We start from the raw sequence: 288,358 nt of genomic DNA on the forward strand, positions 1-288,358 counted from the left end.
AGTTTTCTATTTTCTTCCATTTTTGGAAGAAAAAAAATTAACAGTATAAATTATTTCATTTGTCCATTCAGTTTTTAAAAACAGAATATATTAAGGTGAGAGGAGAAAAATATCTAAAAGGTAAAGGAAAGAATAAATTTGTATAATACTATGTAGCATCAATCAATGAAAAAATGCAGGAAGGAGGCCAACTGAGATGGAAGAGGGAAGCTAACCAATAAGAAAGACCAACTCATTTGTTTCTCTGCCCTCCTAAACTAGTTATTGCTGACCAGATATTGACACAAAAAATTGCCACCACACCCTTCTTATCAGTCAGGGCTGCTAAGAAGCCCTGACTATTGATTAAACTTAATTACCTAATTATCAGAGAGAGAGAGAGAGAATGTGTGAGAGAAAGAGAGGAGGGGGGCAGAGAGAGAGAGAGAGAGAGAGAGAGAGAGAGAGAGAGAACCAGAGCCAGTCTTTTCTAAGATATTTGAAAACCAACACAATTGTAAGGGTTTGAAAAGCATTGGATGGTAACAGCCCTTTCTCATCTGTCCTCCTTACTAAATAGTAAGCACCCATTATGTTCCAGGCCCTGTGTTTGGTGTAGTCCAGTATGTAAAGGAAGTATATTAGGCAGAATTTCAAATCTCATTGGAGAACCAACATACATGGAAAAAGAGAAATATTAATTGATATGGACAGAGAGCTCACAATTGAAAACCAAGACATTAAATTCCAACTTGCCAAACCAATGAGATACTATTTGACACCAACTAACAGAGCTAAAATCAAAAAGTTCAAACAACAGTTGGAACTCTCTAACATTGCTGGTGGGACTGTAAAATGGTGCAACTACTTTGGAAACCTGTTTGGCAGTTTCCGATAAAACTAACAATGCACTCGACCAACCAGTTCACTCTGGTACCCAAAAGAAATGAAGAATAATGAGGATTTTTATAGCATTCCTACTCATAGCAACCAAACTGGAAACAACCCAAATGTCCATCAACAGGAGATTAGATAAATTGTAGTCTATCCGTACAATGGAGTGCTTCTCAGTAATTTAAAAGAACGGTCTATTGATATAAGAAATAGTATAAATGAATGTCACAATATTATGTTGACTAAAAGAAACCAGACACAAATGAGGATATACTGTATGACTCCATTTATAGGTATACAAATACAGGGAAAACTAATATACTGCCATATAAATCAGAAAGTTGTTGAAAGTAAAAATTACGTAGAGGGTGCAGCAAGCTTTCTGAGGAGGATAGAAATTTTACATGTCTGGGGGTGGTAACTCCATAAGTGTGTATAATTGTCAACATTGATCACATCTAACTCTTAAATCCATGAGTTTTATTTTATGTTCTTTCTCAATTTAAAAATAAAAAATCCATATTTGCCAATTTGGCAGAAGAAGCTTTGTTCTTAGTTCCTCGACCTTCCTGGTCTGTATAACTTTACTACCTAGCTATACTTCCTTCTTAAAGCCTTTAGATGTCCTAACCTCCCACAAGAGGGACTTCTAAACATCTCCAGCCTTTGGGGAGAATATGGTGCTTGGAGAAAGCAAATATTATTATCTTACCTTCCACTAAGGAAATAGAAGGACAGGGAGATTAAGCAACTCTCCCAATGTCTCTTAGCTGGTTAATGATAAAATCAACACCCAATATCTGACTTCCTGTCTCTAACGTTTATGCTCTTTGCAGTAACCTTATGATATCATTCTAAATGGTAGCGCTTCTCAAAAATGCAGTGCCAAGATTCTGCACCTGGTGTGCCAAAAATGGGAGGGGATTTTATGACCCACAGAGCCTCTCAGGGAAAGGGAGATTAATGCCCATGAACAGGGAGTAAGGGGAAGTTTAATGAAGATTAACAAAAAGTAAATCCTTTCCGTGTACTTCACAAACAACTTCTAACATCCAAAATATATAAAGATCTCCTACAATTCAGCAAAGAAAAAAAATTAACAATCCATAGGAAAAAAAGGCAGAAAGATATGAAATGGTAGTTTACAAAAGAAATAAAAAAGCCAAAAATCAAGTTCAGTCTTGTTAACAAGAAACACAAAGTAGATAATTAAATGTGAATTTTGTCCATAAGTTTGTCAAAAGTCTTTAAAAATGAGAATATCCTATGTTGGCAAGAATGTGGGGTACTCATCTACACAGTGAAAAATAATATAAATTGGTATAACCTTTTTGGAAGATTTGACACTATCTTCTTTTGACAATTTGACAGTATCTATCAAAATATAAGTCATAAATTCCCTTCAACCCACAGTTCCACTTTCATATCACAGAAATGCAAACAAATTCAGTAAGATATGTATACAAGGATTTTCATTAAAACATTGTTTGCAATGGAAACAATTAGAAGCAATGCAAATGCCCATGAAGAGGGGACTGATTAAATATGTAATGCTAAACCATATAAAATACTATGCAACTGTTAAAAAGAGTTAAGTGCTCTTAAAGTTGAAAAGAACGGGGTATACTTGGAAACTTGTCCAAGATAATTAACTAAATGGATAAAACAAGCTGTAGAAAATATATATAAAAGGTCACCCTTTTTATTTTAAAGCAAAGGAGCTAAACTATACCTTGGAAATTTATTCCTGATTGACTAGACCTTCCAGGATTAAATAAGATTATGTATTTGAGCATAGTAGGAACTCAAAGACTGTTTGAATTTGAATTGAAAGCAAGCAATAAAGAGAAGGGATGCTGATTCTTGGCAGGAATCCTAGGAGTTGAGACAAGGTCCTATCTCATTAACTCATTAAGATATAAATGACAGCAATGGTTCTTATTTCTTCAGCACTTCAAAATTTATAAAGTACTTTCACATATATTCTCTTAGTTTAGTATGTTCATCAACTTCTTGAAGTTGGCACTGTCGTTCTCATATTGTGATGAAGAAATCTTCAGAAAGGTTAAATGAATAAGCCATGTCAACTTTAGGAAAATAGAGATTGTCTGATCAATTCCCCCACCATATCCTAGGCTCCTATCACAATCTCTCTCTCTCTCTCTCTCTCTCTCTCTCTCTCTCTCTCTCTCTCTCTCTCTCTCTCTCATACACACACACACACACACACACACACACACACACACTGCTCAAACTTTATTTAATATGGGAGGAAGGGAGGGAGGGAGGGAGAGGAAGTGAGCAAATTTGCCCCCAAGTTTTTTGTTTGCTGACAAAACCTTTTTCCATTCAATCCCACCACTGCCAGGAGGTAGAAGGCAGGAGGTGATTCATCTGAAACAGAGATCTCAAGAATGGAAACTAACGCATGCATTTCCTATACTAGTTAAAGCCAAACTCTAGGTCAGAGCAGTGGCATCCAGTGCTGTCTCTGCAGTATAGACACACAGATGCCCACAGAACCCTAAGTGCAGCCCAGGAGCGTCCCTGGGCACTGCAATGCTGTGAGTTCCTGCTGCTCAGACTCGGATGTCTCTTGCATCAAAATACAGTGGAATGGAGCAGAGATCTGACTTTATGTCTCAGCTCTTCCCCTGGCCATCTTCATGAACTGAGGCACAGCATGTAACTTCTCTGAACCTCTGTTTCCTCACCTGTAAAATAGGGATGCTAATGATTGCTACATGGCAGGGCCATGAAGGATCAATGGGATAATGCAAGTAAATTACAGAATCTGATATATGGCAAGCATTCAATAGTTGCTAAAGTTTCTAATTATAACATGGTAACATAAACATCAAAAGAATGGCCATAGAAAATCTGCAGAGAGCACATCAATCAAAGATATGTGTGTGTGCGTGTGTGTACGTGTGTGTGCATGCGTGTGTGTGTGTGTGTGTGTGTGTGTGTGTGTGTGTGTGTTTAAAGAGAGCAGGGAACCTGGTCCTGAGCAGGAGTAGGTTAGTGTTTTGATAACAGGTCTATTTCAAAGAATTCTTCAAGGAGCCAGGTTTTCAAACTATTACTGCCCTTTTGGAAAATCATTAAGACAATTCCCAGGCCCACCCTGGACAGGTAGCTCAGTTGGTTAGAGCATCATCCAGATACACCAAGGTTGTGGGTTTTATCCCCAGTCAAGGCACATACAAGAAACAACCAATGAATACATAAATAAATGGAACAACAAATATCTCTCTCTCTCTCCCTCTCTCTCTCCCTCTCTCCCCTCCTCTCTCCCCCCCATCTCTCTTCCTCTAAAATCAATAAAAAAATTTTAAAAAAGAGACAATTCCCAGGCCCAAACCAAACACTGGAGTCACCCCAGGTCTCTCTCCCCTGCTTAGGCAGCCTTTCTAACATCCTTTCACACACATGGGTACAATTGGGGATCCTGTAAGAAGAATGTATTCTAATTGAAGGCTTGCTGTTTCATCTTCCAGCACCCAAGTACTGATGTTTTGCTACCTGATTATTGTAAAAAATGAGAGTGAGGCCACAGTTTGCTGTTCATTTGCATCTCAATACATTTATTAATCAAGCATCTCTATTCCAACATGGTACCAGTGTTATTCCTTCAAATTGGAGATGTCTCCTTAAGCAATTTTGCCCAGAGCCTATAAACACTGGACAAATGAAAGGAAACATCATTTCTGTTATCACTCTCATCTCCCACCGGAGTCTGCTCACAGGCCTGTTGTTAGGAAAGCAGCACCAGTCACAGGAGCTCAGCTGTATTTTTCCCATCGGCAATGTTACCATGATACTCTAAGTAAGCTGCACCAACAGGGCAGAGCCTGGGCAGGGCCGGCTTTCTCACTAAAACCATCTACCACAACATCATTAAAAATGTCCTGGAATGGCACAGGAAACAAAGAGAAAGGAAAGATTTTCTAGAACATTCTGGTGTCTCTGGACACCAGCTCTTTCTCAGAAATTGAGCCTATCCCCAGGAAAATGGCCTGTGCTTTCTGTTTCTTTCCAGAAGAGAGAGAAGAGCAGAGGTATACTCCTCACTAGCCTGTCAAAATTCTGGGGAGCTCAACTGGGCACAACCTGTACTGACCAGTGGACACTGTCCATTCGTTACCAGGGCTGGCTCCGCTTGGATGTGAGCTCAGGTGCCCATTTGCCTATTTTAAGGGCACCAAAGGCCTTTGAGTCACAACACACAGCAGGAATACAGAAAACACAGGGTGGTCGGGGGAGGTGAGAAGGAAGGGAGTTGGCTTTGATTGTTGCTAAGGTAAAAAGGTGGCCCCTTCCAGTGGTCTCTACAATGAGCTGTCTATAACCAGAGTCTTCCAAGAATAACCCTGAAAGGGCCACACAAAAGTTTGTTTGGTTCCACCAACATATGTAGATCATTGTCCTAATCCTGAGCATATAAAAATGAGCACAGCACTGGTCTGGCCCTTGAGGAGCTCAGAAGCTCATGTTAGAAGCTCTGCCTACATACGTGCTGTTCAGCTGGTGTAGGCTGGGTTCCAAAGGCCCAGAAGTGTGCAACACCCAGTGTCAATGCAGTTGCTGGTCTGAATTCTCAGGGCACGTGGAATGGAGTGGGCAGAGAGCACACAGAGGGGCTGGCAGTACCTACAAGAGGGACCATCTTCTTCAGGCCTAAGGTTCTCTGAAGTGGCATGAACAGGGGGGCCGAATTTACCCTACTTGTTACTTAGATGATATTAACTCTATTTTCTGTCCCAAAGACTATAAAACTCTACAGATGTCAGAGGCTCAGGGCCTGACTAGTTTGCAAAATGAGCCTTTACTCATCCCTATGGAGGGACATCGGCCCTCAGCCCTGTCCCTCAAGCCACCTCTTTGGTTGAAAGTAAGATTACTCAGTCAAGGAGAATTGTATCAAGTAATTATATGCTAGTAGCATGAAAATAAACATATGCTCGGTTCTCTAAACCTTGACTCAAACTAAGCGTAATCATATAATTCTTCATGTTGATAGATATTTTAATTTAAATGAAATAGTATATAGCCAGTAAAAATCAGATTTAAAAGAACAAACAATGACAAAATAGGATGCCCTTTGTTATGGCTTGAATTGTGTTTCCCGGAAAAGATATGTTGAAATCCTAACCTTCAGTACCTGTGAATGTGACCTTATTGAAAATAAGGCCATTGCAGATGTAATTAAGATCAGTTAAATCAAGGCAGACCCTAGTCCAATATGACTAGTGTCCTTATGAGAAGAGGAAAATGCCAGAGAAAACAAAGACACACAGGGAAAATGCCATGAGATGACAGAGGCAGAGATTGGCAAAACGCAGCTGCAAGCCAAAGAACATCAAGGATAAATGCCACCACCAGATGCCAGCAAGAGGCAAGGAAGGGTTCTACCCAGTCATAAATGGAGCATGGTCCTCCCAACACCTTGATTTTGGACTCTGGCCTACAGAATTAGAAGAGAATAAGTTTATGTTGTTTTAAGCTGCCCAGTTTTTAGTACTTTATTACAGCAGCCCTAAGAAATTTATACACTTACCATATACTGTTTTTTTTTACAAAAAGGACACAAATTCTTATTTGGTACCTAATGAGTTAATATTTTTCATCACACGTTTACTGGCCCTCTTAATTACTTATATGAATGTTCTGTTCACACACTTCCAAGAAAGGAAAATCTTGAGGCTGAGAATTAGTCAGCACTCCAGCATAGGGCTCTGGTGCTCTAGGGATGACCACTTGGGCAGCCCCAAGGCTCTTTGCTCGACTCTGAGTGGGAACCCAATGTTCTGAGAGTTAAAATCTGATCTCCTCCATTGTTTCTTAGTTTCATTCCAAGGTGTGGTCTGACCACTGACCTAAGCTTTGTCTTTGGCATATAACATATTTATTGCAAAATTATTCAGCTTAAATTGCTTCCAATGTTTTGAACACATTTCCTGTTCCAGAACTATAGAATGAATACAAGTACAATAGCTTAAGAAAATTAACATTGCATAAATTGCCTGATTGGCTCTCACTCTAGTCAGATTCTTGGCTGAGCATGACTGGAATTGAAGATGGGTCCAACTGGGCAGGATGTGTACTTTTCTACCCCATCCCTTCCTCATCCAAACCCTCCTCAAAGCCCCAACACTTTGGAGTGGGAATTTATAGGAACGAGAATCTACAGACTTGGCTCCTTCTACAGCCCTCTTCCCCATCTCTAGTCAACCACAGCCTTCCCCCGCCCCCCACCCCCAGAGGAAGCTGGCCACAGGGCCAGGCTGATGAGGAGGGAGTAGGGCAGGGTCATGTTACAGGAGACACACTGTAGCATCAATTACATACTGAGTAGCTTCAAACTATACACCCTTCTCATATATAGGGACTTCTAAACATAATCTGTAGATATAATTTTCACAAGAAATCTTTATCTGTTTTAATCTCAAACTAATGACTTTCAAATTAGGAATATGAAAAGCAGTTCAAACATAAACCTTGATTCTATGATAGCCATTATCACTCTGTGTTGTTTTATGTACATGTATAGATTTCCACACTAGATCATTAGATCAGAAATTCAGTCATAGTTTACTTAGAGGGTGTTAAAAAGCATAGAATCTTAGGTCCCTAAGGGATAAATCTTAGGTTTAGATGCATTTCTAGAAGCCACCATTTAAGGACACCCAAATTAGGAAAAAGAGTGGACAGGATTCTCCATTCTTTCTATTGCTAAGGTTCCAGGATTCAAATAGCAATATTACTTCTACTCAGATTTGACTAAGCAACGGTAGGACTATTTAAATACCCCCAAATTTGTGGTCCTGATGCCCAAGTTCTGAGCCATGTGGCAAAAGGTGAGATGGAAGTTACAGCACCTGAACTAACTCCTAAATACTGGGTGAATTAGGTTAATAGAATTCAAAGCATGAAAAGAATCACAATACTCATTCTTCTCTATTTCCAAAGACAGTGTCCAGGTTCTGGGCCAGAGGATCCTGACTAGATTGTGTTATGTATCCACATTCATTATTTCTGACAAGTCAAGTTAGCCACACTGTTTCTAACTTGGGCAAATCACATTGCTTCTCAAATTTGCTGCTCCCTGAGAGAAGAAGCAATCCCTCAAATTCCCATCTCTCCTTTATGGTCTCGGTGGTCATATGGGTGTCATAGCAATGACACATAACTCTCCTGTAATGTTTTTGTAGCATCAGGTTTGAGTGGACCTTACGCAAAAGATGACTAATGACACCCCCTCCTCCTCCTCCTTTGGTGAGGGACAAATGAACCAAACACCATACCAGGAAGCAGTGGAAATATGAATCAGGTATCTTATTTAAAGTTTTATCTCTAACAAGTGATATAATCTCGCAAAAGTCCCACTAGGCATCATTGATTACCTCATTTGTAATTAATTACCCCCCTTCAAATCTAATTGAATTGCTATTTATTATGAAATAGTTTTTATATTTTCACTGTCTAAACATTTTGGAGGACAAAGTACTCTATCCAGGTATTTAGACACTTGATGACTAACGCACCAAGCTGATGCATAAGATTTGTCTCCATGGCAGCAATTTAAAACAGAGGAAGCCTTTGGCACTGATTCCTCCACAAAGGAGAGAAGCTACTTTATACAGGCCATTTTGTTACATGAATGTTTGTAGGGCATTTGCATACAGCTGGCAAAGTTGGAGCCAAGGTAAGTTGAGAAAAAAGTTACAGCACAGATAACGGGCCTCTGAAATCTTAATGCAGAATTGGGATGCAGCCACAGAAGTCCTCACACAGTTCAAAGACACCATAGATAATAACTCTGAGTTCGCCACGCCAGTGTCTTCAGTAGTGAACACGTCTCATTCGTGGTCTCTGTTTTCTTCAACCACCTCAAAAGACGCGATGACGTTATTGATCTCTTCCTTTACCAGCCATAGTGTCTTAATGTAATTCATATGATGTGTCCATTTTCTTCACTATTTGACGAGAGCAGCCTCAATAAAGAGATGCTCAAAAGCGCTGGCGGGTGCTAAAAGGTCTGGGCAAACTTATTCAACAGGAACCTTTCACATATAAAGATCCCATTACAGAGTTTATTGAATGCTTATGTTAACTTTGACTTTGATGGGGTTCAGAAAAAGCTGAGGGAATGGGAATCTGTGCTTGTAAATTACTTCTTCTTGGTGGCTTGTCTTTTCATATTTGAGATTTTTGTCACATCCACCAGTGTATCAGCATTAACATGATGGCAGATAAATTGAACATGATTTCAGAAGAAGCTGAAAGGCAGATTGTAAATTTGATTAGAAATGCAAGACTGGATGTCAAGTTTGATTCCAAAATAGGTCATGTCATTGTGGATAACAATGCAGTTTCACCATATCAGCAAGTGATTGAAAGGACCAAAAGCCTTTCATTTGGAAGCCAGATGTTGGCCATGGATATTGAGAAGAAACTTAATAAGCATAGTAGATCCTAGGCTCCTAACTGGACAACTAGAGACTTTGGCTTCTATCTTGAGTATGTATTTTGGAGAATTAATAATATCGGCTGTATTACAAAAAGAATAATAATAAGAAGAAGCTATAGCACACAGTCATTTTCTCCTCCAAGAATTTAATGAATTCATTCATCAGAATTAAACAAAGTCTTAGTCACTTGCTTCCCAAGAAGTAGGGACATTTCAAGCTTTTTGAGCTACCTCATTTATATTGTAAAGTAGCATAAATATACTAATATTGGTACTGATAGTGTTTATATTTGCCACAAAAAAAAGAAAAAGGGAAATTGTCCACCTATAACCCAGAATTTCTTCTTTGGTCCCATTGCTATTGTAGCCATTTCCTTTGATGCTCTCAGGCCCTTTATTAACCAATAGATATAAAAAATTGCCAACCACTCATGAATAAATTTAACTGGATAAAACTATACACTAGAAGGGGGATGCTTTGGAATATTTTAGAAAATAAATTAAAAGTCGGGAAAGGACTTTTTTGAACAATGAGCTTCCCTAGAGCCCTGGAAATCATAGCCAATTTTGTGTCCTGTCACATAGAATTCCTTCAGCAGACATGATGTCAACCAAGCATAATTTTATGGATCACCATCAACTTTGAACATGAACCAATTATCTCTAAGTCAGTTCATGGCCCGCCAACTTTTCTTATGGTTCAAAACTGAACACCTAAATCTGAAATGATTTTCAAAACTGCCTAAGGCTGTAAAAGTGAGTCTGAGAAATACGTACCTAGCCCAGGTTACCCTACGTAACAAGTCTGAAGGTTTCCTGGTTAGCAAAGGTTTAAAAGAAAGGGCATCAACACTTTCCTTCCGCCCACCAAGCAATGATTTTTGAATGAAATCACTAGAAGACCTCTGCCAAGAGCAGAGCTGGAGATAATCTAACGAATTCTAACTCATTGACTCCATGTTTACATTTCCCCTCTCACTCTTGATATTACCCCAGAGTTATGAATTGAGCAATGGTGAAGGTGAGTTAGGACAATACTCAAAGACTAGTCCAAGTATAAAGATGGACAGAGAATGGCAACTCAGAGTCAGGTGAGTTGCTATGTCACTCCATTTAACCACTGAACCAGTTAATACCCCATGCAGCAAATATGTATGTGATCAAACATTCTTGGTGGTAAGTATATGTCGACTTTGGGTGCATATCTCATTTCTCCAGAGGCCTATCCAAAGTTTGGTGGCCTCAGCAGCCAGGGTGAGGTGAGAAATTTACCAAGTCAGAGAAGCTAAATCTGTGGGCATATTGCCATTCACACAACATAAAACTTGGCAGGAGTGGAAAGGCCAAGTCTGCACTCTTCCTGATGATTATAGGAGGAATTTCATGCGTCTCCAGTCACATCCTTCCTTTTTTATTTCTTACTAGACTTTCAAGGCTTCAATGCAACAGGCCTAGCTATGACCTACCCCAGAAAGCAACTGAATGGGTTTTAGCTTTTTTGAGAAACAACCAAAAACTCTTGACTATATTTGAGAGGTATTCTGGTCCTATCCCCAAACATCTTTTACATACCAATATCCATATACTGCGGTGCTTAACCAACATATGCATATATTTAAACTTCTGTCTCAACTAATAACCTTATCCTTGACACTAAAGCCATAGTATAATGACCTCTCTGTAAGCAGCAACCACAAAGCATACCTGAAACCTGTATTTAAAACCCTCAGTCCTTGTTATCACATAAACAAATATATCCCAGTCCATTCTCACATGATACCAACTAGTTAAAAGCTTTTCCCTCCAAAGATTAGACATGACACAGATTAAATCTTGACACATCATATTTCTATGACACTCATAAAACTGCAGAAGGAATCAGTCATTATGATTACAAATGTTTATTGAACATGTGTTAGGAACAAGAATTAGAAATACTTGAGAAGTTTCAAATTTAATCAGAAGAGGTAGGACATAAACAGGGAGAAAAGAAAGAACCTGGTGGTAAAAACTCATAGATCTCTAGTTATAAGGGTCCATAGTGGGTATTTCCCCAGCCCCATCTCTGAATTTCCTCCCTGCAGTCGTAAGTTCAAAAATCTCACTTATGGTTTAAGATCCAGATCAGTGGCCTTCCAAGATTTATCTGATTTATCCCCCCAAAGAAGTAATTTTCCAGTTCCTTCGGCTCCAAGAGCAGCTTATGTTTTCTCCTAGAGCTTATTTAAGGAAATAATATCTGAGAACTTCCAAATATGAACAGATCTGATGGTAGTATAGACAACAGTATAATAATGGTAGGGAACTTCAATACCCTGCTTTCAACAATGGATAGATCATCCAAACAGAAAATCAATAAAAAGACAGTAGACTTGAACTATACTTTAGACCAAATGAACCTAACAGAAATATACAAAATGTTCCAGCCAACAGCAGCAGACTGCACATTTTTCTTAAGTGCACATAGAACATTCTCCAGGATAGATCATATGTTAGGCCTCAAACAAGTCTTAAAAATTTAAAAACATTAAAATCATACCAAGTATCTTTTTTGACCAAAATGTATGAAAGTAGAAATCAATAACAGGAGGAAAGATAGAAAGTACACAAATGTGGAAATTCAACAGCACATTTATAAACAACCAATGAAAGGGTCAAAGAAAAAATCAAAGAGAAATAAAAAAAAATATCTTGAAGCAAATGAGAATGGAAATACAACACACCAAAACCTATGGATTCAGCAAAAACAATTCTAACAGGAGAGTTTATAGCAACAAACACTCACAACAACAAAAAAGAAAAATCTCAAATAAACAATCTAATTTTATACCTCAAGGAGCCAGGAAAAAAAAAAAAACACACCTCAAAGATTGCATAGCAAAGGAAATAGCATAGATCAAAGCAGTAATAAATGGAATAGTGACCATGAAAACAATAGAAAAGATCAAACTGAAAGCTGGATTTTAAAAGAAATAAACAAAATTGACAAACCTTTAGCTAGATAAGAGAGAGAGAGGCAGGCCAAATAAAATCAGGATTGAAAAGGAGACATTGCAACTAATATCACAGAAACATAAAGAATCTTAAAAGACTACTATGAATAATTATAAGCCAACAAATTGGAAAGATCAGAAGAAATAGATAAATGCTTAGAAATATACAACCAACCAAGACGGAATCATGAAGAAATAGAAAATCTGAACAAACCAATATAAGTAAGAAATCAGAAATCAAAATCCATCCCCTAAGAAAATATCAGAACTAGATGGTTTCACTGGTGAAGTCTACCGAACATTTAAAAAATTAACACCAATTCTCAGATTCTTCCAAAAATTGAATAAGAGAGAACACTCTCAAATTCATTTTATGGGACCAGCATTACCCTGATACTAAAGCAAAATAAGGATAAGCAAGATTTTTTTAAAAAGTTACAGACCAATATCTCTGATGAGTATAGATGCAAAAATTCTCAGCAAAATATTACCAAACTAGAGTCACCTACACAGCCAAAGGATCATACAAAATGAACAAGTGGGATGTATTGCTGAGAAGCACACATCAATAAATGTGATATACCATATTAATATAAGGAAAGATAAAAATCATATAATAATTTCAATAGATACAGAAAAAACATTTGACAAAATACAACATTCTTTCATAATAAAAATGGTCAAAAAATTGGGCTTAGAAAAAAATATACCTCAAAATAATGAAGACCATACAGGACAAACCACAGAAAGCATCATACTCACCAGTGAAAGCTTAAAAGCTTTCCCTCTAATATCCAGAACAACACAAAGGTGCCTACTCACTATTTCTACTTAACATAGCACTAGAAGTTTAGCCAGAACAATCAGGAAAGGAAAAGAAATAAAGGTAATCCAACTAGTTATAAAAGCTTTTTCCTCCAAAGAAAAAAGTAAAACTGTATTTGTTTGCAGATGATATGATCTCATATGTAAAAAAAATCCTAAAGACTCACCCCCCAAAAAAGCTGTTACAATAAATAAATTCAGTAAAGTTACAAAATCAACATACAAAATTAGTTGCGTTTCTATACACTAACAATAAAATCTCTAAAAGAGAAAAAATCCCACTTACAATAGCATAAAAAATAATGAAATATTTAGGAATAAATGTAACACAGGAGTTAAAAGACCTATACACTGAAACCTATAAGCCTTTGATAAAAGAAACTGAGGAAGATGCAAACAAATTTAAAGATATCCCATGTTTATGTATTGGTAGAATTAATATTGTTAAAATGTTCATATTCTCTAAAGTAATCTATAGATTCAATGCAATCACTATCAAGATTCCAATGACATTTGTTAAAGAAAAAAAAATAATTCTAATACTTGTATGGAACCACAGAAGATCCCAAATAACCAAAGCAATACTGAGAAAGAACAGAGCTTTATCAATCACAATTCCTGACTTCAAACTATATTACAAAGGTATAGTAAAACAGTATGATGCTGGCATAAAAAGAGACACATAGATCAATGGAACATAATTGAGAGCCCAAATATAAAGCCTCACAAATACAGTCAACTAATATTTCACAAGGGAGGCAAGAATACTCAATGGAAAAAAGTCAGTCTCTTCAATAAATAGACCTGAGAAAATTGGATATTTAGATGCAAAAGAATGAAACTGGAGCCTTATCTTATACCACTTACAAAAATTAACTCAAAATAGATTAAAGATTTGAACATAAGACCTAAAATCATAAATCTCCTAGTAGAAAGTCTCCTTACCATTGGTCTTAGCAATGATTTTTTTTTATATGCCAACAAAAGTACAAACAACAAAAGCAAATATAAATAAGTGGGAGCTAATCAAACTGAAAAGCTTCTGCACAGCAAAAGAGACAATTAACAAAATGAAAAGCAACTTACAAAAAGGGAGAAAATATTTGCAAGTCATATATCTGACAAGGGGTTAATATCCAAAATATATAAAGAACTCTTACAACTCAATAGCAAAACAAACAATTTGATTAAAAAAAATAGACAAAGGCCTGGCCTGTGTGGCTCAGAAGTTGATCATCGACCTATGAACCAGGAGGTCATGGTTCTATTCCCCATCAGGGCACATGGCCAGGTTGTGGGCTCAATTTCCAGTTGGGAGCACACAGGAGGCAGCAGATCAATGATTCTCTCTCATCATTGATGTTTTTATCTCTCTCTCCCTCTCCTTTCCTCTTTCTAAATATCAATATTTTTTTAAAAAAATAATTAATAAATAAATAATAGATAAAGGTCCTAAGTAGACAATTTTTTCTAAAGACCTGCAAATGTCTAACAGACACATGAAAAAGTGCTTAACATCACTAATCATCTGGGAAATGCAAATCAAAATCACAATGAGATCATCTCACACTTGTTAGAATGGCTGTCATAAAGAAAAACAAAGAGAGAGAACAAGTGTTGGCAGCCTGTGGAAGAAAGGAAACCATGTGCACTCTTGATGGGAATGCAAATTGGGGTACCCACTATGGAAAATAGTATGGAAAATTAGAAATAGTACTACTGTATGATCCAGAAATTCCACTTTTAAGGTATACCCAAAGAAATTAAAAACAGGATCTCACAGAGATATCTAGCCTTGATTGCCTGCCTCAGTAGGCTTTTATTGAAATTTTTATCTTTGGATACAATCAGTAGGGAGGACACATGGGTTTACATTGTCCTCTAAGCAAGGGCATCCAGGGATTTAAGCATAAGGATTCCAGTAAACACCTGGGGGTCTGCCTATACACAGGCTTGTTTGGAAAGGTTAAGGAATAATTAGGGGTGCCGGCTTGGACACTTCCCTAGGTCTCCCCTAAGTTGGAATTCCAATAAACAGGGAAGGCAGCCTTCCACACACTTCCCTTTTCTCAGAATGTCCTCCTTACAACTTTCCAACCAAGTCTCTGTGCTCCCCCACATATATACACAATGGAATATTATTCAATTACTAAAACAGAAGGAAATCCTGCCTTTTGTGACAACATGGGTGGATCTTGGGGGCATTATGCTAAATAAATAAGTCAGACAGAGAAAGACAAATACTATATGATCTCACTTATATGTGGAATCTAAAAAAGTCAAACTCATAGACACAGAGAGAAGAACAGGTTGCCAGGATCTGGAGAATGAAGGAAGTGGATAGATGTTGGTCAAAAGTTGCAAACTTTCAGTGATAAGATGAGTAAGTTCTAATACACAAATTGGCGATTCTAGTTCATAATGCTGCATTATATACTTGAAAGTTGCTGAGAGTAAATCTTAAATGTTTTCACCAGAAAAAGAAAGAGTAATTAGGTAACTTAAGGAAGGTGTTACATAATACTATGGTGTAATCATTTTGCAATATATGTGTATCAAATCAACACAGTAAACCTCAAACTTATACAATGTTATATGTCAATTATTTCTCAATAAAAATGGAGGAAACACACACACACACACACACACACACACACACACACACAAAACAACAACACCCTACTATGCAGATGTACCACTCTGAGATTCTGAAACAGCTCTTCAGGCTCTGAACATGTATTTCCACTCAAACCTTAACCCATTCCTTCTCCATCCCCAAATCATTCTAAGAAAGCACTTGATTGACTCTTTTCCTGCTAACTAAAGAAAAGCTAATATATTTTCCCTTCCAAAGAGAAACTTATAAGAAGAAACTATTTCAAATGCCAAATATTTTCTTCTAGCACTGGGTTTACAAGATCAACAAAGCTCCTATTGTTAGTGGGAGAGAAAGAAATGCAAATAAAAGCAACTCTGTTTGGGTGAAGAGCATGCCTAGTACTCCTTCTATCATCTGGTCCACCTGAGCAAGGCTAAGTGCTGCCACCACTCACATCCACTAAACCTTCCGTCAATACTGATCTGAAAAGCAAAGATTCCCTGCAAAAGGGGAGGCTGGACCTCACAATGGTCAAACAGAATTTCTCAGCAACAGTTTTTCAGAAAATGTGAAACTGGATCTTGATCATTGGGAACCTGCCATCATCATTAAGCAGAAAAAGCAGACAGACATCTGTTCTGTCCGGGAACACAGAGCGCATACTAATCACAAGCCACTGCCTCGTACAGAACACAGTAGGCTCAGCTTGGACAGGCTGTCTGCCAGGAGGACGGAGGCCGAGAAGGCTGCAGTCATCTCAGAAGCATTGCGGGCTACCATTGAAGGGTCTGGTGGCTTGAGACTGCCTCTCACCAACAAGTGAATGAATCACATGGCACTCCTCCATCACTGCCCTACCCTCCTCTTTTGGACCCTGACTTTCAGGAACAAATCTCTGCACTGAGCCTGCATGATGAATCTTGCTTTTCATTCCATAACCCTATCATAATACTCTCTTCTCTCCTGCTTTTTCCCAAAATGTATCCACCTGTCAAGGCTCATCTCTAGATCCACATCATTCATTCACTAATTTGTCCATTCACCAAAAATGAGTACTTAATTTGCACAAAGTGATGTACTAGTCATTTGTAGAATACCAAGTGAATTGTGGGTAATTCCTTCCTTTATGATGTTTACAAGCCTAACAAGGGAGAGTAAATAGATACTCAAATGCCAATCCAAAGCAAAAACAAAAAACAAAACACAAAGTGGCACATAAGACAGGTATAACCAGATGCTTTAGGGGTTCAAAGTAAAGAACAATGAATCATATTCAAGCATATTCAAAGAAGGCTTTATTGAAAAGGGGGTGTTCATGCTAGGACTTGAAGAATGGGTGGTACTCAGAGACACGCATATATGGGGGAAGATGCATAGAGAACCACCAAAGTAAATAAAGGGAAGGAAGAAAATACAAGTGTTTTTGAAAAACACAGAATATACTCAGTATGATAAGAAATGGACTTTTAAGGGAAATCATGAAATGTAAGGTCACAAGGGCAGGTTAAAGCCTAATGTCAGCATCCCTTCGGAAAACCACCCAGGAATCTACAACCTCTGCTGAGACCTCTTCTCTGTGACTTTCCATAATGATTGTTTGGATCTCACATTTTGTGCTCTAAATGGCAGACATTCAGTAAATGTGTGTTGAATAATGAATTGAGACATTCACTGGTTAATGTTCCTGTGAATGAATCTCCATACAAGAGGGAAATTGTGCAATATGTTGTAAATGAAAACTTGGTTGTTTCAATTGATCATCTTTGTTCCCTAATGATTGCAAACCTAATAAATAAAAGTTGTGGTTTGTGAAAGGTGAGATAATGGTGGAAATGTACATTTTAAGGTTATCTTGGAATGTGTAAATCTTATTTCACTAATTCAAGAACTTCAGGTTGAGAGAGAAGCAAAGGCAGATGTGCTAGTGGAATGTGGTAGACCTGTGCTGCCCCAAGGCACCTGGATAGGCATGTCCACTTATGTACCACCTCATCAGAAACTTCCTCAGAGAGGCCAGCAATGGCACAAGTTGGAAGTAGATGTGGTAAAACAAGAGATGAGGCAAATGGAGAGTGCTTAGAAAAATAAACTTAGAAGACTTGAGACTCCATGCTGAAAATTTTCATAAACTCCCACAACATTTAGCTAAATAAAAATAATCCTATCTAATAAAAGAGTAATATGCAAATTGACCATACCTCCGCTACAAAGCCACGCCCACCAGCCAATCAGGAGTGAGCATGCAAATAAACCCAACCAAGATGGCTGCGGCCATGAAGCGAGCAGGAGGCTTGGGTTTCCGGGCAATGGAGGAAGCCAAGCTTCCTGCACACCCTGTCCTGCCCTGGCCTCTGCTCAAGGCTACAAATTTTCAATTATAGAAGATAAATAAATCCCAGATATCAGGGCCTCTGCTTGGGTCACGGGGGTGTGTGGCCAGCCTGCAAACCACCACAGGCCCCTCGCCCAGGCCACCCCATGCCCCAAGGGAACCTTCACCCTGATCTGGGACACCCTTCAGGGCAAACCAGCCAGCCCCCACCTGTGCACCAGGCCTCTATCCTATCTAATAAAATAGTAATATGCAAATTGACCATCACTCCAACACACAAGATGGCTGCCCCCATGTGGGCACAAGATGGCCACCGCAAAATAGTCAGCAGGGGAGAGCAGTTGGGAGGGACCAGGTCTGCAAGGGAGGGCAGTTGTGAGAGATCAGGCCAGCAGGGCAGGGCAGTTAGGGGTGACCAGGCCAGCAGAGAGAAGTTGGGGGCGACCGGGTCTGTAGGGAAGGGCAGTTGGGGGGGACCCAGGCCTGCAGGGGAGAGCAGTTGGGGGGGACCAGAACTGCAGGGAAGGGCAGTTAGGGGTGACCAGGCCTGAAGGGGAGGGCAGTTAGGGGCAATCAGGCTGGCAGGGGAGCAGTTAGGCATCAATCAGGCTGGCAGGGGAGTGGTTAGCTGGTGATCAGGTTGGCAGGCCGAAGTGGTTAGGGGCAATCAGGAAGGCAGGCAGGTGAGCAGTTGGGAGCCAGCAGTCCTGGATTGGAGAGGGCGCAGGCTGGGCTGAGGGACACACTCCCCTTGCACAAATTTCATGCACCTGACCTCTAGTCTATATATATAAAAGCCTAAGCCACCGTTATGACTGAACAACTGGAACTACCGGTCGACCAGTCACTATGACGTGCACTGACCACCAGGGGCAGACACTCAACACAGGAGCTGCCCCTTGGTCGTCAGTGCACTCTCACAGCCAACCTCCCGTGGCCCCTCCCCCTGGCCAGCCAGCCCCCATCGGCCCCTGGTGCTAAACCATTTGTAGAGACCTGCTTCTGGGTTGGGGTTTTGTACGTAGCAGAACAGCTTCCTTGCTGTGATCTATTGAAAGTCAGCCCTCAACATAATAGTTTGTCTCACTCCCATCCTCTTCCTTCCCTGGGGGCCACCTGCCCACTGCGGTGGCAGCACAGCGGTGAGGGAAGGAGGAGGGGGGGGAGGTGGGAAACTACTATGGGGTGGCAGGGCATCCATTCTTCTGTGCCTGGCCTGGCAACCATTGCCTCCTCTCCAGACTCCGCCAGGGCCTTCAAGCCCTGGGCTGGGACAGTGAACTTAGGGTGGGTGGTGGTGGACATGACCCCTTTCCCAGGGGGGCCGAGGGCTGGCTCCCTCCTTGGGGCCAGCAGCTAACCTCCTGCAATCCATCCCCCCGGGCCGGCCATCAGTGACCCCCCATGCATGAATTTGTGCACCAGGCCTCTAGTAATAGTTATAATTTATTGAGTATTATGTTTCAGTATTTATTGAATATTTGTTATAATAAATACTTTATAAAAATAACTTTACTTAATTCTAACTACTATAAGAAGTATATATTATTATAACCATTTTATAGATGAATAAAACATGGTACAGATTGGTGAAGAAACTTGACCAGATTGAATAGTAGGAATTAGCAGAGCCAGGATTAAAACTCATGTCTGTCTAATGTCAAGTCCTATTTGAACTACCTTTCTGAATCAGTGGATGATGGATTCTTCATGTGTTGTCAAAAGAGACCAGGTGCTTAGCAGAAACCAGCAAGGTAGACATTGGGAAGTCAGCCCTGCCCTTCTTGCAGCTCAATCTTTAAAGTATCACTGGGAACCCCCAGATGTTTGCATGTGTGCTGATTCTTATGGGCTTTCAAGGATGGGAAAACACATGGGTCATGTCACAATCTAAGAATAAATAATTATTCAACAGATCCACACACTAAATATGAGAATTTAACAAGCAACTTGTCAAAGCTTCCAAAAACAGCACTTTCATGAATACTGAGAGGGGAGAAAGAAAAAAATGGCACCTACAGACTTAAATAGTTTTGAAAAGTATAGTAATCCTCCCTCCCCACCCACGGTTTTGCTTTGTGAGGTTTCAGTTATCTGCACTCAACCGCAGTCTGAAAATATTAAGTGAAAATTTCCAGAAATAAACAATTCAGAAGTTTTATGTTGTACACTGTTCTGCATAGCATGACGGAATCTCACACCGTCTCACTGTCCCACCCTCGACATGAATCACCTCTTTGTCAGCATCTTCACACTATAGGTGCTCCTGCCTGTTAGTCACTTAGTAACCATCTTGGTTATCACATCTACTGTTGAGATTTCACAATGTTTGTGCTCAAGTAATCTTTATTTTACTTAATTATGGTCTGAAAGTGCAAGAATAGTGATGCTGGCAATTTGACTATGCCTCAGAAAAGCTGTAAAGTGCTCCCCTTAAGTGAAAGGTAAAAGTTCTTGACTTAATAAGGAAAGAAAAAATCCTAAATCCTAAATTATGAATTGAACTTTGTCACAGGTATGTATATACTGGTATATATATATATATATATATATATATATATATATATATATATGGTTCAGTACTATCAGGCAACTATTTGGGGTCACGGACCACATGCCCCATGGATAAGGGGGTCTACTGTAGTGTTGATACTGGGGTTAGACTTGTGAACTGGTGAAACAAGGACACAGCCATCCCTATCCTTGGTTCCCCTTATACATTTGCTCAATAGTTGCTCTGGTCTGTCCACTGTTTAATAAAAATAATTGTTTCTTGTGATTTTTAGGCAAAATATAGCTTATACCCTAAATCCTCTCCAGGATATAACCTTGTAGATTCCAGCCCACCTCTCCCATTTAGTGGTGGCCTGCAACAAGTAATTGCCAGCTTGTATCATCATGGATACAAGTCACTTCTCTCTCTACCTCTGCCTCTTCATCTGTAAAACTGGGGTAAAAAGGAACACTTACTACTTAGGGATGATCTGAGGATTTAACGACATAATATGTGTGTAATTAATGTGTGGGTAATGTGCTTAAAACAATAACTGGCACATAGTAAGCACTATGTAAATCAGGCATGGGGAAACCTTTTCTGCCAAGGGCCCTTTGGATATTTATAACATCATTCATGGGCCATGCAAAATTATCAACTTAAAAATTAGCCTGCTATATTTGGTCAAACATTTAATTAACTCACCCCTAACACCTTGGCAGGGCCAGACCAAATGATTTCGGGTGCTGGATGTTCCCCATCCCTGATGTAAATGTTAGGTGTTATTATTTATATGTAGAATGGCTGTGCAAATGTTAACTACCCTGGGAATCATTTTCATTAAATGCCACTTACCAGTGGCTGTAGCATGTCTCATGAACCAAGGGTCATTTATATACTCTCTTGTCTATACCCACACAAATTTTCTGAGGTATTCACAGGTATTTTATTTTTCGGGTATGTTGTTGTCTGCGTGTGTGTGTGCGTGTGTGTGTGTGTGTGTGTGTGTGTGTGTGTGTTTTCCTGAATATCATCATTTAATCCCTTTTCTTCATTGTTCTTCCATCTCACCCACTGAGACTTCCTGATGTTGGGGTCAAGGGCCAGGTGAGGAACTGAAGGCACCCAATGCAAACAGAGGTGAACAGGTTCCTTCGTCTGGGCAGCGCTCTGGGCGTCAGAGAAGCTCTTCACCCATGTCTCCTGAAGCACAAAAACAGGGTGGGGAGAAGCCTCTACACATCCTAAATGGGCCGGTGGTGGAGAATCAGACATCTGTCTACCTTCTCCATTCATTAAAAAATGTGTGTGTACTGAGCCTGCTATGGCCAGCCAATGTGCTGGGCAAGAGAAGAAAAGGGTGGACAAGCAGAAAAGCAGACAAGGTGTCCGACCCTAGCACCCTGAGCTTCTTCAGGGCACAGTGACCAGACTTTCACTGGGCAGATGCTCTCTAGGGAAGCACAGGCCCTGAGTGCTGGCAAGAAGAGGGCCCAGGCACCTCAGAGCTCGGGACCCCGCCCACTCACCACTCGGGACCCGCCCACTGGAAGCGAGCCGGCGCAGCTCGGATCCCGCCCCTTCGGCGCCAGCAACAGCGGCTGCGCAGGACTCAGAGGCACAAGCACGCGGGCACCCAGCTGTCAATCAGGCGCGGGGTGAGCTTGGTGCGGCTGGAGCGGCGGCGGCGGCGGTGGCGATGGGACCCCAGCGAGAGATCTGCGGCTAGCAGGCTGCACTTGCTCCACGGGTCAGGGGATTGGAGGGGACAGGTAAAGCCCAGGTTGCAGTGGTTTATCCTCCAGTTCTCCCTCTCCTCCCTTTCTCTTCTTTCTCTCTCTCTCTCTCTCTCTCTCTCTCTCTCTCTCTCTCTCTCTCTCTCCTCTCCCCCCTCTCATTTCTCGTCACGTTTATTATATGTGCATAAATCTACAAAATCCAGGAACAAATAAGGGTTTGCAAACTCCATGCTTTGATGATTTGTTATGTAAGAATTTGGAAGGTATAGGGGGAAACTTAGGAGTTTCTTAACTGTGAGACAAGGTAAGTTGTATATTAGGTAAGAGTAAATTTTATGTATTTGGAGTTTGGAAAGGTGGTTTGATTTGTTTTCCAGGCTGAATTCAATCCCCACTTGCTCTCCCCACTCCTTTGCCACTTCTAAAAATGTTTAAGAATTTTGATATTATCTCAGGACCTAATTCTTGTGTGGTTAGAAAGGGGGGTTGGGTAGGGGTCAGACTAAGGCTGATGACCTCAAAGAAAACAGAGCTGGAGTTAAACAGCTGGTTTTCTGTTTGTTTGTTTTTTTTGTTTGGTTCCTGGCTCAGTAGCAGAAATGTTTTCAGAACCGTGGAGAGCTCCTTGGCTCCAGGCCAGCCTTTGGTGAAGGGCAAGTGTGGAGTCAATTCCTGCAAAGAAAACGGGCGAGGTTGGGGGGGGGGGGGGGGGGGCGGTGCGTGCAGCAACAGATAAAGAATGGAAGTTTAATTGATACAGGCACAGATGAGAGAGAGTAGGTGGGTGGGCGGGTGGGGAGAAGAGAGAGAAGAGAAGGGGAGGGGAAGGGGGAGGAAGGGAGGGGAGGGGAGGAGAAGGGAGGGAAGTTGCTTCTTTTCTTTTGCTTATCAGATTCAGGATATCTACAAAACAAAAATTTGGAGCAAAGAAAGGAACCTTGGAGAAGATTTGGCTATGATTCATATGCACTGAACCTGCAAAATACTGAAAACAGTTAAACAGTTCTCAACTAGGTTTATTCGCCTCAAGTCTTTGAGGTTTTCCTGTAAATGGAATGGGAATTGTTCATCAGAAAGAATTCTTAATGACCTCTTGAAAAAATATGCCCCCAGTTATTATTTTATTTTGCATGACTAGAGTAATGCATGAAACCAATAGCTCTATTGCTGGCAATGACTTTTTAATTAAATTTTGCATGGGCACCTGGTTTTCTTAGTCAGATGAAAAGTAAAATTATCAGGATAGGAAGAAAACAGATATAGGAGTGAAAACCAACCTAATGTGTAAATCAACCAGAGTCTTAATAAGTCTAAAGTGTATGTAATAGATCAGAAAGTTCAATGGCTATAAAACTTACTTATTTTATAATATAATGAAACAGGCACCAAATAGATTAATTTTGGAGTATCTAGGAAGCATGTAATCTTTTTACTTATAATTTGTAAAGTACAAATGGATCAGTCTAAGTGGTATTATTTACTGCATGGGATATAATTTATATCAAAATCATAATAGTGTTTGCATAATGTGTTATAGTTTACAGGGCCCTTTTCATTTGTGTTGTCCTATTTACTCTATAAACTCACAAGAGTCCATTAAAAAGTTACAAAATGTTATACTTTTGTTAAAAAAAAGCTATCTCTGTTCTTGAACAAGTTCTTTGCTAATGTTTTTGTTAACATTAAAATGATTCTTTGTAACTTATAAAAATGGCTTATAAAATTTAGGTTTTTATCTAGATCACATTCTTCAGAGATTTTTTTTTTCTTAAATAGGCTTGAAGAATGTGCCATTAAGAAGAAAGGTCAAAGAGTAAATAACAAAAAGAGGAAGAGGAGGACTTCAAAGGTAAGACTCAAACTTGTCACATGTTGATTTATAAGCACCTTGTCATTGGTATGTAGACAAATAAGAGATTTAAAGAGAATATGGGTTCTTTTCATTTTGGTTTTAGACATTATATAGTTTTCTTAAAAATATATCTTGAGGGAGTAAAATAATAAGATAATTGCATGTCATCACCCCTCCTTTAAAAATTACATGGTGGATGCATAGCCATTGATTTCCAGGGTATAAAAAGCTCTAAGATAGAGCCACAATCTCTACCACTATTACAGGAGAATGAAATACGTTTGAAATGATCTAGAAACACATTTTCAAGTTTCAAGGTCATGCTTATATAATTCTAGAATGCCTGCTTACGAAGTGAAAAAGCTGTGAACAGGCTTTCATGTCTTCCTGCATCTACCGTGAGTCTGAGTCCTTTAAGTGAATTGCCCTTTTGGTTTGGTGCTGGGTAAATGGTCTAAATCAGCCACGTGCCTATACCTTGCAGAACTGGCCCTGTGGGAAAGTGGCTCTAATGGGAACCTCACTCTCATTATCTCAGAATGATTTTATGGGAGAGAAAAGCAGTATGAAAATGGAATGGTATTTCAAGTAGAATAAATAGAACAGGGCCTGTGCCTGGACTCAACAACTGACTCACACACAGAGCCATGGGAAAACACTCATCCTTTTTATGCCTCAATTTTCTGTCAGTCTTCTCTCAAGGAGGCCGTGAAGACAAGTAATATAAAGTCAGTGATATTCTTAGAGTTTCATGAGGCATAAATATTTATTTCTGTTTTCATGGCTATGAATATTTTTTAAGTAAAATAAAAAGTAACTGCATATACTAGACAAATTCAAATTTCCAACTAATCGATACTGTAGGATATTGGCACACATAGAGATCAAAATAACACATGTATGAGTTTGTTTGCCAAATAGAGGAATTGTTCAAGGGATTCTCAGTATTTGTACTTCTGCTGCAAATATCTCATTTTGGTGCTTGTTCCATTGCAATGATTGCCTTATGAGGACTTCTCCTTCAAATCCAAGGGTCTATTGAGAACAGACTGTGCCCTGCTCATCTTTGTAACATTATCTCGCATAATCTAGCACATAATTAGGGCTTTAAAAAACACTGAGGGAACAGAGGAATGAAAAATGAAGGACCACTCAGGCCATCACCCACATCAACCCAGGCAGAACTCTGTGCCAAGAGGTTTCAAAGTGCTTGAGATCAAAGGGGTAAACAGGACAGAAGTCCCTGCCCTTGTGAAGCTTGCAGTCTATCATGTACCTGGTCTTTCATAGCATACATAACAGATATCAGGTAGTAACAAGTACTATGAAGACAACCAGATTTGACAAGGAGATAGAGAGTGATAGAGGGTGATGTTTAATATGCAGATTGCAGAAAACCTCTCAAAAGAGTTTGGAAGGGAAGTTAAGCTATGATTTTCTCCTTTTATGGGTTTCTGGGATATGATAGGTATGCTGTGTTGCTAAGAATTGAATATCCATTTAATGTATAATTGTACATGCAATTGAGATAGACAGATTACAAAAAGAAAAATTAAAAAAAAAATGTGGGTGGATCCTCACTTATCAGCACCTAGAATGTCCTCAGGGAGATAAAAAACAACTGCCTCTTCATAGATGACCAAGAAACCAGAGTTGCTTGTGCTCCATCAAAATGGCCATGTTGGTCCATCAGGCATGACTCAGCGGTTGAGCATTGACCTATGAACTGGGAAGTCACAGTTTGATTCCCCAACAAGGCACATGCCTGGGTTATGGGCTTGATCCCCAGTGAGGGTGTGCAGGAAGCAGATGCTCAATAATTCTCTCTCATCATTGATGTTTCTCTCTCTCTCTCTCTACCTCTCCCTTCCTCTGTGAAATCAATAAAAATATATTTAAAAAATAAAAAATATGGCCATGCTGGAAATGAGGATGCAACAGGCTCCACAAGAAGTGTTTATAAAATGAATATTCACAGAATTCATTTAAATACAATATTGGAAATATTTTCACTCACCTCTTCCCCCCATTCATGCATTTCTTGGGATACTAAGGATTTCTCAAAAAAGGGGAGCCCTCTAGGATCTGTCACTTAACAACAGTCATAGATTTAACATTACTGTTTTTGCTGTTGATACTGTATAGCTGTTGAAATACAAATATCAGAATTCTCATGGAACTTGCTCATTAAGGAAATGATGAGCCAAGCTAAAAAGCCTTTAATATATCTTCCATTTCTTCTCTAATTACTCAGCTCTTAATGTGGCCCCGTGTATCCTATTTATGATACTGGAGGTATTAATTAACCAGGTAGATTCCAATTACTGTAACATTTTCTATATTGGGACAAAAAGTTGTTGGATTACGTATGAGGAATGTAACTCTTTGTTGAGATTTTGTAGGGGCAACATTCTCATTCCATTTTGTTATATTTTAACATTCATGTTCTTCCAAGTGATCATTCTTCTCTTGGAGTTAATCCCAAGTTATATGTATGAACCTCTAAGGCCCCAGGAAGTACTATTGTAGGCCACATACAATGATACTGAAGTTAATTTATTAAACAAACCATATACAACTATTTATTCTACTAAATACCAAGTAACTAACCCAATTAGTAGCTTATATGCTCTTTTGAACTGAAGTTCCCTACATACAATAGTAAAGCAGAATTTGGGACAATGACAATCAATTAATGAGAGTTTAGAAGGAGGTGGGAAATTAGTAAACCTAGTTCTTTATCCAACAAAAATAATTGACCCACTCTGTAGATTCATGGCCAAAGACTCCTGCACAACTATATCTAGAAGGTATGAGAGTGCAACCATCTTATTTTAAGGTTTAAAACCAGAGCCCAGAGAGGTTAATGAGTTTGCCTGAGATGGCATGACCAGTAAATTGCAGATCAAAAACTAGCATTAAAGTCTATTCTCTGCTCTGATGGGTTAGCACAGTGCAGGCCATGTTGTTGTGCTTGGAGAGAAGAGAAAGGCTCATTAGGATTCCTTTTCAGGAATGTATCTAGCATCACTAAAATCCATTCTGACTTAGAGTATAGCCTTCCATCACTCAGCCTCAAAAACATTTGTTTTATCACATTTCCTGTCTCTCTTATGATTTTACCTATGTTGTGTTTAACAAAGTTGCATTGCTGAGTCTCATCCTATAAAGCAGAAACAGTTAACCTGGTGTGCTGGAGACAAGCTGTGCAGGGAATGACTAAAATATATCACCCAGTGCTGCTCTGCATGAAAGCTCAATCCTAAGAAAGAATGACTTCAACAACTCAGAAAAATAAGTCTTACTGTTGCTATGAAGGATTCTTTTTCTCCCGTAATATCTATTTTTGTCCTTTTTTATGTTAAAGTTCCTGATACTTTATAGAAAATCTGAAAATATATATTTGAATAAGTTGGTTCTAATCATCTAAGTATGTGAGTCAGTGCATGTATTGTCATGTTTCATCTGCTCCCTGACTCATGGTATAACCTTTAGCAGATGATTCGTCTATGCCTCAGTTTCTTCAGTAGCAAAGCAGAATTGGTAATAATAATCCTATCTCCTTTTGACTGAGATTTTGTTAGAATGTCTTAAAAGAAAGTGCCTTTAAAAGTGTTCTACTTGTAGATCACTAGTCATAGCCCTTATTAATCATCTTCATTGTACAAGCATTAAGTAAATAGTACTGAAGAAGTCATCCTGGCATTTAAAATATGAAAACTAGGTTAACAAAAGAAGACATTGGCCATGAATCCGCAGACTGAGTCAATGCTTTTTGTTGGATAAACAACTAGGTTTACAAAATCTGATCCATCAGACTGCTGTTCTAATTAGGCAAAGTACATTCTAAACTCTTGATTTGAAATGTTTAAAAGCTAAAAAAAAAAAAAAAATGCCTCCCTTGATCTCTCCTCCTATGATTTCTTTAAATGGTAGCTACACCTGAAGTAGGAAGAAGGCACAGGTACAGGGAGTTAGGCACTAAATGTAATATTAACCAACACTTACAAGGATGATGTTATTGGTTATCATCTTTAGCACCTGATTGCATCATTTTTTAAGATGAGGGCCATATTTTCCTGAATTTGACTAAATTTCCTAACTATAACCCACTTATGGCCAAGGGCAAACATTTACAAGATATTCTTATAGGTTCACTTTGTGGCCATGGGACAGGAAAATGTTAAATATCCCTGGCTTCAACTTTGCTTTTAGCCCATGAGTCTATCCAACCAAACTAAGTGGCTACACAGGGGCACTGGCCAAAAATTTAGATTATTTTTTCCTTGTAGATATACATGACTACTTGGCTTCTTGATAAGTAATTGGAAACATTTATTATGTCTTCTGTTAGCTTGAATTATAGCACAAGCCCTGGTTCAATTGGGAAAATGCCCTTCTATATTGTTCCTTGCTTTGTCATTTTGAGACTATGTCCACACAAGGAAAATAATCTAGAGGATAATTGAAAAATCTAAACAATATTTCATACCTCCAGCTACACAATACTTTGTTTATATGGAGATCAGAAAACCAAAGAACAAACAGAGAATAACTGAGAATTCTCTTGCTCACTAAAATTGCTATCCCTTAGTAATTCCTTCCCCCCCTATGGATTAATAATCAAATGCCTCTCTCCATGGGTAATGATTAGGTCAACCAAGAAGAAGGCAGAGTCCCAAAAAACCTATCTGGAATATAGTTTCATTTAATAGTTATCTGAATTCTTATTCATACTAGACACCTCATGGAAGATAATAAAAGCTGGGTCTACTCTCTACATTATTGGCATCTCACATGGAGAGATGTAACCACAAATAATTACTGAACTACCTGATGTTATAGTTAGTGAGGTGTAAATTATTGCCCAAGTCATTTGTGATTAATAAAGCAGGAAGCACAAGTTGCTCATAAGCTTTTTAATAAAGCTTTTGTACAACTTGACAATTAGTTAAAATGTTAGAGCAAGATACATTAGATCCAAAGGCAGAATTCCAAACTACTAAGAGTAACACTATGTAGTTTCCACAAGGGAACACCATTAAGCATCTGAGAGGACAGCCCAAGACAAATTCCATCTGTAGAAAGTGAATGCCTACCTATTTCTTTACAAGTAAATATAAAGACTATGGGATTCCAAGAGATTAAAGATTACTTGTCAAGACAATGAAAACTCAGCCTCTTTGTTGTCATTTCTCATGTGCTTCATGCTTACATTTTTGGATAGTTTAAGTGAGCTATGCTGTTATGTCTGGTTTTACTCATGGAGAACCAATTCTAATCATTGAGTATTTATGGAAAGTTTGCATTAAGCTTACAAGAAAGGCAGGTTTGAAAAGTGTCTTTTCTCTTAAGAAAAGAGCATTGTTCAAATAAGCTGACACTACTCAGGCTGGTTCTCATCTTTGATATGCCTTTTGATCCTGAGGCCAGAGCCCATGAGGCTGATGCACATGGATATTGTCATTCCAGCTGGGAAGGATGAGTTCTTGCAGCAATGTCTGTGGGTCCAAGCAGGCACCAGCTGCTGCTGAGGGCGGGTACCAGCGCTATGGAGTCCGGTCTTATCTGCACCAGTTTTATGAGGACTGTACCACCTCAATCTGGGAGTATGAGGATGATTTCCAGATCCAGAGATCACCTAACAAGTGGAGCTCAGTATTCTGGAAGGTAAGTCAGAAGCATGTGTTTAACTTAGGAAATGCAACAGCTATTGGATATGGTAAGTACTGTAGAGCTGTAGAGAACTCTGAGGTTAAGAATGGAACTTAGTGTGTGCATCCCTCCTGGTGATAGTAAATACAGTTTTCTTCCCTTAGGAAAGTAGAATATAAACCTTGAGCTGAAGGAAGTCTCTAGACAGCATTATTGTTGATTTTCAGGTTAAACATTAATAAGTACAATTGCCCTCATTAATTATTATTTTTGCTACTGTTATTAACGTGCCACTAAATTCATCAATTGTGAAGCCATCCATGGGCAAAATACTATATGCTTTCAGCATCCCTTACAGTCTTGATGAGTATCATTTGACAAGTTATAATAATTATTAAAAAGGAAATAACTGGGTATATAGAGAGGGTTAATGCTGGGACATAATAAAGTGGCCTGTATCCCAGCTCAAGCTCTACGAGATATCTGATCATCAACTTCCTCTAATGAAGGAACCTCAGTAGACAGTATATTCAACATATAATTAGTGAGCACCTATTCTGTGCCAAAATGTTGCAAAATGCTGCAGATTAAAGTGGTAAGCAGGAGGGGTAAAAGCCCTTGCCCTCATGGAACTTACCATCTATCATGGTAAACAGACCATAAAGAAAGAAACCACATAATAGAATGTCAGGTAGTGACAAGTACAATGAAGAGCAATAAATTAGGATAAGAGGACAGGGAGTGGTGGAGGACATGTATTTGGATATGCTGATCATAGAAAGGTTTCCATGGTAAATATTTGAGTAAATATGAGGATGAGCTGAGGGAGCAGACCATAAAATTATCTAGCTTAAGGTCATTCCAGATTGGGAAAATAGCAAATCTAAAGCTCTGAAATGAGAATAAGTTTGATGTATTTGAAAAAATAGCAAGAGGTACAGTCTTTTTGGAGTGGAATGAAATGGGGAAAAGGAAAGGTGATGGATTCAGGAAAACAACAGGGCTCAGATGATGTATGTAGAGCCTTATAGATGATAGTGAGGACTTTGACTCTTACCTGGAGAGCCATGAGAAGCCATGTGAACATTTTACACAGAAGAATTTTGTGATCAAATTAATACTTTGACAGGATAATTCTGGCTAGTGTACAGAAAAGAGATTATAGAAGGAAAAGTATAGAAGCAGCTAGTATAGGGGCTATTAAACTACCCCAATAAGACATAATGGTGACTTAAATTAAGGTGGTGTTAGTGGAGATGGTGATAAGTAGTCAAATTTAGCATAAAGTTTGAAGGCCACGCTGTCAGGACATGCTGATGAACTAGATAAAAGGCAAAGTGGAGTCAAGCATGACTCCACGGCTTGCAGCCTGAGCTGTTTAGTGAATGGTGTTATCATTTACTGGGATAGAGAACACAGGGAGAGCAGTGGGATGAGTGGGGAACTAAGAGTTTGATTCCAGCTACCCAACCATATTGGTGATGCCTATTAGACACGCAAATGGAAATCCCTAGTGGCAATTTAAATATACTGATCTGCAGCTCATGGATTGGGAGTCAGTGGTATAAAGAATGTCTATAAAGCACTAGACTAGATGAGATCACCTAGGAAGACAGTAGGGACATAGAAGAGAAGGGTCATTGGGACATGCCAACATTTAGAAATAAAGAAAAGGCTGAGGATTTGGGAAGGGATTCTGAGAAGATACAGCCTTGCATGATGTTTCTGGTCCCCTCCAGGTATAACATTCTGTACCTCAGGGGTTTCCAATCATTCTGACTTTCTCCCAAAATATCTCACAATTTCAGACATTGATATTGACATAAACTTGCAATTTATTGGCAATAGTGTAACAAGAGACAATGCAATATTATGATTATGAACATGGACTCTGTCCTCAGACTGCATGGTTCAAATATCAGCTCTTCCATTTAATAGCTCTGCAACTTTGGACAGTAATTGACCTTAATGGGACTCTTATGGTAATACTTATAGTACCAACTAGATAAAGTTGTGAGGATTAAATAAGGTAATATTTACCTAGTGCTTAGAACAATGTACTCACTCAATAAGCATTCAATGTAGTAGTTACTATTACCAGGTGCCATATGGAACATTAAATCCTGAAGTGGAAATAAAACTGGAAATCTAGTTAATAAACAAAATATTGGATAACAGTTGTTAACATAGGTTATCCAAGACCTGTATTATTAAAAATCTCACTAGGGTCATGTGCTCTGTATTAGAATTGGTCAAGCTATCATCCTTGCCCTGTCACCTCTGATGAATCCTTACTGGCCTGAACCAATGAAATAAATAGCCAAGCTGGCACATATTGTATTTACCCACATAAGTGGGTGGTTGCTTCAGTATGTGTCAAAAAACAAATATTTGCCTCACAGATCTGTTGTGCCAAGAGCCTAAAATGCCACTGCCATACAGAATATCGTCAGCATTTATGTGGATCCAAAGCACTGATGATTATGTGATTTGTGCTGCTGTAAGTTGATCAAATAATATAAAAGTTTGTATTTGAAATAAAGAACTCACAGTAAATTACCAACCCCAGATTTCAGATTTTCATATTCAATATTTTCTCCCTTTTATTTTATACAAACAGGATCCAAAAGTATTCTTGCAGAGAAGAAAAACAGGCAAAATCCATAGCCTCATAGAGATTATATTATAGCAAAATCCAAATCTTAGACTCATATTCTAGTCATTAACACTGGACTGGGCATTCAGAACCCTTCAGTCAACCTGAATAACCTAGGAATCACTGTCTTAGAGACCTCACCCCTACAAATGGAATAAACTGACCACTGTTGCCTTTCCTCCTTGGAAATATAAGTGAGTTCATTTCCGTAGGTTTTTGAAGTACTCTCTACCAATACAGAGAAAGGAATTGGCTATGCATATGTTTCTATTATGATTCTTTTTTTTTATTTTGTTTTTTCATTTCAAATTGCATTTGTAGTTGGTTCAAGCTCTGAGCTTCCCCTTCCCTTCTTCCACTATAATGTTGCCATGGTCATGTTGATATCTCCCTGGGGACTCTGCTCATAGTGTCTCAATGGGACTCTGCCCTCAAACCAGCTCCCTGGCAGTGGGCGGCATGGAGGGGTTAATGAGAATGGAGATTGGAATCAAATGGGGATGAGGTAGATTATTTGCTCTGTCATATGGATCGACATGGCATCCATCTCACTGTGCTATTCTTTCTACAGAATAGGTCCACTCTGCACAAAATATGTGTTAGACTCTGGGGTTCAATTGTGAATAAAATGCTATTCTTTACTTGTGAATAAGGTATAGTACTAATATAGCAAATGGAAAAGATAGACACATACAAAGATTGTTACAATCCTACATTCTAAACATTCCCTTAAAAGTAGTCAAAGTAGTTAGAAGCACAGGATGGGGAGAACCTGGTGCAGCTGCTCTCCCTCTTTTCTCTCAAGACCTTCCTCCTATCTGTCCCGATCTCTCCAGTTTCCCCCCTAAGCTAAGTCAGAATTTAAACTTACTTTTATTTATTTCTCTTCAAAGTATTACTAGATATTAAGGAGATTATTTCATACTTGAAATGAGAAAAGCTATGGAAGCCTCTTAAGAGACAATCCATGTGATGTTCATTGTATTTTTAAATGTTTTTCTTAGATAGGACTTGAAGAATGGATAAAGAAGGATAAGACTACCAATGGAAACCATCAGAATGCTATTGTGATGATCAGAGCAAGATATAGTAATGGTCTGCGCCATTAGAATAGCTGTGGTGATTCAAGGTTCAAGAGAACTTTATGAGATAGAATCCATATGACTTAACTCACTATTAACTATTAATGTGAGGAAAGAGTCAGTGAATGGCTGGCAGGAACACAGATAGGAAAAATGGAAAGGAAGGAAGGAGTACCATTTTGAATATTTGGGTTTGATGAACCTTTGGGACATCCTCTTTTACCCCCCCCTCCCCCACTGAGTGCTCCCAGTAACTACTATGACTACTTTTAGGGGAGTGTTTATCATATTGGACTGTAACAATCCTCCTATTGACTGTTATAAATATGAGGCTAGAGTCCAGGATAATTATTTAGGCCCAAGTTGTGAAGAATTGGAAGTCATTGATATATAGGTAGTATTGAAATGTCAGCGGCAGATTAAACATTAGAGAGAGCCGAAACCGGTTTGGCTCAGTGGATAGAGCGTCAGCCTGCGGACTAAAAGGTCCTAGGTTCGATTCCAGTCAAGGGCATGTACCTTGGTTGCGGGCACATCCCCAGTAGGGGTTGTGCAAGAGGCAGCTGATCGATGTTTCTCTATCATCGATGTTTCTAACTCTCTATCCCTCTCTCTTCCTCTCTGTAAAAAATCAATAAAATATATTTTAAAAAAATAAATAAACATTAGAGAGAACATATTGAACAAAAGGTATGAGTCAAGGTGGAACCCTTGAGAACACCGATAATTAAGAACAATATCTGGCAAAGCAGGTTGAGAGTGGGTTATTAAAGGGGAAGATGTAAAAAGAGAAGAGAGTTGTATCAGGGATAACAATAGGTGAGGGTTTGAAGAAAGCATGAGTGTTTAACACAATGACTGCAGAACATTCAAATGAGATAAGAAAAATCACATGGGATTTGAAAATTAGGAGGTCAGTAGTGACCTTGGAGAGAGCAATTTCAGTGGAATCATGGAGGACCAAACTTGGCTGTCAAAAGCAGGAATGACGTGAAGCAGTAGCTAGTGAGGAACGCAGGGTTTTAGAACAGATACTGAAGATTGAAGCAGCGAATGTGTTCATGTGCGAGAGAGGGACAGAGCCTCTGTGAAGTAGAAGAACCAATGCAGGAGAATGGGTACCACCACCCAGGTGAAGGGAGCTTTAACACTGTAGGAGGTAAGGCATGAGAAAGGACCTAGATCATAGTCTGGCATAGGTTTTCGACTTTGTAAAGCTCAGTGTCCCGACAGGTAGGTCAGGCAAGAAGGTCGCGACACAAGCTAGAATTTGTTATCTCTGCTGGCAAGCTGACACTACTCATAGCTCAGATCCTGCCAAGGAGAGGTCAGCAGCAGCCCTTGGGGCTAATGAAGAAGAAAAGCCAGTCTTCACTCTTGATGTGCTTCCCCTGAATTACCTCTAACCCAGATGGCTCCTTTCACATTTAGCTCCATCCAGCATTTCCCCCCACATGCTGCTCTTCCCTGCCATACTAGCTCTTGCTTCCAACAGTCATTACTGCCTCCTCGCTGCCAGAACAGCTGCGTTGCTACTGCTGCCAAATCTGCTCATTGGAGTAAACTGCATTTTCAGAACTCATCAGCTCACGGAGATACAACGAAGGGGATGTTGGTCAAAATAATAGCATTCGCTGGCTTGTTGCCCCCAGCAGCAGAATTTCTGGAATCCAAGTTCTCCTCCCTATCCAGTCCTCTCTTCCAACAGCTAGGACTGGGTTTTCACACATGCTCCCCACAGCCAGGGGAGTCATCAGAAACTACAGTTCAAAAGCTGTCCTTGCTGCTGTCTTCAAGCTTCGTCACAGCTTGGGGAGGTCTTTCTCTCTCACTATTGGTATTGATCTGAGCACCCCACAGCCCTGGGCTGCTCTGGTATACCTGGGGGAGGCCCTTTGCCAAAAAGCATTTCAACTCTTCTGCATGGCCCTAAACAGGGCTGCTTTGCTCTCTTCAACCCTTAAAAGATCTCTGTGTTGCATTTTTTAAAACTCTATTTAATAGAGCCCTTATCTTCTTAGATCTAGGACCACTGCAACCTAGAGACAATTGTGATATTGTAGAGCATCACTCTCAAGATTTTTTATTCTCTCCAGTATTCCAACATGGTACCAGAATTAAGCTGATGCATGCCAGCATCCCTCCCCACCTCCATTATATGTTGAGGGATGTTAAAATGCAGGGAAGTTTGATTCCATCATTGGTCTCCTTCATGCCTACCATACCAAGTTCTCCCTGATATGTTTTAACAGGTTTAGAGTGCCTCTCTGGGAGCATCTCTTGAAGATTCCCATTAGACTTACATTTGTGGTACCTTCAGACTCTTTGGAGTTAGCTTTCCATTACATTGTGTTCCCCTCCACAGATGGTAGGCATCTCTCTCTCTCTCTCTGATACATGGATATCACAAGGAAAAGGGAGAAGGCTCAGGGAGGCCAGCCACTCTCCAGTTCTTGAAGTGAGCAGAAATTTTGCCATCTACAAGTCATGGTTTGCCTTTTAGCTTTTGACGGCTATTCTAAGCATGAATTTTGAACTATAGAGCACTGCTCAGTTGAAGAGCAGACTGCTCTGAGAATTAATCACCTGGCTCCATATTCAGCAGCCTGGTGGTTCAGGTTAGCCAGTCAGGAATATTTATTGAGCACAGGCTGGAATCAGAGCTGTGGAGAGACAAGACAGAAATAGAAGATGGAGAGCATTGGCCTCAGTTACTCTGAAGAACTTTAGAAGCTAAGATGGATACATTTTTTGCTGCCCTCAATTTTTGAGAATTATTGCCAGTTCTTAAGGAGGAAGGTAATTTAGTGACATATGAAGCAAGTCACCATGGATATTTAAGTTATTTTAGTTTGTGCATTCAAAATTTTCCAATATGAGTCATTTTTTAAGTTATGTTTAAATAATGGTTAGTCTTTGATGGTGAATTTATTCACCACAATTTTTAGAAAAATGTAGAAAGCTATTTGAAATTATAAAATAGAAAGCTATTTTACAACCCAATTTTTTTCTGTCCTAATGTCTTATGGAGTATAGTTTCTTTTTTTTTTTCATAAGAGATTATATTGACTTTTTTTGTTTGTTTTTCAGTTTGCTCACACTATTACATAATGGAATTTTGTCCATCTCTGGTAACAAAAACTTTGTTGCAATAAAAGAAAATAATATCAGGCAATATACAAAATCATAATTGATGAAGTATCATGGGAGAATAAAAAGGGTGGAGAGCTTAGAAGACCTGGGACAGAGTCCAATCAAACCATTTGCTAATTATAGGACCTTGAACTATGCTTCTTCAACCCTATAAACCACAGTGTTTGATAGGTGAAATAGGAATAAAAATATCTACCTCTTATAAGGCTGGTGAGGATAAAGTGAAAAACATATCTAGCACTAGGCCTAATTTATAATAGATGCTTTCAGCAAAAGGTCACTGCCACCAATCCAATGCCAAAAAGAGTCCCCAATCTCAAGTGTGGTAAAAGTAGAAATTTTACTCAGTTAAAACAATTTGCAAACTGGAGAAACTCAGCCTCCAGGAGAAACTGAAAGTCATCTCCCCAAAGACCAAGGAAAGATTGCTTTATATAGGAAAAGCTTCCACCTTGGTCCCAGATTAATCTATTTTTATGTAAATCAGGAATCCAAGTTTGCACAGTTTGATTGGTCCAAATAGCAATGTCTTGATTGGCTGGAATCCTATTCTGACTGGTTATTATGGAGCTGCTCTGATTGGTCAGTAAATATGCAAATGAGGGTATAGCTGTGTAGCTCTGATTAGATGAGGCAGGTCTCAGCCTGTTGGTTGAAATATGATGCCAGGAACTCCTTTATAAGAGTCAGCTCACTCTGAGCACAAGTACAGTTCAGGTGACTCACAGTTCAGCCTGTGGCTTTCTCCCGACTCTCAGCATGCATGCGAGACCTCTGCCAGCAACAGTTCTTAGACTCTGATTATGAATTTGAGTCCAATTAATCATCAGTTCTTCTTCTTTGCAGATATATTTCTTCTTGAGGTTCACAATGCTCAATAATACTAATTTTCCTTTTGCCCTTTTGTTAAGGTGACGGGTTTGCAAATACGTTTTTCTTCTATTATATAAAACTTCTTTATTACTGTATTACCATGGGATTTAATTAATAAATAAGTTAAGTAAACATACTTTAAATGTTCAAGATTAAATGGTGTTATGCATTTGGTTATTTTTCCTACCTTGTTATTCTAACTAAAAGCAATTAGAGACAGGAGGAAATGAGAAATGTGTTTAAAAAATAAATAACTATATTAGCTGTTCTTTATTCTAAGTATTGAGCAATTGTAATGCAGTTGCCAATGTAGCATAATTTTAAAAGAGGTACATTTCCAAACAATAACTACTTATTCCAATGTATTACTTAGGCAAAGGACTAAGCCTTTCATGAATGTCTCTTAGTCTTCATAACAACTCTAGGAGGTGGGTACTATTATCATTTATCATTTTATAGGTGAGGACATTAATAAGAGTGTTTAAGTAACATTCCTTATATGATTCATTGCTAGTTGGCAGTGCTAGAATCCAAGTCTGTGTCTGTTAATTCCAAACCTCTGAGTTTAATCCACCACATGGTGTATTACTTTCCATCTTCAGCATGTTACATTTTATTAGAACTTGAGCTGATGTGGTGTAATTTCCATCTGCTATTCCTACCACTTCTCAGCATCTGCACAGGCCCAACCAAATAGCTCCCTGTTAGAGAAAGAGCACTGGCCTGGGGTCAGATGTGTGGCTTCCAGCCCTGCCTCTGCAGCTTGCTAGCTGTTCATCCTGGGCCGTGACCTACCCTCTGCAAGGTTACATCTCCTCAGCTTTAAATGGTTATGGTTGCATCCCCACGGACTTAGGGAAGAGGTAAGTAGTTAGTTACACAGACTGTCACTGTCTTCCAGCCAGAATCACCAGGACATACCTATATATTGAACAGTTAACTTTATTACGCATCATAGTGAGAGAGATGACACCGTGAGGGCTCCTGGAGTATTTCAGTAAGGGAGTGTGAAGAAGGACATATAGGATGTGGGCTTTAGTTGGGTGATTTGGGGGAGGGCCTAAGGGAATAGGAGTTCCCCCTAGATTGTCAGGGGCAATTCTATGATTGAATTTCTTAATGAATCTTATCTGTAGGGAGAGACTAAAGATGTAATTGGTCTACATGCAGCAGTCATTCATATTGGCGGAGAGGAGAGGAGGTGTTGGGTATTTGACCTTGTTTTGGTCTGTGCTTAGAGAAAACTGCGAAGTAGTCTTACTTCATCACGGGGCAGAAAGCGCTTTGTCTGTTGATGTTCTGTGAGACTGACTGTGCCAACAGGAGGACAACGTGGCCTCGCTGTGAGCTCTGGGCATCTGCTAACAGCATCAAGGCCAGGGTAGAGTCAGGCCGGCTCCTGGATATCAGGGCTGCTTTTCTCTTCCTCGAGACCAAGTGAGACAATGTAAGCAAAAGGGGGCTTTGTCAACAACAAAGCATTGTGCACACCGAAAGCTCAAAGGAAAAATTAAGACACTACTGCAGTTTCTGAAAGGTGCTCCTTTCACTGTCTTCTTTACCAGGAAATTATATAGGCTGGGAAAATCCACTCCCCCTCCTCCCCCCAAAACAAGGCCCGTCCTGGACGGCTCCGGGAGAGCTGAGGCTCTGTGCTCACCTGTCTCGCTTCATTGTGTCTTTCTCTAGGTCGGACTCATCTCCGGCACCATCTTTGTGGTTCTCGGACTGACTGTTCTGGCAGTGGGTTTTCTTGTGCCCCCCAAGATCGAAGCTTTTGGTGAAGCCGATTTCATGGTGGTCGACACACATGCTGTCCAGTTTAATGGAGCCCTTGACATGTGCAAGCTGGCGGGAGCCGTGCTCTTCTGCATCGGGGGCACGTCCATGGCAGGGTGCCTGCTGATGTCAGTGTTTGCGAAAAGCTACTCCAAAGAAGAAAAATTCCTGCAGCAGAAGTTTAAAGAGCGAATCGCAGACATCAAGGCCCACACCCAACCCATCACAAAAGCGCCCGGCCCTGGGGAAACAAAGATACCAGTCACTTTGTCCAGGGTTCAAAATGTCCAGCCTGTCTTGGCAACCTGAACCCTTTCCCCCATCCTCTCCTCTCTGATTTACACACATGGCTACAATGGAGCAGGCCAGCGTTTGAGAAGACAAGGATTTGGCCTTGATTTGCCCCGTGGCTGTCCTAGGCTGTGGGCAGCAGAGGGCATGAGTTCACACTCACCCGCTCAGTGGCCCTGGTGGGGGGGAATGCCATGTGCCGACCTGGGCACAGGCGCCAGCTGCTTAGAGGGTGCCTCTGTATGCCCCCAGGAGCCCCCTGAAACTCCCCTCCCATAGATTGTGGCTCAGTGTCATTTTCCATGTGATTGGGAAGCCCTGAACAGTTGAGACCAGCCTACCAGTCACTACCGTGGCCCCCTTTACTTTCTAATATTCGTTTTTCTAATCTCTCCTGTGTGGTGCTGCCTTCTGTTCCCATCTCATTACATGTAAGATATTGTCATATGTGTCCCTAGAAAAATCGAGTTCCCTGATTTTAACCCGAACATTATTAGTCTTTTAACTATATCTTAACATGAGGTTCTTGAGATTGGATACATTTGTCAGAGATCTTCACAAATCCTTTCTGTTTAGGTTTTTTTGTTTGTTTGTTTGTTTTTCACTTAAGCTGAAATTGCCAACTCTAGAATCTTCAGAAAGAAGTTGATGTTGGGAGAATCTATTTACGCAATGTCCAAAAGCACATAATTAGAAACCAAGAAATTTGGGGAATTCCTACTGCTAAATAGCTGTGAGACCTTAGGGGAATAATTTAATTTCCCAGGCCTCAGTTCCCCCATCTGTATAATGGGGGTCCTGGGCTGTGATGTCTGAGGTTCCTTTTTTGCCATCTGTCATCAGGCCTCCTCCAAGTATGTTTATGATGTCCTGTGCTTCTCACCATGGTGAGGTGAGGTTCTTTGAAACTTGGACTCCAGGAAAGCCTCCAAGTCAGTGGCCTCCATCCATCTACCCTTCGATATCCAACCCCAGCAGTTTCTAGGAGGCTGCCATATTTTTATAAAGACAATAGTAAGCCATCCTCAAATAAGAAACCACTGAGTAGATATTAACCTTGAAAGGGGTTTTCTTTCTCCAATAAGACATTTTATCCTCCAGCAAGATATTTGTCTCATCCCTTTGACTTTTATTAAATATGTGGATCTAAATGGACTGAGGAAAATGGAAGATGTGACCTTGGTATTTATTCTCTCAGAATTTGTGCCCTTTCGTGTTCTCCACCTCCCCCCTTCCCTTCCTTCACTGGATAAATAAAATATGTGAACCAGCAGAACCTGAACTGCATTGTCATTCCTTCAGTGTGGCTGTTTTCTCTCCATCATGTAATTTTCCATCCTGAGACTGAATGAGCTCTGCTGTTCCCTGGCTAAATGGAGGAATAAATGAAGCAATTAGTGCGCTTTTGTGCACACTGTTTATTTTGCCTAGTCTAGCGTAAAACACGGGGCAAATCGGCCCCTCAGCAAGGATCACTGGCCAGATTTGGGAGAAATCCTTCCAGTTCCTCACGTTCTCTACCTCCCTGTGGAAATACCATTTTAATTTTATTCTTTGAAGCCTTCTACAAGCCCCCGAGCACCTGTTCAAGGCAACAGCATTTGAAGCCTCCCAGGAGTGCTTCTGTGTTGGGTACCAAGGAGTCTCTGAGGATGAGACTGGACTTTAAAAAAAAATTATTGATTGATTTGAGAGAGAGAGAGAAATGGACTTATTGTTCCAGTTATTTATGCATCCATTGGTTGATTCTTGTATGTGCCCTGACCTGGGATCAAACCTGCAACCTTGGCATATCAGGATGATGCTCTAACCGACTGAGCTACCCAGCCAGGGCAAGATGACTTTTAAAAGCCTTCAAAATGAGAAATAATAGCTGTAGGGCATGGGAGCTTTTAGGTACAGGCATGCTGGCAGCCACTAAAAAGAAGCTCTATTCCTCAAAGGCCTAAAGGAATCGAGATGGATACAGTAGGAGCTGGGTCTGAAAGAGTAGCTCAACCTAGCCTGTCCTTCCTGTCCTGCCCGGGCTTAGAGAGAGTGGGGACTTATAAGGAGGAGGGATTGAGAGATCTTGTAGGAAAGCAGAAGAGGCTGATGGGTATAGGAAACATAACTTGATCTTTGAAAAAAGTACAGGCCCTGGGCAATCTGAGGGCAGGGAGTAGCAGACCAAATGCTTTAAAAGTGATTTTCAGGCTTGGTTGGGGAGAGCTTAATGGTATGATATACCAGATGCTCTTAGAGCATTGGCCTCAGCCTGTTTGCTTGCACTGAGCCAAGCCTTCCCGTCTGTACTGAAACTTCTGGAGGAAAGTGTAACTACGTACCTATGGATGGGGACAGAGGTGGGAGAGAAGGTGCTGAAATAGAAAGGAGGTCTGGCCGGTAGATATGTAAGCAGAGGCACGTGGAGTTGGTAGAAATGTTATGTGGGCCCACCCCAGGCAGAAGGCCCCGCCCACCTCATGTCAGCACTGATCCAGCAACTTCTATCCACTTGGGCACCTCAGTGGCTGGACCCTACTGCCTCAGAGGGCAAGCCGCCACATCTTATGATGGCTCTATATGGCTAGAAAGCTTACTCTCATGTCTTCCCAAAACCCACCTTTCCAACTCTTCTGCACATTGGAACAAGTTCTAGAACTCAAAGTCTAACCCCTTTTACAAAGTCTAACCCCTTTTACAAAGTCTAACCCCTTTTACAAAGGACCACCTAATCCACCACCCACCCCAGGCTATGAATTTTTTTTCATTCCATTATTTTTAATCCTGACATCTCCTGTCATCTTCAGGGAGATGGTCCTATATGTTCTCAACGTTCCTAATTGTCCATGCCACCCATTGAATGGGGTCCCTAGAAGTTTTTTAATTTATATAGGTTATAGATTCCCTAACTTCGTTAATTGCCTTACTTACGCGATGCATAAGCACACGGGACCACAAGCCAGAAAACTGATGACAGATGTGAAAGCAGCTCCTCCGTGCACTTCCTTGGCCTCCTGTGACCTGTCCCATCCCTTCCCAGTTTTATTCTGGCACATGTGCTGGAACCTGCATCCTAGTGATACTCAGCCACTCTCCCCCCTAAATGTGCCTGCATTTTCTTGCCACGGTGCCTCCACTCACAAAGCTAACTTTCCCAGCAATAACCATGGGCCCCTACTCTGGCTACTGAACCTCTCATTCAAGGCCACACCAAGAAATACAGTCATAGCAATAATGATGAGCTAATATGTATTGAATGGAAGGCACCATTGAAGCATTTTATGTATAGTAATTCATTTACCCCTCACTAAAACCCTAGGAAGTTGGGCTATTATCATTTGCCCATTTGACACAGGCAGAAATAGGCAGAGATAACAGGCCTAAGGAGAAGCAGTAAGCGACAACGGAGTCGGGATTCAAATCTGAGCAGCCTGGCTTACAGGCTTGCAGCTGCACTTTCGTTCAGTATCAGTTCTGCCTCTGGAAATGTCACCTTCTCTGTGTATCTTTCTCTCTCACTCCCGCTCCATCTCCCAGGTCAGACTTAATGTCTCTTCCTCAAGTGCCAGCACTTTGTACAAACACATTCTATCGCACTTATCTCCCTCTATTACAGTGATTTGTTTACACATCTGTTTCTTCCATTAGAAGCTAGACTATTAGTTGCTTGCGTACAGGGAGCATGACTTAATGAGTGGTGAACCCTCAAGAGCAAATACATAAAAGCTATGGGCTACTATTACAGGGTCATTTAAAACAATTATTGCATATTTTTAAACCTAGAGCTAGACATTGTGCTAGCACTACAGAAAACACAAGAGATGTTTAATAGGGAGACTAAAAGATTTTATATTTAATGGATGTGTGTGTGTGCATTTGGACTGAGACTGAGAATATGGCTATGAGTACCCCAGAGCAGAACTTCTCCTCCAGCTAACATTGGGGCTTGGGGGACTCCAGTCTAATGGCTATCTTGCCATATTCCATCTAAACGCAACATCCTCCAGCCAATGAGCCCTGCTTGCTGACAGAGCTACCAGTCTTACCTCTCATTCCTGGGGGAGGCTGATGGACGAGCTATGCCTGCCTAGTGAAGAGCAGAGTCCATTGTCTCCAGCAGCCCTGGATAAACACCTGATCCTTCATTCTTAAATAGGAACGTACACCGGAACCATGACATCTGAGGAAAACCAGCTTCTTGAAAGAAGATATATATAGAAAATAATAGACTCCTTGGGAAATATAAGTATTTCAGAAACCATAGGACAACTCTAAAAAAGTCTAGTCTTCAAGAAAAAAATTGCATAAATTAGATAAAAATAGAATACTATGAAAAGGAATATCAAATAGTTTAAAAACAACACATTCATAAGAGAATAAGTTGAAGGTATTTTCCCAAAAGTAAAATACCTCCCATAAAAATAAAATTATGAAGCAAAAAAAGATAAAAGACAGAGAGTCAGTCAAAGAGAAAAAGATAACAGGAAAAAGTGAAGAAGAAATTATTAATAAAATAATAGAAGAAAATTTCTCCAGGCTGTAGAATATAGAAATCTTAATATTGGAAGTGCCTGCTGAATATTCAGCAATGTGAATGGTTTAAAAAAGTCATTTTTGACAATATACAGATGATGTATTATAGAACTGTGCACTTGAAACGTATATAATTTTATGAACCAATGTCACCCCAATAAATTTAATAACAAAATTTTTAAATCCAAATAAAAAAATTGAAACATTCGTATGAAATTTGAGAACACAAAAGATAAAAAGGATCTAGCAAGCTTCCAGAAAGAACAATCAACAAGAAAAAAGCAATAAAATTTAGATTGGGAAAGGGAAAAACTGATTGCATGCAACTGATGGTAAGGTAACTTTCAGTCTACAGAAAATAGATATGCTCTATGAAAAAGAAAAGATAAAAACCATAGAAACTCCAAAAATAAAATTTTAATAAAAACTGCACAAGGAAATTACAGTCCAAATATTAAGCATGATTGTAAAATCATGGGGAAGAATTGATAGAGTGTAAGAACAAAGGAGCCATTTGAACTTTGACCTTCCTATTGGGCACATTCGTTTCTAGTAGAACAGGAGCTGGATGCTGATCCCGCAGAGGAAGAAGGGCACTCTGTGCCCCAGGGGCTCTGCAGACACAAACATTTTACAAAGTCCAACCAATGGTTTACTTCTTTCCAACGTCCCAAGTCAAACTATGGACAAAAGGAAAATCTAAATAATGATTATAAAATAGACTGCATATGTAATAAATTTGAAGATATTAAAATAAAGGTAGAACTAGCAAATTTTGGAAAGCAGATGGGAAAAAAAATTAAGAGGAGATTATGGTAGAAATACTAATACCCTCATCTAATTTAGTGAGGAAGCAAGGGTAATTATCTCACATTTATGAAAAGAAATAATGGCCTCCGTTAAAGTGTGCAGTTATAAAGATAACCCAATGAAAGAACGAAAAATGAGACATTACAAACTTTGGAAAGAAGAGGGGGGCATGAGATGTAGAGAAATTAAATTAAACCCTCATCTTTCATGGTAGGAAAACAGTCTCAGTTATAAATCAGGAAATAATAAATACGTTATTTACAGTTATGGAAGAAGCCATTGGAAGAGTTTCAAATAGGAAATATTAAAAGGTTTCCTCTGAGAGAGGCTGGGGGGGTCGGGGAAGGCAGAGCTGTTTATATTCACAAAGTGCAGACCAGGACAGACAGGGTCTGACCCCGTGACCTTTATATAGACGTGAAGCAAATCACTGTTGTATTAGAGGCTTAAAAAATAAAATAAAAAGCATCAAGGGATTTTGTTTACATGAAGGGATTTATTCTAGATAAGATTCCAGGCAAGCCTCCCTGAGGACATGCTATTTAAACTTTATCTTGAAATATGAGTAGAAATGAAGCAGAGTGATCCTGGCCTCAGGAGGAATTTAGTCCTTTGGAGATTGGGGAGTGGCAGTGGACCCTGGGAAGAGAGAGAGAAGAGCTTTCAAGGCAGAGGCAACAGCACATACAAACTCCCAGAGCGGGTGGGTGCATCACTACAGATGCCCTGGGGAGAACTGGCATCTGTAGTGACAAGGTCACAAAGCTACCCAGCTCCAATGTGAACAGCTCCCGCTAGGGCTGTGCAAAGGGCCAGACTGGAGGCTGAGGCTGAATCTCGGTGGAGGCTGAGGTTTCCTACAGAAGACCAAGATCAGGCCAGAGAAGGAAAGCTTGAGGATAGTAGGAGACCACTCAGAGCAGCCCCAGTGGGAAGAGCTGCAGGGCCCGAACCCTAGAGAAGGGAGCTGACGGGAGAGGGAGTGCTCTGTGCCCCAGCGCTTAAGGCGGCCTTGGCCTTCTCTCAAGGTTTCTGTCTCCAGTGCAGCATCAACTGCAGAGTCTATTCCAGAGGAATTGCTCCCTTGTTACTTCCTTTGCTTTCTCATAAATGGAATATCAGCAAGAAATGCTGAGCCTGTTGTTTCTATATCTTTCCCCTGGGCCAATTTACTATCTGCTCTTGGGGAGAGGGGAGGGGGCAGGCGGAGAGGGGAGGATCTATAATCTTTGTCTTGCTGGAGAGTCTCTTTCCAAGTACTGCTTGAGGAGATGAAACTCAGAAAAGGAAGAATGCCAAGAAAACAATCAAAAGAGCTTACATGTATTGAGAGCTTTCTCAGTTGCACGCACTGTGATAAACATTGCCATGCAGTTTTGCATTTAATTTATTCTTGAAAGCATTCAAAGGGTGACTACTTTTATTTTCTCCATTTTATACATAAGGGAGTCTAGGTTCACCCAAGAGCATGTAGCCAGGAGTGATCAAACTAGCATTTACACCGAGGTGGCCTGACTCTCAGAGGCCCTCCCCTGTGAATAGATTGTTCTGGAAAGGATGAGAAAGTAGCTGCATCTCATCTCCGTTTAAAACGTCTGAGTTTAAACATGTCCTTTATCACAGAGCTCTGCACTTTCACAGAGCATAAAATGCCAGCAGGAAATATACACGTTACTTCTACATGGGAATCAGCACAAGCAATGGAGGTGAGACTCCCTAGTGCTGAGTTTACAGAAGATCAGTCCAAACTGCTATTTTTGTTTCCTCAGAAATTTTATAAAAGGCAAACCTGCTCATCAGTGAGGTCCTTGAAAGTTGATACTATGTCTTACTCATATTTCTGCACAATACTTAACATGGTATCTAGTTCATAGGAGAAGCTCAATAAATGCTTGCTGAAGTGAGGCATTTTAGCTCAAAAAATGGCCATAATTTTTCTTACCCACCCAACCTCCTGGTGACCTCCACCACTTTGTGTGACATGGGTAAGAACATATTTCCCATGCAGCTCCTCAGGGCCTTGCATGCTTTGACTTATCCTAAAATGCGTTTAGGGAATTCCTGGATGGTTTTAGTGCCTTAAACCCCATGGGTGGTTTGTGCACTTTTTTAAACTTTATTTTTATTGTTGACACTATTACAGATGTCCCCACTCTCCTCCCTGCTTTGCTCACCTCCACCCAGCCTCTGCCCCCACTGTCCCCTGGCCATCACCACACCGTTGTCTGTATATTTGGGTTATACATATATACTCTTTAGCTCATCTCTCACCTTCTTTTATCCAGTCTCCTCCACCACCTACCACACCCCTTCCCTCTGATAGCTGTCAGTCTGTTCCAAATATCCATCCCTCTGGTTCTATTTTGTTCATCAGTTTATTTTGCTCATGGGATTCCACATGCAAGAGAGATTATATAGTACTAGTCTTTCTCTGACTGGCTCATTTCACTCAGCATAGTCATCTCCAGATTCATCCATGCTGTTGCTTATACATTTTTATTTTTTTAAAATAGATTTTTATTGATTTCAGAGAGGAAGGGAGAGGGAGAGATAGAAACATCAATGATTATAGAGAATCATGGATTGGCTGCCTCTTGCACACACCCCCACTGGGGATAAAGTCCACAACCTGGACATGTGCCCTGACCAGGAATCAAACCATGACCTTCTAGTTCCTAAGTCAATGCTCAGCCACTGACCCACACCGGCCAGGTGCTTATGCATTTTTAACTATGGAAGCACAACCCAACCTGACTGAGGGAGGCATCAAAGCCTCGAGGTTAAGCGTGCAGACTCTCCACTCACACTCTATACATTCAAAACTTAGCTCTATCACTTTGCAGACCGTAAAAATTTGGCCAAATCATTACAACCTTCTGTGACTCAGTTTCCTCAGCTATCAATAATTATAACAGCTTGTACCTACCAGGATTGCTGATAAAGGCTAAATGAGTTAATGCATCTAAAGCACTTGGAAGAATGACTTACAGAGAGCTAGCCCTTAATAAATGCCAGCTGTTATTACCTGGGGTGTGGCTCATTTAAAATGCACCCGGCTCAGGGGACAGCATAAGGCTCTCATTTGCCTGTGTACACATTTTCTGTCAGCCCTACAGTTATCCCTTCTGACAGGTCTGAAGTGATTTGGAACCCTCCAGACAGGGCAGTGACCTTTTCAACATCAAGTTAATTAAGGCTGGTGAGTAGCTAAAGTGTAATGTTTCATGTCTTTCCATGTAGTTCAGTGAGAAAGATTTATTAACTCATTAAAATGTCTTGTTAGTTATTTTCAGCTACTCAGAATGACTGCTCCTTCCAACCAATGACTTATCCCAGAAAAGACCAAGAATAGAATCTGACTTTATTGACTTCCTAAGCTGGCATTTGCGTCACTAGATTATGTTGCTCCAACATTAGGATAAAAAGCTTAAACAAGTGTGATGGTTGATTGACATTCACCTGCCTCTGGTGACATGCAAAAGGCTATGGACGTGTCATGACAAGGCCCTGCCAGGCTGGTGTCATATATACAGTGCAGCTGGCTGAGCTGGCTGAGCAAGCCCGTTCCAGGAGCTGGGTCCCCTCAATGTGCCGACCTGGCTTGCTGCAGCCCAGCTGACCGAGTCCCCGACCTCTCCAGGTGGCCCAGCCAACCGGTCCTTTTCTAAAACAGAACCTGGGCTGCTTCCCTGTGTGCCTCACCCTATTCCTTCAATCAAGTTGCAAATGAATAGTCTCCCTGTAGAAGTTCACTCTTTTGAAGACAGCAGAAATGCTACTCAAAATGCAACTCCCCCAATTTCCTTCTCACCCTCATCCTGCAAAATGTGCTTACGTCTAGTGTGCAATAATACATCTACACTGATATTTTTGGTCTATATGTGCACACGCTCTCTGCTTTCCAGTTTTTCAGGTTAGATCATAGAAGCAGTAGAACATTGATAATGTAAGCTGGGAAGGGGTAAATCCAGACTCTTTGATGACCAGTTGTGTGACTTTGAGCAAATTATTGACTTCGTGTCTCATGAACTTCAATAAAATGGAAGTAATAATAATACCTTCCTCATATGCCTGTTATAAGAATTATTTTTTTAAAAAAACCAGCTAAGATGCTTAGCAGAGTGTCTAGCAAGAGTTAAGTATCAAGTTAATACTGTCATTTTTGTCCTTACAGTTGTTACAAGCTGCTAGTGGACAGGGCCCAATCACTTCCTCATAGTGCCAAGCAGAGCTCAATATTTAATAAAGTGCTTCTGATAATGGCTATTGATGAGAATAAGAATGAGGGGCAAAATGCTAAATAAGGTCTAGGTTTTTAATAAAGTAGGCAAAAATGATTCCCTGAGCAACCAAATTTCTGAATGTGCTTCTACCATCATCTCAAGCTTCCTATTTATTATGACAATTTCCTGCTTTCAAATATTGAGCACTAAACAGGAAATTAGTTTGAGGATGATGGTCTCCAGCCAGAGAGAGGAAAGCAATTTCCGTGGCTAGTAACCAGATACTCTTCTGAGGAAATTTTCTTCAGAAAATAAATATTAGAACATGGAGTTTGAAATAATCTCAGTGGACTTGAAAATTTCACTCCTAGAAATGAAGGGCAAAGTTGCATTTCCTCATCTGAATAGCCCAAATAATCATCATTGATTTGATTTGATTTCCTAATTGGGGATTGCCTTGCAGACACACAAAGAAGGACCAGAAAGCAGGCAGCTCTCTGGCGACCCCCTCACTGTGTGGAGCCATTTAAGGTGCAGAAGCAGAGAAAGGAGGAGGCGGAGCTTGGAGGCGGAGTACAATGCAGGGCGCGCAATAAATATTTTATTAAATACAAAGATGATAATTTTTAAGACTTCACACTAGCATGATGTCCAAACAGGTATCTGGTTACCCATTAGTATTTCAGAGGAAGCCCAATGCTGATTACTTCAAAGATAACGATATTGCATAATAGAAACTTTCCAATATGCATTCATCTATGGCTATTCCACGTGGGCTGGAATCAACAGTAATTAAGGCTTCCAGGTAAATACAAAGATAAAACCCCTGAATTTCACAAGTAAAACAGCTTGTGTGTTCAATATTGTGAAGCTTACCAAAAACCAACCCCAACATGAAGAACGTCAAGCAATAAGAGCTTGATCCATCCTACTCTGATACATCCAAACACTCATACACTGTCATCATCATCAACCCATCTTCCCCTTTTACATGACACATCCTGAAAATTAATCAGTAGCTTTAGAAATAGGTTGTGAACCTAGCCAGTCCAAGGTAATACAGGTAGAGATGAATAGAGCTTTGGGGAGTATTTTTGTCATTAATGGCAAAGCCCCAAGAAAAATAATTCTGGCTCCAAGGTGGATAGTAAAAAAGCAGTAAGAAGCCAGGGAAAGTTGGCAGAGCCTTAAAAAGAAGGTGCCAAAAACAAAGTCAGAAAGCTAATAACCATAATATCTAACAGCTGCGTTGTGCTTGCTCTGTGCTGAGTGCTGTAATTGCATTCTCTCTTTAAATCCTCCAGGTCAACAAAGTAGCTACTATTATTTTCTCCTCTGCAGAAGTGAGAAAATAATTATCTTGATTCTTGTAAATATATATATATATATATATATATATATATATATATATATATATATCACATTACACGCCTTAAACATATACAGTTATTATTTGTCAATTGTACCCCAGTAAAGCTGGAAAGAAAATGACTGGTATTAATTTTTAGAAGCTCTAGTTAGTTTTTCAAATTTGTTCTTTTGTCTATTATGAGGTCCTGCTCTTATATTATGTTTTCTATCCATTTTATAATTTTAATAATTTTGAACATACTTATTCAATTAAAGACCCACAAAACTTTAAAAGTGATTATTTCTACTTCCTTGGTGTCTGTTTCCCCACTTGTGTCTGTTGCCTTGACCTCATGAAGGTCCTTTCCTTATGTGACTTGCATATCATTTTGGGGAGCAGTTTGTGGATTATTTTGTGTGAGATGATTATATTCCAGGGTGTGGAAGTGTCTCTGTAGAGGATTTACATTTCCTTTACCACTGCCTTAGAGGTCTCATGGTTCTTTTATGTACATCCTTTATTTTAGGAGTCCCATACTATACGGGTAATATAAATTTGAGAACCTATGAATGTTGCAAGACTGAATTTTTATTTTGCATAGATTTTTTTTACCACCAAGAAGCTAAGGTGGTACCAAAAGGCCCATGATATTTCTAGGAGCCTATGAGCATAGTTATCTAAGAATGTAAGAATGGTTGAACATTTGGAAAAAAATTAATGTAATTCACAACATTTAAAAAACTAAAGAAAATAATAAAAACCTTAATGAATTCAGAATCATTTATCCTTTCAGAATTTTCAAGTAAAACACCTCTTAGAAAACTAGGAATAAAAGAGAAATTTAACCTGATATAAAGTATCTACCAAAAAATACAAATATCACATTTAATGTTAAGTACTGGAAGCATTCTCTTTTTTTTTTCAATCTTTAATTTCTTTATTGATTAAGGGGGTGAATGGGGGATGAGGACACATATGGAAGCATTCTCTTAATGTCAGGGGAAGACAAAAATATGTGCTATTGCTTCCATTTAATTTGTTCTGGCTAGTTCAATAAGAAAAATTATTTTAAGATGGGAACAGAAAAAAGATGTTATATTTGCAGGTATTATAGTCTTCATAAAAATCCTACAGAAATTTACAAAACACTTGTAATAACAACAGTTTAACAAGGTGCTAAATAGAAAATCAATTTATAGAAATCAATGACAACCCTACATATCAATAAATAATTGAAAAACAAAACAATTTAAAAAAATTATTCCATTCATAATAGCCACAGAACTAAAATATCTGGAAGTAAATGTCATAAAAGATGTTTAAGATCTTTACTTTAAAAATTATACCAATTTTTGGAAGGACTTTTTAAAAACTTGAATGGATGCTTCAAATTTATAGATGGGATATCACAATATTATAAAGGCCTATGCAGTTCTAGTCAAAATCTCAACAGGCTTTTTCACAGAACCTAACAAGTTGATCTTAAATTTTTATGAGTAAAAAGACAAAATATTTTAAATATGTTTTTATTGATTTCAAAGAGGAAGAGTGAGATAGAAACATCAATGATGAGAGAGAATCCTTGATCGGCTGTCTTTTGCATGTCCCCTGCTGGGTATCAAGCCCACAACCTGTGCCCTGACCAGGAATTGAACCGTGACCTCCTGGTCCATGGGTTGATATTCAACCACTGAGCACACTGGCTGGGTGAGACAAAATAGTTTTAATTGAGTAGGGAGTTTCATTCAACCAGGCATCACTTCTTATTATAAAGCTATCATCATTTAAAATTTAGTGAAGTTTTGGTAAAGGACCCTAGTAAAACAAAATGGAAACAGAATACCAGGCCAGAGAATCTATGGATAAACCTTCTTCTATAAACCATTTTTTATGAAGAATGTTTCCCTCATCTATGAACACAAAAACTTAATAGGCTATCACAAGGAGAGCTAGTACCTCTAGACTTGGGTCACTCCCATCCCCAAAGATCATTATCTAAAAGTTACAAAAAAGGGAAGGAATAAAACATGGGAGTACAACATGCCTGTTCATACTGCACTTTGTAATGATCATTTTTGCATGCTATTTTTATTATTTATTTATTTATTATTTGTGTGTGTGTGTGTGTGTGTGTGTGTGTGTGTGTGTGTGTGTGTGTGAGGAACCTTGCCTCTCAATACTTTAGATGGGACATGTTTCCCATTGTATTTCACTATTGTCAACCATCTATAATAATAAAAGCATAACATGCTAATTACACCAGACAGCTGACCGACCTTCCCGATGACCTTCCAGACGAAGCCAGGGCTTCGAGGGCCGAGGCAAGCCACTGCGGCTGTGAGGCCGAGCCCCTTGCACAAATTTCGTGCATCGGGCCTCTAGTCCTGGATATAAAAAAATAGTCACCACATAGGTGAAGAAGCAATGTCCAGATTATATTTGAAGAGCTGGACCCCAAGCAGCCCTCTTTGGATCCACTTTACTTATACAGCCTCCAATCTAATCCCCTGCAAAGGGTAGCCGCTCATTAGCAGAAGACCAAGAAATCAATATGGATAAAGGATGGTAAAAACTTAATGTTATCTTGAGAGTGAAACAAAGAGAAGTTGGTGGTGGTGGGGGGGGACACTTCTAAACTACTATTTTCTATTTTCTCTTTTATATTCACTGACCAAAAAATAATAAATAAATAAATCCCTATTATATAATTTAGGACTCAGCAAGGAGAAGAGATTTGTATTAGTCTGCTCTGGCTGCCATAACAAAATATCACAAACTGAGTGGCTTTAACAACAGAATTTTTTTTTTCTCATAGTTCTGGAGGTAGGAGTCCATAATCAGGTGCTGGCAGATTTGGTTTCTGGTGATGCCTCTCTTGCTGGCTCGTGGATGGATGCCTTTTGGCTGTGTCCTCACATGTCCTTTCCTCCATGAGCTCTGGTGTCTCTCCCTCTTCTTACAAAGACATCATTCCTGTAGAATTAGGGCTCCACCCTTATGACCTCATTTACCTATTATTGCCTCCACAAAGGCCCTATCTCCAAATACAGTTACATGGGGGGTTGAGTAATTCAACACACAAATTTGGGGGGACACAATTCAGTCCATAATAGGAATCTCCTCCAATCTTTAGTCAAGAACTTCCCAAAATACAAATGAGAACTTGACTTATTTCTGACTACAAATCAATGGGGGAGGGGAGGGGAACAGCATGTTCAATAAATAGTGCTAAGATATTTTTTTACCCATATGAAAAAGTATAAGAAAATTAGGCCCTAATTCCAGTGCACACAAAAATACATGCCTGGACAGATAAAGTCCTAAATGTGAAAAGCAAAACTTTCAAAAATTAGAAAGTATTACAGAATATAATTGACATTGAGGTTCAGACAAATTTTTAAGTAAACTACAAAAACCCCATAAATTATAAAAATATTAATATATGTGACTACATCAATATGAAAACTTTCTCTAGGCTAGTATCATTTTTAGAAAAGCAAACAAGGTAAACCATAAGCTGACAGAGATATTGGTAAAGCACATAACCAGCTAAGGTTATGAAGGATTTATAAAAAAGCCCTTCAAAGCAATAACAAAAAGCCCAAAACCTAGTGGAAAAATGAGGTAAGCATGTGAATAAATGAAAAACCCTCAAGCCAAAAAACAAGATGAGGAAAATGCCTATTAATACTAGTAAACAGTGAAATAACATTTCTAAGTATTAGATAAATAAACAACATAAAACTTAATGACTAATTTGACATAGAGAGAATGTCAATACTTTAAGATGACTCCCAGGTTCTAGTTGAGCAGTAAGATGCATCATTAACCAGGATAGGCAATGTAAGAATAGAAACATATTATCAAAAAATAAAACATTTGAGTTTGAGGTAACTAAGGAATATCCAACTGAGATTTATATACCTAGATCTGGAGCTCTCAGGGAGGAGAAATTTGGCCCAGATTTCAGAGTCATGAGCATGTAGGTAGTTGTTAAGATTACGATTGTGTTTGAGATTGCTCATGGAGATGGGAGAGGACTATAGCCAAAAAGAATAAATACAATGAAGTCAAGGGGAAATGCCTTATTGGTGTGTTTTTTTTGGGGGGTGTTTATTTGTTTTTGTGTTTTAAGCCAATTTTGTTATTACTAAACCAATGTATTTGAAGTACAGGTCATTCCTGCCTCATTTGTCTCTTTAATAGAAGATGAGTTTGTGTTGGCATTTGAGAGACCTGTGCAATGATTCAATAGATTAAAGTCCCATTAGGGGGAGAAGAAACACTTGGAAACCTGCAAAACTGTATGTTTATTTTCATAAATAAGAATTTTATAACCAATCATGTTAGCCATTTTACCATACCTTGGAGAAATTACCATTACTGTCATTGTTGATTATGGGAAGTTTCTAATGTTGATTAGCCACACAGTCTAAAGAGATTTGACTTTGGAAATATAGACTCCTTCGCTGTGGAGATTTGCTTTTTTAGTCTTATTTAACAAACACAGGAAGGTCAACTGCACGAGAGGTACAGTACTGTCTTCTCTTTAGTTAGTGTCCCAAATCACATGTATTTTGTTATTAAATATCAAGATAAAGAAGGCAAAAATATTGTATTTAATGGCTTTTGTTTCTCAAACATGAAGGGAAAAAAATCAAAACCACTTTAATTCAATAGAATGAAAGCAGTGAGTATTCCACAAACTGAAGCAGAATTTTAGCCAATATCTTTGTAAGATTGTAAAGTTATTCTATAGCTGCATCTATATAAAATGTGTAATGTGTGTAAGTTATTCTTTGTTTTTAAATATATATTTATCATAACAAAATTTCTGGACCTGTGTCACTCTAATACCATTTCATAAAAGAAAAACCAATGATTTTAAAATATATATCTAAAATGTTTACCAACTAAACATGTATACGAAGATATACAAATTGCTTTCTTCATATAATGAAGTTTAATATCCATGCCAAATAGAAACAGAATAATCTTTTCATGTGCTAAATTTCTACATGGTTTAAATCAAAAAGTTTCTATTGCATTTGTGAAAAATGTCATACAAAGAATTAATACATGAGCTATTAGCAACACAACATCATAAACAAACAATATACCATCCAGACACATTTTAATTTTAAAAACACAGATATATTTACTTATAACATACAATGAACTTTTATGGTTTAGAGTGAGCACTGACATAGAAGTAAAAACCTAAATGCTCATAATTTGATCAAAACCAACAAGTTTCTTTACGAAGAGAAATTTTAAACATAAATCATATAAAAATCATGAGCTCAACTTAATCTTTACTTACTACATTGATAATCACCCATTATCATTGTACATATTAGAGATTTAAAGCACAAGAAAAACATTGAAGCAAAAACACAGACTAGATTTTCTCCAACCTTCTTCTAAAACTGACTATAGTCATTCCCTTTTCTCATATGCCATTACATTTGTGACACAACTCAAACACTCAATTATACTATGTGGTTTAAGCTGATGAAACTACAGATAATTCATTTGGTACCATTCATGGATTTAAGCTAAATTGAATCAATGAAACTAGCTCCATTAATTACCTCCTGATTTGATAGATGCTTTATGGTTGCCCAGACATTTTAAAAGTCTTCCCTGATTCCACACATTCTACAGGGTGGTATACTTCTTCATAAACAGTATTTTTCTTCCTTATCAACTTATGGGGACACACTTTCATTCTCCATCCAAGTCACTTAGACTTCATGGTAGGAAATGTGCTAATTTCATGTGGTAAGAACAAAAATCAGACCCATCCATATACCAGGATATTTTCTGCAAAGCAAAAATCTTAATAGTATTTACCAAAAATATATATATTTAATAACAAAAACTAAATAGACTAACCTTTAAAAAAAATGGGTCTATTCTAGGATATCACATGCATACAAGGAAGCTACAAAGCTTCTGCTCTGAACTTCAACACTAGACAGCCAGTGGTCTAGTTGTGTTCTATTTGTAGTGAACTGGCTGCTTGTTAGCAAAGAGTCCTCTATACATTTATGTAAATCACACACAAGCAGTAATGACCTTCTGACAGAACCTGTGTTGGTATGAAACATTCTGTGCCTAATGTATATGGTACGTAAGAGTGATGACAAAATAACTAAAGAACTGAATGCTGTAGTTATTTCAGGAAAACAGGACTATATATCTATTTAGCCCTCCCTTGAATAAAGTTTTCATTTAAATGCTAGTAACTTCCTTATTTTTAGAAGATTTTCATATCTCTGATAGTCTTTGGGAACCAAGTCTTAAAGCACCATGATATACGTCATTTCTTAGCATTTCTTCCTCATGTGTTTTTATGCATTGCTTCTCTCAAAGGAGACTTCCTCTATTAATAACTCTGTGACTGAAGAGGCCTTTGCAATATTTTAAAGTGTGTGAGTGCATCTGTACAAGTATGTGCTGTTTATATGTGTATATCTATACAGTCTATTTCTATTCAGATTGGCACAAGTTCAGATGTCATGCTTTCTGTTTAGCAACTAATCTATTCTACTTTCTGAAATTTTGTTTTTGCTACATACTGAGCAAAAAAAAAAAAAAAAAAAAAAAAAAAAAAAAAAAAAAAAAAAAGGACGTATAGAGCGAATTCTGTAGGAGAGTCAGTAAATAAGATAAAGATGCCCTCCTGTTGTTCTGCAGCCACAATTTAAAAACACAAATGTTTCCTAGATGAATTAACTTCATCTTTTTGTGAAGAAGGTAGGTCATTTAGTGAAATTTTCTAGGATATTGGTTTATGAGCTATAAGCTGGAAGAATCAGTCTGAATAACTTTATATTAGTATGGCTTCACAAGTACAGAGAGAGCTGACTGACTGCAAGCCACACACACATGTATAGGCTAGTTCTGTCTTTTATAGATGACAGCAGGAAATAACACTCAGCATTAGACAGAATGCATGAAGTATCATATGAGTCTGGCATTTAAATATTCCCCAAAAACATAACCAAAAATCTTTTAATAAATTTAACTAAATGTTTAAAATTACAAACTTTGTTTTTAGTAAATACAAAGTCACCCTATGGCCATAGGAAAAAATGAGTAAAAAATTACCTTATGGTCATAGCATCATGTTTTATAACTAGAAGTCCATGAACTCTCAATAGTTCATGGTGAAACATGTGAAACTAAAACAGGTGAAACATCCTTAGTATGAAAATGTTTTTAGTTAACATCTCCTTTATTTAATCTGAAAAACTCCTAATGTTCCAATTCAACTAACAAACCACTTGTTTACAAATGTCAGAAAACCAAATTAAGATTAATAAAAGAGTTCCATAAAATTAAAACTGAAATCTATCATTAAAAACAAATATCTTAAAGCCTGTTATTGGTTATCACATAAAAGCTATATGAATATTCATAGCACCTTCTCTCTATAAAACAATACCCAAAGCCAAACCAAGATCTCTATTGCTCACTCACATAATGGCCTCAAATCTGTCAGTGACTCAGTTTGTGGAGCTACTCTGAGGCCACCGAGAGCACCATTCCCCCACACACAAAAATTTCCACATTTGGGAGGTGAATTAACTTTCATTATTTATGTTAAAGTCATCTCCAAAATGAGGCCCACACTTTTCATTCTCTGTGAATGATTTCTTCCATGGTTAGACAGCATATTTCAGTCTTTTTTTTTTTAAGTGATTAGTTGTTCATCCCCTCTAGCATATACGCATATACAAGAGAAGTATCACATCCCCACTTTTCAATTTTTTGCTCCAGTTATTGTGGACTATCACCTTCTTGAAATATATTTAAAATGCCAAACTTGGGTTTAATGTACAATAACATTGTTTTCCATTAAGATGATTCTAAAAAGTTCCTGCAAATCTAAGCTTTATAGTATGATGGAAAGGAGAAAAAAGAGACACAGAATATCTATATTAAAAAAGGAAAAGAGAAAGAAAAAACTCATTAAAGAAAGAAAAGAGAAAGAATCACCTTGACAATTAGTTATAATTTATTATATTTAATATCTTATTTTTATAAATGACTTAAAATAATTAACCCTAGGCCCAGTAACAGTATGGGAATTTAACATGAAAAAAACACGTAGTCTATTTCCCTAGCAGCACAAGATTGTTGCGTGTAGCCTATGGTACTTTTATTGTCCCATCTGAAAAATATGCCTATGAGTAGACCGCACAGTCTAGATTTTAAACTAGAAATATAGCGCCCCATTTATAATTTATTCTCCCAGATTAATATACTCTTATATCATTGTCTCTTTCCAATACTGTTACATTATGGTGTCTGTTTCTACTTCCTATTTGTGGAAAGTATTAAAATAGCTGCTAGAAAAAAATACATCCATTTTCTATAGCATTATTCAGTACTTCATATAACTACTCTGACTCCAAATGGTTGGTTATATAATCTGGTGGGAAAAATATTTTAAATTTATGATTGATAATGAATTATATGAAAGCACTAGCAATTTAAATTTATAATTTCTACATAACAAAAATATTCTTTAATATTACAAAAATATATTAATTCTATATTTAAGGAAAACCTGCCTTATCTCTTGAGAATTAAAAAACAAACTAATACAACTATGCTTTTCTCCATATATACCTAACAAGGCAATTGTGAGTAAATATAATCAATCCACAAACCAGTAATTGGAACTAGTTTCATTATGATAATTTTATAACTTTTTTTTTCAACAATTTCTAGCAGATAACTTCTAATTATACAGAAAGGAATCTGCTAGAAAATCTAAATAGAACTGGCTTGAAAATAAATATTTGCTGATATCCTTAGGGACAAAATATGACAAGGCAATCCTAATAGAAATAAGGCAAAAAGCAAGTGAAATTGAGCAGTGACAGATTCTTCATAAGCCTACATTTTCCTTTTGTAAAAAATGGGAGCAAATTCAATCTTTGGAACAGCCAATATTGAGTTCCCTAACATGAGGAAGAAGAGAGGTATATTATTGGTAAAGGTAGATTGGGTCACTGAAAATCCATAGAATGCCAGAATTTGCAAACCATCAATCTAGGCTCAGTAATATAACTGGATGTTCTTTTATAATTCCTTCCTGAGTTATGTGTTATGAAAGCCACAAGGATTAAAACCTGAAGCTCTTAAGGGAGGAACATGACAATATTAATCACTAATCCACTGAATGAATACTTCCTCCTTCCAAAATGAATACCTTGCCTTCTTTTTAATTCTTTTAAGGTGGATTTTGGCTAAGGAGGAAGAAAGAATGGAATGCCAACAGTCATGGAAACATTTTAATCTACTGCCATTTCCAAATTATCTCTGAAACTAAATAATAAATTGTTTATTCAGGAGTTTATTGGTTTAAAAATAGTACATGCTTTCTTATTATCATTTAAAATTCTATGCCTTCTTAGATAAGTGCTTTAGCATAGGCTGCCATCTAATAATCTCACTTCTAAATTTTTAAAAAAGTATATAATAGGAGTAATTCCATTCTTTTTCATCCTTTACAAAAACAAGTACCCAGCTGTCTTCCAGGTCAAATTCTCCTCTATCTAGATCTCTTAATTTTCTATATGACTTCTAAAAACACATCCCATAATGAGAAGTCACTCTCCTTTAGTAGCTATTCAAAGTTATCTGCTCTTTCCAATAGGTCTCTAATTTTAAAATTCAGTAGGTAGTTTTCAATCATTTTGTCACATCATGTTTAGCAAGGACTATATCCTTATTATTCAAGTATTATAGCCCTTCATTTTTCTTATAATCAATACACTCTCTTTTTAAAAATCATCTATGCTACAACAGCATAGTCTTTGCTTTGTTCATTGTCCTCATTTTCTTGTGGACCAGTGATTTTTACTTCTGGCCTTGGTGGTCTTTCAGGGTCTAAGTCAACCTGGAGGAAAACAGATCAAAACAAGATATTTAGCTCTTTAGTTACAAAGATAATAAAACTTACAAGGAAAAAAATACTCAATATTCCATTTAGGTATATAAATATTCAACTAAGACCAGTTCCTTGGGTTCCTTTGTGTTTTAGTCTCTCATCACCCAGTGAACACACCAGTCTCATCACCAATTGTACAGAAGCCCTTTCTGGGACCATAACCCACTCTGTGCTTTAAGGGGGGCACATACTTATTTCCTGTGCTTCAGGTTTTATTTTTCTTGATGTTTTCCTTTATTTCCCTTTGAGCTTTTCAACAGCGTATTTATACTTTTCATTTTCCCATTTTCAGAGAAAAGGGAAGAGAAGCATGCAGCAATTCTACCCTCATGTCTCATTAACCCAGTCCCATACTAGCTGTTCTTCTATTAGTTTTCTACAGGAGCTTACAAATTCTTTGTGAATATGGTACAAAGTAGCATAAAGTATCAAGCAGATAAGAGCAGGACAGGATATGAAAACACAGGCAGCATTTCTCCAACAGCAGCCTTTGTCCTTGCCACTTGGGCTTCTCCTATGTTATTAATGATATTGTCTTATTTAGTCTGTCTTTCCCCACTAGTCTGAAAACTAAGGGGGTGAGATTAGAATTAGGTGGTTCTCAAACTCTGTTCCATGGAGTCCTGGAGGCTCCACAGCCCCCACAATGGTCACCTGTGAGGAGAGAACAGGACCAGCTCCAAGTCCCCCACCCCTACAGGCCATGATTTATGTTCTAAAAAAGAAAAAAAATTACCAGAACTATCTCTTATTTCACATTCTCTAATAACTCTCATGAAGTGTCTCAAATAGCATCTTGAACACAGTGCAAGAACAATAAATGTCAGTTGATTATTGTGTATTTGTCATGTATTTCCTGCTGTTTCCTACAATCTTACCACACTTTGCTTTAAGAACTGTGATGTGGAACAAAATGTTATATGGTGAAGTGAATTTTTAGTCATTTTATAAATAGAGAATCCTTCCGAAAAATTTAATTGTTAATGTATAATTTATAATTCATATAAATCTGGCTTTTCATGTAATTGGTTTGCTTAGAGTACCTATACTAATACAAATAGTATAAAAAGAAAATATATTATCATTATAAGAGAGATGAATCAAAAAAGATCGAACCTTTTGAGTGTAACTGCTCTGTCTTAGGTATGTGTATAGTCCTTAAAATCCATAACTAGTCACATATCAGGCACTTGTTCATTTGATTTCCAATACATACCCTTGATATACTAGTATACTTCTAATACTTCTTCTTCAAATTATATAACCTTGATTTTGACTGATACCCAATTCCTATGAAAGACCTATTTTTAAAAATTTAATTTTATGGGATGGTTTTATAGGTTTCACATTTATAAAAACCTATTTGGGTCATAACATTAAATGAAGTGAGGCTACTGGAAAAATGCGTACTTGGATTTACTATCTAGGTCCCACATAGAATTTATACTTTGATTTTATGCTATAAGCATTCATCAAAGGCTACTATAATAACAAAGAACTTCATGACAGTTTGCATTATTGTGTTTCCTATATGAGTCCCCAGACAAGAGATTTTTCTTCTTTTGAGAAACATTTTTTTTTCTTTTGCCTTGCTTGAGAAATTAATTTTGTTTCCTTATGGAGATAAAGGGAATCATGTAATTGACTGAATTCTTTTTTTTTAATTTAGCTACAAACAACTTCAGAATAGAAATTTTAGCTAAGTTTTAATAACCATGTAGAACTACGTATGGGAAATTTCTTATAGAATAGGGCCATGAGAACCTCATGCTGAGACAAGATGAGAGACACATTGAGTGTTTTCATTTAGTTGTTAAGAATGTTTTTGCAGCCTGGCAGGTGTGGCTCAGTGATTGAACATTGACCTATGACCCAGGAAGTGATGGTTCATTTCCTGGTCAGGGCACATGCCCAAGTTGGGAGCTCTGGGGACATGCAGGAGGCAACTGATCAGTGATTCTTTCTCATCATTGATGTTTCTATCTCTTTCCCGCCCCCTTTCATTCTGAAATCAATATATATATCCTATCTAATAAAGGGGGAATATGCTAATTGACCATCATGCCCTCACAAAGATGGCGGTGCCCACAGCCAGTAAGAAGGGAATATGCTAATTGACTGTCATGCCCTCAAAGACGGTGGCACCCACAGACACAAGATGGCGGTGCCCAGTCCCCTCAGCCCCCCAGGCACCCAGGACCAGCCCAAGGCACAGGCAAGCCTCGATGTCAGCCGCCCAGCTGCCCAGGGCCAGCCCGAGGTGCAGGAAAGCCTTGATGGCGGCTGCCCAGCTGACGCCCGAGGCACAGGCAAACCTTGGATGTCGGCTGCCCACCCGCCCAGGGTGAGGCACATGCAAGCCTCCTGGGGCTGCTGGAGGCTCAGGTAACCAGGGCCAGCCGAGGCTTGCACTGCTGGCAGTGGCAGCAGCAGAGGTGTGATCGCTGGGTCGCCTCCTGCCCCTGAGGGCTCCCGGATTGTGAGTTTTTACATAAGCCATACAGTAGATTACAGGTAACTCTGCACTAGTTACTGAAACCTGGCCACAAAAACATTTTGCATTTTACCATTACTAAACTTGGTCTCTCTAAGAAAGATCAAACAGATAAATCATTAATAAGTAATCAAAAAGACCCCATTCATCATACTGGGTTGTAAGGGATGAACAGACCAAGGCCTATGTTAGAGGCTACAGCTTTGAGGGAGGTGGGCCTTGAGCTGATCGATATACAGGAAAGAAGGGCACAAGCAGACCAGCAGATGGTGAGAATGCTGTGGAGTATACAGCCTCTTATACTATGAGACTCGACTTTAGCCTGTTCAACAGCATCTAACTTAATCTCTCCTATCGAATTTCATCTGATATTGAAGAATGCCAGGACTTGAGAATATCCTGCTCCAGGGCTGTGGTGGGAAAACGGGCTGGGAAGGAGGCTTCGGCACATATTCTTTCACCCTCGCTGTATAATGAATAGAAATATATATTATTAAGTGCCTGGGATATTGTGTACTTAATTCAATTAATACATTTAAAGTGGGCTAACCAAAATAAAGTTTAATATTTCTAGAGAGCAAAGAAGCACACATAACAGAGATGATGTTCTTGGTTTCATTAAACCAGCGGTTGCCAACCTTTTGGACATCACAGACCACCAATGGACATTATTTTGAAGAAGAAAGAGTTGAACCATGAATTCCTATATTCTATCAGATAAATGGTTGACAGTCCTTTTTTTTAATATGTATGTATGTATGTATGTATGTATGTATGTATGTATTTATGTATTTTTTAGAAAGAGGAGAAGGGAGAGGAAGAGAGAGATAGAAACATCAATGAGAGAGAAACATTGATGAGCTGTCTCCTGCACACCCCCTACTGGGGATCAAGCCACAATCCGGGCATTGCCCTGATTTGGAATCAAACTGGTGATCTCTCAGTGCATGGGACAATGCTCAACCAACTGAGCCACACTGGCTGGGCAACAGTCCTTCTTAACTTATTGAAATAATATAGTCAACTAAATAGTATTGGATCTTTCCCTACTCAACAAGTGGTTTCAATGCAAGTCTTAAGTGCATGAATAATTCCCTAATTGCATACACACACACACACACACACACACACACACACACACACACATGCAAGCACACAAGAGAGCAAAAGCAATAGAAATACCTCCTCTTGTCCACTGCCGGCTCCTTGAAACTTTATTTCCTCATCCACTGCCTCCTGAAGCTCGTTACTGACCGGATCCACTTCCTCACCATTTTCTTCATCAGTGCCTCCGTTAACACGAGTGGTTCTTCCCTGCTCCTCCACGTGCCCCGGCATCTCCTCTGCTTGCTCGGAGGCAGCTATAGCCTCCCCAGCTCCCTCCTCTTCAACTTCACCATTCATTCCTGAAAACTCTTCTTTCTTTTCTGCATCCTTGCTTTCCTTCTCTCCGTCTTCTTCCTCATCTACTATTTCTGCTGGCCTCTGATGGATCAAAAGAAATAATGGTTAACAGTAAGAAGTTCAACAGTTATTTTCTACACATTATAATAATTAATAGTTATGTTACAGTCAAGTAATACTTCCTTACATTTGCATAGTACTTTAATGTTTGTAATGTGTTAACCTTTACTGCTGCCTACTGAATGTCACTCTTCACAAATATCTTCTCATTTAATCCTCATGACAATCCTGTGAGGTTGGTCTTATTTCTATTTTACAGGTGAGAAAACTAAGGTAAAGAGAGATCAAATATCTAGCCTAAGGTCCCACTGTTTATAAATGGAAGGGCCAGAAGTAGAACTAAGCATGTGATTCCAGAACCAATGCTATTAATGCCCATGGCAGAGAGGAAACTACACTGCAGGGTCCATGGCTGATGCCCAGTGGAGTGTCTGGCCCTGAGGAGGTAAGGGAAATTCTCTGAGGAGATAATATCATACTCACCACTAGTGCCTAGTATGCGTTCATATCTCTAAATACAAAAAGGGCAATGTTGATGGCACCAGAATGTGAATCTACCAGGTTTCCTAACACCAGGTGTGGACACTTTCTACACAATGCCCAAGGAAGTTGACAGTATGCCTCCAATACCAACAATGACTGTTATGTAGATATGAGACCAAGAAGCTTTTAGTCCCTTCTGTAAAAAGTAATAAATGCTCAAGTATTGTATAAAGTCTAGTTAGGCATTTTTACTGTTATTTGGATACATGTAAGCCTGCTTTAAAAGAGAGCAGGAGGCTGAATTCTAGAGCCAAGACTTTGGAGAGAGAAGGACTTGGGGTAAAGTCCTGGCCAGGCTCTTACTGGCTTTACCTAACTTCTGTGAGTTTCAGATTCCCACTTATAAAATGGAAATACAATAACACTTCCATGGGGATCAAATGAAATAAGTTATATACAGTGCCTGGCACATCACAAATCCTAAAAAAAAAAATTATATCCCTTCCCATTTGTTATAATACATTCTTTCCTGAAGCTATCATATTTCTGAATTGCCTCCAATAAAGTGTGTGTGTGTTTTTTTTGAAGGATAGGTAGAAAAAAACAGAATGTTAGGACCTCAGACCTGCCTCTTTCTCGCTGTGTAGGGTTGTACAGGGCACTAAATACTCTGCCATCTGTAAATTGAGGGTTTGAGGCACAATGAACCCTGACCTCCCTTCCAGCTCTGGAAGTCCGTTCTCCTCTCAGTGCCGAAAGACTAGTTATGGGACAACTTACACAATGAGTGAACACAAGCTTTCATTTTCTGAAGTAAAGATAGCAGTAAATGAGGGCAAGTAGATTAAAGTTCAGGACAAATTCTACACTACATTATTTTGAAGAAGAAAGAGTTGAACCATGAATTCCTATATTCTATCAAAATAAAGTCTCAAATTTGATTACATGGTATCAAAGACGCACTTTTTAAATGAAAGGGAAAAAATAGTTGATTTTAAGATAGTCCAGAAAACAGTGTTTATCGTCATGCAGATTAACTAATAGTACACTGAGGCTGTGTCTTTCAAATTTTCATTCAGATGCCTAATGTGAACCAGCATCAGCAGGGCCCTAGCCAAGCCTGAGCATGCTGCCCAGGGCAGGGCCCTTGGGAAGGCCAAATGCAGAAACTGGGGTGGAAGGGAGTAGATGGGCCAGGTGGCTTGGAAAAGGAAGAGGTTCATGAAATGTAATCATAGGGCTTGCTAAGGAATTCTGGGTTTTATGTATTAAGACCAAAATAAATAAAGGTGAGAAAAAAACCCAAGTTCCAAAAGAGAAAACAGTATGTTCCCGCCCTCTCTCTAGAACAAACGTGGCAAAGCCTTGAGGCGGATACACCTGAAGTGCAGGAAGTCGGGGCCTTTCCCAATAAGACACTAAGTCAGAGAGGGGACTTCCGACTGGGGAGAGCTGGAGTGAGGACCAAGTCTGAGAAACACTCTGGTGGCTCTCCATGCACATGTCAGAGGAGGCCAGGAAAAGGCCTGGGGGCAGCACATTCCTTTCCTGATGGCTCTGGGGGAGTTAGGGAGATACTCACCATGGGACCCTGCCAGACATTTGGGGCCTCTCATCATGATGACTGGAGCAAGTGGGCCTAGAGCACTGGTTTTCACTAAGTGGTACTGCAGATGCTGGGCATTCAGAGACAAACACAGAGTCTGTGACAGCAAAGAGCTCAGAGCAGTGCAGAAACAATCTTGCTACGACAGGGCATGAGGAGAGAAGCAGTAAGAGTGCATGGCAGGAAAGGGATATCCAAGGAGGGGTGTGGCAGCCTGCTGCCAGGTGTCACATGGCTGGTCACTGAGACTTCCAAAACCTGGGGCCAATGGTGTTTGTGGGTAAAGATAACAGACAAGAGACACACCCGTCACCTGTCTGTGCCAAAGGACATGTTCAGTGCTTATGCATTCATCATTCTATATAACCTTCACAGTAACCCTACTAAGCACACTTCTTATACCCATTTTATTACAAGGAATCACACACCACTTCTAACATCACACCCGGGTAAGCAAGTAGGGCTAGGATTTGACCCCAAGGTGATCTTGCCCCAAAGTTCTGGTATTTATTCTCCCTTAAACAAATCACACAGATAATGCTACTTTACCTTGTCGCCACTGCAAGCACACTCAAGTGTACAGTGGAACCTCAGTTCTCGAACTTAATTCATTCCAGAAGGCTGTTCAAGAAGGATTTGTTTGAAAACCGAATCATTTTTTCCCATTAGAAATAATGTAAATTGAATTAATTTGTTCCAGAACCCCAAATGATTCCCTGTTTTAACCTTTCTTATATACAGTACATGTCTAATGTACTGTTTAATCTATAAATAAATACTTCTTAAATTTATGGAACCAGCCCCCTACTAGCCTTAAACGAATCACTTTCACAGGGGAGTCTTTCAGGTCAGCATGCAGCATCTTTGCTTGTTCACATATCACTGCCTCCCCAAAGGCTGTCTGTCACTGGCTAACTGCTTTTGTTTATCCAAATCAACACAGTTTTTCTACCTCTTCAATTGCCTGTGATCATTGCTTCTTTCACACCCTTAGCAACATTAGCACTTTTGATGGCCTCTTTATGCTTTCAAATTGTGCTAATCCTTGACTCCCAGGCAACAAAAGTGTTCTCTCCTTTGTTTGTTGCCTGAGAGATGCTTTTTGTCATGCTGAGATATCAGCATGAAAGGGCTGTCAGTTAGACAACTGATGTTTGGTTGGACAACCAAGACATTTTTTCTGTGAGCAACTTGGTTGAGAACCGAATTGTTCGAGATGGGAGACATTTGAGAAACAAGGTTTGACTGTACTTGCAATGGTCAGAAATATGACATCTGCAGCAGGCAACATTACTTTTCCTGTTTAAAGAATTTCCAACCGGAGAACAAAATATCTCTGGATTTCTGTTAAAGACTCATGGCTTGATCTAGGGAGGAAACGCTGTAGAGTTTGTTAGGCAGAATACCTGAAGCAGTACATTTAAAAAATCCAGAAATACTACAGCACAAATGGCCAATCAGAGATTTCATTTTAAATTATCTCTGAGAATTGGATAATTATAAATCACTCTCCTAAAATTGTTATAATCCTTACTGGGCCTACAGTTCCCTATTCAGAGCAAATTTGGGTTTTGATTTAAAGAGAAGTTATATATTATGTTCTCAATAAAAAATTCAGTAATAATAACAGAAAAAAAAACACACCTCAAAATGTACTGTAACCATTTAGGAATCTGGATATGTTCCCTAACTCTCTGGGAATATATTACACAGGCTTGCTAAAGTCTGTTCAGGTGACTACCTTCTGTCTAAATGGGGAAAAGTCTGTTTTCCTTTTTTGACATCTGAATCTATACCTGTAAGTTGCAAAACAATTGTGTGTTGATTTTTAGTTTTGTATTTTCCATCTTACCCTTTTCTTCACTCCCAATTCCCAAACACATATACCCTTTTTCTCCTTTTAATTCAAAAGGCTGGTAAACACCCTAATCTCTTTTTAAGGAGAAGGAGACACCAAGCCCCAAATTCCATCTGTTCTCTTCGCTATTATAACCACCACCATTAACAAGCAGGATTATGCTTTCATCCCATTATTTGTATTAAACTTCCCCAGCATAGCTATTTCAGTAACCATCAAATGAATCCACATCTGGTTAGCTCAACTTTAAGAAATGCAAGATTATGATGTGGAAATACCATTTTGATCAATTTAAATAAGACAGTAACATTAGTTAAAAGGCTTATAATTCTTTAAAATATCCTGAGTGTAAAACAAAATTTATTATTACTATGACACTACAATTCAGGGCAAAAAAAAAATGCTTCTATGACAGATCTGTAATGAATAAATGAAAAGCAATGTGCTTTTTGGTGTAATCTCCTTTGAAGTAGGCATTAAATTATTAAAGGTGTTTCCAGTGTATACATCAATCAAACCATCCCCAGAAGGAACACTGGTTTTTACACGCATGCACACATACACATAGATAAAATCTATACCATCATGAGGGCCTGCAAAGAAGAAAAAGAGCCCTCATATAAGAGGGAGGGTACCCATGGTGGGAGGGTGCTATTCTTTAGGGTAAAGAAAAATACAAGAGGCAAAGTGAGTGAGTTGCACACTTCCTCAATCCCCTTCCCTCCTTCTCTTGCTATAGAAAAACTTTTGAACCTAGTACCCCTCCCACAACCCAGAATTGTCAACCAACCCTGACAGTGGGACTCTCACAAAGGAGAATTTACTCAGGTAACTGGGATTCTTTGGAGGCCACCAGCAAAACTAAACTTCTCTCATCTCAAAGCTAGAACAGTTCTGTCCTGAGAGTTGGGCCATCGGCTAAAGAGCTATATGTGCAAAGCCAGACACAGATAGTCACATATTGTATAATTTAATTTATATAAAACATTCAGATAGGTAAATCTATAAAGACAAAAGGCAGATCAGTGGTTGCCAGGCTTGAGGAGAGGGAAGAGGGAAGAATGGAGATTGACAGCTTAATAGGTCGTAGGTTTCCTTTTGGGTGATGAAAATGTCTTGGAACGAGATAGAGGTAATACTTGCACAACATTGTGAGTATACTGAATGTCACAGAATTGTATATTTAAAAATGATTAATAGCTCATTTTTATGTTATGAAAATATTACTTCATTCTTATAAAAAAAGCTATATACCCAAACTCTTCACCACCAGGTACCCGTTTACCTGGCTACATATCTGTGTCTACTAAGATACCCAAAGAATATGTCACTTAACTTAAGGACCAACCTCAAATTATTCTCTTGCTTTACTCCACAATTCAACTTTTGACAACCACCTTCCTTGCCTCAGGTATATATAACGTTTCCCTTCACAAAATATCTGGTGATTCTTGGTAGTAGGTCAATGGTTGTATTGCATGAATTAGAAGGCTGAAGAAACTAACAAAGAAATCTGAGAACTGCAGCTTACTTAGAATTGAAATATAGAAAGTGCTTGAAAAATGTTTATTAGAGAGCCACATTCTATTTTAATAATGTGTGTTCTCACTCCCCTTCCCCCCCAAAAAAAAACCCTTCCTATTTAATTTCTTCAAAATCCCCAGGTAGTTCTCAGCCTCCTCCCATTTAGGTGAACCTGCCTGATTGCCTGGCAAAGTGGTGACAGTCACAGCTGGACAGACACCAGTCTTTGCTCATCAAGCAAGAGACGTCCTGTGCCAGCAGCCAATGTTTCACTCCACCTCAAGGAACCTTATGAATATTCTGATAATGTTAATAGTTTAGATAGAGAAAAGTAATCACAGCAACCAAAAGGGGGGCGTTCGTTGGGGAGTGCGAGGAGAAAGGAGCAGGGGTAAGAGCAAGAAATTGCAAATTAAGTTTGAGGGAGTGAAGAAAGAGGAAGAGAAATAAGAAGGAAAAGCCCTTGCAGTAAAGGGAAGCAGAGCTCCCATGCATGACTTCACCTCTCCGCTCTGTAGAAGCTAGTTCTCATGTGATCCCAAGAGATTGTGTTCATATCCGAAGAAGATCCCTCGGTGGGGGCGGGGTGCTCTGGACAGGATTTATGTCTTCTGAGGTTTTCTTCAATGGGGACATCAACCAGCAATGCAAAATATATACTGCACAGGATGAGGCATCTATGGTCTGGTGGTTACAGCTTCAGGCCAGAATTCACCTCATCTGGTCTCAGAGTGCCCTTTGGAACTTGAGGATGATAATAATGACCTCACAGGGATGTAATAAGGCCCAAATGATATCCTATACATAAAAGACCATTATAATCTGAACAAGCCATATCTATCTATAATAATAAAAGCATACTATACAAATAGACTAAGCGGCCGAACAGCGGAACGACCATCCAGATGACCTTCTGGACGAAGCCGGGGCTGCAAAGCCCTACTCTTGCATGAATTTCATGCATTGGACCTCTAGTCTATCTATATATGTGTGTGTGTATATATATATATATATATATATATATATATTTATTATTGTTGTCACTCCATTTTTTTTGCTATTGAATGGGAGGAGTTGAGAATAGTTGTAAATACAGTGTTTACACTAATGAAATTGTAAACTAGTGGGCCACTTAGAACACTATCCCTTCTAAATTTCTTGAAAACAAATAAAAAGTGATATTTAAGACACTTAATAATTGTCTTGCCCTTTCAATTAATACAGTTAAAGGCAGGCTGATGTTCAGTTCCTGGTCAATTAGACTGTTAAGTGTGATTCACATAAACTAATTATCAAAACTAATCATCACTGGTCTTATGTTTAGTCTTGGCTTCTGAGTTCTCTGGCATGCATTTTTCACAACCAATTTATCATACAATAATAGCTTTTTGTTGGTTTCTGAACTGCTATCCACTCTTAAAAGTAATACAAATGTGCCAGAGAGACACACCAAACAAGGATGATTTACATAAATTAGTATAGGGACTTAAATAAAACACAACTGTCTTCAGTTGGAATGAGAGGTTGGCAGCAGCCAGTTAGGGGTATAATAATGACCGACATTAGGTAGCACATTATGCTCCTGCAAGCACATTCATATCTATTTTCTCTTGTATCTCCCCAAGCAGTGGGGCAGGCATGATGGCCCCCACTGTGCAGAGTGGGAAACTGAGCCTGAAGAAAAGTCAAGCAACGTGCCAATCTGACCAGTAGGTGACAATATCTTTCATTTACATCACAGAAAATAAAATAAACAAAAGTTCCAGTTGAAACACAGTGGTCCTGGTAGTAGTTTATAATCTGGTCACCATGGAAACCATTCACCTAATCAGCCCCACCCCTAATATATGACTAATGGGCTAATGATGCAAAGGGCCTGGCTGGACTGAGCTGGGTTCCATGTCTCACTTTTCCCCTTTCTATTAATGGCGGATAATCTTTCTTACAGACTTAGATTTTAAAAGCTGACTCTGTTCCCTGACTATTATTTTTTGGCTTCTTAGGCAGCATCAAATCAGAGACAAACCCCTTTTTCTCACTGTTTATGGCTGAACTGTGTCCTCTCAAAGTTGATATGTTGAAGTCCTAACTCCTCATAAGGACCTCAGAATGTGACTTTAAAGAGGTAATTACGTCAAGAATGAGGCTATTGGAGGGGGCCCCAATCCAATATGACTGATGTCCTTATAAGAAAGAAAGATTAGAACACAGACACATACGGAGTAAAGACTATGTGAAGACACAGGAAGAAGATGCCATCTATAAGCCAGAGACAGATCTTAGAAGAAACCCACTCTGACAACATCTTAATCTCAGACTTCTAGCCTCCAGGACTATGAGAAAATAAATTTCCACTGTTTAAGCCACCCAGTCAGAGATATTTTGTTATGGCAGGCCTTCAAACACCATTATCTTCTCCTTCCCACACATTCATATTTATGTGCATATTATTTCCTCTCTCTTCCTTTGTCTGCTCTCCCCCGTTTCCTTTCCTTAAAAAGCCCTTTGTCCCAGTCTAGGGAAGTCAGGTTCCTCATAAAAGGAAGAAGGCTGACTGGTGTGACAGAGCAGGAAGGCCAACCCAGCCCTACATTCTGAGGAAGCAGTCTTCAGGGAGAGGCAGGGGGAGGGCATGTCCTCTGTGGAGGAAGTGGAAAGAGTCCTGGCCGCTCCCCTTGCACTGTATTATTCATTCTGTTCCCTATACATGGCCCAGAATGCCCTCCTCCTCTCTGTTAGACACCTTACCCTCCCAGGCTTCCTGGTTCCTTCAGTCAATTGTGCCATCACCGCGCCTATCAAATTTCTTTAGAACACTCTAATCACAGTGTGCACTTCTTCTCTATTTAGGTGTGATATAAAAATAGTGAACATGAATTGCTATCAAGTAGAACCTCTAACAATGTTTGGAATTATTATGGAATAATGGGGAAAATCAGCCTTGTCTCAATGGAAGTTTCTAGAGACAAGGGCTCTTTTTAAAAAAAATGTTTTTATTGAGTTTAGAGAGGGGGAAGGGAGAGGGAGAGAGAAACATCTATCAGCTGCCTCCTGCACTGGGGATCAAGCCTGAAACCTGGGCATGTGTCCTCAACAGGAATCAAACCAGGGACCTTTTGGTGCATAGGACAATGTTCAACCCACTGAACCATACCTGCCAGGGCAAGAGACAAGGGCTCTTTCTTATTCCATCACCATATTTACTATAATATTGTCCATCACCATATTTACTATAATATTGTATTATCACCATATGTCCATCACCATATTTACTGTAATATTGTATTATCAGTTGTCTTAAATTAAACACAAATGTGTCTCTCACAAATAAAAGCCAGCATCATATGTGCCCTCAGGAAAGTGGATGATAATGAGAGGCTCACATTTATTGGATATTCTACAGATACCTAGGATTATGCCCCATGCACCTCATATGCATAATTATATTTAAAATAACCTTACAATCATTTGAGGTAAACACTATTATCAAAATTTGCAGATAAAGAAAAAAGCATACAGATTTAGGTAAACTTGTCCAAAATCTCAGGCTTATCCAAAATTGACAGAGGGAAAGGAAATCTTTTTTGACCACTAGATTGTTAAGCTATTTTCCCAAGATAAGGTAAAGAGCAATATTCCCAAACTCAGTATGGTGCTAAAAGTTCCTTCCAGCCTAGTGTTCTCTAAGCCAGTGCTTCTCCATCACCTGGGATCTTGTTAAATGCAGATGCTAAGTCAGCAATTCTGAGGCTCTGCGTTTCTAACAGATCCCCAGATGACCATGGTAAGCCTCTACACCACATATAAAACAAGATGTTCATAAATATACAACTTCAAAACAGCATTTTTGGTTAAAATTTCTAATTACAGTAATGCCTTGAAATAATCTCTCTTTAAATAAAGATTGTACTTTTATCTTAAAAAACATCAATTTTATTGAAAGCTGGAAAAAAGTAGGATTGATTGTTGACAGAATGATGTTTGGACATAAAGACAAGGTTACTAGATTTATTCTAAGTTCATCCCCATGCCACTATTTATTAAGAGTCATGTTATAAAACAGAAACACATCATTGCAAAAGCAATACATTAGGAAGATATTTTTACCTATGCTTAAAGTCTTTTGCCCTGACACATCAAATTTTGGTCAGTTTGTGACTAAAATTTAAAGAGAACCTATTTTAAGGAAGAAATTGTTTCTCCACAGAGTACATCCATCCTGAAACTTCAGGAGTAGCTCATGCCCATGAGTAATTATGAAATACTATATTCTTTAGAAAGCACATTTCTCGTGCTTCACTGGAGACAAGAAAGGGTATTCGTTATATTCTACTCTATATACTCACTAAGCTGAAGTACATAATGTGAAACCGGGAGTCACCCAGGTGATTAGCCCCACAGCCTCTCTACCATCAAGGACATCAGAGCACAAACAGATTAACAGCCATAGTACATACATAGGTGCAATTACAGATTATATGTGCCCTTCAACATAGAGGTGTTTGTAAGACCTCTGTGAGGTCTTTTCCCTTTCTGAGACTTTTATCTTTTAAAAACCACATTATCGAGAAACCAAGATGGTAGCATCTGCTCTGAACTCCAGTTCCAGGTGAGATTCTGGGGACCCAGACTCATACAGGGAGAAACTGGATTGTCCCGCAACGGGCGGAACTCGACAGCAGCTTTCTCTCAGAGATGCTTGCAGCGACTACCAAGGGACACTGAGACCCGGGGGCCTCTTTGGGCAGGGATAACAGGAAGCCATTGCTGTTTGCTCCACCCTGAGACTCCGCCCCATCCAAGCTGTGCACAGAGGCTTTGCCTATGGATAGCCTGGTCCTTTGAAATCTAAACTTACCTAACAAACTGCAGCTGAGTCAGAAAGACCCAGAACATCCAAAAGAAGGCCCAAGGCCCCACAGCAGCTTGCATTGCTTCACAGCTGGGCCTCATCTGGGCACCTCCAAAACCCAAACAAAGAAGAGGAATCTGCAGATCTCTCTGTAGATCCTGCTGGGTGGCCTCAGACAGAGGCTAAATTAGGACCTCCTTGGAGATCCAAGAGACAGTGTATCCAGGGGTCAGAGTAGGACCATCCAGATTACAACTCCTCAGATCCATAAGGGACACACTCAGGAGGCAGACTCAGTGAGCACCAAAGCCCCACTGAAGCAAGTCTTGCCCCATAATGGTGTCTCCAGCACAGAAGTTCTCCCATCGTAGACACAGCTGATCCTCACAACCAATTGGCCTGGAGGTCTCAATTCCTCCCAGTGATACCAACAACAATCAAGGCTTAACTACAAAAACACTGTGTACACAGCCCACAAAGGGGTGCACCTAGACTGTCCACCTCAGGTAACTGGGGAGGCTGACCCACTGGGCCCTATAGGACACCTAGAACACAAAGCCACTCTATCAACTCAGGGAAGCAGCCAAAATGCGGAGACAAAGGAACATGTCACAAATGAAAGAAATAAAGGAAAGCAAACTACTGGATATAGAGTTCAAAACCACGGTTATAAGGTTTTTCAAGAATTTTCTAGAAAAGGCCGATAAATTTAGTGAGACCCTCAAGGATATGAAAAAGGACCAACTAGAAATTAAGCATACACTGACTGAAATTAAAAATAATATACAGAGATCCAACAGCAGATGATCGCAAGAATTGAGTCAAAGATTTGAAATACAAAGAAGCAAAAAACACCCAACTGGAAAAGCAAAAAGAAAAAAAGAATCCAAAAATATGAAGATAGTGTAAGGAGCCTCTGGGACAACTTCAAGCGTACCAACATCTGAATTATGGGGGTGCTAAAAGAAGAGAGAGAGCAAGATACTGAAAACCTATTTGAAGAAATAATGACAGAAAACTTCCCACACCTGGTGAAAGAAATAGACTTACAAGTCCAGGAAGCGCACAGAACCCCAAACAAAAGGAATCCAAAGAGGACCACACCAAGACACATCATAATTAAAATACCAAGAGCAAAGGACAAAGAGAGAATATTAAAAGCAGCAAGAGAAAAACAGTTAATTACCTACAAGGAAACACCCATACGATTGTCAGCTGATTTCTCAACAGAAACTATGCAGGCCAGACGGGAGTGGCAAGAAATATTCAAAGTGATGAATAGCAAGAATCTACAACCAAGATTACTTTACCCAGCAAAGCTATCATTCAGAATTGAAGGTCAGATAAAGAGCTTCATAGGTAAGAAAAAGCTAAAGGAGTTCATCACTGCCAAACCAGTATTATATGAAATGCTGAAAGGTATTCTTTAAGAAGAGGAAGAAGAAGAAAAAGAGAAAAATTATTAACAACAAATTCATATCTATCAACAAGTGAATCTAAAAATCAAGTGAATAAAAAATGTGATGAACAGAATAATCTGGTGAATATAATAGAATCAGGGTATAGAAAGGGAGTGGACTGACAATCCTCGAGGGGAAAGGGGTGTGGGCGGTGCGGGAAGAGACTGGACAAAAATCATACACCTATGGATGAGGACAGTGGCGGGGTGGTAAGGGCATGGGGTGGGGTGGGAACCGGGTGGAGGGGAGCTATGGGGGGGATAAAAGAGGAACAACTGTAATAATCTGGACAATAAAGATTAAAAAAAAACCACACATTATCGTAAGCAATTGCTGTTAACATTTATTAGAAAAGTGACAGATTTTTCTCTTTTACATGACATCAACATTAGCATTTCAGGTGTCTTTGCCCAATTTTGCCTACATGTGTATCTTACTATTTATTTTGTGATGAACATTTTGAGAAAATGGTTGATTGGTATGGCAAGATAGAAAAGGTCTGGTAGCTATTATCTCTGGCTACCTCCTTGCAGGGGAAACCATACGTATTCAGCTTTCCTAGAGAATATGCATGTAGTTGCTGAGATTAACTCAGGATTCCTGAGTGATAAGAAAAAATAAGATGGAATATGGAAATTACATGGAAATAAGCCACAAAATATCAAAAGCATCAATTATTTGAAGCTATTTTCACAGACAGATGGAGCTGCTCAAATGATTTACACTTTAAACTCTGACAGTAACAGCAGCCCCAAAAATTAAAAACGGAAAAGGCATACAAACGCAGTCTACAGCTAATGTTAAAGTAAATGTTGATGTTTCTTATATTTACATCAGAATTTCCCGAGGAATATATGTTAATATTTAAGACCTTTGTATCTGAAATAACAGCACAAGTTAGAACTTTCTAGTCAAGATATCCTACTTAACCACCCTCTCCCACCCACCCCCATTCCCACATATCTGGTCTTCCTCCCTGAAATAGACTACGCCTAGAAACTGGAGATCAGAACAAAACAAAACAAAACAAAACAAATAAGAAGAAAGAATAAAGAGAGCAGAGAGAGAGAGAGAGAGAGAGAGAGAGAGAGAGAGAGAGAAAGTGTGTGTGAGAGAGAGAGAGAGAGAGAGAGAGAGGAAGGACTACTTTAGATGTCCACTTCTCAATGTAACATTTGCTACATCTGACATTTGATAAGAGTGAGGATTCTTTACAAGGTTTGGGCAGGAAGTTTTGATGTGGATTTTACGGCAGAGTTCAGGCATAGTTGTTGAAAGTATAGAAGTAACTGCACTTGTTTAATATTTCTGTCCCTATGGAAACTAAAATCATTTCCTATCCAATTTCAATGAGGTTTTTTTTTTTTTAAATAATCAATTTCAATTTTTCATGACAGCAAAGTGCTGCTTCCTGCTTTTAGCTTTCAGAGGCTTACTTTCACACGGGGGAGAAAGAGGTTTATACCTATATGGTTCGAAGTACCAAGACCTACAGAAAGCATGGAGCTCTGGCCAGCCACCTGCTCATTCAAGCATGTTCATTCAAGCTTCACAAGTCCCTGCAACACCCGTATGAAAAGATGTGATACATTGAAAACTTAACCTAGGTAGCAAGGGAATATTTAGTCATCATTAGAAAAAAATTCCACATTAAGTTTTCTCACTTTAGAAGTAAACATTAATTTTCTTTCACTTACATCAGAAATCCCGGGAGGCTACACTTTAATGTTTAACACCATTTCTATCAATTAAACACAAATCTACAATCACAATGTCACAAAAAGCCTTGATGATGAACACAGAAATTAAGAAGCTAGGTCACCTCCACCTTCACTCTTGAAGCTGTGTGTGATGCTTATATCAGCAAACATGAATAGGATTCACTAAAAGGCTATGACTTAAAAATAAAGATTGATGAAAATACTGTTAGTGCATTTTTCCTTTCAGTCCAGGAAGGCAGTAAAGGCCTAGTGGCCCCCTACACAGATGGAACATGTTGCTGTTTGTAAGATAATAAGAAGTCCCTAATCTCCCACTTCCCTTCCTTGAGGTACTTAGAAAGAGTACCAGACTGGAGGCCAGGAGCCCTGGGCACCTACGTAGACTCTCTAACCAGAAGCTGTGTCTTTGTGGGAAAACGGCTTTCCCCACTAGGGAGCTTTGTTTCTTCAATGGCAAAATAAGGAGTTTGAACCAGCTTTCTTTCTGGTTCTAAATGCTTTATAATTATTATTTTAATAAATATATTTCATTGAAGCAGATTTAGGGGTCTGATCAGAGGAAGCAGCCTCCTTTATCTTTTTGTGTATTTTATTAACTATGAAAAACTAATACAAATAAGCTCTCCATTCAGTTTGCCTTTCATGGGAGAAGCTGTAAGTGACTGCTGATTCTCCATAAGTAGCTGGTAGAGGATGTGATGAGACCAGGGCATGGAGAACAAAACTATGTCGATGGGAATATTTGGATTTCAAACCTCCTGCTTCCAGGTATAGTCGCTAGGCTGCAGATTTTTTTTTTTTTTAATAGCACTATGTTCTCTGTGTAGACCAAGAATCACAAACTCAAGTGCCCCCAGGGGCTGGGAAAATAACATAGATGTGAATTCGGGACAGGTGTTTGATAATAGGAAGTGCTATGGCCTGTGGTGAACTGCAGAACACATGGCCTGCTGAAGAGATTCAGGTACTGTAAGCTCGGTGCTAGCCAAATAAGTCTCTCTCACAGATCTGGTCACAGGCTGCCAAGCTGCCATCCCTCCTGTCGGTTCTATAAAGATGAATTAGTATGAAAGTGATTTCTGGTTGAACACAGAAGATTAAACAAATGTGGATTTTCTCACTCCCGTCTGATAACCCGCTCAATTCTGAAACTGGAGATCTAACCAAAAAAAAAAAAAAAAAGTGGCAAAAACCAATCACCCTACAGTGCAACTCCCCCAACCTGATGAGCCTTGCCTATGCACAGTGTCTCTATTGCTTTGCTCTAAAATCTAACCAGATATGCATCTCAAATTTACATAATATTTTATGTCAAACATATTTCAATCTTAAAAAAAAAAAAAATAACCAATTAACCAGACAGGCAAGAAAAGCCTCTGACATGTAGACAGAGATAAAAACATAGAAAGAAAAAGGAACTCAGAAGAAACAAAAATAGTATAAAAAAGAAAGGTGAAAATAATAGATCCATCCTTGGAAAGATATAGTATGATATCATATCCATAAAGCAGGAATAGGATGCTATAAAAAGGAATATTCAGAGAATCTGAAAGAGCTCCTAAACATTCAAAATATATGACTGGGGAAAAATAATTCAACAGATGGAAGAAAACACCAGGCGTTTTATTTTTAAAAAGATTGAGAAAATAGAAAAAAATCCATAGAAATGGAAAGTAGGAGAAGCAAGTATAGGATGAGTCTCAGGGGGCCTATATCCAAATACTTGTTATTCCAGAAAGAGAGGAGAGAAATGAAGAGAAGTTATCAAAAAATTAATTCAATATATTTTTCAAGACTGAAAAACAAACATTTACATAATAAAAAAGACCATTAAATGTCCAGTACAATAAGCAAAAAGACCTGCACCAAGGCATCGACTTGGAAATCTTCAGAACACCAGGAACAAAGAAAGGGCCTTAAAGCTTCCAGATAGCGAAAAGGGGTTATTTTACGAAGGCCCAGGAGACACAATGGCACCAAACTTTCCCAACTGCCATTCTGAATAGGAAGGACAATTGAGCAAAGCTTTCAAAATTTTGAGAGAAATTATATCTAACCTATAATTTTATACCTAGTCGTACTTAGTCAAGTTAGGATAGAGAAAAAAAGACATTTTCAGACATGTAAAGTTTTTTTTTCCAAAAGTGTCTTCGATGACGTTTTCCTCAGTGGGCTCCTTGAGGTGAGTTCCACACAAAAATGAAGGTGTAACCAAGAAAGAGGAAGACACAGAATTCAAGAAATGGAGGATCCATCCACTGGAGAAGCAAAGGAAATTTCCAAAATAATGGTGAAGACAAATACCAGGGTAACCCTGAAAAGCATATCTATAGAACAACTAACCAGCTTGAGGCAGATGACTGAAAGGCTGAAAAGAAGAAACTGAGATTTCATTTTCATTACACATGTTTGAGTACACCAAGAGGAGATCAACAGTTCTGGCAGAGTTTGGAGATGGCTTGCTAATAACTACACACAAAAACTAAACAAACAACAAAAAAAGCAATTACTAAAATAGGGAGGAGGAATAAAGGGTAACACAACAAAGGATATGTACCTATATGGCTCAGCTAAGACCCCCTGGTGGTCAGTGCACGTCATAGCGACTGGTCAAACTGTCGAACGAACGGTCGGACACTTAGCATATTAGCCTTTTATTATATAGGATATAAAAGGCTAATCGACTGTCCAACTGTCCGACCAGGCGGTAGGTATGATGTGCACTGACCACCAGGGGGCAGATGCTCAATGCAGAAGCTGCCGAGCTACTGTGACTTGGCAGCAGCAGTTCTCAGGTGACGCACCCCAGAACCAGAGAGGAGGGAGCCCGATTCCTCGCAGGGCCCCATGATTCCACCTTTGGCTATGGGTTATGCTGTTGCTGGGACACTGTCGGCCCCGAATCTGGTTTACTGCACACTTGCGTTTGCGTTCACCACCCTGTACAACAGCAACCTTGCAGAGTGCCCTCTCGCACTCCGGGACCCCTCAGGGGATGTCAGAGAGGCAGTTTAGGCCCAATCCCTGCAGGCCAGGCTGAGGGACCCCACCTGCTGGAGGGACCCCGCTCACTCGGCAGATGCCCTTCCAGCCACAGCGCTGCCCCAGGTGCGGCCAGCCAGGAAGGGACTGCGGGAGGTTGGCTCCAGGCCCGACTCGCCCAGTCCTGCCCCACTGGCAACCTTCTAATTAATTTCCTTTCAATGTGCATGAATCCGTGCACCAGGCCACTAGTAACATTATAATGGGAAGGAAGAAGAGAAAAGGCATGTATGTGAGGTTTTGTGCACATATGGCCTTATTTGGGGAGGTGGGGCGGGAAGGAGTTGGTAAGAGATTTAAATAATCATTTTCCATAGTCATTAGATATAAAGTTAGTAAATACTATCTAAAGTTGAAAAATAAAATCAGCAAATGTAGTTTATCAAATTTGATATGTCACCAGTTAAAAGGATCTCCATTCTGTGTACCTCTTAGAATGGGGAAAAAAAAAAAGCTAATTAAATTATGACATAGTTTGACATTCTAAGACCCAAAGATCTCAGAGGTATTAAAATGGAGGGGAGGAAGGAAGAGAGGGATGGTGTAGAAATATAGCAGTGTATTCCATGAGAAACAACAAACTGGTTCAAATAGGTTACCTCTGTGGAGAAGGCATCAAGGTGGGGAAAAGTGGAACAAGAGGTCGCCATTTTTGTTACATCTTTTAAAAATATCATAAGTGTAACTTTAATTAAGAAGTTTTAAACAAACACACAAGTGAACAAATAAATCCAATCACAACCTACAATTAAAAAAAGCAAAAAGCTGTCATTGCTCCAGTGCTCATGATGCTGGCTTAAATGCTATTTAATGAAACTATTTACCATAAAAACATTTTGAAATTCTCATTATTTTATTACTCAGAATCAACTACAAACTGATGGGAGAATGCTATAAAACAACCCAAAATCACTCTAAGTTACTGTCCCCATCTTGTGCTCTCTTCTGTCAAATGGAACAAAATCTGAAACATAATTGCTTATTTTCCTGTTTTATAGGCACTTATTTGCCTGTGTTTCTGATTGGTGAATTCTCCTTCCTAATCCTCACTTATTAAGTGCAGTTTACTTAAATATAACGAAACAAGCTCATTTCTTGACTCCTTAGCCTGGAAAAGCATCATTTTATAAATAGAGCATATTGTCGCATGAGTCATCAGTGCCAGGATACAACCATAGGTATTAGCTAACCAGGCACCTGTCCCACTGCTTGTGGAAAACCAGATTGATTTGGAATGTGCACGGTACTCTAATAAGGGTACCAAATTCTTATTAGACCTAAACTCTCCCCTAGGATTATATATTTGTCCTGGCCTTCCTAAATATGTAAAGTAATGTGACATTCTTCACTTTTCCATGAGTTCAGAAGTATCATTAACTTGTCTCTAAAAAATGAAGAGTCTGGATCTTGGGACAGAGTTCAGATTCTTTCTTGGCTAGAATTTATTCATGATGCCCCAGTATGAGCATGCACACGTGCGCGCGCGCGCGCACACACACACACACACACACACACACACACACGCTAGTTGATGCCAGGCTATCAAGGTCTGAAATGACCCCACTTGCCAGCTAACAAATCAGGCTGCCAGTTTCATGGATGCTGGCAGAAGACATGAGACTCTTGGGTCAGAGATAGCTGACTCGATGGCTCACAGCAATGCCAGTAGCTAGAAGATCACCACTTGTACTCACTCCCCAAAGCCCCACTCCCCAGGGCAATGTGAAGAGGGCTAGGTGATATATATAGTAGTCTGCTTTTCAAGGGCAGAACCCAAAACTTAAAGAACCCAAATCTCTTATTTTAAAATATTTTTATTGTGTTAAAATACACATAATATAAAATTTGCCATTTTAACTAGTTTTGAGTATACAATTCAATGGCACCAAATCTTCTATGTTGGATAGTAAACCTGCCAGACTTTTACATCACATGGAGACATTATCTTTATTATACTAGATCAGTGGTCGGCAAACTCATTAGTCAACAGAGCCAAATATCAACAGTGCAACGATTGAAATTTCTTTTGAGAGCCAAATTTTTTAAACTTAAACTTCTTCTAACGCCACTTCTTCAAAATAGACTCGCCCAGGCCGTGGTATTTTGTGGAAGAGCCACACTCAAGGGGCCAAAGAGCCTCATGTGGCTCACGAGCCGCAGTTTGCCGACCACGGTACTATACAATAAACAAACCTCGCCTTTGTTCTACAGCAGGGTTTCTCAATCTCAGCCCTACTGACACTTGGAACTGAATAATTGTGTGTGTGTGTGCGCGCGCGCGCGCGCGCGCGCGCGCGCGCGCGGGCTGTTATGTACCAAGATATTTTAGCAGCATCCCTGGCTCCTAACCATAGATTCTCTCAGCTACTAGTATAACAATCAAAAAATGTCCTCATAAATTGCCAAAATCACCTCCAGTTGAGAGTGACTGCTCCCAAGAAAGTCACTATCCCTGTTTTTCAGGCCTGTTCACTATACAAACATCCTTAAAAAGATAGTCCAGAACTAAGGCAATCAGTGCCTCTGCTCACAAGATGTGGAGAAACGGAAGAGCTCTACAGAGCATTGGCTACCAACAGGGGTCTTAATATTTTTTTTTAAATATATTTTATTGATATTTTACAGAGAGAGAGACAGAGAGTTAGAAACATCGATGAGAGAGAAACATCCATCAGCCGCCTCTTGCACACCCCCCACTGGGGATGTGCCCGCAACCAAGGCACATGCCCTTGACCAGAATCGAACCCAGGACCCTTGAGTCCGCAGGCCAACGCTCTATCCACTGAGCCAAACCGGTTTCGGCAGGGGGTCTTAATATTTACTTCTAAAATTTGATTTGCTTTTCAGGCATAGATAAATTACTTAGCACATGATATTTATACACACACCCACCCACCCACACACACACACACACACACACCCTTCTTCATGGACCTTTGACTAAAGTTATAACATGAACCATTTAGATGACAAGAAACCAACTCAAAGTAGTTAACTAGGATTGGCCTGAAAGGTAGTGTGTGTAAGTATCATTTATAGCTGAGCCAAGACGTATAGGATGACTACATTTCCTTTCTGATGCAAGAATTTTTCAATCCCTGGGTTAATCATTGTTTTTTTATTTGTTTGTTTGTTTGCATTTACTACTCTTCCTCTAGATCACTCCTGTGCTTTGAAGTTTGATAGACCTGCATTCAAATCCCAACTCCTTTGACAATACCGTCTTGGACAAGTAATTCCACCTATGCAAGCTCCCTTTCTTCCTCTATATAAAGTGAGAATAATAAGACCTATCTCACAAGGTGGTTATCACAATTATATGAGATAAAAGTGCCTACTACAGTGCCTGGCACTCATAGATACTTAATGAACAGTACCTATTGTTCCATGAGGACCACCATTAGGGCACATCCTCAGAGCTGTTCTGACTGTAATGAATATCACTATAATGAATCTTTACGCTAATTTCTCCACACTCTCACTTTGTTTTTGACAATATTTATAACAGAGCTGCTTAGGATATAGAGCTAAAGGTCATCAGATCATAGAGAGAATGACTCTACACCCTGACCGGAATAGCAGCTCATGCCAACCACATGAGCTGGACAATTCAAACTCTATTAAATCATAGGGTCAAAGAAGAAAATAATTCTGGCCTTTTCTTACCTGGTTTTATTTCCTTCAAACTGACATCAATTAGTTGAAATTGCTCAGCTTTTACCAAGCTGTTTAGTCAGTCTCTTTTGCATACTTGTATTTTAATAAGTTAGCACTCTCCAGTCAAATAAGAAATCAAGCTCCACCGACTACCCAAGGCTGCTCAGGTTCCAGCACTAATCTACACCCCCTGCTAGTCACCCTTCCTTGTGATCATTAAACTTACGTGTAAAAAAATACCTATCACAGATTTCATAACTCATTAAGTGTTTAACAAAGAGATTTCTCTTCTGGAAATAATGCTACGATTCTTTTCTTGATATCTGGCATTCTGACTTTGGAATATAAATTAGTCTTGGTTTCGGCAGCTAATAGGTGTTGTATATTCATGATGATTACTCTTCTTTGTCTTATAATATTTAATTACAGCTTCACAGAAGACTTAAAATTCCATTTAACCTCAGAAAAAATACCTATCACTGGAGTTTATGAAAAATTATTAATTGTAGCTAAGCCTGGATAATAAATTGGATTTTTGAAATCTGTGGTTTTTAACACATTGGGCTTTTCATTGGGAAGGTGATACTTACAGAAAATGCCTGTGCAATAACCAAGCAGCGACTGCACTGCCTCACTGTGAAGGCAAACACCATTGAGAAGATCAACTATGGAATTTGCTGGATTGTGAAATTTGCTTTTTGAAAGGGAAATATCACATAACTAGAGGCCTGGTGCATGAATTCGTGCATGGGTGGGGTCCCTCTGGGTAGCCTGCAGGGATCAGGCCAAAATCCGCAGTCCAATGCTGCCTGCAGCTCCTACCTGCTACTCCCACTCATCCTGGCCTCAATGTGCCTGTTGTGAGCTCACGCCCAATCAGTCCCAATCGGGAGAGGCTCACGCTGCCACAGCAGCAGCATTTGCCAGCCATGAGCCCTGCGTCTGGCACCCTCCCAAGGGGAGTGGCCTGCAGGATTTGGCTGAAACCAGCTCTCCAACATCCCCCAAGGGGCCCTGGATTGCAAGAGGGTGCAGGACAGGCTGAGGGACCCCACCGGTGCACGATGGGGTCAGGGAGGGACTGTGGGAGGGCTCCAGGGTGTGTCCAGCCCATCTCACTCAGTCCAGATCGGCTGGACCTCAGCAGCAAGCTAACCTACCAATCAGAGCATCTGCCCTCTGGTGGTCAGTGTACATCACAGCAACTGGTTGACCAGTTGACTGTCTGCCTCCTGGTGGTCAGTGCATGTCATAGCGAGCAGTTGAGCAGCCTTCGCATATCATTAGCATATTACACTTTGATTGGTTGTTCGGTTGTTCTGTCGTTTGGTCTATTTGCATATTACCCTTTTATTATATAGGTTAGTCAGAGGACAAGTGGCAATACCTAGTGACTTCTCATTCCTTTGAGCCTGGGATTATGATTTCCCCTCCTCACCTATATTCCCCACCTCCACACAGAATTGTAAGAAACCTGGTTGAATTGTCTTAAAAAGTCTGTTTTATTTCTGGCATCATTTAGCTAGAATTAACATTGCTTAATTCCTTCTGTAAGCACACATGTGTGTAAACACACCACACACACACACACACACACACACACACACACTACTGTGTTCCACTGGCCTAAGAAATAAAATCAATACACACATAGCAAATATTTGAGTTGCATTTATACAAGTACTTAATTTATGACAAAAATTCCAATCACAACTTTAAGGACCCTAAAGGAGAAAACAATTTTTTTAAAAAAAAAACAAAACCAAACAACTTGCCGAAACCGGTTTGGCTCAGTGGATAGAGCGTCGGCCTGCGGACTCAAGGGTCCCAGGTTCGATTCCGGTCAAGGGCATGTACCTTGGTTGCGGGCACATCCCCAGTAGGGGGTGTGCAGGAGGCAGCTGATCGATGTTTCTCTCTCATCGATGTTTCTAACTCTCTATCCCTCTCCCTTCCTCTCTAAAAAATCAATAAAATATATTTTTTTAAAAAACAAAAAAACCCAAACAACAATACCATGCTTTTCTAAAAGGAGGACTATTTTTGTAGATAAAACCCAAAGCCGATACTCTTTTTTTCCCCCGTGTCAAGTTTCTCCCTCTTTATATCTCATTCTTAACTCCAATCCACCAAATTCTTCAATGTTGTTTTTAAAAGATATGCCATTTTTCCTTCATCATCATCATCAAAGACTCCATCCAAATGGCTATTCTTTGTGGGAAAACTAAAAAGAAGTAAAGGTGTTTTGTTTTGTTTTTAAGCCACACTGCACCTGAGAGGGTTTAACTAACATATGAAAAACTTGAAATAAAAATACTAGCAATTGCTTATACATATTTTTACAGGCATGGCGATTACCTGATCAACTGGAATCTCAACCTGAGTGTCTTCATCTTCTTGGACTTCGGCTGCCCCCCGCGTTTCAGATCTTTCTTCTCCAGCTTTGAAAATGCCTTCATCTGTTGAGACAAATACACAGTGAAATCAAAATCCAATTGTGACATCGTGTGGCTGCATGTAGAAATTACAATCAAATACCTGACGAAGACAGTTTTGAAATAGGTATTTTGGTTCCCTTTGTCTGGACAGGATTTTTGTAGCTCCCCTCCCTGCAGTTCCTCTTCATTTTCACTGGGAAAAGCTTTAATAGCCTAAACAAGGCTCACCCAGCAGAATAGAGATCTGTCCCAGACTCCCCCTCATATGTTGGCTTGGATTTAATAACACAACACTGTAAAGGTATTTAGATGGGAGAACTTCACACTTAACTATCTCTGTTCTCCCCTCTTATCCACAAAACAGTGATGATGCTTAATGCTTTAAAATACTGTTTTTATATGTTTTTCTTTCCCAAGAGAATGTTATACACTGAATATAACATACTGGAATAATTCTCTCTGTTCAGAATAATATTTAAAAAGTATTTTTACTGTAATAGAATCATAAAGCTGACTCTGCATCACACACAAATCAATCTTTTATTTTGAAGATTTCCACAGGATTTTTCCAATCTATTTTTAAAATCCCTAACTATAAATGTAACCTAAATCTCTAAGACTTTAGGTTAAGCATCTTTGACTTGTTTTCCTATGGAAGCAAAAGGAGCTATTTTCCGTATTTGAAAGAGTTTTAATGTCTTACCCCTCAGTCTTCTCTTCTCCAGGCCAAGGAATCAAAAAAATCACAGAACCATGGGTCATTATGTCTGCCTACTTTCCTCATTCACAGATGTCTCTCTGTCCAATTTTTAAGGATCTCCAGAGATGGAGAGTTCCCTTTTTTGTTGGTAATCTATTTCACCATGTGCAACCCATAAGGTCTAGAAAATGTTTTTTTTAATCTTTTTTATTAAAACCACCTCTATTTCTCCAAAGAATGCTTATTTCCTAGAGCACAATTATTTAACATCTTCCCATAATATTTCATGTTGTTAAAGAATGAAATCATTCTTAATTAAATGTAAAATATGTTTTCATATATGCTGGGGACTAATTATATGTAAGGCACAATGTGACACTCTAAGATATGAGTGGGATGTAGAGTGTTCCCTCAAGTCGACTACAGACCAATGCGTAAACAGAGATATAAACAACAGAGTGCTGTAATAGATCAGGGCTATAGCAGAGCCCTATGGAGCTTAGAAGATACAGCCAGGTGAGGAAAGCAGGAAGGGAGGGAGGGAAAGGAGAGAGGGAGATAAGGAGGGAGGAAGACAAAACCCAACTCAACTCCTTTTCGTTTCTCCTAAAGAAACCATGTTCCTTTTTAATTACTTCTTTTGTAACTTGACTGGATGATGGCTTCTCTACTCCCCTTTTAAAAACTGGGAATAGCAGAGCTCCACTCACAGCTGATTCTCCATGTTAAATTAATTCACATGGATTAATTCATTTAGAAGATTACCTACAACAATCATTTAATCCCAGGCTGGATTTTCCTACCCCCCAACAAAATAGTTTCACTCTCCTTCCATCAGGTCTTGTATGCTTTAGCAAAGCAGAGCAATGTTTCATTCACTAGAATGGTCTCCGTTAAATCACCCTGCATGTATATGTAAACTGCGCATAGACATACATAACAGGATACACTACAGAATCATTACCCAATGATGACTTCAGCATTGGCAGCTATTTTGGATTATCTCTACAACTAACGCCCCCTGCCCCCCTAGGACAAGGCCCGCACAGCATGTCCAAGGATTACGTCCTGACTCTGATGTTTCTCACAACTGAGGACATGGATCCAAAATGAAGCTGCAGCCAAAAGTTCAGTGATACCAGAAGAAAGAAAGTAGAAAATAAAACAGAGAATGTGGTGGTGTCCTCACACATGCAGGCCTGGAGTAAATGCTGAGCTTGCCATGCACTCAACAAAGCACAGGGTGGGACACTCCGAGGGGCTAGCAAAACAACTTTCAATCACTGTGTCCTAAAGGAGGAAAGGGAAAGGGAGGAATCCAAGCCCATAAAATTGAAATCAAATGGACAGGGTAAGGCGATACATGTCTCTCCATCAAATTCTGGAACTTGGAACTCAAGGAAATAATAATAGAAACAATAAAATAAAAAATCTGCTCTATTCACATGTGGAGTTCATAACTCAGAGATGCGCAGAGGCAGAAGAAACCAATTTCAGAAAAGGGTTATACAATTTGTTAACTGTTACCTTCAAAAGGGTTTAAGAAGGAAAATGAGGTATGTTTGACTTTCTACCTTCTAAATTACCTTAGAAGATAACAATCACGCTCACCCACAAAATGTGCCTTGAGTTAACCTTCAGAGGCAGATATGGGATTCATTAGACTATAGCTATGACCTCTGTGCATGACTTTTTTGGATCATATTTTTGTATCCAAGTGTTGCACTTGCTTTCAAAGAGACCACAAAGAGAAGCTACAGATACAACAGAAATATATTCTTAAATACTCACATTCGATGAAATGTTTAACTGTATCCAAGCAGTGCTATGAATGGCTTGCAGATGTGTTTTAGAATAAAAATTTCACCAGAAAAGAAGAACAAGATCAATAATCACAAATAAAATAGAATTGAAAGTGCACTGGAATGGAAAATGGCAACTATAAGAAAATAAAGAGCAGAGAGCAACGCTCACCCTGTGTACAGGAGCACAGAGAGAATACAGAGGTAAAAGAGTCTGGCTGAGGGTGTGGGGGAGGGGACTGAGAGGTGTGAGCACAGACACAGAAATGAGTCAGAAAGAAATTCGTAATAATAAATGGTGAGAAAAAAGGAACAACAGCTAGAAAGTTACTGTGCTAGAAGAAAGCCTATTAGGATTTAATATTTAACTATAAATGCTATATATAGTTAGGTATTTTAAATAGCATTTTATGACTATAAATATGTTTATATAATACATATGCATTTTAGAAAACTTGGAAGATGAAGAAGATAAAACATCCTTCTAATCTCTTGACCCAGAGATAACCACTAATATTTTAACAACAGGCATCCTCTCTCTCTCTCTCTCTCTCTCTCTCTCTCTCTCTCTCTCTCTCTCACACACACACACACACACACACACACATTCATAAAACTGGGACCATATTATATATTTTTTAAAAGTATTTTTACTTAAAAATCATATTGTGAACATTTCCCATGTTAATATTCTTTTAACACATAATAAATTGCCACATGTGGTGGTAATTAATGAATGGTACTGAATAATAAAAAACCTAAGTTTTAAAATTAATAGGGTAGATTTCATTCATTCAACTGACTGGTAAATACAGTGGGTCCTTAAATAACATAGCTTCATTCAATATCATTTTATTATAACGTTGATGAGAGAAAATACAGATTCCAGGCCAGGGCTACTGTCTGTGTGGCGTGTGCACATTTCCTCCAGGTCTGTGTAGGTTTTCCCTATGGACTCTGGTTTCCTCCCACATCCCAGAGCTGTGCATGTGAGCTGAAGTGGCCTGTCTAAATGATCCCAGTCTGAGTGAGAGTGGGTGTGAGTGGCCCTGTGATGGAAGGGGGTCTGTCCAATGTGGATCCTGCCTTGCATCCTGACCTGCTGGGAGAGGCTCTGGCCACCCTCAACCCTGAACTGGAATCAGAGGGGTGGAAAATCATTATCTGATTTGTTTTCATTCACTTTTCTTAAAAGTATGTAGTGCTCACATGTATTTCAGTGTTTAATATTAGAAGTATTTTGAGTCTTTATTTAGGAGTTTTGTGATGTTTTTGTGACCAGAAATATGCCATAGGAACCTAACTCTTGTTTTTATCAATTAAAACTATGATACAATTGATTTCGTTATATGTCGTTTTGCTTAAAGTTGCAGGTTCCAAGACCCTATGGATGATGTTAAGTGAGGACTTACTGTATATATATCACAATCTACTGTACAAAAGTCACTCTGGGAAACCTGAGAGGGCTGATCTTTACAGGCTTAGCATCTTGAGTTAAGATCAGAGAGACATGCATTATTTATCTTTCCATGAACATACCCTATGGCTTTTCCCTGCCTGCTGAGTCCTGTTTCCCAAGAGAAAGCATGGTCCATGGAACACATAGAGACCTCAATAAATATTTATTGAAATGAGACAAGAGACAAGTTCCTGGTTTAATCCCTTCCTCACATACTGATTGACTCCCTTCCTGCTCGATGCTCTCTACAACCCTCCACCTCACACACTCTGCCAGGATTTAACTCTTCCTTCCATAGCCTTCCCTCGAGCATTCTGACAATTAGCTCTTCTAAATCCTTAGCCTTTTCACTGAATGCCCCTTCTACCTCTCCTTACACGAAGCCTCACTAGCCCGGGTTTCTCCCCATCCTGTATCCTACCATCTCAGTAATTTCAATGCCCACACGATGAGCTATTCTACTGCACTGACAACCCCGTCACCTCTACCTCACCATGTATCCTTCCCAGCATGTGGGGAGACTTCAGTCATGTGCAATCGTGAGCAAAGAACCCAGAGGTCACAGTACTGCTGTGCTAGTTTTGTGTCCCACGCCTCTGCCCTCAACATCCAGTTTACTGCTTTCACCTTTGTCCCTGCGTGGCTGACTGTTGGGAGTTACTCATGGTTCAAATCCTATTCAGCTCCACAAAATCGCCTCAGATATCCCCTCACTGCACAAGCAAAAAGAATCATTAGCTTTCCCCATGCATGACTTCCCCATGCATACTTCTTCTTTCTAATTTTCTTTTTAAATCCTTACCAGAGGACATCCTTCTTGATTTTAGAGAGAGAGAGAGAGAGAGAGAGAGAGAGAGAGAGAGAGAGAGAGAGAGAGAGAGAGAGAGAAACATTGATGTGAGAGAGAAAAAGAAAGGTTGATATGAGAGAAACTGATTAGTTGCCTCCTGTATGCAGCCCAACCTGGATTGAACCTGTAACCTAGATATTTGCCCTGACCAGGGATCGAACCCACAACATTTTGGTGCATGGGAAAACGCTCGAACCAACTGAGCCACACCAGCCAGGGCATACATACTCCTTTTATTCATGAATCATGCTTACTTTTAATTATGTCTTTTACCAGTTCTGACCCTTTTACCACAAGCTCCTTCAATCACCGATCATAACGTTTGTCTTTTAAGTCCTGTGCTTTGAGGCATAATGTCAGCCACAAAACAGGTTGTGAAAAGATGTGTTAAAAAATACATAATATACAAAACATTATGTAAACACCAAATTTTTGGCTTTGTCTAAAAGTATTGTTTGTAATAGAACTTGTATGTGTATATACTTCATCCAGGGCCAAGATCAGTGAGCCAACATAAATGTTCAAAATTATGTGAATATTCAATATGAAAGTTCAAAGGCATGCCTTAACACCACAAAATTAAAATTATTAACAGCAAAGAATTGTTAAAAAGGTCAAACTACAATGGAAAAGAATTTGAATTATACAATGAGAGTATGTTCCCCTTCTATCGGTGCCACAGTAAAAAGCAATTAAAGACACACTCCAAGGAAGAAGGCAAAGATAAAACATTACCAATGTAAAACCCCTGTTGCCAGGATAGTTTCCACAAGAAATTTGCAAAAATATTAAGTTTTTCATCAAGGGCAATATTATTCAAACACTTCAAAACCTTACCACTTTCCCTTTATTATTACTGTTAATAAACTTACACATTAAATTGGTGAATTTAGATCATAATGGAAATTGTTATAGCAATAGTTGTATGGTTATTGCTATAGATACCTCAGACATCCCAACAACAACTCACTAAGGGGAGATACCTCCAATGGGACATAGAATTAGTTTTAGCATCACTGTTTCCATCCCTCACCCACACACTTTCCCCCATACTTTCTAATTCAACTTCTGCAGCAGCACACCATAAGGACGACTTTAGTCAAAATTATCAGTGACACAATGGTTATCTTTATGTTCACATCTCAATCTCTCAATTGCTCTTTTAATACAGGCCCCCGCCCCCCCTCTCCCTGTGTGTGTGTGTGTGTGTGTGTGTGTGTGTGTGTGTCCATTTCATTCTCCTGGTTTTAGCAGTGCTTCTTCTCAGTCTCCTTGGCTGACCCATCCTTCTCTGTTCAACTTCTAAGTGTTGGACCACCCCAGAGCTGCATTGTGAGTCTACTTCACTATTTATATCCTCTTTCTATATAATAAAAGCCTAATATGCTCAGTGTCCAGTCGTCCGGTCGTCCATTCAACCAATCAAAGCATAATATGCTAATGATATGCTAAGGCCGCTCAACTGCTTGCTATGATGTACACTGACCATCAGGGGGCAGACAGTCTGCCTGTCGACCAATCGCTATGACATGCACTGACCACCAGGGGGCAGAGAGTTGATTCGTTGACCAGTCGCTATGATGTGCACTGACCATCAGGGGACAGACGTTCTGACCACTAGGTTAGTTTGCTGCTGGGGTCCGGCTTATTGGAACTGAGCTAGACGAGCCGGACATGCCCTGGAGCCCTCCCTTGGTCCCTCCCTGGCTGGCCAAACTCCCGCATCCCTCCCTGGCCCCAATCATGCACCAGTAGAGTCCCTTGGCCTGGCCTATGCCCTCTCGCAATCCCGGACCCCTCAGGAGATGTCAGAGAGTCAGTATCGGCCCGATCCCTCAGGCCAGGCTGAGGGACCTCACTGGTGCATGAATTCATGCACTGGGCCTCTAGCCTATACAATAAAAGCCTAAGCGACTGTTATAGCAGAATGACCAGAACAATCAGTCGTTATGATGCACACTGACCACCAGTGGGCAGACGCTCAATGCAGGAGCTGCCTCCTGATGGTCAGTGCGCTCCCACAGGGGGACTGGGATCGCTGCTCAGCCAGAAGCCCCTCCCGATGCCACGGCAGCAGGCACAGCAGGCCGGGAGGAGCACAAGTGGCACCCGGCCCAAATTCGGGCTCCTCCCTGGCCAACTAATGCTTGGCACACTGCCACATCCCTTGGGGGATGTCTGACTACCACTTTGTTTAGGCAGTCAGATATCCCTGAGGGGTCCCAGACTGTGAGAGGGCGCAGGCCAGGCTGAGGGACCCACCCTCCACCCCAGTGCATGAATTTCATGCACCAGGCCTCTAGTCTTAAATAATCTCATCAAGATCTTGATTTGAACACCATCAAAATGCCAATGATATTGCAATCTATATCACACTCTTCATAGACTCAAAAACTTATATCCAATTGCCTAATTTGATGTCTTACCTTGGGCATTTCAACCTCAACATGGTCAAAACAGAACTTTGATTCTCCACCCTAAGCCTCATTCATCCTCTGTATTCCCCATCCCAAGAAATGGCACCACTACTCAATCCTGAAATCTGGGAATTATCCTTATTTCCATTTTGCTCTCACTTCCTATATACATTTCATTGGTGTCTTATCAAGTCAACCTCTTTTTAAATATGTCTCAAATCCTTAACTATCATTTCCATCTCCTCTATCAGCGTGGTATAATCACCATTATCTTTTGGATTGGCAATTGCAATTGCTTAAAATTACTGTCTCACTTCTACTCTTGCTATCCTGTAATTCATCTGCTATACAATAGCCAAGTGAACTTACAGATTTTAAAAATTATTTAGAAAGTCTCTACTGTCATTCCTCATACACAGAATCCAAGTTCTTTCCCGTGTTTTATAGACATGTGATCTGGCAGGTAAGTCCCTCTTGGATCACATTTCATTACACTTTTCCTTGATCCATTAAACTCCAGCTACCTTCTGTTTCTCCAACAGAAAATTCATTCCTATCTTATGGCCTTGTACTTCTCATACCCTCTGCCTGGAATGTTCTCCATCCCCTTCGCCCCCTACCCTCCTCACCCCATTACAATTGGCTGCTCCTTGTCTTTCAAATCCCACCTGGGTCCAATTCCAGTAGCCAGCCAGTCATTCCCACTGCTCTGTCTTAATTCTCTGTCTAGCATTTCTTAGTAGCTGATATTTTTCTTGTTTATTTGGTGTTTTAGTGTTTGTCAGTCTCCACCAAAGCGTAAGCTCAATGTCCTATCCCCCATGTGCAACAGAGCTCAACACATAGGTGTTCAAAAGTTACCTGTTAAAAGAATGAAGAACAGAAACTCAAAAATATTTGCTGCATTGAGGTAGTGTGTAAGGAGCATAGAATTTGAAAACCACTAGACCAGTCCATTAATTATTTGTGTTGTTATGGTGGTTTTGCCCCAATCTGGCCACACTTGGCAGTATAACATTTGGATGAGTAGGGAGGATTGAGAGGGTTGCCGAGAAAGAAGACTGGAGTACAACCTACACAGTATCTACAAATTACACTGGGTGGTGGGTAAAGTAGTAGCACCCCCTGCCCAAAGATGTCTCCATCCTAATCCTCAAAAATGTGAATATGTTACAATGCATGGAAGAGGTGAATTCAGGTTGCAGATGAAATTAAGGTTGTGAATTAACTGACCTTGAGATAGAGAGGTTATCTGGGATTATTTGTGGGGATCCAGTAATCACAAAGGTCGTTAGAAGTTAAAGGGAAGGCAGGAGAATCCGTGTCTGAGTGATGCACTGTGAGAAACACCTGACTGGCCATTGCTGGCTTTGAAGACAAGAGGAGGCCATAAACCAGAGAATGGTAGACAACTTCCACACACTGGAAGAAGTCAAGGACACAGATGTTCCCCATAGAGATTCTGGAAGGAACACAGCCCGGCCAGCATCTTGATTATAGCTCAGCAAGGACCACATTGGAATTCTGATCTCCAGAACTGAAGATAATAAATGTGTGTGTTGTTTTAAGCCACCATGATTGTGGTCATTTGTTATATCTGCAATAAGAAACAGCATGTATCCAAACATTATGATCTATAAAGAATATTGGGGGCAATAGCCACTGCAAATCCTCTTTCTGACTCCTGCAGATACCTGCTGGGCAAGGGCAGATAGCTAGACACCCTCTGCTCCCTCCTCCTGGGAGTCTGCTGCCTTTGGTTCTCCTTCTCTGTTGTTAGGTCTCATTCTCACTCCCCTACAAGTGGCAAAAACCATTCCCACACCCAGGCACCCACACATCTTCCTGGAGAAAAGGGATTAGACTTTTAAAAAGTCTTCCCCTACTCTAAAACCTTTGTAATAAAAGCTATTTGCTAACAAACTAAAGAGCAAGGATAAATTTGATACACAATACGCTCTCATTCAATTACTACACCGAGGATCAAATTCAATGCTTGAATGCACACTGCACTCAAATTCAGCTCAAATCTTTTCTCTTTGAATCATGAGTAGATACTTTAGTGTATATTACACAGTAAAGCAATAACAAACACTCTAGTGAAAATAAAAATGCTCCTCAATTATTTCTCACTTATCCCTTATGAATTTTATTGCCTAAAAATGGAAAGCAGAGCTGCTGAGGTAGGGCAGTCATATCATTACTGTGTAGTTCCTAATAAATATGAATCTGTTTTCCCTACAGAAATGGGAAACAGATGATTGCACTTTTTCAGCTTTTCTGCAACTAGAACCACTGAAATGAAAGCATTTCTTAGTTGCAGTGCATTGGTACTGTAGCTTATTAATATTACAATACTTCAATGTTCTCAGATAAGAAAAGGTACCAAATAATTAATGAATTATATTCATGTAATTGATGATAATCAGTTATTTAGGCCCAATAATCTTACTTAAAGAATACCTTCTTACCAAAATTATTAAAAATTATTTTAAGTATTATTATAAACCATATTTTAATATGTTCAGTGTTTTAAACTGGTTGAAATTCATCAGGATAAATATGATGAGAAATAACAAAATAACAATACCCAGTTCTGATTACTTTTTGGAAATGCTAGATATCTATTAAGTGAAAACTCTATATGTAAACAAGAAAGTTTAGTGTGACTATAAACATTTTACTATGGTTTACAATTGAGATTGCCTCATAAAAATGTTAAATTAAAAAACAAAATGTCACCCTGGTTTGTGTGGCTCAGAGGTTAGAGCATTGGCCTGTGCACCAAAAGGTAACTGGGTCCCATTCCCAGTCAAGGGCACATACCTGGGTTGTAGGTTTAATCCCAGGCCCAGTCGGAGCTCAGGGCTCCTGCAGGAGGCAACCAATTGATGTGTCTCTCTCACATCGATGTTTCTCTCTATCTCTCTCTCCTCCTTTCCACTCTCTCTAAAAATCAACAGAAAAAATATCCTTGAATGAAGATTAATAAAACAAAACAAAAAATATTTTAATTTTAACAAGCAACTCATTAAGCTCATCAATAGATTGAGAAAAATGTGGGAAACAAGGAGTTTATGGCTTTTGGTATATAAGATAATACTCTAAGCAGAAAAAAACATTTAGACTTATTAACAAGGAAAATCATGCCCTCTTTATAATTATCACATGTTATCAGAGGTAGCATTAAAATTAAAATTGGTAAGAATGTGGCATAAAAATGATTTTCATTAGCTAATGGTAATGTAAACTACATTCACATGTGGAATGCATTGAATTTCTAATATATAACTCTCCATAGATACAGATTGTTGTCATCAGAACATCTTACTGAAATTGTACAGAAGCACTCCTGAAAGCTGAGCCGATGTGAAGCAGTCTTTATGAAGTTTAGCAAAGGGTGAGGTAGACAGGAGGATATCAGCCAATCCTCCTTTAATCCTTACCACAACTTGTATATTATCCTCCCACACTCCTCCTCTGAACTAAAGTATATTATCATTAGCAAAAATGAAAACTAACCGAATAACAGCTAATGTTCTGAGTGCATCTAACTTAGTACAGCAATATAACCCAAATGATTTTTAATCACTAATTTTCTCCATATGTCTCATTATGGCCCATAAATGCAAGTGGGAACACTTTACAGAAACAAAAATATCACAAGTGATTTTTTTGGCAATTTAGAATATTACATGAAAATAACTTTATCTATATACTTACAAAAGCTGAGTTTCCTTGACTGCAGTTTGAAATACTTGGCTTCTTTCTATTCCCCGACTCCCACTCTAGGATATTAAATATCACCTATTATGCAATTGCTGTTTAAATTTGACTATTAACTCTTTGCATAGAGTTTATCTTAACCACCATGGTTATTTTACCTTGACTTTAAATGGGTGTAATGAGTTTTCTAAGTGTATACAGAAAGCATAAGTAGGATTATTATCATTGATTTCCCCAGATCACAGGTAATTCTGCTCTTATCTCTACATTTCTATTTTAATCTTTTTAGACACAGATGTTTTTGATTTTCATCAAAATCAGAAATATTCAGAGTACCAAGAATAAAGCACATATTTATTTGTAATATATATAACTCATGACTTTAAACTTGTTTATAACCTATATACATTTTGGTATAATTTCCAAAGTTTATATTAGATAGGTAGGACTGAGAATAATAAAGTACCTCTGATTATGTTTAGCTAAACTAACAAGTATATACAGCTTTACTTTTTATTTTTTTATTTTATAATCTTATAAAAAAAAGTATACTGCAAGTTATTTTCAGTTCATCAGAATAATTGAATTGTTCTTTGTACCCCAGTGACTTGGAGTTATTTAATAAGTGCCCTAAGATTCATGATTCCTGTTCTTAATTCTGGATTATCCAACTACTGCCAAATGACCTGTGTTGCATATTCAAGTCAATAAAAGAGCTAGCCATACTTCAAATACTTCTCTACTCTATCAAATGTATCATGACAACAAATGGAGTAGAACAGAGAAAATACAGTACTCTTAAATTCCTCAAAATTGTGTTCATTCATTCAGTTATATGGAAATATTTACTGAGCCTCCTCAAGGTCAGACATGCGGTGGATACCAGCTATAGAAAGATGAACAAGGGCTGGCCTCAAGATGCTAATTGTCTGCTGGGGAATTTAAATGGAAAAATAAACAGCACGGAATGGTAATTGTAACAAGTGCTACACCAGCTGTCAAGAGTGCACAGGAAAGGGTGTTGAAGGGGAATGGAGTGGCAGAAAAGAAGACTTCTGAGAGACAGAGGCTGGGAATTAGAAGGCAAACAGAATTAGTCACTGAAGAGCAGAGGGAGGCTGTTCTAGACAGAAAGATCAGTGTATGCAAGGACTTGGAGGCACTAAAATGCATGGTATGATTCAGGAACTGCAGGCAGATAAGCTTGGCTGCCGCAAGGCTGCAGGGCTGGGGACGGGCAGGTGAGGAGGGGAATAGCTCGGACCACACTGCCTGATAGGACCAAGAATTTGAACTTGATCCTGAAGATAATTATGAGCAAGTGAAGGACTTTAAGTTGGAAGCAGGGCACACAGGATTGGGGGAGTGTCTTAGAAATAGGGGTGAGGATTCATGTCAGGGTGTGTGTGGAGTTGAGGTGAAGATACGGGGTCAGAGTGAGAAGATTAGCTGAAGCTTGGAATATAGGTCAGGCTGAAGTGCCAAAAAAGGCTGGTAGCCTGGAGAATTCAAAGCAATGGGACGGGGAAGAAAGCATGGAAATATGAGCCAGGAGATTCTGAAGCACACAGTTCTGTGGTGGTGGGACAAGCGCTGCTGTTTGATTTTGGCACTACAGTAGACATGGATATCCCGAATGAAAGCAATGACAGTGCGATCGACAAAAGGGGGCACACAAGCGAACTCTATATGTTGTATCATAAATCAGCGAGATAGATACGAGACGCCTTAATGAGCCAATTAATTAGGAGTCATTTATTACACGTGGCCCAGAGGGAGGCGTTTCTTCCAAATTTCTGAGCTAAGACACAGAGGAAGTTTCCCGTATTTATACCTTTCAGGCTGTTTGTATGGAGATTTTACAAAGAGGTCTGTGTGGGTTATTGTTACAGTTTGTAATCTTGGATACATAAAGAACAAACATTTGGCATAAGAATATGGGAGTTATTATCAGTATTAGTCCATTACGTTAGATGGCTGGCTTGCAATGTCAGACACTTAAGTTTTTATCTTTTTATATTATTTAAACTAAAACAGTTATTTTATAAAATAAGAGACTGTCTAAAAATGACAGAGTTTACAGAACAATGGATTATCTAACAATAGCAGAGAATTTCAAAGAGCAGTTTTTATACAAGACGGAGGTTACTATGCTTCATATAAATGCCTGGATGTAGGAGGTGAGAGATGAAAGATGCAAAGGAGGACTCTAAGGTTTATGGTCCGGGTGTCTAAGTGGTTAGTAGTGTTATTTGCTAAGACCAGGGAAAGAAGAGAATAGAGGTGTAAGAAGCAAAATGATAACATTTAGTTTTAATATTATGGTTTGGGTTACCTGGGAGCACCATGATAGAAATGTCAAGAAAGTAGTTGGAAATGTAAATCTGTTCTAAGATTTAATCTAAGATAAAGTTCTAGGATAAGGATACAGATTTGGGAACCATCAGAATACAGTTGGTAGATAAAGGTCTAGATGAGAATAGAAGGTGGTTGGGACAAAATTCTAGAAAACAATATTTAAGGGATGGGCAGAAGAGAAGCAAAGATTGAAAATAAAGGTATGAGAAAAAATAAGAGAGTGAGCTGTCAAGGAAAGCATGGGAAAAGTGAGTCAACAATAAGGAGTCATCAGTATGAAAAAGTGTCCTCTAGCTTTGGAATCCCAATGATCTGGTCAACTAGGTGAAGGTAACTTTAATAGAGCATGAAAATCAGATTGTATTTGAGTGTGACAGACAAGCAGTACAGACCACTCTTTCACTTTCAAGATGATTGGCTGTGAAGTGGAGAAGAGAGACCATAGCCCTAAAAAAACAAACAAACAAACAAACAAACAAAAAACAACAACTCAGAGGCCTGAGGCTATGGAGTTCATAAGGGATAAAAGATAGTTAAATCCCATGTCTTCTGACTCCTGCTTTCCAATGAATTTGCCACAGATGTCAGCAGCCTAAAGCTGTTGCTAAACACATCCCTAATACACCAGCGTGTCTAGAGGAATCCTAGCATTCTTGTAGAAACTCAAACTATTCCTATTCACTCATGGTCAAGTTAAACCAAAACAGTTCATCTCATCTTTATAATATCAGATTAACCAGAACTGCATTTCATAAAAATACCAATCATTATTGGTACACAGACATTTATTGGAGTTTGGACTTTAGCAGCACCCATCCCAGGAAACAAGGCTCCTTTAACTTGTCCACCTCAGTTAAATTATTCTATATAGTATGGTAATAAATAATCATTTCAGATAAAGAAATAAAAGATTCCTTAGCTTCAGAAGACTACTAAGAATTCATGTGGGGAATCTAATAAAACCAGAGACTAAAGAGAAAGCAGGATTATACATTTTCACATTCTATCTGAAGTTGATAAACTTGAGATGGAAGACTAAACTAATTCTCTAAATATCTGTTTACAAATTATATATATAGAATATACATAAGGAATTAAATACCTAGCTCAAATATGAATATAAAAATGAACTGAATATGCATTTTCAAAACTTGGTTATTAATCCCAATTATTACTAAATTACAGCTTTGGTACTCTAAGGTTCCAACATTAACTTTCAGCTATTAGCAATAATATGCTGTAAAATAATATGCTCAATGATGCCAATACTACTATAAGTATAAAGCAAGTATCACCACTTTCAAAGCTAATCTAATGGTAATACATATGCTAGTGATTCTGTGAATTGTGGTCCTCACTCAGGGTAAAGTGACATGCAGTGCAAATGTGAAAATCAGTCCCAATCAGTCATCCTGAATGAAGGGATTGAACTGTTTTTCTTCTAATCTAATTGGCACAGGAAATATCCATGAACTGTTCATTAAATCTGCTTGAATGTGTTTTCAGATTACTGTTTCAGCATTTTATAAATTGGTATGCTTCTATTTGCTTTAGACAATCAAAGTGAGATCTCTGAAATGTTTAACATTTCAGGTGTTTATATAGGCTCCATAGTACTTTTTTAAGAGGATGATAAATTTTTATCAGAGTTGTTGTTTTGCTAAAGATATAACTTAGCTTTGATTGGCATCTAAGCTTCCATCTTAACATAAAATAGAAGCTACAATTATACTCAATTTAGCCTATCTTCTTTTACTATGCATGAATCCTACAATTCAAGGAACTACTGTCAATAATGATAGATAAAAGCAAATATTCTTATAAGATATTTTTATCTGCAATATCTACTATGTTCCAATTTTTGTTAAAATGGACTGAGATAAATCCATTTAAATTATTCTATTGAACTTCATTTTAAGATTATCTAATCACAAACCAGCAGTTGATATAAACATTCATTACAAAATGCCCAAATATCAATGTAGTGCCAAATTTGAGAGAACCAAGTAAATGTAAAATGCCATACCATCAGTAGGAAAAGATCTCAATAGCCTCAATTGATGATGAGAAATATACAACTTAGGTACAAAAATATTATTTTTATGAAACTATCAAGGAAAAATATTCAAACAGATCAAGACAATCAGCCAACATTTTGCTCACTTTGATTTAATGTTGCTCCAACAACAGGTATTAACTGAGATTCCACCAGATTCTGGACTCTTCATTTAGTGTTATGACTAAGGGATTTAGTTGCTACCTATAACAAAAATCTATGTATGCTAGCTTTTTGAAAAAAATAGAAAACATCCTTGTCGAGCGTTTTAACCTATCCTATATAATAAAAGCCTAGGTGGCGTCACACCCTCGCATGATGTCACCACAAGATGGCTACCCTCACGTTGTCACAAGATGGCCACCACAAGATGGCCAGCAGGGGAGGGCAGTTGGGGGCAATCAGGCCAGCAGAGGAGGGCAGTTGTGGGCTCAATCAGCAGTAGGGGATGTACCCTTGACAGGAATTGAACCTGGGACCATTCAGTCCAAAAGCTGATGCTCTATCCACTGAGCCAAACCAGCTAGGGTGACACCTAGTGTGTTTTTTTAATGCTTACTAGATGCTGAGTACTATGCTAAGCACGTTCCTCACAATACCGCATGCCGTAGGTATTTTTATCCTACTTTATTAATAAAGAAACTGAGGTTTAAATAACTTGCTTAAGGCAGCATAGAGCTAGGACTAAGGCTAAGCTTCCCCATTACTATGCCTTATATATGACACCCACTTTGGAAGAACCCTGGAAAAAGCAGCACTACTATTAAGGTAATCAATTGCAACTTATACCTATTAGATCAAACCTGAGCAAATGTTTTAAGAGTCACGGAGGATATCTATTTTACTTTCAATTTTCAGGCTGCCTTCTAAGATATGGATGAGAAGAAGTAAATTCAAAAGTTAAAAATAAAAATACCAGGCCTGGGTATGGAGGTGGAGGAGCATGTGGGGAAAGGGAAGTAGTTTTGAGATCATCTTGAGAAAACAAATAAGAAAAACAAAGAGAATACTCTTAAAAAATAAATCAAAATTTTAGGAAAGTGTAAGGAATTAAATTTTTCAGGATCAATAGAGAACAGAGAGCTATCAATTAAACATATTTTTGGCAGCTCAGGCATAGAACACAAAGCATGAGTCTGAGTATGGCGTGTGCTTTAGATGGAATTGGAGAAAGAAAACATTTTATCTGTTTTTTGCTTAATGAATAGAAAGTTGAGAACTCTGTGAGTTTTTCTTTAACAATTTTAACCTATTATTAAATCTCCTAACTATTTTTTTAGGATAATTCTTCTTCCAGATGAGGTAAAAGTATATTTTTCATAAGTTGGGATTTAACTGTTAAAATCCTTCCATAAAAGGCATAATTGCCAAAATAACTGCAGTTTTAATACCTGATTATATCAGAAATCCCAGTGGAAATAAAAATGCTAATATGGGATATGAGTGTAACATGCACTAATACGCAGTAGAAACCAACCATAACTATTTTATTCTTAGCTCAAAAGTGGAAAGCAAGAGATTTAATTTCAGGGGAAGGATATTCTGAAAAACCATCTGTTTTCCTTAGATATTCCTAAGGTTACATATATTCTTTTTCACTGAAAGAAGAGTTAAAAATAAGGAAAGGATGAGTTGAGCTACATCTATATATATAAAAGCCTAAGCAACCATTACGACTGAACCACCGGAATGACCGGTACGACCGGTTGACCAGTCGCTATGATGTGCACTGACCACCAGGGGGAAAACGCTCAATGCAGGAGCTGCCCGCTGGTGGTCAGTGTGCTCTACAGCCAACCTCCCACGACCCCTCCCCCCAGCCAGCCAACCTCCTGAGGCCCCTGCCCTGCCATCCCTGCCAGTCAGCCCCCTGATAGGCCTCGATCGTCGGCCAGGCCGAGGGACCCCACCCATGCATGAATTGGAGCACCAGGCCTCTAGTATATAATAACAGTATATCCATAGGGCAGTAGAATAAACTAGAAAGCAAAATAAAACCAATCAAAACATTAATAACTGAAGTCACAGAGTTCCATCATAATCAAAGCTATATTTATGTGTAATCATATTTGCTTATTTGAATATATTTTCCTGTTTGGGGAACAAAAGCTGAATTTTTATGGGGGAAAAAGGGACTGATTAAAGCATATATTTTCATATGGGTGTGTGCATAAGAAAAATCAACACATACCTTTTCAAAAAGTAAGTGGCCAAATGAATTTAGCACACGTTAATGAATTCCACAGATGGGTTTAAATGGGATCTGGCAAACCTCTATCAAAAAAACTTTCAGAAAAGCTTTTAAGCAAAGAGGGAGCTCATAATATTGAAATGGTGTCAAAGTGAATTGAGTTCATTACAGATGCTATTCTAAGAACATTCACACAGTCCAATTTTATATTTAAATGTATTACATGTCCTTAAATACATTTTAAGCTGCACATTTTATAACTAGATGATAAAACCATATGCCATGGTGTGGCATGGTCACAAAGGAAGCAAAGGTTGACATTTCTGCACATATGTGAGCAGAGCTAACTCTGTGCCAACATAGAGAGCAGGTCATTGCTCCTTCTTAACTCCACAACCACAAAATTACCTTTTATGTATCAAGTATCTTCTCTCACTTCTCTAAATTATCTATTTTACAAAATTCGTGCAGATTGTACTAATTTTACCTTAATTTTGGAAAGGCCTTTGAATTGTAAGAGAAGGTACACACTGGCAAACTAATAACTAAAGCTATAAATGCATAAAGGATTTTTATGTTAAATAAAGAATCCATGCAAATGTTTTTCACATCTGACATACGTCCTTGAATTTATTAGCTTGCAAAAAGAAGCAATAAATTGCATTGCATAGGGATTGTGCCAACCAGGCTGTTTATAAATTATCCTGAGTCTGAGGATTTGTAGCCAGCAATAGTTGCCATACTTGCCTGTGTAACCACCAAACTGGCACTTACAAAGAAAAGCAAAATTGACAAAGAGAAAATGGTTAATACTACTAAACTTAGTACAATGAAAACTCTTTAAGTTTAAGAGTAAAAATTACTTGAACTTCATTGTACTAAGTTTTCCCATCAGTGGGAAATAAAAGTGAGAAGTTGTTTTATCTAATGCATTCAATGACCTTGACCTTCCTCTTAACACAGAAGAGTGAGACAATCTGGATCCTCTGCAGATGTCCACCCCACATACAAATTCGTAACCCTCTCAGAAAAGAGAAAAAGAAAGGCTGTGAGAGGCCGAGGCAGCATGGAACAGCATCAGCTATGTTCACTGGGAATGTGAACATAGATCCATCTTCTAGATCCAGTTTCACAGTTTATAAACACTTCCAGTGGTTTGTCCATTCATTCGTTTGTTGACTGAGCACCAACTTTATACCAACCACTTCAGCTGCTCTTTAGGGGGACTCTTCAAGAAAATGGCAACGTTCACAAGTCAGCATACCAGGCGTTCTACAGATTTTATGGACACCTGCTTGGGTTATGATGGTGCACAGAGGATAGAGTAGCTGAGAACCCAAGGTGAGAGGCATGGAAGAAAGAAAGAGCAGCATGAGCAAGGCCATGCGAGCTGTAAAGCCCACTTGATCAGGATCATTGGTACTTTAAAAAGGAGCCTCTGGAGGGCTTTTAAGCAGAGAAGGAATAGGCTGAGATTTGCGTTTTAGAAGGACCATTCTGAAATTTTTGGGACACAGTGAAAGCAGTCCTGAGAGGGAAGTTCATTGCTCTACAGGCCTACATAAAAAACCAAGAAAAAATAGTAATAAATTATCTAACACTACAACTTAAAGAATTAGAAAGAGGGCAATAAGAAAAGCCCCGAGTATGCAGAAGGAAGGAAATAATAAAGATCAGAGCAAAAATAAACAACATAGAGACCAAAAAAAAAAACAATACAAAAGATCAATAAAACCAAGTGCTGGTTCTTTGAAAGAATAAACAAGATTGATGAACCTCTAGCCAGGTTTACCAAGAAACAAAGAGAGGGGACCCAAATAAACAAAATCAGAAATGAAAGAGGTAAAGTAACAAGATGAAGGATTACAAAAAAATACTATGAACAACTCTACTCCAACAAACTGGACAACCTAGATGAAATGGACATATTCCTAGAAAAATACAAGCTTCTAAAACTCAATCAGGAAGAATAAAAAAACCTGAATAGGCTGATAACTACTGATGAAATTGAAACAGTAATAAAAAAACTTCCAACAAACAAAAGCCCTGGACTGGATGGCTTCACAAGGGAGTTTTACCAAACATTCAAAGAAGAGCTAAAATTTATCCTTCTCAGACTATTCCAAAAAACTCAAGAGGAAGGCACATTTCCAAGCTCTTTCTATGAAGCCAGCATTACCATAATCCCAACACCAGATAAAGACACTAAAAAGAAAGAGAATTATAGGCCAATATCTCTGATGAACATAGATGCTAAAATCCTCAACAAAATTCTAGCAAATTAGATCCAGCATTACATTAGAAAGATCATACACGATGACCAAGTGGGATTTATTTCTGGGATGCAAGGATGGTACAATATCCACAAATCAATAAGCATTATACATCACATAAACAAACTGAGAGACAAAAATCACATAATCACATCAATTGATGCAGAAAAAGCATTTGACAAAATCCAACACTCTTCCCTGATAAAAACTCTCAGCAAAGTGGGAATAGAGGGATCATACCTCAACATAATAAAAGTTTTATATGACAGTCCTACAGCCAACATCATACTTAATGGGCAAAAACTAGAACCATTTCCCCTAAGAACAGGAACAAGACAGGGATGCCCACTTTCATCACTCCTGTTCAACTAGCCATAGAGATCAGACAAGAAGAAATAAAAGGCATCCAAATTGGAAAAGAAGAAGTAAAACTGTCATTATTCACAGATGACATAATATTATAAATAGAAAACCCTAAAGACTCCATCAAAAAACTACTAGACTTAATAAATGAATTCGGCAATGTAGCAGGATACAAAGTTAACATCCAGAAATCTATGTTTTTTTTTATACACCAATACTGAACTCACAGAAAGAGAAACTAAAAAACAATCCCATTTACCACTGCAAAAAAAAAAATTAAGATACCTAGGAATAAAATTAACTAAGGAGGTGAAAGACCTGTACTCAGAAAATTACAGGACATTGAAAAAAAGGGATAGAGGAAGACATAAACAGATGGAAGAGCATATCATGTTCAAGGACTGGTAGAATAAACATCATTAAAATGTCCATACTACCTAAAGCAATCTATAGATTCAATGCAATCCCCATTAAAATACCAATGGCATATTTCAGAGACTTAGAACAAACTCTCCAGAAAATAATATGGAATAAAAATGACCCTGAATAGCCGCAGCATTCTTGAGAAAGAAGAACAAAGCTGGAGGGATCACAATACCATATATCAAGCTATATAACAAAGCCACTGTTCTCAAAACTGCCTGGTACTGGCACAAGAATAGACATATACTATTAGACCAGTGGAACAGAACAGAGAACCCAGAAATTGACTCAAGCCATTATGCTCAATTAATATTTGACAAAGGAGGCAAAAGCATACAATGGAGTCAAGACAGTCTCTTCAAGCAGTTTAGATTTGAGCTGTACTGAGGAAAAGGGGAGGGAGGAGAGGCCTGGGGGTGAATCAGTGTATGAATCAAAAGCATACAATGGAGTCAAGACAGTCTGGGAGAGAGGAGAAGCCTGGGGGTGAATAAGTGTGTTCACCGGGGATTGCAGGGACAAACTCTCAGATCTTAACATATAAGGGGAGGCAGAATAAATAAGATGGGTCAATGAAAAAGGCTCCAAGACACAGAGAGGTAGGGGAGAAACAAAGAAGGCTGTCAAAGTTACCAACACAGATTAACCTTTTGCACTCAGATGTCGAGTGTGACTCGACATGGTTAGCATTAGAATAAAAGAATCGAGAAAAAAGCGAGTGCAAAGGGTTAAAAAACAAAAGAGTGATTGGAAGAATTAAATAGGCCAGCCAGCATGGCTCAGTGGTTGAGCATCAACATATGAACCAGGTAGTCACGGTTCAATTCCCAGTCAGGGCACATGACCAGATTGTGGGCTTGATCCCCATTGTGGGGTGTGCAGGAGGCAGCCAATCAATGATTCTCTCTCATCATTGATATTTCTATCTCCCTCTCCCTTCCTCTCTGTAAAAAAATCAATAAAATATATTTTTAAAAATATATATATATTTTTTAAAAAAGAATCCTATCTAATAAAAGAGTAATATGCAAATTGACCATACCTCCGCTGCACCCACAAGCCCCGCCCACCAACCAATCAGGAACGAGTATGCAAATTAACCCAACCAAGATGGCTGCGGCCACGGAGTGAGCAGGAGGCTTGGGTTTCCCCGGCAATGGAGGAAGCCAAGTTCCTGGACTGCCCTGGCCTCCGCTGAAGGCTGCAAAGTTTCAATTATAGAAGATAAATAAATCCCAGATACCAGGGCCTCCGCTTGGGTTGCCAGGGGGCATGGCCAGCCTGCAAACCACCACAGGAACCTCGCCCAGGCCGCCCCAATCTCCAAGGGAACCCAAACCCTGATCCAGGACACCCTTCAGGGCAAACCAGCTGACCCCACCTGTGCACCAGGCCTCTAGCCTACCTAATAAAAGAGTAATATGCAAAGTGACCATCACTCCAGCACACAAGATGGCTGCCCCCATGTGGACATAAGATGGCTGCCACAAGATGGTCAGCAGGGGAGGGCAGTTGGGAGGTATCAGGCCAGCAGGGGAGGGCAGTTGTGAGCAATCAGGCCTCCAAGGGAGGGCAGTTGGGGGCAATCAAGCCTGTAGGGGAGGGCAGTTAGGGGAGACCAGGCTGGCAGAGGAGGGAAGTTGGGGGCAACCGGGCCTGCAAGGAAGGGCAGTTGAGGGGGACCCAGGCCTGCAAAGGAGAGCAGTTGGGGTGGGGGGGACCAGGCCTGCAGGGGAGGGCAGTTAGGGGTGACCAGGCATGCAGGGGAGGGCAGTTAGGGGCAATCAGGCTGGCAGGGGAGCAATTAGGCATCAATCAGGCTGGCAGGAGAGTGGTTAGGGGGTGATCAGGCTGGCAGGCAGAAGCGGTTTGGGGCAATCAGGAAGGCAGGCAGGTGAGCAGTTGGGAGCCAGCAGTCCTGGATTGTGAGAGGGATGCCTACTGCCCGTTTAGGCCCAATTCTACCGGAATCGGGCCTAAACAGGCAGTTGGACATCCCTTGAGGGGTCCCAGATTGGAGAGGGTCCAGGCTGGGCTGAGTGACACACACCCCCCATGCACGAATTTCGTGAACCGGGCCTCTAGTCTACCTAATAAAAGAGTAACATGCTAATTGACCATACCTTTGCAACGCCCACCAGCCAATCAGGAGTGAGTATGCAAATAAACCCAACAAAGATGGCAGGTTAATTTGCATACGCAGGTGCCAAGCGGCCAGGGGCGGGGTGGGATGCTTGTGTCATCACCATGGCTACGATGCAGGCGTTTCACACCTCCCCATCTGCTCCCAGCCTCTGGGCAGCGTGGGAAGGCAGAAAGGCGGCTCCAGCCAGAGCAAAGGTGGTGCCGGCAGCCAGGGAAAGGAAGGCCCATTCTTGCACGAATCTTCGTGCATCGGGCTTCTAGTTAAATATAAGGAACACCTTATTATGCTTGCTTTGTACCAGGCACTTTGCATACGTTAACTTAATTAATACTCATAGGGCTGTGATGATGATAATAACCCTACTATCTCATTTTGTAATTGAGGAAATCAAGGCAGAGATCATTTAAGTACTTTGTCTAAGATTACACAAGTGTTAAGGGACATAGTCACCTACATAGGACAATGAGGCCAAGTAAGATGAAGCTGCAGATACCATTGGACTCAAAATTCGGGAGATCAAGGGCAATCTTTGGTAGCACATTTTCACTGGAGTGTTGAGAACTGGAAAATGATTGTAATATGCTGAAGCAGGAGTTGTAGGTGAACAATTAGGTTAAAGTAACCTTTTATAGAAACCAGTGAGATTTGAGTCTTTACTAATATGATCTGCTCAGATGTCTTGGGCTAAAGCATTTGGTGAGTGTGCGTGTGAGTGTGTAAGCCCATGCACATGTTTGTACGTACATCCATGTAGCATATGTCAATGCTTGAAACTGAGGAGGTGGCAGAAACCAGGTGAAAAAGATCCTGGAAGCCTCTCTTAGGAAAGTTGTCCTGAGGATGACAGGGAGCCACTCACACAGCCTAACCCTCCCCTCCAGGGGCTCGTGTGGCCGCTCAGTCAGCACCCTGGGCCTGCTTCCATCACAGGCGGCACTCACCACTGGACGACAGACTATTTAGCTCATCTGACTGTGAACGCCTTGAGGGGAGAGACCATATCTTGTTCATCTTGGTACCCTTAGCATCTAAAGAGTTATGAACATCAATAAAAAAATGAGTGGGCATTTCACCAGATATGCACTTGCTTTAGAAATATTCCTCTTAGAGCTATGAAGGACATGGCATTGGAAATGAAGACATTTCTTTTAAGTAATAAATACCTTTTCTGCTGTCAGGTCTCCTGCTCCAATTAGGGGTTCCCTCCCAAATTTTTTAAAAAATGTTGCTGAGTCTGTATCTCAGGAAAAAATTAGAAATATATAGCGGCTGTGGACTCTGGGTGCTTTTTTTTTTAATTTTTAAAATGGAACTAAATGTTAGTAACATTTCAATTAGATATATAAAGATAATTGTGTTGTTGGTAATTTTGAACATCTGCTACCTGTTGAACAATTTCTTAGGTGTGGTTGATCTAGAATAGGCAGTAGTGAGAAATAAAGCAAGTCTGTCCCTGATATGGAAAATCAAGCAAGTTAACTAAATAAATACACACGCATAAATGTGTGTGCAGATAGATAGACAGACAAAGACATATCCATCTGAAGATGGATAGAAAGTTCACAGAGGAGCACTAGAAAGTGAGTGTTAACATGTTTACTAAATCAGTTAACTACACTGAATATATTAACTGGCTCCCCTTCACAATCAGCCCCCAACACAGTGAGTCAGATTGTTTGACTCTTCCTTTACATGGTATGGAACTTCTAACACTGGCAAGCTCATGATTTACTTATATTCCGTGCACGACACAAAGAGAGTCTTAGCTCAGTGTTGCCTATCCAGTGGTCGGCAAACTCATTAGTCAACAGAGCCAAATATCAACAGTACAACGATTGAAATTTCTTTTGAGAGCCAAATTTTTTAAACTTAAACTTCTTCTAACGCCACTTCTTCAAAATAGACTCGCCCAGGCTGTGGTATTTTGTGGAAGAGCCACACTCAAGGGGCCAAAGAGCTGCATGTGGCTCACGAGCCGCAATTTGCCGACCACTGGCCCATACCATTACAGATGCATGCATGCACACAAGAATACTCATGAGACTATAGCGCTTAGGTATGTCTGAAACTCCTTTTTCTTTTTTAGTTTGACTACATAACCTAAATAAACATTTCTAAAAATTCCTGGCAATTGATTTCTTGCTTTAAAATCATGTGCTTCCATTAATACCAGAGCAGTAAAAAAAAGCACATTCGACCGAACCATAATGCAGCCGAGTCTCCATACACACCCTCACAACACTTTGAAACATTTACATCTAATATTTCAGCCATACACCTGTCTCCTACTGTTCCACTTTCTCTTAAAGTCTTAATCACAAATGAGTCAGCAAGTATTTATTCTTTGTCACATGTATGTTCAGCACTGTATAAGGATAAAAGAAGTTTATCAAGTCATATTTTCCTAATAGTGGATTTGGATGTTAATTGAAAGCAAATATCCACTGATTCACACACTTTCATTGATACCCAGCCCCTCCCCCCATCCATGATCCAGGTATTATGCTAGCATTCAGGATATAAGATGAACAAAATACACAGAACGGGCTTCACATAGATCATGTTCATAACAAATAACATTTACATAACAGATACCACAATGAAGGCCTATAGAAAGGGTTAATGGTAACCTGAAAAAAAGAGTGATTACTTCTGACTGAGGGCTCAATGAAGATTTCACAAAGAAACTGAAATCGGAGCAGGCTCTTGCAATACATTCACGAGCCCAGTGGCAGGACCATCCCCTGTAAGAAGACTAGAGCAAGACTGGTAAGACTCTGTGCACAGATGTCTTTGGCTAAAGCTATGTGAGAGAGACAGGCAGGACCCGCTCTGGTGAACAAGAAGCCACCAAAGTTGCTAGGACAGAGTCATGATCATATTTGTGTTTCAGATCATAATTTGTGACCATCAAGAATAGATTGCTCAGCTGGGGTGGCTCAGTGTTGGAGCACTGACTTATAAACCAGGAGGTCATGGTTCGATTCCCGGTCAGGGCATATGCCCAGGTTGTGGGCTCCATCCCCAGTGTGGGGCATGCAGGAAGCAGCTGATCAATGATTCTCTTTCATCATTGGTGTTTCTATCTCTCTCTCCTTTCTCCCTTTCTCTCTGAAATCAGTAATAAAAATATATTTTTTAAAAAACAGTTAAAAAAAAAAGAATAGATTTAAGGGGGACAAGACAGGAAGCTGAGATGGGACTGCTCAAGGGCAGAGAGGATATAACCAAGGCAGGTGGGTCTGGAGGTAGAAACAATCCCAATGATAATACTGAAAATAGACCAGACAGCTTCCTGTGGGAAGTAGCAGGGAAGAAACACAAATGGAGAATGACTCTGAGATTTCTTACTTAGGCATCTGAGTAGAATAAACCAGGAAGATGTAATTGGAGGGGACCCACAAAGAATGGGCTTGATTTAGAGTCTTTTAAGTTTTAAAATCCTGTGGCATCAGACAAAGTTTGCAGGAAGTGGCTGGGATGCAGGACTGGTGCTCCAGGGAGAATGGAATCCAGAGGTACAGAAGGAAGCACCTGTGACGTAACTCTGAGGGACACCACACTGAACCAGAGAAGGGGGTTGACCTTTCTTCTCAGAATGAGAAGCAACAGAAAGTTGGAGGGGAAAGAAGCCATCGGAAATATCACAAAAATCCTGGGGGAGCGTTTAGAAGACGGCAGGATAACCAGTTTTAATTAAGTAATATGTAGCATGGATACATTTTTTAAAACAAACCTCTATATATGATGCTAGTTTTGGGACTCAGTGAGAAAATGTGAGAGGTTAAGATTACAGAGTAGGGATTATAAGCGTACTGTTACTTCCTCCGGATTTTAAGTATGTAGACATGGAAAAGAGAAACAGAGGAGCGGGACATTCTAGGCAAGAATTAAAAATAGGAGCAGAGCATTGGAGAATCAGGGATCATCAAGGGACCTAACCAAAGGGACCAGTTTCTTGGATTTGTGCCGATGGGTGTGGGAGATGAAGCGAGACCCACCAAAAGGGCTACTGTGTAGAGCCTTGAGGGTCAAGCAGAGACACTGGGCTCATAGCTGCGCCGTGGTACCCATGTGCCAGGACTCCCCTGCTCTCTTCTGATAACCAACCACAATAGCCCCCAAATTATTCTCCAAATTATTCTGCCCTGATAACTGGCTGGGCAGGAAGACAGAATGACGGAAGAATTGGCCTGCTAGGTCTGCTGTCCGCACACGCTGCAAATGACCCCGACTGCCCCAGATTAATTCGGCAAACAGAAGGGGGCATGTCAGATGTCCAGTGGTTTTTCCTCTTGAAAATTCTCATTAATCTAACTATCAGGGTGGAAAGGAAGAGATAAAAGACCTGGACTGTCTCACTCCTTTAAAACCACTCAAAGGTGGTGATTCTCACACCTGCTGATTCTGTCTTTAAAGAGCCTGACAGGGAAAGAAAGAACACAGTTCTCTTTTTCTCCCTCCCCCACCCTTCTCTTCTGTGCTTCCTGCAAAAACACCCTTGTTTTCATTCACAGGTGGAATGTTGGCAAGCTTCGATAATCTTCTTTCACAATTCCTACCCAACCCATATAGCAGCAGATTATATGTGAATTATCATGATTTTAAATAACTGAACCCAATGAACGGAAAGAGGTTTACCTCTTAAATAATTAGGTGAAAATCAGTTCTGGCTTCTTTTTGGAATCTGGAAGGCGCTTCCTACTGCAGACAGGAGCAAAAGGTTACAGTAGTTTTGAAGAAATGTCTGCACCCAGCTTGCAGAAATTACACATAGGCTTTTTTAATGAAGGCACTTTTTATAGCATTAATTGGAGGTTATAAGCAGCAGGTGGTAGGATTTCATTTTATTTTGTAAGAAAAAGTCTAACAGTTGTCAAATGGCCTGGGTAGAAGTGAATTATTTTGAGTTTTTTCTCAGGCTCTCTGAAATGAAGCTTTTACTGCCTGCCGTGTAATGGCCTTCTTTTGCCATGTAAATGTGGGATCAATCTAGTTTTAAACAGAAAGATTTTTCTAATGCGTTTTTGGTATTTTTCAAGCTGTGACACAGCTGATAGAAATTCTTATAAAATGTGAATTACAGGAAATTCATATTTATAAGCTTCTGCGAGTAATTTTAGAGTGCTGACTTTTAAATATCTGCTAATGAAGAATTCCAAGAGCAGCTCTGTGCACTCATTTTTAACATTTCCCAGATACAGCGCTTACCCTGACCCAGGCCCTGGTGGAAGGCTAGGGGTCTGCACAGCATGGGTCTAATTTTGAGAGCTTCTGCCCCAAAGTGAGGGTGAAACTCAAAGGGCAGACTTGGCAATGGGGTGAAACGGGGTCATGGATCCCAATTCCCAGAGACAGGTCTGCTTCCCTAATAATTCCACAGTGACCACTGCCAGGTTTGGCTGTCACAGACCTGTTCCCTGGGAGAATACATGAGCTGAAATCTATGGCCTCAAGGAGGTTGGAGGCAGGAGAGGCAACGGAAAGAGAGACAATAAACAAAATACGCAAGAATATATCATATAAGTGGTAGAAAGAGGGTGCAATTTAAACTAGAGTAATAAAGATGGCCTCATTAAAAACAAACAAACATGTAGCTAAAAGCTTGAAAAGCATGAGATAAGCATATGTGAAGGGTGAATGTTCCAAGCAGAGGGCATGGCTGGTGCAAAGTTCCTGAGTAGGGAGCAAAGAGAGAAAAAGTTACCAAGTAAGGAGGTTATAAATTTTTCAGTACAAAAGCCACTCCTAAAATTTGTTTGCATCCAAAAACAAAAGATCTGATCTTTTAAAAAAATAATTCTCCTCTACAACTGCCTTCATTTTTTACCTCGAGACTCTATCAAACATTCTGCATGGGCCACACCCCACTCAGTAACGTAGGGGGCCAGTACCAGGGACCTAAGGGAAACTAGAAGTCATCACTGGGGGGCAAGGGTGACACAGAAAAGGGGGATTTATGGAAGACACGCTGCCTGACCCATAACTTGTCCCTCATTCAGAAAGAATTCCAAATACAGGTGTGGGAACAATGAGCAGGTCTGTGCTCAGGGCACAGTTCCTCCTCCCCCACCGCCCTCCCCACCCCCGTTTCCTTCACAGCTACCCAGCTATTTGACCCGCCTTACTTCTGTATGTCTCCTGGTTTTTTGTCTGTCTCCTTCATGAGAATGTCCCCTCCCTAAAAGCAGGAATCTTGCCTGACTTGCTCACCCCATATCACCAAGAGGACTCAGGCCTAGTCTAGCCGGTCGGTACATTCTATGTGGGATGTCCTTTCTGGGGCCAGGTCAGGAGTCCTTGAGTTACAAAAGCAGGTCCATGAGAAAAGATAAGATACAAGTCCAGAAGCTGATTCTTTCTCTGGAAAAAGACTGCAATTGCTACACGCAAGGAGAGTATACTTTTAATAGAACACACACCTGTTTCCAGCCAGCACAGACCTGGGCCTTGTTGGGGCAAAGAAACAACCCTCCTCCTACTACCAGCCACTACTACCAAGCATCTACCTTTTGTCAATACTTGGGGGAACCGTTATCTGAGGACAGAGCTACCTTCTTCACTCAAATGCAAAGTGGTTGAGAGGCAGAGGGAAGTAACAGCAGGAGGCTTCGAAAAAACACAACCGTAATTATTTATGTGATGAAAAGGTTGATCGCAGGATGCTGTGCAGAGACACGATGTAATGGAACTATTCCCATCACATTAATAATAATAATAAAAAGGGCCTTCACCTCCCATGACAAGAAGCTGCAAATCTAAATAATTTTATCTTCCCCTCTGAATATTTCCCAGGATACAACAGTAGCGAGATCTCAGGGAGAGAAATTATTCACTGAGAACATTAAAATACTCCTTTTCAAAAATGACTCAGAGATAATATTTATGTGACTTTGGTAATTTTAAATATATATTTATATATACAGATATATATTTAGATACACAGATATATACATAAATTTACTAAAATGTTCAATTTTGTTGATGGAACAGTTTAAACTTTATACAGCAATTTTATCTACTGTAACAAATACAAAATGATATATGTCTATGCCACATCAGAAATAGTAATATCCATGCAGTTAAGCAGTACATTTATTTATATCAAAATATCCCATCTCAATTAACTAGGCACAGAAACATTTTAACTACTGTCTTACAGCAGAATAAATATTAACTCATTAAGTTTTCAAACACCTAAGCAATGAAAGTTTATAGCTCTTCCCTACAAACAGAAGGATGTCTTATGGTGTAAGTGAGCACCCTGTTGTTGTATTTCAGAACTTTGTCTTCTGTGCAAGTTCACTAAGTCAACACAACAAGCATGTCCAGGCACTAAACAAACTCACAAATACTAAAGTGTAAGCCAGGCGGCCATCAAAATTAATTAGATCATTACATTTTAGAGCCTCAGAGGACTCTAGAAAGCAAATGGTTCAACCCTTTCATTTTCCAATTGAGAACAGAATTGTGGAATAATTTGCCCAAGGCATGACGAGACCTATATTTCTCACACAGGCAATGCTCTTTAATTTACAGTAGGCTACATCTGACTGATAGACAAAATGTTATTTGTGAGGAAGAGGGGTTGAGCATGGGAAATCAATGTATAAAGCTGCTTTAGCAACCATGGAATTGTCTCCAAAGTTTAACACAGTGCCTTCCGGAGAGCTGGTGCTCAATAAATAATTGCTAAATGAATGAACTAATGAAGTTCTTGAAAAGGTATATTTGCTTCAAATTATACTTGCTTCTGGCCATGAGAAAACCTAGCAGACTTTCCTCTCTGTGTCTGCATAGGAGCAGCCTGGAAAACAGCTTTCCCAGTCTGAAGTATAGCAGAGCGTGCCTATCTTGAGAAGCACTTGGGGTCCGTATGCTGAATTCTTCTCTTTTTTTCCCCTATTTTAATGTGTTTCCAAGTGGACACACACCAAGTAGATAATGTGTCCTGATTATAATGCTATCAGGCTTCATGAGAAAGTTCTGGTAAAATCATCTACCCCTATTTCCAAACATTATGTAATTTTAAATTTAGGTTTACTATTATGCCTATTTCTAGAATAATCCTTATAAGCTTCATAATTAGCTCAACATAAAATGAAGGGAAGTTCTGTTTCCTGCACCTTTACACAATTCCCTTCATAAATTAACCTATATAATAAAAGGCTAATATGCAAATAGAATGGCAGAAAGACCGGTTGCTATGACACGCACTGACCCCCAGGGGGCAGATGCTCAAGAAAGGAGCTGCACCCTCCTGGTCAGTGCACTCCCACAGGGGGAGCTCTGCTCAGCCAGAAGCCGGGCTCATGGCTGGCAAGCTCAGCGGCAGTGGTAGGAACCTCTCCCACCTCCGCGGCAGCGATAAGGATGTCCAACTGATGGCTTAGGCCCGCTCCCGGGGAGTGGGACTAAGCCATCAATCAGACATCCCCTGAGGGCTCCCAGACTGTGAGAGGTTGCAGGCTGGGCTGAGGGACACCCCTCCCCGCCCCCCCAGTACACGAATTTCGTGTACTGGGCTTCTAGTTTATAATTTTTATAAATTAAGCCTCTGCCCATTCATATGTGGTGTGGTTAGTGTTTGCTTTTAAATTGTTTAAAACACCACCATTTCATAAAAATGCCAAACGCTTATCATCTTGCCATTGTTTTTGATACTTGACCACTTGCTGAAGTTACTGTTACCTATTGATGCATATGTCTCCTCCCTACAATGAGATTATAAACTGTTTAGTGTCAGGAGGCACATCTTACAACATCACAGGATGTAGTCAATAAATTCAGATTTAATTTTTTAAAGCCACTGGATAGAAAGAACCTTGTAAAAAGTGATCTCCAATCAGGCAAGTTTAATTAAAAGTCCATTCCTTCCAGAATTGTTTGTGCACTTAGGAAAGGACACAGTAATGAAAAGAAGTCCAAAATAAGTTCACTTAGCACATCATTAAAGATATTTCTTTCTTTTTGTAAGACAGGGCTGCTAGTTTGATAAATTGAGAAACCATCAAACAAAATATTTGCATTTCAACATAATAGTTAATGGATGTAACTAGTCCACATATATTTGCATATATGATCGTAAAATTGGGCTGGGAAATAAGATAATTATATGCATTTAAGTAGGTTTATTTGCCCATTATTTTACTTACCATCTATTTACTGAGTATCTGATAAAAAAAACAGATTAAATGCTAGTTATACCAAGAGGAGTGAGCCATGGACCAGCCTTTAACCAGCCCACTATCTAATCTAGTAAGAGATAAAGGTAAAATGTAGCTGGAGTTCTGCACGAAGGTATAGCAATAAAGACTAAGTCAGTCTTAGGTGGGAACAGAAGTCAAGACCCAGGAGAAGGTTTGTGAATACCTTGGGGGAGGGCACACCTAAGTTGAATCTTAAGACGAGTTTTGACAAAAAGAAGGTTGGGTGGCAGTATGAGTGGGGAGTTTTTCAGAAAAAGAAGACTGTAAAATCCAAGAGATAGTATGGAGCGTGGAGGAAATTACAAGGCACTTAGTGTTGTGAAAGTATCAAGCCCAGTTTAGGAAGTGTTGAAAGATGATGCAAAGCATCAAGACTGTGCCTAGATTTCAGACATAGGTAGATATTGATGACATTGGTCAAAATAGAAGGTTTGGGGGTGGAAGGTGGTTAGGTTAGTTTTAACAATGTTGGATACAAGGTTTTGGAATCCCCAAAATGCTCATCAGTGTCCAGGTGTTTGAAGAACAGTCTCTCTCACCGACCTCTACTTGTGTCAATAAACTTGTAAAAATAACTGAATAACACATACATAGCACACTGTCAAATATCTAAATTATGTTAAGATAAAAAAAGATAAATGAGTAACAAAATCAAGACCTGAAATAATCCTGACAAGCTGAAATATAGAACAACAACATTAAATTTAATAAGAAGATATGAAAAAAAATCCTGCATTCTAGGATGGCAAGATGTGACTTGACAGCTGTTCGTGTAAAAATAAATGGAAATTTTAGTAGCACTTAAACTTAATATATCCTCTACTGAGTCTGAAAACTTGGGACTCCATTCATGGAAATGAAACTACATTTTTTAACAATACATTTTTCCAATGGAGGTGGGCACAAAACTTTTATGAAGAGTTCCATCCAAATGTTCCACTGGCCACCACAGTCTATGAAGAGGAAAAGCGTGGGCAGGGAAACCTCCCGCCTGTCCAGAAAACTCCCTCCAACCAGAAACTATCTCCCTTTATTTAAATATATAAAGTGGATTTTGTGGAAAATTTCCTTTAACTAATGGTGTCTACTTCCTAAACCACTGATTGTGGTCCTCAGGTGCAATCATCTCATTCTAAATTCTGCTCAAGTCAAACCATATTTGGATGTTTGTGTTCAGTTCCAGGCATCTCATATTTAGGTGGCCACTGAAACGCCCGTAAGTTTATAGGTGGAATGTAACCAGGATGGAAGAATCCAGAAATCCTTCTCACTGAGGAATGCCTGAAAGAACCAGGGATGTTTTAGCTGGAGAAATAAATATTGGCATCCAACTCCAAGTATTTAAAGAGCTGTCAGACAGAAGAGTCACATTATCCACACAGTCCTTCTGATGAGGCTTCAGCAGGAGCAAAGAATGGAGATTTTGGGCTAACACAGGAAGGGATCAGGCCCATTCAGAGTAATAGAAATGGTTGCTCTGTGAGGGCATGGGCTCCCTGAAGGTATGCAGACAATTCTATCTGCTAGCTTTAACAGCTATGTTTTGCATCTCTAGAATATAAGACATTCATAATCCCAACTATATTCTCATTTTGTGCCTCAACTCTAAGGTAGCCTGCTATACTTCCCAAATTCATTCATTCAGTAAGCACCAAGTATTCATGTCAGAACATGAACACTTTCAAGTATGAATCAGACATGGTCCCAGCCTTTACGTAGCTCACAGTCCAGTGGAGGAGGCAGCTTTGTGAACAAATTCTTACAGTACATGGTACAGTACAAACCCGAAGAAGGAATAACGTGAATGGCATTCCCTTCAGGCCAAAAGGAGGAGTCACAGGATACTATCCTCCTGCTGAACTCAAGTCCCTCTAGAAACACATGTTTTCCAGTCACCATTATCTTATTTTTCAATCCTAGGTGGACCCCCTGGGTCAAATTGTTTTCTCACTGACTGTAAATCTGTTCACTCTAGCTCAAGCACGTCAAACTCCCGGCCCCGGGGTGCATGCAGCCTACGACGAATATTTTTGCGGCCCAGCCAATATAACGGTCTGTAAGAAACATTTTAATAAAAATTTCTTAATTTTTACAATATCCTGTTATACATAATTATTAATAATGAACTACAATGTTCGCTAACGACTGATTACTATAATCGTGTTGTATTCATTTCCCTTACGCGCCTTAGGCGCAGGCGCACCATTTCTCTCCACTAATACTAGCAGCGAATATTTTAGCAGCTGATTGTCACGTCCTTAGTCTTGGACTGACTTGTTTGGTGTGCGCAACAGGATATATTTCGCTTTCTGAGAACAAGAAAAATAGGTTTATTTGCGTTACGCTTATTAATTTGTGCAGTTATTCAGCGTCTGGTAAGTTAATGTTCAAGAAAAAGTAATTTTTATTAAATTGTTCTATTATTTTATATTAACAATTAGTCACTTATTTCAGCCCTTTGTATTCAGCATGTCTCTATCGAAATAAACCTACATTTCTATGGAAATTGAAGCTTTTGTTTTTTTGCGGCCCACATAAACTTAAACCTTGTTTATTTGGCTCGTGTTAGCCTTTGAGTTTGATATGCTTGCTCTAGCCATTGTAGGTATATATTTGGATGACTGCCTGATTGACAGACAACCCTCTTTTATTCTTGCAACAAGCATTAACCCTCTAAACACTGAGGTGGTCATGTGACCCAGCTAATCATAAACCATTATTCCCCACAGGACAGGTCCAAGGGGTAGACACATGATCTTAAACCTGGCAATCTGAAGAATCCTTTCCTGTGATTTTTTTTTTATCTGAATTTAGGAAAAAAGTTACCTTTACTCTTTATGTTCCTGGGCTAAAAGGATATAATCCAGGAACTGCCTCCAGCCACCTTCCCCTCATGTGAGGGAAGCTTATGTGTAATAAGGAAAATGAAGCCCAGGCTCTCAAGAACCAGATCGAAAGACACAAACACAATAGTGTGGATCTTATGTCCCTGGTTCCAGTTTCTGAAGTACTTGGCTTTGCCCTTGTCTTTTTTTTTTTTTTTTCAATTTGGTAAATTATCTATTTAAATATTCAAAGTCACAACAAAAACATACATATAATGAGATCACTCTAGAAAATAATATGCCAATCAAAGCTGGTGTGAAATGTGCAAAAGATAGAAACAAAAGAGATTATGTGCTTTCATTTGTGCAATACAGAACATTTTTGAGCACCAACAATGTGACAGGCCATGTGTAGGTGCTGGGGACAGAGTAGAGACAACAGGTATGCAAACCGGCAAGGACAGGTTTGTATAATGTAAGTGCATACAGATTTGGATATTGATGAAACGTAGTTAAAATACACATTGGAATCATGCATGGCATTATTTGTAGGTATAAAAGTTGAAATCTTTTAGAATCAATGAATGGCGGCCCTGACCAGTTAGAAAACCATAAACAACTAGTGTGGCTGTTGGCCACAGCGATAAGTACCAGCTGAAAATCAGCCCTGATTACAGTCATATTACTTCTTTTAATTCACCCTAAAAATTAATTATCATCCTTGAATCCTCAGTGACTTTAAGGGGATGCATCAGAAAGCAGGAAGAGGTTAGAGGTAGCAATTGAACACGGAGTTTATGCCAGTGTTTCTGATTACGGGTATGACCCAAATTATCTCCTGCAGATTGAACTATAAAGTTTTTCCATGGGAGTTTTGGGCTAAATATGAAATTGGTGGACTTTCACAAAATTATTTGGTCAACAAGTTAAGAATAGACTTATTCAGTCATATTGCTTTTCAAGCTATTTCCACTAGCTAATTTACATAGTGGACCCATGTAGTGGAAAATCATTAATGTTATTATTTTGATTAACTGGCATTTTGGAATAAAGGGCTTAAAGACTAAGGGACTAGTCAATTTCAAAATCAAAGCAACCCAAAGAGGCTAATCAGTGTTCTGCCATCTCAGGCTGGACTGATAGCATCCTGCTATGGTCAGAAACAAGACCCCCCACAGAATGAAGTTCCAGAGAAAGCCAGGAAGACAAAGAATCGATCTGCTGCAGCTGAGAGTTCAGGGTATTCAGGAAGCTTCCACCACCCAGACGCAGCAGGGGCAGCTTCATTTCAATTAAGAGAATGTGAAGGAAATTGAATATTATAACAAGATAATGGGCTCCTGCATGAGCACAACTGTTTGTGAAGTCAGAATGTCTGTTTACAAACTGCCTGATATTGGTATCAAGACAACCAGTAACAATGAAAGAAATTGGTAAATGCTTCCTCCAGTGAAATAATTTTCTGCTAGTTGTGGGATTCAAGGACTTATAAATCCCTGTGGTAGAGTACAGGCTGGGGTTTTACCATTGGTTAAGAAGACCAGTGACCTTCAGCCAGCCGATGATCCATTATAGCCATGCATAGGGTATGATTAAACACAATAAACATTTAAGGAAGAAAGAATGGCTCATGTGTTTTACTCTGCAGTTCTCTTACAGCCCTTTCCACAATGATGAACTCTGAGACCTGAACTTCTACAATGCTGCATTTTCTCCATGGAGCCTACAGAAGGACGGGATATTGACAAAATGTATGTCATGTCATCGTACACTAACACTTGACTATGTCTCAAGGTGAGGTCTCATTGACAGCTTCCAACAAAAGGTACAATCTCCAGCTTTCTTCGTATTTTATGGGAAGGTTTCAATAAAGAAATCAAAATTAAAAGATTTGACATAAAAATAGGCAGTGGAACACATTTTTAAAATACATATATTGTTTGGAATTTTAAAATAATTTCTAAAATATTCCTTAACTACAAAAACTCCAGAGAAAATAAAACAAAAGACAATTTTTCCATTTTCATGAAAAGTTCACTTGGGAGAATACTTATATATCTTTTGGCCGTGTTTTCAAAGACATACAAAGTACTTGGAGAGCAAAAAATGAGCTTATTTAAATAGGCCACCCTCCCCCAAGTTCTTCAAACCTGGGATTATTGACTCTCTGTCTGTGTTTTAATGCCTTATTCCTGAAGGACTGTAGGCTATATGAGTATACTTCATATTTTACAGACTTTACAAATGGAAAATACAATTTTCTCACAAAAAGAAGTGACCCAAATAGCAAATTAATAGTCTGTTATTGAGTGGCATCCATATCATCCATAAGATAAATCCTGACTCCTTCAAGTTCCATGTGTGGCTTCCTGTCATTCCACCTCATCCCAGCCTCTCTCACTGTTCCCCAGGCCTCAGAGCCAGGGTCCATGCTTGTTCTCTGCCTGGAGCAGCTTCCCTCTGTTGGAGAGGGTTTACTTCCCTTTATTTCAGCCTCAGCTCCAGAGTCTTCCCCAACCTTTCCCTGCTTCACCCACCCCCAGGCAGAGCGAGCCTCTGCTACAGCACTGACCACCACACAGAAGCAACGCCTAATTCCTCACAGAAGACCCTGAGCTGAGGACAGACTCTGCATTCTGTCCACCCAGCACAGAGCCTGACAGGGGCAGGCGGTCCATAAATGCTGAATGAATGAATGAATGAATGAATGAGCGAATGAGTCAATGACTGTGTGAATGAATATATTCACTGAGAAGGCACTGGACACTTCCAGTCAAGACAGCGTAGGAGCCTAACCTCTAAGGTATTTCCTCTGTCCAAACACATAGCAATGAGAAAGAAAACAGATGAGAAAACCTGAAAAGACAGAGCCAGATTCAGAAACAAGCTAAACCTCTCGCTGATTAAAAACAGAAGAGAGACTCTGCCAGGCTCCTGACACTGCCCCAGGTCTCTACAGGTCACCCGCACACTTCCCGCACCCACCAGGGGCCTCATTCAGCAGCTGGAAGGAAGGTGGCGCTTCGTGGGCAGCTAAGGCCTGGAGGAACACATGAAGGCACTAGGCGCAGGATGGCTCTGCCCAAAATGGGTGCCTGGCCAAGCCAGACTGTGTCACTCCTTCTGAAGGCCAAAGCCTCACCGTAAAAACCAAGAGCACATTGGAAACAGTGCAGTTCTTGCGTGACCTGGGAGCGAAGTTTGAAGAGACTACAGCTGATGGCAGAAAAACTCAGGCCGCCTGCAGCCTTGAAACCAGCGCATAGGTTCAGCATCAGGAATGGGATGGGAAGGGAAGCACCCTAACGACCATTTCAAGAAGACTGGAAGGTGGGAAGGGAAGTTAGTGCGGCAATGTGTGTGAGCAATGTCACCTGGACTCGGATCCATGGAACAGTAGAGTAAAAATCCCATTCTCCTCCTGGACAGGAACTAGCAAAGAGGATGAATAAGCTCAATGAGCAAATAAATCTCTCTTCGTGCTTTTTTCCCCCCATTACTATGTTTAGTTCTCTTTATCACGAACATTTTACATGCAACTATTTCCGAGTGTTAGTTAGTAAATAAATATCTTCTGGTTAGTAAATAAATATCTGTATGCTTAAAAAAACACACAAAAATAACAGACAAGAATCAAAGTGGTGAGTGAGGCTGAAACCCTGGGCTTCTAAGTCCCTGGTCTGGAGAGAGGGACAGTGCAGGAAGCTCCTCACCTGCAGAGCCACAGAGTGCCGCTCACAGACGGAACCAAAACCAGGCCTAGCATGAGGCTGCGCCCCTTAGAGAGTCAAACAGACTACGCTTCACCCATGTTCTTCCACCAGCTAGCTGCGTGATTCTGGGAAAGTTCAAACCTACCTGTGCCTCAGTTTCCTCACTGATGAGGCTAATAAGGGGGCTGAGGGGCTCCTTTGGAAGGCCCAGGCGCCCAGGCATGGCCTGTGATCACAGGAGAACCAAGCTGTCACTGATCCATGACTGAAGCCACCATGCATTGGAGATCCTACGTGGCAGCAACCCCAACTTCTACAGTAAGTCCAGTTCTGACCTGCAGGGTCAGACAAACAGAAGCAACCCAAAAAACACAGGGATAGGAGTGGAGAGGGTGAGTGAAGAGAGCTCGGGAAAGACACAGACAAACAAGAGTCCAGAGATAAAACTCAGTATGTCCTCACCACCTGTTTTATAATTTGAGTTAATTTTTACTTCCAGTTGCTACACCTGTTTTTCTTTTCAGAAGCTACAACCTATAATGAACATTAACAATGGTTATTATTGCAGCCTTCTACTAAAGAGAACTCACCTTCTAATCAACATATTACTGCTACAATCGAAATCTGCTTCTGTTTCTAATGGTTCTTAAAGAAAATTCAGAAAGATGACCTCCTGAGTTTGCTTGTAACAGTCCAGATGAAAAAAACAACAACAACAACAAAAAAAAACACTAGTAAGCACACAATTACTTGAAACCAAGACTCCCAATCAAAAGACTTTTCTTAAAACAGAGTGTGTGGGGTTGGTTTAAAAATGAATCAGGAGAGGTGGGAAAAGGGCAGAAAACTCACCCACTGAAAAATTACATGTGATGAATAGAAACTGACCTTTCATCACATGGCTGCCTCTGCTGCCCAAGACTCTCCTTCGCTTGATCTGGCCGAGTAAATGTCACTGTGTTCCATGAGAACCGTGAATTCTGCATCTGGAGGGTGAGGACAGAGTTGCCCTCTGCAAGAGGATGAAGCTGGTCTCCCCTGCCTCCCCATCTCCTTTCTGTGCACTCTCCTCCTTTTTTGTCTCTCCATTCCCCACGCGGCAGAACAATGCTCCTGTACTCTTTCCCAGCTCCTGTCAGTCCTTGCCAGCGCTCCATGTCCCAAGCCCCAACAGACTCTCTCAGTGCAAACTCATGCAGATGAAACTTAAAGTAACATGAGGGACCCAGGTGACACAGGTTCTCTCCTGCTACAAACACACGAAATCACACAGTGTGAATGCAGAAGTTTTAGTCATGGTTGAGCTAAAAAAAAGGGAGGGCACTGTGAATATTAGTTCACCATGGAAACTTACAAATATAGAGCAGAAACTAACCACCACGAGGGAGAGTCAATAGGCAAAATAGAGAATTAGCACCCCCAAGTACAGGAGATAATAAAACCATTTTTAAAAAGACTATTTAAAAGTGCATTAATTTGCATTCTCACCAACAGTTCACCAGAGTTCCCTTTTCTTCATATCCTCCCAAACACTTAGCTCTTGCCTTTTGGGTGATAGCCATGCTAACAGTAGGAGGTGAAACCTGACTGTGGTTTCCACTTGCATTTCCCTAACAATTAGTGATGCTAAAGATCTTTCCATGTGCCTGTTCTCTATCTTTGAAGAGAGGTCTTCTTTGGAAAAATGTCTATTCAAATCCTTTGCCTATTTTTTTAATCTGGTTGTTTTGTTGTTGTTGAGATGTAGGAGGTATGGCAATAGATAGAAATTAGACTTTTGGTGGTAAGCATGATGTACAGATGTTGAATTATGATGTACACCTGAAACTTATATAATTTTATAAACCAATATTAACTCAATAAAATCTACACTAATAAAAAGAAATATGCTAATTGACCATACCGCTGCAATGCCAATCAGCCAATCAGGAGCGAGTATGCAAATTAACCCAACAAATATGGTGGGTTAATTTGCATATGCAGGCACAGAGCAGCGGGGCAGGATGCCTGCTATGAGGGGGAGGGCAGGGGGCAGAGGGAGCTAAAGGAGCATGCTCTGGCCATGAGTGAAGACTGTAGGCTCCTGGGCAGCGGGAGCGAAGTCAGGGGAAGGAAGGCCTATTCTTGCATGAATCTTCATGCAACTGGCCTCTAGTTAAAAATCAAAGTACATTAAAATTATTAGGGAAATAAAAAGAGAATAGAAGCAATGCTGACAGAAAATACCAATAAAAACAAAAACTGGAAGATTTGGAAAAGGGTCAAATCGAATTTATAGCAATAAAAAACAATGTCACTAAAATTTAAAACTCAATGGACAGATTAAATTTCAAACAGATTATACAGATTATGTCCCAACTGAAGAGAGTATTAGTGATCTGTAAGATAGATCTAAGGAAATTACTAGAATACAACAGACAAAACAATAAAAATCATGAGATCAAATTCCATCTAGCCAAATTCAAAGAAAGCAAGTTGAATACTTTTCCATAAAATAATTATAAATCATGAAATGATATAATGTTTACTCTCCAAGGATTATTTATAGTTCTTTAAAAAATTTATTATTCCAAATCACTAGATTTTTAGTGGTGAAATGTCAAAGAAAATAAATTATCTAATCTATTTAAATCAATGCCATCTTATAGACATTCTGTTTAATGAACCTGTTTATCAGATCTGTCTTAGATAATGACAATAAGTCTTGGCAAGTGGGAGAAAACCATTTTGTTTTTAACTGTCTTTCCTATAGCCATATATATGCCTTCTCTGGCTTTGCTTCATGGAGCATATATACTGAAGGGAAGAGGAACTCTTATGAGCCCTAGCCAGTTTGGCTCAGTGGATAGAGCATCTGCCTGTTGACCAAAGGGTCCCGGGTTCGATTCTGATCAAGGGCTTGTACTTTGTTTGCAGGCTCCTCCCTGGCCCAGGCCCTGGTCAGGGCTCATGCAGGAGGCAACTGATCGATGTGTTTCTCTCACATCAATGTTTCTCTCTGTCTTTCCTCTCTCTTCCACTCTCCCTAAAAACCAATGGAAAAATATCCTCGGGTGAGGATTAACAACAACAAAAAAAGCAACTGTTAAGAAATGATTCCCATTTTCTCACTAATTTTGATTATGAAATCAGAAGTGTATACCCACAGAAAAAGGGGCAACCTCCCAAAAATTAAAACATCCTGTAAAACAGCTTACTGAGGCTCAGGCTGATCTTAATATACATAAAGGGGGTCAACTACTGTTATGTTTTGAAGAATCCCAAAATAAATACACACAAAAACCTTTTCCAGCCACTGTTTATTGGCTGGAATTCCACTAAGTTACCCTAACAAATGCTCATAGCTCTGGGAAGAGCCAAACAATAAGACATTATTATTTGTAACTTGATGCAGCTGAGCTTACTGTAGTCTTTTCAACATGTCATTTTATTTGGGGAGGGGAAGGAACCAGAGATGGTTTGAGGCCCCAGTCACCTAAAGATGGGTACACTAAAGATGGATATGCCAACCAAGAGAACAAGACACAGAAAAAGAGAAAGGAGAATGCTCCAAACTTTCTAAATAAAACTCCATTCAGCCCCTCACAAACATATGTTGGGCTCTCTTCAATTCAAATAAGGACTGATTGCATATCATTATCACACACGAAAAACAATTGTTTTAAGAAGGCCAGTTTGGACCACAGAGTGAGCTGTGTTGAAATTCAGCTATGTTCCTTAATAGCTGTGTAATCTTAATATATTCTTTAGCCTCTCTCCAGCTCAATTTCTGCACTGATTGGGGGAAAAATATCTTCCGTTGTTGTGGGTATTAAATAAAATCATGTAAAGTGCTTAATAGAACACCAGTACTGAGTAGCTGCTCAAGAAATTTAGTCACCCTTGTTACTTCAGAAATGGCATCCTGCAGCTCTGGGGAGCAGGGCTTTGAATGCAAACACCAACCCCTTCACCGACTAGATCCAGAATTTCACACAGAGACACATGGCCTGAACATCTTCCAGTCTCAGATTCCTTCTCTGTAAAACTGAGATAGTAGCTGCTTTGTCGCACTGTTATGAAAATTAAATTATACAGCCTGTATAAAGAACATAGTATAGTGCCTGGCACATAAGAAGTCCTTAATTAACAGTAGGTATTATTATCATTTTTAGGCTCAATTTGCTATATAACTGGCAGGAGATATTTGATTAAGCAAACGTCACTGAATGACCTTTGGAATAGTAAGACACTAAGAGGCAAAATTTAATTTGTAATCCCCTCAAGGGCTGAAAAATCTGTCTGCCACATGGCAGATACTTCACATATTGATGGCTAACCCATATAAAGAGATGCTCTGACCCTCCTAAAAAAAACAAAAAAAACACGCAACAAATAGCCCTGGCCAGGTGGCTCAGTTGGTTGGAGTGTCATCCTATACACAAAAAGGTTGTGGGTTCAATTCCTGGTCAGGGCACAGGCCAGGAGGCAGCCAATCGATGTTTCTCTCTCACATCAATGTTTCTGTCTCTCTCCCTCTCAGTCCTTCTCCCTCTTTCTCTAAAATCAATAATAAAATAAAAATAAAATATATCCTAGTCCTGCCAGTGTGGCTCAGTGGTTGAGCATTGACCTATGAACCAGGAAGTCACGGTTCGATTCCTGGTCAGGGCACATGCCCAGGTTGTGGGTTCAATCCCCAGTGTGGGCCATGCAGGAAGTAGCCAATCAATGATTCTCTCTCATCACTGATGTTTCTATCTCTCTCTCCCTCTCCCTTCCTCTCTGAAATAAAAATATATTTAAGAAAAAAACATGAGGATTAAAAAAAAGACACAATAAATAAAATGACTACAAACATTTTCAAAATATGAGCCTCTGCATAAATGTTAAATTAAAATGGAAGCTCAACAGGGAATAACTACTAAGATGTTTGAAAATATAAAGCATCTGTCTTCATATTATACCAATTAGCCTAATGCCCTTATTCCTTTTAAAACTGTAACTGCCAATTACCAATGCACCATCCAGTGAAAAGCTTTAGTATGTTTTTTGCATTTAATCATTTCAGGTATTTGTTTTTAGGAATGAAATAGAGAGATGTAAAATGAAGTGACCATAATCTCAATGGTCCCTCATACTTGGTTTTTTGTGATTCTTATTCAATGTATTAAAACTCAGTCCAACAATAAGCCATTCATTCTGAAGTGACTCACTTAAGAATACTCAGTGACTCCCTAAACAAAGGGATTAGTAGAGTGAAAGGCTCTGCTTTATGATTCTATTGAAAAAGAAAGTTAATGTGAGCTGATTGCTTTCAATTCCACTGTAATTAAAAATATATTACCATCATAGCTTCGTGGAGATGGGTTTGAATTGCTGAAACCTATTTAACTAGTATAAATTGCTAAAATTCTACTTAGGAATCCGATAGCTTGAGTTCCATGTAGGAAGACAATTCTCTATTCACTAAGATACTTTCTTTCTATTCAACTGAAAAATTCAATAGAGCTTCCCTTTTAAAATTTTCAAATAGTAAAGCCCCAGCTTGGCCCATGACTAATGTAGCCTTTCCTGAAGGAATAATTTCAGAAGTGTATTTGGTAGTTGCAAAGTGCCTATAGCTTAAGTTTCTATCTTCATTATACCCTTGTGTGTATTTTATCCAAACCTAAATAAACCCAACCAAAAGTGTTAAATTAAAAAACAAAATTGTTAAGGGAGAGAAAGTGAGAAGAGACTTCATTGTATGACTGCAGATTTCTTTGAGAACCACATTCCTCAGGAATATTGCACCCTTAGCTCGGTGCTTGAACACAGTAGATACTCCACATAGACTTGTTGAGTGAGTGATGATTCTGGTCCCTCCCAGACCATATTTCCCTTTACATGAACTGCATTTAAGTTTCAATATTCTTTGAATTGTAAATTTAAGAGTTAGAGCTCTTCTTTTCTGTTTCAGAGTGGGATCAATGATTATAGTCTAACAGGATGAAATGTGTTATACAGGGGAGGAAAAATAACTTGCACTCTACCGCCTAAGGTTTAGTGACTGAGGTGTGTAAACTCAACTGACCGAAAAAATTAACAGGAGGAAAGTTTTATTTCACGTGCACATGTGGACTTCACAGAAAAGAAGTGAAAACCCAAACATGTGGTTAGGGTGGGGGCGGAGGGAAGGCGTGTTTACCAACTTAACAAAGGGTGATAAATTATGGAGAAGTGACTAACAAAGGAAAATGATTTGGGGATTTCTGGGGGTGTTAAATTATGAGATGCCAAATACACGAGAAAAACTAATAGAATATAAAGGCTATTTTAGTAAGCTTTATTTATGTAGCGTTAAGTCAGTGCCATCTCCAGTGATAGCCCTCTCTGGTGAAGAAGAGCTGTTCTTCTTTTCCTGTATGGGAAAGGAGACCACTTTACAAATGAAAATGTATACTCTGCTTTTAAGCAGAAAGGGGGAGGATAAAACGTCCCTCTAATGTCTACTGTTTCTCAATGGTTGTTAGCTCAAAATAATTCTTATGCCAAAGTGGCATATTTGGGGGCGGCATATTCTGATCCCCTTCACTCACTTTAAGAATAACCAGGATGTAGCAAGGAGTGAATACAGCAGCAGGCTCATTCATTGACCGTGGTATGTGCCTTAAGCACAACTATAATTTGAAAGGCTTAATTATTAGGCTCAAGTCCTTTTGTGATTTGTTGGGTTTTGCCCCAGTTCCTGACAGCCTCCCTCTCCCATCCTCTTAACCTCGTCTGATAAATCGCTCAGCCAAGAGAGCAAGAGGTGGGGAGTGAGTGGTGGAAGACAAGTTCTGGCCAGAAAACCTTCAGGCAAGTTGGAGTCCATTAAGCAAGAGGTGAGTGCAAATAGTAATCAGAAGTGAAGAGGCCAGACTCAGATGTCAAGTCCCTGTTATTAAGGAGAAGAGAAGACAGCCAAGGGGAAGCAGATGCCTGAATCCTAGGCACTGTCTGTTGCCAGTAATCATGGCTGATGAATGTATAGCATCAGGGTGGCCCCACTGTGCTCAAAGGGCAAGGAACAAAGGGACACTATAGAAGTAATGATTTTGCAAATAGTATATACTTCTTCCTTAGGGCAATAAAAAATATGTCCTGAACATACATATATTCTATACATTCAATTTTTAAAAACATATTATGCCTTCTAGTGCTATCAGGCAAAAGTTATTAGTGGTGCAATCATTATATGCACTATTTGAATACACAAATATACATAAAATATGTGAACAATTCTTTAAAAAAAAGACTGCTTTAGAAAAATGGATATAATACAAATTATTTTGAAAAATGTCATTTCCCAACTTACATTCCAATCCTTACACCTATCCTATTAATTCAGTACTTACACACACACACACACACACACACACACACACACACAGAAAATATAAATCATACTCCTAAAGCACTACAACACCAGGCACCAAAATTACATAGCATGATGATGCATAATTATGGCACTCTCAAACAGCATTTGAGAGCATGTCACAAGCGATGAAAAACGTAATTTATTTCTACTGACAGATATTAATTGCTCTGTGTTACAAAATTTTTGAACCATTACTGATAAGCAAAAATGGTAACAAATGCCTTGAAAACAACTGCAAGGAAAGAGCTATAGTTCTAATCATAAAAACTCCCATAGCACAAGGAAAGGCAATTTCTCAAAGAGGACATCTATTATTAAAATTCTGAAATTGCTGCCATGACACAGTGGGAAGAGGCTCAGATGTGAAGTCCCTTCCAGCAGGTCTAAAGTGTTATTAATCTCTGATCGCACTGGCTAATTGGAACTGAGAATTTTGCCGTTTCCTTTGAAATCGTCTTTGTTAAGGCAAACCTGGATGGTTGCAGGGAACCGTCAGCACAGGAGCATACATGCAGAATAGATTGAATAGATTATTCTTTTACAACTGAGCCACAACGGTCAAATGCATTTCATGTGTGGTTAGGAGGGCCAAGCTCTTGCCTTATTACTGTTAATGTGACTATTACTGTTAATTGATTTCGATCTGTTACTTCAGAGATCAGGAATTTGGACAGCAATGCTAAGTTACACTGCCTTCCATAGCTGATGTGGCTAAACATAAGTTACCACAATCATGAAACTCTGCTATCTTCAAGAGAACTCAAGGTGAGCACCTTCACCCACTGTCATCACCTCCCAAAACCTGTGTCAACACCCATGCTTTTCCCCTCTCAGAGTCGCCTAAGCTACCCCTCACCTGCCCGGTGCTGCTTCCACGTCTCTCATCTCGGGCACTGTTCTGACACCTTGTGCCTAAATTCTCCTCCACATCCTTATGGCCCTATTTGTGTCAATAGCACCGCTAGTCTTTTAAAAACCTCAGCTGGATTTCTTGAGTTGTCATTGAATCCACTTTCTCCCTTCCCTTGAAACTCCTTATTAATTAATTTGTTACCATTGCAACAAACATTACAATCTCAAATCATACAATTTTCCCAGAATCTTTCTGGACTCCTAATTCCATTCTGTACCCAGCTATCAGATCATTCTCCCTAAAATACTAGTTTCACCACATCAGACCGCTTCATAACTGCCAATGCCCTGACTCTGTAACTGCAGGACAATTTCTAAATGCATTAGCTTGACATTTACAGCCCTTTACTGGTATGATCTGACCTCGAGGGGCCAGGCAACTATCATTTTGCTAATATTGTCCCCTCTAGCTGGTGTGACCCAGGAAATACAAACAGAGTAGTTAAGCTTTCTTGCCTCTGGATTTTCACCCAGGCACACTCCCTGCAACTCACATCCTTGTTTCCAAGTTTTTTGTTTTAGATCAAATATTAGGTTCTCTATAAAACCATTTAGCCCATAATGACTACCTTCTTCTTCCTACTACACTCATATAGTTGGTATTACATACTTTCCTGTATTGTTAAATCTCTGTATGTGGGAGTCCTGATTCTAGCCAGATCACACGCCCCTTAAGGGCATGGACTATATCAAATATTTTTAGAACCCCATAACCTGTGCTCAATGAACTCCTGCTGACAGAGCTGCCTGATCGGCTCCTATACGAAGTAGAGTCTAGAAGAAAGGAAGAATGCCATGGTGGCCTGCTGAGCAAAGCCACAGACCCAAAGGGATAAGGGCAATGACTGAAAACAGCATTTTAAGCTGAGGAAAGGTCAGAGCCAAATAAAACCATGTGAAAAATAGATACAAATTCAAATGCAGCTAAACCAAAAGAGGAAGCCATGGTAAAAGCAAGGGCATTAATGAGCAAAAAGGGGGTGTAATGGTGACCATTTCACAATGTATGCAAATATTGAATCATTATATTGTATACCTGTGACTAATGTTAACTATTGATTATACCTTTAAAAAAATGAGCAAGAAAGTGAAAAGCAAATGGTAAGGGGGGATCAGTCTGGAGTCATTCCAAAGGGAAAGTGGGAAATTCAGAAACTTGACCGAACAATATAGGACACAGTTCTCAGCAGTGACTGCACACAAACACTGTTCACGTACCTCTGGAATTGCTAGCAAATTTGACCCTGTGCTGAGCCATAAAGTAAGTCTCAACAATTTAAAAAGATTAAAATTATTTAAGTACGTTCTTTGACCATGTTGGAATCAAGCTAGAAATCCAAAAGGGGATAACTAGAAAATCCCCAAAATTACTGTTTTTAAAGTAAGTAATATAATTTTAAATAACCCAGGGTCAAAAATATGACAATAAAAATTTTAAAATATTTTATATAAATACTGAAAATCAGACAAATTAAAACATGTTGGATACAGCTGTAGAGAAAAACAGAAAAAAAAACCTGACAGTCCAAATTGGTTATTTTAAAAGCCTAATAAAATTGATGAACCATTAGCAAGCCTAAAAATGAAAAAGAGAAAATGAGATTTAGCAATACAGAGAAATGAAAAATAGTACATTAATATAGATCCTATAGATTTTTTAAAGAGGATATAAGGCATAACTTTATTCCAATAAAAGAAATTCAAGTGAAATGCACTTTTAAAAAGATGTTGAACGTGAAGTAAAAAACTTCACATAAAGAAAACTCCAGACATAAGTGACTGCAGCAGTGAGATATCAACACAATCAAGCATCATAGCCAATTTGGATTTGCTACAGAAATTCAGTTAGTTTGATACCCAAAATCAATGTAATTCACCACATTATAAGAAAAAAGGAAAAAAAACATAAATATCACTTCAACAGATATAGAAAAGTCACTTACTATGATTCAAATCTCACTGCAATTTACAACATCTTAGCAAACAAAAAAAAGAAACTTTCCAGAGAGTTAGTGTCAAAATTGAATTGAACTATACAACACCTAGTTGGTGTTGGAGAGTTGGAAAAAAGCTGTGGAAACTAGACAACTTATTTTGTGTCAGGAAGGAAAAAATCCTCACACTGCTAATGTTCCTGGACTCCTTGACCTGGCTGCTGCGGACGTAAGTCTACGAACTTTGTGAAACAGAGTCATCAAGATGTCCACTCAAGATCTGAGCACTCTTCTGTATGTATGTCATATGCCAGTAAAAAGCTCATTTTAAAAAGTAAATGTGCGTGCGCATGTGCGTGTGCGTGTGCGTGTGTGTGTGTGTGTGTGTGTGTGTGTAGTCATTCGCTCTATGGCAAACAGTTGAATGTTCAGGTAAAGAAAAGAACCTCCAAAAATTGGGATATTTCTGCCAGTTGGAGTTTAAGAGAACAGAGCCCAAGAGAAAAATAAACAGAGAAGTGTGAGAGGCCTGGGTCTGTGTATGAACAGAAGAGAAATCCATCAGGAGCCTAAGGATTGAGCCTTTGTAAAATTTTGTTTTGGAAGGGAGGCAGGGGTACAATTTAAAGGTATACACCATCATTTAATGTAAGAAATTAGAAATGTAAATAATCTCTAGTCCAAAATGGCTTTTAAATCCTTTAATAATGGAAAATCCGATATCATGTAGACAGTTCTACACAAAGAATAATTTCACATTATAAATTGACGAAAATTCATCAACTCAGTTTGGTTTTAATAGCCTCCATTTATTAGTGGTGTCTTCTTTAGGCTGTTATCTTGGCAGCACAGTACACCAATTCAGGGGCCATTTGACCACATTTTGTTGTTGTTGTTGTTGTTGTTGTTGTTGCTGGGTGTGATTTTTTTAAATTACAAGATTAATTTTACAGTTTTCCCCACATACAGCCATATATCACACCTCAGCTCTAATACCGATTCCTTAAGTCAAGTAAGCTATCTTTTCTCTAACCTATCACTTCTTGTTGAATTTGAATTAAAAGTCTCTGCTTACATGATCTATATCTACTTTGCCTCAAGTCTGTGGCAGGCAGAGATCCTATTAATCTCTATGCCACTGGGAGGTGTTTGATTAGCAAATCTGATTTAATCAAGCTAACGTTGATTAAGAAATATCATCATAAATAACTGCAATGACTAAATTCAAATAAAAGCACAGAAAAAAAAAAAAACAATACCCATACACTGTTTGGACAAATTCAGACGTTCTTTCATCAAATTTTACAGAGAGCTAATGGCATGTTAGAAAGGGAGCCAGATGATGGGCCCATAGAGGTAAGTACGGTAATAATAAGGAGGAGTCCTGGCTCTAAAACTCCTATGAACCAGTGGAGAATTGTATGAGAACAACACACATGATTATGAAGTCTGGGGCTGCTATGGAGATAGACAGTGTCGGGTCAGTTTATAGATTAGATGATGCCACTGTGAGTCCCAAAGAGAACAAAGTTGATGGGGACTGAGACGATATTCAGGGCACATGCAAAGGAACATTGAAAAGGCTCATGCAATCAAGAAGCTCAGAAAAGTTCTGTATGCCAAATGTGCATGAAGGAGGCCAGTGGGAGATAAGATTAGACAGAAAGGTCATGGGAATGAGAAACCCCTGAATGAATTTCATTAGAAGAGTATTTCATTTTTAGGGCCCCGTTCTGGCAGAGCTGTGAAGGATAGATGGGGAGGCATTCAGGAGACTATCTACAAGGCTGTAGTAGTCTGGTTGGAAAAAAAACAACCAAAAAAAAAAAAATAGGGCTTAAATCAGGAAAGGGAAGAGGGAGGGCCATATTCAAGAGACTCTGAGAAGGTAAAATCAATGCAAATTAGCTCTGATTGGTGTGAAGAATGAGGAACAAGAAAAATCTAGGCTGACTCCAAATTTAGTAGGATTAAAAGGATGGAAGAGATTGGAGCAACCCAACTGCCCATCAATAGAAGGGTGGATACAAAAGTTGTGTACATATATACAATGGAATATTATTCAGCTATAAAAAAAAGAATGAAATCTTACCATTTGCAACAGCATGAATAGACCTAAAGAGTAATATGCAAAGTGAAATAGGACAGACAGACAAAAACAAATACCATATGATTTCACTTATATGTGGACTTGAAAGAGCAAAATAAATAAACAAACACAGTAGAAATAGACTCATAGATACAGAGAACAGACTGATGGTTGCCAGAAGGAAGGGGGTTTGGGGACTAGGTAGAAAAGGTAAAGGGATTAAGAAGTACAAGTTAGTTGTCACAAAATAGTCATGGAGCCCTGAGCTGGTGTTGCTCAGCAGTTAGAGCATTGGCTTATGACCCGAGAGTCTCGGGTTCAATTCCCAGTCAAGGGCACATGCCTGAGTTGTAGGTTCAATCCCCGGCCCCAGTTGGGGCACATGCAGGAGGCAACCAATTGATGTGTCTCTCTCACATAGTTGTTTCTCTCTCTCTCTCCTGCTCCCTCCTTCCCTTTCACTCTCTCTGGAAATCAACGGGAAAAATGTCCTCTAGTACACTTTGTAAAATATATGATTGTCTAACCACTATGATGTACAGCAAAACTAATACAAATAATATTGAATGTAAACTGTAATTGAAAAATAATTTTTTTAAAAAAGGGTGAAAGGGGTGACAATGGAGAGGATTAAATAGGAATGAGACTGGGTCTACTCATGTCCCATTTTATCCCTGTAAACTGACAGAAACTATGCACTTTTCCTCTGAGCCCCATCCACCAACACAGGGTCTGGCTTGATGGTAGCCTGAGGCAGGGAATATGTGAAGAAAACTAAGTGTATGGAGATAATTCAAGGCTTGGGGAATTTTTACTTATTTTTTTTTACCATAAAAATGCAGGATGTCTGTGAGAAATCAAGGTAGAAATTTCAAGTAGTTAGAAATAGGGGCTTGCCCAACTGGTGTAGCTCAGTGGTTGAGCTTTGACCTATGAACCAGGAGGTCACTGTTAGATTCCTGGTCCTGCCCAGGTTTCAGGCTCAGTCCTCTGTGGGGAGTGTGCAGGAGGCAGCTGATCCATGATTCTCTTTCATCATTGATGTTTCTATCACTCGCCCTCTCCCTTCCTCTCTGAAATCCATAAAAATCTTTTTTAAAAAGAAATATGGGCCTTAATCTAAGAAAAGTGTTTGAGCCTGGATACAACGTCATGTCTATAAGGAGGCTGATGGGAATGTAAGGGCCTTTAGTGAGGGTTACATAATAAAAAAATGAAAGTCTATTAGTCACTTTAAGGCAAACTTACACTTCTTTGTTGTTTTTATGGGCAATGGCCTTTGGTGTCAACAGTGATGTTCATTGTTACTATTATAATTATTAAGAAGAGTACAATGGGAAATCTTGAGCTAATCTGAGAAAGTATTAAATAACATAAGATTAAACCACCCAGGAAAAGCTTTCTCACTACCACATACACAGAAAAATTACAGCAATTCTCCATTGTCCAATAAACACATTTCTGAATAATCTCTCCCCTTCCCGGCTCTAATTTGGAGGATTAACTAACATTTAACTACTCTTGGTTTAATATGCATTAGAGAATTAAATACTGAAATAGTCCTGGTTTTCCTGTGTTCCCTCTCCCCACCACCAAATTCTATACCCAGAAATTCCTCTCACAAACAAACCTCCATTCACAATTTCAGCAGTCAAATTTAACCTCTCTCCTCTCTGACCAAGCCTTTACATGTACTGGATTCTGCTACTTGCCATATCATATCTTAACCTAGAGGCACCTTTGAGTCTCCAATTCAGTTTTTATCTTCATGAGCAGAAACCCATATTTTACCCCATTTTTATGTCTGTCCTCCAAGGAGAACACTCCCCACGCTGATGATAAAATGCTATGGGGCAGGATGGAGTGAGGAGATTAACTTGGAAGCTAACTAGAGTGAAAGAATGAATGCTTCTGGTTATTTTGAAAATTTTTATTAGAAGGAATGCCTTTGTTTTCCCAGCTGACCTTTTTCTTCTCTATCTCTTTCTACTCCTTTCTAACCCTACTAACCTTCTATAACTTTTTCATTGTTCTTCAAAGACTTCTTCACCTTTGGGCTTCAGTAAAAAGCGGCAACTGAGTTGTGGAAGGGAGAGGGAGGTGCACAATATGAAGGCAGCTACCTAGGGAACCAAGAATTAATAATAGGCAATTCCAGGTACTCAAGGTCCTCCTTTCTGGCTTGGAGACCAGTACAAAGTTATTTATAGCTCCTTTCATAGATACTGTTATTAACCAATAGCCTCTTTAGGCACTTTCTCCTTTATAAAAGTGTTTTCTCATTCATTTTCATTAATGTTCCATTATTCTAAAAATGCTGAGTGATTGTGCTTCTAAAATGATAACCTCAGGGTGAACCTGGGAATAAGGTCTAAAGAGAATTTGATTATCCTCCCAACTAATTTCTAAAAATTAAACACGAAACATGCCTCAAAAATGAAAAACTGCCTTATATCCATCTGTCTATTAAATAAACTTTTTGTTCCTTTGTCCCTTCTGTCGGAGACTTGCTCAGAAAAGAAAAAATTTCTAAGGGGCGGACTCATCCCTCTAAACATTATTGAGTGCTGGACTCATAATTAGATCTGGAACTCTGTTTTAGTTAGCAAGCCTTACCAAACTGAAAATGTAAAATCTCAAATCTGCTATGATTGACAGCACCAGAGAAAATATGGAGTCCATTTGTCCATCGTGATGTTCACTGGTTCCTTTAAGCTTTTGTCTGGCTGCTCATCTTGTCTCCCAGAACAAAGACAACCCATACCACTTGTTATAAAATTAGAAAAAATTATTGAGAATTTTGGTACCAATGAGGGATAAATATCAGAATTCTTTCATTTAATTAAGAAAAACAGCCATTGTTCCCCTTTACTCCTAATATGTTCTTGGGCTAGTCTTATACAGAAACTATTTATTCTTTTAATTGGACTTTTTTTTCTGATTTTACAGTCATTTGTTTTCAGATTGCAAAACGTTCCCCTCATACAAAAGCAATTTTAGAATTCTGAGCCATCATTTTCTTCATATCCCTCATTAAGTACAGTTTAAATCAATTTTCTTGCTTTTATTTCTTAGTGTTCCATTACTCTACAGAATGATTCACCTCTGTTTTTGATCTGACATGTCAATGCTTTTTTACTTTTACTGATGCTGTGCACACGAGGTTTACAACACTTCACTAGGTCGAAAGTATGGAAGATCACTGCATTTATATGACTTGGGGTTTAGTGCCTTGCATTTGGTTATAGTTTTACATAAAACACACACAAAATTTCTCCAACACATTTAGGCTATAAACAACTATAGTCTGGTTTAAGCCACCATAATAATGGGAAAAACTCTAAACTGGGGGGGGGGGGTGACATTTAGATGTTATGATACCTTGGAAATAAATAGCTGCCATTTATTAAATGCCTTCTGACTTGCTGCAGGCTGCAAGATAATAACCCTCTCTTAGTCTTCAGATCTATGAAATGGAAGTTGTGATTTCCACTTACAAATACAATCTCCACTGATGAATAATACCTACCCCTCAGTGTTTGTTCGTAAAACAAGCGAGTTAATTCGAGGTCTGAGTGCTATACAAGTGGTTTTCATTTCTACATCTTGGCGTCCTCTTCTTGTACTTGCTCCTCTCAGGGTTGCCCTTTCTCTTCAAAGGCTCTGCACCTACCTCAGGCATCTTATACCTCACCTTGGCATCAAGTCTCACCTACTGACTAAAGACCCCCCGTTCTACATCTGCAAGTGGAGTCTTTCCACTTTCGGCTGACCCATGTGTACCTCCATGGACGCCACGCAGGTCCCTTTGACTCAAGTTGTACAGTTTTTCTCTCCTCATGTACACTTTCCCTAAGTTAGTGACACTAATCATCTCCCTTGTTACCCAGGCCAAAATGCTTACTACCTCCTTGGTTCCCACTCATTGTTTCACACAATTCCATAGGATCTCAGGTTGTATTCATTCTGTCTCTACATATCTCTCCAAACTGTCTTCTCCTCTATATCCCACTGTCAAAGACTGTCAAGTCCATCAATGTCCCTCTCCTTATCAACAGCAGGCCTTCCAAACTTCTGTTCTTCTAGGAAATCCCCCTTTAATGCACCACCCTTATCCTCTTCGCCCAGCCCAGAGGTCAGCTGCAGCTATGGTAGATAGTTCCCATATACCTCCAGGCCTTCCTACCTCAGGTAGGAAAGCTGAACATGCTTCTGTGGCCAGAGAAAGTCCTGAGTCCCTCTCTGCCTCAGGACTTTCTCTGGACACAGAAGCATGTTCAGCTTTGGTGTGGAACAGGCCACAGTACCAGGAAATTAACATGCCAAGAACAATTTTTAACCAATGAAGCACAGGAATTGATGAACAGAGATCCCATTTCCTCACTGCTGTATGGGACAATTCTGAAGTGTGTTTCACAGAGATACAGGGTTCCAGCAGGATTGAGCCCCAGTTGCCCACAGGTTACCCTATTTCACAATACTATTCTTATTAGCTACTCTCCCTTCTATGTCTTACCTGCCCATGCTTTCTGGGATCTACTTAAACTACTTGCACCCAACTCCATTTCTCAGACCCTTACCTATTAAGCAAAGCCTTGAGGAAACATTAGGATGAACAGGAATAAGATTATCATTGGATTTCTTAATAGAAACAAAGAACGTTAAAAGGCCTGAAATAATACATTCAAATTCTGAGTGAAAAGTATTTTCGACCAAGAATTCTATGTCAACCCAAACTAAAAATTAAGTGTGAGAGTATGATGAAGACACTTTCATACATGCTGAATATGATATTGTGATATAATATGAAATATATTTTGATCTGTCCATGGTTCCTGGCATACAGTTCCTAAAACCCTTCTAATTTCCTAAGTGATAAAGAGAAATGAGAGCACCTTGTTATAATATTTGGTCTTTTGTCCTCAAATAGCACAATAACTCAAATAACTCCAGTTCTTGAAACAGCTCCAAAGCTAAGGTGACAAGAATGTCTTATTATTCATTATAAGCCCTTTCAACCACTTCTGAGTTTATGCTAATGAGGTGACTTTCAGAAAGCTCCTAAGGATGGGGCTGGTTGCCAAGGGAGCCAACCACGTGACTAGAGGATTAAAACTGTCCCTTCCATCACCTAGCTCTACCTCTGGGGAGGGCAGAGGGGCTGGAGGTTGAGTTAATTCCTAATGACCAATGATTTAATCAATCATAACTACATACTAATAATATATAAAAAATAGGCAGAGAGGTTGGAGCTTCCAGGTCGGTGAACACGTGGTGGTGCTAGAAGGGCTGGAAGCTCCACATCACTCCCCACACCCTGCCTCTGCACCTCTTCCATCTGTCTGCTCCTGAGTGGTATCCTTATAATAAACCAATAATCTGGCAGGTAAACCGTTTTCCTGAGTTCTATAAGCTGTTCTAGCAAATTGTCAAACACAAAGAGAGGGTCAGGGGAACATGATTTACAGCTGGTCAGTAAAGAAGCACAGGAAACAACCTGGACTTGAGACTGACATCAGAAGTGGAAGGGAAGGGGGGAGTCTTGTGAGACTGAGCCCTAAACCTCTGGGGTCTTTGCTAACCCCAGACAGAAAGTGCCTGAATTGAATTAAATTGAAGGACACCCAGTTGTTTTCTACAAAAATTGCAGAATTGCTTGGCATGAAAAAACAACAACCCACACATCTGGTGTCAGCAGTGTTCTGGTGAGTTTTGAGAGTAGAGTGGTGAGTCGAGAAACGGGGACAGAGAGATTTTTCCTTTCACTGAGTCTCAGAACCTAATGACCGCCCATCTACCCTTTCTCGGGAAACTATAGGAAGGGAAGGTGTGTTCTGCCAAAACGGAGACAACTGAGAAACAGGGAGGCATAAGACCCTGAGTACTGAGATCCACACAGAAGATAAGCACAGGAATTCCCGAGTGATGGTAAAGGGAAATCTGGGACACCATGTGCTACTGGAAAGCAGCCTTTGCAGACTGAAAGCCGACAGCTGAGGGCTCCACGAGGCAGCGTTTCAAGAAAAAGAAAGAAATGAAACTGGTAGGCTGCCCGGTGAGTTTTGCTCTATGTATTTTGTAAAGTGTCAACATCAGCACTCCCTTTTCCAGCCTCTGCACCTCAAGATGGCCTTTAGAAAGAAGATCCACTTTTTGTTGTTTTTAAGAGCGAGCTTGATTTGGACATTCACCAAGCATAAGGCAACTCTTTCTGAAATCCTGTCCTAGAAACCCAGAATTTAAAATGTCTTCTACGGGCTGAGTGGTCTCTCTGTATAAATGCAACTTAGAGGAATGCAAAGTGCTGAGTAAGATGGTGTAAGATTGCAGGCTAAATGCATGTGTGTAGTGTGGTGTTGTGTGGTGTGGTGTGGTGTGGTGTGGTGTGGTGTGGTGTGGTGTGAATGTGTGTGACTAAAGGGGTAGAGGACACATACTCAGTAGACAGGGTACCACACCTAAGGCAGGGGTCAGAGAGGAAGAGTTGTCCTCACCTTGACCCTGGAATCCACCATCTTATTCATAAGGGTATTATACCTTCTCTCCCACCGCCATGAAATCTTATGAAATTATTTATAAACAGTGAGGGAATCAAACCTGGGCAGGCAGGGTACAAAACAAACAGTAGCCATGCCTCTTGCTATAAGTGCTCGATGAGGGCTTTTTAGAGCATGCTGTTAGTTTAATATTTTCACCCCTAATGAACATGAATATTGGTCCCCACATGCACACGCCCCTGTGAATGCTGATACTGTTTGTTGGTCAAGGGGACAGTAGACTAGAGCCCTGAGAGCACAGGACCCAGAGTTTCCCTGCCTGGATCTGACTTCACGTTGACTCAGACAACAGCCTCTACAGCCTGGAGCAGCGGGTCTGAGCTTCTTCCACTACTGGCTGCATGCCTGATCACATGAAACTTTGGAACCCCCCAGTACTCTAGCTCCTTTATCAGTGAAATGGGGATGATGATAACAATAATGGCACATGTCTCATAGGGCTGATATGAAGATTAATGAGATTGTATACCTAAAGTGCTCAGTCTAATCCCTAGCACACAGTAAACACTCAGAAACTGTGAGCTGTTTATGTTAGCTGTTGATCTGGTCAGAACCACACAAAAAGAAGGTGTATCATTTAATTTTCATCAGAAATTCCCCAAGCCTTACAATCTTCAAGGAAGCAGTAACGTATGGGAACACTGCCAATGTGTGTGCCCCGTGCTTCTCAAATTGTCCTCTAGGGAACAATAATCCCACCACAGGCTCCTCAGTAACAGGGATCCAGAGTCCATATGAAAGGCTCTGAGAAACCCATTAGCAGAGAAAATGGCTTAACTGTGTAATCCAACATTTCCCAAATTTATATTTGAGCATGGAACTCTTATTACAAGAAACATCTATCAGAAGCCCATAAAACTACTGTTCCATGGAACCCACTTTGGGAAATAACAATGTTTCCTGGGTAAGAGCCTCCACCTTACGCTCACTCGGAAGCTCAATGCAATCCCAAGAGGCCATGGAGCAGTGCAGGGCCTGGGCTGCCAACCTAGGCTTAGGAGTCATCCTCCATGATTTGGGTGGAGGCTTCCTGTTTGTTAGTATGCCACAGCACCCTCCAGCAAAAATAACTACTGCTTTGTGTTGGCACCCTTACCATTAAGCAAAACAAAGCCTAGGAGAAAGCCAGCTACCATCAGTCCAAAGGTGACAGACACACATGCTGAACCTATGCAGCAGCAGGGGGGCCTGTCAGGCCTGCTGACTTCCCAATGAAAAGTGGTTTTTATTATGGCATTTTATAGGGAACGAAACCTTGCCTGATTTCACAGGAACAATTTGGTTATTATCATCCAATTGCATAGAATAAGAATAAATGGATAGCTTTAAACCTGCAAAGCTCAAAAGCACTTTATAGATCTTTTATCTTTATTCCAATTGTGATATAATACTGCTTGCTGATTTGCAATAAAGGTTATGTCTTATTTTAAAAACAACTAGGGTAACTGAGAAGGATAAAAATAGAGTTCATATATAAAATAGGTCACAGTCTACAAAGGAGGCCCAGCATGCCACAAGGGTGGGGACATATCCCTCTCCTGTGTTTAGTACCAAGTAGTATTCAGTAATTGTTCCAGATACCACGCTAAACACAGTTAAGCAGAAATGGCCTTGTCATCTGGCTCTATGTTGGTACTCCCTACATGAACAAAATTGATACAGAGGCCTAGGAGATGACTTACTACCAAGAAAGGAAAACATATCAATGCTTACAACACAAACGCATGTTCGCCTTTATGAGTAGTGAATGGAGTTTGGTCATTGAAATGGAAAAAGAAATTGCTTTTACTTTAATTGGGAAAATTTCTTGATAAGGATAAAATTGTGACTACTGGAAGAAGATGTGTAAGTGCTGAGCATTTAGTACAAAAGAGAGGAAATGGGGTCACCTTGGTGATCAGCAAGGTGTGTGGTCCATGGTGAGCATGTGGTAAATGTTCATGGAAGAAACAAGTGCTATTCTAGGAGAGGAGTACGTAAGTCTGAGGATTCATGACACATGGGAAGGAAATTCAGATACAGAGAGGAGTTTGGGCTACAAGAATTTAAGTCCTAGGATATTCAAACAATTGTAAACATATATGTACAGGGGCCCTGGCCAGGTAGCTCAGTTTGTCAGAGTGTTGTCCTGATATGCGAAGGTTGTGGGTTTGATCCCTGGTCAGGGCACATACAAGAAGCAAACAATCAATGCTGAAGACTTAGCCTCATTCCCGGCCTGGCCTGTGTGAGAGCAGAGAAGACCCTGTGTTGTACCATATTGCTGAAGAGGAAATCTCCTTGATAGTAATAACTCACTCCTACCACCTACAAAACAGAAACAGCTCAACTCAATCATCCCCACTTACAAAGGGAATATGAAATACTGAAAAATGGAAGAAGAGAAAAATGGGAACTTCTCACAATGTCTCAGATAAGCTTCAGGGTTGACTATGATACATCAACACTTAGCACTGAAGGAAGACAGTCAGAGCACACACACATCAAGGCCTCACCACTCGCCCTGTATTCTCAGGTATCAGTGCCCTACAAATAGCACATATACTAGTATATGTCCACCTCTTAGTCAGCTGTTGGTCAGAGGAAAATTTTTCAGAAATCAGTAGCCATTCATATGCCCTCAGAAAACTAGCATCTCTTTTTCCTCCATTTGTAAAACTAGGGAAATACTCTTTATCTAATTCTGAGGATTTTTAGATGCAACTGACAAAGTATCAGATTAAAATCCACAATTGAGATGTTCTAAAACATTGGCATCAGAATTGTACCATTGCTCAGTGTTTAAAATTTGTAGCCCTTCATTTCAATTGTCACCACAAATGTAGGCATAATGGACCTGCAAACACATGTGCAGGCATGCGTGTGCACAAACACCCCCACCCGCACCCTATGGCTAAGTGCTACTCTGAGCAGGATTCTCTGCTGGGTGCTTATCTGTGTCTCCCATGTGAATGAACTGCGGAGCCTCTGATACTCCAATGGATCAGGCCCCATCCTGGTTTTATTTCACCACAGGACTGGCAGAAGAAAGAGGAAGAATAATAAATCCCACGGCTATTTCTTCCTCCCTCCACCCTGTGACCACCAGGATCATCATCTCACAGACATTCCTAACTTCAGACCCCTCCCTAACCAAGCCTCAGTCTGGGCCCTACCTCAGATCCCGTGATGAAATGCCCAGCCACAGTAATCAACTTTAGCTTCCTCCTGAAAAGTAGGTGAATCACACTTCAGTCTCTGCTGTGTCCCATGTGCCCTTCTGGAATAAAATTTTCTCTGTACTAAGCTACAGAAACTTCAGAGATAACTTTGGAGGCAGAATCAAGGAAATGCTATGAAATTTGTCTGGGTCCTTGATGGGCCAAGAAGGAAAGAGACTTGCTTAGAAGTAATGGGTTGCAAACCAAAGCCTAAAACTAGGGGGCAAAAATCCCAATGAAAGGCTCTGAGAAACCCATTAGCAGAGAAAATGGCTTAACTGTGTAATCCAACATTTCCCAAATTTATATTTGAGCATGGAACTCTTATTACAAGAAACATCTATCAGAAGCCCATAAAACTACTGTTCCATGGAACCCACTTTGGGAAATAAAGTGAGAAAATCCCAACATTATCCTCTTGCAGAGGGTGAACTAATAAAAGAACCTGGGCCCAGACCTCAGTGTTCCCACCCCTGTAATTCTAGGTCTGGCCCCTCATCCTTCACATTCCTCCTCAAACCCAAACCCACATAGATCCTTCACCTCGTGGCCTGATCTACACCAGTAATTTGATGGAAGGCAGTTCTGCATTGTTTGGCAGCAAGGTCACGTGAGGTCCTGGCATTCTGAAATGGAACTTGTAGTTAACTCTCCCACTAGAAGCAACGTTGCACACTGCAGGTGCCTTACATGGCATTATGAGTACAGTGCAAGAATTAAGATGCATTGTGGGTTATACAGAGCTTCATGGGCTACATGGAAAATGTCATATGAGTACCAAAATATCTGAAGGGAGGGGAATGGGGGTGACTGGATAAAGAAGGTGAAGGGATTAGCTAAAGAACATACACGTATATGCATACCCCAGGGACAGGGACAATAGTTTGGTTAAGGCCAAGGGAGAGGAAGGCAGGGGTGGGTGGAGGTGGGCTAAGGGAGGAAGGAGGACACCTGTGATAATTTCAACATTAAAAAATTTTAATAAAAAAAATTAAATACATTTTTAGAATAAAACTTCCCAAAGGTTTGGAAATACCTCTCTAATTCAACAACTAACAACCTTTTCCTTTTGAAAACAAAAGTATCTTAATACCCCAACCATAGGCTACATTAAAAAAATAGTCCCCAAAAGAAGTTTACTGCAGAGGCCTCAACTCTATATCAGTGGTTTTAAAAAGATGCTTTTCTCACAGTACTTCTCCATCCAGTGTACAACCTGGATAAGGTAAGAGGACAGAATAAGAAAAGAATCTTTTCTAAAAAGGGCTAATATCATACTCCTCTCAAACTGAGATAAACATCTTAGTGGTATTCAACCAGTCTCTAATTTTGGAACTTCCTAGCACTAATGTGAACAGCAAAGTATACGCTCCTATTCTAATTTTTATCAATAGGATTGGAATACCATAATAAAAAAACTTCAAGAAATTACTAAAACTCCTCACTGTACTAGAATTTTGTTGTACAATTTGTGATTCCAACAAGGGTCACTTAGGCATGGAAAAATGCTTAGCTTACAAATTTTTAACATACTAGTACTAAATTTGACCCATATCCCACAATAGACATTGTCATTGTGATGGGCAGTTACAATCAACAAAGGAATAGAAAATCTGTATTTCTCTGTCCTAGGGTGACTTGGTGGCAACAGACACCAATGAATTATAAATCTTAGGTTAGCTTGTTAAACAAAGCCAGACACTGCCGTTATGCCTTCTCTTATACATGTTTTTCCAGTGCATAATCCCCCTCAGAGGGTGAGACTTAGGGAGAGCACACTTGCACAATGTGCTGCCTGTTTTATCTTCAGAATCCCTTGTGACTGGGAACCATGCAACTGCCTGAGCTGGTTCATCAGTCGAACCAAAGACACTCAAGTTCCAGTGCCCGTGATCTGACTCTGAGGATGGATTGCCGTAATGCTTCATGCTTGGGGCGACACAGCAAGCCGTGTGCAGGTTGTAGCTATTAGAAAATTCAAGAGCATGACTGCTCAAGGGCAGTCACCCAGCAAGGTCATAATATTCCGACATCCTTTCCAGGCACGGCACCTGCTCCCTATCATTCATCAGGAATCTAAACAACACAAGTTCCTTGGGAACTGTCAGAGAACGAGGCTGGGAATGAGCCAGGCACTGCATCAAGAAGAGTACCAGTGTGTGTGCGTGTGCACAGAAGCAACCCACACATGCAGAGAATCATCCTTCGAAAGAAAACAAGTCTTGGTTGGTTTTGCTTACATTTCAATACTCTGATTTTTAAAAGTATTTATAACTATCAATATCAAATAAGCCATAGCTGTACAAACCAGGCTATTTTCTATGCAGTTTTTCCAATATTTCTATGGACCCTGTATTCACCATGCTTCCTGTGTTCTAAGCATACTAAAAACACTAAATTTTTTCATGTAGAAAATGTGACTATTTCAAAACAATTATCATCACTACTTCGCTCACAGTGGAGAGTGTAGCTAGTTAACAGCTTCAAAAACATATCCCAAGGCACGGCAACTCAAGTGCAAAGTGTAACAAAAACATACGCTGGCCAGTTAAGCTGGTATTTAAATGCAGCACTAAAAATGCATTTCACACCCAACTTCATCAATCACCAACCAATCTTACTTTGCATCTTGGCTACCAAAGGAAAATGGGATTTGTCTCCCTGAAGAAATATGTCACTGCTTTGCTTGAATTATTAAGCTCTACTATTACAGACAGGAACAGGGAGAGAGAAAAAAGAAAGAAAAAGCAATAAAATTAGACCAGGTTGCCATCTACAGACTGATATCAGCACTGCTCATTCCTACAGCATTAGATATGGGGATCTCAGTAAGCAGAAATAAAGAAAAGAGCAACATTTATGACTGCAATCTTAATTATAAAAAATAAGGAAGTCTACAAAAACCTTAGAAAGCCAACAACAACAACAAAAAAGCCTCTTTTTTCTAATTAACTTGACAACAGTATATAGGTAAAGAGTACTTGGTCAAAAAATGGCACAATTTAACATATGTATGAAATAATCATAGCTATTCATCCTAAGTCTAAAATTTAACATTTTGAAGTAAAATCAACAAGTATTTAATTCCAAATTAAAAATACTTTCAACAGAACAAACTGTTTCCTCTCTAAAATCAAATGTTTGCATTTTTAATTTAATATTTATATACAATGTGAAATGAGCACCACAATAAATCTAGTTAACATCTGTCCCTTACATAATTATAAAATTTTTTTTTATGATGAGAACTTTTAAGATTTACTCTCTCAGAAACTTTCAAATACACAATACGGTATTAAATTCTTATATTTTTTACTCATTCTCTCTTGTCTCACCACATCCTTTCACTTTGCTGCAAGTCATTACTGCTTTTACGTTTGTAAAGAAGAGCCTTTTGAAATATGAATATCCAAAAGCACACACTTGGTTCTAATTTCTAAAATAGATGACCTTAAAACAAAAAGCAACTGCAATAATAAATATGAAAGCTGATTTAACCAATATGAAAAGAGAAAGAGATACTTTTAATATTATAACCTGGAAAATTTCTACAAACAAAAACATCTAGAGAAAGATCTGATAAGGAGAAATAGCTCAGTTTTCAAAAGTATAGATTTAAGCTAATATCCTTAACTCACTCACCAAACAATGATTTAATCTAATGAACAGCACAAGCTTTTTTACTTTTCTTTTTCCCTAGAAAAAAAATTTGGGAATCCAAGATTCATTTTCCAGGATATATGCTCTCTTTATCAAGATAAAAAGGTACAAAATGCTTCACCTAAACTATTTTATGTGCTTCTGTATCAGTGTATAAGCCTCTTACTAGGGAAAACAATTAGAGAGGAATGGTGGGTAAGAGATCCACTTGATCTCTTCCTTTGAAGTTTCAGCAATTTAAATAGCTATAATTCAACAAAAAATTCCCTGCTCAATGCACAAACACATCTGAGAGATCCATGCATTGAAACATGTAAAGGTGAGCAAGTGGGACCAAACCTGGGAGGTGAGAAGGGAGAAAAGTTAAGGTGAGCCACACAGACGCAGCCCTGAAGCAGAGAGCTCACAGTGGGTAGAGGGGAGGAATCAGGTTGTGGCTGGTACTACCTTCAGCTCAGAGGAGTAAGGAGATTCAGTGAGCATTCTTGTAGGAAGGGGCAGTACAAGCTATGGCTGAGCTCAGTGACCTGGGCAGGGACAAAGCACAGAGGTGCAACCTTGGGTGTCTGACAGTCGTCATTCAAAGCACAAAAACAAAGCCACAGAGCCTGGCTACCTCTTAACCTCCCAAAACATGCTTCCCTCCACTCTTGGTGTCCAGTAGCAGAGCACATTATCTGAAAATCCTAGAACAGGTACTACAGAATCACGTTTTCCCTGAGCAAAGGGTGGACTTTGTTAATAATCCCAGGTTCAAGTGGGGTGGAGGGGGGATGCCATGGAGGTTTACTGGTCACCACTGTCAGGAGGGTAAAGCAACAGAAGAGGCAGCTGGATTCCCCCAGCTCACCCTACCCCTATGTATTGCAGCTACACTGCCTGCAGCATCTGTGTCTGTGAGAGGCAGCAATGGGATTTCACAAATTTGAGCCACATCACCCACTATATTCCCCTGCAGGCTAGTCCTCTGAGACCGGGGTGACCAGATCACAGGAGAGGCACCCATATTCCCAGGGAGCACAGGCCACTTTCCACCATCCCAGGATATCTGAAAAGCCGAAGTACAAGAGAACTAAACAAACAAACAAACAAACAAACAAAAATCTTGTGATTCAGCACCACCTACTGGAAAACAATAGAAAGACTTGTAATTATCAATCTATGGGAGAAGTACCACTTATACAAAGATGCCTAGACAAAAAAAGAATCCATCAAGCACCATGAATAATCAAGGTAACAAGGCAGCTCAGAAGGAAAATGCTCCAGAAAACAAACTTAGAGACATGGAAATACGTGACTTAAATGATAGAATACAATATTGCTGTTCTGAAAAAATCTCAACAAGATGCAAGAAAACACAGATAGACAATTTAATGAGCTCAGGGGAAAAAAAATCAGTGAACAAAATGAGTACTTTATCAAAAATATTAAACATTAAAAAAGAACCAAAACAGAAATTCTGGAGATGAGGACTCAATAAAAGAGATCAAGAATGAGCTACAGAGCATAGGAAATAGAGTTGATCAAATGGAGGAAAGAATTAGTGATATCAAAGATAGCAATTTAAAAATGATGCAAAGGGAAGAAGAGAGAAACTTGAGAACAAAGAAAATGAAAGAACTCTTCAAGAACTATGACTTCATCATAAAGAGCAATCCTAATATATAAAAACCCAGGGTCCGTAACATCCAAAACAACTGAAGGCTCGACCGAACACCGGAAATCAGTCCTGCAGTCAGTGCTAGGTTGCTGTGGCGACTCAGCACTGACTGCTACCAGTGCGGGTGCAGAAACCCAGCACTGATTGCTAAGGGGGCTGCGGATCAGGCCCAGAGAGGGGCCCAGAGAGAGAGGCAGGGTCTGATCTGTAGCCTCTGTGGCAGCTGTTGATCAGCACTTGCCTCTCTCTTTCTCTCAGGGCTTCACCAACAGCCACACCTCTGTTTCTTTCTGGGTCTCCCTGGGGGCTGCTGATCAGCCCTGCCTTTCTGGTCAGGCCCGGAGATAGGCACAGAGATGCTGTCTGACATAGAAACCAACCAATCAGAACCAAATCTGGGTAAACTGTGAGGAGCCAATGGCTGCCTAGGAGGCGGAGCTTTTGACGCTGACTGGCATAGAAACCGACCAATCAGAACCAAATTGGCCAGCAGGGGAGGGCAGTTGGGGGCGAGATCAGGCCTGCAGGGGAGGGCAGTTGGAGGTGAGATCAGGTTGGCAGGCAGGTGAGCAGTTAGAAGCCAGCGGTTCCAGATTGTGAGAGGGATGTTCAACTGCTTGTTTGAACCGGAAGTCAGACATCCCCCAAGGGGTCCCCGATTGGAGACGGTGCAGGCTGGGCTGAGGGAACACCCCCTCTGTGCACAAATTTTGTGCACCAGGCCACTAGTATAAGAATTAATAGGCATACCAGAAGATGAAGAGAGGTAGAAGGGAATGGAGAGCCTATTCAAACAGATAGTTGACGAGACCTTACCAAACCTATAGGAAGAGCTGGATCCTTGAATCCAAGAAACAATCAGAACACCTAATTACCTCAATCCAAAAAGGCCTTCTCCAAGGCACACTGTATTAAAACTATCAAATATTAATGACAAAGAAAGAATACTCAAGGCATCCAGGGAAAAGAAGAAAGTAAACTATAAAGGAAAGCCCATTAGTTTATCAACAAACGTCTCAGCAGAAACTCTACAAGCTGAAGAGAGTGAAACCAAATATTCAAACTACTGAAAGAAAGGAATTACCAGCCAAGAATAATATATCCAGAAGAATTCTCTAAAGATAAGGAAAGGGCCAGCATAGGCTCTCCATTCCCTTCTACCTCTCTTCATCTTGTGGTATGCCTATTATTCTTATACTGGTAACTCGGTGCATGAAATTCATGCACATTAAAAGGGAATTAATTAGAGGAAATATTTTGATATTGCCATTTGCCCTTTCTCTATAATTGAAGTGTCACAGATGAAAGAAAATTAGTAAAATGTATATGAAAATCTTCCTCCTGTCAGAGTCTGGGGCACACCACAGGAACCACAGTCAAGTCCACGCCCACCCAGGTGTGCCTCGAAAGCACATGAGACCCAGACCCAGCCGGCCCCGCCCCCATTGGGATAGAGCCACACCTGGCCGGCCCCACCCTCATCAAGCCCCACTGGGTAGGGGGCACAGCCTCAGGTCACCAGGGGTGGGGGGCACGGCCTGAGGTCCCCCAGCCCAGGCCTGGGGGTGCACCTTGAGGTCACCTCGCCCTGGCCAGGGGGCATGGCCTGAGGTCCCCCATCAAGCCCTGCTAGGTGGGGGGCACAGCCTCAGGTCCCCTGGCCTGGGGCAAGGTGCATGACTTGAGGTTCCCCAGTCTGGGCTGGGGCAGGGGGCCTTGAGGTCCCCATCAAGCCCTGCCGGGCAGAGGGCGCAGCCTAAGGTCCCCCAGTCTGGCACCAGGGCCGGGGGTGCGGCCTGAGGGAGGCGTGGCCTCAGGTCCTTCAGCCCGGCACCAGGGCAGGGGGCAGGGCCTGAGGTCCCCCGTCGAGCCCCGCTGGGTGGAGGGCATGGCCTGAGGTCCTCTGTCAAGCTCCATCGGGCAGGGGAACAGCCTCAGGTGCCCCACACCCCGGCCTCAAGCCCTGCCAGGCAGGGGTGCACCCTGAGGTCCCCTGTCATGCTCTTGGGGACACAGCCTGAGGTCCCCCGTTAAGCCCCACCAGGCGGGGGGCACAGCCTTATGTCCCCTGCCCCGGCCCAGCACCATGCAGCCTCAGGTCCCTGCTGAATGCTTAAGGCTTATTACAGGAATTCAGCCTCCGCTGTGGGTGCAGCTATCTTGTGTTATGGAATCCCTGCCTCTGCTGTGGGCAGAGCCATCTTGACCGTTACAGCATGATGGTCAATTTGCATATTCCCTCTTTATTAGATAAGATTGCTCTTTCTGATGGAGTCATAGTTCTTGGAGAGTTCTTTCATTTTCTGTATATTCAAGTTTCTCTCTTCGATATCACTAATTCTATCTTCAATGTCACCAATTCTTTCCTCCATCTGGTCAGCTCTATTTCCTGTGCTCACTAGTTCATTCTTGATTTCTTTTATTGAGTCCTTCGTGTCCAGAATTTCTGTTTGGTTCTTTTCAAAAGTTTTAATCTTTTAGGTAAAGTACTCATTTTGTTCATTGATTCTATCATTTCTTAGCACACTTAAAATATGACTTGCTTAAATATTCAATATGTTTTTGTTACTTTCATCCCTAAGGATACAATTTTTGTTGAAAACTATTTGTGGATTTTCACAAAAGCAAAAGTATGATAATTCAACTTTTTAATAAAAGTTACTTTCCTGTGAAAGAGGGAAATATTGATATAGCATCTTGTGTCCCCAAATTTCTACAAATGAGATACCTGACAGATGATGCTTCCCCTTCTTCTGAGGGACAACTACTACATCTAAAGACTTTAAAAAACATATTGGAAGTAGGAGTTGGGAACTAATAAGAGCCTCACAGAAAATAAGCAAGTAACATTTTATTAAAAAGCCTTTAATATAAAATAATTCATGAAACATTTAAAATGGGTCCTGTTCCTTAGTGAGTTTTAAAGTATTACAAAGATTTCTCTATTTTGTAACTTCATCATTCATTTCTCAGTATTTATTAAGTGTCTCATATCTATGAGATATGTGCAAGTTGTTGGGGATTAAAAAATAAAACTAATACAACATAGCCCAGCCCTAGCCCGTTTGGCTCAGTGGATAGAGAGTTGGCCGGCTGACTGAAGGGTCCCAGGTTTGATTCTGGCCAAGGATACATGCCTGGGTTGCAGGCTTGATCCCCAGTAGGGGGCACGCAAGAGGCAGCCGATTAATGATTCTCTCTCATCATTGATGTTTCTATCTCTCTCTGTCCCTCTCCCTTCCTTTCTGAAATCAATAAAAATATATTTTTTTTAAAAACATAGCCCATGGCCTTGGGAGTGTCATTATCCAGTATACATTGATTAAACTAAAATACTTTTAATGCTCAAGGTATGGCTAGCTTTTTTTCCTTTCAATAAACATTTGTTGGCTGAATTTCACCCTGGCGTCCCTGTTTCATGGGCAGTGAAAAGGATTTCACAAACTTAAAGACAAGCAAAACTTTAAGGATAAATCTTAATATGAACCCACTTTGCAGAGGGCTAATGGGGCCCAGAAATGTTAAGTGACTTGTCCAGGGTCAACAGCAGAACTAGAACAAGAATTTAGAACACTCAGCCTCCAGCTAATCATCATTTCAACCTTTGAAGATTTAAACACCCTCTACTCTTTCTTCTCTATGTATTTAGCTCATTCATTTAGTCTGTTCATTTAACTTAGTCTCAACACATCTTCCTTTTAACTCTGTACTCATCTGTGCAGCGTCCTCTAAACCCTCACAGATTTCATGCTGTCTCTTCAATTGTGAAGCCCACCTTAGCTGTAATTTCAATGTGAATCTTCATATAGACTCTGAAATGAGCTGGAGCTCCCAGGCAAGAAAATAAAGCTCCGGCCACACATCTGAAACCTTATCGCATCCATCCTCTTCGTAGGCGCCCCAGTGTGTCCCCCGAGGTGTGTGTGGATGGGTCCCAGGAGGAAGGAGAAGCAGTCACTCTGCTGGGCTGTGTCCCAGAAGCCCTCTGCCACAGCATCACTTCCCTGCCACGTGCCCACCCCACTGAGAACGCGCTTGTAATGAGACCCATAAGAGCCTGTTGTCACAAAAACCTAATGGGGAAATCCACAATTCTGATGGCATATGTCCTTAGTTCATCACACTTTTATCCTGAAATTTTGTCCTAATACAAATTTTTTAAAAATTATTTAGACAAGCTCTTGCCTGGTAATGTAAGATACACAACTAATTCTGGTAAATATTGTTTACTAGTAAAGTTTTGTGTGTTTATTCTCTTGGATATCAGCAAAATTAGTAAAACTTTTTTTTTTTGGGGGGGGGGAGCAATCTGTGACTAAAGGTAATTCATAATGAATGTGAACAAAAGTAAGAGAGACTAACGTAAAAAATGTTAATTAAGCACTTTCAGTAGGAACACAGGATGGTAAAATTTACTTTGTTTTGTAAAATCGCTATAGAAATATTTCACCTCAAAACACATGCCTTTGTAGCACAACCTCTAATTACAAATAGAAATTAATCCTGAAAAGCAGCATCTCTCATACACACATGGTCTTCTGTGAAAACTCATGTATGACAAGTAGGAATATCTTCTGTGTGCCCAGATGAACAAATAGACCTCTTTAAGCATTAAACTTGTATCACAGCCTTAACCTAAAAATAATCAATAACAACAATATAATAATAACAACAAACTTACCACTGTCTGGAATTGGTTGTGGTGAGTTCTTTAACTTTAGATTTTGTTTCCCTTTTGTGGGTTTTTCTACATTCACATCCTCTTTTTTCCCTTTCCTCTTTGGGGGCTGAGGAGATGAGTTGTCGCTGGATCCTACAGTTGACTTAGATTGGCGATCATTTCCCTAAGTGGCAAAAGATTAGACCCTTATTATTGGCTAATGAACTCCCAAAGTGATTCCTAGTTAAAAAAAAAAAAAAGTCATTAACTAGGCATTAGGTAAATAGGGCAGGGGCCAGAGATGGATGCATTGTGCTGATTCTGCTTCTGTCCATTTTAATACCTACAATTAACTCTTTCTAGTGGCAAAAGAAGGATCTGGGAGAGGAAGAAGAAGAAAAATAACGATTGTTGATTAGTTAATTTTACCATGTATTCTATAAAATTAAGTCACTCAATCTTCATTCCGCCCTGAGACAGGTACTGTTGTCACCCCATTGTAAAGAGGAGAAAAGGAGGCTTAGGGCTTAGGAAGTAAGCCTTGTCCAAGGTCATGCCCCCAGCAAAGAGCACAGCAGGCCCTCTGCCCTAACCATCCCCTCCCTCCTGTGCTTTCTGAAGAATCAGCAGCTACCTATTAAATGGGGAATAGGGACAATCCTCAGCTTGATCAGTTAATCAAGAAATACCTTCTTAACTAGTTGTCACTGTGAATGTATAGAGATAGTCATATAAGAGACCTACACTGCGCTTGTAGAAATCTCCAATATTTACTCATCTGTTAGTGACTGCAATGGTCTCTTATGAATTGCAAATCCAGAGCAACATAGACCCCAGCAGTTCAAGACCACACATCCACATTTCTGAAAGGCAGCACCCATGATCACACCTCCAGTGGTTGCCTCTAGTCCCAGAATACTTCTGGAAATGAAGACCTTGCGTCTGCAAAGTGGGCTCGTCAGCAGAAAGGTGGGGTTGAGTTTTAGTGGCTCCTGTCACTGGCCCAAGTATGGCTCCTGTGGAGCCACATAATAGCCACTACAGTGGTGGTTACTGTTAGTGCTCAAGGGACAGCTGTGCTGATCTCAGCTACTGCGTGGCCATTGCTACAGCAAGAGACTCCATCCTAACAAGACAGCCTTGACTCTCAGATGTTCCAGTGCTAAACTTACCTAAGTGTGTAGGATGTGAAGCTGCAGGTAATGGGAAAAAAATGTAAGTTTTAGAAACCCAAAATACCTGGCTCAGAGCCACTGCTCTGCCAGTAATCACCTATGGGAACTTGGGCTAGTTCCTCCCTTGTTTGGCCTGTCTCCTCATCAGTTAAAAGGAGTTAATGTACCTGCCTTTAGGTCTATAATAAGAATAAAATGGTCCAGTTTATAAAGTAACTGGTACTGTGCCTGACATAGTATTCATTCAATGAGTATCAGAGTGCTTTCTATAAGAGCAAAGAGATCATATATTTTTCTTAAAATCCTATCAAACACACATATTGGGTACAATCTTTATGCAATATTTGTACTATGCTAGTATCTAAAAATAAATGTAGTAATATTAAATAAACAAATCTGCCTGGAAACCTATAACTGCTCACTTTAAACATTTATATATTCAGTCATTGAAAAGTATTTAAATAGTTTTAGCCATCACCCAATTAAGAACAGCAAAATTCACAGCCTTACAAATGAAGTTATTTATGCTATTTTGTCACAGCCTACAAGAAAATGAATTATGCATAGATTTATTAACAGTATAAAATATGTCTGAATCTATAACACATTTTTGCATAATTTAATTTCCTATTCAGACTGCAATTTAAACATACAGTTTCCATTTAATTATTGCATTAACTGCTACCAGAGCTGTGGTGTGCTTTTTATTCCTTTTCTTTTTTTTCAATGATTCTCTCTCGAAAGGCCATAAATTGCCTGGCAGAAGAAATAGATATGATTATAGAGGAGATTCTGAAACTATCAGCCAGGTCTCATATTCCAGTCTATTTCCAACTATATCTACTCATCCCAAGATTTAAAAACTGTAAAAGCCTTGAATGAAATGAGTAACCCCTCTAGCAAGCCTAAGGGAACGTTCAGAGATGCTGAGGAACTTTCAGGGACTAAAATGAAGCATTGTGAATGAGAAGCTTTGGATCTCGGCACAACAGGTTTTACAGCTCTCTGGGAAAAGTCTTGTTCACAGAGGGGTATAACAATGGAAAAGCAGAGCCCCATCCTGGAACGGAAATTAGGGGTTACATAATTTTAAAAACTCTCTTGTTGAACGTTCAGAAAATTCTGCTTTCCCACATTTCTGATAGTGACTGACACTCAGAAAGGTGATTGTCAGTGATGGGCAACCTTTTGAGCGAAGTGTGTCAAACTTCGCCAAAAAACTGAGCATAACTCGGGTAGTGTGTCACTTTGAGGAAAAAACATTATTTCGCAAATGTTTCATCCTCAGGAGCAGCAAATGTTTCATCCTCGGCATGCGGCCGCCTCAGTGGCCGCATGTCATCAGAAATGGCTATGCGTGTCAGTGCTGACACGCGTGTCATAGGTTCGCCATCACTGGTGATTGTGGATCATCAAGAAAGAATAGTTGATTCCAATAACTATATAGGGCATGACTTTGGAAACTGTTGCTCATGCATTACTCAGTAATGACTACTCACAAGGCACTTTTTAAGAACAAAAACTGAGAACAAGGGAAAAATTGTTTTGTAATTAGAAAATTGGTTAATAATTTAAATGCTTATCCTTTTAAAAATGTTGACTCACCTAAAGTGTGAATATAAAAAATATATAAGAAATTATATACATACGAGGCCCGGTGCACAAAATTCATGCACTGGGGGGGGGGGGGGGGGCGCGCGTTGTCCCTCAGCCCAGCCTGCACCCTCTCCAATCTGGGACCCCTTGTCGGACATCCCTCTCACAATCTGGGACTGCTGGCTCCTAACCGCTCACCTGCCTGCCTGCCTGATTGCCCCTAACTGCTCCCCTACTGGCCTGATTAACACCTAACTGCTCCCCTGCCAGCCCAATCGCCCCCAACTGCCCTCCCCTGCCAGCCTGGTCACCCCCAACTGCCCTCCCCTGCAAGCCTGGTCCTCCCCCAACTGCCCTCCCTGCCAGCCAATTTGGTTCTGATTGATCGGTTTCTATGCCAGTCAGTGTCAAAAGCTCCGCCTCCTAGGCAGCCATTGGCTCCTCACAGTTGACCTAGATTTGGTTCTGATTGGTCAGTTTCTATGCCAGTCAGTGTCTCTGGGCCTATCAATGAGGCCTGATCAGAAAGGCAGGACTGATCAGCAGCCCTGGTGGAGGCCTGGAGAGAAATGGAGGCGCAGCTGCTGGCCAGGACCGTAGAGAAAGAGAGAAGCAAGTGCTGATCAACAGCTGCCACAGAGGCTATCAGACCCTGCTTCTCTCTTCAGGCCTCTGTCTGGGCCTGATTCGCAGCCCCCTCAGCAGTCAGTTCTTGGGTCACCACGCCTGCAGCCGTAGCAGTCAGTGCTCAGTCATCATGGCAACCCAGCACTGACTGACTTCCTGTTGGTCGAGCCTTCAGTTGTAACAGATCCATGGTTTTTATATATTAGGATATGTAAGGAGATACATATATCCTGAGAGAGAGAGAGAGAGAGAGAGAGAGAGAGAGAGAGAGAGAGAGAGAGAAGGAGAAGGACAAAGGAATGAAGAAGGAAATTTTCCTTCTTTTGGGGACTTCCACCTATGGCTAATTACTTGGGCACATAGATAGTCGTTGCTATTTTGGGAGCAGAGTGAATAGGGAAGTTAGTTTTGCCATCTCACACAGCTATGCCAGTTGATGACACAATGTTATTGAGTAGCTCTTATGTGCTAAATACCCATTAACACAAATATTTACCAAATTTATAGATAGATATCATTGTCATCACTTTATAGATAATAAAGGAACTCAGTTTCTCAAGATTACCCAGGTCTGATTTTTCTGTTACACAGGAGCTTCTTGATGCCAAGGCACTAGAAACAGCTTTTATATTGTATGGTTCCCTAAAAACAGCCACCTGGAAGTGACACAGTGGAAGGAATCAAGAAGCAGCTAAATTTTACAGCATGTCCTATGCAAAAACTCAACCTCAGTGATACTTAAACCACTGTCCTGCCTTTTGCCTCACACACATCTCAGCTTATCTGACAGGAATAGCAAAGTTCTAGCTCAAACTAGAAAAAATAAATATCAAGAGCCTGGCCGGTGTTGCTCAGTGGTTGAGCGTTGACCCATGAACTAGGAGGTCATGGTTCCATACCCAGTCAGGGCACATGTCTGGGTTGCAGGCTTCATCCCCAGTGGAGGGTGTGCAGGAGGCAACCCATCAATGATTCTCTCTCAGCACTGATGTCTCTCTCTCTCTCTCCCCTTCCCTTCCTCTCTCTGAAATCAACAAAAATATATTTTGGGGGAAAAAAACTAACAAGAGACCTTCTATCACCCACACTCTACCGAAACTGGAATTTTTAAGTAGTTCCCAAAGCAATGTCCAACAAAATCCAAACAGCTCAGGTTTATTTCATTACTACAGAAACTCATTTCCAGCCCCTACAAAAACATGTCATAAAACATCAAGTTTAAAATAATTCTGTGAGGGTTTTTGCCTATTGGAGCAGCCTTCACCACCTGTGTCTCAGGAATGCCCCTGGGAGGACTTGAAGAGCAGGAACTGGACAGGACTCAGACTGGTGCTGCTCTCACTTGAGCATCTGGTGAGAGCAAGTGGGAGAAGCCCTCCCATCCACGCTGAACACAGCTTCTCCACCAGGTAAATGGCGTTTTAGGAGCATGTGGAACTTTTCTTGCTTCACAGTGACTTTGTGATATGTGGATAATTATGTGAGTGTCTTTTAAACCAAAACCTTAACAATTATAATATCTTAATTTGTAAATCATTGATCACAAGATGTATTAGCCATATAGTCATAAGAAAAAAGTCTTCGGCTTTAACTTTCAAATACTTCTCGGATTTTGCACCTCTCCCACTAGAGGGCGCTCTGATTCTACATGGAGTGGCCTCACCTCTAGAGAACAGCTTTCTGCTCATGGGTTTATTTTTCAAACTTTATAAAAGTTAAGACAATTCACTTAAATCTTCCTTTTGTTTTCAAGGTTAGGGCCACAACTTCAAAATATTCACAACTGCCCTGGCTGAGTGGCTTAATTGGTAGGAGTGTTGTCCCATACACCAAAAGGTTGCAGGTTCGATTCCTGGTCAGGGCACATGCCCAGGTTACAAGCTCTTTCCACAGGAGGGGATGTGCAGAAGGCAGCCAATTGATGTTTCTCTCTCATCGATATTTCTGTCTCACTATCTTTCTCCCTTCTTTTCTCTCTAAAAAAATCAATAAAAACATATTTTTAAAAAACACAAAACAAAATAAAACATATCCTCAGGTGAGAATTTAAAAAATCTATAATAAGCCCTGGCTGGTTTGGCTCAGTGGATAGAGCATCAGCCTGTGGACTAAAGGGTCCCAGGTTCGATTCCTGTCAAGGGCATGTACCTTGGTTGCGGGCATATCCCCAGTGGGGGGTGTGCAGGAGGCAGCTGATCGATGTTTCTCTCTCATCGATGTTTCTATCTCTCTATCCCTCTCCCTTCCTCCTCTGTAAAAAATCTAAAATAATAAAAGTGTAATATGCTAATTAGCCCGGTCAGCCTAACGACCTTCTGGACGTCATTCCAGATGTTCTTCCAGACGAAGCTGCGGCAGCGGGGGGCTGAGGCAGAGGTGGTTAGGGGCAATCAGGCAGGCAGGCAAGCATTACGGGTGATCAGGCAGGCAGAATGGTTAGGGGCAATCAGGCAGGCAGGCGAGTGGTTAGGGGTGATCAGGCAGGCAGAGTGGTTAGGGGCGATCAGGTAGGCAGGCAGGTGAGCAGTTAGGAGCCAGCAGTCCCGGATGGTGAGAGGGATGTTCGACTGCTGGGATCAGGCCTAAACCCGCAGTTGGACATCCTCCAAGGGGTCCTGGATTGCAAGAGGGTGCAGGCTGAGCTGAGGATGCAGGCCAAATTTCATGCATCAGGCCTCTAGTACATAATAAAAATAGTCCCAATTTTCTTATTTCTGTGACTTCCCCAGCACTCGGAGTCTGTAACAGGGTGGCTTCTGGTCTTGTCCTGCTTTGTGCAAGGCATTCCCTGGCTGATTTGAAAGGATCTGCTTGACCCCAAGAACCCCTCACTCCTCACATTCCCTACCACAAGGGTGGAACTCTGCTGACCAAGTCACTGATGCACCAGCAAACTGTGGCAGCTTTCTCTCTCTCTCTCTTTAAAGTTCTATTAAGCCCTAACCACACTCCCCTTCATTATGCAATAGAGCAATCCCTAGAAAGCTGTGTGGAAAAATGAATTCTTAAAATCCAGGTCTGTGTATCCTTTGATGTGCACCCTGAGTTCAGGGATGCTTTCCCACTGATTTGGCAATGGAACCCCAAGTTTAAAGCCAACATTCCCAGAGTCCAGTTCACTCACCCCCCCCAATTCAGTGCCACACAGTCAATGTTCTTAAAAACACATGCATTCTCCAGGGAACCAATCGATTAAAGGAAAGGAGTAAATGAATCCTTCTGTTAAAAATAGAGTTTGTGACTCTGGAATTCTGACCTAAGATGTTCTCTCTGTGGGGTTCACTGCCAGTCACGCACACATCCACTAACCACAGGAGAGCCTACCATGTGCCAGGTGAGGTATTCCTCTCTGTTCAAATATGACCTCATAAAAGAGGCCTACCCCACCCACCAGGATGTTATGGCACTTTCTCTTCCCATGTCTTTTTTTTTTTTAATATATTTTTATTGATTTCAGAGAGGAAGGGAAAGAGAGGTAGAAATATCAATGATGAGAGAGAATCATTGATCAGCTACCTCCTTCATGTCCCACACTGGGGATCAAGCCTGCAAACCGGGCTTGTGCCCTGACCAAAAATCAAACCATGACCTCCTGGTTCTAGGTCGACACTCAACCACTGAGCCACACCAGCCGGGCTCTTCCCATGTCTTCTTTTTTTAAAATATATTTTATTTTTTACAGAGAGGAAGGGAGAGGGATAGAGAGTTAGAAACATTGATGAGACAGACACATCGATCAACTGCCTTCTGCACATCTCCCTACTGGGGATGTGCCTGCAACCAAAGTACATGCCCTTGGCTGAAATCGAATCTGGGACCCTTCAGTCCGCAGGCCGATGCTCTATCCACTGAGCCAAACCACTTAGGGCTCTTCCCATGTCTTGATGCATTTTTCATCAAGCTTCTCACTAACTAATACTAAATATATTGTGTATTTGTTTCTCTTTCCTCCTCTATATGTTCAGTGTTTTCTCAGGAATCTCTGCCTCTCGCTACCCACCAAGCACTAAAACGTATTCAGTAAATGCCTGTGATGAATGTATCAACCAATAACAACAGACCATTACAACATATTCAAAGAAGAATTATCATAGATGCCCATTTCCCCTGCTGTCACCTGTCCAAGTCACCTGCATCACATGCCTGGACACCAGCTGTCCCACAGCCTCCTGCTCCTATTCTTGCCCCAGCTCACTTTCTGTAGACACCATGGCCAGAATGGTCTTTTCAAAATGTAAAGCAAATGGTATCACCCTCTTCTTCTAACCCTCAAATGGTATCCTATCAAGGAATTATAATAGACAAATATGCAAATTGACCGCACCTTCACTATGCCCAAGCCACGCCCACCAACCACTCCACGCCCACCAGGAAACTGTTGCAGGGACGTTGGGGTGTGGCGGAGCCCAAGGCCGGGAAAGCCTCGGGCACCAGAGGGGAGCCTGCACCGATCGCAGGAAACCACCGGGGGTCGGCTCCTGCGATCGGTAGCAGGGACGCTGGGTGCCGCCGAGCCCAAGGCCAGGAAAGCCTGGGGCGGAGGCTTTCCGGGCCTTGGGCATCAGCAGGGAGCCTGCACCGATCGCAGGAAACCACCGGGGGTCGGCTCCTGCGATCGGTAGCAGGGACGCTGGGTGCCGCCGAGCCCAAGGCCAGGAAAGCCTGGGGCAGAGGCTTTCCTGGCCTTGGGCACCAGTGGGGAGCCTGCACGGATCGCAGGAAACCACTGGGGGTCGGCTCCTGCGATCGGTAGCAGGGACGCTGGGTGCGGCCGAGCCCAAGGCCACCGCCCAGGGCCAAGCCCCGACCCTGAAAAAGGCAGAAGGCGGTGGCCACAGCCAAGGCCTGGGTCCCTGGTGCCGGCAGAAAACTGGTGCAGGCAGCCAGGTGAATGAAGGTCTATTGCACGAATCTTCGTGCAAACGGGCTACTAGTCAAGGAATAAAACCCAAACCCAGGTTCAGGCGCTGCCTGCCAATTTTATCTCAGACCACATTGGCCTTCTTCCTGCCCTCCTCACTTGCCAAGCTCATTACCAAGAGCCTCTGTAATTCTTCCTCTGCTGTAAAGGCTCTTTTCTCCCCTGCCCCAGCTTTGTATAACAAGCTCTATCATTAAACTCTGTCTTAGAGAACTTTTATCCATAGGTTCCCTGACATTCTAAGTCATCTAACACTGCCATCACTACCATTTCGGGCACATCAGCCTCCACACCACAGAAGAAAGACCTTCTGTTCCAGTCAACCTGAGCAACTCATTGTTCCCTGGGGTCAGAAGCACAAGCTTCCTCCAGGAAGGCCACCTGGTCGCAATCCCTCCCCTGCCAGTTGCTCAACAGAAGCCTTTAGATGTGGTACTTCCATGGTCTGCTTCCTTTTCTTATTTTTAAACTAGAGGCCCAGTGCATGATTTAATCATGCACCTGGTGCACCAGCGGGCTGGCTGTCCGCCGGTGCCCCAGGCCTTCCGAAAGCCTCCGGCGCTGTGGAGGCTTTCAAAAGGCCTTGCGCCGGAGCAGACAGCCGGCCAGGTCCCCCGCTTTGGCCTTTGATCGCGGGGGACCTGGCCGGCTGTCCGCGGGTGCCCCAGGCCTTCCGAAAGCCTCCGGCAGCCATGGCACAGACGCTGGCCCAATCAGCTACCCCGGCCACCCTGAGTCCCGCCCCCTGCGCCTCCTGCTGGCCCAATCGTGGGCGTAGCAGAGTGATGGTAATTTACATATTACCATTTTATTATGTAGGATGAAGTAATAATAGTACCTGCCTTATGGGGTGAAGATTAAGTAAATCACACCTGTAAAGACACTGTCATAGTGTTCACTAAATATTAGCCAGTATTATTGCTTCTCCTTTCCTCACACTGTTCCTTCTATCTGAAGCCCTTCCCCCCTCATTGACTTTGCCTTAAACAGTCCTCAAAGGCATAACTCTAATTCAACTTTCTCCATGTACTTTGACCAATGCACATTGATGCCTTCTGTCTCTCTCATGTTTACCAGTCCCATCACAAATTTGGTGTTTAGCTTGTTGGTTACCTTTTCAAGCTATCTTCTCTATTTCAATGAGATTGTACGTTTCTTGAGGGGCAAGTGCTTTGTCATAAGTTGTATGAGTCCCAGTGAATGAGTGGCTAATAAAGGTTTGCTGTTTTTTATGCTGAGTTCAGCACTACTTCTTCACGCAAAATTGTTTTTCTTTTTTTTCCAAGAATTTCACATGATATAACCAAAAGGATGGAGAAATATCTAAATCATCACTAGGAAGCAGTATCATTGCCAAACAGCCATTTATTTCACAAAACACCATAATAAGAATTTTGCTTCCTTAATTCAGAGAGGGGAAATATCAAATCAGTCCTGACCACTACAGGTCTGCAAATTCAATCAAAAGGGTGGAAAGAGAAGCCTTAGCTAGAAGTACTCTGTCAAAGCAACATTGTGGCATGACATAAAACTCATCTCCATGAGAACTAGAGACGGAAAATACAAAGACATTAAGGAATTACCTACTAACTGCGTGTCACAGTTCCCATATAATAGGCATTTAATAAACTTTGCTGAATTAGCAAATGAATGAATGATGAATGGACTTTTCTGATAGAGAATAAATATTTGAAATGATTCTCAATCTTTTAAAGAACTATATGTGAGGATCACCATTTTCTTACAAAAACTTCTTTTTTAGTCTTTGTCAGAGATAGGAAATAGGACTGGGTGGACCACTAATGTGACCTACCCCAGCATTTCTTCTACTTTTATGTATTATTGCCTAGATTTCAACTGTGATGTAAATTGAATCAGGTCTATACACAAGGAAAAAGATACCTATTTCAAAATATATATTCTAAAAATGTTAGCTCTCTTATAAGACCTTAATTGTAACATTAATGTCCTAGTGTTGTTTCACACAATTGCTTATATACCAGCTAGCTTTTATTTCTTCAAATTTAATTGAAATCCAAAGAATAGTCTCAATGTAGTGTACAGAAATATAGGACATTGATGAGCAAACCATCTGATACTTACACTCCCTTTACACTTTCTGGATCCCACAATAGGAGGCAGTGAAGAAGCTTTCTGACTGTGAAAACAAATTGCAATTTAGAAATATAAGTGTTATTTACAAATAATATACAAGGCAATACAATTGTCATCCCAATTTGTCATCCCAACCTGTAAGTCAACTGTTTACTGATATCAGTGTTTCACAAAAGTATTACATACATACTTTCCCAATTTCACAAAGACCGCCATAAAATTTCAAAATTCCATTCCAAAAGATGTTTAATATTTTTTTCTGCATACTATTGTAATTGATACTTACAATAAACTTTTAGTACCACATTATATTCTTTCACAGCATTTTTATTTAATTCCCTGAATTTTCCATATGAATTTCAAAGATCATTTCTCAAGCTGAGTAATGATTTTGCTAAATTGAGTTTAAAACAATAAATTTATCTCTCTTTTTAAACGCCTATGCTGTCTGCCTCTGATAGGAGCTCAGAATGGTAGCACACTGACATTTATATTCAGGGGCTTTCTAAACCAGTCACTCTTGTCAAAAAATAAAAATCTCTTCAACTATAGGAATGTTGTTTCGCAGATGTCTATATTATTAGAAAAAGATTTATTCTGGAACTCAACTGAAACTCTGTAAATAAGAGGATACAGAGATAAAGTAATCTTACTAATATGCCTGAGAAAGGTCACCATGAGTTAGAGTTTTCCCACTGCCATCAATTACACACTGAAGCTAACAACAGACTAATCCAGTGTTGCTTGGCAGGCTGTGGAAGGATTTGATTTCATGGATGGGTAAGGATGGTTAGCAATAAGTCTGCTGGTGAGTAATTCTAAAGTGCTGGAAAACCATGTGCTCTTGCATACGTTAAACAACATCCCTAAAATTTGGTTTCATCTAATACTTATCTAGAGACCCTCAGCTAAGCTCTCCATCAGGCTTCACAAACTGTGAATTAATGGACAACATATTGGTGACATTCTTCTCTGTCTTTACAAGCATCATCCACCCTAGCAGAGAACCACCAAAAAATTCCGTTTCCAATAGCAAAGTGGTCACGGAATATCTGTAGATTGCAGTAGAGGTAGGTCCTGGGGCACTGTGAGCAAGCTGAAGGGAGGGTCTCAGCATGTGCCAGGGACCAGGGCTCCTCAGGCATGCCTATAAGGTCCAGCTACTTGGCTGAAATAAGGCATCTTTCACCAATATATGACATTTCATAGAGAAAAACGGTCCACAGTGCATTATGAGTAATTACATTGTCATCTATAAAATTTTGCATATATTAACTATAAAAGCAGTTAATCTATTTATTTTGCACAAGTGGAATTGTATTGTTTTTATATTTTACAGTTATTATTAAAAGGTGTATAAAATATTATGGGTTTTTTTAAACACCTTTAGATGTTTTATATGCAGCAGCTGAAAAATTACTTGATCCAGCTAAACAGTTAAGAGATTCTTAAAACTTCTAACAATGTATGCTTTAAAGAAGCTAATTGGCCTGCCATTGTGGCTCAGTGGTTGAGCATCGACCTATGAACCAAGAGGTCAAGGTTTGATTCCTGGTCAGGGTACATGCCTGCATATGTACATGCTCCTGCTCAATCCCCAATATGGAGCATGCAGGAGGCAGCCAATCAGTGATTCTCTCTCATCATTGATGCTTCTATCTCTCTTTCCCTCTCCCTTCTTCTCTGAAATCAACAAAAAATTTATATTTTTTAAAAAGAAGCTAATTGCCATGTATCTTCTTCACAAGAGTCTTTATATTTGTTATAAAATCATAAATGAATAGCAAAAATACATATATAAATAGTAAATAATATACTATTTAGTCTTCCATAGATTCCCAAAAATTATTGTGCAATAGATCTCAATCTCCAATCATGGCAAAAAAAACAAAGGTCAGTGTATATCATATATGCTTTGCAGTCTAACTGATAAACTAGATTATGTAAAATATACCAGTGGTCAGCAAAAGACTCAATGCTACTTCAAGTGATAACTATAGTATGAGAAGTAAATGAGGATGAAAACTTACCCATAAGACCTTCTCATGGTTGACTTGTCAAAAAGTAATTCACTGTAAGGCAATTTCTTAAACTTATCTCTGCCAACAGCCACATAAAACTGTCCGTTCTCCAACTCTGTCCCACTTTCAACCAGTTTTCCTTCTAAAGTATAAAGTCTGCCAAAATATGAAGGCCAACAATTAAAATTTTAACAAGCATTGAGAAAACTGCTTAAAATTACAAAGTAAATAAAAACATTCTGTTCTTAATTTGGCTCATCTGTTACTATCCCAATTATTGAATTACAAATGCCTCAAAGTCTAGCTGTTTCCAGATCCACAGCTATGCTGCCTTTTCATTTCTTGCTATACAAGTTAATTACAAATTCTGGTCTTCCTATTTTGAAGGAAAAAGAAAGAAGAATGTCCTTCCTTTGCTTCAAAGACAAGAAATAATTAGATTCAACTAAATGCCAACGTTATAATGCAGACACAGTTGCTAACTAGCTGCACAGTGTTTCATCCCAATGAAATGACAATCTAATATGATATCCCCTATGGCTGCCATATTAAGATTTTAGAGGGGAAGATTTAACTGATACAGAAAGTGGTGCCTTAAATAAAGCCCAGCTTCTGTTGAAGTTTGGTTGTTCTATTTACATTTAGTAAGTACTTTTACAATTTATTTTCTTAATTTACTTGTCAGAATTATATGCCTCCTAAAGCATTCTGTATATGAGCAGCCATCAGATTACATCTAAACACACAAAACTGGGTCAGAAAACAAGAGGTTGAGAGGGCAGGAGGTGAAAGAACCCATTGCCAGTATTAATGATGCAGAACCACATAACATTCCTGCTTCTTTCTTTTTTTCCCCTGCCTTCCCTCATCTTCCCAGAATAGATTTCACAAGAACCTCCCTTTACTGTAAAACTGCTGCTGCAAACTACAATTAATATGTTACTTATTCAAAGAACAGTGATAATTTTGTAGACCATTTAAAGTATCCAGAGAATTTCTTTAAAGAACAGGGGAAAAAAAGCCTACTAGGAAACTACACAGAAAGACAATGCAGATATTTGAAGGTTATAAACAAGAGCAACTAGATAGATTTCAAGAAAATCATTCAAAAATTCTCCGGCTTCCTATACTGCATAATAAAGGTTAGTAACTTTGCAAAGGAAATGAAAAGTCCATTGACCTGTCTGCTTGTTTACTGATTATGTAAAAAGAAAATAGCCACCAAAATCCTGGAATGTGTTTGTGTTGAGTTAGTATCACAATCTTTTCTTTTATAACATTGTACTCCTCTCCCTACAAGTTAACACTTCACCCAGGGTTCTGGTTTTCTTGCCTTAACCTAAACCAGGGTTTCTGAACACTGTTTGGACAAGACTATGCTCTGTGGAGAGGTGTGGAGGCTGTCCTGTGCACTGCAGATAACAGCACCCTTGGCTTCTACCCCCTAGGTCAGGCGTCCTCAAACTACAGCCCGCGGGCCACATGCGGGTGATTTGCCGTTTTGTTTTTTTACTTCAAAATAAGATATGTGCAGTGTGCATAGGAATTTGTTCATAGTTTTTTTTTAAACTATAGTCCGGCCCTCCAACGGTCTGAGGGACAGTGAACTGGCCTCCTGTTTAAAAAGTTCGAGGACCCCTGCCCTAGGTGGTAGTAGTAGCTGGCCCATTCCCAGCTGGGACTACAAGAAATGACTCCAGACCCTGCCAAATGTCCTCGACGGGGAGACTTCCCCTGGTTGAGAAGTATTGGCTTAGACCCGGACATTCTTCTTTCATTTTCATTCAAAATAGGAAGATCAAAATTCATAATTAACTTTTATAGCAAGAAATGAAAAGGCAGCAGAGCTGTGGATCTGGAAACAGCTAAGATATGACTGGTTTCCTCTCCAGGTGGGAAAGAGGTCCTGCATAAGTCCTAGCCCATGATTTCAGCCTTTCTTTATATGACTCTTGTTGACCTGCTTTCTTCTTTTGCTACAAAGACAAGAAATATAAATAGAAAGTTGAACCAATTTTTATGGAATGCTTTTCATATATAAATAAATTGATGTGCAGTGTAGGATCTAACTGTAAGATTTTTTAATGTTCCCTTAAGGAAAAATGGGCATATCCCAAGTCAACAGCAACCAAATTTTACTCGTATTTGGCATTATATTAAGAATGAACTTTCTCTAAGTATTCAAATGTTCAGGGACATATAACTATATTTTCTTTCCTATATTTGTACTTGCATAAATTTTATTTCTGTGTATGAATTTGTTCATATCAATATATGTATGATTAGGTATATCTTGGGCATGCAGTTGTGTATATAAATATATTTTTATGCTTTATATTTTTTATTTAGTGGGCTTATATTTATGTATATGTCAAAAGACACAATTATATCTTAAAAAAAAATCAATATATAACAACTAGAGGCCCAGTGCACGAAATTCGTGCACTCAGAGGGGGGTCTCTCAGCCTGGCTTGTGCCCTTCTCACAGTCAGGGAGCACTCGGGGGATGTCCGACAGTCAAACGTCCTTAGCACTGCTGCGGAGGCAAGAGAGGCTGCACTCGCCAGCCGTGAGCCCAGCTCAGGGCTTCTGGCTGAGCAGCACTCCCCTTGTGGGAGCGCACTGACCACCAGGGGGCAGCTCCTGCATTAAGCCTCTGCCCCAGTGGTCAGTGCACGTCATAGCAACTGGTTGACTGGTCGATTGTCTGCCCCCTGGTGGTCAGTGCACGTCATAGCAAGCAGTTGAGCAGCCTTAGCATATTACGCATTGATTGGTTGAATGGCCAACGGGACGACCGGACACTTGGCATATTAAGCTTTTATTATATAGGATTGAGATCTGTCTCACTCCTCATCCCAAAATGAAACCCAGAAGGATCTAAGTTTCAAATGAAATTTAAAAGTACCAGACAAAAACATAGAAAAATATTTTTATAATCTTGGAGTGAGAAAGACCTAAACTAGTAATAAAACTTAATGATCAAAAGAAAAGATTGAAAATTCAACTGCATCAAAACTCAACATGTCTGTATGCAAAAAGAAACATAAGCAGTATCAAAAATACAGACTGGAAATATATTTAGAACATATGACAAAGGGCCAATTTCCCTAATGTGTAAAGAATGCCTTCAAATCAATAAGACAAATATGCAAAGGCCATGACAGATAGTTCATATGTAATAGAAGATAAATATTGGCAGTTATTCAGAGAATAACTTAGCAATGAAGAGCACAGGCTCTGGAGTCATACAGCCCACTAATTTGGTTGAATCCAGTCCTGTTAGTCACTATCTACATAATCTTGGGCAAGTAAGTTACCCCCTCTGTGTCTCATGTTTCATTAAAAGAGAATAATAACACTACTTACCTCATAGGATTGCTAAATTAAGTTAACAAGATAAAGCACTTGGAATAATGCATTGCACTAAAGAAATGCTCAATGGGTGTCATTATTGTACATTAAATAAATAAAAATCAACACAAATAAAATAATACTTTTACCCAACATGAATGAAAAGACAAAATATTAATTTCACAGCACAGATGAGAGTATGTAAAACAGGCCCTCAAGCACTTTTAGTGAGAGTGCAAGTCAGTACACATTCTTTGGAAGACAGTTGGCAGTATCTATCAAAATCTAAAATGCATTTACCAATAGACACAACAATTCCACTTCTAGACTTTATTCTGCTGATAAACTCTATTTATATGCAAAGACATGAACATGCAATAGTGAAAGGTTGAAAATAATCTCAGTTTCCATCAAGAGTAGACTATTAAAATAGATTAGGGCACACTCATAAAATGGAATATTTTGCAGTCATTAAAAATAATACGATAGAGCTATTTATGCTAATAAAAATCTCCAAGATTTGTTGTTACAGTAAAATGGGGAATACCTATAATACAGTAAACAATAAAATAGTCTAAAAAATAAGGTATGTTTATATATTTATTCATGTGTGTATGTGTGTTACCCTTTGTGTTTTTTAAAAATAAGAGATTCACAGGCTTCTGTATGCATGGAATATTTCTAGAATAATGCTGGAAAGAGGAACTGGGGAGCCCAAGGGGAGAGAAATGGTTTTTATTTATATCTTTTGTCCTGCATGAAATATTTTTTACCACCGGTGAAGTTTTGCTTTCAATTATATTTATATACTAAATATATATTTATATATACCTAGTTATATTTAAAACCTAAGTGGCTGCCGAAACCGGTTTGGCTCAGTGGATAGAGCGTCGGCCTGTGGACTCAAGGGTCCCGGGTTCGGTTCCGGTCGGGGGCATGTGCCTTGGTTGCGGGCACATCCCCAGTAGGGGGTGTGCAGGAGGCAGCTGATCGATGTTTCTCTCTCGTCGATGTTTCTGGCTCTCTATCCCTCTCTCTTCCTCTCTGTAAAAATTCAATAAAATATATTAAAAAATAATAATAATAATAAAAATAAAACCTAAGTGGCTATGAAACTATATATATTAATATATGTGAATATGTATACACATTAAACTGAAAGACATAATTATCTTATGAAATGTGTCCATAGGTAGATATATAGAAATGAAAATGGGCAGAGTATAACTTCTTGAAAGCAGGAGTATGTTCTACCAGTGGAGTATGTTAGAGAGTTTGGGATAAAGACAAAACTCAAGAACAACCAGAAAACTCTTGATTAGATTTCAAGTCTTTGTGTATATTCTTAATATGGTCTGTACTTGTATATATTATTTGTAACCCTCCCACCTTTAAGGAACTAAATAAGTGAGCCTCCATCAAGGAATAATTTCATAGGCTTCACAATTTAAAAGCCATGACTTTAATCTTCACTTAAATTTCAGAACTTGAGAAAAATGCTTTTGATTGCTCAAGTTTAGGCAACATCACTTAATTATCCTCTCTTACCTGCCTCTTCTTTAAATCCACTAACAGCTCCTGATGTCTGATTCTTTATGCTAGGCAAATAGTTTGGACCATCAAAGAATCATAAGTATCTCCTGAATAAAAGGACAAGTTAACTAAGAGTCAAGAAAAAAGTTCTCAACAAAATGAATGTTGCCTAATTGCTCTAAATTAAAGGAATAAAAATAGTTAATATCTGTGCCAAGAACTGTTTTAAGCTCTGTATGTGGCTTATCTTATTCCTTAAAACAATCTATAAGGTATTATTATATACCCATTTTACAGATAAAGAAACTAAGGCATATAGAGCCTAACTGGTGAGCCAAAATTCAAATTTGGAACAAGTGACTTGAGAGCCTCCTGGGAATATTTTCACAGTTCTGAAAACCATCCACTGGCAAGATGATTTTGACATACCTGTGAACAGCCCCACTCCTCAGAGTTATTTTTTCCGTGACCATCTGTAGTACATGATCCCACTGGTTCAAGGCTTTTCTAGGAATGAGGAGGCGAGATGCTGGGCTTATGAGGTCTCCATTTGCAATCAAGCTGGACAAAAACAAAGCCCGTGAGCCATACTATTTGACAGAGTAATGCCACTATAATTATAGTGCAAACCCCAAACTAAAAGGAAACCACCAGCCAATTTCAACTTGAACTGTAAAGGCCTCCAACTTACAAGATAGTACAGGGTTCCTGAAGTGGTTTTCTAAATCGAGCTGACACGTTGATCCTGCTGTGGATTACTGGTTTTACCTTTAAAAGCAAAGAAATACAAATCACTGAGCTTATGTTAGTTGTTTCCTATTGAGGAAAAACTACAGGTTTCCAGGGAACTAGCTGAGACCTGTTATGCCAGTGTTAACATCTCGCTTTGTAAAAACACTCTGGGCTCATCCTCTATCAATATTATGTGACCTTAACAAAGCTCTCAAGAAAAATGTCTGCCCCTGATCTATACTAATGCAGACACTGTTGGGCTGTTATGAGAATTTCAGGGCAACTTTTTAAAACAGTGCTTTCTGGAAAACAACAATAAAATACTAGTAATCCTATAAAATACTGAACCCTGAAGTCTCCCTCCAGCCACACATCTGTCTTGTCCCCTCTCCTCACTTCACCTACTCGCTGAATCTAGACCCCATGCATCTTGACCTCATCCTATTCTCTTCAGACTAACTCTGTCACTTTTTCTCAAATTTGCTTCTTCCCTGTTCATCAGCTGCCATTGAGCCAATGCCCTCAGTTCCTGAACTCCTTGCATCTGGGTGGGTCTGGCCATCTTTCCATCCTCATTGCTTCTAGAATCCACGCTGCTGTTAGCGAGAACCACATGGCTCCCTGGTACCTTCTCACCAAGCGTTTGCATCAGCCAGACTCCTCCTCCTCCTAAGTCCATTACTTCTTACGTTTCCAACAGTGGATAATCCAAATCCCCACCTCTCATCTTAAACCCTAAAATCCCACCCCAAATACTCAGCAGATCATTTCCTTCCAACTGATCATTCTCAGCAGATCAAAGTTCAAGAAAAGAAGCTGAAAGGCTGCAGCCTTTCAACCTCTGTATCCTGCCCCCTCCCACCTCATCTGCACCTTTACTGCTTTTCACCTTTCTGCCTGTCTCATAAGAAGGGTCTTCATCCCTTTACAAAGCTCACCCCCACCTGGAATGTGTCCCCTGATGGCTCTATTTGTCCCATTAATTATCTAGGCCCCTCCACCGCCACGTGGGATCTTCAATTTCTCCCTTAGCCTAAGGTGACCAGATTTTAACATTGGTAAAGCGGGACACCATTGACCGGGGAGGAGGGGAGGGGGTCTTGATTAAAAATTTGGTCTATATTGTAATCACTTTTGGTTTTTTTAATAAAAGGAAATTCACTTCTTAGATCATCGTTGAATTTGCATCCTCTTTTCTTACTCATTATGTTAAAAATCTAAAAAAAATAATTTAAAATTATATTATAAATTATTATATACATACTAGTAGCCCGTTTGCACGAAGATTCGTGCAATAGACCTTCATTCACCTGGCTGCCTGCACCAGTTTTCTGCCGGCACCAGGGACCCAGGCCTTGGCTGTGGCCACCGCCTTCTGCCTTTTTCAGGGTCGGGGCTTGGCCCCGGGCGGTGGCTTTGGGCTCGGCGGCACCCAACATCCTTGCTAAGGATCGCAGGAGCCGACCCCCAGTGGTTTCCTGCTATCCGTGCAGGCTGCCCACTGGTGCCCAAGGCCGGGAAAGCCTCCGCCCCAGGCTTTCCTGGCCTTGGGCTCGCCGGACCCAGCGTCCCTGCTACCGATCACAGGAGCCAACCCCCAGTGGTTTCCTGCGATCGGTGCAGGCTCCCCGCTGGTGCCCAAGGCCCGGAAAGCCTTGGCCCCTGGGACCCCCGGGAGCAGCGGGAGGGGCCTGGCCACGCCCCCCCAGGTGGCCGATCGACCCCCGGACCCCCGGGAGGGGCGGGAGGGGTGGGAGGGACCCGGCCACGCCCCCTCGGGGTGCTGATCGCCCCAGGCACCCCCGGGAGCGGCTGAATGGGCCCAGCCACGCCCCCCCCGGGGTGCCGATGGGCCTGGCCACGCCCCCCCGGGGTGCCGATCGCCCCAGGCACCCCGGGGAGGGCGGCATGGGCCCGGCCACGCCCCCCCGGGGTGCCGATGGGCCTGGCCACGCCCCCCCGGGGTGCCGATCGCCCCAGGCACCCCGGGGAGTGGCGGTATGGGCCGGCCACGCCCCCCGGGGTTCCGATCGCCCCAGGCACCCCCAGGAGCGGCGGCATGGGCCCGGTCACGCCCCCCCCGGGTGCCGATGGGCCCGGCCACGCCCCCCGGGGTGCCGATCGCCCCAGGCACCCCCTGGAGCGGCGGCATGGGCCCGGCCACGCCCCCCCGGGTGCTAATGGGCCCAGCCACGCCCCCCCGGGGTGCCGATTGCTCCAGGCACCCCGGGGAGCGGTGGCATGGGCCCGGCCACGCCCCCCGGGGTGCCGATCGCCCCAGGCACCCCCGGGAGCGGCAGCATGGGCCCGGCCACTGGGCACCGCCATCTTGATCTTCTCAACGGCGCATATGCCACCCGGAGTCCCGCCCCCAGCCTCCTGCCGGCCCAATCGTGGGCATAGCGGAGGTGCGGTCAATTTGCATGTTTCTCTATTATAAGGTAATATTGCTTAAAAACACAGTAAGTAGGTACATAATTATATGAACATATTTTATTGTTAGTTTATAAATTAAATTAATTTGATTGTTATAAAGTAACTATATTTTAAAAATTATTTTAATTTTAATCCTATATTTCTTTCTAAATAATAACAATACTAACTTGTATTATTTTTCCTCTGAATTTGCCATAACGTAAGTCGTGTCACTTTCAAGGCCGGCGCTAGACTTTTTGCTGCCACTATAAAATATAAATAATACGAGTACTGTCTGCTAAATTCAAGAAAATTTATGTATTTATGAAATAAATAAATAAATTACTTACCTAAATTATCTGAAGAGCTGATTTGTAATGACATCACTTGTTTAACTAGCTTACTAGCACGCAGTATGATGTGTATCGTCTGAGAGACAGTTACAAAATGTTTTCGTCATTGCCAATCCCAAAAAATGCCATTGTTCATTAAGTCCAAACAATGGTGGTCGAATTCTAACAACTGATCAACAATGCGAACTTTGATAAGCAGTTCTCAATAATCAGTTCTCAACAATTATTTGTTATTATTAAAGTTTAACATTATAAAATTAACAAAAATAATATAAAACTCATATCCTGGCTAAATAGCTACATGGCCGCCGAAAACCGTATATTCCCTTCCCGTTCTCCCACCGTTCCCTAGCTTGTCATGCATTCTTTCCAAAAATCGGGACTTTTTTAAAACGCCGTGGGACACGGGACAAATTGTTAAAAATCAGGACTGTCCCGCCAAAAGCGGGACGTCTGGTCACCTTACCTTAGTCCTATCAAGCACTACCCCATCCCTATATATCCTCCTCCTCCACATTCCCACTTCCTCCTGGCCACATCCTATCTCTGATCTTCTGTTATCCAGTTTCCATCTCTACCACTGAAAGATAACGCCCAACTCGTAGGCATTGCCTATAAGAACCCCGTGGCCAACCATTGCTTGCTCAGTTTCCTCGCCTCCTACCAATACTCCTTCCATGCAGACCCCTGGTAGTACACGTTACACAAACTAACCTACTCCCTTCCATTCCCAAAGCATGCCATGCATCCACCTCTGTGCCTTTGTGCATCGTGCCCCTCTGCATACAATGCCCTCCTCATTTCTCCATTCGCTGGGCCTACCTCATTAATCACGGGCCTTCCTCTATTCATTCTCCCTTTGCTTTCTGTCTCAAACTGCTACTGCTGCTATAGTGTAGGTGACAGCACTCTTGGGGGCTTCCACTCCCCAATTTGAAAAGAAAATTTATAAGCAAAGGGAACTGATAAATAAAAACAGCTAACATTTATTGCACTAGACTTAATGGAAAGCACTGTGCTAAATTTACATGCATTATATATTATTTAATCATCAAAGCCATATCCTGAAATACAATTACTATTGCCCCATTTTACAAGTGAACAAACTAGAGCGTAATTAATTTGTCTAAAATATCGCATATAATAAGGAGCCAAGTAGTTAGTGAGCCCATATATGTGAATCTAACTATTGGTTATACACTTTACTAGTTATTTTAGAGATCAAATATTAACCCTAAATAATTTATAGTACTTTCTCCTTTTTCAAAATATGCTTTTTTGAGAGGGACAAAATGCATGAATTTTCCTGCCTCTCATTGGTGACTAAAAAAATACTTGCAATGCCTGCTAGTTGTATAATAAATGTTTGTTAAAATTTAATTAAAAGATACACTGATCTAAGGCACATGGATCAATGAAACAAAATAGAGAGCCAGGAAATAAACCCACACATATATGGTCAGTTAATTTACAATAAAGGAGCCAAGAATATATGTATAATGTGAAAAGAACAATCTTTTCATGCAAACTAAACAGCCACATACAAATGAACGAAACTGGACCCCTATATTACACCATATACAAAAATCAACTCAAAACCAATTAAAGACTTAAATATAAGACCTAAAACCATAAGTCCTGAAATAAAACATAGGGAGTGAGCTCCTTAACAAGAGATAACAAGTGTTGGTTAAGATGTGGAGAAAAGTAAACCCTTGTGCACTGTTGGTAAAAATGCAAATTGGTTCAGACACTACGGAGGTTCCTCAAAAAATTAAAAATAGAACTACCAAATGATCCAGCAATCCTACTTCTGGGTATTTATTTAAAGGTAATGGAAACAGAACATTTGAAGCGATGTCAGCACTCCACATTCATTGCAGCATTATTCACAACAGTCAAGACACAGAAACAATTTAAGTGTCTGTTGATGAAAAATGGATAAAGAAAATGTGATATTACACACACACACACACACACACACACACACACACACACACACAGTGGAATATTATTCAGCTGTGAGAAAGAAAGAAGTCCTGCTACTTGTGACAACACGGATGGACCTTGAGGGCATTATGCTAACTGAAATAAACCAGACAAAGAAAGACAAAAACTGTATGATATCACTTATATGTAGAATCTGAAAAAACAAAAGTCAAACTCATAGAAAAGGAGAGTAGAAAAGTGGTTGAGAGGGAGGGTGGGGAAATGGGGAGAGTAACCAGATATGAACGTTCAGCTAGAAGATGAATAAGGTTCAATGTAAACATGGAAGAAAAAAGATACTCCAATACAGAATAGAATGTTTTTAATTCAATCAAAATAATTTTACATTTTAAACCCAGAGACTCTTGCACTTATACCAACATTTATGGTGATGTTGACTTTTTAAAAAAAGATGTTTAATAGGGAAGGCAGGCACCTAAACAAAATTCAAATAGTAAAATGGGTCAAATGGTGAAATGCAAATGTCCTTCCTATTCCTGCTCCCCACCACCATGTTGCAACCAGAGTCAGCAATGTCCCTTCAAACATTAGTCTACACAGACATAAGCATATTATCTTATCCTTACTAATAAAAGGTTAAGTAGTCGTCACGCCCTCACGCGTGATGCCCTCATGCTGTCACAAGATGTCTGCATGCACAGTGGAGGTGTGCTTCCCGCGGCCCCACACGTGCACTGCGGAGGTGGGACCCCCGGCACCGGCCTACCTCTTTGGGGCAATCGATTATGGGGCTCCCACACTGTGAAAGGGTACAGGACAGGCTAGGGGACCCCTCCCCACCCCAAGTGCATGAATTTCATGCACCGGGCCTCTAGTGAATATATAATTTTTAAACACAACTAATATCCTGCTATATCCCTTCATCTGCACCTTCCTTTTTCACATAGCAATATACCATGGAGACTGTTCCTTAGTGGTACTTAGGGGAAGGGTTGCTTCATTCTTTATAGCAGCTGTGTATATCCCACTCTGTGGACATGCCATGGTTTATTTAACCTGTCCCTTAGTAATGGTTTCCAAACTTTTGCAGACTTTGTTTCCAAACTTTTGCTATTGCAAATAGTGCCATGATGTGTTTCCTTGGAGATACTCATTTGCACAAATATGTAAGTATGTCTGTAGAATAAACTATTAAAATTGAGAACTTGCTAAAGAAATAAGCATTTTTTGTTTAATGGGATTTATTGAAAGCTTAGTCTTGATCAATCTCAAGAGTCCCTTGATTTATTTAGTTCATACGATAGCCTAGACAATACATCCATTTATAAGGAATGCTGTTATATGGCCAGGTGTGGTTTACAATGTCTTTAGGTGACTACAAATCCCTCTTCCATCAATCAGATTGCTCACTCGTAAGGTCAGCATGTTTAACTGCATATAACTTTTACCTGTGTGAAGGACAGGCCTTTCTGACTCTGCTTGTGTTAACAGTGTCTTTCTCTTGAAATCCACTTTTTAAATATAGCTACGCTGCCTCCCTGCTCACTTGACTTAAAGCTGCTACCACATCCCTGGTTCTCTGTTGCCTTTTGCTGCTTATTATTTTTTTCCGTAACACCATCATCTGACACATAGTATATTTTATTTATTTGTTTTCTATTTTCTGGTCCCTATTGTTACTTTTTAGTTACTCTCAATAATAACTACTAAGGTACTGAGCACACACTTCATACTCAGTTGTTAATTTTTCAAAAGTCTTGCCTACCAACCTTAATTGTTCAATACCTTGCTGGATTATTGAATTCAAGATGAAGATGAATAAGTTATATAAACAAATAACTTAAAAACTTTTGAGTTGGCTAAAATATGCTACTCTTTTTTAGAGCATATGTATTTATAATATACAGAATTTAATAAATAAACATGATTTTAAAAATAATTACATAACTTTATTCTGAGTCTATACATTGTTGCTTGAATTAAAGCAAACCATTGGCTTGGACAAGGTTTTTATTCATTCATAAGACAAATACTTCCCAAATGTTCATGATTGACCAGCTGAACTGAAGCTTAATCTTAAATATATATTTATTTGAGTCATTATAGTAAAAATAATGGAAATAGTCTGTCTTCAGATACACTAATAAAATAATCTTAAGAAATAATCTAAGTAATATATCTGAATTTTAAAAAATGCAACACCACTGTATAAAATAACTGAAAATTTTTCCTTTAGAAAGAATTTTTCTACTGACATCTTAAATAATAAATAATTAAAATTTTAAGTTAAATCTACTGCATATAAGGAGCTTTCCAGAGTCCTCATCAGGGATTAAGTACTGGTCACTTGATGCTAATCTAGAGATATCAAGGGGTTAGATAAAGGGAAGCATATTAAACTAGAATGTTTTTTAAATTTTTAAATTTTCTTAGTAACCCAAATACTTTTCCTAACCCTTTGAAAATGCATTTAAAATATGAGAATAATGTTAAGTGTCAACACATCTAGTTACAGAGGATAGATGCATAGGGATGGACTAGGAGGTACTCCCACTCAGACCCCTGGGTCCCAGGAATGGCGTTAGTTGTGTAATCTGTGACCATGAAAACACATCAAGGCAAAACTCAGACTTTGGGTCCAGCAGAGCTAATACTCCTATTTGGTTTTGTCTGTTGGTGAGGGAATCACCACCAAGCAAAAGTAGGATATGCTTACAGCTGACTTCTGCCTTTAGTCTGCACTGGGCAACATTACCTTAGAAAACCCTGTTTATTGAGAAGTAGGTTAGCCTGGCGAACCAGAGAGAAAGGGTCATCCCTTGAGTATGATAGATACATGATAGATAGATAGATAGATAGATAGATAGATAGATAGATAGATAGACTGACCACAAATTTGACTAAGATGCTTGTTGGAAACATTTTTAAAGTCAAAGGTGGCAAAAGTGACTTAATTATGTTCACTCAGCTAGAATGAGGTAAGCCAGGGAGGGCTCTAGCGCAGATCTTTGGTAACAAATCTCATGTGCTTTCCAATATATCACTCTGTCTCTGGTATCTTAGACTGTATTTATGTCACAAATGGCCATTTTTAAAACAAAAATAAAAACCGACCAATGCTTCATGTGAAACTGATTAGTCTAAGTATGTAATTTACCTTAAGTTCACAAATTCCACAATATACATAGCAGGACATCATAGTGACTGTGAAAATTCAAGTTAAAATCTTCATGACTCAAAAATATGAATCTATTTGTTATAAAAAAACAAACTCAACAAAACTGAAAGTGTTGCTGTGAAAATATACATATATTTAAAATAATAAGGTCAAAATCTACAAACTGAGTAACTAGTTCCAAATTCCAGGACTAATTGCCAATTCAATACCTCCTACCTTATTTTCTTGATCTGTAAAAATAGGGATAATCCCACTAAATTAGCCCAAAGGGATGCTCCATGAACTAATTAATGAAGTGGCAATACAACCCCCTGAGGCTGTTAGGCTGCATGCTTCAGAGAATCCATCTGCCTCAAATCTCAGCACTCACCATCTCCAGAAACCCTAAGCCAAGAAAACCAAACTCAGTCTACGGACCTGAGGAAATGATGCTATTAAACGAACACCACCACAAAAGCCTAATGACACTGACTTATTGTAAAAGCTCATCATACAATTTGAAAACTCAAATCTGAATCATATATAAAAACTCAATTTTAAAGAACATATCAGGATTTTGTGACTATCCATAAGACAGACTTAAACATTAAGGAAAAAGTTAAGTACTAAAGTTATAGGCCAACCTACACATAGACACTTTGACTCTTATTCTGTGGATTTAAGAAAAGTGAGTTCTCAAAATGGTAACCTTGAGGAAAATTTTGTTACTACTCTAAAAAGATAGCATATAGCATAGAAAATAACAAAGTCCTTCACAAAATATGTAATCATTTTCTACCACTTTTTTGATAAATGAAAAGGGATAACATTTATTAAAAGACAACAGAGTAAAAAAATAACTTACCCTAGAGATAATGTAACTGATGAATACAAACTATTGTTTATTCTAAAGAGCTTCCTTAAATATGGGAGAAAGATCAGCTAAAATGCCTGATGCATGGTGATGGTATGACCCACCAGGTTGAGCATGTCCTGTGTTGATGGTATGTATCATAACTAACAATTAGAAAGTGCCTCTATCAGAGGATAGTTCATGCCAGGAACATCTCCTAGACTTCATGAAATGAAACCATTTATCATAAAGTTGCTCCAGATGCATGGACTGCAAGAGAAACTCAAAAAATGAAAAGCTACATAGCAAGAGGTGAGGACAGTAACCGAAGTTTTCCAAAGGAGGGTTGACTCACCTTCTCCTTGGATTTCTACTGATGGTGTTGCATCAAATCTTAATAATTATAAGTTTTGCCTTATCCTAATCTGCAGATTAACACAGATCTGAGACACAAAAATTACATGGTTTAACTATCATTGTCTGTCACTTTTTCATATCTCAAGAAATAAATTCTGATAATTGGTACAAAATTTAATAAATAAAATGCATCTGTTGGGCTTATGTCATTTCCATCACTAAATATGTCAGTGTTTTTCTTTCCATTTTCAAGTAAACTAAGAAGTAGTTCCACTTTTGGAGGTAGAAGGTTGTAGGTGACTACTGTTCCCAACATGACAACAAAAACTGAGAGACAAGCTAGAAACCTTAATTTTAAAAAATGCATCAAAGAGCTTAAGATGCGAAGAAGTCTGAATGAACTAAATTCCAGAAAGGGATGAACCTCTCCAAGTGAGAGGAAACCTACAGCTGCTTTAATACCCAGGGGCACAGCAGGCAGAGGAACAAACCTTCCCATAAATGGCCAGCCAGTGTGTGAGCTGGCATGACAGAGAGACCCAAGAGCAAGTCTGCACTGCCCACCAATTCTTCCCCATGAGATTGTCTTTAAGTGCACATAAGTGCTACAAAGCTAAGAGCAGGGGGAAAAGCCCCATGGTGTGGAAAGCTGGGGGTGGGACTAGGAGGGAAGGAGGGAGAGAGGCAGGGAAAGAGGGGGGGAGGGAGGAAGGAGGAAGGGAGGGAGGGAGAAAGGGAGGGAGGGAAGAAGGAAGGAAGGAGGGGGCAGAGAGAGAGAGAGAGAGAGAAAGAGAGAGAGGTCTAAGGATGTAAATAGCTTACAGTTGAAATAAAAGTAGTGATCTCTCTCTAGAATTTCACCAGTATTAAACCCAAAGCCCTGCTGGAGAGGGGGCAAGGCCTGATTCACCAACTAAATGTTTGAAACCACTGACAAAGTAAAACTAAAGCTACAATTCATTCTACTCCCAGCTCAACAATGGATTACACTGAGATCAGTTCCTCACACTAGCAGCTCAACAGAAAAAGGGGTGTAGTTTTTTTCCTGTGGGTAAACATAACCTACTTTCAATTTCTACAAATTTTATACAAAATTGTATACAAAATACCAGTATGCAATGAAACTATAAAACATGTAAATAAAGAAGACAATATGACCCATTATCAAGAGGAAAAAATACAGTCAAACTCACAAATGATTGTGATGTTGAAATTAGCAAATTAGGATTTTTAAATAGTTATTATAAATATGTTACAGAAATCAATAAAAAGGGGAGACAAATAGATGAAAGATGGAAATTTTTTTAAATATATTTTTATTTATTTCAGAAAGGAAGAGGGAGAGAGAGAGATAGAAACATCAATGATGAGAGAGAACCATCGATCAGCTGCCTCCTGCACGCCCCCTACTGGGGACTGAGCCCACAACCTGGACATGTGCCCTTGACCAGAATCGAACCTGGAACCCTTAAGTCTGAAGGCCGATGCTCTATCCACCGAGCCAAACCAGCTAGGGCAAAAGATGGGAAATTTTAGCCCAGACCTGGAAACTATAAGAAAACACACAAATGAACATTCTAGAACTAGAAAACAGTATATGTGAAATGAAGAATTCATTAGATGGGCTTAATAGCAGATTAGACACAATAGAAGAAAGGATGAGTCAACTCAAAGACAAAGATTATCCAAGGTAAAGCACAAAAAAGTAAAAACACGGTCAGTTCATCAGAGATATGTAAAACAAATGATGTAGCATGTGTAATTGAAGTCAAGGAGAGGGGAGAGAGAGAGTGAGCCAAAAGAAGTATTTACAGAGAAAATGGCCAAAAGTTTTCCAAAACTGATGAAAGGTGTCAATTAACTGATCCAAAAATTTCAGTAAGCCCTAATCAGGACAAATACAAAAAGAATCACACCTAGTCCCACTACAGTCAAACTGCAATCAGAGAAAATATGCACATTTAAGTCAAAGGAACCAACAATAAGAATTATGACTGGCTTCTCTAAGAAACAATGTAAGCCAAAACACAATATAAGAACATCTTTACTAGTAAAGTGTTGAAAGAAAAAAAATGTTAACCTGGAATTCTATACCCTGAACAAATATCTTTCCAAATGGGAGGTAAAATAAAAACATTTTTTTTCGGAGAATTTTGTTAGCAGACCCACACTACCAAAAATATGTAAAGAAATCTCTTCATATTGATGGAAAGTAATATAAAATGAATGTCTGGATCTGCACAAAAGAATGAAATACATTTAAAGAAAATATATGAGTAATTTTAAAGACTTAAAATTTTTAATCTTAAAGACTATTTTAAAGCAAAAAGAATAGTAATGACTCATGAGATTTGTAACATGTAGAAGCAAAATATTTCACAAGAATGCAAAGGTACAAATGAAGGTAAATGAAATTATACTGTAATCAAGTTCTTTGTCTTCATGAACTAGTAAAATATTTGAAAGCAAACTAAAATAAGTTAAGAACAGACACTGTGAACTCTAGAGTAGTCACTAAATAAATCACGAAGAAGCATAGCTAAAAAGCCAATAAAAAGATAAAATGAATTAATTTTTCAAACATTTCATGAATCTAAAGAAGGCAGCAAAAAAACAAAAAACAAATGTGAGCTGCAACAACACAAACAATTATAATATGGTAGACTCAAAACAAATCATGCCAGTAATTTAGTATATGTAAATAAACAAAAACTTCAATTAAAGTATAGAGATGGTCAGATTGAATAAAGAAACAATACCCAAGTATACCCTGTTTACAGAAGATACACCTTAATATAATGACATGAGTAGATTGAAACTAAAAGGATGAAAAATATTCCATGCAAATATTAATCAAGGAAATCCAGATTTTCTGATCAATGCAAGATTATAAGAGATACATAATGCCCATTTGCTCTATTAATTTTTATAACAGATTTATATTAAAGGGGTTTTAATCAAACATATGTATATTTTAAAGTTGGATATTTCTTACAAAATACATTCTATTTAATATCTGGCATACTAAAATATCTTTTTCTAGTATTATGCTCTTTTAAACTAAGGAAAATTAATTTCCAAAAATACCATTAATCTGAAATAGTATAGCTCCCAAATGTTTTGGACATATGATCTTCTATGATATGGAAGAAAGCACAAATAAGGAATGTAACTAGAAACTCCATCATAGTTCGGCAAATGTCTGAATTCCATCATTCTGTGACCATTCTCAGTTTCCTATATTAAGATCTGCTTTTCTGCACAAGCCTAAAATGTCAGTAGGGTTTCACCCAGGGTTCCATCTCTTTGTAACTTAAACAAACTCTCTCCCTGGTCAAATTTATCTAACCCAATGTTATTTATTACCAACATCATTTTGCTAATAATGATCAAATCTCTATATCTTTAGTCAGCTCTTTCTCCTGATTACCATCAAATCTCTATCTTTAGTCCAGATCTTTCTTCTGACACTAAATCTGTATAACCAACTAGATATGTCTAATACTTTTACAACTGTTAAAAGACAGTTAAGCCCAGCTGGCGTGGCTCAGTGGTTGAGTGTTGACTTATGAACCTGGAGGTCTAGGTTTGATTCCCGGTTAGGGTACATGTCCAGGTTGCAGGCTGGATCCCCAGTGTGGGGTGGGGCGTGCAAGAGGCAGCCAATCAATGATTCTCTCTCATCATTGATGTTTCTATCTCTTTCTCCCTCTCCCTTCCTCTCTGAAATCAATACAAATATATATATATATATATATATATATATTTAAAAAGATAGTTAAGACAAAGATTTGTAAAATATTTTATACCTAAGCACTCATCAATTCAGCAGTCTCTAATACAAGAATTATTTTGCATTATTAAAATTTGCATAAATCTGCAATCTAAGGCACTTGAAAAAAATCTAACACAAGACACATCATTATCCTACATCCAGACAATAATGAAGTCCAATAGCTTCTCCCTCCTCAAAATTGCTTCATCTGTCTCCTCCTCTACACACCCCATGGCCCAGGGTCAAGGTCCTTAAAAATCCTGCCATAACCTACATCCAGCATGCTCTAACCTGTATTTCTTTCCTCTTTCATCTACCTACTTCTGAATTAGCCTTCCTGAAGCACAGATGCAAACATGTGACTTCCCTGTATTAATGCCTTTGAAGGCTGCCACTGCCTTCATATAAAGTTTACATGTCTTAGAGCTGAATATTTGAGATCATATTTGAGTTGGGGCCATCCTACCACACTCGGACCTCATTTCTCAAAATTCTTCACTCAGCTGGATATAACTCTTTCCTCAGAAATTCCATAATATTTGTCTGAATATCTCATGCAACATTTCTCATAGGTATAACATATTCCCTTATAGTATCAATATTTATGAGGACCACTTCTCTTTTTTGTTATTTTAGTAAAGAGCCCCATCAATAACTAAAAGATCCATTTGTGGTGCTTTAGACATAGAATTCACTCAGTAAGTATTTTAATTAAACAAAATTAGAACCAATTTTTTGAACATATATCATGCCCAGAACTGTATCAAATATTTTCCAAATGTTACCTTGACTTTCATAATACATTTATAAATGCTATTTTCAAATAAGTTTACACTGCAAAACACATCAAAATTTATAAAATGTTTTCATTTATTGTGACATTTGTTCAACAAAATAACATTATGAGGTTAGTATTATTCCAGCTGTTTAGGTAGGAAAAGCTGAGCCTCTTTACCCCTCAAGGGCACACAATGAACAAAGAAGCAGTCACAAGAAGCCACTCCTGATTCCCAGTCCAGGGTTCATTCCTCCTGTTAATGTTGCTCGAGATAGAAACTGGCCACTAGAAGAAGTCGAAGACACATATTTGCACCCATTTAATAAGACATTTCTTGAATTATACATCAATGAAGATATGCAAACATATATATATTGGCATATCTAGACTGCCCTCTTATTCAGTGATCTCAGTGTCTTTGCAAGACTACTCAAGTTTCTCTCCCTGTGGCTAGTACCTGTCAAATAGTCTTTACATGATTATACCAGCATAATTTATGGAACCCCAATTTAATTAAAATTGAAATCATTTAAACCCCCCAAACTCCTAGAAATTCCAGAAAGGCAAGGTGGCAAAATCAGTACAGCCACTTAAATATTATGGAGAGAATATTTTTATCAACAGTATTATATAATAATAAAAAATCCCAATCACTCAAACTTCAGTGAGAACCTAGTTATAAAAGATGTCTCTAATTATAATGAACAAGCTGTTCAGAATATTCCCAGAAGGGTCCAATTAGTTTCTCTGAGCTGATGAAACTGCTCTTCTGTACCTGGGTCCCCTGCAGGTCCCCATGTTTGTTGTACCCAGTCCAGGGCCTGATTCCCTGAGGAAGGGTTAGGATTCACCTGCTAGGTGAGGATTTTCATCTCTTATTCAGAGGGTTATTTTTCTGCCAATAAAGGATACATTAGCATCAGTCTGCAGATCTGTCTTTTGAACTATTCTCTAAATTAAAATAGGAAAACAACTCAAAACAAATGTTGAATGTGGGTTCACCAATTGTAACAAATGTACCACTCTGGCAGAGGATGATGATAATGGAGGAGGCTGTGCATGTAGGGGCACATGGGAAATCTGTACCTTCCTCTCAATTTTGCTGTGAACCTAAAACTGCTTTGAAAAATAACATCCACCAAAAAATGTGACCCCCAAAATTAGATGCCCATGATAAGTAATATCTTTCTTGGAAATTCTTAAGTAGAAGCATATATTTAAATAAAATGTCCATATTGCTAAATCTTCTTCTCTTAAAAAAAATTGACCATCTATTTTCATCAATTTTGAACCATCAAATCAATTTTCCAGCATACTTCATTTTTTTAAACTATTGGCATTCTGGTTTAATTTTCTCTTAATTGTACTTTGTGGGCTGCTTTTTAAAAATCAGTTAATCCTTAGCTTAACTTTATTTACAATGGCTACTTTATCTTATAGAAAATTGAACGGGACTTGAGTCATTTTTAAGGCATTCATAAGTTAAGCCTAAATGAGCTTCCGTAATGCTATGCTAAGAGAACAATATGACCCCCATTAAGTTAAAAAATAACCCATTAACCCAGGAGAATTCTTCGGAGAAATTACAGGAACTACCACTAACCAAGCATTAAAAAATAAGTTTTTTATTTGTCTCTCTTCTTTTGTATTCCTTATTAACTCACTAGCTATGTTTACTTTTCACCATTGCCATTTTTGTTTGTTTTGTTTTCCCAAACAGGATTTGGGTTACCAAATCGCTCAGACACTTCCAACCTAGGCAATGGAATGTAAAATTTCCACTAAAAATGCAGAGCCGCTGGAAGTGTCTACATAACAACGCAAGATGAAAGTTAGCAATGTTGAGTATGCAGGGCAGTCCATGTGGGTGGAATGCAGCTTCCACCTGCATTTAAATAAGTCATTTGGTCCCCAGGACTCCCACTGAAGAATGTGCCAACTGTACACGATCTACATTCAGTCCTTCATAAATACCAAGAACACTATTAACCCAGCAACTGATAGCAAGGGAAATGCCACTAACATTTTTAGCAACTATTAGTTTTTCACCCACATTGCATTGGCTCTGTGCCCCATGCTGAGGACTCAGTACTGAAGAGGGCAGACAGGGGCCTCCACTCTCACTGAGCTTATGTGTGGGGTGGAATGTGGGCGTGAGAGACAGTAAAGGAGTAAAGGAATGAATAAGTGGCATAGCATTATTCAGGGGCACTGGACTGGGAGGCAGCTTCAAACCCTAGGAGCTCAGCCCCTCACTGAGTTACCTGAAGCAAGTCACTTCACCAATCTGTGTAGTCCTGTCTACTAAGATATAGGATGAGGGGACTGCACTTTGAGCATCTCTAAATCCCCTTCAAGTTTTCACATTCTCCAAGAATATTAAAGTGTTATTAAAATACAACCTTACAGTAAAAAAATAAATAAAAAGGTTTTAAAATTAAACTGTGAAAATTAAGACCTTGCTGATCCTAAGTGTCAAAGACTTACTAAAAGCAATTGGGATCTCTATGATTTGGAACAGAACATCATTATTTACACCAAACAGAATCTGATACACGTCTCCTCTCATAACTTATAGTAAAATTGACTAGGCTAACTAGGTTTATGATAAAAATCATTTACAAACTTCAGTTTCAACTGCTGACTAGAAACCACATAAACAACCATGCGCTTCCCAAGGCAAATATGACAGTAATTAAATTGGAACTAACAAGAGTCAATCTTTCAAAGAAGTCCTGAAGACCAGAAAGGCTCCCTAACATGGTTGTAATACTTCATGCTGTTTACAGCAGACCCATGAGACCACTGACTCCATTGTTCTAACTGGTTTAAAGTAGTTCCCTATGTCACTTTCTTAACCAAAACTATCTGATGTTCTAATGCTGCATGCTTGAGACCTTTTAAAAATATTTTGTTTTTCTTGGACTAGGACTACAACCTGAGTTTTAAAATTTAGGCATATTTCCCTCTCAAATTAATCTAGCCTCAAAAGTTCATATCCTCCTTTCCCATCTTGGTTTAATTACTATACTTCTCTAAAAGAAATACTGAAATACACTTTGTCTTCCAGGAATACGCTTTAAGGTTTTCAGGCTATAAAATGATACATATCTACCTATGATTTTTTTCACATGCCCTGCCCCATAAATCGTCCCAGATAATGTGTGTTTCTGTAGCTTTCGAATGAAGGAACCTCCCAGGAATCAAATCACCCACATCAACCACCTGCCCTCATTGCCATAGTTGAGGACACACGAAGCACCCAATGCCAAGAAGAAAGAAAGCTGTCCATGGGTGACACTCTTCTTCCAAAGGAAGAGGCAAGTACTAAGAGGCACCCCACATTCTGAAATCTGAAGCTGTCTGCAGTACAATTATCTGAACATCTCATAGTTTATCTACTGTCAGCATAGAGTGTCCATTCATTCAATGACATCTATCACTTATCACAGTTATCTACTCTGTGCCAGGCACTGGGGCAAGTGTTGAGTGCTCATCCTATATAATAAAAGGCTAATATGCAAACAGATCAAATGGCAGAACAACTGGAACAACCGAACAACTGGTCACTATGATGTATACTAGGGGGCGTGCACAGAACATAGTGGACGTCGGCCGTGGCGGGATGGTGGAGCAGGTGAGCAGGGGCACCAGACCAAGGTGGGGTGCCAGGCTCTGTCATTGGGGCAAGCCTCTGGTGGTTACTGAAAATTCTTTGCTCCCACACACTGCAGTCCCACCCGGCACTCACACCCACTGCCAGCGCCAGCCCCACTCACACCCACAGCCAGCACTGGAGCTGCCACTTGCACCTGCTGCTGGCACCTGGTTCCGGTCCCAATCGCTCGGCACTGTCAGCAGGTGTGAGCGGTGGCTGGCAACCTCAATAGCCCCTCAGAGCTTCTCCACCTCCCCCTGCTCCTCAGGGGCAATCAGGGCAGGCAGCCACCTCTCGAACCTGCTGCTGGCGATGGCCCCACTCACACCTGCTGCCAGTGCCAGAATCGCCACTTGCACCACAGACAGTGCTGGAGCCACCGCTCACACCCACTGCTGGCACCTGGCGCAAGTCCCAAACACTCGGCACTGTCAGCGGGTGCAAGTGGCAGCTGCCGACCCTAATAGCCCCTGAGGGCTTATCCACCTCCCCCTGCTCCTGAGGGGAGATCAGGGCAGCAGCCACCACTCACACCCACTGACGGCACTGGCCCCTCTCGCACCCGCTGCTGGCACCAGCCCCACTCACTCCACACTGTCAGTGGGTGCAAGCAGGGCTGGTGCTGTCAGTGCATGGGAGCAGTGGCAGCAGGAGCAGGGCTGCCGGAAGAAAGAGGACAGGGGCCTGTGGCAGGAGGGGCCAGGCAGGGGCACGGAGGATGGCCCAAGACCCACCCCTGTGCCCACTGCAGCCTCACAGCCCACAGTTCCTTTCAAGGTGCATGAATCCGTGCACTGGGCCCCTGGTTGGTAAATAAGTCAAGATCCCTGCCCTCACAAAGCCCATAGAATAGTAGAGGGCATCAGTAACAAAACAAAACAAAAAAACATAAGAAATTAAACAAAAATATATGTAATCACAAATTATGAAAAGGGTTCTGAAGAAAATGAAGCAGTCATGAGGTGACAGATGTGCAAAATCTATAAAGAAAGAAAGCTGAGCATGTTCAGAAACAAAACGGAAGCCGGAACACCTGGACTGTATAGGTGAGAGAGAGAAGAGCAAGCTGGCAGGCACAGTGCAGAGTCTCATAAGCCAAGGGAAGAAGGTTGAGTTTTAGCTTAAATGCAATTAGATTCCACTGCAGATACTTTCAAAGATCATTCTGGATGCTATATGGAGAACAGATTGGAGAAAGTAAGATTGGAAGCAAGGAAACCAAAAAGAAAGCCATTGAGTTATACAAGGGAGAGATAGTGGTGGCTTTTCATAGGGATGACTAAGGAGAAAGAGAAACGTAGGAAGATCTGAAATATACATTAGAGGCAGAAATTAGAACTTGCTGAAAGAAGCATCTGGATAGTGAGGGAAAGAGAGCTTAAGCAGTCAGGTACAAAGTAGCTGCTACTTATGAAACAGAAGAAAAATTTGCATTGGTTGTAAAAACAAGAGTTTAGTTTTGGCTAATTGCTAGATGAAATCCTGCCTAATTCATGAGTCACTCAAGAAAGCCAATTAGATCTTTTTTTAAAAAAAAAAGAGTTTAGTTTTGGACATTACATTTGAGATGCCTATGAGACCTCTAAGTAGAGTTGTCATCCATGTAGGCAAGCTAGAGCTCACAGAAGTCAGGGCTAGAGGTATAAATTTGGGGGCAGTCAGCATATAGTGATATGTAAAGCCATGAGATTGAATGGGTTCACCAAGAAAGGGAGTCAAAAGCGAAAGGGGGGGGGGGGGCTTAGGACCAAGCTTTGAAGTTGTATATTACAAGAAAAATTTCAAAGGAGATAAAATAAAAGTGGACAGAGAAGTAAGAGGTGAACCAAAAGAGTGCAATGTTCCAGAAGCTAAGAAAGAAGGATCAGCTGCTAGAAGACAGATTAAGGTGAGAACACTGAGTTGGTCAACACAGACACCCTTGGAGAGCTTGACAAGAGCATGATGAAAGGAATGCAGGAGAAAACCCTACTGAAGTGAGTTAAGGACTTGAAAATGGAGGTAAAGCAGTAGAAAGGACTCTTTCTGCTTAGTATTACTAATCTCTGTAGGAGACAGAGAATAAGTTCAGGATAAGCTTCTTACTGTGCATATGTAAAGCCAGGATATGCAGGAAGCATTCAGGACAGGGAGAAAGAGGCTTTCCAGCCTCCCTGGAAGCAGAGAAGCAGCTATACTCAAGGAACTAAGCAAGGGCAGAACTTTGAGGTCACACAGTAACATGTGTCACATGTATGGGGCATACATGAGGAATGAGTGGAACCCAACCAGGAGAGGACTCACATGTGACGTTGTTGACCAGGTGAGGCACAGAGTAGCTTTGCTTGTCAAAGGAGAAAGAAGAATGAGCCACGGACAGCAAATCGGCACATTTGCACCAATGTAACTGGCACCCTGAAAATTTCCTACTAAATTACTATCCTACTCTTCTGTTTCCAAAGAGATTGCTTGAACCATTTTTAACAAACAAGTAAGAGAAGCACATGCCAACATACTCCCAAATTCAAATGCTTTAAGAAAATATAAACTACATAGTCTTGAAAATAATTAAAAACATACCTCGAATGCTAGAAAATTTGGGGCAAAACTACATTACTGATAACATTTTAAATTAATATAATAGTTTTTCAAAACTCTGTCAAATTATGCATCTGGAATGCATAAAATGTGCTATATATGCCCTTTGACACTGAACATCTCACCAATTTACCCTGATAAAATAATTCAGAAGTAAAAATAGCTATATACTAGTACATAAAGATGTTGACTAGAATTACATAGTGAAAACAAGGGAAATTATCTAAATATAATTGTATTAAGTAACGTATAACATCGACTCAATAAAACAGTATACATTACTATAAAAAATGACAACAAATACTACATAAATGTGAAAATATGAGCAACAATGTAAGTGAAATATAATAAAAAACTTTGCATAAAATGTGTATTCTATAACAACTCTACATATCTATAAATACATACATATATATGTATCCACAAATTCGACTAAATGAAAAATAAAAATTTCTACATATATACATACAGAAAGACAGACCTATATGGAGAAACCCTGGAAAATAATTTTAAAAAATAAAAACCAATTGTTTGAATGCTTTTCTTAGGGACAATACAGTTTTCACTCTAATTTTTTTTAACTTATTCTAAATTACTATTTTGATCATTAATTTTAAAAATATAATTTTAAAAATTAATTTTACCAGAATGGTACTTATGCATGAGTAGACCAATAGACCAGTGGAATAGACTACAAAGCCCAGAAATAGATCAAATTAGGTACACTGGCAATTTAGTATATGATAAAGTTGGCATCTCAAATCACTGGGGAAAAAAATGGGCTTTTAATAACTGATGCCAAGGCAGATGGGTAGCCTAGATATCTTTGACAAAACATAAGATTAGACCTACATCTCACACCATAGACAGGAGCAAACTCTAAATGGAATAGTGATATAAAAGTAAAAAATAAAATGATACAAGTACCAAAAGAAAACATAGGTGAATTCCTCTTTACCATTGGTATGAAAAGGATTTCTAATTATGACTCCAATAAAGAAAATGAATTTTACTACATAAAAATAAAAAATCACTTTTCATGACCAAAAAAACACCATAAGCTAAGTCAAAACACAGCTAAGTAGGAGAAAATATTTGCAATATATAACCATAGAAAACTAATAGCCTTAATATATAAAGAACTCTTGCAAATTGAATGACAATGGACCAACAACCTGAAGAAAAGTGGAGAAAAGACAGAGAATTCACACCAAAGAGGATTTCTGGATTGAGAGAAGATTTTGTTTGTAATTATATTTCCCCACCATACTGACTGATATGATGGACTGAGCAGGGCGCAACATCAATTTCCTGTATTCTTGCCAAAAAATAAACCCAACCATAAGAAAACACCAGATAAACCCATATTGAAGGATATTCTACAAAATAACTGACCCTCAAAGTTCCTGAGGTCATGAAAAACAGGGAAACAGTAACATAGGTAGAAACTAAGGCAACGTGACATCAAAATGCAGTGTGAGAACCCAGATTGGATCCAGGATTAAAAAAAAAACACAAAAAACATTCATGGGCAAATTTCTACTAAATTTTGTAAATTAGGTGATTGCATCAATTTTAATTTCCTGCTTTCAATAACTAATCTATGGTTATATATGATGTCAACAGAGGAAGCTGAGTGAAGTAGGTATATAAGGAATTATCAAATAGTAGCAAAGACTACTACTATTTGGCACTTTTGTCTCAATTATCCTATCTAATAAAATGGTAATATGTAAATTACCATCACTCCGCTACACCCACGATTGGGCCAGCGGGAGGCGCAGGGGGCGGGACTCGGAGTGGCCGGGGTAGCCGATTGGGCCAGCGGGACACTGAGCTCGCGTTGTCAGCAGCAGCTCGAGCTCAGCTTCTGCGCCATGGCTGTGCTGCGGCACAGAAGGGGCCTCTGGGGCAGCGAGCTCACGTCCTGCCGCGGACCATCAAAAGCGGGGAGCTGGGTGCCTGTCTGCTCCGGCACCAGGCCTTTCAGAAGCCTCCGCCGAGCTGGAGGCTTCTGAAAGGCCTGGTGCACCAGCGATTGAAAGCGAAAGCGTGTAGGGGACCCTACACGTGCATGATTCAATCATGCACTGGGCCTCTAGTTTCAAAATAAAAATGTTTATCATAAACTAAACATCTGAAACATAGGAGGCCTCCCTTGTCCTGTTTTCACCTCCCTCACCCTGTTTTCTTCCAATAATCAGCCACAACCAACTCTCCATTTGAAGTATAATAAAAAAAAAAATACCTCCTGAGACACCCAACAATAGTTTTTATTTGTAACTTTGCATAAAATGTGTATTTGTAACTTTGCATAAAATTTAAACACTGTGATTGCATTTGACTTTGGGTTTAGTTTCAAAGAAACTTGACCCTATATTGCTTTATGAATCCAAGAGACAGGTTGAAAAGAACAACAAAAGACAAGCTAAATTTGACACTAAATGATTTCTTGAGCCACTCTAACAGAGAAGAAAACACAGTTAACTCCTGCAGATCAGTCAAGGGTTTTTGTTACTAATATGCAAAAGGAGGGAGGTCTTTTTTTTCACATAACAGGCTTACCAGCTCAGAACAATAACGAACAATGGTTCATTGTTCACCAGTGAACCCTAGCTTAATTGGGAAAATATTTGCATTCCCTTAGGGTAGAACTAGGTCCAAAGAACCTCACTTCCACATCAAAACTGCACCATTCGGGAGGTCAAAGCTCGTGATGTAGATAAAGAAGAATGGGCAAGGTTCAATGAGGGGTTTTCTTAATTAAAAGCATAAGAAAACCTCAAAAAAGCAACAGTTCAAGACTAGCAATGGCATCACGACCCACCTTATGTAATTAGCCCACTGTGAGCTTATCTCCAGCCTGCCCCCAGTGAAATACATTCACCTGAGAACAGAAAATAAAGGAGAGGGCAACTCTTTTAAGGAAAACCACATGAAGAAATTAAATTTGTATTTAGCCCATTAAGACCTGGGGGGCGGGGGGGAAGCAAGTTTGATACTGTGTGTCTCACTTGGAATTGTTAGCAAGAACATGAAAGTTTGTTTCCTCTTTTGTCCCATCCTTTTCATAATTTGCTTCCTTTTCTATCTGGATTGTTTAAGTGAGTATAGTACATTAAAGAGCCTTGGCATTTGGGTATTTAAAATATTTCCAAAAAATCACGCAAGAAAAAAAAAAAAAGGATTTCACATCAAATGCAATTAAGTAAGGCCAAGTTCATTTTACTCCCAATCTGCCTGTTGCAGGGGAAGTCTTGGAATCAGGAGGTCTCTGAAGTGAACCTTGCTTCTTGGAATAATCCCAAACCAGAATCTCCAGAGCCACCAGGTCCAAACTCAAATACTCCAAATCTAGGAGTGAGGGAGCAAGACGTCCATTTCCTCACACTCTGCCCCTTTTTCCCCTCAAATTTGCAGGCCACCATCTTTAATTACTCCGTGAAAATATTTTGCATTACAATAAATAATAAAGTCTTCCTGGTGATAGGAGAATCAGCATGGAAGGTAGGTTATGATGTCCCGTGGAGGAACTTGCAAAGTCTTAAAACCTCAATCAACTCTCCACCTTGGAAGGATAGCTTAGACCTGGGCTCCTATCTGCAAAGGCAGTTGGGCTTTTTGCCATCAACTCTGTGAGACAGATGTCCCTCATATTGTAACCTAATATGTACACACACACACACACACACACACACACACACGGCCTTGCAGGTAGCCTAGCACAGACTTTTATTTAAAATTCACAGCTTTACTTAGATTAACCTGTAAACCCACTTAGATCACCCTAAATGTTATAAGATTGACATAACCACATCCTGTAATTTGCTAAGAGTGTAACAAAAGGGCTGGGACTGGATTAAACTTTCTTCCATACCTATGCCATTCCTGACATTGACAATGGCCACACCTGTCTTCTCAGGGAGGTGCCAGGATGATTTGCAGACCCAGGGGCTGATCCAGCTCAAAATTCCTGGGGCTGACCAAGGGGCCCAAAGGACCCTCTACTAACCTCCTCATGAACTTTTCCATTATGCCCTCATTACAATACTAAAATCTCTTCCCAGGGGTGAAGATTTACCACCATTTTTGAACATACAATGTATGTACAGGCATGTTTTAGAATGCAAGTGAACAGGAATATCCCCACCTAGACATGTGATGACGAAGCTAACCTTGATGTTTACGCATGATTTCCCTGAATAAAGATGGATCTGATCTTTTGTTTGGGGACATACCACTTTGAGGAAATGACCCTTCTGCCACCTCCCTCTCCCCCCACCCACCCCACAGTGTATCCTTGTCTGCTGGTATACAATAAAGTACGTTCCTTCTCATAAAATCTTCTTAAAGTTGTCTTTTTGGCAGGCAACTACTGAGTAATTGGACCAGTTCAGTATGGTAACAATATCCTGAGGACACCACCAGGGAGTCCTAGTACCCTCATCTCCACAGGTTGTTACACAAATAATGAATGAAAAATTTCAGTTACATTAGCACCATGTTCTAGACCAGAAGTTTTCAACAAATGAGTTCCACAAAATTTTCTGTAATTCCAAGGTACGTTTAGCAGTCAGAGTGGATTTTTATTGTTTTTAAAAATAAATTACTAGAGAAAATCCAAAACGTTTCTCTTCCTCCATCTCTCTCATCTTTGTCATCACACTCACAATGCAGCCTAAAGCAGGGTTTATTCCTTAGCATAATAGCAAGTCCTGTTTATACTAAACAAATGCATACCTAGAAGTGTGAGATGAAGCACATTTATTTTACCATATCTCTGACTTTTAATAAAATTAAGAAGACTTAAAACTGTTTTTCAGTCTCATACCCTCCTTATTCTTACTACCATAATATTTAACTGGCCATTTTTTCAGGCCTCCATTATCCTGCTGAATCCCAGAACAAAAACTAGTATAATGTGTAATTATTGACATCATATATGGGAATACAAAATTTGATCAGTTTCAAACAATGTTCCAAAACAGAAAGGAAGGAAGGAAGGAAGGAAGGAAGGAAGGAAGGAAGGAAGGAAGGAAGGAAGGAAGGAAGGAAGGAAGGAAGGAAGGAAGGAAGGACTTCTGTTCTGCTCAACTGAGGTAATTGAAGAAGCATATGTATTTATGCATAATTTGTAATTTTGTTAACAAGCACACCTACACAAAACTTATAATGCTCTCTGTTGATGGAGAAGAGAAAAGATATGGATAGTCAAAGTGCTAGCTACTCCAAACATCATTCAAAATTAAAATTCATTAAGTCAGCTTTTTTCATTTTGCCATTATATTTACAACCTCGAATCAAGCTAATCCTAAAATGAGTCTTCAATTGTAGAACGTATCAACCAACAAAAGGACATCCTCTCGTAGCTCCCAGAACAGTAAATAAAAAATCCAAATTTTAAAGTTCTCTATAAATAATCCTTAAAATTGAAATTTTCACAAGTATTATTAAGAGCCAACTGACATATTTTAGCTATAAAGGAATAGAAAAGAAACCAAGTTTATCTCCAGAAGAAAAAATATCTCACCATCATTCATATCAATAGAAACCAAGAATAGAAAAAAAACAAGAATGTCTGAAGAACCTTCACTTATATCCTCATTTAACCCATGCCATAGTGTTCTGCTTATAGTATTTGTTGACTGCTGTCTCTTCAGAGATACAGTTCCCTATGTGTATCAAGGGATTCATTTTATAATATCATCACCCCTCCAGTGTAGCCCGGGACCTGGCACATTGCGAGCAACCACAGCAAACATCTATGGAGTCCTCCCTATAACCATGAATAGGTCAGTCGGTGCTCCTGGACTCTGAGAGCTGACAATTAACTGGACAGTGTGTGTTTGATGAGTTGAATTAAATAGAATTACAAGAAAACCTAGGTTAAGACAGGTATTGTCATAACCAATTCACAGTCAAGGAAACTGAGTCCATAAAGCAACACAACCCAGCATTTTGTATTAATGTCTATGGTGACCTTCTTTGTTAAACTGCTTACTTCAAAGTAATCTCTTCAAATATCTTAAGGGTCTTTAGGAACTGGTAGTATTTGATATGTCTGGATTTCATATATATAATTAGTTTTCACTGTAGCAATTCACTTTTAATCAATCTATTAACACTATAAACTAATGATGAAGATATAGGATGTTACTAATAAAAATATTCTTTAAATAAAAGCATTTTTAAAAGACTAATCAATGTGCTAATTAGTCTTTCCCCTTGCATTTATTAGTTCCTGCTTAATATATACTTTGCTTCATTTACACTTTAATGTCCAGCATTTGTTACTCCCCAATAGATGGCTAAAATGGCAAGCACAATGAAATGAGATCTAGATTAATGTTCTTCCATTTTCAAGGAAAATGGTTCTAGTTTCACTACTTTCTGATGAGCATACAGTCCCTGAAAAATGAACAAGAAGATCCATGTGTCACAGCTGTCTATAAATGTTATTTTTTCAAGAACCAAAAGAAGAATACTTTCTCCAAGAGCATACATCTCCTCCATATATACAGAAACTCGATAAGCTCCCCTGCTCAGGTAACAAAGTAATGCTTCATCTCCCGTCTATTGGCAATGACTTGTCAACAACTGAAGATTTCAAAGTGGATTCCCCTGTGTATATTTACCTTTAGGGGTTCTTAGATCTCCAGGTTATAGAGAGTTTAGATTTCTGTAAAATATGCTAATAGAGGTATTTGAACTGGCTGTGCTTTGGACACCTGACTATGCCTGAAATGCTTATGAATTCAACTAACAAAGGCCACAACTTACATAAATATCTTTGGGCAGAGGGAGAATAGTTGAGAATCACTACGTTGGTGACTTGTTAAAGCCCAAGTGCACTTCTGTCAAGTTTGTGGCCAAACTAGGGCCCAGAGGTCTGTTGCCCAAACTAGTGGCCAGCACACCTGTGAAATGTTATGCTTCTGTGCCCTTGCTCCTGGCCTTCTCACCTCATCCTCAGTAAATTTAGTGAACTACTGGTTTTCCAAGACCCAGCTCCTCTCTGGAGAGTCCCTTCCGGATCCCCTTGGCAGGTAATACTAACTGCATTCCCCTTGGGATGCTCATCCACACTGGGCTTAAACACTCTGGTACATGTTCACATTGTACTACTGTTGTTTGTGTGCACATCTGTCATTCTGCCTGGACAACAAGCTGATCCCTGGAAAGTAGGAGCCACATATTTCTCATTTTTCACCCCAATCACCCAGTTCAGTATTTGACACATGGTAGATATTCATTTAGCATTTCTTGATGACTAGAGTGCCAAGACAGACATAAGGTGTTTTTTTCCAGTTTCCAATGAGAAAACTGTACTTCAGGTCCCAAAATTAGGATTAAAACTCACGCCTGTTTGGTTCCAAAATCCATGTTCTTTCCACTATGCTATACCATCTCAATGAAACAATGCTAAACTGAAGCATTCAAATAATAATGTTCCCTACTGATGGAAACATATAAACCAAGGTTTAGAAAGATCATTCAGGCTAAATAAGCTTAGTTACCCAGAATGCATATAGATGTGTAGTAAGCAAGGAGACATATGCAAAATAATAAATAACACAATTGAAGGAGAAAGTTTACTCTCATTCACTTTGCACATAAGATAGATTTCTTGGGAAGCCTTTATCAAGTTTGTTTGTTTGTTTGCCTGAGTATAAAGTATCATATTAAAAAGAAAAATAAGTTCAATTAAATCTTTTATCAACTTGTAGGTTTATTGAAGGATTCGTTGGAAAAAATACCACTGCATTTCAACTCTTTATTTTTATCCTGAAATCCCAAAATTATAAAGGTGAGGTAAGGAAGAATGGCAATAACTCGGAACTAAGAATTACTATGAAGACAGACAACTGGGGAAAAACTTAACATTAGCCATCTAATGTTCCAAACAGAGTGGGGAGCTGGAGAGGGATTGCTTCTATCGCCCCAAAATTGGAATCAACCTATTCCCACGATTAACCTATGTTTTACAACAAGAGGCCTAGCTTACTTTGTGCCTTAATTGCATTCAATACAAATAATTCAAGGGATCCATGAGCTGACACAAAATCAGTCCCACGTGAAACACTGTCTTCCCTGAACCATTTTCTATTCCATCAGCATTGCATTTATAATGAAAAAAATACATGAATAGAGTGGGGAAGAGGCTTATTTGTGCTCAAGTTCCCATGCTATTCCTTTCCATTTAATGACAGTACTTACATAATACAAAATACTAAAAGATAAAAATCATATTTATTTATGAAAGCCAGTCTCTTTCACTTTCTTAGATACGGAGATGGGGAAAAACAGCTACTTAAACCTTTAAATGTAAAAGAATGATACTTCATGCAGTGTTCCTTCCCACTGAAATCTTCTTCCGTGACACATTCCCGGGGACTGTGTAATTATTTTCTTTAAAGTCCCACTAAACATGCTTCACAATTACTGTGCCCTAATTAGCAATAACCATAAACTAGAAGCCAATTTTGTTTGCAAGGGCTATCTAGTCAATTCCTGGCTGATCCCTCCTGGTATTACTTTCATTATGAGCACTCAGATGAATAACTGGATGGCTTGTTGTTGCAATTAGGTTTCTAGGTTACCAACTACCAAACAACCCTGAGCTGAAAGTACGGTAACTTCCAGACATACTGTTCTGAAGACTCTAAAACCTGCCATAGGCATCAAGAGATAAACTGCAATCTTCACACCCAGGGGGAGCAGAATAATAAATCAAAGGAAAGGGTCACCCTGTGTAAACAGTATTGGCTGGGCAACCTTGCACTAAAAAGTCATTCTGTCTGGCTTCGAAAGAGGAGGAATTTGGCCTCCTAACCTATCTGAAAACTTGGCCTTTTAAAATGGACCACCACAAACACTTAGGAATTTTTATCATGCAAATTTGCTTTGCTAATGTGGAAAGCAGGCTACTTTCTGGATTCTATGCTAGTCCATCTCTTTCTTGATTACTGTGGGCAGATGGGATCCCACAGCTCAAAAGGGATGGAGGGGATTTGGAAGGAAAGAGTGGAGAGCCACAGCCACTGTGGGGCGGGGAAGTAGGATCCACACGGAATAAGGTTTTAAATGGACACTATTCATTCTGAATAAGAGAAGGCTAGGCTGTGGTTTAATATGTCTGTTTCCACCATGTGACAAACCCTTCCGTAGCACAGAGGTGCCCAGTTGTGTTCCCAAAAGGCTTAAATTGCAGGTTTAGAAACTAGGAATTTTCATTATTAAAGTGAGTTACAATGAAAACCACTAGACCGTTTTCTTTACTCTGCAAATACAATATTTGGGGAGAAAAGAAATTCTGAAATAAAAGGCAAAAATTGGATGCCCATTCTTTGTCCTTTCCAGTTTGTTAAAGATACATATGTCAGCTTGCCTTCTTGTGTTCCCAGCTCTTTCTTTTACTCAAACAGCTACTGTGATCTCACCCGCTCTGTAAATCTTTCCTATATAACTAAAGACTGGAAGAGAATTCTCTCTGGTGACCTGTAATTCCCACAGCTTTCCCTTTACACACAGCCTTACAATATGCATCACACCACTGCTTCTACACAATGTTAATAAATCAATCAAGTCTTAGTCCAGTGTGTTAACTGGCCTTATACTTTTATCAGCACTTCCTACCTGTCTCTTACATTACAAGTTCGAAATAACTGCCACTCTCTTCTTGATAAGCAACCTAGCAATATCGTAAGGACTTTGGAAGATCACAAGAAAGAAGCAGACGTGCCCTCATACAGTGCAAATGACTTGACATAAACAGCTTTCTTTTATAATTCCATGTGAAGTTTTTATTAATTTAGTAACAATTGACAGATATTTGCTTCTGAAAAAGAAAATGTACTTCAGATCAATTAAGAAAAATCCTTATGTGGTTTAAAGAACAAATGAAACTGACACATTCTTATTTTCAATCAACTATTCAACCCCACAAAGGTATATTCAGCTGTCACAAGTGCTACAAAGCAGAAAAGCTCAATGCCTACCAAGGGGAGTGTGATCCAGTTAGAAAGATCCAGCAGAGAGGGCTTCCCTGAGGAAATGACATTTGAGCTGGGTTAAGTATGAGCTACTAAGAAAAAGGGAGGAATGGGGGGAAATATTCCAAAGTCAGAGAACAGAAATGCACAAAGACCTTGAGGTAAGCGGTATGCTGGATACACTATGGACAGAAGGAAGGCTGGTAGTCATGGAACGTCACTTCCATTGCATTTTATTCTTCTAGGTGGTCCAAAATTCAATCCAGGTTCATGGGAAGGAAAAACAGACTCTACCTCATGAAAGGGAATGTCATATGAAAACGGAGCAAAAGGAAGGATTAGAAGAATGGGTCTTGAAGAATATGAAGACCCAAGAACACATAGGACAATATCTTTCAAATTTATTTATGATTATATTTATACTAGAGGCCCGGTGCACGAAATTTGTGCACTGGGGGGGGGAGTATCCCTCAGCCCAACCTGTACCCTCTCCAATCTGGGACCCCTCAGGGGATGTCCAACTGCCTGTTGTGGGATCGGGGCTAAACAGGCAGTCAGACATCCCTTTCACAATCCAGGACTGCTGGCTCCCAACTGCTCGCCTGCCTGCCTTCCTGATTGCCCCTAACCGCTTCTGCCTGCCAGCCTGATCACCCCCTAATCACTCCCCTGCCAGCCTGATCAATGCCTAACTGCTCCCCTGCCAGCCTGATCGTCCCCAACTGCCCTCCCCTGAGAACCTGGTCACCCCCAAATGCCCTCCCCTGCATATTCCCTCTTTATTAGATAGGGCTTTTTCTTTAACATATTGGACAGCCCTAACTGGTTTGGCTAGGTGGATGGAGCATCGGCCTACAGACTAAAGGGTCCCAGGTTCAATTCTGGTCAAGGGCAACCTTGGTTGGGGGGCACATACCCAGTGGGGAGTGTGCAGGAGGCAGCTGATCGATGTTTCTCTCTCATAGATGTTTCTAGCTCTCTATCCCTTTCCCTTCCTCTCTGTAAAAAAATCAATAAAATATTTTTTTAAAAAAAGAAACATTTAAGATTCCTCCATATCTGCCTGGCTGGTGTGATTCAATGGTTGAGACCCCAGGCTGCCACAGCTGGGAGGGGATCGCACTGTGGGGGTGGCTGAGACCCCAGCCCAGGCTGCCGGTGCTGGGAGGGGATTGCGCTGTGGGGAGTGAATTTGTTTTTGTTTTTTATAAAGGGTCAGGAGGGCCTCTGGGCAGCATTCCACCAGGCCGCTTACTCTGCAGGCTGTCAGCAGCAGCCCTCCCTGAGACTGGGGGACTTCGGTGGGGCTGAGAGGACTGGGCGCCGCCATCTTGTGGCTATGGGCGCCACCATTTTGTTGTGGACTGACGGTTAATTTGCATATTACTCTTTTATTAGATAGGATTATATTTATACTAGAGGCCTGATGCATGAAATTTGTTCAAGGGCCTTGGCCCTGACTCCTCCTGCTGCCACCGGCCATGGCCAGGGGTCCTTTGCTGCCTCTGCCTCTGCTCCCTGCCCACTGCAGCTTTGGCTGGAAGGAAGGACGTCCAGGAGGATGTCCAGTCGAATTAGCATATTACACTTTTCTTATTATAGATTTATCACAACTAAATTGATTTTCAATGTACCAAAGGGTCATGGCCTGAGGTTTGAGAAACATTGATGTAAGTTCTTACAGGTTAAGGTATTTATCTCTACAGAAATCACTGAAGAATTTTGATTTTTGTTTCCACAAATACAAAACAGTATGCAGAAGAGGCAAAATGGGTACAGGAGAACAGGTGGGAGACTGTTGAGGTGAATCAGGCATATAATAATAGCTTTAATTATGATAGTAGTGGTGGTAGAGGTGGAAAGAAATGGATGAATTTCAGATACCCAGGAGTTATACCTGATGGGAGTGATTACAAACTGAAGATGAGGGAGGTTTTTTACTCTCAAAACTGGATGGACAGCAGTAACCTTCTGTGGAAGAGACACAGGAGAGAAACCAAGCACGGAGCAGCTCTTATAAACAAAACTACCTTCTTGCTTATGGTTACTGCTCATTGGGGAAGTCTGAACCATGTTTAGTGGAATTTTTAAAAAAATAATTCCACAGTCCCTGGTAATGTATTCACTTACATCTTTACTTGAGACTAACATTGGATGAGGTATCATTCTTTTATCACCATGGGAGTAATTACTAGAGATTCTGGACATAATATACTCTCTTAAGCCACTAAGAAAAGCCCTAAATTTTTGCTTAGCTAGTTGATTAAAACTGGGACTTAGTGGTGACCCTCATGAAACAAAGTCAGAGCAATTTGGCAAATTATGGCCCATATACCAATTTCTGCCTGTGTTCTCTTTTCCAATAAAGTTTTATGGGGACACAGCTATACCCATTCATTCACAAATTGTCAATAGCTGCTTTCATTCTATAACAACAGAGTTGAGCAATTACAACTGTCACTACATGGCCTGTAAAGCCTACGATATTTACTGTCTGATCCTTTAGAAGTTAGTTGACAGCTGACTCAGAGGAAGGGATGCAAAGATCTGAGATAAAAATTGGAGCATATTTTTTTATGATTGTTCTACCCACTAATTTCCTCTCGATGGGACTCAAGTAAGGATCCCAAACACATTCCATTCCATGAGGCCTTGAGAAACACATTGGTGAGGAATGCTATTTCAATAACACTGAAAGTGTTCTAGCATTTTCTCTCTAGATCAGGCATGTTGGTGGAAGATGCTGCATTTGAAATGGGTTCTCTGGTTTCAATGAGGTATCAGGATTCTGTGGTGGCAGAAGAAGAGGCAGCACTTATTCCTTCAAAACAAGCAGGCACAGGAACCATAGGAGGCAGCAGTCAATGTGATAACCACAATGAACTGGTCTGCAAGGACCTATGATGTCAACTAAATGATCATGGTATTTCTAAGATTAAAAGTACTGTACAACCCACTACTTGATTTTTATAACAAAAATATCCAGAGTTTGTAAAAAGAGGGCAGGCTTAAACTACCAGTTGTCAAACCCCAAGCCAATTACCAAACCTAACAGCCCCTGGTACCAGGAGGACTGGTACTCTTGCTGAAGAATCCTACAATGTCACAAATAAATACTTTTGAGCATTGCTCAAAATATTTTCAATGAGATCTGCAAATATTCACCAGAGAAAAATGTGCCCTGGGGGGAATGAAATACTCAGCCCACTGAGGAATGAACAGACATTGGCTCATAGACACAAAATCTCACCTAGAATGTTGTTTCCATGCATGTTATATATTTCTTAGAAACTCTTGTACCTGTGAACTGAGATATGCACAAAATATTCACAGTAGTAATACCGAAGAAAGGGGCAGGAATGACTAGAAAAAAATCCAAATGTCATCAATTGAAGAATTGATGCATAAAGTGGAATATGTTACAGAAAACCAGAGAAGAACCAAGCAATACTTAGAGAGATGGAGTTACATTTATTACGCGTGGGTCCAGAGGAAAATGTCTCTCAAATTCTGGACCCCAACATGGAGGAATTTTCCCTATTTATATGTTTTTACCTTCTTTGTCTCCCAAATATGGGGTGTTTCAGGACCCTTTTGCAAGTTCTTAAAGAGCCCCTATGTGCTGTTGCCTTGAGACCTCAATCAAAGGCCTGGCCTGGTGCCAGCACTGATAATTTCATTCGGGGAAGGTTTAATGGCCTCTCTGAAGTGGGAGTAGTCTTATTTTCCTTATTATTTAAGCAAGCAAGCATTTACAGAAGCCAAATAGCAAGGTTAAAATTTCAAACAGCAGTTTTTATATAAGATGGATGCTTCAAATACAGCCCTGCAAGGAGAAGGAAGAAGCACAGCTCCCCACAACATGGGCGAATATTACAAAATATAATGTCGAGCAAAAAAAAACATGTTGTAAAGGAATACAGAGAGTGAGATTACATTTACATAAATTCACAAACCTAGCTGCATACTGTTTAGGATTGTGGAATAAAAGTATAAAGAAAGGCAAAGGGATAAATATAAAATTCAAGATTGTGTTTACATGTTGGGAAGAAGAAGGAAATGAGACTGAGGAGATACGCAAGGAGCTCTAATTTTATTTGTTCTGAATTAATTTTATTGTTCTAAAAACTGTAGCTATAGTTTCTCTTTTGTGTGTAATATGGAATCATAGTTTTTTTTAAATAATAAAGTTATGGAAGACATCAGGAATCCTATGAGCTCAGATACTTCCAGAATAAATATTTGGGCCACCCCACCCCACCAGTTAAGAATCCTAAACAGATGTGCTAATTAAAGGTAAAAGGGAAAGATGAAAACATAGTAGAAAAGAAGTCATGAATACAATCTCCAGTCTCATGATTCTTAATTCCTTTCTGGTGTTGTCATGTAAATATCCTTTTTTCCCTTCTATACCCCACTGACTTATATAGGTAATAATAGTTACATTTACAATTTAGCATATAGGTTGCAAAATATTGAGATGAACTAGAAGAACTAGGAAACAAACAAACATCTATCAGAGATCCTGACTTGGAACAGGATGCAGTAACTAAGGAGAATGTGAGTAACTTCCTTTAGAAGACGAGGACAGGCAGTTTTCAGAGGTCTGAGAAACATCGGCATTGATTTGGCAGAAACAAAATATATGTTAATGTTGGACCATCAAGGAAAGATAGTAAATATTTGTCATATGTTGGCTTTCTAGCATCTGAACGTATTTTCTCCTTGAATAGAGTTCCCACCACAAGAAACTTGGAGGGAAGCAGATCCCACCACCCACAGAAGGTAAAAAGGATGACGTTTACCTTATTAGCCTTATGGCAGTTAAGCCTTCAAACATGACTGTTGGTTGGCCCAATAGTCCAACTCAGAGCTTTTACACCAGTATTAGTAATCCAACAAAGGAGAGAAGGTAAAAGTTGTGCCCTCAATAGCAACGAAGTCTAATTTTTACAGGTAGTGCCTACAGCATCCACTGTGAAAAGTTGGGGCAGTGATCTAAGAAACTGAATGTCTCCATTGTTTGATGGTGGTGGCAGTACTGTCCTTAACAACATAATGTGTTCTGGGTTCTGGCTCATTAGCTGAGCTGAGTTCTCCTCCTCTATCAGAGGTTATAAAGGATATCTAACATACTTTCAAAAATCTCTTTTCTGCTAAAATAAGACACAGACATTTTCTTTTGATTACTGAAAATATACTGGCTAATTCACATGTATAATTTTTAATCTCTCTACATCTCAGTATTTATGAAATTATGTAAATCCTTGATATTTAAAGAAAAACTCCAAGATTCAATCACACATGGAAGTTTATTGCATGCTATTTATTTACTAGTATATTTCCTCATTTATATAATAATAATCTTAACCATTTATCAAAGTGCTACTCTATGGTCACTCCAGTCAGAAGGAGTACTAAGTATCACCTAGCATGATAGAGGATTTTGTAGTTGAACAAGCACTTACATGTACATTTTATCCTTTGACCAAAGGCTGTAAAAGCATTCAATATGGTGTTTTATTCCACTTACTGCTACTCAAGTCACATGACTCTTATGAGCATCAGCAGCAGTGTAGCATCATTTCCATTTACTGAGTTCTAACTACCGGTATATGTCAGGCATAAGGCTAGGGGCTTAGTACATGTCTCAGTATTTCTAATCTTCACAACAATTATTTAAAGAAAATATTATTATTTCCATATTTGAGATGAAGAAAGTGAGGCTCATAGAGGTCAAGTGACTTATTCCTTGAGATCTTGGTGAAAAAAAAAAATGCAGTTTGTCTCCAGCACATGATGATGCCTTTCCTATTCCCTTCCTCCAATTCTACAAGTTGCTTTGATTGTCTGGTAACTTGCTATATGTTACTCAAAACTTCTGGTCAGAATAACTAAAGAAACCAAATGGTCCTTTGAGAGTAAACATGATAAAAATAAACAAAAAAAAAATCTTTTCTGCTAAAATAAGAAAAAAATCATTCATGATTCTTGGCTCAATATCTCTTTCTCTAATCTCTTCACACTCTACGGTAAATTTCCATGTAAAAATATTTTTGGTTTCCTGTGGGAGCCCTTTTATAAGCAGACATGCCAAAGCCATTACAAGTGCTGTATTGGAAACATTCAGCATAAATACCCCATCCTACAGGGAATAGTAGCAAAGGTAAAAACAATGTAGTAAATTGAGAATAATACAACTAAAAAATTCTCCAGGAAAGATTTTGTGATTAATTATGACTTGTTAAAGAAGGAAATTAGAAAACTGTGCCCCTTTTCTGGGTTCAGTTTCTAAATATATATATATATATATATATATATATATATATATACATATATATATATATATATATATATATATATATATATAAAATTAGAAAATATACTAGCTAATTCACATGTATATATAATTTATATATATATATATATATTCTCCTTCCTATCATCATTAAATTAAAGTATAATAAATAAGTCCCTTCACCTCCACATGCCCATTCAAGAACAAGAAAATACTCAATGATCAACTTTATTTAATTCTTTAAACACTAACACACACATGTTAACACACAGTCTGTCTGGACTATGAGCTCTGCAGGACCATGTCTTAAGTTACCAACTTCCTCCTCCATAAAATGGGAATAATAACCATCCCTACTTCATAAGGTTGCTGTGAGGATTAAATTAGATAATCTTTGTAAAGTGTCTAGAACACTACCAAGCACACAGTAAAGAAACACACACACTTTACAGTGAGTTCTGGTTTTGTACATCTTCCAACATTTGGATTGGCTTGATGTTCAACAGTTAACACTTCAAAGCACCGGACAGATCCTCTTGACATCAAATTTGAGGCACAGGACTCCACTAACTTGATGACTGTTACTGTTATCAAAAAACAACTTCCCCCCGTCTCATCTATCCAGTGTCTCAGGCCAGAAATCCAAGAATCACCCAACTGCTCACTCATCACTCACATCCAGCCAAGCACTAAGTCCTGTCTCTCAAATCTGATCCTTCTACCACCTCCACAGCCTCTCCCAGCAGGAGTACCACATTAACCTCCATTAAGTGGTCTCCTAGCCTCCAAACTTGCTGTGGCAGCAAGAGTGATCACATCAATCCATTGCTGAAAGTTCTTAAATAATTTTCAATTGGTTTTCTGATAAAGTCAAAACTCTTTTTTAAAACCCTTTTATGGCTTGGTCCCTTTTCCATTTTCCAAGTCTCATCTCTTGCATATCTCCACCACACGCTTCCATCCCAACACCTTCCCATGCTTCAGCCAAACAGAACTCGTTGTGCATTTTTTTAATGTGCCATATGCTCGCTCATCTGCAGACATTCACACATGCTGTTCCCTTTGCCTGGAACACACTCCCCCTCCCCACCTCACCCCACCCCCGCCGCCCCGTTGCCCTGGCTGGCATCTACTCATCCCCTCTAAGTCTTAACTTAAATATTATTTCTTCCAGGAAGCTAGTGAGGACTCCCCTGATTTATGGTAATGCCCCCTAGCACCCCATGCCTGTGTACTCTCTGATACAGCACGCTTCTCCAACAGACAACAAGCTTCATTAAGGCTGTGACTTTGTCTGACTTCCTTGCCACTGTAAATTCAATTAGCATAATGCCGGGAACATAAATAAGTACTTAAAATAATTTTTAATGAAAGAATTTGTGATATTAATTTTTACTACCAAAAGGAACTGTAAATATGTGATTAGTGTCATTCCCTTGAGCTTCAAACACATGCAAGGAAGCCTAAAATAATAGCAAATAGCAGTGGCATAAAGCAATTCATCTCCAGATTCCCCTTCCCAAGATACTGCAAAGTCATCTTCTATAATCCATTAGAATAACTGGAAGGCAGCCATTATGATTTTATAACTCAGACTTATCAGATGGTGTCTGGGGCACATAGCTAAACTAACATTGCTACAGATTAAAATGCAGAAGTCTAACCAAGATTGTCTTTCTAGGAATGAATATATCTTAATAAGCATCAGACAGATCCTCTTGACATCAAATTTGATGCATAGGACTCCACTAACTTCATCTATAATAATAAAAGTGTAATATGCTAATTAAACCAGACAGCCGAAGGACCTTCCAGACATCCTTCTGGATGATGACCTTCAGGACGAAGCCAGGGCTGTGAGGGCCAAGCCCCTTGCATGATTTTCGTGCATTGGGCCTCTAGTATTATAATAAATAACAAAAGGAATTTAATCCCTAAAAAGATGGAGAAATACAATTTGAATACAGACAAATACTATAAGCAATGAATTAGGGATGTGGGAAAGGGGAAGAGTTTAGAAATAAATAAGAGTCATTAAGTAAAAATGCTGAAAGTTCCCAGCAACAAATCTCATTGCCTATATTTCATTACATATGCACATGGTTGTGTTTAGATTGACTAATTGGTGAGAATAGCCAGACAAAGTTAATCAATATTATTGATTAAATATTTGAAACAAAGAATAACACAAGAGACTAGCAATCTGATTAGGAGAAATTCCAGCTGGGAGAAAGGCAATTTAATCCAATTTCCATATACCACCTGACTAAATTAAATATCAGCCAATTGAGCATTCATGAGAAACAACTTATACATTTGCAAAAACCATACTAAAATAATGTCTTTGCTATAGTAAAAAATATATATAATTTAAAAACTAATATTTCAGATTATTTTTTAAATCTAGCTTTTGAAAACCAGCTGTGGAAAACCCCATACTAGCTAATGCAAAATTGGTAGTACTGGAAAATGTGTATCTGCTCACTTCTAGGAAAACAGGCTGTGAATGAGGAGTTTTATCAATTGGCATAAAATTTACAAAATGCAACTTGGGTGATATTAGATGACTTGTTTTATAACAATTTCTATACATTAAGTTGTATCATTTAAAACAGCAAAGATGGCCATGGAGGTCCATAAATCTTTGAAACTCAAAAAAATACTTACTGCCAGGAGGTGAGAAAGCACAGATACACACACAAAGTAGCATAGACTGCCTTTAGAAATTTCCTAGAGAGAAATGTTCCAGTTAAACATTAGACATTGCAAATATAACAAGTCAATTTAGTTTTCTCTTTCCCACAATCCCCTTACCACGCAGTTTCGCCCCCAGCTAACAGATGGGCTGAAATCAACCTTATTTCAACAAACCAAACATCCAAACTATGTAATCATGGATGACATCTGAGCTGGATCTGGCTGGCTGCTTAAAAAGGAGTCTTTCACAATGACAAATGGGAATTTTCATTGTTGACCAAGCTAAACACTGAGGCACACCACCTTCATCCTTCATGCTGAAATCAACCAAAGGCAAATAAATAGCCCTGACTTTAAAAAATGCCTCCATCCATCCATTCTGAAGGACACTGAAATATGTATTATTTTGTACACAAAGATAAGACTATCCAATATGTTTTTCCAGTATGGTGATCGATGAAAAGCTGAACTACACATACACTCTTATACATGCCTTATCCAACACCACACCTGAAAGGACAACATTCTGCAGACTGTTGGGGGCCAGTCTGGGGCCAGGGACTGAGTCCCATGAGGCTCAAGCCCAAGTCCTTAGCACAGTGTTCATTAGCACAGTGTTCTCACAATGTTACTCCACCAGAAAAAAGCTCAAGGATTTAATGCTGCTCTGTGCTACTCTGGATCTGTGAAACACAACACACACACACACGGAGAATTTATTCTAACTTAGAGAGAAATAAAATTTAAATTGCCTAAACTGGTAAGTTCCTATATTCTAGTGAAAATTCAATGTGTTATCATAGAAGAATCTATGTACTTGTTTCTTACTACTGATTCCTCTGAGTTTCACTTTTCTTATGTTTTAATATATCCCTTTCTTGGATTTTCCTTTCTGGATTTACCACATGTGGAAAAAAATTAAAACATCCCTTTGGATGGTTGCTACATCTGTGGAGGATGCTAAGTGACCTTCAGTTCTAAATACAGAATCTAGACTCCAGAACAGAAATATTCTCCAAACCCTTTATTCTCATGGTATTGCTTCCATCAACACACACACACACACACACACACACACACACACACACACACACAACATCAAAACATTCTGGCTAGAAGTACCAGCAAATCACAGCACTACATGCTTATTACTGACATTGAAACTTGAGGAATCATGGGGGAAGGGACCAACATGGATTGCTGCCGTTCACTCCCCCCGTTTTCTCCCACAAACTGCGTCCTTCACGGAAGAGGGTTAACAACCTGGGCGGTGGTCCTTCTGGGCTCTCCAGGAAGGTTCTGGCAGCAAATCTAACCCACAAAACCTTAGATTAGAGGGTATTTTGTAAGTTCAATCGATCTCCATTGATCTCCATCATCTTGGTACACAACTGAATTATGCAAGACAGAAAAATACATTTAAATTTTATAATAGAAAGAAGATGTAACTCTTTCAGTGAGTGTTTAGTAGTCTTCACCAGATTTTTTTTAAGAGGCGAGTTTCCTTTCAATCTGATCTAAACTCTTCAACCAACAGCACAGCTTAATTTTGTTTCTCCCTTTTTGGCACCAGCAGTGATGGAGAAGCGCTAGTCACCATATCCTTCATAAACACTGAAACCAATTATTAATTAGGTCCAAATAAATAATTTTCTTCCCTTGGGTTAACAATCTCTAGTACTGTTTTTCATTCACTTTATTCTTTCTCTTGTAGCTCTTCTATTTTTTTAATCCTCACCTAAGGATATGTTTTTATTGATTTTACAATTTTATTGATTAAACCCCCAACCTAGGTATGTGCCCTGACTGGAAATTGTACCTGCAACATTTTGGTGTAACTGAACCACCTGGCCAGGGCTTGTAGTATTTCTTAAGACTTTTTTCCAGAGTCCTTCAACAACAATGACCTTGTTAGAATGTCTGATTCACACTTGGTCAGTGTCTTTTTACATCTTTATGGCTGAAATCTAGCCCACTGCCTGGCATTCTGCAGGCTCTTAATAAATATTCTTGATAAAATGTGAAATCATATCTGAGTAATGCTCAATAAATGGTAGACCATACTTTGTCTTCCTGGACTATACTTTGGTATGTAGGCAGGCATGTTTTCCTGTTATTCCGACCCTGTCGAAATAATCATACTTCCATAATGAAGAATCCTTTGACTTCACCAGAAAGCTCCATCAGCTCCCTCTAAGCTCCTTCAAACAATGATCCTAAAATGCAAACTGAAGAGGTGATTTTCTAGTAAGTAGGTGCACAAGTATCCATCAATCAAAAGCCTGGTGAGGCTTGGCAGAACTTCAAATCATACTACATAGTCCTAAAATTTCACCTTCTATGTTTCAGAATTTCATGCAGGTTAGGAACAAGAAGTTCTACTCTGTTCGGTAGGGGTTGCTGCTGGAGTTGCCAAAGGGACCTTATAATAGTGGGGACTTAACTGAAATTTCTTTTAAAATATATATTTTATTGATTTTTTTACAGAGAGGAAGGGAGAGGGAAAGAGAGAAACATCGATGAGAGAGAAACATCGATCAGCCGCCTCCTGCACACCCCGTACTGGGGATGTGCCCACAACCAAGGTACATGCCCTTGACCAGAATCGAACCTGGGACCCTTCAGTCCACAGGCCGATGCTCTATCCACTGAACCAAACTGGCTAGGGCTGAAATTTCTTATTCAGTATAGTTTGAGACTTCAATTAAGTGGCATTTTTAAGCATACACATTTAGCTGGCAATTTATTTTATTAGATACTTTTTCTATTTTTTTCTTAAAAGGTTGATAATTATTTACTAAATGTTTAATAAAGTTATGTCTATTTAGAACAGATTATTACTAGAAAAAAATTATAATGCTCTAATTTGCATGTCTTCCAATTTCACAGACATTCAATTTCCTAAAATCATGTCTACTTGCCAAATAGAGAGAATGCAAGATATTTGGAACAACTGCCATGATACATGTTAATGGACAAACTAAAATCACCAAACTTTTAGTTTTTTAACAGTGCTAATTAGTGTTATCAATGGATACTTTTCATTAGATCAATGTTTTCCAGGTTGATATAAGCACTTCTTTCTCACTCTTATTCAAACATTACACACACACACACACACACACACACACACACACACCACAGAGTTCAATACCGAGAAAAGGGTAAAACAAAAAACCGTGAAAGAAACTGCAGTATAGCCAGTTGTCTTTAACAGAAAATCTGTCTTCACTGAGCCTTGGCAAGGTCAGACTCACCTCGGAATGGCCATGACCATTGATGTGAACTGGCTCCTTAAAGAAATGCTTCTTACTTAGCCGTTACATTAGAGAGGTGGGAGAAAGGTGTAAAATAAAAAAGTGGGGAGGGGCTTCAATTACTGTTGAAAGAACTCACAAAAGTGGGTTTTATTTCTTTGATTTTTCAATAAATTAACAAACCTGACTAACATAATCTGGAAATCTTTTCCTAAGTTAAAGAACGAAATACTTAGGAGTTTAACTATTTAATAGTTCCCCCTTTGAACCCAGAATTCCCAGGCTAAAGATTAGTGAGTTAAACCACACATCCCCATACCTTTCTGCAATAAGGTTAATAATTAACACCCAATTTAATGTCTAGAATCCCATTCCCAACCAAAAGCCTTTAAATAGCATATCTGATAGTATGTTTCATTAAAGATTATGCCTAATGATTAAACTAAAATGTGAAGTTTTAATAATGATATTCAAAACTTTACAGGCATTCACTGGAATAACCAAACAGAAGTACAACCTATGCTGACAAGGCAAAGTTTTGAGGTTTCAAAAAACTCTCCCTCTCTTTCCTCTTCTCCAAGGTATTCCTGCAGTGTTCCAACCCACCAAGAAGAAACAACGTTCTCCATAAATGAAAATCTAAAGTGAGGGGGGAGTATTCTAAAGTATTCAACTGAAGGCTTTTCCAACAAGGAGGCTCCCCCTCCTTGAGAAGGCCTTCATATGGGGTCTTACTTCAGATTTCATTGTGCAGGTTCCTCTTCAAGGCAGCACTTCTAGAAACTATATACAGCACACTTATCTGTGGATGGATCACTTAGAATAAGGTGAGCATGACCTTCTCTTCTCTCTTCTTGCCTGTCATTGTGTTTATGACTGGCATATTTAAATATAAATGTGAGGAAAGGGGTAACAATTACCGTTTTCTGCTGACCCTGAGAAAGGGTAACAAAATAAAATTGTTCTGCACTAGAAATCAATAGAAACTTTAGGTGGAGTGGCCAAGGGTTGAGGGGAACAGAGGAGAAGAAGAGAGAGGAGGGCAAGAAATAGGCCAAAAGCTGAAGACTAAATTGACATATAAGACCAAGGTATTTTTAAGAATGAATAAGTCTGATATTAAGTTTTGAGTTGTTGACACTTCTGTACAACTACAAAACCTACTTTATTTTGACAAACCACAGGTAAATTTCACCACACACAGACCTGTATGAATCAAGTGTTTGTGTGGACGTCAATGGAAAGATTTTACCTCTGAGTTGGTGGGGTCTTCGACAGGCAGAACCTGTAGGGGAACAATTCAGTCCATAAACTCAGCTAATACTTTGGAAACAGAAGCTCATGAGATGTGAGCATGAATAAGGTAAGAATCCCTGCAGAAATTCACTGAAATCCTGGGGAAAATGTTAGACACTGCAAAGGCTAGGTAATATAGGTTTAAGCTAATTTTATCCTGAACAGAAGGAGATGGGCAACTGCAGCTGTTAATTCAGGTTATAATTGGTTTAGATGTTTATAACTCCAGGAAAACAGAACTACTTTTTCAGAGATTAGGTGTTTATTACTCCTCAAAAATTAGTCCCATGATTCCCTGACCCATTAATAGTAAAGTTCAAAAACTGTGTAGCCCTCAAAATATGACTCCTCAATCAAAGAAGTCTACTTTATACCAAGTTCTGCAACAAAGATCAATGTTGGTAGAGTTATAATCAAAGCACAGCAGGCGAGGAAGACTAAAGAGTACAAGCTCCATGCAGTCAGGGCCATGTCGTATGGTCCCCAAGGACAAGCCCAGTGCCTGGAGTACAGCAGGTACACAATAAATCCTTGTTGAGTGAACAGCAGTTCTTTAATATAGCTCCAAATTATACTAACATGACAATAAATGTATCACACAAAGGTTTAACTACAATTAATTTTATCCCTAAAACAAAATCTGAACAGGTAGTGGCCATGATAACTGTTGAGTCACTTGAGACACCCCACCCATATATGAACTACAGAATAATCAGGCATGCATAACAGACATCTCCCTTAATTGTGTGATAAGAAACATTCAAAACTAGAGAATTCAAATGATTACCAGCCTATTAATGCTAGGTACTATCCAGAGTGAACAGACCTCCCGGAGACTTACAATCTACCTGGCAGCTCCGGTGCATATGTTAACACCTGATCATCTAAAGACTACCAGGAACAGGGGCAAACCAGCCGTCCGCAGTCCACCGAAATCAGATTTGCTGCCCCACTACAGCAAGGGACGGCACTGGAGAAACCACAGGGTGATGCTGAGAAGAGGGAGGCAGGGATCGCCTTCAGTAAGGTCTGGGTCCTCATTGAAGGGAGCTGTGGAGGGTAAGGGAAGCAGAGAGCAGTTCTGGACTGATTTAGGTTTGAGGTGAGAGTAGGAGAAATGGGGGTAAAGTAGGGGTTGTGATGAAGTGAGGGGAGTTCAGCAATTAAAGATCCCCAGTAAAATATGGTTACAGCGAAGCAGGTCTGGGAGTGTCAGCAGTAAGAAAGCCATAATCACTTCAATAGGGGGCCCTCGGGGCCTTGTACGGCTGTGGCCCGACTGTGGGAGAAGCACTGTTCTCTGCTAACTCTGCAGCTGACTTGCTGGGTGTCTATCGGCCAAACTTGACGATGGCAAAACAGCCTTCGTCTCTTCCCTTCCAAGTCAATTTTCACTCTTTCAGTCAGAGATAGGCTTTGACTCACTCACACATAAAAGTATTAAGTAATCCCTTTTAGTCAAGTTGCGGAAAAGAACACTCTCAAAACTTTAAAAGAAACAGGCCAAAAATAAATTCAGTTATATTTAAACCCACCTCAAACTGGCTGACACACACCCCCTATCCCATTTGTACCTTCTCAGTCCTCTGAGAATACCTCTAGCCCAGCATCTGTGCCCTGTAAGGGTTGTTACACATCATGCAATCAGAGAATGAGAGTCAAAGAGAGGACTGGGAAGGCATACAAAAGGGATGAGCTGCCAAGGTCAGAAGATGAGAAAAACATCTCCGTGGTGCAAGGGAAGCTAAGCTATACAAAATGACTGAGGAGCAGAGGCGAGCATGCAGGGGTCCCTGGAAGATCTCTTTATCTGAATGTTACTAGAACCACGCCGGGTGTGGAGAGAGGCAAGGGAAGTCTGCTCTGAGCACACAGTGCTGTCTCCAGAGCCAGGGCAAACCACCACAGTCACCTCCCATTCGTCGTATTCCTGTCACCTTTTTCTTCTCCCTCTTTTTATCCATCTCTTCCTTTTCCTCCTGCTGCCAGGCGTGTTGGCCAAATAAGCCCCTGTGCATCCCTGGGTCAGCGGGAGAAGCCCATTAGAGTCCTGCCTTTCTCTGTATGAACCACTCGCAAGGAGGAAGAGGAAGAGCTCTGGCTGTGCTTTCGGTGTGTCTTCAAAGGTGATCTTCATGGAATGGAAAAGCGAGGAAGGAGCCACAAAAAGACCTATACGTGTCAAGGCGACATGCACATTCGAGTGACAGTGACCTGCAGTCGGCAAGTGGATAAGTATCGTGTCTAAATTATTAACTAAACAGCAACCAGAATGCAGGATGCACTTGGGGGAGGGTGCTGTGGGAGGGAAGGAATGCTGCCAACCCCCAGGCCTCACTGCTGCATTGCCTGTCACATCTAAAACCTTGACCACAGTGGCCGGGACCTGATGCCACACGTTCTACGATATCCCATCCAACTGTAAAGGCCTTTCTACAGTAACGTGTTCCGGCAAGCATTAGAATTACTGTGCATTAAGCACTTAGGATAACTGCATCATGTATACTGGTGTGGTGGGTTTTATTACCCAGCCTGGCACTGGAAATTCAAACAGGACCAGATTACTTCAGATTTGAGGGAAATCCCCCCAATTTTGATAAGTAATTTTACTCACCCTTTGTACTGAAACATCTTGGAATAAATACTGTTTGTGCTGCTATTGCACTAAAACAACTCTAAACCCTCCAAATCTATAGCTTATGTCCTAAACCCACTTCAAAGGTGATTCTGTGAATCCTTCCTTGTGACTGGGAGTAGAATATGTTATCTTACTCCAAAGAATAGTGGTCATCCACAGTATTTAACAAGGTGTGCAATCTTTTCTCAGTAGACACAAACGTTGAAAAGAAATCTCCAACTTAAATAAAAATTAAAAAAAAACAACAGAATCTAAAACTTTTGTGGAAGTCCAGTGTTGACCAAGTCTGTTCTCAAATTTTGAATACAGATATCTTCTAACTTAAAATTTTACTGAATTCTAAAGTTGGAATATAAATAAGTTGAGGAAAAGAGAGTGGTATTTCTCCACATTAAGAATTACACACAACAAAGAATTACACACACAATAGTTAGGTTCTCAGAGCAGCCCACAAAAGCCTTTTTAACTTGTGCTCTACCCTAAAACAGCTGTAATAATACCGTAGAACCATCACAAATTTAGTTAAAGTAGTATGTCTATGAGAACATGCATTCAAAGTTCCATTCTGAGATGCCAGGAACCCAAAACTCTCTTTTTCGGGCATTGAAAGACAGGGTTCCCCTTGCTCAAGCAGGCTTTGAGAATGCCCATGGTGTGGACTTTGGGGAGGAGAATCTCTGCGATGACCATCAAGACTGGGATGCAAAGTGAGGGAAGTGAACATACTGCTTGTCTAGACTGGGAGGAAAGTCTGGGCAGACAACAGTGGGAGAGAGGCCCCAGGGAGCAAGTGGGAGCATGGGGCTTGGGGAGGTGAGGGAAGGTGGATGAACAAGGAGTTTTTCACCACTTCTTCCCATTTCCCTTGCGTCCCCAAATTTCTTCTACTTCTTTGTTTTTCTGCCCTTTGGAAGGCTTTATGGGGAAGGACTGAGAAATGAAAGGCTACAGCAGTGTTGGTGCAGAAAGAGAGAAGGAGAAGGGGAGGGAATTACCAGGAAGAAATAAAGTAGAAGAGATACAGTCTTCTAGTTGGAGATGAGCAGGGGGTTTTTCACTGTGAGATGTATGTTCATAAATCAGAAGCTTGTCTGTGTGGCTCACGCAGAGGTCCAAAGAAAGGAGAAAACAATAGCTACTACACCAAAGTGTAAGAACACTTAGCAAATTAACATGAGTCCTTGTGAATGCTTCCATTGTTAATTACGATCTTTTTTAAAAAGTATATTTAAAAAATTTATTGCACACCTGTTGTGCTTCGCCAGGCACAATCTCTTCATCAAAGATACTGGAATCCAGAGTAAATATATGCTCACGTTTTGGGAGAAGTCACACATCTCAAATCCCATTGCAGAAATTCGTGTACAGTCACCAATTTCATGCAAGGTAGCCTATTTCAAATAGTTGTGTATCCTTCAAACAAAATTATATCCAGAACTAATCCACTAATCTCTCCTTTTTTTTTTTTTTTTTTTACTACTTGCTATAGATATTAACTAGTGCTCATTCTTTAGTGGCAACATAAGCTCAATAAAAAAAACAACAACATATACCTTTGTCTACTTTAAGTCAAAAGCTTATCACATTCACTAATAAGCAGTTTAACACACATTGAAAACCTAACTTACAAACATGAACATTAATTATATTTAACAATGTCTGGGATTAGCACCTCTGTCTACAAATTATTTGAATAATAAAATTAACTTCACATTCTCCAAATATTGCAGAATTAGAACTTTTGCTTATGAAGTTTTGTTTGTTTGTTTTCTAGAGAGACCTTATTTGGTCCTGTTGGGTATAAACACAATGCAAGAGGAAATGGCGAGAGTTGAGGAGTCTCTCTAGGGCTCTGCACTACAAATGAGAGAAAACGCTTTTTCTATCAGCCATTTCTTGCCTGGCACCGCACACCTTGGAAGCACTTGTCTACATGGGTCAAAATGGGAAGGGGGAAGTCTTGGCTGGGGAACAGAATAACAGTCTGGGTTGAACTATAATTTTCCCTGTCTCACTGGGACATTGAAGGCTGTTGTCTTAACTTTGTTTTCATCTATTTTTCATCCACAAACTAAAGAATACATCCTACAGGATATCTGAAAATTCCACTAGGGATTCAGAAGCTATATAGAAAGTAGTGTTTTAAAAATCTATTTCACAAGACTCATTTCTAACCTTCATGCAAGCTTCTGGTAATTACGCTCACGTGAACTTCAATGCCAATTAAAATGGAGGTGTTTTCTTTACATCATGGGAAAATCAACGGGGTCCCTTGGAAGCCTCAGGGCAGTCAGGGTGATCATGGCAATTTCAGACACAGGGTGGCAGAAGCAATTGAAGACAGGGAAGTAGATTTAGTAAAGATTGGCATAAAGGTGCTCAGAATCTCCTCTCACTTGCCAGGAAAGTTTCTTTGGATTTCAATCAGAGAACACATAGCTAAAACACTTAGCTAAACACAAGAACATGTTGTATCTAATCCTACATGTTTAGGATACCTACTCAGTCTCTTCATTTCTGATAATGCTCCAAAGAAAGAGTGATCTTTGTCTTAAAATACATAACATCCCATTTATAAACATTAGACAAGTAATCTGTTATGATTAGAATAGCATCTAAATCTCTGCACACATCATAAGAAACACAAAAATGGACTGTTATTTACTTAAAGCTTCAAAATATTACTAGTTTTACCTCTGTATTAACAACTTCCATTGGTCTTTTCTTGATGTCTCCAATGTCCAAGTAACTGCAGGGCAAAACAAACAAACAATAAGGGTTTCTTTTATTGAGTTTGAGTCAGTTGTACACATTTCTTTTTTTAAATTATTAAATAACTAGAGGCCCAGTGTACAAAATCCATGCTTGGGTTGGTTCCCTCGGCCTGGCCAGCGATTAGGGCCAATCAGGTTCCCTGCCTCCCTGCCTCCCTGCCTCCCTGCCTCCTCCTTCCCTCGCTCCCTTAATGCCCTGCCACCACTGCTGGTCACCTGCCATGTTCTGTGCTGCCCACTGGTGGTCAGCACACGTCATAGCGAGCCATCGAACTCCCCTTCTCCTGGTCAAACTCCTGAGAGGAAACTTTGCATATTAGCCTTTTATATAGATAGATAAAGCAAGCTACAGGAAATACTTAAACCTACAGCAAAAATCATAGCTACTAATTAAAGGCAATTGTAGTAGAAAATTATTTCAGCATCACCAATCAGAGCTGACACATGTCTACTCTAAACTTCAATGTAACTGAAGTCTTAGAAATACATACTTCTATTGGGGAACACCCCCATCCCCTCCCACAATGGTTAGCTGCTTATTATGTATATGGTATTTCTAATTCTTATGGTAATTTAGATATAAAGACTAGTTTGTCTGTAAAGCTGCTTAATAGTTCCATTAATCACAGACTTTAGGTTTAAGTACAGATAGCATGCAATAGAGTAACAACTGTGAAAGGCTGGGAAATCTTTTTCCCTAAGGGAGCACTTTACAATGATACAGAAATGCTCAGCCACATGGGATGGTTTAGTAATTGGTTCAACTGACAGACAGATGGTGGACTGGTTAACCTGCAGAGACGCCTGTTATTCCATTAAAATTTGCTACCGACGTTAAGTATAGTGATCATTCTTTAGTAGCTACAGCATAAGCACAACCTGAAAATTTTATATCTGTGTCAACTTCAAGCTATAAGTCCATCACTGTGCTCTGATCCCACTGTGCTTTATACATAGAAGGTGCTAAATAAATGCTTCAATATAAAAATAAGTATAAATCTAGCATTTAATTTATAACCTTAGATAGAAAGATAGGTAGGTAGATTCTCTACCTCACCTACCATAATTGCTGAATTGCCCAAAAAATGTTTATATTACAATGAATTTTGGCTAAGTTTCATTGTTGTTGTTTGCTTGTTTGGGTAGAATGCTTTAGTTAATCTATACCCCTGGAGATTATCATATATGTCCCTCACATAACAGTATTTACATAAGGCATTGTAAATACTCCCTCTGTTTAGCCATTTATAAATGGCTCTTTTGAAAATCTGCAGGCTGATTTCTGACATAAAATAAAATGTTTGTCATGAGCAAGGAAGTGATCTCAGATCCACAAGATTAATCTAGTAGAGTCAACTCCCAAAAATGCACAGACAATAACAATTTCTAGAATTCTCTTCTATAAAACAAAGGTTTTATTATGGTTTCAAAAACATTAGAAAAATATCTGAGTAAAATTAATTGAAGAAGCAAGTTGATCATTTTCATTTGAAAAATATTTTCCCACCATTGCTACCTTCCCCAACATCATTTAGGCTCTGACTGATATAATTACACTTGATATCTTTTGGACTTTCTTTTGTCCTCCCAGGTGGTTCATGTGTTATATAAACTTACAACTGCTAAGCTTTCAATATATTCAGCATTTAAATCTTCTTGGCTTCCATCAGTATAACCATGGATACTTTAACACAAATAAATTAACTATTCACCTGTCAGCATGGAAGACTAACCATGGAAACTGTCATAACAAGCTCAGTTTCGTGTGTGTGTGTGTGTGTGTGTGTGTGTGTGTGTGTGAATTAAAAGCAAGAATAACCATACAAATCTCTTATATATAAAAAGCAATTTGAAGTGCACCTTCTATTTGGTTTGAAACTGTACCTGTTTTTATCTTTTGAGCTGGTGCCACATAAACAAAAGAGAATATGAACTACTAAAGTGAATCTACAATTTTGAACTGTTAGTAGATTCTGAAGCAGATGTCCATTCCCATGACATTGCTTTATGTGGAAATTATTTAATGAAAATAACTAAAGTATATGATGAAAGGAACTGGACACAGTGATGCTTTACATTTATGTAACGTTTTGTTGTTTACAAAACACAGTCACATCCACAGCATTTACGTTTTATCACCACACTGTGAGGCAGAAATGAGGATGTTCCCTTTCTGTGTGAGGAAATTGATGAGCCGAGTCAAGTGGCTGACCAAGGAGCTGATAAACAACTCATTCTCAAGTCTCCTGATTTTCAGTTTAAGTTCTAACTTTCTCTGAAACACGCAATTTCATTTAGTTCTTTTCTACAAAGTTAGACAAATACACTAAAGGATGTTTCAGGGAACAGAAAACTATATCCAAATGTATCCCTCACCTCCCATAAAAAGATTGTCTGGCATAACAAGAGCAGAACACCTAGAACTCAATTTAAACAAACTTAGGAAAAGAAGGATGACATTACTATGGACAACTTCAGCAATATTCAGGAAATATTTATGTACAGTTAAAATCAGAGTTCACAAGCATAGATGTTATGATAAAGGGTTGTTTTTTGTTTTTGTTTTTTGTTTGTTTTGGCTATCCTGAGGCCCAAGCTAAATTTTAATTAAAATATTATATTAAAAACTATGGAATATAGAGTTTCCTTACGATCCAGTCATTCTACTCCTATGTATATACCCAAGAGAAATGAAAACTTGTACATGATTGTTCATAAAACATTATTCATACTAGCAAAAAGTGAAACAATCCAAGTATCCATCAACTGATTAATGGATATAAATAAAATGTGGCATATCCATACCACAAAATGCTATACAATGATAAGAAAAAATGAAGAACTGATACATACTACAACATGAATGAGCCTTGAAAACATTATGTGAAGTGAAAGAATCCAGAAACATAAAAGGGTACATATAGTATGATTCCTTTTATATGAAACATCCAGAACAGACATATCCATAAAGACACGGAGCTGATTAGTTGTTACCAGAGTATGGGGTGGAGGGGAAATTAGGAAGTACAGCGTTTCTTTTGGGAGTGATGGAAATGTTGTCACATTAATTTGCGGTGATGACTGCACAGCTCCATAAATATACTAAGACCCACTTAAATGGGTGAGGTTCATGTGGCATGAACTGTATCTCCATCAAACTATAAAAAAGAAAACAACCTATGGGATATTAAATTCTGCCTACAATACCCAACCACACCAGAAATAACCTCTCAACTCTGAACTCCCACTTAACTTGAATTGTTTTTCTAATTGCAGTTACTCCTTTATGCTCTACAGTAAATTGTTGATGTGCATGTAGGCTCTCTCCTGCTAGATTGCAAACTCCGAAAGAAAGACAAGGAGTCATGCTTTGATCATCGTTGTTCCCCTCAGAGACCTGAACACCATTTGCTCATTCACTGAGCGAGCTCCTTGCCAGGAACTTGGGATGAGCAGCAGTAATGATCCCTGTCCTTGAGGGCCTAGCCATCAGGTACTGGGAGACAGACCTGCAGACCAGTACCGTAAGCCAGTCAAGTGTTCCAAGTTGTATGCCAATAGCAAAAACATGCGGGTTGTGAGAGAGGACGGTCACAGTGGGGTGTGGTCACTTCTACTGGGAATGAGAGGTTGAAAGAATTTACACGGGGTGAGGGGAGGGATGCAGAGAGCGATTTTCTCCTCTGGCGATTATATAGTATCTAATACTTAAAAATGATTTTAAGTAAAAGTCAGGTTCCCAAAAAAGGGGGGAAGGGAGGGAGAGGAGGAAAAAAAAAAGAGGAAAGAGAAAAAAAAACAAACAGAAAATGCTCAAGAATCCGTTTGGTCACTTTTGTTTTTTTAAGTTTCCTGTTCCTTACACATAAGCTTTAAGATTGTTCCTATTGACGCCCAAGTGAAATCCCTGTCCAGTCACCCGAACCCCAACCGCAGGAGCTGTGAGAGGCACCACCCCCCGCCGCCACAGCCCCTGCACCCACTGAGGTTCGGCTGGTGCCAGCCGCACACCCTCACGCACCCAGCAAGGGGCGGCGGGGCTGGCGGACTCACTTGAGTTTCTTGAAGGCTTCCTGGCCGCCGGCCACGTAGTTGCCCCCGCTCTGGATCTGGTCTAGCTTGCGGATGCGGTGCCCGGTGCGTGGGGTGTACAGGTTCCTGACGGCCCCAAAGGGCGCCTGGACGCCGCCCGTCACCTCCTTCAGGAAGATGTCGAAGCTGGCAACCTTCTTCTCGTGGATGACGACGCGGCGCCCCGCGAAGAAGGGGTCCCCGTTGCGGTACACCAGCACGCTCTTGACCACCGGCTGCGTGCGGTGGCTGGCCCGGGCGCCGGTGCCGCTCATCCTCCCGCGACGCCCCGGCAGGAGCCCGGGGTCCCGCTGCCCCGGGGCCGCACGGCACCGCGCTGGCCGGATCGCCGGCTGAAGGGACGGGAAACAGACAAACCAAACCGGGTCAGAGCGAGCAACGGCCGGCCGAGCGCCCGGCGTGCGCCCCGCGGAGACCCACGGGCGGGCGGCGGCGCTGCGGGCGCCGTCCTGGACTTCGCGGGCCGCGGGGCCAATCAGCGCCGCCCTGCGCGCCGCACCTGCTCCCACGCGCGCGGCAGCGCCCGGGTGTGCCCACCAGGGACCGCAGCCGCGTGGGCGCAGGAGGGAGCGGTGGGGGCACACACGTTACGAAAGAGATGAAACTCAATTCCCCCATCCTGTTTGCGTTATCCTTTGCAAACCGCTTAATTTTCGTCTCCCTGCTCCCTCACCTCTCAAGCTCCTGCTTGCTCTTAGAGCAGTGAAGATTCCGGCTGGAATTACCCAGATTTTTCTTTGCCGAAAAATGAACGGCAAAGGTGCGTGGAGAGACAGAGGAGACTGGAGCGCCCCGGACACGCCGCTCCTTCGCCCCCTTCCCCCCTCCCGCGAGGCCGGCGCCTCCCCTCCCTCCGGCAAAGCTCCCAGGGGCACCTTCGGAACCGGCGGGAGAACCGAGGCAGGGCTGGGGGTGGGGATTGTCCCTAGCGACGCTGAGGTCCCGTGGGGGTGGGACACCGAGCGGGGCGGGGGCTCTGTTGGCGCTGCAGTGACCTCGGAGGCGCGGCCCCGTCACTCACACGGCTCTGCCTCTGCCCCCGCCTCCGAGGGCCCCGCTCACCCCGCTGGGACCCGAGTTGTTAGGTCCCGCCGTTTCCATAGCAACTGCAGCCGCGCTGGGAGCAAGTTCAGTGGACGGGGCCTAGGCTCCTTCTGGGGTTTGCTGCCGCCTGGGGCCGAGGCGCGAGAGAAGCAGAGGGGTTGGGGGCTGAAGGGAGGCCTGGTGGCATCCTATACGTGGACGCCTACCTTGCCAGGCACCGTGCTAGGTAGGAGTTGGGGAAACAGGAGTTGGTGAAGAGAATAATCTGCGGTGTTTTGAGTATGCTGAGAAAGGCTTTTTCACAGCCTCAAGAAGGCTGCGTGGCTACATTTTGCCCACACACAATGGCTAGCAAAGAGGAAAAAGAAGCAAGTCCTAAAAAATGACAGGTGTGAAAGCAAAAGGAGGAGGAGCTGGAGCTGCTGGTGGAGAGGGAGAGCACTTCCTTCAGTGCACCCTCCAGTTGCTTCTCTATCCAATCCTGCTTCTGGTTGGCTAGTGCCTGAGAGAACCGGTGCTCGGCCACTTTTAGCGGGGGAGGGGGAGGTGTAATCTGAAAAGGTGGGGGGAGCCAGCCAGGCTCCTTACACATGTAAGCCTTGTCAGCGGACAGTATCAGCTTGTGGTCCAGAAAGCGGCGATAAAGGAGCAGCTCTTCCTCAAATGTGCATGGGTCCAGGTACTCTCTCAAGTTATCCAGGCACAGAGGCCAGAGACAATTGAGGAAAGGAGTCTTCGATGCCTTCAACTTGCTAGTGGTGCACCCGTGAGCTGCCTGCAGCTGGGAGCAATTAGTGGGCAGGTACACTTTGCCAGTCCATTCTCTGTCCTGGAGCAGCCAACACTGTGCCCAAGGGCCCACCCCCATGCTGTTTGTGGAGATTAGATCCGTGTGTAGGTAAGATAGGGAAGAACGGGGATCTTTGAGAATATGAAGTTCTCTCTGGGGCAAAGATATTGTGGGATCAGGAAAATGGTTTTAAAAAATTGGAATCTTCCAGCTCATTAATGCCAGGGTTTCATTTATTCCTCCTAAGACCTTGCTACTATGTGTCATGTGCAAATTTGATTATTGGGTGTTCCTAAGTCATCATATGAATAAAGTAATCTTTATAATAACTACCATTAACTGGACACTTACCATGTGCCAGGCATTATTGGGCACTTTATGTAGATTACCTAATTCGATGTTCTCGATAACCTTCAGAGGTAAATACTAGTCTTTTCTCAAACGAGGAAACTAAGATGTAGAGAAACCAAAGAAACTTACCTCAGGTCACAGCAAAAATTCAAACCCAATCCCCTGATCCCAGAACCACCTTCACCACCACGTAATACCAAACTGAAAGGTAAGCATGTGAAACATTGCAATCTGGGCAGAAACATTTGTATTAAAAGCTACTTAACATATTAATGCCTTGCAAGTTAATAATATTCCAAAGAAGAGCAAAGAGAAGGGAGCATTACAGAGGGAAAATAGCAGGAAATTTTGTGAGCTGGTTGGGAAGAATATGTGTGTTGAGGGAACCAAGGGGGAATATTTGCATAAGCTCGGCCAAGTAGGTGAATGAGACAGACTAGCTGTTCTGAGGGATGGATGGCACCTAGATCAGCCCAGTGCAAAATGAAAACATGTTGTTTGAAAATTAATAATTTTAAGAAGGCAAAGGCAGAGCATTAAACCTAGCACCTCTTCCTTCTATATGTAGGCACCTGTCGCCAGTCCATGTAGCTGCCCCAAATCTATGTTCTAACTCCCACAACAGTATCTCCATCCCAGATTTGTCTCCGGAGCCCAGACCCATTTATCCAGTTGCCTCATAGACAGTGATATGGTGATAAATGTTCATTACACGTTAATTTAATGTTTTTAATGTAATGTATTTAGTTGTGCATTTATATGATTTAATTTTTAATAAAGACCATGTTTTAAATCCTGGATGTGGTGGTAAATGTTCAAATTTTTTTGTTTGTTTTTTATTTTGTTAATCCTCACCCGAGGATATATTTTCCATTGGTTTTAGAAAAAGTGGAAGTTTTGGGGGAGAAAGAGAGAGAGAAAGAGAAACATTGATGTGAGAGACACATGAATTTGTTGCCTCCCAAAGGGGCCCCAATTGAAACAGGGATTGAACCTGCAACCCAGGTATATGCCCTTGACTTGGAATCGAACCTGAGATCCTTTGGTGCACAAACCAAAGCTCTAACCATTGAGCACATTGGCCTGGGCAAATGTTCAATGTTTTTAATGTAATGTATTTAATTGTACATTTAAATGATTTATCTTTTTTTTTAACTTTATTTTATTGTTGAAAGTATTACAGATGTCCCTTTTATTCCCCCATGGGTCCCCTTCACTCTGTTCCCACTCCCTCCCCAGGCCTTCACCAAACTATTGCCCATACATGGGTTATGCATATATGCATATAAGTTCTTTGGTTAATCTCCCCGCCACACACACACACACACTTCTTTCTGAAACAGAATATATGATTTAATTTTTAATAAAGACCATATTTAAAATTCCTGGAAATTTAACAATTGACTCTCGCAGGGCACTCCACGGAGGCTGTCAGGCCTGATCGTGAAGAGCAAAGCTACAATGAGAAGGCTTTTCAGATAGATGCTGGGGGACCTCTGAGAACACACATAAAAGGAATGAGTGGCAAGAGAGGGTTTTGTTTTTAAGCTTCTTCCTAAGTGTGTGAAAGGCATAGAGAGTGAGAGATAGCAAAGGAGGACTCTTAAAGCAGACTTATTGTGCATTAAACATAATACCATGAATATATTTGCCATTTCCTCATGAGCCTGAGTAAATCTCTGAAATGCTTCCAGTTATATTTTTCTTCTAAAATAATTACTATTTTAACCTAATACTGCACATTGCACCCTTGGTTTATAAAGGTTCTTTAGTCAATCACCAAATTTTATCCATTCTATTTCTAAATGTTTCAAGAATCTATTTGTTTATCTCCAAATCCATTTCCACTTCCTGAATTCCAGGCACCGTCATCCCCTAAAAGGTCACCCTGTCTCCAATATTGCTTCCCTACTATCCATTCACCACAGAACAGCCAGCCTGAAAGACTGGTGAAAAACACAGATGTATTTGAGTCACTTTCAAGTTTAAAACTCTTCAAATCCTTCCCGTTTTTCTTAAGAGGAAATCCAACATCATCAACACTGATTACAAAGCCCTGGGTATGACGCTGCCCTTATTGCTGTGACTCCCATCTCTTCTCACAGGACTCTCCCTCTGCCTTTTCAGTCAAGGTTTATCCTCCCACTTCCTTTAATATTCCTTTGGACATACATTCTGCCCGCTTCTCCCACTCTGACATTTTTTTGGCTCCTTCCAAATAATACTTCAAGCTCCAACTTAAATGTCATTTCCCCAGGAAAGCTTTCTATCCCCCTCCCCAGATCAGAATAGCCCTGCCCATATTATATATATTTTTCCTCATACTTCTTACTAATTGTAATTATAAATCCATGTACAATTATGTTTGATTAAGATTTTTTTATACTTATATGTTTAATCTTTGTAGAATTATGTATTTATATGTATAAATTCCCTAAAAGAAAGGACTGTGGCTGTTTTATTCATCAACTAGAAGCCTGGTGCATGAATTTGTGCACAGGTTGGGTCCAGCCGGCCAGGGGGAGGGGCAGCAGGAGGCTGGCCGGCCAGCCCCACCCCCAATCGGGCTGGTTGGATGGCCGCAGTGTGCAACATAGCAACTGCTCCCTCCAGTGATTCCAGTTGCTTGGCTTTTATATATATACACTGAGTGGCCAGATTATTATGACCACCCCATCAGTACTTCGTTGGGCCACCTTTTGCCTTCAATACTGCGGCGATTCTTCTTGGCATTGACTCCATGAGATGTTGGAAGGTGATGCAAGGAATCTGACACCATACCTGATGAATAGCACTGTCCGGTTCTGTGAGATTTGATGGTTGTGGAACCAGCTGCCTGATGGCTCTTTTAACTTCGTCCCACAAATGCTCAATTGGATTGAGATCTGGTGAATGTGGGGGCCACCTAAGCAAGGTAAAGTCTCCCTCATGTTCTTGAAACCACTCCTGCACAATACGAGAACTGTGGCATGGCGCATTGTCTTGTTGGAAGAAGCCATCTCCATTGGGATATGCCATCAACATGATAGGATGAACTTGATCAGCAACAATACTTAGGTATGTTGTGCTATTCATATGTTGTTCCACACAAATTAAAAGGCCCAAATCATGCAGACAAACATGCCCCAACCATAACACTGCCCCCAGCTTGAAGGGTTGTACTCATGCATGTGGGGTGCATGCTTTCATGCTATTTCTGCCAAATTCTCACTCTGTCATCTGCATGATGCAACTGGAAATGTAATTCATCGGACCACATGACTTTTTTTCCAATGCTCGACTGTCCAATCCTTGTGTTCCTGTGCAAATTGCAGGCGTTTTATCTTGGTAACTGCAGACAGCAAAGGTGTTCGAACAGGCCTTCGGCTTCCATATCCCTTGACCATCTTGGGGAATCCAGGTTTTATGCTCCTGTTGTATCAGAAATGCCCCCTGGTGATTGGAGAAATCCCTCTTCTTCCTCTTCTGGAGGTTAATTATGTGGGATCTGGAATTCCCTGAGACCAAAGGGCACAAGGGTTTCCCACGCCTTCTCTCCACTGAGGCTCTGCACCTGGACTGGGATTTCCCTGGAGCTCCCCTCCCTGTGGAGTAAGGTTAGAAACCTGAAAGCCATATGCCAAGAGGCCCCATATGCAACACTTTGGGCGTGTGGTTGAGCCCAGGAGGGATCTGCAGAGGATCCCTGCAGCCTAGGACCCTGTGAGATGGGGTCACTCCTATGACCTCACTCCAGTTGGCCTCCAACATCATCCCTGGGTGAGTAAAACCAGCCAGCCAGGCATGGATTTCCACTCCTAACATCTTTTGGGGGCAAGGAAAGCTCTAGAGTCAGATTAAATATCCTGTATAATAAAAACCTAATATGCAAATTGTCCCCTTGACCGGGAGTTCGACCACTCCCTGTGATGTGTACTGACCGCCAGGGGGCGGCGAAGAACGTGGTGGGCGTCAGCGACGCAGCGCTGGCAGCAGGCGGCAGTGGAGACGCTGACAGCCCCAATGGGCCCTAATGAGAGTGGGACCACAGCGGGATGGTGGAGCAGGTGAGTGGGTGGCGCCAGGCCAAGGTGGGTGCAAGTGGGGGCCCAATAGATTGCCCCATCAATCGCCCTGCAGACAGCGACCACAGGTTGAGAACCGCTAGCAGGGTTGCCTAAGACCATCGGAAAACACAGATATTTACATTACGATTCATAACAGTAGCAAAATTACAGTTATGAAGTAGCAACGAAAATAATTTTATGGTTGGGGGTCACCACAACATGAGGAACTGTATTAAAGGGTCGCGGCATTAGGAAGGTTGAGAACCACTGGCTTAGATGATGGGTTTTTGTACAGTAGGGTCTTTCTTGTCACTGAGATCTCAGCCAAATGTCTATCTCATCAGAAAGGATTCTAATAACACTATGTGAAGTGCCCCCAGTCACTGTCTCCATGTAAAACATCCCCTAGTCACTGTCCATCACAGCAGCCTATTCCATTTCCTGTTCACAGCCTTGCCACGCTAGAGTGTCCAGGAAAGTGGGGCAATGTGTATTTTGTCACTGCTCCATCTGAAGTGCTTAGAGCAGTGCCTGGCACCCAGCTGGTGCTCACTGAGTGAATGAATATCATATATGTACTAGTAGCCCATTTGCACGAAGATTCGTGCAATAGACCTTCATTCACCTGGCTGCCTGCACCAGTTTTCTGCCGGCACCAGGGACCCAGGCCTTGGCTGTGGCCACCGCCTTCTGCCTTTTTCAGGGTCGGGGCTTGGCCCCAGGCGGTGGCCTTGGGCTCGGCGGCACTCAACATCCTTGCTAGGGATCACAGGAGCCGACCCCCAGTGGTTTCCTGCGATCCTTGCAGGCTGCCCACTGGTGCCCAAGGCCGGGAAAGCCTCCGCCCCAGGCTTTCCTGGCCTTGGGCTCTCCGCACCCAGCGTCCCTGCTACCGATCACAGGAGCCGACCCCCAGTGGTTTCCTGCGATCGGTGCAGGCTCCCCGCTGGTGCCCAAGGCCCGGAAAGCCTCGGCCCCTGGGACCCCCAGGAGCGGCGGGAGGGGCCGGGCCACACCCCCCCAGATGGCCGATCCACCCCCGGAACCCCCGGGAGGGGCGGGAGGGGCCGGGCCACGCCCCCTCTGGTGGCCGATCAGCTCCGGGACCCCCGGGAGGGGCGGGGGGGGGGGAGGCCGGCCACGCCCCCCGGGTGGCCGATCGCCCCCCGGGACCCCCGGGAGGGGCAGGAGGGGCCCGGCCACGCCCCCCAGGTGGCCGATCAACCCCGGGAGCGGCGGCATGGGCCCGGCCACGCCCCCCGGGGTGCCGATTGCCCCAGGCACCCCCCGGAGCAGCGGCATGGGCCCGGCCACTGGGCACCGCCATCTTGATCTTCTCAACGGTGGATATGCCACCCGGAGTCCCGCCCCCAGCCTCCTGCCGGCCCAATCGTGGGCATAGCGGAGGTGCAGTCAATTTGCATGTTTCTCTATTATAAGGTAAGATGTGTGTAGAAGGAGAGAGATCAAAAAGAGGGGGAGGGAGGGAGAAAGGAAGGGGGGAGGAGGCAAAGGAAGGATGTCCTAGCCTGAACCTCAGCTCGGTGTCTACTCCAGGGATTCACCTACATCTGAGCATGTCTGCCAGACTGTTAGGTGGGCCCACTAGGAATGTGCTTTTTTGAGAAGCAGGGGCATCTCCTGAGGAGAAAATAAAATACTCATCCTGAAGTAAATGGTAGTAAGAGAAATAAACGTGGTCCCAGTAACAAAGCCTGGATGGAGAAGGGCAGACTTAGGTTTAGTTCTCATTGGTCAGCTTCCCATCCCCGTGGAGCCATTCAGGCTATCAGGAAAACCTGAAGTGAATATTTCACTGCAAGTTCTCTAAAGCTTTAAGCATAAGCAGCCCTTCTTTCACACCATGTGTAAAATATAATTTGGGAGTGGGAGGGCGCAGAGTCACCTTGGCAGTGCCTCCCTAGACCCTGAGGCCCCTAACATGGCACCATGCAGTGGTGTCTGCCCAGGACTACATCATCCCACAGTGAGAAAGATGTGCAGGGGCCACACCTGGCTTCACTAGCTGTGGCGGTCTCCATCATTACAGCACCAATTAGAGCAGGGGATGGGACGAGGGGCATACTGAAGCTGTGCAGACTTAAGGGTTCTCTCCCTGGGAACTCATAACTGGGGGAACTTTGAGGGCGGATATGGGATGCGTATGTACCTTTCACAGGAAGCAGGAGCTTGCCAAGCTGTGCCTCACTCATTCTGGCTAATTTTATCCCCTGGCCTGATATGTCTGGGAACATATAGGGCTTTGAGCTGTGAGAGTGAGGGAGAAAGGTGTACGCAAAAAAAAAAAAAAAAAAATGAAGAAAACCATGTAAGAGTAAAAACAGACAAGTTAGTAGCTATTTTAAATATCAATATGGGTTTTTAAGGATGAGAAACAACTCTGCACTAGAGCGTTTCATCCAGAGATTCTGAGATGAAGCATCTGCATGATTCCTTCCCAGACACTTCTGGAACTGCCACTCTAAGGGGTGTGATTAATGAGATCCTTTGACCAATAAGGCCACTTATAAACCACGGAAATCCTCACAGGGACTCAGCAGCGCTCCATGCCTTCTGGAGGCATTTAACCAATCCCCTGGAGAACTCCCTGTTTCTAGACAATTATTTCACAGCAAGGAAGAGAACAATTGCCTGAGGTTTTCAATGGGAGTCAAGTTCACTGGAGCCAGCAAATGCGTCAGAGATCTGTAGAGCGGCCACAGGTCAGTTAAGCACAAAGCTTTAATCTAGAAAGACTGCTATGTCCTACACTAGAGAGTATGTACATGCGACCAAAAACCCTATATTCCAGATGAAAAAGAATCCAACCTCTGAAACGGACTCGCTCAATATTTCTTGGTAAGAATAAACTTTTATTATTGGAGAGAAATTAAGAAAACTGCTGACTAGAGTTGTATTTTAAAAGGCATACATGTTGCACTGCATTCATCAAATTATTTAACTCTTGGACTTAGAAATATTTGCATCTATTTCACAAGGATGGTGTCAACATTGATTTTAACGTTTCACTGAATACGTCAATATACTTCAAAATAGATTGTTTGTGTTGTTTTATTTATACACTAGAGGCCCGGTGCACAAATTCCTACACCAGTGGGGTCCCTTGGCCTGGCCTATGGGATCGGGCTGAAACTGGCTCTCCGACATCCCCCGAGAGGTCCCAGATTGAGAGAGGGCACAGGCCATGCCGAGGGACCCCATCAGTGCATGATTGGGGTTGGGGAGGGATGCAGGAGATTGGCCAGCAGGGGAGGGATCGCGGGAAGGCTCCAGGGCATGTCCGGCTCATCTTGCCCAGTCCTGATTGGCCAGACCCCAGCAGCAAACTAACCTACCAGTTGGAGCATCCGCCCCCTGGTGGTCAGTGCACATCATAGCAAGCAGTTGAGTGGCCTTAGCATATCATTAGCGTAGTACACTTTGATTGGTTGAATGGATGATCAGACACTTAGCATATTAGGCTTTTATTATATAGAACTAGAGGCCTGGTGCATGAAATTCATGCACAGGATGGGGAGTCCCTCAGCCTGGCTTGCACCCTCTCCAATTCAGGACCACTCAGGGGATGTCCAACTGCCTCTTGCAATCTGGGTCCGCTGCTCCTAACCGCTCACCCGCCTGCCTGCCTGATCGCCCCTAACCACCTCTGCCTGCCTGCCTGATCACCCCTAACTGTTCCTCTGCTGGCCTGATTGCCCCTAACCACCTCTGCCTCACCCCGCACCCAGGACCCAGGATTCCCTCCTCTGGCCGGTCGCAGGCACCTGGGACCTGGACTTCCCTCCCTCTGGTTGGTCCCAGGAACCCAGGACCCAAGCTGGCTTCGCCTGGGCCGGCTGCAGCCGCAAGGGACCATGGGCAAGCAGCTTCAACCAGGCCGCAGCCGCAGGCACCAGGGACCACAGGGCTGGTGGCTTGTTCCTCTCCTGGGCCAAAGGCACAGGCGCAGCCATTGGCGCCTGGGACTGCAGGGCGGGCAGCTTGTCCCTCTCCTGGGCCTCAGGCACAGGTGCAGCCACTGGTGCCCGGGACCACGGGGCGGACGGCTTGTGCCTCTCCCAGGCCGCAGCCTGGCTGGTCCCCATTCCTCTCCCCAGTGTTGAGTGTCTGAGCCGTTATGGTATGACGGCATGAGGGTGCGACGACCATTTGCATATTAGCTCTTTATTATATAGGATGAAACCTGTAAAATGTTTTGAATCTTGGCTCCACCAGCTGTGCTACCAAGGGCATGTTACTTAACTTTCCAAGCCTGATTTTCCTCATTTATAAATTGAGCCACAAACCCTGTTTGTATAGGCTTAAAAGAGATAATGAATGCATAGTGCTTGGAGAAGTTCTTGGCACATAATATACACCAATTAATACTATCTCCTATTTTTTAAGATAAATCTTTCTTCTTCACTTGTGCGGATGAGTGTGGTCAATTCCCAACAACACATACATAGCAAATGGCCAGATTCATAGGATACAGCAAAGAGAGAGAACAGCCCTGTCTTGGTTTAGTCTTGAAACCCGTTGCTACCTGAGGCAGATGGACACTGTCAGTGATCAGCCCAGATCCTCTCAGAGTCCTGGGACCTTGTGTGTCACACCACTGGCTTCTACATGTCACATGCATGACTCTTCTTCATAGGTGGCCTTCAGCGTTGTCTGACCTGGCACAGAGCAAGAATGTCTGAGAATGTATTTCTCTCCTGTACCTCCACCAGCCACCACCCACATTAACCCACTGCCACTTACCCTGTGATAACTAAATGAGATAACACTTGTAGAGCATTTGACAGCTAATTATAAATTCAGTGCTTGTTATATTTTGAAAAATTATCTATTAGTTCTTTTCTAATTGTTATATCTTTAAAAATCTTCAAATTACAAATTCTTTGTATTACAAAACATCTTTTTTCAGTATGATCATAAGAAAAGGGTATAATAAACATATGATGGTATTGTTCTGAATAAAATATTTAGCCCATAATATATAGATAAAATACTATATATTTACATTTTTAAAGAATAGCATAACATCAGAGTTTTTAAAGTGAGAAGTTGCTGTGAAGGGACTCTTTCTATTTGTAGAATATTTTTTATATATTATTTGTATTAGTTTGCTAGGGCTGCCATAAAAAAGTACATCAAACTGGGTAGCTTAAACAACAGAAGTTTATTGTCTTACAATTATGGAGGCTCGAAGTCCTAGGTCAAGGTGTCTGGAGGGTTGGTTTCTTCTGAGGCCTTTCTTGTGTGGCTTGTAGAAAGCTATCTTTTCCCTGTGTCTTCCCAGGGTCTTCCCTCTGCACATATGTCCTAATTTCCTCTTCTTATCAGGACACCAGTCACAATGGATTAGGGCAGTGATGGCAAACCTATGACACGCGTGTCAGCACTGACACGCGTAGCCATTTCTGATGACACGCGGCCACTGAGGCGGCCGCATGCCGAGGATGAAACATTTGCTGCTCCTGAGGATGAAACATTTGTGAAATAATCTTTTTTCCTCAAAGTGACACACTACCCAAGTTATGCTCAGTTTTTTGGCGAAGTTTGACACACCAAGCTCAAAAGGTTGCCCATCACTGGATTAGGGCCTACCCTAATGACCTCATTTTGACTTAATTATCTACCTAAAGACCTAGCTCCAAATATAGTCACATTCCAAAGTAAAGGGGCTTAGCACTTCCACATATGAATTTGGGAGGAGATACACATTTATCCCAGAGTATCCCTTATCTGTAATTTCAGTAGTGCCAATTCTAGACAATCACCACTCTTTTCATTTTACATATCTGTTATATAGTTACTATACCCATTTACTTCCTTTCTGGAAAAGCAGATAAACCTGGAGGTTTTAGAGCGAACTGAAGCTGAAATTAAAGCTTATCATTCACTGAAGTAATTATCAATTTGTTCACTCTTTGATTTGTTTCAGTGGATCTGCAATCTACATGTCATTTGTATCATCAATTTGCTTAGTTCTTATACACTCTAGTTTCTGAAAACCAAAGAACAAAGCACTATATTACCTTATAGAAAACCAGAACCCCTGTGAGACGTAATCAGTTATGACAAGTGAGGACTAGAGCAAAGAGCCTGGCTTTTTAATTAATGCCTGCCCCCGTGGAGGTGTAAATAGTGCCTAGAGCCTGGATGGTGTGGCTCAGTGGTTGATTGTTGACCTGTGAACCAGGAGGTCACAGTTTGATTTCTGGTCAGGGCACATGCCTGTGCTAGGGGCTTGATCCCCAGTAGGGGGCGTGCAGGATTCTCTGTCATCATTGATGTTTCTATCTCTCTCTCCCTCTCCTTTCTGCTCTGAATCAAAAAATAAAATAAAATACACACACACACACACACACACACACACACACACACACACACACACTAGAGGCCTGGTGCATGGATTCGTGCACCAGTGGGGTCCCTCAGCCTGGCCTTTGCCCTCTCTAAATCTGGGACCCCGCGGGGGATGTGGGACTTCCGGTTACGGCCAGATCCCCGCAAGCGAGGGATGTAATAGTGCTCAAAGTGGCAGGTGGCCAAGGAGGAGCCCAAGCCCAGGCCAGGTACCACGAAACTCCCGCTCATCCTGGCCTCGCTGTGCCTGCCGTCACTGCTGCTTGGTAGGCTGGCTGCTGCTCTGCTGCAGTCTTCGTGCACCCATTCTAAGGCGATACTGGCACATCCATGATCGAGAAGCAGCTGCAGATTCACACCCAGTCAGTCCCACTACCAGTCCCAATCTTGGTCCCAGTCCGGGTGGGGGAGGGGTGTGCAGGGGGAGTTTCCCTAGGAGAGGCTCATGCTGCAGCAGCTGCACTCGCCAGCCATGAGCCCGGTATCTGGTGCCTGTTGGTCAGCTGAGCGGCGCTCCTGCTGTGAGAGCGCACTGACCACCAGGGGGCAGCTCCTGCATTGAGCATCTGCCCCCTGGTGGACACTGCACATCATAGCTACCGGTAGAATGGTCGAAGGTCTAATGGTTGAACGGTCACTTAGGCTTTTATATATATAGATATATATTTTAAAGGAAGCTGCTAGAATGACTCTACTTACCCTCAGGACAGCTGAAAGTAGATGTAATATTGAAACTTTTCATTGAGTGACTCCGATTATGACCCAATTTACAATCTCCCACAGGAGTTTGTTATGATGCTTTGATTCTTTGAAAGAAAAGCTATTTAAACAAAGCAACTTCTCCTGCATGGTGATTTAACAGTCCAGCTACAAGGAGAAAAAAGCTTTCAGGAAACTAGGCAACATAAGCTGAAAATCCTTCCAACACTTCAGGCAAGTATCCATCCCCTTCACTTACAATTAAGTTATTTTTGTCGGTCTAAACAGAAGCAAGACTTTCTTAGATTCTGAGTAAAGATTGTTACTCATTTTTTTGGCTTGACTCTATAAACTGGCAAAGATTTTAGGAAAGGTTTTACTATGGGAAAATAAGTTTTGTTTTTCTATCTCTCAGTTCTCAATTATTTATTTGTATAATCAAGTAGATATAAATATCCTATTTACATAAGCCAGAAGCAGTGTTTATGAAAACAAATGAAGCCAAAATGTAGTAAGCAGTTAATGCCTTTCTCGCCTCACCCAGAGAATTCAAGGTACTCTGGGTCCGTAACAGGACATGCTGCCTATACAAATTATTATCAGATTTTGTTAAAGTAAAAATTAGAGCCCTGGCCAAGTAGTTCAGTAGGTGAGAACATCGTCACAATACAGCAAGGTTGTGGGATCGATCCCTGGTCAGGGCACATACAAGAATCAACCAAGGAATGCATACATAAATGAAACAACAAATCGATGTTTCTCTCTCTCTCTCTCTCTCTCTCTCTCTCTCTCTCTCTCTCTCTCTCCTTCCCACTCTCTAAAATTGATCAATAAAGTTTAAAAAAATTAGAGCAATGTATATCTAAAAAATTAGAGCAATGATGTTTTTGTTGGTAAACTGTGCTAATCCCTTTGTGATTCTAATTTGGAGCAACAGAACAATGCAATGAAACTGGATTTGAACCTGTCTCCAATATTTCAGAGGCTTTCATATTTTCACACTAATAACAGACTAAATATCTCCACTGACCTTAAGTCTACACAAATGCAGAACAACATTTCTTGTCTTTCCTTTTTTTAATTCCAAAATTCAAGTCATTATCCAACAAGTGTGCTTGGACAGCTGGCTCTGGCCCCACCCGCACGGGGAGGCTTCTGCTGGGAAAATGTTAGCTGTCCGGTGTGACCCATCACTCTTACTTAGAGCTTTGAAAGATTTTCCTCAGTTCACTAACAATTGCTAAGGTACAAGGTACAACAGCACTATCTTGTTGTACCTGGGAGGTTTTTGTTTTGTTTTAGGGTAAAATGTCTAAGCCACAGTGAATTATAATAAATAGAAGACTTTGATGAAAGAAAACTACCCCCTGCTGTGAACAACTAAGAGAGAAGTTAACCATTACAAAATAACCACTTTGCAGGAAATTATGTCACTGATACAGAAGTTATTGGTTAACCGCAGTCCAGTTTCTGGATTAATGGAAAGAGCTGCTTTAGTGAACTATAGTGTTCTAAAGTCACTCAAAGTTTGGAAATTCTAATTTTAAAAAATTCTTATCAGGCTTACAAGACCATGACCAGCAGAGGAGGTAGACTAATTAAGACTAGTTACCCTAATGTTTTCTACTCATGTATATTGATTTCTAACTTAATGATAAACTAACTACAGAAGTGTCAATGATTGCACAACATAACATTTTTCAACCCTCAGTTTTATGGCCTATTTGATCATTTCCCAATGACATTTTCAGATGTTGCAGTAAAACCATATTGGGTTTGGGCTTGAAAAGCTCTTTTAAAAAAATCTATGTGAACAAATGAAAAGGCTTTAAGAACAATTAGATTAAAATGCACTAAAACCTTACCTAATAAATTAGAACCCAGCACACCCTGTACCCTGACTGGTTTTTCCCGTGAGTAATTTTAACCTGAAAGAGACAAATGACAAAACAAGTTAATATCAGGATTTGCTCAAGCCCCAGGAACAGGACAGGAAGGAAGAAACAAAACACCACATTACACTTATTCCATAACGCATATTTCCTTCACATCTTTAAACCTCTGCAATCAGGATGTGTCTTATAGTCAAAGAAGCCTTACCGTTGTCCCTGACCAGGTGGTGTATTTCATGAGCGAGAAGCACCTGGCCATACCATTCACATTGCCACACCTCAGCCAGGACACATGCATGATTAGTACCTCACGTGGTAAGTTTCATTTCACTGACTTCCAAAGTAAATGTTTTTAAGATTACACCATCACTTAGCATTGAAACAAAGAAACGTTTTAGGAATGCCTGAACCAATGTTTTGTCTACATATTCCAATTTATGTACAAGAATGTCATATGGTAAAAACCCATCTACATAAGTCTAAAAGAATACTTTCAATAAGTTTAAAATGTATGTTAGGAGAAAGCATTGTGTCACCATTTATTTCAAATATTTTTCTTTGTTCAGGATATGTAATATAATGATGCATTTGTAATCAGAGGTGTCTTGGATTGGAAGAAGTAATATCCCTCCAGTTTGTAGAGTCAGTACTCAGAACTCTGGCCACTGCGTTACATCTACAGCTGGAACCCCCCACTTGATCTTCCTGACAAGTCTATGCCCTGGATGCCACCACCATTTCTCCGCCTCCAAAATCAGCCTCCCTAGAGAGGAGGAGGCAACACCAGTGGCTACTTTCTCAGAATCCAGCCATCATCTCCCACTCTCATCAGCTAACTTTGATTGTGAGATGTAATGAAAATCAAAAGTAAGTTTACCAGGTATAAAACCTAGTGCTAGGATATCTATACTAATAAAAGGGTAATATGCTAATTAGACCGGGAGACCGGCCGTGGAGGGCAGTTGGGGGCCATGAGGCCAGCAGGGGAGAGCAGTTGGGGGCCATGAGGCCGGCAGGGGAGGGCAGTTGGGGGTGAGAAGGCCGACGAGCTGAGTGGTTAGGGGCGATCAGGCAGGCAGGAAGGTGAGCAGTTAGGAGCCAGCAGTCCCAGATTGCAAGAGGTATGTCCGACTGCCAGTTTAGGCCTGTGGGATCATTGAATCCCCCGAGGGGTCCCAGATTGGAGAGGGTGCAGGCCAGGCTGAGGGACACCGCCTCCCCCCCCCTCCCCAGTGCATGAATTTCATGCACCGGGCCACTAGTTAATCAATAAGCAACTACATTTAGAATCATGACCCATATTACCAAAAATTCATTTATTGTTGCAGAAAAGAATAACATCGTTTAGAAACATTCCCCAAAAGAAGGGTTGAAACAAAAATGGGGTCTAGCTAACCACCCATCAGCTACATCTGGAACCATTCCCCACACTTTCTGGTAAGCTTAAGTTATGCTATCCTATATTATAATTTGGATCCTATGAGACCTTTCCTAAGACTAGGGTTATGTTAAAGATGTATGGGTGCATTCTATCAGTTTCAAAGCTTTTTCAATGTTTGGTAAACCAGAGAAGGTCTAGAACATTTCCAATGCTCTTGGAAAAGTGAAATTTTTTAAAAAATTTAAAAATTTAAATTTTCACATGATCCTATCCTATGTAATAATAGACAAATATGCAAATTGACCATACCTCCGACACACCACAAGCCACGCCTACAAGCCACACCCACAATCCAATCAGAGCGAGCATGCAAATTAACCCAAACCAAGATGGCTACAGCCACAGAGAGCAAGGTTTCCTAGGTAACAGAGGAAGCCAATCTTTCCGCCTGCCCTGGCCAGGCCTAAGCCTCCACTCAAGCTACAAAGTTTCAATTATAGAAGGTAAACAAATTCAAACAAATGGCGGCAGAATGGAGCTTGAGAGAGCAGGCCAGGGTTGCTGCCAGCAACAGGGGAAGCAAAGCTTTCCGCACACCCTGGCCGGGCCCACCTGCTTAAGGCAACAAAATTTCAATTATAACCCCAACACAAATGGCTGCCGGCCTCAGAGGGAGCCCAGGCTTGGCTCCACTCCAGGCTACAAAGTTTCAATTGTAGAAGGAAAATAAATTCCAGATACCAGGGCCTCCGCTTGGGTTGCCAGGGGGCATGGCCAACCTGCAAACCACCACAGGCCCCTCGCTCAGGCCGCCCCACACCCCAAGGGAACCCCCACCTGATCTGGGACACCCTTCAGGGCAAACCAGCTGGCCCCCACCCCTGTACCAGGTCTCTATCTTATCTAATAAAAGAGTAATCTGCAGATTGATCATCACTGCAACACACAATATTGCTGCCCCCATGGGGACACAAGATGGCCACCACAAGATGGCCAGCAGGAGAGGGCAGTTGGGAGGCACCCGGCCTGCAAGGGAGGGCAGTTGAGAGGGACCAAGCCTGCAAGGGAGGGCAGTTGGAGGTGATCAACCCTGCAGGAGAGGGCAGTTAGGGGTGACCAGGCCGGCAGAGGAGGGAAGTTGGGGGCAAACAGGCTGGCAACAGAGTGGTTAGGGGGTGATCAGGCTGGCAGGCAGAAGCGGTTAGGGGCAATCAGGAAGGCAGGCAGGCAAGCAGTTGGGAGCCAGCAGTCCTGGATTGTGAGAGGGATGTCCGACTGCCCGTTTAGGCCCGATCCCGGTGGGATCGGGCCTAAACGGGCAGTCGGACATCCCTTGAGGGGTCCCATATTGGCGAGGGTACAGGCTGGGCTGAGGGACAACCCCCCTCCGTGCACGAATTTCGTGCACTGGGCCTCTAGTATGATCCATATTTGAACATGGACTTCCATTATGTTGGCAGAAGGAGTAGAAAACACAGTAGCTTATGCTAGGACAGGCTGTGTTTTTTAAAGAGTGAAATGATAAAATTAAACACCACACCATGTCTTACACGGTTTTACTCTATCTTCTCCAATCTAAATTACTTTAAAGTAAATTTTCATCAAATTTGTTATATCATTCTTAGCCGTTGCCTAGAGCCAATTCAAGCATATTACAGTAAGAAGTGTGTATATGTTTATTTTTTAAAGCATTCAGATGTACAGTTATTAAGGCCACCTTCACAAGCCAAAATTTTAAACATTTTGACTGACACTAAATCTTTATAAAAAGAAAAAATGCTGCCTTATACTTAACACCTTCTCAATACACCTGCAGATAGTGTATAAAGATGCAACTGCACCAATTGTCAAATGTCTCCATATACCACGTGTTTTCCTCAAAGGAGAGGATGTTAGTTTAATACCTTTCTTCTGAGTTCTTTAAAACAACTGTGTGGTGCAGCCATCCTTCTTCTACAGGTGCTATCTTACACTACTGACTTCCAAAATTAGAACTAAAAATAAATGCAGCAACAGGTGGGCATGAGCATAGATCATAAGAATGGAGATGTGGTTAGATTCTTAATGCATAATCTGGTTGTGATGGTTAATTTTATCATCTTGTCTGAGCGACGGAGTACCCAGATTACACATTATTTCTGGATGTCTGTGAGGGTGTTTCCAGATGAAATTTGCACTTGAATCAGTGGAGTCAGTAAATTGTTGTCTTCATTGTGGATGTGGTCATCTAATTACTTGAGGGCCTGATATAAAAAAAAAAAAACAGAAAAAAGTTATCAAACTAACAGAATAAACAAAAACAGACAATAGAATGGTGGTTACCAGAGGGAAAGGGAGTGAATGGAGGGTGAATTGGGTTGAGGGGGGTCAAATATATGGTAACAGAAGGAAACTAGACTTTGGGTGGTGAACAGGACAATAGAGTATACAGATACCGAATTGTAATATTCCACACCTGAAATGTATATTAACCAATGTTACCTCAATAAATTTAATTTTTTTAAAGGCAGAGGAATTCACCACTTTGTTTTACTGCCTCACTGTTGAGCAGGGGCATCTCATCTCCTTCTCCTGCCCTCAGACTGGCATTTGCACCACTGGCTCCCTGGTTCTCAGGCCTCGGCCTCAGACTGAATTGCACCACCAGCTCCCCTGGGCCTGCAGCTTACAGATGGCAGATCGTGGACCTCTCAACCTTAACCACCATGTGGGCCAGTTTCTCAGGATAAATCTCCTTTTATTCTATTGCTCTGTTTCTGTAGAAAATCCTGATTAATATACTGGCAGTGTTTCTGATTTCCAGATTTGAAATTCCCTGCATCATTTAACTCTAAGAAGCATCTATTAAAATAGTTAAATAAATAAATAAATAAATAAGCAAGCAGAGGAATAGTGCTCCCTCCTGTGGCCACATGTCCTAGAAATTTTCAAACATGGGAAAGCTATCCCTTGCACGCCCAGTGGATCAGGGGCCAGACTCCAGAGAAGCTAACTCACCGCTCCAGGTGCTGTGTGTAAACAGGCACACCATTTTAACCCTTTGCACTCGCTTGCTTTTTTCTTGATTCCCTTATTCTAATGCTAATCGTGTCGAGTCACACTCGACATCCGAGTGCAAAAGGTTAAAAGCCGGGCTTTCGGTTTTGGATAATGAACACAAATAAATCAGGACACATGTTTACGTCATAAAAACATGAAGAAAAATAAAATGACGTTCAGAACTGGAGTCTGGTAACACTGGATTTGCACTTTTATTATCTGCCATGTGTAAATAAAATGGCTCTCAACACGTAAAGAAACACATCATCTAAAGCAATGAAGTGGTCCAGGGGCTTGTGGATTCTTCTTCTTCTTATAAAATACAGTGGTTCTCAATCTGGAGTGATTTTCACTCCCCAGACCAGAGCGGCAACGTCTGGAGATGTTTCTGGTTGTCACAACTTGGGGAAGCGGTGCACCTGGAACCTAGGAGGCAGAGGTTAGGGATGCTGCTGGCCATCCTGCAATGCACAGGCCAGCCCTCACTCCCAACCACTAATTGTCTGGTCCAAAATATCAATAGAGCCGAGGTTTACAAATCCTGATATAAGAATATTGTAATCCCGAGAACCAATCAGAAAGAATATACGCACCCCTATGTTCATAGCAGCACAATTTATAATTGCTAAGATCTGAAAACAGCCCAAGTGCTCATCAATAGATGAGTGGATAAAAAAAGCCGTGGAACATCTACACAATGGGATACTATGCAGCTATAATAAAGAAGGATCTGTTACTCTTTGAGACAGCATGGAGGGACCTGGAGAGTACTATGCTAAGTGAAATAAGCCAGTTAGAGAAAGACAAATACCACATGATCTCACTTATATATGGAATCTAATGAACAAAATAAACTGATGAACAAAAGAGGTCCAGAGAGATGGAAACATGGAACAGACTGAGAGATCTCAAAAGGAAGTGGGGAGGAAGGGCAGGAAGAGATTAACCAAGAAATTTATATGCATATATGCATAGCTCATGGACAGAGATGATAGTGTGGTGAAGGCCTGGGGTGGGGCAGAGTCAGGTGAAGGGAGGCAAAGGGGGAAAGTAGGGGACATCTGTAATACTCAATAAAAATACATTTAAAAATAGCCCTGGCTGGTTTGGCTCAGTGGATAGAGCGTTGGCCTGCGGACTGAAGGGTCCCAGGTTCGATTCCGGTCAAGGGCATGTACCTTGGTTGCGGGCACATACCCAGTAGGGAGTGTGCAGGAGGCAGCTGATCGATGTTTCTAACTCCCTATCCTTCTCCCTTCCTCTCTGTAAAAAAGTCAATAAAATATAAATAATAATAATAATAATATGAACATTAGATATTACAAAAAAATAAATATTCTATCATCATTTTCATTCATACCCAATATGTAAACCTTCAACTTGTAAATAGTACTTATTAAATGTAAAACTAAATACATTTTGCTGAAATTCCAGTAATAAAGTCAGAAATTTAGGAAGGATGATTTTTAACTCAGTCTCATGTCTGACTATGTTCTTTTGGATTATATACTTGGTCATATAATGTGATATGCTATATTTACAATGTTTAATTATCATTTTCAAAATAGAAAATATGTTTAGGTGTTTTATTTAATAGCTACCATTGAGATGTAAATTCAGATATTCTTGTCCCTTAGGGAAATACGAAGAGTGAAGTTGTTTAAATTAACTCCAGGTGGGTCTGAAAGACTTCCATTGGAAAAACAGCCTGCTGGTGACGGGTACGTTGAGAGCTGGAGAGAAGACAGAGAAGAGATTGTGGCATGGTCATCCCTCTGGCAACCAAAGGAAAGCAATTCTTTGAGAACGAGGATCCCCAGTGTGGGATCCCCTTTCCACGTCCCGCGTGGTTCAGGGTTCCGGTTCAGGGTTCGAGTTCTGGAGAAGGGCCGCACACAAATGAAAAGAGACTTGAAGAAATGTAGTTTGGCAATATGGGGGGCCAGGCGGTAGTCCAACTCTAGTGGGAGAACTACTCACTGCTCTGGCCCTGCTATCCCTTTTATTGAGGCTGTGGGGAAAACACCCATAGCGCTTAGGCAGGAAATAACAGAAATTTACATGGGACAAACAGAGGTGGAGGCTGCTTCAGCTAACAATGTCTCAACTAAAGGATGAGTGGTTAGAGCAATTAATGTTGTTGACAGCCTTTCTGGCTTCCTGTCCACATCTATGCCAGTAAGAAGAGTCTGAAAGCTATTTTAGAAATGATCTACTAACAACTGAACACTTATTTACAAGAAAACGTATTAGACTCACTAAAATGAAACTCAGTGTGTAGACACTTATTACATGCATACGCATTCATTTCACCTGATGTCATATTGTAAAAATTTCTGGATCCTTTGGGGAAAAAATAATACAATAGTCCTTTGTGGTTAAACAAAAGTTGGAAACTATTGCCCTGATGAAGCCTAGCAGTTGAGAAAAATAAATATGGGAAAGTGAAACCAAAATACACTATTGCACCAACATTTTCCTTCCAGTTTATTACTTACAGTGCTTAGTACAATATAATGGTAAACTCAATAAATAATCTAGCTGAAGCCAGAACTTTAAAAAGGAGTAGGAGGTGATGACAGCAACAAGAAAGCCCCAGGGGAAATGATGGGGGGGATGATGAGCTAGACCTATCCCAGAGAACCCTCCTCCCACATCAGACTCGAGGATCTGCATTTTCTTAAGGAGACCTATGGGTTGTTTCCTTATGGAGCTTAATGGAAATCAGAGCTATACTGAATTCTAGTCCCCTCATCATCAGTACTCCACCACCACAGTCAAAAGCAGTATGCTTTTGGGGTAATTCCGCTATCTCATTTGGGGTTACTATTGCTTAGGCTAGCACAGGCTAAGCACAGACAAAGGACCCAGCCCCTCAGTCATCTCTGCTGGCCTCTCCTCCACCCTCCAGTGCTGGCTGGTTGTGATCTGGACCAGACCCTGTTCTCTCACACACACTACTGCTAGGCAATCTCGTGCCCTCCCACAGCCTCTCTTATTATCGACAAGAAAAACCCCACATTTGTATGTCCAGCCTAGACTTTCTTCCCAGCTCTATTTATTCAGTTGGATATTTACTCGGCAATCTCATACTCACCAGGTCCAAAATAGAATTCCCAACTTCCCTTTTCACTACCTCTTCCTCCAGGTTTCCCTAACTCAGCACATAAGTCACGATTTTGCTTCTCTTCGAATCATGGGTTTCATCTTTACTTTTTGTTATTGAATGAATTGTATCCCCAAACTCATATTTTGAATTCCAAACCCCTGTACCTCAGAGTGTGACTGTACAGGGTGAGGCAAAAGTTGGATTACAATTGTTGGCATGGAAAATAATCCAATATTAATAATTAATAACACAAGGATAAACTCTGTGTCTCACGTACTCAAAACTATAAACCCACTTTTGCCCCATTCTGTATTTAGATATAGGACCTTTAAAGAGGTAATTAAGCTGAAAATGAAGTCTTTAGAGTGGGCCCTAATCCAACCTAACAGGTGTCCTTATAAGAAAAGAAGAGTAGGCCAGGCAGAGAAAAACCAGGGATGTGCATGTGCAGAATAAAAAGGCCACGCAAGGGCACAGCAAGACGAGGACAGAGGCTTTAGAGAAATGAAACCTGCCAATACCTTGACCTTGGGCTTCTAGCCTCTAGAACTGTGAGAAAGTAAATTTCTGTTGTTTAAGCTCCTAGTCTGTAAAATTTTTTATGGCAGCCCTAGCAAACTAATCCACCTTCTTCCTCTCACCAATCACCGAGTACTACCCACTCTACTTCCTAAACATTCTATCCTCTCCACATCCATGTCACCTGTCCTCCCAATGCCCCATTAGATCTTTTATGGATGCCTCCCAGTGGTCTTCCTGCTTTCACTTTTAGCCCCTACAATCCAGTCCCCAAACAGAGGCCAGAGTGGTCATTTATAAAGCCAAAATGAAATCCTTTTCCCTGGTTCCAAACCCTTCAGTAGTTTCCCCATTTCTCAAAGGATGAAGGGAAAACTCCTTAACTTGGCTGACAAAACCCAGCAGGATTAGCCCCTGACAACCTCTCTGGCCTCATTTAGAGTCACTTGAGCTCCTCATCTACTATGCCCAAACAAAGCCACCTCTGATAGTTCTTCCGATGACCAAAAATACTAGTCTTTTCACACATTTTTTTCCTTTGTTGGAAATTTTTCCTAGCCCCTCATCTTCATTTGGCCAATGCTTACCTGTATGCATCCTCTGGTCTCAGCCAAATTGTCTCTTCCTAAGAAAGGCTCTCTCAGATCTTCCATGTTGGTTCACCTCTTATAAGTTCTCAAATAATCCTGCACTGGTCTTTCATTGTACTCCTCACAGGTTAAATTAAACAAGTATTTTTATAATCATGTTTTAATGTCTGTGTCTGATATGTAAGCTGCTTGAGGCTAAGGATCATTTCTCTATTTTTTGTATTCCTAGAGCCAAATACAGTGCCTGGCACATATCTGTTGAAGGGATGAAGAATGACCAGAACACGATTACTTTCAAGCAATGCATCTGAGGCTCCAAAGGAAGACATTTTCCTTGTCCTAGAGGCCCAAAATACGTTGGGACAAGGATCTGATTTGAATGCTGAAGCCAAATAGTAAAGAGCCATAAAAGCCAGAACTTACAGCAAGTTAAGCTAGAGGAAAACATGAAACTATAACATGTCTTATTTCATTGGGGTCTGTATCACTGTATTTCCTGACACTGTAAAATAATGGTATACCTAAATGACTGCTAATTATATAGACCATCTGCTAAGAGAGAGTAGAGTTTGGCTGGAATAAGAGGTTTGAGGATGTCGGTAAAGATCTGAAAAAGGGGTTGGGGAAATTAAGAGGGGACTGCAAGAGGACAAGTAAAATAATCAGCAGGCAGGACTGAGGGCAGAGCTGGGGCATAAATTTTATGGGCCCCAATCAAGTAGAATTTAAGCTACATAAAGGCAGTATATACATTTCCTGGGGCTGCCATAACAAAGTACCACGAACTGAGTGGCTTAAAACAACAGAACATTATTCTTTTACAGTTGTGGAGACCAGAAGACCAAAATCAAGATGTCAGTATGATCATGCTCCCTCGGGAGGCTCTCCTGCAAAATTCTTCTTCCCCTCTTTGGGCTTTTGGTGGCTTCTGGTATTCCTTGGCTTGTGGCAGCATCATTCCCATCTCCGTCTTCATCTTCACACAGTGTTCTTCTATTTGGGTCTACGTCCAAAGCACCCTCTCCTTTCCCTGATAAAGAACTTAATCATTGAATTTAGGGTGCACCCTAAATCTAGGATGATTTCATCTCCAGATCCTTAACCAGTTAAATCTGCAAAGACTCTACTTGCAAATAAAGTCACATTCGGAGGTTCTGGTGAACATAAATGTGGGGGCCACTATTCAACTCACTACATACAGGGACTGTGTCTTATTCATCTTTCCATCCCCAGAAACTAAAATAATACTTAGCACACAGTTTATGCTCAACACATATTTGTGAAATACATGACTGCATTAACAAGCAAAGAGAAGATTGAGGGTGGCAGAGGCGTCCCTACCTGGCAGGTGAGTGCAGAAGGGGCCTGAGCCTCCTTCCCGTGGTACCTTCCCCAGGTCAGGTGCTTACCAGGTTCTAAGCACTGAGGCACTGCCTGCTGCGCTCCGGGAGCCAACGCAGCGCCCGCACCCAGCGAGCCGGGCCAGGCGTCCCAGCGGCGGCCTCGGTGGCCTCGGAGCGCCATGCACTTCGCTCTCAGCGCGGTCTGGAGCGGCCTGGACCTGGGTGGGCATGCACCGGCCCTCCGGTCGCATTCAGCTGTCAGGGGAGCCCTGTCTTGTTCGGAAGAGTCCCTTCCCGTCATCTGCCTGCCCCAGTCCCCAGATGCCCATTTCTCCGACTGGAGCGCAGAGGTTCCCGCCGGCCCTGCGCCCCGCCGGCCCCACCACGACCCCCTGCTCCTGGCTGGGACTGGTTCGGGGGCCACTGCCCTGAGCTGGAAGGAGCAAGTCTCAGCCAATGTGTCCCGAGGGGAAGGACCCGGGGGGCTCTATCAGCCATGGCGAGCTTCTAAGTGGCAGTACCCTGAGCCAGAGTCAGTTGTAACTGCTTTACGGGCATTATTAACCAGTCCACGCGGCCGAAACTCGTGTTACCCCTAATCTGGAGTTGATGGAGACCGAGGCCCTGGGCAGCAGCGGGTAACTGGCTGAGGAGACGCTGCGAGCGAGCTGCAGGGCCGGAGTGGAACCCACACCCTCCAGAAGACGCTCCCGGGGTGGCTCTGGGAACACTGTGGCTCGTTCCGCTGTCCTTCCGACCAAACGCTGCTGCCTCCCACCGAGTCCGTCCTGCAGAAACGAAAGCAGGGGAGGAACCGCGGGTTCCATTCAACAACACGAATAAGAACCCCGGGGAGCCTGAAGGCTACCTAAACCTGGAGAGGGTAGGTGGGTGGGGGAAGCTGATGCTGAGAAGCTGATGAAAGAAGTTTAGGTTCTGCCCTTCTCCCCCACATTGCCCTGGGGCAGTCATTGCAGACGCTTCACAACTGAAATGGCAGTGGAACTAAAACAACTGCAGACGGACCCCCTTCTCCCTCTTCACTTTATAATCCTTCCCCCCCTCTCCCCCCCCCCCTCCCCCAACACACACACCCCGGCAGGGCTGGGAGGTTGCTGTTCCTTTCAATACTGCTGGGAGAAACCTGGCCTGAGGCAAAACCTGGTGTCCTGTCAAAAAATGAGTGACAGAGGTGGAAATGGAGAACGAGCAATGAAAGGGGAATGTGGAAACCTGGTTACCAGCTGTAGGATATTAGACAACTCTCCTATCTCTCCGGGCCTCTCTGTAAAATAAGGGAGGAGGGCCAGGCTCTTCTGTGACTCCGTCCAGCTCTGAAATGCTGTTATTTAAAATCACACGACATAGGTATGTGATTTTAACAATATCACATTTTATTATTTTAAGACATAACATTTAAATGATTTATTAAAACAGAAGGTTAGTAAAAGCAAAAGATTCTTTGAAAAGATAAGAGAAAATCGGCCAGCCTGTGTAAGACAGGTCAAATTGGTTGGAGATAAAATACGCAAAATACCTGGCACATACTGATCTTGGGTGATGTGACACCACCTCCCTACTTTGCTCTTCTTTTTCTCTCCCAGCTTCCTTAGTTTTTATCCTCTTATATTTTATTTTTATTCTCATTTCCACCTTCATTCTATCTCTGCACATTATGTCTGATACTGGTATTCACTCTGTTAGACACCTGGGGGTGATAAAGAGGTTATAACCCTCAGAAGGGTGTCCTGGGTTACTGCAATTACCACTTCTGGCAGCAGGTGGCAGTGTAAGCCAATGGCTATGTAGTCAAACCAGCCTTATAATGTGCTTTGCTTTTTTTGTGTGTGTGTGTGGGGGGGTTTCTGTTGTTTGCTTTTTCACATTTCCAAAATTGTGAGCGATTTTACACTCAATATGTGGATTCACTATAGAGTTTTATGCTTCCTGAAAGATGTTATTAAATTGATAATTGCTTCTGATTAAATCTTAACATTGTCTTTTTTATTATAAACCTTAGCACTATCTGAAATCAATTTATTATCTGTAGCAAATATTCAAAATCACTGAATATATACGTTCTTACTGAACAACTGAAAATGATGCATCGTTTAGTTGTCTGAGAGTTGTTGAAGCTTTTTTGTTTGAAACCAGGCTCGGACATTTACCAGCCCTGTGACCTTGGACACATTTCTTACCATGTATAAGCCTCAGTTTCCTCATCTTTAAGATGGCAATAAGAATGGTTAATTTGGAAGATTGTTATTGTATGCCTACCCCATAATTTGACTCAAAACAGTTTCAACAACATCCAGCAAGTATTATATACTTTTTAAAAGCTTAGGTTAACAATGAAAGACAAAACAAACTCCTATTAAGCCCTGGCAATGTGGCTCAGCAGCTAGAGTGTCAGCCTGCACATCAAGGGGTCACGGGTTCGATTCCCAGCCAAGGGAATGTACCTAAGTTGCAGATGCAATCCCGGGCCCCAGTTCGGAGGCTTGCAGGAAGCAACCAATCGATGTGTCTCTCTCACATCAATGTTTTTCTCTCTCCTCTGTCTCTCTCCTCCTCCCTCCTTTCCACTCTCTCTGAAAAGCAATGGAAAAAATATCCTCAGATGAAGTTTAACAACAACAAAAAGAAAAACCTATTAATTTACAACAAATAGGGAAAACACACCTGTGCTACTCAACGAGTTAGCTGACTCGGAGGCTGTGGGTATGGCCCTGCTTTGTTTGGCACTTGGCCTAGATGGCACTGCTTTGTCACCTCCAAAACTATCATTCTTGGAACAGAATCTCCTGAGGTGTTTGTAAACAGACCTACCAAATTTTTTTTTTCAATTTTTTTATTAAGGTATTATATGTGTACATATCTTACCATTGCCCTCCCCACACCCCACTCCCATATATGCCCCCACCCCCCAGAGTTTTGCATCCATTGGTTATGCTTATATGCATGCATACAAGTCCTTTGATTGATCTCTTATCTCCCCCACCTCTCCCTAACCTTCCCCTTGTAATTTGACAGTCTGTTTGATGCTTTACTGTCTCTGTATCTATCTTTTTGTTCAAGTTTATAATGTTCTTTATTATCCATAAATGAGTGAGATCATGTGGTATTTTTCTTTCATTGACTGACTTATTTCACTTAACATAATGTTCTCCAATTCCTCCCAGGTTGCTGCAAATGATGAGAATTCCTTCTTTTTTATGGCAGCATAGTATTCCATTGTGTAGATGTACCACAGTTTTCTGATCCAGTCATCTGCTGACGGGCACCTAGGCTGTTTCCAAATCTTAGCTATGGTGAATTGCGCTGCTATGAACATAGGGGTGCATATATCCTTTCTAATTGGTGTTTCTAGTTTCTTCGGATATATTCCCAGGAGTGGGATTACTGGATCAAATGGGAGTTCCATTTTCAGTTTTTTGAGGAAACTCCATACTGTTCTCCACAGTGGCTGCACCAGTCTGCAATCCCACCAGCAGTGCACGAGGGTTCCTTTTTCTCCGCATCCTCGCCAACACTTGTCGTTTGTTGATTTGTTGATGATAGCCATTCTGACAGGTGTGAGATGGTACCGCATTGTTGTTTTGATTTGCATCTCTCGGATAATTAGTGACGTTGAGCATGTTTTCATGTGTCTCTTGGCCTTCCTTCTGTCTTCTTTTGAAAAGATTCTATTTAGGTCTGTTGCCCATTTTTTTATTGGATCATTTATCTTCCTTTTATTAAGTTGTATAAGCTGCCTGTAGATGTTGGAGATTAAACCTTTATCAGTGATGCCATTTGCAAATATGTTCTCCCATGCAGTGGGCCTTCTTGTTGTTTTGTTGATGGTTTCTTTTGCTGTGAAAAAGCTTTTTATTTTGATGTAGTCCCATTTGTTAATTTTCTCTTTAGCTTCCATTGCCCTAGGGGCAGTGTCAGTGAAGAATTTCTTTTGGCATATGTCTGACATTTTGCTGCCTGTGGATTGCTCTAGTATTTTTATGGTTTCCCGTCTTATGTTTAAGTCCTGTATCCATTTTGAGTTTATTTTTGTGTATGGCGTAAGTTGGTGATCAAGCTTCATTTTTTTGCATGTATCTGTCCAATTTTCCCAACACCATTTATTGAAGAGACTGTCTTTATTCCATTGTATGTTCATGCCTCCTTTGTCAAATATTAATTGAGCATAGTGGTTTGGGTCAATATCTGGATTCTCTATTCTGTTCCATTGATCTATATGTCTGTTCTTGTGCCAGTACCAGGCTGTTTTGAGAACAGTGGCTTTGTAATACAGCTTGAAATCTGGTATTGAGATCCCTCCTACTTTATTCTTCTTTCTCAGGATTGCTGTGGCTATTCGGGGTCTTTTTTTATTCCAGATGAATTTTTGGAGAGTTCTTTCAAGGTCTGTGAAATATGCCATTGGTATTTTAATGGGGAGTGCATTGAATCTATAGATTGCTTTGGGTAGTATGGACATTTTAATGATGTTGATTCTACCAATCCATGAACATGGTATGTTCTTCCATCTGTTTACGTCTTCCTCTATCTCTTTTTTCAGTGTCCTGTAGTTTTCCGTGTATAGGTCTTTTACCTCCTTAGTTAGGTTTATTCCTAGGTATCTTAATTTTTTTGGTGCGATGGTAAATGGGATTGCCTTTTTAGTCTCTCTGTCTGTAAGTTCACTATTGGTGTAGAGAAAGGCCATAGATTTCTTGGCGTTAATTTTGTATCCTGCTACATTGCCGAATTCATTTATTAAGTCTATTAGTTTTTTGACGGAGTCTTTCGGATTTTTTATGTACAATATCATGTCGTCTGCAAATAAAGACAGCTTTACTTGTTCTTTTCCAATCTGGATGCCTTTTATTTCTTCTTCTTGTCTAATTGCAATGGCTAATACTTCCAGTACTATGTCAAACAGGAGTGGTGAGAGTGGGCATCCCTGTCTTGTTCCTGTTCTTAGGGGAAATGTCTTTAGTTTTTGTCCATTGAGTATGATGTTTGCTGTGGGTTTATCATATATAGCTTTTATTATGTTGAGGTATGAGCCATCTATTCCCACCTTGTTGAGAGCTTTTATCAAGAAAGGGTGTTGGATTTTGTCAAATGCTTTTTCTGCATCAATTGATATGACTATGTGATTTTTATCTTTCAATTTGTTTATGTGATGTATCACGTTTATTGATTTGCGGATATTGTACCATCCTTGCATTCCTGGGATAAATCCTACTTGGTCATGGTGTATGATCTTTCTGATGTACTGCTGGAGCCGATTTGCTAGAATTTTGTTGAGGATTTTGGCATCTATGTTCATGAGGGATATTGGCCTGTAATTCTCTTTCATTGTGTTGTCTTTATCTGGTTTTGGTATTAGGGTGATGCTGGCTTCATAGAAGGAGCTTGGAAGTGTTCCTTCCACTTGAATTTTTTGGAATAGTCTGAGGAGGATAGGTTTTAGTTCTTCCTTGAATGTTTGGTAAAACTCTCCTGTGAAGCCATCAGGCCCCGGGCTTTTGTTTGCCGGAAGCTTTTTGATGACTGCTTCAATTTCGTCCATAGTTATTGGCCTATTGAGCTGTTTAGATTCTTCTTGATTGATTTTTGGAAGGTTATATTTTTCTAGGAATATGTCCATTTCCTCCAGATTGTCCAGTTTGTTGGAATAGAGTTGTTCGTAGTATTTTGTAACAATCCTTTGTATCTCAGCGGGGTCTGTTGTTATTTCACCTCTTTCATTTCTGATTTTGTTTATTTGGGTCCTCTCTCTTTGCTTCTTGGTGAGCCTGGCTAGAGGTCCATCAATCTTGTTTATCCTTTCAAAGAACCAGCTCTTGGTTTTGTTGATCTTATGTATTGTTTCTTTGGTCTCTATGTCATTTATCTCCGCTCTGATCTTTGTTATTTCCTTCCTTCTGGTTACACTGGGCTTTTCTTGCTGCTCTTTTTCTAGCTCTTTGAGTTGTAGGGTTAAGTAATTTATTACCATTGTTTCTTGTTTTTTGCAATAGGCCTGTAGAGCTATGAACTTCCCTCTCAAGACTGCTTTCGCTGTGTCCCATAGATTTTGGATTGTTGTGTTTTCATTGTCATTTGTTGCCATGATGTTTTTTATTTCTTCCTTGATCTCTCTGGTGACCCAGTCCTTGTTTAATAGCATACTGTTTAGTCTCCATGTGTTTGATTTCTTTGGATTGTATTTATTGTAGTTGATTTCCAGTTTTATGCCACTGTGATCTGAGAAGATGCTTGATATAATTTCTATCTTCTTGAATTTGAAGAGACTTTGCCTGTGACCCAGCATATGGTCTATCTTTGAAAATGACCCATGTGCACTTGAGAAGAATGTATATTCTGTGGCTTTGGGGTGAAATGTTCTGAAGATGTCAATTAATTCCATCTGGTCTAGTGAGTCATTTAGGATTGCTGTTTCTTTGTTGATTTTTTGTTTAGAGGATTTGTCCAGTGGTGATAGTGGGGTATTAAAGTCTCCTACTATGATTGTGTTGCTATTAATCTCTCCCTTGATATCCTCCAGGAGTTTTTTTATGTATTTGGGTGCTCCTATATTGGGAGCAGACCTACCAAATTAAACTCTCTGGAGGTAGGACACAGATTATCTTTTAAACAAGTTCTCCATATTGTTTGTAGAGACATTAAATATGGTAACTGGACTAGACTGTGGTTTCCTATGGACTAGCGTTGGGATCATATCAGTTTGGCTTAATTTTGTTAGTACCTGAATGATACAGTTATTTTAATTTGTTTATTGGGTAGAAAGACAAAACTTCAGGACAGCTCTGGTTCCTTCTGTTTTTTTTCTGCTTCCCTTCAACGTGTCGTTCATCTTTCAAAAGTCAGTTCCATTTGCAGTGGTTTTTACCACCATTATGAGTGGGTCTTGAACTTGTAACTAGAAAACCAACAGTGCTGAGTTATATACTTCAAAATTACTAAGAGACTAGATCTCAAATGTTCTCACCACAAAAAACAAATAATAATTATGTGACGAGATAGAAGTGTTAGCTAATGCTATGGTGGTAATCATATTGCAACACATAAGCGAATCAAATCAACACGTACACTGTAAACTTACACAATGTTATATGTCAATTATCTCTCAATTAAAAATGCAATGTATGTTTTAAAAAAAATGAATGGGTTTTGTATGAAGGCAACGCCAGTGGTAAAGTGTCATCTCTTCCATATGCAATAGTCAGTCAACAAGGAGAATTCCAGATTGTTGAGGGAGCGTTCTAGATAACTGGACTTTAACTTTTTAAATGCCTGTACTATTTCAACATTTTTGATGAAGTTATTTATTCAACAAATACTGTTGATGGTTTCCTAGGTCCCAGGCTCAGGCTCTTTCTCAGGACACAGAACACACGGAAGACAGCGTATGGCATTTGGAGCTGAGGGAGGCAGCTGGACCAGCTAGCGCTCCACACAGAGCAAAGGCTTCTGGGACGAGGGCCTCCAGCTCCCGCCACGCCCCTCAAGCAAGACTTGTGTCTGGGCACGCGCTCTTCCAGCGGCTGCTCATGCAATTGTGCATCAGACTTCCAAGGCTCCAGTGATATTTATGATGCCCCTCAAAATACCAAGTTGCCTGCGGAACTTTACTTTTTTCCTCCTCAAATATTTTCTTTGGAGGCAACTTAAGGTGCCCTAAAGCTTGAATAGACAGCTATGTCTATATCTATAAACATGTACCTAGTATACGTATATATACACACATACATATAGGTACATGTATATTTGGTGGCAGGCCCATCTCTTCTATACAGTTGGTCTACCATGCTAGGTCAGAATCATTTTCTAGGACACAAGTTAAGTGACCGGAGATGAGGCCACAGTGGAGTGAGCCACACACAGTGCTGGATAGGAGCTCCGAATGGGCAGTAGAGGACGCTGGCGGAAAGCATTTGCAGATGTGAATCAATGCAGACGGCCAGAGAACACAGCTGTCATTGTCACATGGCTTACAACAGCACTCAGACCGTGGGAAAATCTAGAATACTGTCTCTTGTAGGGGTTGGCACATCTATTTAATTTCATAGCATATTATTTCAGAAACAAATGGCATTATGATGAAAGAGTAGTATGGCTGCTTCAAAATGGGGAGTGATACGTGTGTCTTGACTTTTTAATGACGTAGGGTAGGATTAGAAACATCAATTATTGTACTGTGTGATCATTTTAAGAATTAGTGTGAGAAAGGTGTGTGGGACAAGCCCATTTGTCCCGCACTGAGTAACCCAGCCCTCTCTGTCCCACTCGTGGCTCTGCTCCTACTGAGTGTGCCTCTTGCTCCTTTTGTCTCCTTTATGCTCTCTGATGTTCCCTTCCATCTTATTAGCTTCACATCTTTCTTTTTTTTTAATTGAGGTGAAACTGACATACAACATTATATTCACTTCAGTCTACAGCATGATTTAATATTTGCAAAAATAATCACCATAATAAATCTAGCTAACACCTGTCATAATACATAATTATAGAATTTTTTCTCTTATGATTGGACCTTTTAAGATTTATTCTCTTAGCAACTTCCAAATATGCAAAACAGGACTAGTAACTAATTATAGTTGCCATGCTGTACATTATATCCCATGACTTTTTATAACTGGAAGTTTGTACTTCACCTCTTCACCCATTTCACACCCTTCCTTTTCTTTTTCCTTTCATCTCTCATTCTGAATTTTTTAATCTTAAATGTGTATTTACAGCCATTTCTAACTAATGAGAATGTACCCTCTATTTTAATGTAGACAGTTAAATAAATTTCTCCTCACTCTCCTCTTCATTTTTGATGTTTTAATGATTAGTATTTATTTCTAAAAGCATAAAATGAAGATAAAATATACATAGATATATTGAAACATCTACTAAATATAAACAGCATAAAACCAAAAGCATTTTTCGGTATGTGTTTGAATAGCACACGGTGGCCTCACATTTACCTCTGCCGTGTGTAGGTTTTATAATGTACTTTATTACAGCTGCTTTCATCTGCTTATCTCCAGCTCTTCTGGGATTTTTAAATTGGGTCTTGTGCTCTGGGCTTTCCTGGGTACTTCTGAGTCAGTGGTTGTTCTAGGCAGTTAAGGGTGGCAAAGACCAGAGTGCAGGTCACAACTCCATTGATCAAGGAAGTAGTTCAATGTGTTTCTCAAACTGAAATCAATTGCCCTTAGGGAGCCTGTAAGAGCATTCAGATGGGCATCAGGCTCACAGACTGTTCTGGCTTGCAGGTCTCTTGCTATCAAAATGCAGAAGTGACCTGGATAAGCATAGGTGGAGCCCAACTGTCAGGCAGGGCCAAGAGCTCCTCACAGCTGGGGACAGTGAACCCCACCCCTCAGGCTCCGAGGCAGCGTTACAGGGGTGGCCTCCTCTCCCATCTGCTTGCCCAATACCACTTGGCACACCACAGCCTGTCCCTGGGGCAGGGCCAGGACCAGAATGAGTAGAGTGAGGCACCCAGGGTGTGTGAGAGCGAGTGCCTCCTTAAGTTTGGCATTTCATCTACCCTAGTCTTGTCCTGACCCTGCTCTGGGGACTTAACAAATATGTAAGCCTGAAGACTGAGCTAAAAAACTTGAAAAAGAACACATGACTCTCATGGTCTAAGTGGTTATTAACCAGAGAAAACAAATGGCTCAGAGAACTCTACCCTTCGAGTTCCTGCCCGGCCCTGTTGGGCAACACTTTCGTTAGCTAATTGTTTAATTAAATGAAACTGATCCGGGATTTCTCTCTGCAGTAAATAAAAGTCCTATTGTGTTATGGTTGGATGGGCATTCTCTAAGGTGACAGGAGGACACAAGGTGAAACTAAAGTGAGATAAGAGGAAGGGGAACCAAATGTGGTGATAGCAATAAAAGCACACATTTTACTGCGCAACGCAAGAGAAGGCTGGAAGAAAGAGAAGGCCCACTATGTTGAGAAAACTAAACATGTGAAGATGCAATTGCTTTCAAAACCAATTACAATTTCAAACAAAAAAGAAGTCTTGGCAAACAGTCTAAAATTTTACCTAAATGTAAACTCGGGCAAGAACACATCAAATTCTAAGGAGCAGGGAAGAGACTGTGCCATTAAGGGAACACTGGTGTTGTCAGCTGGTAGGACATAAACAGTGATGAAATAGTAATGTAATGAAAGGATACAGTTCCCTGGAGCAGAATCAACAGCCCAACCACAGTGAGTATTTCATGCACATAAATTCAATGTGCATTATGAAGAGAAAGAATAAATAAACAACAGTAAGTAAAATTAATCCTGTTGGAATAGGCTACACAGATGTGAACAAACATATAAAATAATTAATAAATAATGGTAATAAATAAAGAGGAAGAATCAATATAGATTCTCATCTCACACCATGGCTCCAAATACATTTTTGATGAATTAAACAGATATTGATTGTATCACAGAAAATCTTCATGGTATAAGTTTAACATTTGTCAAATTTCTAGAAGATGAAGGGCTAAGTTTCCACGTGATAGAAAGAAAATTATAACGGAAAATACTTGACTACAGAACATAAATTGATATAAAATTATCTGAATTCAAAATTAAATAGGAGATTGTTATATTTGCTGCAAAGAGTTTCTAGAAACCTTAATATCTTTATTCTAAGGCATGATCTAAAGATAGTAAGGAAAAACAATGGAAAAATTGGCAAAGGAAAGAACTAATCAATTCACAAAGGAAGACAAACAAGGAAATAAATACACCTATGGAAAGTTGCCAACTCCTGATATGAAAATGAAAACCGAGGTGATATAGCATAAACTGATGTGAGCATTTTAAGTATTCACATTTAAAGATAAAAATGATCCATTGCTAGAGAGACTGTGGTGTAATAGGTATGCTCACACTTAGAAGAAATTGGTTTGTGATTACCTCTTGCGCACTCTGAATCTTCTAATATCACCTGTCTCCCTCTTTGCAGAGATCACTAGAAAGCAGACTCTTATTTTGGCTCACCCCTAATAAAGGTACGTCAGCGTAGCTTCAAATGAAGTCCAGCATAATAATTACCAGTTCAAATTCTGAAGTTTGTTTATCTAGCCTATCTCTTACTGGTTTTCTGAATATGGCAAGTTACTAGCTTTCCAGGCCTCTGGTTTTTCACCTGTAAAATGGGCATAATAATGCCTTTCTCTTTGCTGTGGGAATTAAATGAGATTGTAGATGATGGACCTAACACAGTGCCTAATACACAATAAATATTCAATAAGTGCTAGTTGTTGCTTATCTTTTTTCTGCTCTTCACCCTAACTCTCCCATTTTTAAAAATATATGTTTAGCTGTATTTGCTTTTGTAAACTGCTTCACATTCTTTTTGGAACAAAGTTGCCTACAAATTAATAATAATCATGACAGGGCCTTCTTAAAGATTTGTATCACTTTATGATGTCAGTGCCAATGCAGGAGAGTAATTAGGTAAGGTTGGTTGTGATATGTCAGCATCCATCCCAAGACGTAAAATGCCTATTACCTTTACGACAGCAATTTCATTTTTTGACTCTTCACATGAAAATGCTGGCACAATTTTACATACATATAAAGTTCATCCACAAAATTATTTATAACAGCTAAAACTTGAAAATAATCTGAATAACCTTTAACAGAGAAATGATAAATTATTTCCTCAAGAAAACTTTATGCAGTTATTAAAGTGATATTTTTTAAAAATTATATGATAGCATGGTAAATGCTTATGATAAAATGCCAGGGGGGCAGAGGCAATTTACTTACTTGTGCCTGCAATATGACTACAGCAACCTATGATAATGCATAAAGAAAGAGACTGTTAATAATAGATTTTGAGTGGAGAAACAATAGGTGATTTTAAATCCCTTTTTCCATGGGTTTCTGTAATTCCCCGTTTTCTTTAGTAATGAGTGCCCCCCACCACACACACACACACACACACACACACACACACACACACACACATACAATGCCAGTTGAGGTCGCCGTTCATAACTCATAAATAAACACAAAGGACAGCTCAGTTTGCACTATTTTCTTTAGACAGGATGTCATCATTATTTCATGAGAAATGCAATTGCCTTTCAGATAGGAGAGTGGCTTTGGGGGCTGGCTGATGGGGCAATTTAATACAGATTTCTGTCAATGGCCTTGCTTGGACTGAGAAAATGAGAGAAGGCAGAACACCTTTGGAGAAGAGGGTGAGGAAGCAGAATTTTGTACCAGTCACAGAAGTTACAAGAATTCCAAAACCAGGGAAATGGAATTCCAGAGCAGAATTCATTGCCTGATTTGGGGGTTGGGGAGATCTGCCAAACCTTATCTCCTTAAAGAAGTCAGCAAAATTCCATTGAAACATGTTGTTACTGTTTATTTTTTAGCCTAAAATCATCAAATTGAAGACATTTTAGGATCCGAAGATAGGATTATATACTTTTATGCCATGTTGTCTTTTCTGTTTATAAAATTTAAGTATACAAAATATTTAAATTAATGAATCAAATTTATTGGTAATCCCAGAGCCCAAAGAATGACCACTGTTAGTTGGGATTTATGATGTGAAATGCCTCATTATCTCTCTGGTATAGATAGAACCAACATTTCTTGAGTGTTTACCAAGTGCCTGGCACTGCTTGGAGAATTTTACATGTGTTAACCAAGTTAATCTCACAACAGCCTCCTGAGGTGAGTTCAATACTTATCCCCATTGCATTGATGAAGTTCAGCTTCTTGTCCAAGTCTATGCAGGTGGGAAGTGGCAGAACCAGGACACGGAACCCCGCCGTCTGGCTGCAAGTCTGTGCACTTCTCTCTCCATGGCTTCAGTGTATTCATAAATACACGTTTACCAAAGTGGGATCATACTTTATTATCTTATAACCTGCTCTTTCTTTTTAATGTAGTACCTGAACATCATTCCAAGTCAATAGAGAGAAACTACTTGAGTATTTTTAATGGCTGCGGCATATTTTATTTCATGAGTATCTCATTATGTGTTTAACCATAACCCAAATAGTTGGAAATTTAAATATTTTCACTATTGTAAACAGCAATAGAACGCTCATCCTTACATGCACATATGCATTTGAGGGATTACTTTGTTAGGATAAAACCTTAGATGAGAAACGTCTGGGTCAAAGAGGAGATTTTTAGGCTTTAAATACCTGTTTCCAAAAGGCCCTCAAGAGCAGCTGTGCCATTTCCCAGCAGCGTGTGCCCTCTGCATGCTGGAATGTTTTCAACCTTTGCACCTGGACTTACTGTAAGACAGTGGTCGGCAAACTCATTAGTCAACAGAGCCAAATATCAACAGTACAAAGATTGAAATTTCTTTTGAGAGCCAAATTTTTTAAACTTAAACTTCTTCTAACGACACTACTTCAAAATAGACTCGCCCAGGCCGTGGTATTTTGTGGAAGAGCCACACGCAAAGGGCCAAAGAGCTGCATGTGGCTCGCGAGCCGCGGTTTGCCGACCACTGCTGTAAGATACATTTTACATAGCATCAGTATACGCCCACACTAAGCAAACTTCACTGCTTTTTTTTTTTTTTTACCAGATGCAATGACCTCTTCTTTCCTCTCCTCTTCTCTCCCTCTAGTTCCTTTTCAAAATTTCTTAAATGCCAGATTATAGTCCACTAATTCCATGTTCCACAAATGGGTAGTAAATCATAGTTTGAAAAATCGCTATGTCAGTGCTTAGATATTAACATTCTTTTTAGTCAGCCTATCTAACAATCTGAGAAAAGGACAAGGAATTGTTCCTATCTTAACTTCTTTAATTACTCAAGAGGCTGAACATTTTGGGAAATCATGTTTTTGGAGAAAATAAACTGTAATTCATTGTTTCTCAACTTCCAGTGCACATTAGAATTAAAAAAAAAAAATCTCATCCTTTACTTAATTGCTAGACATAATAATCTTTAGGAACTGGGCCCAGGGAGCAAAAGTTGTGGCCAAAGCTGAGAACAAATGCTGTAGATAGTTATAGTAAATTAGATATTTATGTGATGGTGTTGTTATGATATACTTAAGCTGCCACTTTATAAAACTGCATTTGGTTTGGTGTCCCTTTGAATTTGATATTTATTTTAAAACTAGAGTCCCGGTGCACAAAATGCATGCACTGGGGTGGTGTCCCTCAGCCCATCCTGCACCCTCTCAAATCTGGGACCCCTCGGGGGATGTCTGACTGTCGGTTTAGGCCAGATCGGGCCTAAACCAGCAGTCAGACATCCCTCTCACAATCCAGGACTGCTGGCTTCTAACTGCTCGCCTGCCTTCCTGCCTGATTGCGCCTAACCACTTCTGCCTGCCAGCCTGATCACCTCCTAACTGCTCCCCTACCAGCCCAATCGCCCCTAAATGCCCTCTCCTGCTGGCCTGGTCGCCCCCAACTGCCCTCCCCTGCTGGCTTGATCTCACCCCCAACTGCCCACCCCTGCAGGCCTGATCTCGCCCCCAACTGCCCTCCTCTGCTGGCCAATTTGGTTCTTGATTGGTCAGTTTCTATGCAAGTCAGCATGAAAAGCTTCGCCTCCTAGGCAGCCATTGGCTCCCCACACTTCACCCAGATTTGGTTCTGATTGGTCAGTTTCTATGCCAGTCAGCGTCAAAAGCTCCTCCTCCTAGGAAGCAATTGGCTCCTCACAGTTGACCCAGATTGGGTTCTGATTGGTTGGTTTCTATTCTAGTCAGTGTCTCTGGGCCTATCAATGGGGCCTGATCTGAAAGGCGGGGCTGATCAGCAGCCCTGGTGGAGGCCTGGAGAGAAATGGAGGTGCGGCTGCTGACCAGGCCCTGAAAGAAAGAGAGAGGCAAGTGCTGATCAACAGCTGCCACAGAGGCTACGGATCAGACACTGCTTCTCTCTTCAGGCCTCTGTCTGGGCCTGATTCACAGCCCCCTCAGCAGTCAGAGCTGGGTCGCCACAGCAACCCAGCACTGATTGCAGGACTGGCTTCCAGTTGGTCAGCCTCCTGATCATTGTGGATGTGATGGACCCAGGGTTTTTATGTATTAGGATTTACTTGACAGGCATTTTAATTAATAAATATGATTAACTTTCCAAAGTGTTTTGTTCAATTATAAGAGTTCCAACTTATTAAGCACATGTCACTTCCAAGGGTCATGTTTTATTTAAATTTAAAGACCCTAATATTTTTTTTACAAGCCTACTATGTACAAAGTGTCGTGTCAGACTTGTGGGGTTAGAAGATTCACCATATAATAGGTACTCTAACCTATGCATGCAAATAACTATCAGACCAGGAAGAGAGTGATAATTGCATAATCATATGAATTTAGAAATAAGACCATTAAAAACTATGTGTCTTATATTCTTATAGTATAGCTCATTTATGACCATTTTTATTATTTATACCAAACTGCAACTAGAAAATTTTAGAAACTCTTTTAGCTGGATTTGAATAGACACTGTTTGTCCTTTAAGCACTACATATTTTTTAAGTATCATAGTCATCTGAAGGTATGATTTAACTCCATCTTAAGAATAGAGTTAAAGAAGGGTTCCAATTTTGGCTTATGAGCTATCAGCTGCACAAATTACAGTTATGCTTACTTAAGTCTGATTTAGTGCTGAATTAAAGCAGTGAAACTCATGGGAAATAGCTTAGATTCTCATGAATAAAATCACATTGTGGGAGAACCACAGTGCCATTTAGTATCTCAGAGTTTCATCAGATAGAGAGTTCCAATTGCCTACTGGACAGTCCATATAGGTGGTCTTCTGATACTTTAACCCCAAAGTTAAAGTATCTCCCCAGTCAAGTTCTTAGCTCCCTGCTGTTTCCTCCAAAAACCCATCTATCGTCCTCTAACTGTGGCAGATTGGACAGTTGTGTGATGCAGTAAGACAGAGGCTGCTTTACATCTCTGATGCTGCCTCCTTATTCCCAGGAGGCCCTCAGAGGGCCACGAGGACCAGCCTCTGGTCACAGAACTGCCCAGGAGAAGTGAAGACAGCAGAGTATCATGTCTACAGCAGGTGTCATCCTGAGGGCTGGCACAGGTAAGAGATGGAAGCAGATTCCGAAAGGGTTGCACAAATAGGTGAATAGCAAGTGGCTAGGAGGAGCTGGGGTTGAAGTTGCAGGGAATCATACATGCTCTCCCATGGCATCTGTCTTTGGTCTACTATTAGCCATACTTGGCAGTTCCTAGGTCTCCAGGTTCCTCTGCTCCTGCTCCCTCGGAAGTGTGCTGTAGTCACAAAGCTTTGTCTTTGAGCAGGTTCTTAACCTTTCTGTGCCTCAGTTAACTCATGTGAATACTGGGCAAATGACAGCCCTTCAGAAGGAGCCAGCTCTGGGGGCCAAGATCAGACCCCTCCACACATCCAGCTGGGCAAGCACCTGGGATCTCAGATGATTAAGTGGAGTGTCCAGTCAGGGGGCTGGGGTGCAGTGGATGTGCATGAGTTCACTTATGTCCCCTGCCACCTTCTCCCACGGTGTAAAATGTTCACCCTTCGGGCAGCACAGCCCTTGGCAGAGATGTAGCAGAACAGATATGGATCCAGTCAAATGATGGAGCAGCTGTTCAGTGTTTACCTGTTCTTCACCTGCTTCCAGAGTGGAGATGAGCAGTCATCTAAGCAAAGGTCCAAAAGCCCAACAAAGACTTTGAGGCTCAGATTATTGGAGTGTGGATTTTCCTCTTGTTGGCACTGGTCACCAGAGGTCAGTGATCAAGTCATTAAACCCAGACATCGGGTTTTTAGAGCTGGAAAATGAAAAACAAGGGAGAGCTACATCCTGTTGGGTCACATCCTATTCATGACGGCAGGAAGTGGGGCAGCACACTAAGATGGTTAGACAAGCATGACGCTTAGGAAACATTTGCACGCTATGTGTGCATGTATGTTTTGGTGTACCATTTTTGAAGACATTGTGAATCAAAGCCCATATGTCGTGCCTTTGGGAAATCCTCAAGCCTCTTGTGAAATAAAACTGGCTAAAAGCCAACTCTTTGTTAGATGACTGTGCTTGATTTATAATTATACAGATCTAAGAGACAGAAATGTACCCTATTTATCATTTGAAAACCACTGAGTGTTTCCACCAGGAACAGGAATGCAATGTTGGAAATTTCTCCATGGCAGTCCCAATGAGTGTGAGATTGTGGATCTCATCTAGAAATAGGAATGTTGTTGCCTCTCTCAAAGGGAAGGATGGATTGTCCCAGCCATGGGGAGCCCATGTGGCATTGTGTGAGAGGCACCAGGCTTGCATGGAAGTGTCCACACACAGTTGGACTGCTGTCTGTCCTTCATTCAGTGATCTTAGCTGACCAAAGAGCTTGGACTCAGAATGGCAGAAGTCCCTTTTAGTCCTTTCTCTTTACCTTCGCTGCTCCCATTCACCTTCTCTTTCTCCTCTCCCCTCCTCTTAGATGTGTTTCAGGTGGGATGATGGTCTGATGGTTGCACGATGCTTCCATGCTGCTTTGCATGGGGGTGGAATTAAGGAGAACGCATTGCCATCCATTTATGTTGATATTAGCAACCTTCTGAGAGGCCCCTTGTAGCTCTGGACTACCTAGTAACTCAGGACTGCAGTAATGCTAACGTAAGTCAAGCATTCAGGGAGGTGGTGCTCAAATTTTTAGACTGCTAGTCCCAAGAATCTGCCTTTAAAATTGAAAAACCATATGCTTTGCAATTAGTACTCAATGATTTGCACTTTCTTTTTGGATTACCTTTGGTCGCTGGTAAGTAACTGTGCTAGGAATGGGCCACGATTAGTAGGAAATTATCTCTTAAGAATATCCATGCATCATTGAACCAGGTGGATAGGAACTGTCCAGGAAGGCAGGCCTGCTAAAGGCTTCACCTATTATCCAGTGATTTCAGATGTTAGCATTTAGAGAAAGAACTAGAAAGAGGAAAAGAATGATACTGATTGTGCTAAGAACTAAGCATGAGTAATGTAGTTTCTTTCTAAAATTTTTAAATACTGAAAATCTAACACAAATATTGCATATAATTTTATCCCAAATTAAATTGTTTTTATTTGTCCATGTGCGCTTCTCATTCTTGAGCTATGTAATTGTAACCTATTTACAGTATCATAATAAATATTGTACATTTTCACCTAAATTCTTGTATAAGAGATACTCTTAAAAAAGAAATGACAATTTGACCCATTTTGGTGCTCACAGAGAGAGCAGTAGAATGGCCACACAGTAGGTTATAGGTTTCTTTTTTGGCTTTTCCCTGGCAGCTTCCACTATTTTTTAGTATTTCAGCTCTGCCCTTAAAAAATGTGGGCTTATGATCCATCACCATACAAACACATTGGGTGGGAGAATAACTGGTGCATAATTTCAGAATCACCAAGATGGAAAGATGTGGTATCAAATGCTGCAGTATTAAAGGACCTTAAGATCTGGGCAGCTCACCAGGCCAAACTCCCCTCTCCTATTGTTCTTGTCCTGTCCTGTCTGACTTCTCGCCGTTCCCAAAACTTCTTCCTCAATAGCCTCTGTAAGTCCAGGTGGGAGGATCCTATTTGCCAATCCTATGGTGCCTGTTCTGTGACAGGCAATGGGATAAAGTCTTTATGCATTTTTCTCATTTTGTCCTACTCCTTGATGAGGGAAGACCTATTATCCCCGTTTTACAGATGATGAAACTGAGCTGCTCTAAGTACCTCATTGAAGAGCAGTTGGTAAAGGATGGAGCTGCTGTTCCCACACTGACCTTTGGGTTTAGATCTTTCTACTTATAAATCAGGCTCTTTCAAAACACTGTACTACCTTTCAATACAGAGCCTGAGACAGAGATGTTAGAAAAAGAAGACCTGTTTGAGAGTCTGGTGCTTATTCTTTGAATAATATGCTCTCTATCTCTCTCTGTCTCCTTATTTTCCTTTTGTGTTTGTATCTTGAATTTACTGGCACTGCCTTCTACAAGCTGGGGACATTCATGATCAGACATAATTTGCTAGAGAATATGGTTTTACATAACAGGAAAAGGTATTTCAGAAATGCAAACTGGAGGAAAGCAAAGCCCAGCAAGTTTCCGGATGTCGGGTTTCCCCTTTTTTCTTCTTTTGTAAACTATTTGGTTGGCTCCATTCAGATTATAAAATTAACTGCCTGGAGGATAAAAATAACTGCTTTTGTAGTTTTGCCTCATATAGCAACAACATATTGTGCTTTTTCATGAAAAGATCTATTTTTAGAACAAATGCAAGGCACCCTCAGCCCTGTGAGTAATAATTGTTTGGCAAGATGAAGCTTAGGCAGATAGTCACTCTAAGCCCATCTTTGGAAGGCTTACAAATTCTTTATTACACAATTTGTATGTGTTATTCTGTGATACATGAGAACTCGCGTAATTAAAAAAACCCAAAGGATATATGTAAGGGCTTTGGGAATTCCTTTACTTCTTGTATAATGATTCACAATTTATATGCACCAAGGTGGGTAGAGGAAGCATCTGTCTATCATTGTTTTACAAGAATAAAAACTGTAAGCCAGGAGTGGAAACTGCAGACCCCAGCATGCTCCTCTGCTCTCCCTTGGCCAGGGGTGGCATCTGGGGGAGTATTTGAAGTCTATAAAATGAAGCCACTGGTGGACCATGAATGAGATAATCCTGGGAGCAGGGGGACGCATTTTCTTTCTGATACTTAAATTCATGACATTTACCTTTATTTTTGCTATAATTCTTCCCAGGTTCAGAAGTTCAGTCATCTAGCTCAAATGCCATTAGAACTGATTCCCTACTCTGTTTGAAATATATGAATGGCTAAACAAAGTAGAAAATAAAATGACTAGAATATGAAATTCTAAACTTTGAGATTCATGGTTTCCTAGGATTATAAACATCAGGGAAAATATAGGGATGATTCCTGAGTTCAGTGAGTGGTCTCCTTCACCTCCGAGATTATTTCATTTTATGACTTTTTGTTCTTCTAGGTCTGGTAAGTTTCTTCTGGAAGACAATTTTTAAGCCACCCAGGATCTCAGAGAGGTTTGACCAAAATAATCTACTGAACAAAAGTTCAGTGACAGGCAATTTCCTTTCTGGAGAAGCAGTGCTAATACTAGCTGGGAAGAGCTAGTAGACCTCTTAATGAAAAATGAATTTAAAGATATGACTATCATTATTCCCACTGGAGAAATAACCATTATCTTGATGTAAAAGTTACATTTCATCTAAACCCCACTATTTTTAAATAGAGCCATGGGTTTTCTGCTAATAGATTTGGGCAATTCTTCTAAGAATTATGTATTTTGTTCTGAATTTAATTGCACAGCTGGTGTGGTTTGGTTAGATTTCATCCAGCTGTCTTATTTAGAGTGACAATGTAATCAACAATTGGATTAACCTGAAATTTATAGATTTAGAAAGAGATCATAAAGATGATTTGATTTGGGTTTTATATTTTGTGAAAATTTAAAAAATCTTTTTGTTGTTGTTATTAATTCTCACCCAAGGATATTTTTTCCATTGATTTTTTAGAGAGTGGAAGCGAGAGGGAAGAGACAGAGAGAGAAACATCCATGTGAGAGAGACACATCAATTGTTTGCCTTCTGCACATGCCCCAGGGCCAGGATTAAGCCTGTAACCAAAGTACATGCCCTTGATCAGAATCGAACCTGAGACCCTTCAGTCCAATGGTTGACACTCTAACCACCGAGCAAAACCTGCTAGGGCTAAAAATCTTTTAACCACTCATAGAACTTTCCAAGAATAAAAGGTTTGCAAAGAGTGGACAAATGGCCCAGTTAGTTTTACCCAAGGATTTCAAGATCCCAGAATTCAGATCCTGGGCGACACTGGACATGGAAGGCTCTAGATAATGGCTTCACAATTAGCTTCATCTCTACATTAATAGGAGTAAGACATAATACAATTAGAAATTCAGTCTTCTGGTGGATTTTTCAGTATTTAAAATGCAGTAATCTAGGCTCCAAGTAATCATTGCTATAGATTTGGAAGCAAGATGGAACAAAAGGGATGGAGTCATACCTGGCTCTCATGATTATTGTGGATTCTGGTGTTTTGACCCAATGACGGAGCCCTTCCCAAGTGGAATAATAGCAAAGTAGCAAGATTATGAAGGAGATGGAATCAAAAGCACATAACATAAGCTTTTGTATTTTCAAAATAAATTACAGAATGATGAAGGCAAGTGGTCAGCTTTTGTCCAAACTGATTCTCATTGTAAAAAGGATGATTTCTGCTTGGGGAATATTAAAGCTGATGAAATGGGTATAACTTTAAATCTACAAGCTCAAGTATGTAAGAATTAGTTCAGTTTTTGGAAAAAAAGATTCATTGAACTATATAATTCATCCATTGTAATTGCATAGTTTGATGATTTTAGTAAATGTGTGTACATTTGCCTCTACATGCTACACTACAATTCCATTTTAGAACACTTCTATCACCTCCAAAAATTTATTTTTGCCTGTTTGCAGTCCTCTCTCCCACTCTCAGCCCCAGGTAACCACTGATCTGCTTTTTGTCTCCATAGTGTGGCCTTTTCTAGGAATTTCATATAAATAGAATTGGGCAATTTGTAGTCTTTCATGTCTAGCATCTTATAGTAACACTAGAGGCCCAGTGCATGATTGAATCATGCACGTGTAGGGTCCCCTACACGCTTTTGCTTTCGATCACGGGGGAGCTGGGTGCCTGTCCGCTGGTGCACCAGGCCTTTCAGAAGCCTCTGGCGCGGCAAAGGCTTCTGAAAGGCCTGGTGCCTGAGCGGACTGGCACCCAGCTCCCACGCTTTTGCTTTCGATCGCGGGGGAGCTGGGTGCCTGTCCGCTGTGCACCAGGCCTTTCAGAAGCCTCTGGCGCGGCAAAGGCTTCTGAAAGGCCTGGTGCCTGAGCGGACTGGCACCCAGCTCCCACGCTTTTGCTTTCGATCGCGGGGGAGCTGGGTGCCTGTCCGCTGTGCACCAGGCCTTTCAGGAGTCTCTGCCCTGCCGGAGGCTTCTGAAAGGCCTGGTGCCTGAGCGGACAGGCACCAAGCTCCCCCGCTTTTGATGGTCCGTGGTGGGACGTGAGCTCGCTGCCCCAGAAGCCCCTTCTGTGCCGCAGCACAGCCATGGCGCAGACGCTGAGCTCAAGCCGCCGCTGGCGACACTCCTGCTCAGCGTCCTGCCGGCCCAATTGGCCACCCCGGCCACCCTGAGTCCCGCCCCCCCGGCGCCTCCTGGCCAATCCCAGGCATAGTGAAGGTACGGTCAATTTGCATATTTGTCTATTATTAGGTAGGATGATGTCTTGAGTTTCAACCATCTGGTTGCATGTACCTTCCAGTTCAATAAAATATTGCTGTGTCTCCTGGTGAAAGCATCCCCCCCTTTGAACCAAGACGTCTAGACCAACAGAGAATTAGACTGTGGGGACAAGAAGTAAAAACTTTGCTGGTGGATCACTAGGAGTAATAGTAAGTGGTGCCACTCAATTTTCACCCCTTAATTCCTGGACCTGTGAGTCCTGGCTGTGGGAGAAATAGCACCGTATATTTACTGAATGCTGACTTAGAGCACATACAGCCTCCTGGAGAACCTTGCCCTGGCCCTTCAAGGTATCGCCACCTAGCTAGTGCTGTAACTGAGTCTTTAAAAAACCAACCCACTTGTGTCAAGATGGTAGGGAACATGGTAAGCCCAGTTATTTCCATGAGCATAGCCCATCTTGCACTTCATTTGCTGTGAAACGAGTTCCTTGGTCAGAGACAATACCATGATGGTAGATAAGGCATTATGTACGTGCATGGATGGCAGCTATGGCAGAAGCATTGTGTGAGGGGACCTTCCTAGGGTGACTGAGCAGATCTTACACCATAAATCCACTCCAACTTTCCAATCTCCCTAAGCTTTTCCGGTATACCAAGACAGTCCTGGCATTTCATTTATTGTGGACCTCTCTTTGGTCCACGTTTCATCCAACCAGCCATCCAAACTGCTAGAGCCCTTTCTAACCACTCAAGATACATCATTGAATCCAGACTCTCTGCGTAGTGGGCTCATAATAATATGATCCAAGTTTATGTTCCTTCCACCGTTATCTCACACCCTTAGTATCCATTCCCACGCACATCCCCCAGATTCCTGTGTAAACTGGAAAAATTGTGTACTTCTTTTGAAGTGTAAGAACTCTCCTCATGGGTCACCCTTTGTTCTTCATCTTTCGGGGCTGCTGGAACTTGAGTCTAGTTACAGGCCTGGAAGTAAAGAGGGGAAGTGGGGGTGGATCCTGAGCTGAATCAACAGTGTCTTGTAAGGCTACTATCTCAGGAAAGGCTATTGTGGGTCCCTCAGCAATGCAGGGTTAATCCTCTTAAATGGGGGTGGAAGGGCTGTTTCTACTGCCAACAAAGACTTATTTGAGTCCCCAGTTTACTAGGAAATTCCAAACTAGTCATTTTGAGGACTCAGACTTGTCATAGGGCTTTAGGTCCTCAGGCTTTAGGGCGGCCCCTCCAGTCCTCGGCTGTCTAATTGCCACCTGTTTGCCCGTTCTCTGTGCTGCCCACAGGGCCAAGCCTGGGCTCCAGGGATCTGTGGTGAGTCTGTAACCGCGTACCATTCCTCTCCGAAGTCTTGTCCTCTCCTGCCAGTTCCAGGGATCTGTTTCCTGCATGACTGCTCCTCAAGGACTTTCTTCCTGCCCCAACCTCTAGAAGAATAGAAATTTCTATGCTCCAGAATGGATGCCTGCCTTCCACGTTGTTAAAATTCCCCTTTCCACAAATTACAAAACTTGGTTTCCTGATTGAAATGAGTGGAAGGGGAAATACAGGGAGCGTGAACACAGCTTAAAATTTTAGTGTGTTGCCCCATTGTGGGCATGAGCTACCAAAATTTCTGAAGATTGTAAGGAAGACCTCCTAACGTTTTTAGAGAATTTACTTTCTCTAAATACATAGACACTGATATATTTCCCCCAGAACTAGATGTGGTTCCTCCCTTAACATCCTCTGTTCCTCGCCTCTGTGTTTGAGAAGTTGCTTCATGTTCCAGTGTGTGTGACTAGCTTCTGGTGATAAATCTTCTGTGTGAATTGTGGGGACGGCCAGCATCCAAAGTAAATAGTGATTGTTGTGAGGAAGGCCAGATGGGTGGCCCTGTTGGCTGCACTTCAGTGTTCGGACTGCTGATTGGGTTCCCAAGACTCTGCTGGAAGGCTGGCCCAGGTCTCTGGGGAGTGTGCAGGTCCCCCAGCTTCCTCAGCTAGGACCTTGGCCACTTTGCCCTTCTCACCGGCAGCAGGGCCTCCTTTCCCCACATCAGGGTGACAGCAAAAAAGTTCCAGAGTCCTACACACTCCTTCCCTTGGGATCTCCTTATCAGCCCAGCACCCAGGCTGTGTTTTCTGGGCAGTAAGGACAGAAGAAGGTGATTCTTTGCAATGTGCTAGCAAAGAGGACAACCCAGGTGTAGTACATGCAGCCATTCCAGCTCCCCTTGCTCATTTATTTGTCCATACCTCTCTTTTTGACATTTCCTCTGTCTGCAGTAATTTATCTTAATCTCCCCCTTTCTTCTGGTGAAATTCCTATTTTTCTTTAAGGCTCCAAGAAAACACTATCTCTTCTGGGAAGCCACTGTCCTTCTCCCCCAACCCTTTGCTGCTGTAGCTTTTGCTCCTAGATCTGTTTTAATACTTAACATATTGTATTATAGTGAGTTATTCATCTGCCTGCGTGCAATAGTTTTTTAAAAACTCTATTTTTAGGGTATAGGGTGGTGCCTGACACACCAATGATGATGATGATGATGATAGTAACAGCTATTATTCATCATAATACTTAGCAGTTGCAAGGCACAGTGCTAATGTAACCAGACAAACAATGGCTCTGTGCTGCCTGTCACTACTCGAGACGAAGAAGCAGAAGCCAGGGTTAAATCACATATGAGCATTTATTCCAGTACTGCCGGCAGTATGGAAGAGAAGTTGGTCACCCACAGAAATCTGCTCTGACCCCCCTTGCCAGTTGGCTGGTTATATACACACAAGGGAGAAGATAGCTACCCGTAGCTGCGAGCTGCAATCTAACATGGACAGGGGAGGGTAGAGTCTGCAGTCCGGCCTTCAGAAGCCCAAAGTCTGATAACAAGGTGGTTAATCTTCTATGATCTTAAGCACAGCTCAGCCCGTTCCTGGGACCTGAGTGTGGTCAGCATTCCTGAGGAAAACTCCCGGAAGGGGTCAGGGTCAGGGTTCAGGTACAGCAACCAAATCAAAACGTGTTATGTTCTCAAAATGTTTTCCTTTTCTTTGAGTAAGGGCCCATCTGGGCTCCGAGGTGTGTGGGCTCTAGGTGTCTCATTTTTACAGGCCTGTTTCATCCTCCAGTCTCCAGGGTCTGTAAGAAAACTTCTCACCTCTCATTAGTAAGGTGAATGATCATCAGACAACTGTGGCTCTATTCTTATTACATGCCCTTCCCCCTAACACTAAGAGCGCCACACACATTATTATGTCAGTCAATCTTCATCACAATTCTAAGGGTAACTGTTGGTGCTATCCTAATTTTTGGTGACTTTTTAGGTGTAGGTACAGAAGAGAATTTCAGTGTAAAAGAACAGCGGGAGCAAAGGTGACCAGGAAGTATGGCCTGTGGAGGGCAGGATGGGTGGTCCTGGAGGGGTGGGGAGGGGATTACACAGGAAAGAAATTAGGCTGGAAAGGTGAGCTGGTACTATATTGTAGAGGCTCTTGGATTTCCTAAGGCAATGCACCTTCTTGGTAGACAATAGGGAGCAATCAAGGAAGGGCCAGTTGATCTAGCTGGAGACCAGAAACCAATGGCAAGCTGTGGTTGTGACCTAGGGGAGGCCCAGGCATTCAGTACACATCTCCTGGGGGCCTGTGGAGGTGGGGACGTAGTAGGGGCTAGAGTCCAGACACAAGCTTCACGGAGCCAGGCCTTCTGGGCTCCCACACTCAGGGGAGCTGGCAGCAGAGTTGTAGGCACCCTCATAAATGTCTGCACCAAGATTGAAGGGCACACAAAGAAAGCAGGGTACAGGGCCCCTGGGGCGGGGCCATTCAGGAAAATGTTCTAGTGGAGGTGATACTTGAGCTGAGCCTATTTACTGGGCCAATGAGGTGGTAGGAAGGCAGGGAACCAAGGGAGAGGGAGAGGGAGGCTTAAGCAAGAAGAAAGCACTGAGGCATCAACAGCAAGACCCGTTAGTGGGACCTTCTGGTTTTGTTAGTTTTCTAAAACTTGTTTTGCTTGCTTAAGTAATGTTTGTTTATTGTAGAAAATGTGTCAAATAATAGAAAAGCAAAAGGAATAAATCTGTAATCTCAAAACTTAGAGATAACAGTTTAAAATTAGGTAAATATCCTATTTTTCTGTGTGTGCACGTGTATTTGAATAAAAGTACATATATACAAAGTGGGGCAAAAGTAGGTTTACAGTATTGTGTACATGAAACACAGAGATTATTCTTGTATTCTTACTTATTAATTATTGTATTTTTCCCTATGAACAACTATAAACCTACTTTTGCATACATACACATATGTAAATGTATCAGTAAATATGCAAGTATAAGAGAATGTGCTAAAACCTCTCCACCTTATCTCTATCTTATTCAATATCATGCTTCAGAGTTGACATTTCTTTTCTTATAATCCTCACCTGAGGATATGTTTATTGATTTTTAGAGAGAGGGGAAGGGAGAGGGAGAGAGGAAAACATCGATGTGAGAGAGAAAGATCAATCAATTGCCTCGAGTACATGCCCCAGCCAAGGATGGAACCTGCAACCTAGGTATGTGCCCTGATGGAACCTGCAACCTTTTCGGTGTGCAGAAGGATGCTTCAGCCAACTGAGCCACCTGGCTGGGGCTGACATTTCTTTAATGTTCAATCACTACTGACTTAGAACTTCCATCAGTCAGTCTGATAGGAGGGTTAGTCTTTCTCTGGGGCTTCTGAGTAATTTCTAGAACTAGTCAAGAAACCCTGTCATTAAAAACAAAAAAACAAAAACTAACCCCTACATATTCCTCAATCTACCTAATGACACTGCCCCCCATCGCCCGCTGCCTTATGTCTAAGATATAAATAGGAGAGGAAAACATGGGTAGACAATTCATTCTAGCTGGAATAAAAATGCTCCTGGGCCAGGAACCATGTCTTTCTTGCCCACCGCTAACACCCCCAGTGCTTCAAATAAAACCCACCACATACGTGTTCAATAAATACACTGAACGAATGAATTCAGACTTCCACTTGCTCATGCAATGCACATTGAACATTTTTGATGTGCTGAGTTATGTGCTGGGGGCTGGGGATGTAAATGTAGACAACATGAAACTTTCATCTATAATGGATATAGCTTAAAGTTAAGGAGCTTTTAAAAACAAACTGAGCTTCCATGGGAGGCAGGGAGCTTCCCAGCAGAGGAGTTATTCAAGCAGAACAAGGTTGTAGAGGAATTCCTTCTTTGGGAGGAATTTTGGATTAACAGACCATGAATGACCCTTGCAAATGAAAAATTTTATGATTGGATAAATTTAAGATAATCTTTTCTAACTCATGAATCATAGTAACCAAACAGATCACAAAAGGGCACCAAAGGAGATAAATTTACAAATGAAAAGCAAACGTTATGATGGAATCCAAATGTTTGGTGATAATAAATGATTTCTTGAGAAGGCTGCTCTGGATAAGAGACAGATCATTTTTAAATAATGGAATTTAGCGAAGTATTCAATTACAGAATATGTTTAACTATTTGTTATTTAATTCCATCCATTTAACATATTCAGATACCATACTTAAAAACAAAATAGCCAAGAACTAAATAGGACAATAAAAACAAGCTTTTGATAAATCTTTTTGAGAGAGCCCAAAGATCTTCACTTTGATCACTGTAAACTCTGACTTGAATACTTTAAGACAAATATTTCAATATGTTGGTCTTATAGACTTGGTATTCAAAATTCATTCACTTATTTTTCCATAGAAATATGTAGTGGGAAAGTAAAGAAAGACATAGTAAACAGTTACTAAGTGTAAGACACTGCACACTGAGCAACATAAATAATCCCAAAAGGAAAAGGAAATAAACTAGGGTATACTTGAACAGCTTTTAAAAAAAATTTCATTTTATTACAAAGTGATAATCATCCATTAAATAATTTTTTAAAAAACTGGAAATAGAAAAAGATTGCTCCTAATTATTTCATTTAATAAGTACTGTTAATATTTTTATAATTTGTTTTATGCATGCAATTTTTATATACCGTATTTTCCGGCATATAAGACAACTTTTTAACCCAGGAAAATCTTCTATATGCCCAGTCGTCTTATACACCGGAAAATACGGTAATTATAATATCACTATAGAAGCAATTTTGAACTTTAAAATCATAACCTTTGGAGAGCTGGTGGAACTTAAACCTGATTCTCTAGAACTTTAATGTGTGTGCCTTGGCTTTCCTTTGTGGTCCTTAAATATAATTCCTTTGACTTTAAAAAAATTTTAACTTATCGGTTGGGTTTAAACCACACCAAAGTGGATTTAAAAATTAGACTTTTGTAAGTAAAATGGCCAAATTGCAAAGTTAGATTAGAGATTATTAGCTGGACACCTAAATGGTCAGAACCGACTGCTGTGGTCATTGGCCTTAACGCGCACACACAGCCTCAACCATCACTAAATAATTGGTCACTTTGTGTAATGACCATCTCCCTTATTAGACTCTAAGCTCTGAAAGGCCAAGGCACAGATGTCCATCTAGACCACAGCAATAAGTGCCCAGCTTACTGTCTAGTGCAGGCTTGGTTCTTAGTGAATATAATTTGAATAAATGAATGAATGGTTCCTTCAAATGGGAGGTTGGGGCCGGCCCATGCATCCATCCACTCATTCATTCATCCATCATCAAACACCTTATGGAAAAGCGGCCATGTGCCAGGCACTGGGCTGAGCATCAGAGATCCGATTCAGGAGATCGTGGGAGGAGCGGCTGTTTGGTGGAGAAGAAGTTACACCAGGACACTCAAACGCCTTTTCCATGGGTCTCTTGTCTGTTGTTCTAGTATGGAAACTTCCTTTATGTTAAGGTATTGTGCCTTTAAATTACAAATATGATGAGAGGTGCACTTGTCACAATTTGGGGCTTGGATGAACTAGTTTCTCCAGTTTGGAGGGGAGGCGGAGGAGGCAGGTATATGGCTAAGGGGCTCTCTCAGGGAATCATTTCCTCCCTTCTCTTTAGTAGGAGGCCCTGGGCCACGGGGAGGCAGCAATGTAACAGCAAACATGCCCAACTGGCTGGGTCTGTCACCACCTAGCCATGCGGCATCAGCCAACCCTCTGAGCCTCAGGTGACTTACCTGCCTGAAGGTGATACAGATCCAATGTGGCTCCAGGTATGGAAGGGCCTTGTGAGCCAGAAGGCCCATGCTCTCCCCCGTCTCTCCTTCATGCTCTCCTCTCCTGTGCAGCTTCTCCCTAGGAAGCCCTTGCAGCCTTTTACACCTGGACTCCAGGGCTGATGCCGAGTTCCAGCTGCCCCAGGCAGGAAGGAGAAGGGTCAGACCTGTGCAGAGAGGCAGGGCTTGAAGCAAACTCCACTTTACTGTCACACAGCAGCCCTAGGGCAGCCCTCTGGTGCCCTGCAGCTCACTACCCTGGAACGGCACCCCTGCGCCAGGTAGCTCTGACCCTCGGGGCACTGAGTCTCCTAGGAGGCTGACCACAGAGATCAGCCTGCTCCATCCTGTCATCAGGATCTCATTCTCAGCCACATTTTTGTCCCATGGGCATGATGACAAGGCAATTTTCCCTCTTTTCCTGACTCACCTGAAGTTGAGTGCATCAGAGCAATGCTGCAGGTGGGGGCCTGGAGCTGCCCTCGGGCAGGGCGAAAGGTGAAGGGGCTGGAGCAGGAGCCCTCTTCTGCATCTCCCTCAGCTCCAGAGAACCCCTGGTTTCTATCTCATTCCCTTTGTATTTCTCATGCTGTCTCCCAATGAGGTAATTGCGATGAGAAGAAGCACACAATAAACATGAGGCCAGTGGCTCCTCAGCTGCTCTCACCAGGAAGCTCTGTCTCTCAGACTTCAGGGGAGGCAGGGAGGCAGGAAAGGTGACCTTCCTACGCTGAGTTCCAAAAGAAAGCATGCATCTTAGTCCACGTGGTTTCACCTTTTAAAAATGGGAGAAAAATTATTTTAAAAAACTAGAGTTGGGATGAATGAGGAAATGAGTTCTGTTTGTTGAGAATAAATTTGCACTCAAGGAAATAACTGCTCATTTTCACAAAAGTTCTCATCCAGTCCTAATTTTACCTGGTATTTTTAAAAGACCAAGTGCTTGAATATTGATTTTCCTGCTCAGATGTGAAGCAAATAGGGAAATTGTTGTCTCTACTGTGGGCAGATGAGGGAACCGGGGCTACAGAAAAGCCGCAGGCCTCCTTAAGAGTGAATCTCGAGTCCTCCCTGACTTGGTTCCTGAGGGCTGTGGTCAAATGAGCCAGTCTGAGTATCACAGAATCCCTATTACACAGTAAGTTCTTAATGAATGCCAGCCAATCAGGTGCCTCCCCCCTTATAATCTCTCCTGGTTTCCTGTACTTTTCCTTTATAGCATTCATTACAGCCTCCAATTATGTGCTCACTTGTTAATTGTTTAATGTCAGTCCTTCCACACCCACTTCACAAAGTCAGAGCCCACATCTGTTTTACTCAACACCTCGCTTGCCAAGCAAAGTGCCTGGCACAATGGACGGCCTTGCCAAATGAATGCTACATCAATGAATGAAAAACTGGCCTTCTCATAGCAATTCTGAACAGTTGTGACTCTTGACATGAAATGTTTCTGCCTCGGTTGCTAACCAATTAAATGGGGGTAATAATATGTCCTTTCTCAAAGATCAGTTGCCTTTTTTTAAGTTGGGGAATGCTGTTGCTTGGGAAATGTTGATGTTTCCATAGAGGTTCCAGGCTGCTGTGTACTTGGGAGTCACAGCCAATTTATTCTTTCCTCACCCATAAATTAATTGGAAGGGAGATGTTATTATTGACAAGACCCAATAAAATGAAAGAAAAATGAGATGAAGTATCTCAGCGGACTGCTAGAGTAGAAGCCCTTTGAGGGTCATCATTTGGTGATCAATCCTTTGTCTGAAATCTTGAACTCATTCCTTGCCACACACTTGGGCCCACTCACAGGCTGTTCTGAATGCAGCCCTGGCACACACTGGTCACAAGGACATGGTGTGTGTGCCACGGGAGGCAGGCCAGGAGCTCAGGGAGAGGCCTTCTGCTCTCCAGTGAGTCTTGAGAGACAAGTGCAAATTAGCCAGGGAAAGAAGGTGTTCCAGGTACAGAACACAGGGTGTGAAAGCCACTAAGGTGTGAGAACTCCCTGGGAGTGTGGACTCCATCTCTACATGTTTTCTTAGGGTGTGTATGACTGAAAGGCCACTGTTTATTCCCAATCATGGCAGCGGTGCTTGGAGGTGTTTGTTCCAGGTGACAATGGGCTTTCTCACCTTGGAGTATCTACAGGGCAGTCACCCAGGATGCTTCTGAGAAACCGCAGTCCTGGCCAGCTGACCCCAGTGCGGGAGGAGAAGGCATCCTGTTCCCAGCTGTTTCCTACAACAGGGATCCCAAGAGAGTGCTGTGTGTCTATATTTGTGATTCATTTCAGGATCTTTCCAGTTCTTTTGAAATTGAAAGACCTCTTGCAAAGCCCTGCCAACAGAGGTAGGAACTGGAGTGGGGTGTCCAGGGAGAGGTGGGTGGGCAGAGCCTTGGGGATTCCCAGAATCTCAGATTCAAAAGAAGCTGAGCACTGACCTCTGTGGAAAAGCCCCATAGGATGCACACTTGCCCCCAGCTGGCTTGTGGAAGAAAACGGCCTCAGCCAGTCTGGGCTGGTTACTTCAGGGTAGACCACTGGGCAGCAGGCCTGGGAGAGGCACGCCCTCCGTTCAGCCTGTTTCCCCAGCTCAACAGGCTGCCTTGTTTTCCCTCAAGGCCGGTTGGCTATGTTGACACTGGTTTGTCTCCTAAAGTGATGGAAGATTCCCAGGTGAATAAAAACAATAAGGCCTGGTTTCCGTGAGATCATTTTGCTCCCCGCTGGGAGGTAAAGCCTCCTTTCTCACCCAGCCTAACTCAGGCTTGTTGTCTTTTAATCTTTGTCACAATAAACTGATGAGTGGCCCGTTTGCTATTAAGACTCCTGAGAATTTCCAGTTCCCGTGTCCAGCCCTCACCAGCAGCCCAGGTCTCTGTCCCAGCGAACAAATGTTCTCGATAAGCTAAGGAAAGCTGTTAGTTCAATGACTGAAAACATTTAGACAAACCTAACTTGGAAAAGTGGGCACTTAAACTTCCTACCCAGTGGATGATCCCTTTTCTCCAGTCTAGTCTTCTCGGGATTTAGGATGCAGTGAGAAGTCACTGTTATTTATCTCATATCTGGTATGCCTGAGATCATGCAGTATTAAGTGGAGGGGATACACCCAGGACTGTTCTGACACCCAGGCCCATGCTCAGCTGCCTCCATGCTGACCTCCAGCCCTGGGTATTTTATTGCATTCTTTTCCCACCCCTTAGAGGCTGTGTGCCCAGATCACAGTGTTCTTTACGTACATAGTACTTAAGAAAAGTGTTGCCTAACTTTTTATTTGCTTGGGGTTGTGAAGCCGGCTTGCAGGAAATGCACTGTGAACGTGGGGAAACTCAGCAAGGCATCCCCCATGACTTGCATTCTGTTTTCAAGGAATGGGGCGATGATGCCATTCATTCTCGAACATAAGAACAAGCTTGCTTTGAAGGTCTAGCACATCACTTCACACAAAGGCTAGAATTCCCCACTGACCTCCACCACTGTCACACCGCTAGGAAGGGACAGAGCCTGCAGTCACACTGACTGGAAGCCCTCCAATCCAGAAGTGTCTGCAGGAGAGCTCCTGAGATGAAGGCCCTTGAGCTGCCATCTCCTGCCTGACCCTGGGCTTCTGTCCTCCGTGTTCACATTCCTGAAGGAGACAGGCAAACACTTGTTTATGTCTCCACTCTTCTGTCCCCACCTTCACATTCTACCCCCATGGGAAGGTGGAAAGGCAGGAGAGGAGGCCCAGTTCCTTCACCCGCCGTCCTGATGTTTGGCACCAGGGCCCACAGCCATGAGGATGACCGACGGGCTCTGGTGTGACAGGCTGAGGCGGGGCTTAAGTTCCTGGCACTGGGGTCTGGAACACAGCTTCCCCAGCTCCAGGGAGGACAAAGGCTGCTGTTTACCAACACTGAGCCTCTTGTCTGTAGTGACCTTTGAGAAGTCACTCTCAGTGAAAATAAAACTTACGGAGAAGGATTTTTTTTTTTTTTTAATCTTACACACACACATAGATGGAATTTATTTTCACCAGGTATAACTAGAATATCCCTCCCATAATCTTAAACAGACATATCCCAGAAACATTTTGTCCATGTCTGTAGAAGATTGCTTTGTTTTTTTCTGGTGTTTGGTCAATAAAAAGAATGTGACACTGATAGTGAAACCTGGGCCAGTGTTTGAGGAATATCTGCACAAATGGGAGATTTTATTTTGTTGCTGATTTTTGTTTAACATCGCAGAGTCTTCAACAGGACTAAGCACACTCACCGTTCTAAGGAAGCTGGTGATCTAATGATGTCACCGGCACGTCGCTGGCTATTATTATGGACATTTTGCAAATACCCCCCACACACACCAGAACAAAGCTTAATGCAAGTTTAAATGCATATAAATATGCCTATTAAGAAGGAAACATAAGGGCTATAAAATGTCTTGAAGGTTTATTATTTTTGGAGTTTGTTGTTCCTTGTGTGAGGAAAAGGACTTTATTTTATTTTATTGATTTTTTAATCAATCCCCAAAAAATATTAAACATGGCTGGCAAAAATAAACCTATAGGATCACTTTGTAAGCAGCAATAAGCATTGGAAAATTATCAGTTTTTTTTAGACTTAGGAACACTTTTGAGCTAAGAATGATGTAAACTCTATTCAGCAGTTAGTCTTGTAGCGGGTTGCTCAGTTACATGAGGAAGTAAGCAAACGTTAGAGAGGTAAACAGAGTCCAGGTGAACTGACTCAGAAGGTTCTCCCAGAGTGGCCGGGAAGCAGAAGAATGTACCTTCTTTCTTACCAGCAGGATTGGCTGGAAATCCACTGGTCTGGTGGTGCCACCGGTGTGAGGAGCACTGACATCACTCCCTGCCCGCCAAGCCCTGTCATAATTCCCAGGCTAGTCAGGCTCCACTAGACTCAAGGTGCCTCCCAGAATCTTCTCTGCCACCTGGAAGAAAGGGGACTATCTCGTATCTTGATGATTTCTTTCTAGTCCATTTGAGGATCAACAGCCAATTGTGAAAATAAAAGGGATGCAAAACGAAGACTGGAACTAAAACATTGTTTAAGTTAGAAAACTGACATTTTGAGAGTCCACATTT

The 288,358-nt window shown here is 40.6% G+C and overlaps 2 protein-coding genes across 4 annotated transcripts; one reads left to right on the plus strand and one right to left on the minus strand.

Annotated features, from left to right (window-relative positions):
- Positions 1 to 24,113: 24,113 nt before the first annotated feature.
- NRSN1 (neurensin 1) lies at positions 24,114 to 39,705 on the plus strand. The gene is made up of 3 exons (XM_079778430.1): positions 24,114 to 24,177; positions 29,653 to 29,850; positions 39,289 to 39,705. Exons 2-3 carry the CDS (start codon positions 29,662 to 29,664, stop codon positions 39,685 to 39,687), a joined length of 588 nt encoding a protein of 195 aa, XP_079634556.1. The 5' UTR covers positions 24,114 to 24,177; positions 29,653 to 29,661; the 3' UTR covers positions 39,688 to 39,705.
- A 17,476-nt stretch (positions 39,706 to 57,181) lies between these two features.
- Positions 57,182 to 229,783, minus strand: DCDC2 (doublecortin domain containing 2). 3 transcript variants are annotated; one of them, XM_079776599.1, is made up of 11 exons: positions 229,574 to 229,783; positions 228,660 to 229,030; positions 224,527 to 224,581; positions 175,741 to 175,817; positions 175,479 to 175,610; positions 170,172 to 170,318; positions 168,130 to 168,184; positions 157,729 to 157,891; positions 87,061 to 87,161; positions 64,218 to 64,520; positions 57,182 to 60,490 (listed from the first exon to the last, which is right to left on the minus strand). In XM_079776599.1, the coding sequence occupies exons 2-11, from the start codon at positions 228,950 to 228,952 to the stop codon at positions 60,386 to 60,388; spliced, it is 1,431 nt and encodes a 476-aa protein (XP_079632725.1). In that variant the 5' UTR covers positions 228,953 to 229,030; positions 229,574 to 229,783; the 3' UTR covers positions 57,182 to 60,385. The 3 variants fall into 3 exon arrangements, with proteins under 3 accessions (XP_079632725.1, XP_079632724.1, XP_079632726.1); XM_079776598.1 differs by lacking the exon at positions 229,574 to 229,783 and adding an exon at positions 229,372 to 229,532; XM_079776600.1 differs by lacking the exon at positions 229,574 to 229,783 and having other exon boundaries at positions 228,660 to 229,238.
- Positions 229,784 to 288,358: the final 58,575 nt, after the last annotated feature.

This window comes from Cnephaeus nilssonii (genome assembly GCF_951640355.1).
Source record: "Cnephaeus nilssonii genome assembly, chromosome: 7".
NCBI classification, from domain to species: Eukaryota; Metazoa; Chordata; class Mammalia; order Chiroptera; family Vespertilionidae; genus Cnephaeus; species Cnephaeus nilssonii.

Coding starts and splice junctions, on each gene's coding strand:
- NRSN1 (XM_079778430.1), top strand. CDS start 29,662: ATGAGTTCTTGCAGCAATGTCTGTGGGTCCAAGCAGGCACCAGCTGCT. Junction 29,851..39,288: donor GGAGCTCAGTATTCTGGAAG/GTAAGTCAGAAG, acceptor GTCTTTCTCTAG/GTCGGACTCATCTCCGGCAC.
- DCDC2 (XM_079776599.1), bottom strand. CDS start 228,952: ATGAGCGGCACCGGCGCCCGGGCCAGCCACCGCACGCAGCCGGTGGTC. Junction 170,319..175,478: donor AGGAGTGGGGCTGTTCACAG/GTATGTCAAAAT, acceptor ATATTTTGGCAG/ACTTTATACTTTAGAAGGAA. Junction 168,185..170,171: donor ACCATGAGAAGGTCTTATGG/GTAAGTTTTCAT, acceptor TTGTTTTCACAG/TCAGAAAGCTTCTTCACTGC.